This window comes from Ranitomeya imitator, chromosome 7 (assembly GCF_032444005.1).
Source record: "Ranitomeya imitator isolate aRanImi1 chromosome 7, aRanImi1.pri, whole genome shotgun sequence".
Taxonomy (NCBI): Eukaryota; Metazoa; Chordata; class Amphibia; order Anura; family Dendrobatidae; genus Ranitomeya; species Ranitomeya imitator.
In genome coordinates, this window is record NC_091288.1 from 73,531,281 (window position 1) to 73,819,638 (window position 288,358).

Below are 288,358 nucleotides of genomic sequence, written 5' to 3' on the forward strand. Positions count from 1 at the left end.
CTCCAAGGCTCAGTACGGTATTTCGATTTATATTAAACTGTGGAGTTGGCTAAATTCTCGCTGGTAAACATTTCTTGCAATTCTTTTGAGACTCCTCTCCGTGTTCAAAGAATGAGTCAATTTCTATTTAGAAAGCTGCAAAAACTTTGGCAAAAGGAACCATTTGACAGTGAAAGGGTTACAGCGTCTTGCAGCCACATAACTTTAATTCAAAGTACTATAACAAACAGAATGAAAATGACTTTTTGTCACAGGAAAATCAGCCTTCTTGCCCAACACTTTTTTTTTCTGCGGGTCTCTAATGTGCTGCACAGACAGGTAATCCTGAAGAGATTATTTTTTCTGTCTGCTTCATGCGGCCCAGGTGCTGAGAGCTGATATGACAGCGTCACTGTTCCTCATATGCCAAGTGCAGAGCTGCACATGGATAGAACAGATAAGAATTAATAGCGTGTCCGAATGCACAACACTTCACAGACGGAGCTTCCACACCGCAATGTTCTCCCAGAAATGTCTCTGCCGTCACCTGCAAACTTAACCCCAATATTCCAGACACTCTGCAGCATCTTGTGACTCCATAGCGTTCATGTGCTTATAGAGAAATGGATCACACATGAAATATGTAAATAAAGATCATCTATCCAGGCGATGACTGTGGATACGTCACATCAATAAATTAGTATTTTCTAAAAGGTGGTTGTAAATATTGCCCAGAAAAACGTTGTTGGAAAGTCAAGACGAGAGCTGGTGTTCATTTTCTTCCCGGGATGAGAGAATGGATGCCTTTTCTTAATTAAAATAGTGCATTGAATACCCTAGAAAAATATATACTGAGTGAGAAAGCAAAGCAGCTCATCCAATTCACCCGTTGGTAATGCGCTTATTATTATATACTGTAAAAAGAACCTGGGATGATTCAAGTTGCACTATATTATTATAGGGAATCTGTCACTCAATTTTTGCATTATAATGTAGGGGCAAAGACCCTGATTCCAGTGATGTGTCACTTACTGGGCTATTTGCTGCAGTTTTGATAAAATCGCTGTTTTATCTGCTACAGCTCTGCCAGTTCTCCGAATGCAGAGCCCTGTATAACCCGTGATTGGCAGCTCTGTGTACATTGTGCATAAGCAGAAAGCTGCCAATCAGTTGGAGGTGGTTGGGCTATGTGACAGCAGGTCTACTAGTCCTCTAGTGATAATATACTGCTGATAAGGGTGATTTTATCAAAACTGCAACAAGCAGCGCAGTAAGTGACACATCGCTGGAATCAGGGTCTCAGTCTCTTCATTATGCACTTCAGATTAGGTGGTAAAAATATGGTTTTAATATCAATGAACCCACATAAAGAACCAAATAAGTAACATATCTCCCATAATATACCAAAAAGCACAATAGGCAATACACACATCATCCGACCTCATGACACTGATACAGGGAACGTGCACACCCCCTCCATTCAGCTTGCTCATTGGCTAGCCTCCATGTTATAAACCATACCTATCCCTCCCCCAACACATGCCTCCTGATGAAACATGCGTTGGAGCGGTGGGAACGCTGCAAGCAGCTGATGAGATTTACATGTAAGTGCTATATTCCATTGCAGCCCGTTTACTTCTTCATATATGTTTGGGAAATTTATACCTGATGTTACTATACAGTCCCTGACAGAAGTTATGTCGCTTATCCATGTTATGTCAATAAAAGCTTATAACCTGACGTTAAATTCATCCATTGGTTGTATTAATTATTCTTTTGAAAGCTCATACCCTCCAAAATGTGGTTTAGGTTAAGAAAATAAATTGGCATCAATACAGAAATATTGATCAGTTAATGAACACAGAATGGTCAGATTTTGGCAAGACCAAAGTTTTGTCACCTGGTCATGTAATGCACCCAATCCTAGTTTACATCCCCACCTGTGCTCAGTAAATGATCGGTAAGTGTATGTGTATAAAAAGAAACCCAGCACCCCAAGCCTTCACTTGAACTGCAACTTGAGCTCTGACAACATGCCAAAAATCCACCGTGCAAACAAAACCAGGATTATCAAGAGGCTGAAGACCAATTCCACTGCAGAGGTGGCTGGCACCTTTAATGTGTCTCAGCATCAAGTACAAAGACTTAAAAAAAGATTTGAAGAGATTGGAGATGTGGTTGACAAGCCCAGGTCCAGCAGACTCCACAAGACAACTGCTCAGGAGGCACGTTTGTTGGTTAGAAAATCCAAAGCAAACCCCTCTTCCACTGCAGCAGAGCTACAACAGGCCTGGTCACCTCAAGTCCCTGTGTCAACTAAAACAGTTTGTAGGATTCTGTCTCGAAATGGCCTCCATGGTTGAATCAGTGCCCAGAAGCCATCACTAAACAAAAGGCAAATAAAAAACCGTGTGGCATTTGCAAAGTCTCACAGCCTGCTAAACAGATGGACGCCGGAAAAGTGGCAGAAGTTGGATTTCTCTGATGAATCTTCAGAATTACACCACAGCAGCCCCAAATACTGCAGGAGACCTACTGGAGCCCGTATGGATCCAAAATACACCCAGAAAACAGTTAAATTTGGTGGTGGAAAAATCATGGTCTGGGGTTACATTCAGTATAGGGGTATGCAAAACATTTGCAAGGTGGAAGGCAATATCAATAGCCTAAAATATCAAGAAGTATTAGCTACCTCTTATATTCCAAATCATAAAAGGGGTCAAATTCTGCAGCAGGATGGTGCTCCATCTCATTCATCCATCTCTACAACAAAGTTCCTCCAGGCAAAAAAGATGAAGGTGCTCAAGGACTGGCCAGCCCAGTCACCAGACATAAACATCATTGAGCATGTTTGGGGTAGGATGAAAGAGGAAGCTTGGAAGACTGTTGTGAATTCTGTGGCAGAGTTCACTCCTGTGGTCACAAGTGGTACTTCGGCTGATTCTCTCTGGGAGCTTCCGTTTGTGGAGGAAAGTGGTACTGCAGCTTCTGAGTTTCCTCCCTCAGGTGATCTGGTGAGGTCGTTAGCTGCTTCTCTACTTAACTCCACCTGATGCTTTGATCCATGCTTCCTGTCAATGTTCCAGTGTTGGACTTGTGTTTATCTGGATCATTCCTGTGGCCTGCTGCTCTGCATAGCTAAGTGCTTCTTTGCTATTTGTTGCTATTTTTTCTGTCCAGCTTGTCTATTTGTTTTGCTGGAAGCTCTGGGACGCAAAGGGTGTACCTCCATGCCGTTAGTTCGGTACGGAGGGTCTTTTTGCCCCCTTTGCGTGGTTTTCTTTAGGGTTTTGTGTAGACCGCAAAGTTATCTTTCCTATCCTCGATCTGTCTAGAATATCGGGCCTCACTTTGCTGAATCTATTTCATCCCTACGTTTGTCTTTTCATCTTACTCACAGTCATTATATGTGGGGGGCTGCCTTTTCCTTTGGGGTATTTCTCTGAGGCAAGGTAGGTTTATTTTTCTATCTTCAGGCTAGTTAGTTTCTCAGGCTGTGCCGAGTTGCATAGGGAGCGTTAGGCGCAATCCACAGCTGCCTCTAGTTGTGTTTGGAGAGGATCAGGAATTGCGGTCTACAGAGTTTCCACGTCTCAGAGCTCGTTCTATTATTTTGGGTTATTGTCAGATCACTGTATGTGCTCTGATCGCTATGTACATTGTGTTACTGAATTGCCTATCATAACAGTACAGGAAGCCAAAAGTACTAATGATTCTCAAAAGAGGGAAAAAAGAAGTTCTGAGACCATTTTTTTTCCTTTGCACTGTGATTTGTCTTTTTTTTCCCCTAGACATTTGGGTGGTTCAGGACACAGGTGTTACAATGGACATTAAAGGTCTGTCTTCATGTGTAGATCAGCTCACGGCAAGAGTTCAAGATATTCAAAATTTTGTGGTTCAGAATTCTTTGTTAGAACCGAGAATTCCTATTCCAGATTTGTTTTTTGGAGATAGAACTAAATTTCTGAGTTTCAAGAATAATTGTAAACTGTTTCTGGCTTTGAAACCTCGCTCCTCTGGTGACCCAGCGCAACAGGTTAGGATCGTCATTTCTTTTTTGCGTGGCGACCCTCAGGACTGGGCATTTTCTCTTGCGTCAGGAGATCCTGCATTGAGTGATATCGATGCATTTTTCCTGGCGCTTGGATTGCTGTACGATGAGCCTAATTCAGTAGATCAGGCAGAAAAAAATTTGCTGGCTCTTTGTCAGGCTCAGGATGAGATAGAGCTATATTGCTAGAAATTTAGAAAATGGTCCGTGCTCACTCAATGGAATGAATCTGCGCTTGCAGCCATTTTCAGAAAGGGTCTCTCTGAAGCCATTAAGGATGTCACGGTGGGATTTCCTATGCCCGCTGGTTTGAATGAGTCTATGTCTTTGGCCATTCAGATCGGTCGACGCTTGCGTGAGCGTAAATCTGTGTACCATTTGGCGGTATTACCTGAGATTAAACCTGAGCCTATGCAGTGCGATAGGACTATGACCAGAGTTGAACAGCAAGAACACAGACGTCTGAATGGGCTGTGTTTCTACTGTGGTGATTCCACTCATGCTATCTCTGATTGTCCTAAGCGCACTAAGCGGTTCGCTAGGTCTGCCGCCATTGGTACTGTACAGTCAAAATTTCTTCTGTCCGTTACCTTGATATGCTCCTTGTCGTCGTATTCTGTCATGGCGTTTGTGGATTCAGGCGCTGCCCTGAATTTGATGGACTTGGATTATGCTAAACGTTGTGGGTTTTTATTGGAGCCCTTGCAGTGTCTTATTCCATTGAGAGGAATTGATGCTACACCTTTGGCCAAGAATAAGCCTCAATACTGGACCCAGCTGACCATGTGCATGGCTCCTGCACATCAGGAGGTTATTCGCTTTCTGGTGTTGCATAATCTGCATGATGTGGTCGTGTTGGGGTTGCCATGGCTACAAGCCCATAATCCAGTATTGGATTGGAATTCCATGTTGGTGTCCAGCTGGGGTTGTCAGGGGGTACATGGTGATGTTCCATTTCTGTCAATTTCGTCATCCACCCCTTCTGAGGTTCCAGAGTTCTTGTCTGATTACCGGGATGTATTTGATGAGCCCAAGTCCGATGCCCTACCTCCGCACAGGGATTGTGATTGTGCTATCAATTTGATTCCTGGTAGTAAATTTCCAAAAGGTCGACTCTTTAATTTATCCGTGCCTGAGCACACCGCTATGCGCAGTTATGTGAAGGAATCCCTGGAGAAGGGGCATATTCGCCCGTCATCGTCGCCATTAGGAGCAGGGTTCTTTTTTGTAGCCAAGAAGGATGGTTCGCTGAGACCGTGTATAGATTACCGCCTTCTTAATAAGATCACTGTTAAATTTCAGTACCCCTTGCCATTGTTATCTGATTTGTTTGCTCGGATTAAGGGGGCTAGTTGGTTCACTAAGATAGATCTTCGTGGTGCGTATAATCTGGTGAGAATTAGGCAAGGCGATGAATGGAAAACTGCATTTAATACGCCCGAGGGTCATTTTGAGTATCTAGTGATGCCGTTCGGACTTGCCAATGCTCCATCAGTGTTTCAATCCTTTATGCATGACATCTTCCGTGAGTACCTGGATAAATTCCTGATTGTGTACTTGGATGACATTTTGATCTTCTCGGATGATTGGGAGTCTCATGTGAAGCAGGTCAGAACGGTTTTTCAGGTCCTGCGTGCTAATTCTTTGTTTGTGAAGGGATCAAAGTGTCTCTTTGGTGTGCAGAAGGTTTCATTTTTGGGGTTCATCTTTTCCCCTTCTACTATCGAGATGGATGCGGTTAAGGTCCAAGCCATCCATGATTGGACTCAGCCGACATCTCTGAAAAGTCTGCAAAAGTTCCTGGGCTTTGCTAATTTTTATCGTCGCTTCATCTGCAATTTTTCTAGTGTTGCCAAACCATTGACCGATTTGACCAAGAAGGGTGCTGATTTGGTCAATTGGTCTTCTGCTGCTGTGGAAGCTTCTCAAGAGTTGAAGCGTCGTTTTTCTTCTGCCCCTGTGTTGTGTCAACCAGATGTTTCTCTTCCGTTCCAGGTCGAGGTTGATGCTTCTGAGATTGGAGCAGGGGCTGTTTTGTCACAGAGAGGTTTTGGTTGCTCAGTGATGAAACCATGCGCTTTCTTTTCCAGGAAGTTTTCGCCTGCTGAGCGAAATTATGATGTGGGCAACCGAGAGTTGCTGGCCATGAAGTGGGCATTCGAGGAGTGGCGTCATTGGCTTGAAGGAGCTAAGCATCGCGTGGTGGTATTGACTGATCATAAGAACTTGACTTATCTCGAGTCTGCCAAGCGCTTGAATCCTAGACAAGCTCGTTGGTCGTTGTTTTTTGCCCGTTTTGACTTTGTGATTTCGTACCTTCCGGGCTCTAAAAATGTGAAGGCGGATGCTCTGTCTAGGAGTTTTGTGCCCGACTCTCCGGGTTTATCTGAGCCGGCGGGTATCCTCAAGGAAGGAGTAATTGTGTCTGCCATCTCCCCTGATTTGCGGCGGGTGCTGCAAAAATTTCAGGCTAATAAACCTGATCGTTGCCCAGCGGAGAAACTGTTTGTCCCTGATAGGTGGACGAATAGAGTTATCTCTGAACTTCATTGTTCGGTGTTGGCTGGTCATCCTGGAATCTTTGGTACCAGAGAGTTAGTGGCTAGATCCTTTTGGTGGCCCTCTCTGTCGCGGGATGTGCGTACTTTTGTGCAGTCCTGTGGGATTTGTGCTCGGGCTAAGCCCTGCTGTTCTCGTGCCAGTGGGTTGCTTTTGCCCTTGCCGGTCCCGAAGAGGCCTTGGACACATATCTCTATGGATTTTATTTCTGACCTTCCCGTTTCTCAAAAGATGTAAGTCATTTGGGTGGTCTGTGATCGCTTTTCTAAGATGGTCCATCTGGTACCCTTGTCTAAATTGCCTTCCTCCTCTGATTTGGTGCCTTTGTTCTTCCAGCATGTGGTTCGTTTGCATGGCATTCCAGAGAATATTGTTTCTGACAGAGGTTCCCAGTTTGTTTCGAGGTTTTGGGGAGCCTTTTGTGGTAGGATGGGCGTTGACTTGTCTTTTTCCTCGGCTTTCCATCCTCAGACTAATGGCCAGACCGAACGAACCAATCAGACCTTGGAAACATATCTGAGATGCTTTGTTTCTGCTGATCAGGATGACTGGGTGTCCTTTTTGCCTTTGGCTGAGTTCGCCCTTAATAATCGGGCCAGCTCGGCTACCTTGGTTTCGCCGTTTTTCTGCAATTCTGGGTTCCATCCTCGTTTCTCTTCAGGACAGGTTGAGTCTTCGGACTGTCCTGGTGTGGATACTGTGGTGGACAGGTTGCAGCAGATTTGGACTGAGGTAGTGGACAATTTGACCTTGTCCCAGGAGAAGGCTCAACTTTTCGCTAATCGCAGACGCCGTGTGGGTCCCCGACTTCGTGTTGGGGATCTGGTTTGGTTATCTTCTCGTCATATTCCTATGAAGGTTTCCTCTCCTAAGTTTAAACCTTGTTTTATTGGTCCGTATAGGATTTCTGAGGTTCTTAATCCTGTGTCTTTTCGTCTGACCCTTCCAGATTCTTTTTCCATACATAACGTATTCCATAGGTCATTGTTGTGGAGATACGTGGCACCTATGGTCCCATCTGTTGAGCCTCCTGCCCCGGTTTTGGTGGAGGGGGAATTGGAGTATATTGTGGAGAAGATTTTGGATTCTCGTGTTTCAAGACGGAAACTCCAGTATCTGGTTAAATGGAAGGGTTATGCTCAGGAAGATAATTCCTGGGTTTTTGCCTCTGATGTCCATGCTCCCGATCTTGTTCGTGCCTTTCATGTGGCTCATCCTGGTCGGCCTGGGGGCTCTGGTGAGGGTTCGGTGACCCCTCCTCAAGGGGGGGGGGTACTGTTGTGAATTCTGTGGCAGAGTTCACTCCTGTGGTCACAAGTGGTACTTCGGCTGATTCTCTCTGGGAGCTTCCGTTTGTGGAGGAAAGTGGTACTGCAGCTTCTGAGTTTCCTCCCTCAGGTGATCTGGTGAGGTCGTTAGCTGCTTCTCTACTTAACTCCACCTGATGCTTTGATCCATGCTTCCTGTCAATGTTCCAGTGTTGGACTTGTCTTTATCTGGATCATTCCTGTGGCCTGCTGCTCTGCATAGCTAAGTGCTTCTTTGCTATTTGTTGCTATTTTTTCTGTCCAGCTTGTCTATTTGTTTTGCTGGAAGCTCTGGGACGCAAAGGGTGTACCTCCGTGCCGTTAGTTCAGTACGGAGGGTCTTTTTGCCCCCTTTGCGTGGTTTTCTTTAGGGTTTTGTGTAGACCGCAAAGTTATCTTTCCTATCCTCGTTCTGTCTAGAATATCGGGCCTCACTTTGCTGAATCTATTTCATTCCTACGTTTGTCTTTTCATCTTACTCACAGTCATTATATGTGGGGGGCTGCCTTTTCCTTTGGGGTATTTCTCTGAGGCAAGGTAGGCTTATTTTTCTATCTTCAGGCTAGTTAGTTTCTCAGGCTGTGCCGAGTTGCATAGGGAGCGTTAGGCGCAATCCACAGCTGCCTCTAGTTGTGTTTGGAGAGGATCAGGAATTGCGGTCTACAGAGTTTCCATGTCTCAGAGCTCGTTCTATTATTTTGGGTTATTGTCAGATCACTGTATGTGCTCTGATCGCTATGTACATTGTGTTACTGAATTGCCTATCATAACAGAAGACAAAACCAAAGAATCTAGATGAACTCTGGGAGGCATGTAACACTGCATTCTTTGCTATTCCTGATGACTTAATTAATAAATTGTATGAATCATTGTTGAACCGCATGGATGCAGTCCTTCAAGTTCATGGAAGTCACACAAAATATTAAATATGACTCTAATAGCACCACAACTTCATTCACCAATGTTATGCAACGTATATTTGTATTTTAAGTTAATTATTTGTTTGAATATCACATTACTTTCTGTGGGCGACAAAACTTTTTTCTTGTCAAAATCTGACCATTCTGGGTCCATTAACTGATCAATATTTCTGCATTGATGCCAATTTATTTTCTTAACATAAACCACATTTCAGAGGGTTTCAGCTTTCAAAAGAATAATTTATACAACCAATGGTTGAATATAACGTCAGGTTATAAGCTTTTTTTTACATAACATGGATAAGTGACATAACTTCTATCAGGGAGTGTATTATATATAGGGGATTACGCTTTATTTGCCTACATCAACATGTATTTATAATCACCACCTGTATGTGTTCGTGTTCCTTTGCATGTGAGTCTAGCAGCCTCTGAGGTATTATTTATTTATATATTTTGTGTTTTTGTTTTTTTAATCAATAAAGTCTTTTTATTGGGTACAGTATATATACTCTGTAGGTTTTTTGTCCTACTCTTTGCTGGCTTGGGTAAAAATCTGGTGACAGATTCCTTTTAACAGTTTTCTATAATGCTGTTATATTGCTTTTACGGGCATGGCTGTTATGACCTGGTGGTCAGGACAATAATGGACCTGGTGGTTAAGAGCACACGGAATGACCTGATAGTTTCTGATAACAAAGAACGAGCTCTGGGACGTGGGAACTCTGCTGACCGCAATCCCTAATCCTATCAAACACACTAGAAATAGCCGTGGATTGCGCCTAACGCTCCCTATGCAACTCGGCACAGCCTAAGGAACTAGCTAGCCCTGAAGATAGAAAAATAAAGCCTACCTTGCCTCAGAGAAATTCCCCAAAGGAAAAGGCAGCCCCCCACATATAATGACTGTGAGTAAAGATGAAAATACAAACACAGAGATGAAATAGATTTAGCAAAGTGAGGCCCGACTTACTGAACAGACTGAGGATAGGAAAGGTTACTTGGCGGTCAGCACAAAAACCTACAAAACGACCACGCAAAGGGCGCAAAAAGACCCTCCGCACCGACTAACGGTGCGGAGGCGCTCCCTCTGCATCCCAGAGCTTCCAGCAAGCAAGACAACAATAAGAATAGCAAGCTGGACAGAAAAATAGCAAACCCAAGAAATACAAGCTGGAATTTAGCTTTTGCTGGGAAGACAGGTCACAAGAACGATCCAGGAGTGAACTAGACCAATACTGGAACATTGACAGGTGGCATGGAGCAAAGATCTAAGTGGAGTTAAATAGAGCAGCCAGCTAACGAAGTAACCTCGTCACCTGAGGAAGGAAACTCAGAAACACCCACCAGAGGAAGTCCATGGACAGAACCAGCCGAAGTACCATTCATGACCACAGGAGAGATCCCGACAACAGAATTCACAACAGTACCCCCCCCTTGAGGATGGGTCACCGAACCCTCACCAGAGCCCCCAGGCCGACCAGGATGAGCCAAATGAAAGGCACGAACCAGATCGGCAGCATGAACATCAGAGGCAAAAACCCAGGAATTATCTTCCTGACCATAACCCTTCCACTTTAACAGGTACTGGAGTTTCCGTCTCCAAACACGAGAATCTAAAATCTTCTCCACCACATACTCCAACTCACCCTCAGCCAACACCGGGGCAGGAGGATCAACGGATGGAACCACAGGAGCCACGTATCTCCGCAATAACGACCTATGGAACACATTATGGATGGCAAAAGAAGCAGGAAGGGCCAAACGAAATGACACAGGATTGATAACCTCAGAAATCTTATACGGACCAATGAAACGAGGCTTAAACTTAGGAGAGGAAACCTTCATAGGAACATAACGAGACGACAACCAAACCAAATCCCCAACACGAAGTCGGGGACCCACACAGCGCCGGCGGTTAGCGAAACGTTGAGCCTTCTCCTGGGACAATGTCAAATTGTCCACCACATGAGTCCAAATCTGCTGCAACCTATCCACCACAGTATCTACACCAGGACAGTCCGAAGACTCAACCTGCCCTGAAGAGAAACGAGGATGGAAACCAGAATTGCAGAAAAACGGCGAAACCAAAGTAGCCGAGCTGGCCCGATTATTAAGGGCGAACTCAGCCAACGGCAAAAAGGACACCCAATCATCCTGATCAGCAGAAACAAAGCATCTCAGATATGTTTCCAAAGTTTGATTAGTTCGTTCGGTTTGGCCATTTGTCTGAGGATGGAAAGCCGAGGAGAAAGACAAATCAATGCCCATCCTAGCACAAAAGGATCGCCAAAACCTCGAAACAAACTGGGAACCTCTGTCAGAAACAATGTTCTCCGGGATACCATGTAAACGAACCACATGCTGGAAAAATAATGGCACCAAATCAGAGGAGGAAGGCAATTTAGACAAAGGTACCAAATGGACCATCTTAGAAAAGCGATCACAAACCACCCAAATGACCGACATCTTTTGAGAGACGGGGAGATCCGAAATAAAATCCATAGAAATATGCGTCCAGGGCCTCTTCGGGACCGGCAAGGGCAAAAGCAACCCACTGGCACGAGAACAGCAGGGCTTAGCCCAAGCACAAGTCCCACAGGACTGCACAAAAGAACGCACATCCGGTGACAAAGACGGCCACCAGAAGGATCTAGCCACCAAATCTCTGGTACCAAAGATTCCAGGATGCCCAGCCAACACTGAACAATGAATCTCAGAGATAAATCTACTAGTCCATCTATCAGGGACAAACAGTTTCTCCGCTGGGCAACGGTCAGGTCTATCAGCCTGAAATTTTTGCAGCACTCGCCGCAAATCAGGGGAGATGGCAGACAAAATTACCCCCTCTTTGAGAATACCCGCCGGCTCAGGAACACCCGGAGAGTCAGGCACAAAACTCCTTGACAGGGCATCAGCCTTCACATTCTTAAAGCCCGGAAGGCACGAAACCACAAAATCAAAACGGGAGAAAAATAACGACCATCGAGCCTGTCTCGGATTCAACCGTTTGGCAGACTCAAGATAAGTCAAATTCTTGTGATCTGTCAAGACCACCACGCGATGCTTGGCTCCTTCCAGCCAATGACGCCACTCCTCGAATGCCCACTTCATGGCCAACAACTCACGATTACCAACATCATAGTTACGCTCAGCAGGCGAAAACTTTCTAGAAAAGAAAGCACATGGCTTCATCACCGAGCCATCAGAACTTTTTTGCGACAAAACAGCATCTGCTCCAATCTCAGAAGCATCAACCTCAACCTGAAACGGAAGCGAAACATCTGGCTGGCACAACACAGGGGCAGAAGAAAAACGACGCTTCAACTCCTGAAAAGCCTCTACAGCTGCAGAAGACCAATTGACCACATCAGCACCCTTCTTGGTCAAATCAGTCAACGGTTTAGCAACAGTAAAAAAATTAGCGATGAAGCGCCGATAAAAATTAGCAAAGCCCAGGAATTTTTGCAGGCTCTTCACAGATGTCGGCTGAGTCCAATCGTAAATGGCCTGGACTTTAACAGGGTCCATCTCGATAGTAGAAGGGGAAAAAATGAACCCCAAAAATGAAACCTTCTGAACTCCAAAGAGACACTTTGACCCCTTCACAAACAAGGAATTCGCACGAAGGACCTGGAACACCATTCTGATTTGCTTCACATGAGACTCCCAATCATCCGGAAAGACCAAAATATCATCCAAATACACAATCAGGAATTTATCCAGGTACTCTCGGAAGATATCATGCATAAAGGACTGAAATACTGATGGAGCATTGGAAAGCCCGAATGGCATAACCAGGTACTCAAAATGGCCCTCGGGCGTATTAAATGCTGTTTTCCATTCATCGCCTTGTTTAATACGCACAAGATTAGACGCCCCTCGAAGATCTATCTTGGTGAACCAACTAGCCCCTTTAATACGAGCAAACAAATCAGACAGCAACGGCAAAGGATACTGAAATTTGACTGTAATTTTATTAAGAAGGCGGTAATCAATACAAGGTCTCAAAGAACCATCCTTCTTGGCCACAAAAAAGAACCCTGCTCCTAACGGTGATGATGACGGGTGAATATGGCCTTTCTCCAAGGATTCCTTTATATAACTCCGCATAGCGGTGTGTTCTGGCACAGATAAATTGAACAATCGGCCCTTAGGAAACTTACTACCAGGAATCAAATTAATTGCACAATCGCAATCCCTATGAGGAGGTAGGGCACTGGCTTTGGGCTCATCAAATACATCCCGATAATCCGACAAAAACTCTGGAACTTCAGAGGGAGTGGAAGACAAAATAGACAAAAATGGAACATCACCATGTACCCCCTGGCAACCCCAGCTGGACACAGACATAGATTTCCAGTCCAATACTGGATTATGAACCTGTAGCCATGGCAACCCCAAAACGACCACATCATGCAGATTATGCAACACCAGAAAGCGGATATCCTCCTGATGTGCAGGAGCCATGCACATGGTCAATTGGGTCCAGTACTGAGGCTTATTCTTGGCCAAAGGCGTAGCATCAATTCCTCTCAATGGAATAGGATACTGCAAGGGCTCCAAGAAAAAACCACAACGCCTAGCATACTCCAAGTCCATCAAATTCAGGGCAGCGCCTGAATCCACAAATGCCATAACAGAATAGGATGACAAAGAGCAAATCAGAGTAACGGACAATAGAAATTTAGACTGTACCGTACCAATGGTGGCAGGCCTAGCGAACCGCTTAGTGCGCTTAGGACAATCGGAGATAGCATGAGTGGAATCACCACAGTAAAAACATAGCCCATTCCGACGTCTGTGTTCTTGCCGTTCAGCTCTGGTCAAAGTCCTATCACATTGCATAGGCTCAGGCCCATGCTCAGATAGTACCGCCAAATGGTGCACAGCTTTACGCTCACGTAAGCGTCGATCGATCTAAATGGCCAAGGACATAGACTCATTCAGACCAGCAGGCATGGGAAACCCCACCATGACATCCTTAAGGGCTTCAGAGAGACCCTTTCTGAAGATTGCTGCCAGGGCACATTCATTCCACTGAGTGAGCACAGACCACTTTCTAAACTTCTGACAATATATCTCCGCTTCATCCTTACCATGACACAGAGCCAGCAAGATTTTCTCTGCCTGATCCACTGAATTAGGTTCGTCATCAAGCAATCCAAGCGCCAGGAAAAACGCATCAACATCACGCAATGCCGGATCTCCTGGCGCAAGGGAAAATGCCCAGTCTTGAGGGTCACCACATAACAAAGAAATAATGATCTTTACTTGTTGAACAGGGTCACCTGAGGAGCGAGGTTTCAAGGCAAGAAACAATTTACAATTATTTTTGAAATTCAAGAACTTAGATCTATCACCAAAAAACAAATCAGGAATTGGAATCCTAGGCTCTGACATCGGATTCTGAACCACAAAATCTTGAATGTTTTGTACCCTTGTAGTGAGATTATCCATCCAAGAGGACAGACCTTGAATGTCCATGTTTACACCTGTGTCCTGAACCACCCAGAGGTAAAGGGGGAGAGAGACAAAACACACTGCAAAGAAAAAACAATGGTCTCAGAACTTCTCTTATCCCTCAATTGAGATGCATTAGTACTTTGGGCCACCTGTACTGTTATGACCTGGTGGTCAGGACAATAATGGACCTGGTGGTTAAGAGCACACGGAATGACCTGATAGTTTCTGATAATAAAGGACGAGCTCTGGGACGTGGGAACTCTGCTGACCGCAATCCCTAATCCTATCAAACACACTAGAAATAGCCGTGGATTGCGCCTAACGCTCCCTATGCAACTCGGCACAGCCTAAGGAACTAGCTAGCCCTGAAGATAGAAAAATAAAGCCTACCTTGCCTCAGAGAAATTCCCCAAAGGAAAAGGCAGCCCCCCACATATAATGACTGTGAGTAAAGATGAAAATACAAACACAGAGATGAAATAGATTTAGCAAAGTGAGGCCCGACTTACTGAACAGACCGAGGATAGGAAAGGTTACTTGGCGGTCAGCACAAAAACCTACAAAACGACCACGCAGAGGGCGCAAAAAGACCCTCCGCACCGACTCACGGTGCGGAGGCGCTCCCTCTGCGTCCCAGAGCTTCCAGCAAGCAAGACAACAATAAGAATAGCGAGCTGGACAGAAAAATAGCAAACCCAAGAAATACAAGCTGGAACTTAGCTATTGCTGGGAAGACAGGTCACAAGAACGATCCAGGAGTGAACTAGACCAATACTGGAACATTGACAGGTGGCATGGAGCAAAGATCTAAGTGGAGTTAAATAGAGCAGCCAGCTAACGAAGTAACCTCGTCACCTGAGGAAGGAAACTCAGAAACACCCACCAGAGGAAGTCCATGGACAGAACCAGCCGAAGTACCATTCATGACCACAGGAGAGAGCCCGACAACAGAATTCACAACACATGGCTACTAGTAGACTTACAGAGGTGATAAAAAGTTTGTGAAGCCTTCAGACTTTTCCATATTTCTGCATAAATTTAACCTAAAAGTACATGTTTATATTAAAGAGCTTGAAAATATTTATTGTAAAAAAACTATTTAAATACATGGAAACAAAATAAGAAAATATATTTATAAAAACAATACTCAATTTAGTATTTCATTTAGTAATTTAGTAAACCATGTTCAAATTGATAACAGCAATGGAAACAACATCGTAGGAACAAATACCAAACTTTAATTTTATTACTTTGGTACACAATTCTGATCTACTAATAATTTGACAAGTGGCACTCACTGACCAGCAAAAGGGTAACAATGTTTTGACCTCTTCCGGCAAGTCTACAACGTGCAGTAACCACCGATTGACCTAATCGCTGCACGACCAGCTCTACCCTCACCTACTGTATCCTCACCCATCCCTTGTAGATTGTGAGCCCTCGCGGGCAGGGTCCTCTCTCCTCCTGTACCAGTTGTGACTTGTAATGTTTAAGATTATTGTACTTGTTTTTATTATGTACACCCCTCCTCGGATGTAAAGCGCCATGGAATAAATGGCGCTATAATAATAAATAATAATAATAATAACTTTTGACTTTCAGGCTCAATATCTCACCATTCACTACTGCCTAGAACATAAGACTATAATTTTATTGGCAATCATCTTGGCTATCTCTTACATACATTTGACTTAGCGTATGATTAGTTATCTAGATTCTTGTCACGTCATTGCATTGTTACTGTTTTGCTCCTAAAAATCTAAATGATAATTTTTACTATTTTGTTAGTATTTTGTAAATCCACCTTTGACTTTCATCACTGCCTGAATCCTTCTGGGCTGCTCACCATCAGATTCAAACATGTCTCAACCGAAATCTGGTCCCAGGTCTCTTCTACACGTTCCTAAAGTTGGTGCATACTGGTCAACTTACTAAAGCAATGTGGAAGGAAAAATAAACATTTTACTTTTTCAATAAAAAAATTATTTTGGAACTATTTTTTTTTATTTTCAAAAGGATATCAGGATAAAATGGACCACTACATTTGTTGGGCAATTTCTCATGAGTACGCCAATACCCCATATGTGGGGAAAAGCCACTGTTTGAATGCATGGCAGGCATTGGCGCTGCTATCATGAGGCAAGTTGAATACTTTGCCTCAAGCGGCAGGGCATTCCTAAAGACAGGGGGCGGCAGAGCAGCAGCCAGAAGTTAGAACACGTGGTGCCGACTCTCACTGCAATCCCTGTTCTGACACTTGCTGACAGTGCAGACAGAGTCACAAACAAGCTAACATGTGGCATGCCTGGCAGGTGACTGTTACCACCTGGCCCGGGCTGAGGTGCAGAGGCAGTGCCCTGTCTCCTGACCTGCTGGCTGCTGTGCTGGGAGTCAGACACACACACATTGCTGGGACTCGGAGCAGTAACCGGCAGCAGTAAGTGTAAGTAACGATAAAAAACATTATTCGCCACCCGCCCCCCCATCCCCCACATGCTGCTGCACAGCTCTGTCACAGTTCACAGCCTCCCTCCATCAGATTGTCAGACTCAGAAGTAGATTCAAGGAGAGAGTGCCTCGTGTCAATGCAGAGACTCGATTAACTGAATTTCTTAAAGCAGTGGAAGGAAAGAGTTTAATTAAAAGGGGCAGACGTTTACGGAGCAGAGCCGCGTGTGTACGAGGTGTACGGAGCAGAGCCATGTGTGTACGAGGTGTACGGAGCGGAGCCAAGTGTGTACGAGGTGTACAGAGTGGAGACGGGCATGTGCGAGGTCTATGGAGCTGAGCCGTGTGTGTATGAGGTGTACGGAGTGAAGCCAGACGTGTGCGAGGTGTATGGAGTGGAGATGTATGTGTATGAGGTGTATGGAGCAGAGCCGAGTGTGTACGGAGCGGAGCCGTGTGTGCAAGGTGTACGGAGTGCAGTCAAGTGTGTAGGAGTAACTATGTGTAGCGATTATACGGTACGCAGTATCATGTACGGCCAATATACAGTATGGAGCATCATGTGTGGCCATTATACTGTATGGAGCACTATATGGTACCCAAAATACTGTGTGGAGCAATATATAAGGCTCATTATACTGTATGGAGCAATATATGGGGCATGTTATTCTGTATGGAGCACTGTGCGGTGCCCACAATACTGTATAGAGCACTATGTGGTGCCCATAATAATGTATGGAGCAATATATGGGGCTCATTATACTGTATGGAGTAATATATGGGGCATGTTATTCTGTATGGAGCGCTATGTGGTGCCCACAATACTGTATGGAGGACTATGTGGTGCCCATAACTGTATGAAGCCATATTTGGGGCTCATTATACTGTATGGAGCAATATATGGGGCTCATTATTCTGTATGAAGCACTGTAATGCCCAGAATACTGTATGGAGGACTATACTGTCTGATTTATGACCTATTGTAGAATGTGCAATAGTTATCACACATGTAATGTATGGGGGGACTGTATATGAGATGGGAGCCCTATAGGGGGGCTGTACTGTATATGTGTTTGGGGGGGCGCCGTTTTGAAGTTCGCCTCAGGCAGCAGTGTGGCTAGGTTAACCCCTGATGGCAGAGCTCAGAAGGGAGGGAGCACCATTTAACTTTTTGAACGCAAAATTGGCTGGAATCAATGGTAGCGCCATGTCGCGTTTGGAGCCCCCCTGATGTACCTAAACAGTGGAAACCTCCCAATTCTAACTCCAACCCTAACCCTAATCCCAATCCTAACCATTACCCTAACCACAACCCTAACCCCAAACACACCCCTCAGCCTAATCCCAACCACAACCCTAACCAAAACCCTAACCCCAACTTTAGCCCAACTCTCTTTAACCCAACTCTCTTTAGCCCAACTCACTTTATCCCAACTCTCTTTAGCCCAACACTAACCATAATTTTAGCCCAATTCACTTTAGCCCAAGTCTAACTCTAATGGAAATACATTTTTTTAATTTTATTATTTTTTTGCTAAGGGGGTGATAAATGGGGGTTTGATTTACTATTTTGTTCTATTTTGATCACTGTGATAGGGTCTATCACAGTGACTAAAATGAATCAATAGGAAACATTTCCTATTGTTGCTGGGTGCCGGCCGGCAGATCTCGGCGGGCGCATTGAGCATGTGCCCGCTATTTTCTCCCGGAAGAAGATACCAGCGGCCCGGGGGACTTCACGGGGGTTTGCAGGAACAACGGAGGTACTGGGGGTTGATCGGGGGACCCCATTTCTCTCTCCTCTGAGGGGCAATCACATCAGAGAAGAAATTAAATGGAAAAGCTTTTTTTGCGGTCGCCGTTATACCATTAATAACGGCGATCGCAAAACCGGGGTCAGTAAAACCTGACCCGAATCATGTTCTCTGGGGTCTCAGCTATCCCTGGTAGCCGAGACCCTGGAGAAATTCTGAATCTGGGGGTCGCTATACCATTATCCCTCAGCGCTGTTAAAAAGCAACGCGGTGATTTAAGTACCCTTAACCGTTAAAAGGTGTATCGGCGGTCATTAAGGGTTTAATGGTGTTGCAGCCTCTGTGGCCTTTCAGAAAAGACCATGTGATCAGGGTTGGACTGGGCCACTGGAGAACCGGAGGATTCTCCGGTGGGCCCAGGCCCTGACACTTGCTGGCATACAAGGCCAGCAGCTGCTTACGGCCATTGCTGCTCCAGGGGCCCCCAGCCAGTGGGGTGTCGCTAATAGCGGGACATCACGCAGCTGCAATGGGGGCCCCCGGTGCCAGCAGGGCAGCATCGGGTGATAGGAAGCCTAAGACTGTTCCCGCTGCTAAAGTGAAATGAATATTCATGCTTCCCCACGCCTCCATGGGTGGGGAGAGGAGTGACTTAATTTCACTTAATAGCGGGCAGTGTTTGCCGCAAGCTGCGGCTAATACTGCCCGCTATCAGGGCCTGCAGACCATGGCCCCCTCTCCATCAGGGGCCCCCAGCCCACGCAGCCGCTATGGGGCTGTAAGCCAGGGGTTCCCAGCATCAGTGCCACCCCCCAGTGCGCATTAATGGAGGAGAGAGAGAGCATCAGATGACGCTCCCTCTCCCACCATTCCCTTCTGCCTCTGACACACAGCGGGTGCATGGTGGCATCATTTAATCGCGTACCTGCTGTGTGTGAGGCCGACTGCAGTGCAGCTCTTGACATTGGAGCAGAGCCGCCGCCGGAATCAGCGTGGGAGCAAGGAGGAGAGGTGAGTATTGTGTTTTATACCCTATGGGGGGCAGCATGATACCCTATGAGGGGGGGCAGCATGATACCCCATGAGGGGGCAGCATGATATCCTATGAGGGGGGGCAGCATGATACCCTATGAGGCTACATTATATTCTGTGGGGGGCTGCATTATATTCCATGAATGGGCTGCATTATACCTTATGAGGGGGCTGCATTATACTCTGAGGGGTTACATTATATTCTGTGGGGGGGCTGTATTATACTATTTGAAGGGGGCTGCATTATACCCTATGAGGGGGCTACATTATATTCTTTCAGGGGCTGCATTATACCTTATGAGGGGGTTACACTATACTCTAAGGGGGCTACATTATACCCTATGGGGGGGGGCTGCATTATACTCTGAGGCTGGTTGCATTATATGCTATGGTGGAATACATTATATTCTATGGGGGGCTGCATTATTTGCTATGAGGGGGCTACATTATATTCTGTATGAGGGCTGCATTATATTCTGTGAGGGGGCTGCATTATACTATATGAAGGGGCTACTTTATATACTATGAGGGGGATATATTGTACCCTATGAGGGGGGCTCCCCCACCCCTGCTTCATAATTAAGACATGCACTACTTTATATTATACCCTGATATTAGCGCGTTTTACCGCACAATTGGTGGTCTTGTATTTATTTCTATGTAGCTACATAGTGGGCCCAAGGTGCTCCAGTGCAATGCTGCATGTGATACTTAGATTGCACACAGGTGGAATCTCCTTCACTAAGTATGTGACTTATGAAGGTAATTGCTTGTACCAGACTTTTTTATGGACTTCAGAGCAAAAGGGCTGAATACACATTCACCTGCAAATTTTTAGTTATTTCATCCCATAAAATAAATTTATGCTTATATTTTTCTCCCTTCACCACCTTAGACTATTTAGTGCTGATGCACCACACACAAATCGGAATTCAAAATTATGCATACACAGGTTGTAATATAATAAAATAGGTAAAAAGTCAAGGGGGTTTATATTTTCGCAAACCACTGCATAAAATCTACAAATGCCTGTTAAGCTGTCTGGCTGTCCCCCATCAAGTAATATGTATATGGCTTGAGAAAGGCTCTTTATGAGCTGAAACGTCGCCATGATGGGCTATTAAAACTTGAACACCTTCAAAACTTTATCCATAATGGTGTGCTGCCTCTGATTTTTTGCACTTCTAGAATAAGGTTTGCTACATCAAAATAAAAGCCACGCAAGAAAAAATTATTACACGTGGCTCATGGAATGCAAATATATACCAATTTTATTAATAACTTCATAAACATAACATCATAACACCAGAGTACCTCATCATACAACTGGACACCACACGGCTAAGGCATAACAATAATTATTAATCAATACTGCGTCCTACTTCTATTAACCCATACACATAGCATAGACTGATACCCAAAAGAGTGAACCTTACAAAATAGCGTTACAGAAACCAACTGGACCATCTGGACCTAAATGGAAAGCACGCTGGAGGGACACTTAGGTACCAATGCTAATGTACGTAGAGCCAAAAAACGAGCAAGAGGCCATTGCATAGAATGAATAAGAATATATTACCAATGGCTTGCCTTCGCCTAGGTGAACATCCCACCCCGACGCGCGTTTCGCCTGTTCTTCTTCCGGGGGCGTGTATGGTTAGAGAGGTAGGCGGTTGTCATGATTCCAATGGCAGGGAATCACAAAAGGACAAGCACCAACGAGCTCTAGGGTGATGGAACCTGAGCTGACCGCGACCCTAAACCTGAACACACAAATAACAATAGCCGGGGAACGTGCCTACGTTGATCCTAGATGTCTCGCACCAGCCGAAGATCTAACTTCCCCTATTAGAAGAAACACAGACCTCTCTTGCCTCCAGAGAAATACCCCACAGAAATAGCAGCCCCCCACATATAATGACGGTGAAATGAGAGGAAGGCACATACACAGTATGAAATCAGATTCAGCAAAATGAGGCCCGCTAAAACTAGATAGCAGTGGATACAAAAGTAAACTGCGCGGTCAGCAAAAAACCCTTCAAAAAACCATCCTGTAATTACTTGAACTCATGTTCCAACTCATGGAACATGAGGAGCAATTACAGCCCACTAGAGCAGACCTGGGCAAGATGCGGCCCGCGGGCCGCATCCGGCCCGCCTGATGATTTTTAACGGCCCGCCAGCTAGCTGTCAGTTCTGACAGCCGCCGCCGGCACCGCTCGGCCAGCCGCCAGATGCTTATGAGGGCTGGCGGCTGGAGTGAAGGCCCCGAGGTCATCCACACGCTGCGCATTGCAGCGCATACAGTTCCTCCATACGGGAGTCCTCCAGGGTCAGGATGTGATTGACACAGCATCAGGAGCCATTGGCTCCTGGCTGTGTCAATCATTCTTGTTTCCGGCGGCAGCATTATGCCACCGGTCACAAGAGGCTGCGCTCCGCATCGGCCCTGTACGTCACGTGCGTACGTCACCTGCGTACGTCACTCCACGGCCGCGCGGGATGCTGCGGTGAAGAAAGTTGCTGGCTGATGGTCTCCATCCTTCGGGTGAGTATCAGCGGTGGTCTCAGCAGTGGCGTATCCAGGGGGCCCCCGGGCGCAGCCGACAGTGCAGCACTATATGGGGGCCATAACATTTGTGCAGCACTATATGGGGGCCAAACTGTTTGTGCTGCTGTATATGGGGCCATAACATTTGTACTGCTGTATATGGGGCCATACTGTTTGTGCTGCTGTATATGGGGCCCATACTGTTTGTGCAGCACTATATGGGGCCATACTGTTTGTGCTGCTGTATATGGGGCCAAACTGTTTGTGCTGCTGTATTTTGGGACCATAATGTTTGTGCTGCAGTATATGGGGCCATAATGTTTGTGCTGCAGTATATGGGGCCCATACTGTTTGTGCTGCAGTATATGGGGCCCATACTGTTTGTGCTGCAGTATATGGGGCCATAATGTTTGTGCTGTAGTATATGGGGCCCATACTGTTTGTGCTGCAGTATATGGGGCCCATAATGTTTGTGCTGCAGTATATGGGGCCATAATGTTTGTGCTGCAGTATATGGGGCCATAATGTTTGTGCAGCACTATATGGTGCAAGTGTCTGTATGGGGCATTGCCCATCATATGTATCATGGAACCCGCCAGCTGTAATGCGCCATGCAGATGGCCTTATTATATATATATGTATACTACAGTATTGGGTAAAAATGAGTTAATTATATTAGTCCGGCCCTCTAAAACCATCCAAATTTCTCATGCGCCCCATGGCAAAATTAATTGCCCACCCCTGCACTAGAGCAACCAGCAGCAAAGAAACAATTATATGCAAGCTGGACAAGACAAAAATAAAGCAAAACGTGGAACAAGAAAATCAAAAACTTAGCTTGTCCTGAAGATTACTGAAGCCAGAAGCTGAGGTAACAAAACACTCTGATAACCTTGATAGCCGGCGGGGAAATGACAAGAAAGCCCGGTTAAATAGGAAACTCCCAAATCCTAATAGAACAGGTGGACACCAGAGACAGCAGAACACAAATCACCCAGTACCATCAGTAACCACCAGAGGGAGCCCAAAAACAGAACTCACAACAGGCGGTCTACTAAAATGCCCGGTGGCCAATGAACATTTAGCTTGGTTAACAACAGTATCCAAGCAATGAGTGAGAACCAATCACCAGTCAGTGTTGTTAGTAACGGTAACCATGGGTCCCTAGCGTGGATCACAATGCCGGGTATGACGGCGCATCCGGTTCTTAGTCCGTCTCCAAATGGGAACGTCCGAGCGTCGGTCATGGAGACGCCGAGTTCGAGGAGAGCAGAACGCCCAACGGAAGTCCGGCGTCCTCATATGAGACCAAAGCAGGACGCTCCGGAGCGGTCCAAGCCGCGCATGCGCACAACCCGGAAAAGTGGACATATAACAAAAGTGCACTTGAATGAGGTGAACTGTGGTACTGTGCACAAATTTAGGTATGCTCAATAAAACCATATACATAAAGTGCTAGGTGCATTATTGTTAGCAATAAAATTGCAGAAATCCTTGCACAAATAGAGAGTCGGTGGATCTACCGTTTGGGTACGATTGCGCCACAGGGTCTTAATGAAAGTTTTGGTTTTGGAGCATTTTTATAAGAAGTTAGTGTAGATCTGTTGCAGTCTCCTTATGCAGATATGAAGTCTTTTATGGGAGGGGTTTTTTATTATGTCTGTTGTTGATGATTGTGTACTCTCAGGATTTTTATTTTCTAGAATATTTTCTATCGCGGTCTCCATTGTCCGGTGGTGATGTTGTTTCATCGAGTTGACCCATTATACCCCCAATAGTTCCGTGAAAAAGTGATACGCAAGACGTAAGATGAAGAGACAAGCAAGTGGATGAAAATTTAAAAGCACAAGAATATGTGTGGGTTGTTATTGCTGTATGTATAGAAGTATTGGGTGGCCGGATCACGGGGTCTATATGGTAGTCATTTAGCGGTATTGATGTGCCCTTGGCATTGTTCGTTTTTATATATTTTGTATATATATGTTTTATATATGTATTGTCATTTTTGTATATTTGCCTATTTTTGCACAGTCTTTCAGACCCATATTTTGTCTGATCTAATTATTGTTAATTATTATCCTAGTATTTAGGGGCTAATGCTGTAGCTCAGTAATATGTCCACATTTAGCACACTAGGATTTCTGCAATTTTATTGCTAACAATAATACACCTAGCACTTTATGTATATGGTTTTATTGAGCATACCTAAATTTGTGCACAGTACCACAGTTCACCTCATTCAAGTGCACTTTTGTTATATGTCCACTTTTCCGGGTTGTGCGCATGCGCGGCTTGGACCGCTCCGGAGCGTCCTGCTTTGGTCTCATATGAGGACGCCGGACTTCCGTTGGGCGTTCTGCTCTCCGGAACTCAGCGTCTCCATGACCGACGCTCGGACGTTCCCATTTGGAGACAGACTAAGAACCGGATGCGCCGTCATACCCGGCATTGTGATCCATGCTAGGGACCCATGGTTACCGTTACTAACAACACTGACTAGAGATTAGTTCTCACTCATTGCTTGGATACTGTTGCTAACCAAGCTAAATGTTTATTGGCCACCAGGCATTTTAGTAGACCGCCTACCTCTCTAACCATACACGCCCCCGGAAGAAGAACAGGCGAAACGCGCGTCGGGGTGGGACGTTCACCTAGGCGAAGGCAAGCCACTGGTAATATATTCTTATTCATTCTATGCAATGGCCTCTTGCTCGTTTTTTGGCTCTACGTACATTAGCATTGGTACCTAAGTGTCCCTCCAGCGTGCTTTCCATTTAGGTCCAGATGGTCCAGTTGGTTTCTGTAACGCTATTTTGTAAGGTTCACTCTTTTGAGTATCAGTCTATGCTATGTGTATGGGTTAATAGAAGTAGGACGCAGTATTGATTAATAATTATTGTTATGCCTTAGCTGTGTGGTGTCCAGTTGCATGATGAGGTACTCTGGTGTTATGATATTATGTTTATGAAGTTATTAATAAAATTGGTATATATTTGCATTCCATGAGCCACGTGTAATAATTTTTTCTTGCGTGGCTTTTGTTTTGATGATTATTCTACGGAATGTGACCAAGCTTGTATGAACTTTAGGTCAATTGGATTAATATGTATACATATGAATGTTCTGTTTTTAGACAGAGAATCCACCTGTGCACTATGGATTATAAAGCCAGAAAATCTGCCTGGCGGCAGAAAGCAACCAATATGTTTAAACCGGGTACTTCTAAGGCAACTAGTGAGACTTCTATATCTGATAAGGAGACCTTTAGACAATATAAGAATGCCATGTCCAAAAAGACGAGGATATGGTGGACCAAAACATATCTGGAGAATTATGTCAGTCATGAGATTGTCCCAAGAGGTTTGAGGATTCAGTTATTTCCAACCTTTGATTTAAATGATGAAACATTAGTCAAAAGATGGTCAGCGGCGGCATCCACGTGTTCGTTGGAATTCTTGAGAATCATCATTGAAAGCAACTCCCAGACACTGAAAACTATTGAAAGTGAACTGGAGAAGTTGGAATTAATGATGAAAAAAGACATCAAACAAGACACTTTAGATGCATGGTCTAGTGATCTCAATAAAGACATGGAGAAGTGGGAGAAGGAGATCTGTGACAAAAAAATCAAGAAATACCAGAGGGATTTGACAGATTACGAGGAGAATAGAATTTTCCGGTGGCAATTTAAAAAGGAGTCAGTAAAAAGACCAAGGCCACGGGAGTCATCATTTAGTTCGACATCATCCGTGTCAGAACCAAATATGTCTGGAAATGAGCGTGAAGTATATCACTCCACTAAATACGTAATGGTGGGAATAGGAGACCAGCGGATTTCTTTACAAAGGGCTTTAAGAAAGGAAAGAACGACCATCTTAAGGTAATAAACTTATCAAACCACGAGTTATCTGATACTCAAATTGCAGTTCTTGAAAAAGGTCTAACTTTTTCTCCTTCCAAATATCCAGACCCCTTTATAGCCATCAAGGACTTACATCTTTTTTTCAAGGAAGGTGATTTTGCAGAGGTTACATTCTAAATCTGGTTTTGAGGAAACCTCGTTATCTGATATGGAAAGGGAGGCCTTAGATAACCTTGAGGCACTGGCGGAAGAGAGTGAGTATTCAGGGGCAAACCAGAGTTTTCCTTTGTCCCTTATAAATAAGTCCAATAAATTTCCTCCACTAAGTATTTGTCCAGCAGTGGAAGTATACACCAGACTGGTAACGGAGGATATTGAAAAATTGTGCCACAGTGGGTATGGGGCCAGCAACTGTAGCAAGGAGGAACGAGAGGCCATTTTCAGTCTACAAAATTTGAATGATGTGGTTTTTAAGCCCTCTGATAAAGGGGGGAACCTAGTAGTATGGCCCAATGAAATGTATGAGAAACAGGCATTCAAGTTATTGAATGATAAGAACTGTTATCGTAAACTGCCATCTAACCCTCTTCATACATTTCATGGGGAACTAATTGGGATCTTGGAGGAGGCATTTGAGAAGGGGATAATTCCCAAGAAAATGGTGGAAACAGTCAAGGAAATGCATCCCCGCCTCCCCACACTATATCTGATCCCAAAGGTTCACAAAAATGCCTTGGACCCACCTGGAAGACCCATAGTGTCTGGTAACGGGGGTCTCTGCGAGATCGTCACCATGGTCATTGATCACTATCTTAAACCACTAGTCAGTGATTTGCCATCATACATCAAGGACACCAATTCTGCATTACGCAGATTGGATAATGTACATCTAAGTGATGGGGCGATCATGGTGACGGCCGATGTAGAGGCCCTGTATACCTCTATACGACACCAAGATGGTCTAAGGGCGGTGTCTTGGTATCTAAAAAACACTAATCTGGATGGTGATCTCTTTGCTCTATTGCTGCATTTGCTGGAGTATGTACTTACTCACAACATCTTTGTTTTCAAGGGTGTTGTATATAAGCAATGCCAGGGTACTGCGATGGGGGCCTGTTGTGCCCCATCGTATGCCAATTTGTTTCTCGGCCTATGGGAACGACAAATTTTTGTTTGTGATCCTATACCTTATGCCAGCCTGATTTCAGGCTGGATGAGGTATATTGATGACATTTGGTTCATTTGGGAGGGGTCGATTGGAGAACTGTCAACCTGTATGGAGGCATTAAACAACAATGACCTAAACATCAGGCTTACCTTCCATAGTGGCAGAAGTGTTGAATTTTTGGACCTATCAAAGTTGATGATAAAGGCTTTCTGTTCACAGATTTGTATAGAAAGCCTACATCTACAAATGCCTTCCTCCACGCCACCTCTGCACACCCTCCAGCGACTATTAGAGGGATTCCAACAGGACAATTTTTACGCGCTAAGAGAATCTGTACAAATCCTGAAGATTTTGAACTACAAGCGGCGGACCTTAGTAGGCGTTTTCAAGAACGAGGCTATAGCAGGAGGAATATAAGGAGAGGATACCAAAAAGCATTGATGACTGACAGGAATGACCTTCAATACAAACGGAATCCATCTGAACAGGCTGATAGGTCGAATACGGTACGTTTTATTACCATCTACCACAACAAATGGCATCAATTTAAGGAAATTCTTTTTAGGCATTGGAATGTATTGCAGTCTGACCCGGTTTTGAGGAGAATTTTGCCTGAGAGACCCATGGTTGTGGCCAAAAGAACAAAAAACATACGGGACATTCTGGTCCATAGTTTGTACAATCCAGGGAGAGGCGCAATTCCCACTGGGGCCACTGAAACTGGTTTCTATCCGTGTGGCTTGTGTAAGGCTTGTGGAAACCATACCAAAGCTAAAACCTTCTCTAATTTCAATGGTACGAAAACGTTCACTATTAGAAAGAGAATCACATGTGCTTCTCGTGGCGTGGTGTACCACACCACGTGCCCGTGTAACAAGGTCTACATAGGGCTGACTACACGGGAACTGAAGATTCGGACGCGTGAACATTACAGGGATATAATGAGTGCTAAAAGTGCTCAGGAAGTATCAACACTCAAAACTATACCGAGGCACTTTAGACAGTATCACCAGTGCAATCCACACGGTTTGAAAATAAAGGGTATAGATCTGGTATCCCTGGGAATTAGAGGAGGTAACATGGGCAAATTGCTTGCACAAATAGAGAGTCGGTGGATCTACCGTTTGGGTACGATTGCGCCACAGGGTCTTAATGAAAGTTTTGGTTTTGGAGCATTTTTATAAGAAGTTAGTGTAGCTCTGTTGCAGTCTCCTTATGCAGATATGAAGTCTTTTATGGGAGGGGTTTTTATTATGTTTGTTGTTGATGATTGTGTACTCACAGGATTTTTATTTTCTAGAATATTTTCTATCCCGGTCTCCATTGTCCGGTGGTGATGTTGTTTCATCGAGTTGACCCATTATACCCCCAATAGTTCCGTGAAAAAGTGATACGCAAGACGTAAGATGAAGAGACAAGCAAGTGGATGAAAATTTAAAAGCACAAGAATATGTGTGGGTTGTTATTGCTGTATGTATAGAAGTATTGGGTGGCACGGATCATGAGGTCTATATGTTAGTCATTTAGCGGTATTGATGTGCCCTTGGCATTGTTCGTTTTTATATATTTTGTATATATATGTTTTATATATGTATTGTCATTTTTGTATATTTGCCTATTTTTGCACAGTCTTTCAGACCCATATTTTGTCTGATCTAATTATTGTTAATTATTATCCTAGTATTTAGGGGCTAATGCTGTAGCTCAGTAATATGTCCACATTTAGCACACTAGGATTTCTGCAATTTTATTGCTAACAATAATGTACCTAGCACTTTATGTATATGGTTTTATTGAGCATACCTAAATTTGTGCACAGTACCACAGTTCACCTCATTCAAGTGCACTTTTGTTATATGTCCACTTTTCCGGGTTGTGCGCATGCGCGGCTTGGACCGCTCCGGAGCGTCCTGCTTTGGTCTCATATGAGGACGCCGGACTTCCGTTGGGCGTTCTGCTCTCCGGAACTCGGCGTCTCCATGACCGACGCTCGGACGTTCCCATTTGGAGACAGACTAAGAACCGGATGCGCCGTCATACCCGGCATTGTGATCCACGCTAGGGACCCATGGTTACCGTTACTAACAATACTAACTGGTGATTGGTTCTCACTCATTGCTTGGATACTGTTCTTAACAAAGCTAAATGTTCATTGGCCACCGGCATTTTAGTAGACCGCCTACCTCTCTAACCATACACGCCCCCGGAAGAAGAACAGGCAAAACACGCGTCGGGGTGGGACGTTCACCTAGGCGAAGGCAAGCCACTGGTAATATATTCTTATTCATTCTATGCAATGGCCTCTTGCTCGTTTTTTGGCTCTACGCACATTAGCATTGGTACCTAAGTGTCCCTCCAGCGTGCTTTCCATTTAGGTCCAGATGGTCCAGTTGGTTTCTGTAACGCTATTTTGTAAGGTTCACTCTTTTGAGTATCAGTCTATGCTATGTGTATGGGTTAATAGAAGTAGGACGCAGTATTGATTAATAATTATTGTTATGCCTTAGCCGTGTGGTGTCCAGTTGCATGATGAGGTACTCTGGTGTTATGATGTTATGTTTAAGAAGTTATTAATAAAATTGGTATATATTTGCATTCCATGAGCCACGTGTAATAATTTTTTCTTGCGTGGCTTTTGTTTTGATTATTATTCTACAGAATGTGACCAAGCTTGTATGAGCTTTAGGTCAGTTGGATTAATATGTATACAAGGTTTGGTACATGCCAGAGGGGCATTATATATATGCATATATATATATATATATATATATATATATATATACACACACATATATATATACTGCTCAAAAAAATAAGGGGAACACTTAAACAACAGAATATAACTCCAATTAGATCAAACTTCTGTGAAATCAAACTGTCCACTTAGGAAGCAACACTGTTTGACAATCAATTTCACATGCTGTTGTGCAAATGGAATAGACAACAGATGGAAATTATTGGCAATTATCAAGACACACTCAATAAAGGAGTGGTTCTGCAGGTGGGGACCACAGACCACATGTCAGTACCAATGCTTTCTGGCTGATGTTTTGGTCACTTTTGAATGTTGGTTATGCTTTCACACTCATGGTAGCATGAGATGGACTCTACAACCCACACAAGTGGCTCAGGTAGTGCAACTCATCCAGGATGGCACAACAACGCGAGCTGTGGCAAGAAGGTTTTCCGTGTCTGTCAGCGTAGTGTCCAGTGACTGGAGGCGCTACCAGGAGACAGGCCAGTACACCAGAAGAGGTGGAGGGGGCCGTAAAAGGGCAACAAACTTGCAGCAGGACCGCTACCACTGCCTTTGTGCAAGGAGGCACAGGAGGAGCACTGTCAGAGCCCTGCAAAATGACCTCCAGCAGGTCACAAATGTGCATGCGTCTGCACAAATGGTTAGAAACTGACTCCATGAGGATGGTCTGAGTGCCCGACGTCCACAGCTGGGGGTTGTGCTCACAGCCCAACACCGTGTAGGATGCTTGGCATTTGCCACAGAACACCAGGATTTGCAAATTTGCCACTGGCGCCCTGTGCTCTTCACAGATGAAAGCAGGTTCACACTGAGCACATGTGACAGATGTGGCAGAGTCTGGAGATGCCGTGGAGAGTGATCTGCTGCCTGCAACATCCTTCATCATGACCCATTTGGCAGTGGGTCAGTAATGGTGTGAGGTGGCATTTCTTTGGAGGGCTGCACAGCCCTCCATGTGCTCGCCAGAGGTAGCCTGACTGCCATTAGGTGCCGAGATGAGATCCTCAGACCCCTTGTGAGACCATATGCTGGTGTGGGTGGCCCCGGGTTCCTCCTGATGCTGGACAATGCCAGACCTCATGTGGCTGGAGTGTGTCAGCAGCTCCTGCAAGATGAAGTCATTGAAGCTATGGACTGGCCCGCCCATTCCCCAGTTCTGAATCCGATTGTACACATCTGGGACATCATGTCTCACACCATCCACCAATGTCACATTGCACCACAGACTGTCAAGGAGTTGGCGAATGCTTTAGTCCAGGTCTGGCAGATCCCTCAGGAGACCATCCGCCGCCTCACCAGGAGCATACCCAGTTGTTGTAGGGAGGTCATACAGGCACGTGGAGGTCACACACTACTGAGCATCATTTCCTTGTCTTGAGACATTTCCACTGAAGTTGGATCAGCCTGTAACTTCATTTTCCACTTTGATTTAGAGTATCATTCCAACTCCAGAACTCCGTGGGATATTAGTTGTGATTTACGTAGATCATTTTTAAGTTTTGTTGTTCTCAACACATTCCACTATGTAATGAATAAAGATTTACAACAGGAATATTTCATTCAGTGATATCTAGGATGTGGGATTTTAGTGTGCCCTTTATTTTTTTTGAGCAGTGTATATATATATTTATATATATATATATATATATATATATATATATATATATATATATATATTACGCATAAGGCTACACATTTTTTTTCCAGAAATGTGGTGTGTTTCTCACTGTGCACATTGACACGTTATACTCTATGATGCTATTCACGTGTCATTACTTCAATTTTTTTGCTTACTGATGGTCCACATTTCCCATTTCAGTTTTGTGGACCAAACTTGCTCATTCAAATGAATAGGTATAAAAGAAGAAAATAACAAAAATGGACGGCTCATTGACGCCAACCGAGTTTCATCCATGTGCTGGTGGTTGTTCACATGTCCAGTAATCATCTGCTTGAAATGGATCCAGTAAGCAAAAAAATAAACAAAACATAAAACAGATACATTTGCAAAGCAAAATAGATGGATATGTAACAGATCCACTTTTCATGGATTTCAGTGTTAAAAAAACTGATACATTTGCAATACGTTTTTTCTAGCCGGACAAAAAAGTTGATCACAGCATCTGTAAAAATCACATCAAAGCATAAAACTAATCAGTAAAAACTGTTATGAGAAAATCGAAAAGTCAGATTTGTATTTTCTTCGGTTGTTGCAACTCTGCAAAAAAATGCAATAGGAAGTGATAATAACATCGTATATACCCCGAAAAGGTATAATTAAAAACATCAGCTCAGGGAAGAAAAAATAAATGCCCCATTGACTGAAAAATTAAAATGTGACAGCTGTCAGAAAATGGTGGCATAATTTAAACATAATTTTTCACCACTTCAGTTATATATAGGCCACGAACATTCAGCGTCTCCCACTCACACACCACCTCCTCACCTCGCCCTTATCTGTCGGAGTCCCACAAGGTTCAGTCCTTTGGCCTCTGCTCTTCTCCACTTACACCTTTGGTCTGGGACAGCTCATAGAATCTCAGAGTTTTCAGTATCATCTGTATGCTGACGACATGCAGATCTACATCTCTGGACCAGATATCACCTCCCTACTAACCAAAATCGCACAATGTCTGTCCACTATTTCATCCTTCTTCCTGCTAGATTTCTAAAACTTAATATGGACAAAACTGAATTCATCATCTTTCCCCTTCTCACTCAACTCCGCCAATAGACCTATCTATTAAAGTAAATGGCTGCTCACTTTCCCCAGTCCAACAAGTTCGCTGCCTCCGGGTAAACCTTGACTCTGATCTCTTCTTCAAACCACATATCCAAGCCTTTTCCATATCCTGCCAAATTCAACTCAAAAATATTTCTCGGAACTGTACATTCCTCAACCTAGAATCCATAAAAACTCTAGTCCATGCCCTCATCATCTCCCGCCTTGACTACTGCAACCTCCTACTTTGTGGCCTCCCCTCTAACACTCTCACGCCCCTCCACTCTATCCTAAACTCTGCTGCCTGAGTAATCCACCTGTCCCCCCGCTATGCCCCAGCCTCTCCCCTCTGTCAATCCCTTCACTGGCTCCCTATTACCCAGAGACTCCAGTTCAAAACCCTAACCATGACATACAAAGCCATCCACAACCTGTCTCTTCCATAAATCTGTGACCTCATCTGCCAGTACTTACCTGCACGCAACCTCTGATCCTCACAAGATCTCCTTCTCTACTCCCCTCTTATCTCCTCTTCCCACAATCGCATACAAAACTTCCCCGCACATCCCCCCTACTCTGGAACTCTCTACCCCAACATATCAGAATCTCGCATACCGAGGAAACCTTCAAAAAGAAACTGAAGACCCACCTCTTCCTAAAAGCCTACAACCTGCAGTAACCACCAATCCACCAAACTGTTACACAACCAGCTCTACCCTCACCTACTGTGTTCTCACCCATCCCTTGTAGATTGTGAGCCCTCGTGGGCAGGGTCCTCTCCTCCTGTAGCAGTAGTGACTTGTATTGTTTAATATTAACTGTCGTGTTTATCATGTACACTCTTCCTCACATGTAAAGCGCCATGGAATAAATGGCGCTATAATAATAAATGATAATTTATATACAGGTCCTTCTCAAAAAATTAGCATATAGTGTTAAATTTCATTATTTACCATAATGTAATGATTACAATTAAACTTTCATATATTATAGATTCATTATCCACCAACTGAAATTTGTCAGGTCTTTTATTGTTTTAATACTGATGATTTTGGCATACAACTCCTGATAACCCAAAAAACCTGTCTCAATAAATTAGCATATTTCACCCATCCAATCAAATAAAAGTGTTTTTTAATAACAAACAAAAAAACCAACAAATAATAATGTTCAGTTATGCACTCAATACTTGGTCGGGAATCCTTTGGCAGAAATGACTGCTTCAATGCGGCGTGGCATGGAGGCAATCAGCCTGTGACACTGCTGAGATGTTATGGAGGCCCAGGATGCTTCAATAGCGGCCTTAAGCTCATCCAGAGTGTTGGGTCTTGCGTCTCTCAACTTTCTCTTCACAATATCCCACAGATTCTCTATGGGGTTCAGGTCAGGAGAGTTGGCAGGCCAATTGAGCACAGTAATACCATGGTCAGTAAACCATTTACCAGTGGTTTTGGCACTGTGAGCAGGTGCCAGGTCGTGCTGAAAAATGAAATCTTCATCTCCATAAAGCATTTCAGCCGATGGAAGCATGAAGTGCTCCAAAATCTCCTGATAGCTAGCTGCATTGACCCTGCCCTTGATGAAACACAGTGGACCAACACCAGCAGCTGACATGGCACCCCACACCATCACTGACTGTGGGTACTTGACACTGGACTTCAGGCATTTTGGCATTTCCTTCTCCCCAGTCTTCCTCCAGACTCTGGCACCTTGATTTCCGAATGACATGCAAAATTTGCTTTCATCAGAAAAAAGTACTTGGGACCACTTAGCAACAGTCCAGTGCTGCTTCTCTGTAGCCCAGGTCAGGCGCCTCTGCCGCTGTTTATGGTTCAAAAGTGGCTTTACCTGGGGAATGCGGCACCTGTAGCCCATTTCCTGCACACGCCTGTGCACGGTGGCTCTGGATGTTTCCACACCAGACTCAGTCCACTGCTTCCTCAGGTTCCCCAAGGTCTGGAATCGGTCCTTCTCCACAATCTTCCTCAGGGTCCGGTCTCCTCTTCTCGTTGTACAGCGTTTTCTGCCACATTGTTTCCTTCCAACAGACTTACCATTGAGGTGCCTTGATACAGCACTCTGGGAACAGCCTATTTGTTGAGAAATTTCTTTCTGGGTCTTACCCTCTTGCTTGAGGGTGTCAATCATGGCCTTCTTGACATCTGTCAGGTCGCTAGTCTTACCCATGATGGGGGTTTTGAGTAATGAACCAGGCAGGGAGTTTATAAAAGCCTCAGGTATCTTTTGCATGTGTTTAGAGTTAATTAGTTGATTCAGAAGATTAGGGTAATAGGTCGTTTAGAGAACCTTTTCTTGATATGCTAATTTATTGAGACAGGTTTTTTGGGTTATCAGGAGTTGTATGCCAAAATCATCAGTATTAAAACAATAAAAGACCTGACAAATTTCAGTTGGTGGATAATGAATCTATAATATATGAAAGTTTAATTGTAATCATTACATTATGGTAAATAATGAAATTTAACACTATATGCTAATTTTTTGAGAAGGACCTGTATATACACACATGCTTGGTTTCACCATGATTGCACTGACCTGATGACTCATATTACCAGGTCATCTTTACCCATAAAAGAATTGCATTTTGTTTTTCAGCAATTTCACCACATTTGGATTTTTTCCCCATTTTTCAGTACATCACATGGTGCCATTGAAAAGTACATCCCATCACACAAAAATCAAACCCTCATAATGTCATGTCAGCAAAAAAATAAAAAAATTATTGCTCCTCATATAAGGGGAGAAGAAAACAAAACTGCAAAAAAATGTGCCCAGTACTTATGGAGCTAACAGGGGATTTTTATTATTGACAGTAGAAATACAACAATGCAAATCAGCAGAACATTACAGTGAAATGGATGTGAATGGGGTTTTAAAACTCACAACTGCGTGGAGGTGCTGCAGATTCTCACCGTGGATTTCTCTGCGCAAAACATCTTCAAGTTTTGCTGTAAATTTGGTGGATTCTCCAGGGTGGTCCTCTATAACGAGATATATATTGTGTCTGATGGGCGCCATCTGTGTCAGAGTTTGTTACCTATTAGACTGTTGGTAAAGCCAATCAAATTATTTAAACAATGTAGATTTCTTTTTAATAATAATAATAATAATAATAATAATAAAAAAAAAATGAAGTTGTATCCGTGGTGGCACAAAAATAAAAAAATAGATGCAAACAGAGCATTGATCTACAGGTCTGATATTTGTTATCTTTTCAGTATGCATAAAGAGTTCAAAGAACCAATATCTGTTTTTATACCAGACAGGGAGTTAAGCCGCTTAGCTATAAAATATCAGCAAATGTCAATACTGAGAGAAGGTCGTCACGAAAACAATGTGCTTAACTCATTCAAGACCAGGCAGACTAAGGCAAGCTTGTATGTATTGCAACTTCTGCATCAGTTTATGGAACTTAAAGGGGTTTTTCTATAAATCAACAATACCCCATGCACAGGACAGTTGATAATGACCCTCAGCCAATCCTGTGTCCCCATTTGGTAGAATATGTACAGTATGATGCTCCTCTATAGTCTAAAGGAATGACAGAAATGCCCTTGACACGGGTTGGAAGCTTGAGTATTTTGGCCAAAATTTTAACAAAGATCTTAAGCATTATATACATTGCTTTTGCATGTGCTTTATGCAGAGTGCAGGCGGGGTCCTTCGGTAGTGGCTGGGTACTTTGGGGAGTCTGGCATGTTGGGACACATATGGCATATATAGCCCGTCTGATGTAATAGTAGGGGCGTAATAGACTGTTATCCGGACAGAGGTGCATCTTACATAATGGTGTGAATATGGGACGGGATGGAGGAGTCATTCAATGTGCTGCTGATGACTCAATGCTGATTAAAACTCGAGAAAGTTTAATGCACAGGTTTTCTTGAGTTTTAATCAGCATTGAGTCTTCATCAGCAGCGCATGGAATGACACCTCCATCCTGTTCCATATAGCTCCTTGTCTCTTCGCGACCAGTGTCAGGCAGCAGCTGATATTACATGCCTTTCATATGTTGCCTCAGTGCAACCTTACCAGGTGAGTGGATTCCTTATTCCTTCATTCTATTATCATCGGATAAGACCCTATTGCGCTCTTCTATTTCCCCATCTTTTCATCCATAATGGTGTTAATGGCACCCTATGGAAGCCTCTGTGCATTTTGAACACTGGGCAGCCACCCTGAGGATGTCTGGGGGGTTAGTAAGTTGTTGTTTTATAAGTATTTTGCACCTGTGCTGCCCCTCACTTTTATCATGGGAGACCTGCTGCATCCTGTTGTGCATTTGTGTCTGGACAGGATAGGTGTTAATTCTAGAAAATCACGATAAAATGTTACATTTTACACAACTGTCCTCAGACCAATATAGCTCATTAATAAAAATGATTAACAATTCAGTGAAATAAGGACAAACCAAAGAAAAACGTTGCCTTGTGGCAGTGATCAGCTGCACCAGTGAGGCTTTATTTGGGTGTACACAAAGGTGTGCAGAAATGCAGCAGCATCCATTAGTATCAGGTAGAGTTAATCTAAAGGATTTGCTGGATCCGTGCACCGTGAACCTCCTACTACATGTGGCATCCCAGTGACATGGTCAAGCGTGTTGCAGGTCCTGCTCATCAGAAGCGGTGACGGGGAGGCAGCAGAGAATAGGGGGATCAGAGTACTCTGGTCCAGCAGCCACTGATTATCAGTGTGGCAGTGGCTGTAGGGTCCTGTACATTTTTTTGCTCAACTCTGTTATAATCAGGCAACAAACTATTAGGCTATGTGCACACGTTGCGGATTTACTGCGGATCCGCAGCGGCTTTTTCTGAGCAGAAATGGTGCAGATTCGCAAGTGATTTACAATACAATGTAAGGCAATGGAAAAAAAATGCTGTGCTAATGGTGCAGAAAATTCCGCATGGAAAAACTGTGGATTAAAAGGAGCATGTCACTTCTTTTTTGCAGATCTGCAGTGTTTTTGTACCCATTCCATTATAGAAAAACGAATGAAATCCACACAAAATCCACACCTGCGTTTTCTGCCAAGAGATGCAGAAGCCGCACAAAAAATTCCAGAGGCTAATCCACAACGTGTGCGCATACCCTTAGTGGTGAAATAGTGTCACGGGGGTACTGGGTAGACTACAGCTGATTACCCGGGCCCCTGCGATATCCCCCTCAGACTAGGGAAAACCCTGTCTGTCCCTCTCCCAGAATTTACACTGATGGTGTGCTTGTCTGGGCTGCCAGGCCTGACCCTGACTTCTGTTTCAGCCCTATGCTGAAACCTCCACCCGCCACCCAGTGATAAGACCACACACCAATCTCACAGAAAGCACAGACAGGGAAAACTAAAAACCGCACCACGCCGCAGACACACAGGAAAACACTATAATGTGCACAGGGCAAAACAAACACAAATATAGGAAGGAGAAATATGACAAAGGATAATACACCACCAGATACAATATTTCTTCTCCTAGACCACCACTCCAGACCGAGATCACCAGGCACAAGACACAAGCTATAATCGGTGACGCCTAAAGTCCAGAATGACTATTTAAAGGCCACGGGCGTGACCCAGCCTCCAACCAGATTACCAGCTAGATTAACCCTGGATAACCTGGATAAAATCTAGCTGGCGCCACTGAGCGTATAGTGGACAAATGTGGTATTACCGCTGTCTGTCGGATGCCCTAGTGTGAATAGCGTCCGACATGACAAATAGATCCACAAATGTTCTGCAAATGATTAGAAAATGTTTATCCTTTTAGCTTAATGTGTAGCATCCTTTCCATCACTTTCCAACGTAGCGCTGGATCATAATTTGTTTTTCAGTAGCTGAACAATTAATACATCTACAAAGTTACTACTGCTCATACTGTAGATCAAGTGGACAGAAGAAAAATTAAGGATTTCGGTCAGTGTGTATTTTCGAAATCAGTCAGAGACAAGAAGCAGTAGTTCCTCTATACCTTTTTTAATTGGACAAGGTGCGTCACTAACATCTAATTTTTGGGACAGAACATCAGGGTAAAACAATGACAATATCTAAAATCAATAAAGGCACAGATGATTGGCCTCGGGGAGACCAAAACATCCAACACTGCGGAGACACCATCACGTGTTTCTCAACGCAGTGATTCCAGAACACTGCCCGCATCCCTTATGGGAAATATGCAAATGCAAGTAAAGAAGCTGCGGAGACACCATCACGTGTTTCTCGACGCAAGCAGTGAATAGCCAGGCCTTTCCCCGGGAAGGAACAACCACGGGAAGGGCAGCATCCTATGAAGGAAAGCCACCTATGCCAAGCATGGTATCCATCCACAGACAGCTGTTTCGGGGTTTTTGCCCCTCATCAGTGTGGAGTAGGAATCTGGCTATTAGGAGCAGTGCCTAGTAAAAAGGCTATAAAGGCACAGATGATTGGCCTCGGGGAGACCAAAACATCCAACACTGCGGAGACACCATCACGTGTTTCTCAACGCAGTGATTCCAGAACACTGCCCCCATCCCTTATGGGAAATATGCAAATGCAAGTAAAGAAGCTGCGGAGACACCATCACGTGTTTCTCGACGCAAGCAGTGAATAGCCAGGCCTTTCCCCGGGAAGGAACAACCACGGGAAGGGCAGCATCCTATGAAGGAAAGCCACCTATGCCAAGCATGGTATCCATCCACAGACAGCTGTTTCGGGGTTTTTGCCCCTCATCAGTGTGGAGTAGGAATCTGGCTATTAGGAGCAGTGCCTAGTAAAAAGGCTATAAAGGCACAGATGATTGGCCTCGGGGAGACCAAAACATCCAACACTGCGGAGACACCATCACGTGTTTCTCAACGCAGTGATTCCAGAACACTGCCCCCATCCCTTATGGGAAATATGCAAATGCAAGTAAAGAAGCTGCGGAGACACCATCACGTGTTTCTCGACGCAAGCAGTGAATAGCCAGGCCTTTCCCCGGGAAGGAACAACCACGGGAAGGGCAGCATCCTATGAAGGAAAGCCACCTATGCCAAGCATGGTATCCATCCACAGACAGCTGTTTGGCATAGGTGGCTTTCCTTCATAGGATGCTGCCCTTCCCGTGGTTGTTCCTTCCCGGGGAAAGGCCTGGCTATTCACTGCTTGCGTCGAGAAACACGTGATGGTGTCTCCGCAGCTTCTTTACTTGCATTTGCATATTTCCCATAAGGGATGGGGGCAGTGTTCTGGAATCACTGCGTTGAGAAACACGTGATGGTGTCTCCGCAGCTTCTTTACTTGCAATATCTAAAATCATGCATGCCCGGAGACTGATATACACATATTTGAATCGACTGCCTTATTGGGTAAAAGTAACCCGGTCCAACTATAAAGTGGGTTTATGGACAGCACTGATTAATTTCCCAGGAAACCATTTTTCCATAAATCTATTTTCTAGGAATAAGTGCTTACTTTTTATTGTAAGTACCTTCCATCATGCTGTTTTCTCACACTGTTAATACTGACTGAAGGGGACGTTTGTCACACACTTTTTGAAGTGGCCACTATTATATAGGATCAAAAAGTGGAAGCATGTGTGAAATTACAATGTAAAGTATCTAGATCTTGTAACAATGAAAAAAAATTCAGTAACTATGGCTTCCCACTGGTTCCCATTTAACATTTTGCAAAAGTCTTTTGCATTTTTCCAGTTTCTCCTTCACACAAATATCACGTCATCAATCTATCATTGTTAATATACTATTGGGCAGATTCATCAATGTCTAAAAGCTTGGAAAGGTTGCAAAATTTTTCTGCAACACGGATTTTGTGGCTTATGGCGTTTACATGTCACTTTGAATCAGCTGCCGGGAGAGTTGCCTTGCCCCGTCAAATTCATCAAAAAAGCAGGTGTTTTGTGCTCCAGAAATGCTAGTATTTCTGACATGGCGCATGTCACTCAGAAGAGGCACCAAATCCTTTAGTGGAGTGTGAATCTTATATACTCAACAAGATTGGTGCAGAGCCAGCAAGAGCTACAGCAGTCTACATGAATTAGCCCGTTTGTGACTTGAAAAGTGGTGTTTGGAGTATATGAACTCCGCTTCACACCTCCCCATAGAGGTTTTCATAAGATGGGGCTACTGTTTTCCCCATCACAGTAGATGTCCATTTAACAAATGATTTTGTTACTGTTAATGTACACGCTATACAATTATTTATGGATGTTCTATATCTGTTTTATATGTAATTTCAAGTATCCATTACAAGACTGCTGATTCCCATTTACTACTGCCCCAGAAATTTCTCTGTGAAATGACCGATTTAAGTTTGACCCCAAAAAAGTGGCAGATTGAAATGTGTATAAGTCTCCGGGTATACGTGGTTTTATATTTTGGTGTTGAACTCCTTGATCAATAATACTAGTGTGACGCCCAGGAGACCGGGATACCCAGCACCGGACCAATGGAGTCTGTCTCTTGAGGGGGATGTCACGGGTGGCTTGACCCGGTGCTGTGGCCTCAGGCAATGCACAGTGTAAGGGGTATCATGAGGGGACAGGCACTTACTTGATCAGCAGCAGGTTCTCCCAGCGGTGACGATCCTGATCCTGGATAGATGGCTATTGTCCAAATGAAAGACTGAGGCACTGAAACGTTTAACCAGTTTACTTTAACATAAAAGGATTTACAACCAGTCCTGTCACCGGAGTCTGTATGGGAACTCTGAGTTACTTTGACCCTGCCGGGGTCTTCGCCTCTTATTGTGCGCAATTTCTGTGTGGCCCTGCTGCTGTATGTGAACTGGCTGCCGGCCCAATCTGTCCCCTCCGGGTCCTGGTTCGACGGGCAACCCGAGTCCTTTTATCGGTTTACCCCCTCTGGGAGTACCGCTGAACTCTGTGTCTGTTGCTGCATCCGACCCTAGTGAAGCTGATATCACCTCACGTTTTTCCGGTTGCTGTATTATATATAATGAATACAGCCACGGATCCGGTATCCGTCTTTGCGCCTGTTCTGGGTAGTGATTAATGCTACCCGGTTCTCACAATGTCCTTTTTCTCTATCCCTCTTCTCCTCAGGCCGGTGATTTAGGCCTGGTAACAGTCACAGGGCTGTTAGAGATTCAACTGTATGATCTCTCACTATCAGCTCCTTGGCCCAACTGCCATTTCTTCTCTCAGACCAGAATGGATCAAGGGGAGTCTCTAGAGCTCCCCCTTCTGGCCGGAGGTGGTAGTGCAGTCTTGCTATTTTAGTATTTGTACTTACTGTCAGTAACTATTTTTGTGGCAAATACCCCTAGGGGTGCCACATTCCCCCTTAGTTAAGAACAGTACTCCGGGACTGTGGGACAATAACATTTTGAAATAACAATTAATATGTACAGTCTTAAAAATGAAAAGTTACAAAAACCACTCAAGGAAACAAAAATAGAGTTCTGTAAAAAGTCACTTCAAATAGCGTCCATTAATACAGTTCTATCCTTGAAGGTATTAGGAACGGCACTGTACTTAGTGTCCAGGAATTTAGTTCCATTTTTCCAACGGAGTTATCAATATAAAGTCTAAAGAAAGTTCAAAAAGAGCAAAAAGCAAAGTTCAAAAAGCAGTCTTTCCGGAGCTTTGATTTAGTGCCTCCGGGCTGATAAAAAGTTCAAGAATATGCAATAAGTTCATACAGACAAGTCTCTGTAGGCACTGGGCTTAAACGTTGCAGACTGATAGCAATGACTATACTACATTTTCTGTTTAACTATATACGGCATAACATATATACAATTCACATTATGAGCTTTATAGTTGGTAATCTGCATACCTGGCCGGTAATTGACCCTGGGTACTACGCTGTGATCTACGTAATAGCGGTGTCTCTTCATGTGGTGTACTACTGTCTACTGCGGATGTAGTATCTGCCCGCTCTGCTAAAGATAATTCCACGACTATGGAGTTGGCAAGTCCACCGTGAATGGGATTACTCTGACCAGGAATCTGTTCTTCCTGGCCTGGAACCTCCTGTAGTACGGGGTCAGCCTCTTCCTGTCTTGGGACTTCTGGTATTGGGTTCGGTGTTGGGTAAAAGGCCACCATGGGAACCACTACTGCACCATGGTATGTTAGTAGGGTTTTGGGAAAGTCTCCTATACAGGTGTGATACACTTCCTCTTCTTTTTCCTTTACTGGTTGAACCTGTATGGGTTGAATAACTTCTGGTTCTGGCTGGACAACGTCTGGCTCTTTCAATGCTTCCGGACATAATTTAAGATTGTCTCTTGACACTAGTACAGATGTTAAGCCTCCGTTTTTGCTAATGAGACACATTTTAGGATTATCCACTCTTGTTGGTAAAACTGTGTAGGGTACGGCTTCCCACTGATTGTCCAGTTTATTGGTTCGACGATTTCTCTTGAGCACTTGGTCACCCGGTCTTAATGGGGTCGCTAGAGCATTCTGGTTGAAAGTTCGCTCTTGTCTTTCTCTAGTTTGCTGAAGGCTTCTTTCCACACTCTCTTGCACTTGGCGATACTGCTTTTGCCGTATGATATCCCAATTGGAGTCTTGAACTTCTGCGTCTGGTTTCAGAATTCCCATTTCTAGATCGATTGGTAATTGGCCGGGTCTTGCACGCATAAGGTAAGCTGGGGTGCAGTTGGTGGAGCTCACCGGGACATGATTATACAGATCCACCAAGTCAGGCAATTTCTCTGGCCATTGATTCCTTTCTGTCTCAGGTAAAGTCTTTAGTAGGTCTATTACAATATGGTTCATCTTCTCGCATAAGCCGTTTGTTTGTGGATGATAGGCCGTCGTCCGGATCTTTTTGCAACCATACATATTACAGAATTCTCTGAAGATCTCTGATTCAAAGGCTGTACCTTGGTCGGTGAGAACCTGTTCCGGATATCCATGGGGTCTACAAAAGTACGTTTGGAACGCTTTGGCTGCTGTTTTTGCTGTCAGATCTTTTACGGGTACTACTACCAAGAAACGTGAATAATGGTCCACGATGGTCAAGGCATAGACATAGCCGGACCGGCTTGGTGTCAACTTCACGTGGTCCATGGCTACAAGTTCAAGTGGTTGTTTGGTGATTATGGGCTGCAGTGGTGCTCTTTGGTTCTTTTGATCGTTTCTTCTGAGGTTACACGGGCCACAATTTCTGCACCACTGTTCGATTGATTTTCTCATCCCGACCCAATAAAATCTTTCTCTTAGAAGTACTTCTAACTTTTTCCAACCGAAGTGACCAGCACCATTATGGTAAGCTTCGAGGACCATCTTCACATCTTGTTTAGGCACAATAATCTGCCAAACCAATTCATGTGTTTTCGGATTGGTGTATCTTCTACAGAGCTTCCCTTGATACAGGAACATTTTGCCTCTCTCTTTCCAGAGTTGATGCGTCTCTTCTGGGGCATCCTCATAGGGATATGCACTTTGCTCAGTCAACAGTTCCTTCACCAACTTCACAGCCGGATTGCTGTCTTGGGTGTCAGCCCATCTATGGTGTGCTAACGGATTAAAATTCACCTCTTGTTGTTTCTGATAGGTACTTGACTGATGATGTTTTGCCTTGGGACGATGGAAGGCTGGTAGTTCAATTTCTTCAAGCTCCCCCGTTTCCTCTTCTACATCTCTCAAGTGTGGCATCCGGGATAGGGCATCAGCATTTCCATTCTTGCGACCTGCTCGATACTTGATTATGAAGTTGTAATTAGATAACCGGGCTATCCATCGCTGTTCTAACGCACCTAATTTGGCTGTGTCCAGGTGGGTCAACGGATTGTTGTCAGTATAGACAATAAATTCTGCAGCGGCCAGATAGTGTTTGAAACACTCCGTCACAGCCCAAACTACTGCCAGTAGTTCCAATTTGAAGGAGCTGTAATTTTCTGAATTTCTTTCAGTAGGCCGGAGCTTTCTACTTGCAAAGGCGATGACTTTCTCCCGACCTTCTTGCTTTTGTGACAGCACCGCTCCTAGTCCCACATTACTGGCATCGGTGTAGAGGATGAAAGGTTTATGGTAATCTGGGTATGCCAGAACCTCTTCTCCGGTTAGTGCCTTCTTTAGTTGTTCAAAGGAGTCTTCCCTTTCGTCGTTCCACTGAAAAGGAGGGTTTCGGTTTGAAGGTTTCTTCGTCTGCCCTACCAAGGTGTCTTGCAAGGGTGCTGCCAACTTGGTAAATCCTTTTATAAATCTGCGATAGTAACCCACCAATCCCAGGAATTGTCTCACTTCTTTTGCGCTGGTAGGTCTTGGCCAATCCCTTATGGCGCTTATTTTCTCGGGATCTGGTGCTACTCCCTCCGAACTCACGATGTGTCCCAGGTACTGTACCTTTGGCTTGAGAAGGTGACATTTGGATGGCTTGACTTTCATGCCATACCTGGATAAGGCTTCGAACACTTCTGCCAGGTCTATTAAGTGTTATTCGTAAGTCTTTGAGTAGACGATCACATCATCTAGGTACAGGAGGACGGTCTCGAAGTTCTTGTGTCCGAGACAGCATTCCATCAGCCGCTGGAAGGTACCGGATGCGTTGCAGAGTCCGAACGGCATGCGATTAAATTCACATAGACCCATTGGTGTGGTGAATGCCCTCTATTCCTTATCTCTCTCAGCCACAGGGACTTGCCAATACCCGCTTGTTAAGTCTAAGGTGGAAAAATAATTAGCAGATTTCAAAGCAGTTAAGGACTCTTCTATCCTAGGCAAGGGGTAGGCGTCTTTATGGGTGATGTTATTAATCTTCCGGTAGTCTACGCACATTCTCATGGTTCCGTCCTTTTTTTTGACAATCACTAGAGGGGCCGCCCAGGGGCTACAGCTGTCTCTTATTACCCCGGCCTGTTTCATTTCCCTCAGCATATCTTTTGCACATTGATAGTGAGCGGGCGGTATGGGTCTATATCTTTCTTTTATTGGGGGATGGTCACCTGTGGGGATTGTGTGTTCTACCCCTTCTATCCGTCCGAAGTCCAATGGGTGTTTACTGAAGACTTGTTCATATTCCGTCACTAGCCTATACACCCCTTGTTTTTGATGGGTAGGTGTTGAATTTATGCCCACGTGTAGCTGTTGGCACCAATCCTCCATTTCTCCATCTGAGCCATTGCCTTCCACCTGACAGGTTGGTTCTAAGGGCTCAATGGTTGTGATGGCATTGTTGTCAACAGTATATAGCTTTGCCATTGTAGCATACCTTGGCAAAGTGACCTCTTCCTCTCCACAGTTCAAAAGTCGTACCGGCACTCGTCCCCGGTGTACCTCGACTATCCCTCGTGCTGTGAGTATAGTGGGCCTGCTGTCGGTGTACACTGGTTCTATTAAGGCTTGATAATCTCGTCCCTTAGTACCAATGGCTGCTCTACACCATACCAGCATTTCTGTTTTTGGTGGGATTACAATAGACGTTGGATCACTTACCCTCACACTGCCGATTTCTCCACCTGCAACTTCTACCTGTTGCCTTAACATCAATACTTTTATTTCCCTCCGGAGAACTCTCTGCTGGCAGGATTGGGCAGTTTCAGCAATTTGCTGTAAGACAGAAATGACTTCGGAAAAGCAGTTCTCTAACACATTCATTCCTATCAATACAGTTGGTTCACAGTTCCGCCGGTCAACATCAACAACAATTATACCCTGTTTCTTCAATTCTACTTTACCAATCTTTATGGTCATCTCCCTGAATCCTAGTTTCGGTACCAACTTACCATTACTGGCCCATATATCTAGTTCAACATCAGAGGGCCCTTTATCAATATCTGCATCAGCCCAGTACCTCTTATAAAGGATATACGGTATAGATGAAATCTGGGAACCTGTGTCCAGCAAAGCGTTGAGGGGAACTCCGTCCAGCACGATAGGGATAATGGGTCGTCCTCCGATGTACCTGTCGTGCCAGGGTGTTGGGCCTTGAAAGTTCATTCCTGCGAAGCGGCCCGCATTCCCAGGGGATTCCCGTTTAAATCACAATCTCGTGCAAAGTGGCCCGGCTGCTGGCAACGGCGGCAAATGGGCTGTCCATCCGGTTGGTAGCGGTCGCGGGGTCGTCCTCTCCATGTCGGGTATCTCCGGGGTCTCATCCATGGAACATCCTCTCTACAGTTTGCCAACTCCATCTTGTGTCCTCTCATCTCCTGCATGGTTTTAGCCATTGAAGCAACAACATCAGCTAAAGAGTCAAGCTTTTGTTGAAGAGCCTCATTAGTACTGGGCCCCAGGGGCTTAGCAATGGCCCCAGACATAGCTGATGTCACTGGCACTCCCTGTTGTTGAGGTGCCTCTGCCATGGGTTGCGCAGGATCCTGATCCCGAGGTGCCTCTGCCAGCTGGAGACGTATAGCGCTCTCCTTTAATTGGGCAAATGTCAATTCAGGGTTCTTAAAAACAAGCATGCTCACATGCCCCCGGTGAGAAGGGGTGTTTAGGTTCCCATTAATAAATTGATCTCTTAGCAGTTTATCCGCTCCGGTGTTAAAAATGGGTTCAGCCAGTGTAAGTGATTTAAGGGCTTCCTGCAGGTTTAAGGCAAAGTCTCTCACGCCCTCATTGGCTTTTTGTTTGCAATTAAAGAATCGTATTTTAGCTTTGCTGCTGGCCGTGGTTTCAAATGTAGCTTTTAATCCAGCAAATATGCGTTCAACAGTGCCTTTTAGATCAGCTGCCCATGCTGTGACTTCTCGCTTAGCATGGCCACTTAACTGCATCATCAGGAGACTAACACGCTGAACTTCACCCACAGGGAACATGTCAAAATGGGCCAGCATCTTTTCTCTGAAATCGTCAAGGGTATTAGGCTCACCTTCATACATTGGAAGCCATGGGCCACCCGGGGTATATGGCATCAGCACCGGCATGATGGGCGCCACTCCTTGCACCGCTGCGCTGCCGGACTCTCTATTGACACTCTGTCTTTCAGCTGCATTAGCGTTGCCGAGTGCTGCGGCGTCTCCGTGCTGCGACATACTGTGCCCCCTTAGTTAATCCGGACCCTTCCGGTCCTCCGCTTCCGTCGGGATAGTGTAGATTCGTTCCGCTGTGCAGCAGGATCGATTTTCCCCTTGCTCTGATGTCAGAGCGCTCAGCTTGGTGCCGCCCACAATGACACGCCCCCTGCTGCTCCCACCCACCGCGCTCTGTAATGGCGGATTCTGAAGTTTTTCAGTTAGACTGGGGCTCAGGTGATGGCGTAGCTCAATTAACAGTCTCGTGCCTAACGGTTATGAAGTGATTACCTCAGGGGATGGCGGCCATCTTTACTCCATTATAACCAATGGGGAAAAGTCACTTTCAATAGTTTTCAATGGGGAATGGATTTTTCTTTAATAAAGTCAATTTTCAAGATTTTTCATCCCAGTTTTCACAGTTTTGGGCTCCAATCACGGCACACAATACCCGGTATACGGGCTGGCTAGATCCTGTTCGTGACGCCAATTGTGACGCCCAGGAGACCGGGATACCCAGCACCGGACCAATGGAGTCTGTCTCTTGAGGGGGATGTCACGGGTGGCTTGACCCGGTGCTGTGGCCTCAGGCAATGCACAGTGTAAGGGGTATCATGAGGGGACAGGCACTTACTTGATCAGCAGCAGGTTCTCCCAGCGGTGACGATCCTGATCCTGGATAGATGGCTATTGTCCAAATGAAAGACTGAGGCACTGAAACGTTTAACCAGTTTACTTTAACATAAAAGGATTTACAACCAGTCCTGTCACCGGAGTCTGTATGGGAACTCTGAGTTACTTTGACCCTGCCGGGGTCTTCGCCTCTTATTGTGCGCAATTTCTGTGTGGCCCTGCTGCTGTATGTGAACTGGCTGCCGGCCCAATCTGTCCCCTCCGGGTCCTGGTTCGACGGGCAACCCGAGTCCTTTTATCGGTTTACCCCCTCTGGGAGTACCGCTGAACTCTGTGTCTGTTGCTGCATCCGACCCTAGTGAAGCTGATATCACCTCACGTTTTTCCGGTTGCTGTATTATATATAATGAATACAGCCACGGATCCGGTATCCGTCTTTGCGCCTGTTCTGGGTAGTGATTAATGCTACCCGGTTCTCACAATGTCCTTTTTCTCTATCCCTCTTCTCCTCAGGCCGGTGATTTAGGCCTGGTAACAGTCACAGGGCTGTTAGAGATTCAACTGTATGACCTCTCACTATCAGCTCCTTGGCCCAACTGCCATTTCTTCTCTCAGACCAGAATGGATCAAGGGGAGTCTCTGGAGCTCCCCCTTCTGGCCGGAGGTGGTAGTGCAGTCTTGCTATTTTAGTATTTGTACTTACTGTCAGTAACTATTTTTGTGGCAAATACCCCTAGGGGTGCCACACTAGTATAGCAGAACTACTGCTTCTTACGTCAAGAGCATGAGCCGACTGATATCCTTCATTTTTTTTTAAGCATACTGTGATTTCTTATGCTGAACCCCAAAAGGGATTTGAGAGAAGTTAGGCAGCAACCTCACATTAGTTACCCTCCTCAAGGTTTCTATCATAGCTTCTAACCATCCAGGATTCAGCGGGATTGTCTCGAGATGAGGGGACAGTCCTCCCTTCCCGCAAGGTCTGGGCTTTGTCCCACAACTTCCACTTTCTCTTCTCTCTGGCGTCTTTATCACTCTGTGGCTCCTCTCCCAGGGGCAGCATCACTGCACACACATAAATTAAATAAACAATTCTCTACTGTCATTGTGATTTTGGTCTTTGCAGGAACCAAACCCAGAACCTGTATTATAGCAGGCAACAGCTAAAGGTGTGATCCACCGCTTACTCTGGTCAGCCCAGGACAATTGTCTATACTTGAAGCTGCTTTGCAGGTTGTGAACCCACAGGCAGATTATATTGATGCAGTAGTATTCAAAATAATAGCAGTGTGTTCAAAAACATGCGTTAAAAACTATTATAAACATTTTGTGATTATTTCCAGCATTGGGAACATTGCACACTGTTTTTTCTAATTCAAAACATGAAGAAAAATGTAGATAATTTTTAACTACTTTACAGAAAATGACAAAAAATTAACATATGGTTGTTCTAAAAAAAAATAGTAGTGTCTGCATTTGTCTTTAAAAACCCGCATTATGTACTTTTTTTTGGGGGGGTGGATTTAGCATTCCTGTGAATCATTAACTTAATATTTAGTTGTATACCCACAGTCAACCAACTTCTGGCCCCTGTCAACTGTTATTCCAGCCCAGGATGCTTGTACTACATCGTACAACTTTTTGTTTTTTGTTGGCTTTGCATCAGAAACGGCATTTTTGATGTCACTCCACAAGTGTTCTATCGGATTAAGGTCCAGGGATTGGGCTGGTCACTCCACAACCTCAATTTTGTTTGACTGGAACTAATAATTCACTTTTTACTGGTGTGTTAAGGATCATTTTCTTGTGGAAACACCCATTTCAAAGGCATATCCTCTTCAGCGTAAGGCAACATGACGTTTTCAAGTATTTTAATATATGCAAATTTGTCCATGATCCTGGTATGTGGCAAATAGGTCCGGCACCATACTAAGAGAAACATGCCCATATCATGATGCTTGCACCACGTTTCACTGTCTCCAGTGTACTGTGGCCTGAATGCAGAGTTTGGGGATCGTCTGACAAGCTGTCTGCGGCCCTTGGACAAAATGTTTCTCAATTTCTCTTTAGGCCAGCTGACATGTACTTTAGCAAATTGTACCAACTTCATTCCTTTTTTTTCTTAAACAGTGGGACTTTGCGGGGACTTCTTGCCAAGAGATTATCTTCACACAGGCATCTTCTGACTGTCAAGGTACTGTTACACTAAACGACTTACCAATGATCACGACCAGCGATACGACCTGGCCGTGATTGTTGGTAAGTCGTTGTGTGGTCGCTGGGGAGCTGTCACACAGACAGTTCTCCAGCATACAACGGTCAGAGGAAAGACTTCGGCATCGTTGAAACTGTCTTCAACGATGCCGAAGTCCCCGGGTACCCAGGGTAAACATCGGGTTACTAAGTGCAGGGCCGCGCTTAGTAACCCGATATTTACCCTGGTTACCATTGTAAAAGTTAAAAAAAAAAACAGTACATACTTACATTCCGATGTCTGTCACTTCCCCCGCCGTCAGCTTCCCTGCACTGACTGTGTCAGCGCCGCCGGCCGTAAAGCAGAGCACAGCGGTGACATCACCGCTATGCTCTGCTTTACGGCCGGCGGCGCTGACAGTCAGTGCAGGGAAGCTGACGGCGGGGGACATGACAGACATCGGAATGTAAGTATGTACTGTTTTTTTTTTTTTTACTTTTACAATGGTAACCAGGGTAAATATCGGGTTACTAATCGCAGCCCTGCACTTAGTCACCCGATGTTTACCCTGGTTACAAGTGAACACATCGCTGGATCGGCGTCACACATGCCGATCCAGCGGGTGATCAGCGACCAAAAAAGGTCCTGATCATTCCCCACGACCAGCGATCTCCCAGCAGGGGCCTGATCGTTGGTCGCTGTCACACATAAGGAGATCGTTAGCAAGATCGTTGCTACGTCACAAAAAAGCGTGATGTTGCAACGATATCGTTAACAATATCGTTATGTGTGAAGGTACCTTCACAGTACTCTCAGGTAACTTGAGACTCTTTCATTATCCTGGAGCTGATCATTGGCTGAGCCTTTGCCATTCTTCCATCCATTGGAATGGGAGTCTTTCGTTCTCCTTCACATCTCTCTTGTTTGGCTTTCCATTTTAAAGCATTGGAGATCCTTTTAGCTGAACAGCCGATCATTGTCTGCACTTCTTTACAAGTTTTACCCTCTCCAATCAACTTTTTTTTTAATCAAAGTATGCTGTTCTCCTGAACAATGTCTCGAACGACCCATATTTCTCAGGCTTTCAAGGAGAAATGCTTGTACAACATGTCCTGGCTTCACCTTTAATAAGGGCCACCAGATTTACACCTGTTTCTTCACAGAATGATTGACCTCACTAATTGATCTCCACACTGTTATTATTTTGAATACACCTCTTTTCAAATAATTATTTTAAATACACAGACTCAAAAACCTGCAGATCAGGAATGTGGCGTCTGGTGGTTTTCTTAGAATATACTGTACCAACTGGTAAATTGTTTGACATGTGGTAATATAATTTAGACCCAAAACAGTGATTAATCTGCTTAGTCATATTGGACTGCTAGTATTTTGAACAGTACTATACCCTTAGGGACATAAAGCCTCAGCACAAGAGACCCCGATATAAGAGCATCTTATAACATATGCAAGCTTCATGGGTGTCGCCTTATATGGCCCATGTACAGGCCTTTTCTATTTGCGTGCCTTCAAGGGAATCTGTCATCTAATATCCATGTAATGGGACCCATTTTATTCAAAAGAAAAAATATCTTAGAATAACTGTTGTCTACAGCTGTGTACATCCAATACTGATCCATAGGAAAACTTTTGTTATACATATTTTATCAAACATAAGGGGTGGGTTAGATATTCTTCTTGCACTGCTGCAAAATATCAAATCTGCTTTTCAAGGACAGGAAGTTACAATTAAAGGGAGCCAGTCACCATGCAAATGTAGTCCAATCTGCAGGCACAATGCTATGCAAGCAGGGTGTAACGGGGCCAGGGTGGTAGCCATGGCGAGGGGCTGCTGCTGCTGCTCCAACACACCCCGGCTCCCCGCTGCATTAAACTGTTCTTTCTCTGGTGTGCTGCGTTTGCAATGTAGTTCACCCACATGTGAGTCAGCATTCCCCTCACACTGCAAAGTCCTCATTTACCTCAGCAATACGCAATTAGGCTATATGCACACGTTCAAGATTTGTTGCAGAAATTTCCTGAGAAAAACCTGAAATTTTCTGCAAGAAATCTTCATGCGTTTTTTGCGCGTTTTTGTTCTTTTTTGCTGATTTTTCCGGACATTTCCCAATGCATTATTTAGTGGGAAATCCGCAAAATTAATGAACATGCTGCGTTTTTTTCCGCAATGCGTTTTTTTTGTGGAAAAAAAAATCGCATCATGTGCACAAAAATTGTGGAATTCATTCTAAATGAAGGGATGCATAATGTATGTTTTTTTTTTGCGGTTTTATAGCACTTTTATAGCAAAAAAAAAACCGCAAAAAATCAACAACGTTTGCACACAGCCTTACTCTCAAAGTCCATATTAATTTCCAACAGAACTTCACATAACTCCTTCAGTTTCATTACAGACACCGTCCAGCAGTCATCTCAGGTCACAGATGTTTCACCATCTAAGCTGTCCCTGGTCTTTCCTGACAACACATCATCTGGTACCGTCATCTCCATTCCCAGTTTTCTGGATTGCTGGTCTAGATGGTCCCTGGTGCTCCCCTTCCTTGGGCGAAATTACAGGATTACGCTTCTAATACTTGTCAGACCATAGGTCCCGGACGTTCCCAAAGGCCTTACCGCTGACCACTCCAACTGCCCAGATCACACCAGTCATGAAGACAGATGTGTCACCCTTCTAGTCTTCTCTGGTCACTGTCCTATTCACAACTGAAAACCTTCTAGAACAATTCCTCTCACTCTGCTCTAGCTCCTGCCACTACCTGAAAGTTACCTCAGGAAGGCGCTCTCCCTGCCACTACTGTGACTGAAACCAGTTCTTATCTCAATCTAATATCTAACTCTATAGTGCCCCCCAGTGTCCTAAATGCTACATAACCCTGACTGAACACTAAGCCAACTGGATCACTACATTTCCCTACCTCTATCCCTTACACCTAGAAACATTTCTTGCACAATGTATAAACACAAGTACTTTGGTCAGCACACTAAAATAAAAAAACATAAATCGCACCTGGTTTTATTTGACAGGTATGCTGTTGTGAATTCTGTTGTCGGGCTCCCTCCTGTGGTCATGAATGGTACTTCGGCTGGTTCTGTCCATGGACTTCCTCTGGTGGGTGTTTCTGAGTTTCCTTCCACAGGTGACGAGGTTAATTCGTTAGCTGGCTGCTCTATTTAACTCCACTTAGATCTTTGCTCCATGCCACCTGTCAATGTTCCAGTATTGGTCTAGTTCACTCCTGGATCGTTCTTGTGACCTGTCTTCCCAGCAGAAGCTAAGTTCCAGCTTGTATTTCTTTGGTTTGCTATTTTTCTGTCCAGCTTGCTATTTTTATTGCTGTCTTGCTTGCTGGAAGCTCTGGGACGCAGAGAGAGCGCCTCCGCACCGTGAGTCGGTGCGGAGGGTCTTTTTTGCGCCCTCTGCGTGGTCTTTTTGTAGGTTTTTGTGCTGACCGCAAAGTAACCTTTCCTATCATTGGTCTGTTCAGTAAGTCGGGCCTCACTTTGCTAAATCTATTTCATCTCTGTGTTTGTATTTTCATCTTTACTCACAGTCATTATATGTGGGGGGCTGCCTTTTCCTTTGGGGAATTTCTCTGAGGCAAGGTAGGCTTTATTTTTCTATCTTCAGGGCTAGCTAGTTCCTTAGGCTGTGCCGAGGTGCATAGGGAGCGTTAGGCGCAATCCACGGCTATTTCTAGTGTGTTTGATAGGATTAGGGATTGCGGTCAGCAGAGTTCCCACGTCCCAGAGCTCGTCCTTTATTATCAGTAACTATCAGGTCATTCCGTGTGCTCTTAACCACCAGGTCCATTTTTGTCCTGACCACCAGGTCATAACAGTACAGGTGGCCCAAAGTACTAATGCATCTCAATAGAGGGATAAGAGAAGTTCTGAGACCATTTTTTTTCTTTGCAGTGTGTTTTGTCTCTCTCTTCCCCTTTACCTCTGGGTGGTTCAGGACACAGGTGTAAACATGGATATTCAAGGTCTGTCCTCTTGGATGGATAATCTCACTATCGATCGACGCTTACGTGAGCGTAAAGCTGTGCACCATTTGGCGGTACTATCTGAGCATGGGCCTGAGCCTATGCAATGTGATAGGACTTTGACCAGAGCTGAACGGCAAGAACACAGACGTCGGAATGGGCTATGTTTTTACTGTGGTGATTCCACTCATGCTATCTCCGATTGTCCTAAGCGCACTAAGCGGTTCGCTAGGTCTGCCACCATTGGTACGGTACAGTCTAAATTTCTATTGTCCGTTACTCTGATTTGCTCTTTGTCATCCTATTCTGTTATGGCATTTGGGGATTCAGGCGCTGCCCTGAATTTGATGGACTTGGAGTATGCCAGGCGCTGTGGTTTTTTCTTGGAGCCCTTGCAGTATCCTATTCCATTGAGAGGAATTGATGCTACGCCTTTGGCCAAGAATAAGCCTCAGTACTGGACCCAATTGACCATGTGCATGGCTCCTGCACATCAGGAGGATATCCGCTTTCTGGTGTTGCATAATCTGCATGATGTGGTCGTTTTGGGGTTGCCATGGCTACAGGTTCATAATCCAGTATTGGACTGGAAATCTATGTCTGTGTCCAGCTGGGGTTACCAGGGGGTACATGGTGATGTTCCATTTTTGTCTATTTCGTCTTCCACTCCTTCTGAAGTTCCAGAGTTTTTGTCGGATTATCGGGATGTATTTGATGAGCCCAAAGCCAGTGCCCTACCTCCTTATAGGGATTGCGATTGTGCAATTAATTTGATTCCTGGTAGTAAGTTTCCTAAGGGCCGATTGTTCAATTTATCTGTGCCAGAACACGCCGCTATGCGGAGTTATCTAAAGGAATCCTTGGAGAAAGGCCATATTTGCCCGTCGTCATCACCGTTAGGAGCAGGGTTCTTTTTTTGTGGCCTTGTATTGATTACCACCTTCTTAATAAAATTAGTCAAATTTCAGTATCCTTTGCCGTTGCTGTCTGATTTGTTTGCTCGTATTAAAGGGGCTAGTTGGTTCACCAAGATAGATCTTCGAGGGGCGTATAAACTTGTGCGTATTAAACAAGGCGATGAATGGAAAACAGCATTTAATATGCCCGAGGGCCATTTTGAGTACCTGGTTATGCCATTCGGGCTTTCCAATGCTCCATCAGTATTTTAGTCCTTTATGCATGACATCTTCCGAGAGTACCTGGATAAATTCCTGATTGTGTGTTTGGATGATATTTTGGTCTTTTCGGATGATTGGGAGTCTCATGTGAAGCAGGTCAGAATGGTGTTCCAGGTCCTTCGTGCGAATTCCTTGTTTGTGAAGGGGTCAAAGTGTCTCTTTGGAGTTCAGAAGGTTTCATTTTTGGGGTTCATTTTTTCCCCTTCTACTATCGAGATGGACCCTGTTAAAGTCCAGGCCATTTACGATTGGACTCAGCCGACATCTGTGAAGAGCCTGCAAAAGTTCCTGGGCTTTGCTAATTTTTATCGGCGCTTCATCGCTAATTTTTCTACTGTTGCTAAACCGTTGACTGATTTGACCAAGAAGGGTGCTGATGTGGTCAATTGGTCTTCTGCAGCTGTAGAGGCTTTTCAGGAGTTGAAGCGTCGTTTTTCTTCTGCCCCTGTGTTGTGCCAGCCAGATGTTTCGCTCCCGTTTCAGGTTGAGGTTGATGCTTCTGAGATTTGGAGCAGGGGCTGTTTTGTCGCAAAGAAGTTCTGATGGCTCGTTGATGAAGCCATGTGCTTTCTTTTCTAGAAAGTTTTCGCCTGCTGAGCGTAATTCTGATGTTGGTAATCGTGAGTTGTTGGCCATGAAGTGGGCATTCGAGGAGTGGCGTCATTGGCTTGAAGGAGCCAAGCATCGCGTGGTGGTCTTGACAGATCACAAGAATTTGACTTATCTTGAGTCTGCCAAACGGTTGAATCCGAGACAGGCTAGATGGTCGTTATTTTTCTCCCGTTTTGATTTTGTGGTTTCGTACCTTCCGGGGTCTAAGAATGTGAAGGCTGATGCCTTGTCAAGGAGTTTTGTGCCTGACTCGGCGGGTATTCTCAAAGAGGGGGTAATTTTGTCTGCCATCTCCCCTGATTTGCGGCGGGTGCTGCAAAAATTTCAGGCTGATAGACCTGACCGTTGCCCAGCGGAGAAACTGTTTGTCCCTGATAGATGGACTAGTAGAGTTATCTCTGAGATTCATTGTTCAGTGTTGGCTGGGCATCCTGGAATCTTTGGTACCAGAGATTTGGTGGCTAGATCCTTTTGGTGGCCGTCTTTGTCACGGGATGTTGTGCGTTCTTTTGTGCAGTCCTGTGGGACTTGTGCTTGGGCTAAGCCCTGCTGTTCTCGTGCCAGTGGGTTGCTTTTGCCCTTGCCGGTCCCGAAGAGGCCCTGGATGCATATTTCTATGGATTTTATTTCGGATCTCCCCGTCTCTCAAAAGATGTAGGTCATTTGGGTGGTTTGTGATCGCTTTTCTAAGATGGTCCATTTGGTACCTTTGTCTAAATTGCCTTCCTCCTCTGATTTGGTGCCATTATTTTTCCAGCATGTGGTTCGTTTACATGGTATCCCGGAGAACATCGTTTCTGACAGAGGTTCCCAGTTTGTTTCGAGGTTTTGGCGATCCTTTTGTGCAAGGATGGGCATTGATTTGTCTTTTTCCTCGGCTTTCCATCCTCAGACAAATGGCCAAACCGAACAAACTAATCAGACTTTGGAAACATATCTGAGATGCTTTGTTTCTGCTGATCAGGATGATTGGGTGTCCTTTTTGCCGTTGGCTGAGTTCGCCCTTAATAATCGGGCCAGCTCGGCTACTTTGGTTTCGCCGTTTTTCTGCAATTCTGGTTTCCATCCTCGTTTCTCTTCAGGGCAGGTTGAGTCTTCAGACTGTCCTGGTGTACATACTGTGGTGGATAGGTTGCAGCAGATTTGGACTCATGTGGTGGACAATTTGACCTTGTCCCAGGAGAAGGCTCAACGTTTCGCTAACCGCCGGCGCTGTGTGGGTCCCCGACTTCGTGATGGGGATTTGGTTTGGTTGTCGTCTCGTTATGTTCCTATGAAGGTTTCCTCTCCTAAGTTTAAGCCTCGTTTCATTGGTCCGTATAAGATTTCTGAGGTTATCAATCCTGTGTCATTTCGTTTGGCCCTTCCTGCTTCTTTTGCCATCCATAATGTGTTCCATAGGTCGTTATTGCGGAGATACGTGGCGCCTGTGGTTCCATCCGTTGATCCTCCTGCCCCGGTGTTGGTTGAGGGGGAGTTGGAGTATGTGGTGAAGATTTTGGATTCTCGTGTTTCGAGACGGAAACTCCAGTACCTGGTCAAGTGGAAGGGTTATGGTCAGGAAGATAATTCCTGGGTTTTTGCCTCTGATGTTCATGCTGCCGATCTGGTTCGTGCCTTTCATTTGACTCATCCTGGTCGGCCTGGGGGCTCTGGTGAGGGTTCGGTGACCTCTCCTCAAGGGGGGGTACTGTTGTGAATTCTGTTGTCGGGCTCCCTCCTGTGGTCATGAATGGTACTTCGGCTGGTTCTGTCCATGGACTTCCTCTGGTGGGTGTTTCTGAGTTTCCTTCCACAGGTGACGAGGTTAATTCGTTAGCTGGCTGCTCTATTTAACTCCACTTAGATCTTTGCTCCATGCCACCTGTCAATGTTCCAGTATTGGTCTAGTTCACTCCTGGATCGTTCTTGTGACCTGTCTTCCCAGCAGAAGCTAAGTTCCAGCTTGTATTTCTTTGGTTTGCTATTTTTCTGTCCAGCTTGCTATTTTTATTGTTGTCTTGCTTGCTGGAAGCTTTGGGACGCAGAGGGAGCGCCTCCGCACCGTGAGTCGGTGCAGAGGGTCTTTTTTGCGCCCTCTGCGTGGTCTTTTTGTAGGTTTTTGTGCTGACCGCAAAGTAACCTTTCCTATCCTCGGTCTGTTCAGTAAGTCGGGCCTCACTTTGCTAAATCTATTTCATCTCTGTGTTTGTATTTTCATCTTTACTCACAGTCATTATATGTGGGGGGCTGCCTTTTCCTTTGGGGAATGTCTCTGAGGCAAGGTAGGCTTTATTTTTCTATCTTCAGGGCTAGCTAGTTCCTTAGGCTGTGCCGAGTTGCATAGGGAGCGTTAGGCGCAATCCACGGCTATTTCTAGTGTGTTTGATAGGATTAGGGATTGCGGTCAGCAGAGTTCCCACGTCCCAGAGCTCGTCCTTTATTATCAGTAACTATCAGGTCATTCCGTGTGCTCTTAACCACCAGGTCCATTATTGTCCTGACCACCAGGTCATAACAGTATGCACAGGAATGCAGGGCCCAAACCAGCCGCCTGCACACCCCCTTACAAGGGGGAAACTATCAGATTCATATTTTGTTTTATGGGGAAGCTTTGGTATAACCGGTGTTTTAATAATTTAACCCCTTAGTGAGGAGGCCATTTTTTTCTTTTTAAATCTGAGCAGTGTGACTTTATGTGGTAATAATTCTAGAATGTTTCAACATATCCCACAGATTCTGAGACTCTTTTTTTTTTTTTCAAGAAACATTTTATGATAATGGTAAATTTAGGTCGATATGTAATATTTATTTATTAAAAAAAAAAAATCAGAAATGTTAAAATATTAGCTATTTTCAAAATCTGATTATTCCTTTAATCCAGGTAGTCATACCACACAAAAGCATTAATAATTAACATTTCCCTCATGTCTGCTTTACATCAGCACCATTTGTGGAATGTTCTTTTATTTTGTTAGTAATTTAGGAGGTTTAAAAATGTAGCAGTAATTTTTCCATTTTTTTCCAGGAAATTTACAAAGAAAACACAATTTTTTTAGGGACCTATTCCATTTTGAAGTAACTTTGCGGATCCTATATATTGGAAACCCCCTAAATGTGATACCATTGTAATAACAGCAGCCCTATATATATATTCAAAATTGCTGTCGGCTAGTTTAACCCTTCAGGTGCTTTTCAGGAATTAATGAAAATGGCATATGAAAAACATTGTTTTTATCCACCTAATTGTTTCTAACTTCTGAATAGGTTACTATAGCCAGCAGACTCTAAGGCTATGTGCACACGTTGCGGATTTCCTGCGGATCCGCAGCGTTTTTTACCGTGCAGAAACGCTGCAGATCCGCAAGTGATTTACAGTACAATGTAAATCAATAAAAAAAAATGCTGTGCTAATGGTGCGGAAAAGCCGGATTACTTACCGGTAATGCTCTTTTAGTGAGTCCACGACAGCACCCACGTGAGAGGGGATCCGCCCATAGGAACAGGAAATCTACAGAAGAAAAGGAGGCGGTCTCCCTCTCCTCCTCAGTTTAGTTTTCAGAGTATGAGAGGAACCGCAAGGTTTTAGTTCAATTCATATCAGATAATATCAATGCCTTAAAATACTCTATACAGCAATTCATTTGTTAGTTAAAAGGAAGAAACCATGTATGACTAGGGAGGGTAGTGAGTGGGTGCTGTCATGGACTCACTAAAATTACCGGTAAGTAATCCAGCTTTTTACCCTTCGCCACAACAGCACCCATGAGAGACTTTCAGAGAATCGACACCTGGGTGGGATTACTGTGCTAAGGACAGCTCTACCAAAAGCCAAGTCAGAAGATGTGGATAGATCGAGTCTATAATGGTTGTAGAAAGTGGAAGGTGTTGACCGGGTTGCGGCCTTACATATTAAATCGATTGGCACGTCTGCTTTCTCCGCCCAGGAGGATACCAAGGCCCGTGTAGAATGTGCTTTCATGCCTTCCGGAGGAACTTCGCCTTTTGATGAATAAGCCAAGCAGATAGCTTCTCTGATCCACCGGGATAAGGTAGCTTTTGTGACCCCACGTCCTTTCCTGTGGCCCTGAAAGGACACAAACAGAGCCTTACTCTGCCTCCAGGCCTGGGATCTTTCTATATAGGTCAAGATAGCTCTTTTAACATCTAAGGTATGGAACTTTTGCTTTTCTGGAGTTACTAGAGTATCAAAGAAGGAAGAAATATTTCTTGTGACCTATGATAGCTAGATGCCACTTTAGGAAGGTATGAGGGGTCTGGTTTGGTTTAAGGATTATCCGTCTTGGAATACTAACAGGAAGGGTGGGTCTATGGAGAGGGCCTGGATGTCACTGACCCTTCTGGCAGATGTTAAAGCTACCTTAAATGACAAGATATTTAAGGGAATAGAATCTAGCGGCTGAAATGGGGAACTAGTTAAGGCATCAAGGACTAGGTTCAAATCCCATGGTGGTAAACGTGGAATGTGGACCAGGTTACTTTGCTCACATGCCCTAATAAATCTTGCGACCCATCTGTCTCCTGCTATATTGTACCCATACAGGGCCCCTAAGGCTGAAACCTGGACTTTTAAGGTGCTTACTGATAACCCCAGTTCTTGACCTTTCTGTAAAAATTCTAGGATGGCCAAGATTGGAGCCTGTTTAGTGAAAGGTTCTGTATGAAATTTTAGAAATTTTTTCCACACCCTGCTATATATTAATGTAGATTTTTTTCTACTTAATAACAGAGTGTTTACAAGGTCATCAGAGAAGCCTCTTGAACTTAATAGCTGCCTCTCAAATTCCACGCCGTCAAGTGTAGTCCCTTCACCTGAGGCTGGAATCACACACAGCGAGATACGGCCGAGTCCCGCAGGTTAAAACCAAGCTCTGGCACTGGCACTCCAGAGCGGAGCGTGCAACTGTACAGCAATACATGGAGCTGCACGCTCCGCACCGGAGTGCCGGTGCCAGAGCTTGTTTTTAACCTGCGAGACTCGGCTGTATCTTGCTGTGTGTGACTCCGGCCTGAGGGTGGAAAAATGGTCCTTGAGATAGCAGCTTCGGGTCTGATGGAAGAATCCAAGGGTCACATAGTGACATGGCTTGGAGACAAGAGAACCACGGTCTCTTCGGCCAAAAGGATGCAATAAGGATCACCCTTGGTTTTTCTCTCCTGATCTTCCTGAGCACCAGCGGAATGAACGTCATAGGAGGAAGAGCATACGCTAGATCGAACTTCCAGGGATACTGAAGTGAGTCCAACATGTCCGGATGGTCTATTTTGTTTAGGGAAGCGAACCTTTGTACTTGTCTGTTCTCTGGTGGTGAATAGATCTATTTGTGTACCCCATAATTTTTGAATATATGAGTGTTGAGAGTCCACTCTCCCAGGCACAGCATGTTTCGACTGAGAAAGTCTGCTCTTGTATTCTCTATTCCTTTGATATGAAGGGCTGTTAGGGATGAAAGATGGGTTTCTGCTAATTGAAAAATATCTGCTGCTATCGACATTAGATCTTCTGATCGTGCTCTCCCTTGACGGTTCACGTATATGCCACTGTGGTGGAATTGTCTGACCAGATCCTTACATGTGTTCCCTGAATATGTGGAAGAAAATGATTTTAAGCATGATCAACTGCTTTTAAATCTTTCCAATTGGAAGAATAAAGTGATTCTGCAGGACTCCAGAGATCCTGTGCTAAATTATCCATGTGGGCAGCCCATCCCAAGGAGCTAGTTTTAGTGGTGATTATTCTGGAAGGCTCTATTATCCAGGGAACTCCTCTGGAAAGGTGGTCCATATCCAACCACCAGGCCAGGGATTCTATTACACTTTGGGAACGAGTTAATTTATTTTCTAGATGTCCCTGTGAGATATCCTGAACACATAAGATTTCATGTTGTAAGGCCCTAATATTATTATTATTAATTATTATTATAGCGCCATTTTTTCCATGGAGCTTTACATGTGAAGAGGGGTGTACATAATAAAAACAAGTACAATAATCTTGAACAATACAAGTCACAACTGGTACAGGAGGAGAGAGGACCCTGCCTGCGAAGGCTCACAATCTACAAGGGATGGGTGAGGATACAGTAGGTGAGGGTAGAGCTGGTCGTGCAGCGGTTTGGTCAATCGGTGGTTACTGCAGGTTGTAAGCTTGTTGGAAGAGGTCGGTCTTCAGGTTCTTTTTGAAGGTTTCGATGGTAGGCGAGAGTCTGATATGTTGTTGTAGAGTTCCAGAGTAAGGGGGATGCATGAGAGAAAGCTTGTATGCGATTGTGGCAAGAGGAGATAAGAGGGGAGTAGAGAAGATCTGGTGAGGATAGGAGGTTGCGTGCAGGAAAGTACCGGGAGACGAGGTCACAGATGTATGGAGGAGACAGGTTGTGGATGGCTTTGTATGTCATGGTTAGGCTTTTGTACTGGAGTCTCTGGGTGATGGGGAGCTAGTGCAGGGATTGACAGAGGGGAGAGGCCGGGGAATAGCGGGGGAACAGATGGATTAGTTGGGCAGCAGAGTTTAGAATAGATTGGAGGGGTGCAAGAGTGTTAGAGGGGAGGCCACAGAGCAGGAGGTTACAGTAGTCGAGGCGGGAGATGATGAGGGCATGGACTAGGGTTTTTGCAGATACTTGGTTTAGGAATGTACGGATCCGTGAAATATTTTTGAGTTGGAGGCGGCAGGAAGTGGAAAGGGTTTGGATGTGGTTTGAAGGAGAGATCAGTGTCAAGGATTACCCCAAGACAGCGGGCTTGTGGGACTGGGGAGAGTGGGCTGCGGTTTACTGTAATGGATAGGTTCGTTGGGGAGGTCGTGTGAGATGGGGGAAAGACGATGAATTCTGTTTTGTCCATGTTAAGTTTTAGAAATCTAGTGGAGAAGGATGAAATAGCGGATAGACATTGAGGGATTCTGGTTAGTAGGGTGGTGATATCTGGTCCAGAGATGTAGATCTGTGTGTTGTCAGCATAGAGATGATACTGAAAGCTGTGAGATTCTATGAGCTGTCCCAGGCCAAAGGTGTAAATGGAGAAGAGCAGGGGCCCTAGAACTGAACCTTGCGGGACTGTGTGAGTGGGAGACGCTGAATGTTCGGTCAGTTAGGTATGACGAGATCCAGGATAGGGCCAAGTTTGTGATGCCAAGGGATGAGAGGGTCTGTAGTAATAAAGAATGGTCCACTGTGTCAATGGCAGAGGACAGGTCCAGGAGGAGGATAGAGTAGTGTCGCTTGCTTTTGGCGGTTAATAGGTCATTGGTGACCTTAGTTAGGGCAGTTTCAGTGGAGTGGTGTGACCGGAAGCCTGATTGTAAGTGGTCGAAGAGGGAGCAGGAAGATAGATGGGAGGACAGTTCAAGGTAGACGTGTTGTGCCAGTAGCTTGGAGGCATAGGTAAGAAGTGATATAGGCCGATAGCTAGATACAGAGGATGGGTCAAGTGAGGGCTTTTTGAGATTAGGTGTGATGTTTAAAGCTTGAGGGGAAAACACCAGTTGTTAGTGATAGTTTGAAGAGATGGGTTAGGGTTGGGATATGATATTGGCCCATGGAACTGCTGGAATACACGAGGTTAGAGATCCAAGTAAAGACATAGCCTCCCTTAATGACATCTTAGGATTTTTCCTTGCTAGTGTCACCTTCGATATTATAGTCAATTTTTTTGACTCTGGAAGAAAACACCTCTGACTTACGTAGTCTAGATGTAGTCCTAAGAAGGATTGGAAGGTTTCTGGTACCAATCTGGATTTTTTGAGATTGACGATCCATCCTAACTCCTGCAGGGATGAAATTGTATTAGATAGATGATCCTCACACTGAGACAGATCTTCCTACCACTAGAAAATCATCTAGGTAGGGTAGGGTACAATTAACCCTCCGTCAGGAACAATGGATCTGACAGGCGCAGCTCTTCTACTTTCATTTCTCCCTTCTCACCAGATTTTCAGGAAACCCCCTCCCTCTAGATAAGGTACCGTCACACTGAACGATATCGCTAGCGATCCGTGACGTTGCAGCGTCCTGGCTAGCGATATCGTTCAGTTTGACATGCAGCAGCGATCAGGATCCTGCTGTGACATCGCTGGTTGGTGCAGAAAGTCCAGCACTTTATTTCGTCGCTGGACTCCCTGCAGACAACGCTGAATCGGCGTGTGATGTCGATTCAGCGATGTCTTCACTGGTAACCAGGGTAAACATCGGGTTACTAAGCGCAGGGTCGGGCTTAGTAACCCGATGTTTACCCTGGTTACCAGTGTAAAAGTAAAAAAAAAACAAACACTACATACTTACATTCCGGTGTCTGTCCCCGGCGCTGTGCTTCTCTGCACTGTGAGCGCAGGCCAGCCGGAAAGCAGAGCACAGCGGTGACGTCACTGCTGTGCTTTCCGGCCGGCACTCAGTCAGTGTAGGAAGCACAGCGCCAGGGGGACAGACACCGGAATGTAAGTATGTAGTGTTTGGTTTTTTTTACTTTTACGCTGTAACCAGGGTAAACATCGGGGTACTAAGTGCGACCCTGCGCTTAGTAACCCGATGTTTACCCTGGTTACCAGGGGACCGGCATCGTTGGTTGCTGGAGAGCTGTCTGTGTGACAGCTCTCCAGCGACCAAACAGCGACGCTGCAGCGATCGTTGTCTGGATCGCTGCAGCGTCGCTAAATGTGACGGTACCTAGTTTCCTGGCTCTAGCTGCTGTGTGAAACCTGATAGCACAGTTGTTCTGCAGAGCTTCAGGAAGGAAGATATAGCTGTGCTGGCTTCTCAGGCTCATTGGTCCCAAACACATCACACTTTATAAGGTTGGTATGTAATGTTTTAAGTCATTACTATTGTTTATTTAGCTTGTTTTATGAATGGATAGAGAAAGGTTTGTGGCTATTTCATATAAATAAGGTAGACTTTCTTACAAATGAAAGTGTGCTTCTCAGGAGTTTTGAAATTTGTGTATATCAGTTATTACTTTTATGTTGAGTAAATGGGTTTGTTTTGCACCTGATAATGTGTAGTCTCTTATTACATCCCTATGAAGGTCTATGATCGCTTTTAGATCACTGAAATTGAGAAAATTAGATATTCTAGGCATTTTTTCTAGCCTGCGCTTGACAGGCACATTGTTCCATTACGAGTTAGTGCGAATATTGTTCCTGACGGAGGGTTAAAGAATCCTGTTGGCGCAGGTAAGCCATCACCTCTAGTATTACTTTTGTGAATACACGAGGAGTCATTGAAAGACCAAAGGGCATTGCTGCATATTGGAAATGACGAATTTGTCCTGGCAGGTTGACTGCCTAGGTACCGTTAGTGCTTGGTGTGTATGGGGAGATGTTAATAGGCATCTTTTAAGTCTATTCCCGCCATCACACATCTAGGAAATAAAAGTTTGATAGTAGAACCAATGGATTCCATTTTAAAGGTACGGTTATATAAAAAGCAATTTAATTTTTTCAGATTAATAATGGTTCGGAATGAGCCGTCAGGTTTGGTGATCAGAAATAAAGGGGAATAAAACCCCTTCCTTTCTGATCTTTGGGAACCTCTATCAGAACTTTTTTAGATAGTAAGGACAGGATTCCTAATTCAAGAGCCTTTTGTTGTTCCGGCATCTTAAGAGATGTTACTATAAACGAATCCCAAGGAATTCGTTCGAATTCTAGTTTTAATCCGAACTCTATGATGTGAAGGATCCACGAGCTTGATGTTATAAGTTTCCATTTTCAAAAAAAATTTTTTTTTAGCCTACCACCAACTTGAGGACTAGCGGTATTTATTACGCCTTGCTACAAAGGATCCACTAAACAAAGCACCTTTTTGTTTTGCGTCCTTTGTCTTCCAACGATCGCTTTGGGGTTAGAATGTTTTATTCCTGTTAAAGGGTCGTCTTCTAAAGGCTCTCCTGTAGGCAGGGATTGATTAGGGAATCCCTGCTTTCTCTCCCCAGCTTTGGTCAGATCATCTAAAGTCTTTCCAAAGAGGAACTGACCCTGCACGGGATTGCACAAAGTTTTGCTTTTGTCTGTGCATCCACCTTCAGCTCTTTAACCCCTTCACGACATGCGCCGTACTAGTACGGCGCATGTCGTGTCTCCCCCTTTGATGTGGGCTCCGGCGGTGAGCCCACATCAAAGTCGCGACATGTCAGCTGTTTTGTACAGCTGAAATGTGCGCGCAATAGCGGCAGGTGAAATCGCAATTCACCCGCCGCTATTAACCTGTTAAATGCCGCTGTCAAAGCTGACAGCGGCATTTAACTACCGCTTCTGGCTGCGCGGCCGGAAATGAGCGCATCGCCGACCCTCGTTGCATGATTGGGGGTCGGCGATGCATCAGGATGATAACCATAGAGATCCTTGAGCCCTCTTGGTTACTGATGCAGGCCTGCTGTGAGCGCCACCCTGTGGTCGGCGCTCATAGCAAGCCTGCAATTCAGCTACATAGCAGCGATCTGATGATCAATGCTATGTAGCTGAGCCGATCGAGTGGTGCCAGCTTCTAGCCTCCCATGGACCCTATTCAAGCATGGCAAAAGTTAAAAAAAAATGTTTTTAAAATATGAAAAAAAAATATATATAAAAAGTTAAATCACCCCCCTTTCACCCCATCCAAAATAAAATAAATCTAACCTACACATATTTGGTATTGCCGCGTTCAGAATCGCCTGATCTATCAATAACAAAAAAACATTAACCTGATCGCTAAACAGCATAGTGAGAAAAAAATTTGAAACGCCAGAATTGTTTTTTTGGTCGCAGCGACACTGCACAAAAGTGGTATCATTAAAAATGTCAGCGTGGCACGCAAAAAATAAGCTCTCACCCGACCCCAGATCATGAAAAAAGACGCTACGGGTATCGGAAAATGGCACTTTTTTTAGCAAAGTTTTGAATTTTTTTTCACCACTTAGATAAAAAAATAACCTAAACATGTTAGGTATCTATGAACTCGTAATGACCTGGAGAATCAGAATATCAGGTCAGTTTTAGCATTTAGTGAAGCTAGCAAAAAAGCCAAACAAAAAACAAGTGTCGGATTGCACTTTTTTTGCAATTTCACCACACTTGAAATTTTTTTCCCGTTTTCTAGTGCAAGACATGGTAAAACCAATGGTGTCGTTCAAAAGTACAACTCGTCCCGCAAAAAATAAGCCCTCACATGGCCATATTGACGGAAAAATAAAGTTATGGCTCTGGGAAGTAGGGGAGCGAAAAACGAAAACACAAAAGCGAAAAATGGGCCACGGCGGGAAGGGTTTAACCAGAGTGCTCGCCGGGCTGTGTTCACCAAGCCGGCTGACCTGGCTGCCTAACGAAGGGAGTCTGCTGATGCATCCGCTAGAAATGCTACAGCTTCTTTAATTAGAGGGATTGTCGGCAGAATTTTTTCTCTGGGTATTTTGCCTCTAATCTGTTCCTCCAACTGATCCACCCAAACTAATAATGATCTAACAGTACATGTACTAGAAATGGCAGGTTTGAATGCCCCCGTGTTGGCCTCCCATGATCTTTTTAACATGTTTTCTGCCTTACGATCTAGAGGGTCCAATAAAACCCCTGAATCTTCCACTGGCAGTACTGATTATTTTGATGTGAATGCTACCGCGGCATCCACCTTGGGAACCTTAGACCAGGAACTTAGCTCATCACTAAAAGGGTAGCGTCTCTTAGAGGATGATGGCAAAAAACCTCACAGGTTCTGCTTATCCCATTCGTTTTTAATCAATTCTTTTATAGTTGAGATTACCGGAAAGGTTCTACATTTTTTCTGGGCCAACCCGGCAAACATTATGTCCTGTACGGACTTAGAAATACGATGGGATGCCCTGACACAAAAGGATCTGACGGATTTAATTAAATTATCTACCGTCAGGAAGGCAAAGAAAACCTTCATATTCTGACAAACTTGATTGGGATTTTGGAGTATCAGAGGATTTATCCTGTGCATCATCTGAATCTGAGCTGGCAATTGGTGAAAGGGATCTACTCCGTAGATACTTGAACCGCTAGCCTGCCCCAAAGCCTGTATTTCTTCCCGAATGATGGCTCTTACATCCTTTGCCGTCATTACCCTTTCTTCCCGCAAGGTTAGATTGATGCAGTCGGGGCATAATTTTTTAATATACGAATCCAGAAGGAGCTGCGTGCATAAGGTACATTCCTTATGTTTGTACTTGTATGTCCATTTCTTAGTGTAAAAAAAGAGGGGAATATAGGAGGAATAGATCAGCTTAATAGGAAGAGGATATTTAGACACCCAGTGAAGCTGAAAGGTACCGGTTCTGGAGGCAGTGATGTCTTAGGTAGCTCATCCTTTCTACCCTGCTGTCTGCTTGTGGATCGCTGTTCTCTAGGGTGACCACTGCTCTTTGCACTGCCGCTTTTAGCGCTTCCCTCCTTGCTGGGAGGACTCTGCGCTGCTGTGGGTGAGTGCGCTTCATCAGCCGGTGAAGACTTGTTACACATACCAGCTCCATCGCGCACATCTCCTGCCTCCCCAGAAGTACTCGAGTCACTTCCGGGTCAGACGCGCTGCTCTCCTCACTGCGCGGCAGTCGCCGAAAGTTTTTAAAAAGGCGTCCAGCGTCCCACGGCTGCAGCGCGTGTGTCCTCATGGAACCGGGTGGCCCACCCCAGACCATGGATCGGTGGACAGACGAGGGGGGAGGCTGCAAGCAGGGGCTCCCCCACCGCTGCATCTTGTACCGCAGCCCCTGCTGTTCCCTTGGACACCACACAGATGGATGCTTTTGACCCAGGAATCCTCTTCACTGCAGGGATGCTGGGATTCCTATAGGAACAGGAAACCTAAACTGAGGAGGAGAGGGGGACCGCCTCCTTTTATTCTGTAGGTTTCCTGTTCCTATGGGCGGATCCCCTCTTTCATGTGGGTGCTGTCGTGGCGAAGGGTAAAAATTTGACGCGGAAACACTGCGGATTAAAAGGAGCAGCATGACACCACTTTTGTGCGGATCTGCAGCGTTTTTTTACCCATTCCATTATAGAAATTCGCAGGGGTAAAAACGCAAGAAATCCGCACAATATCCGCATAAAAAAACGCATCAAATCCACACCTGCGTATTCTGCCAAGAGATGCAGAATCCGCACAAAAAATTCCAGAGGCAAATCCGCAACCTGTGCACATAGCCGAAGGCTGTTATTTGGCCACAAATTGCAATGGCAAACAATTTCAGAATGCCGATGGGGTTAAAGAGGGAGTCCCCCACACTGACTACAGCATCTAGATGGTTAAGAGTTGACAGCATCATCTAACACGTTAAACAATCATGGTCAGTGCCAACGCTGATCTTTGCTGATGACGCAAGTTGTGAGCTATAGTGTACAGCCGACAGCTGCTGGATTGTCACCTGTCAGAGGATGCTAGTCTCTTATACCTCAGGTCAGTAAAAAGACGTACTGATTGTCATTAAGGGGTTAATTCTCAGATATTGTGTCCAGTGGGCGGTCTTATCAGTGACTGACAGCGCTCTATGTGTAAGTGCGCATACATACAGTAGATAGCTGTCAGTCACTAATAAGACCGCCCACTGGATCCAAAATCAAAGAAAGTGCAGAGGACTAAATGATTTAAATACAGGTTATACTACACCTTTTCTAATAAAACTATTACTTTGCTGTCTGCCCCTGCTCTATAACATGCTGCCTGCAGATTGAACTGCATTATGTTGATAGGTTTCTCACTAATCTATAAGGATATTCACCTGTGCACCAACCCTGATATCTTGTTTCCATAACAAGTGAGCATTACAAGGCTGGAACCTCTCTGGGATGGGAAGCGATCCTACAGTGATATGCAAGACTTCACAGCTGATAATGGCAGTGTCTACTATTTCATAGAAACATATGTAATTGAAAAGAAAAGGAACATGAACCCCTTCTCTTCTTACAAACTGTAACAAAGGGATATATTCAAGATGTGGCTTCATCCCTGCAACCATATTCTTTATGAGGTGTATAATAAGGTTTAACTGCTTTTTAATTTTTTGTCAGTGTTGACCCCTGGCGTTTGCAAAAAGCAACTACAATGGGTATGTGCAAATCAGACCTGGACCATGGAAGGGGGAGTGTTCAGGTGCATTATGTTTATATCATGTACAAGTGGGTGTAAATCACTTACCTCAGACAAAGAAGACACCGGGAGTATAGGAGTCAGACAAGATAGCAGCAGGGGGCAGTATGACACTCAGTCACTGGTAGGAGACCTGGAGTCCCGGCATTCTTATGGATGTTATTTTAAACACACAACCAGCCAGCCACACTGCCCAGGACGGTTCAGGAATTGCTTGATGAACCTTACAAAACAACCCATGATGTTGAAGTGGCCTCTAAATTTTCCAGGTTTAAAACTTGCTCAAGCATCTCTGGTCTTATAATATAGGTCTGATGCAATGAGCTCTCATCTTGTGATATCTGCGGCTGACAGATACAACAGGCCATCTTTGGACAGGCCAAGGCTGTTTCTATCATGGATAAATCAAATTTCAATGACTAATAAAACACTTCAATTATTTCAAAATTAACATGTAAAAGTTGTATTTGCATCCATTTCGGTCTTACAGCTTATAATAGTCTTATTTCTAGGGAATAACTTCTATCTTTTAGTAAAGAACAGCTAAAATAATGACAGACGACTAAGAAGTGGAGATATATTATTTTATATACACACACAAACCCTGCTTTATTGCATACAACCCTCAATATTTATCATGTATGTTCCAAAGACAAAGTGCAATAGATGAGCACAGACTGGAAAACATTCTAAACAAACAGCATGGACTGGACTGCATGAAAGGAGGAAGATGAAGGAACCTGCAAAGTAAAGGACAATGAAGTCAGAAAACGACGGTTACATTGTGAAGTGCTCAGGTGTAAATCAGGAGCGGTATCTGACACACATTTCATGGATTGTGCGCTTTTATTTCTACAAAGAGCCATCAGCGCTGGAAAAGTGCTTTATTTTTCCCATCTGACATGACTCACAGAATATGGTGTATTTTATGAACTTCATGAGCAGCCAAAGAAACGGCATTCAGCTAGCAGCACATGATTGATGGAGCACAGTAGGGTAATCACTATATCAGCAGAACTAGTCTAGAAGTGTCCGTCTGGCCACTCTAATATCTGATGGGAGCCCCAGGGCAAGGTAGTTTTATATAAAATATTTCTCCTTTACACCAAATGTTCTGTCCATTTTCAGCAAATCCACCATTTGTGTCTCCGTTTTGCTAGGTGCATGTTTCAGTACAGCTATCTGCGGATGCACTTGTTCACATGGCCTATATGGCATCTAGCTTACTAATTAATGCACATTACATAACTACAGATCGGTCCTAAGGAACTCACTAACATCAGCGTAGTGTTGACCAAAATAAACCAGCTTTTATGATACTGTACATGCAGATGGTGAGAACGAGCTGTAGCTTTTCCAAGCGGTTTTGGGAAATACTTAGACCAGAGCTCTGTGACTTGCAGAAGAGATGTTAGACATAACCTGAAGACTTCTAAATTCACAGCATGTCAAAGCTGTCCAGGGATTTCACCATCTTCAATGGTCAGGTGCAACTTCTACACAAAACCTGCGTGTTACATATGCCACACAGGCAGAAACGACACCAGATTGTGCACGTGACCCAATGTTTAGCTCCACTTTATCTAATGCCCCACCTTAAAAACTCAAGTACATTTTGGGAACTTGCGCTCTGCTGTCCAGGTTAAAGCAAGATGCTTATTCATAAATTTGTAGCATAAATTTGTTTAGTCTCCTAAACCTGAAGACCAGCTTTGGCAGCCGCTCAATTTAAGGGAGCAATGAAGTTCTTGTTCTAAAAGCACAGATCTAAAGTCTAAGACATCTTCCTCAGGGTTCAGCAAAGTAATGCTATATTAGATCAGGGGAGAGGAAAGGATTTTTGTTTTATACACCAGGACCTTCTTTGTCTCTTACTCAGGACCCCACCAAGGTCTCCAAGTTCTGTACAAATGCATACACTAATGTTATCAAGAACCAGGATAACACATCGGCTTAGAAAATTATTGCTTCTTAACCAGATCACTTCTTCACCTTTAACAACATTGAACCAGAATGAACTAAGGTATTTTGGTAAAACATCAGAGGAAAAAGGACAAGGATAATTTATGTTCTATTAAGAAAAACAATAAAGTCCCACTCCAAATACCAGGAAGTTGCTCCAGCAGAGACAGCCTGGCCCAGCATTCATGTGACTAGCCGGCAGGAAATGCTTTGTATGTTTTGCATCAACTATCTAACAATGGATAGCTAAATTCAGGTCTTTCAGCAGTTAAGGGTTACATGAGCCAGCTTCTTTTCAAAAGGGGAAGTGTGAGGTCTAATTACTTGCTACATTGCACTACTCAGCTAGGCCATGCCAAACAGTTCTTCAGTGAAAGGCGACATCAGACAAAACTAATGGGTCAGTGAGAGACTGCTGGTACACATGCCAAGGCTAGTGAACAAATCCTGAATAGGGCCAGGCCAACAGATTGTTTTTTTACTATTATGGCACTATTTATTCCATGGCGCTTTACATGTGAAAAGGAGTGCACATAATAAACACGAGGACAGTAATCTTATACAAGTGACGGATTGGTACAGGAGGAGAGAACCCTGTCCACGAGGGCTCACAATCTACAAGGAATGGGATAGGATACAGTAGGTGAGGGTAGAGCTGGTCGTGCAGCGGTTTGGTGGTTACTACAGGTTGTAGGCTTGTCGGAAGAGGTGGGTCTTCAGGTTCCTTTTAAAGGTTTCCATGATAGGCGAGAATCTGATAAGTTGGGGTAGAGAGTTCCAGTGTAGGGGGGATGCGCGGAATAACTTTTGTATGCAATTGTGGGAAGAAGAGATAAGAGGGAATTAGTGGAGACCTTGTGAGGATCGGAGGTTGCGTGCAGGTAAGTATCGGGAGACTAGATCACAGATGTATGGAGGAGACAGGTTGTGGATGGCTTTGTATGCCATGGTTAAAGATTTGAACTGGAGTCTTTGGGTAATGGGGATCCAATGAAGGGATTGACAGAGGGGAGAGGGCGGGGAATAGGTGCATTAGTCTGGCAGCAGAGCTCAGAATAGATTGGAGGGGTGCAAGAGTGTTAAAAGGGAGGCCACAAAACAGGAGGTTGCAGTAGGCATGGTGGGAGATAATGAGTGCATGGACTAGGGCTTTTGCAGAAATTGCTTGAGGAATGTACAGATCTGAAAATATTATTGAGTTGGAGTCATCAGGAAGGATATGTTGTTTGAAGGAGAGATCAGAGTCAATGGTGATCCCGAGTCAGCGAGCTTGTGGGACTGGGGAGAGTGAGCATTTACTTTAATGGATATGTCCATTGGGGTAGTTGAGTGAGATGGGGGAAAGATGATGAATTCTGTTTTGTCCATATTAAGTTTTAGAAATCTAGCAGATAAGAAAGATGAAATAGCAGACAGATATTGTGGGATTCTGGTTAGTAGGAAGATGATATCGGGTCCAGAGATGTAGATCTGTGGGTCATCAGCAAAGAGGTCATACTGAAGCTGTGAGATTCTATGAGCTGTCCCAGGCCGAAGAGGTAAATGGAGAAGAGCAGAGGCCCTAGGATTGAACCTTGCGGGACTCCAACAGATAGTGGGTGAGGTCAGGAGGTGGTGTGTGAGTTGGGGACACAGAACATATGGTCTGTTAGGTATGATGAGATCCAAGATAGGGCCAAGTCTGTGATGCCAAGAGATGAAAGAATCTGTAGTAAGAGGGAATTATCCACTGTGTCAAAAGCAGAGGACGAGTCCAGAATAGTGATGCTTGGTTTTGGCGGTTAGTAGGTCATTGGTGACTTTAGCCAGGGCAGTTTCAATGTAGTGATGCCGTCGTAGGGAGCAGGAGCAGAGGTGGAAGGACAGTTCAAGATGGACGTGTTACTCCATAGTTTTGAGTCATAGGGGAGAAGTGATATGGGGCGATAGCTAGATACAGAGGATGTGTAAAGAGAGGGCTTTTTGAGGATGGGTGTGATTGAGGCATGTTTGAAGCTGTTTGTGATAGGTTGAAGAGATGGGTTAGAGTTGGGATGAAGACTGTGGTGAGGTATGGGAAGAGGTGAGATAGGACTGGGTCAAGTATACTCGTTGCTCGGGTGGTCTCCGAGTATTTGTGAGTGCTCGGAGATTTAGATTTTGTTGACACCGCTGCATGATTTACGGCTTCTAGCCAGCCTGAGTACATGTGGGGGTTGACTGGTTGCTAGGAATCCCCACATGTATTCAAGCTGTCTAGCAGCTGCAAATCATGCAACTACGGTGACAAAAACGAAATCTCAGAGAACACTCAAATACTCGGAGACCACCCTAGTAACGAGTATACTCGCTCATCACTAGTGTTGAGATGTTATCTTGAGAGTAAAGCAGAAAGCTGATCTTCTGTAATGGTGGAGAAGTTGGTTTTGGAGGAGAAGGACTGAGTAGTTTGGAGGAGGGGCTGTGGGGGTTGTAGGTCAAGGCTTTCTCTGATGTGATCAATATGCTGCTTGAAGAATGAGGCAAAGTTTTCAGCTGCGATAAGTGGAGAGGGAGGAGGTGCTGGGAGATAGAGGAGAGGATTGAAATTGTTGAATAGCTGTTTAGGGTTGTGAGATATGGAGGATATGAGAGATGAGAAGTACGCTTGTTTTGCTGCATTGAGCGAGACCTTAAAAGTAGTGAGGGACTGTTTGAATGCGATGAAGTGCTCATTGGAATGGGATCTTTTCCATTTTTGCTTGGCAAACCCTGGAAGCCTGCCTCAGTTCTTTGGTCAGGCTGGTGTGACAGGGTTAGATAATGTTAAAACACCTTAGGACGAAATAAAGACTATAGGATAATTAATTTTTTTTTGTATAAATAATGGTAATTACCCTTGCTGTTAAAACAAAGCAAAGAAGTGGAAACCCCTCATGACTAGAAAAGACCCAACCACCAAAGTTATGGATGCACCAGGAAGACCAGACTGGATTATGTATAATAATATCTTTATTAGCTAATAGTAGCAATACAGAAAGATATAACAATATAAAAAATTATAAGTATGCAAACTGTGTGCGAATCAGGACAGTTTAGATCATATATTTAAAAGTAGAATATACCCATAAGCACAATTTGTATAGGTCTACTGAACCTGTACAAGGTAATTGATCCCCAAAATGGGGTATAAATAATTCCCTGAAATTATTCTAAAAGTGAAAAATATAAAGATACGTGCCAAAGTGCAAAAATAAGTACAATTATTATATAAAGAATGTATATGGCAACAAGTGGAAGTCACACAAGAACTGTGCAATATTGCAAACAAATAAAGTGCTTAAGTGCAAAAAATGAATACAGGGAAGGATCCACTCATACACATAGAAAACTCATCTGAAAGCTGAGCATTACTGCAAGATAATAAAGTGCTATGTGCAAACAATGTGTGATTCAGGGAAAGATACTAATAAGCATTACCTTTGGGTGCCTCACCATCTTGAACACGTGCACACACCCGACGCGCGTTTTGGAAATGAATTCCTTCGTCAGGGAAATTCATCAGACGAAGGAATAAATTTCCGAAACGCGCGTCGGGTGTGTGCGCGTGTCAGGACGGTGAGGCACCCAAAGGTAATGCTTATTAGTATCTTTCCCTGAATCACACATTGTTTGCACATAGCACTTTATCATCTTGCAGTAATGCTCAGCTTTCAGGGGAGTTTCCTATGTGTATGAGTGGATCCTTCCCTGAATTCATTTTTTGCACTTAAGCACTTTATTTTTTTGCAATATTGCACAGTTCTTGTGTGACTTCCACTTGTTGCCATATATATTCTTTATATAATAATTTTATTTATTTTTGCACTTTGGCACATATTTTTATATTTTTCACTTTTAGAAGAATTTCAGGAAATTATTTATACCCCATTTTGGGGATTAATTACCTTGCACGGTTCATTAGACCTCTATACAAATTGTGCTGATGGGTTTATTCTCCTTTTAAATATATGATATAAACTGTCCTGATTCGCAGTTTGCTTACTTATAATTTTTTTATATTGTTATACCTTTCTGCATCGCTACTATTAGTTAATAAAGATATTATTTTACATAATCCAGTCTTGTCTTCCTGGTGCATCCATAACTTTGGTGGTTGGGTTGTTTCTGGTGTGCCCCTGTGGTCTGTTGATTTTGCAAGCTTTGTAATGCGTGAGGGGGCAACTGATTTGAGCACTACAGCTACCTTGGTGTTAAATAAAGTGGCAGTAGCATCCACTTTTTGGAAGGAACTTATGTCTGTAAGAGGGAAAAGGGATTCAGAAAGTGACTGTGGATCGAGGTGTTTAAGATTTCTGCGAGGGTGTGCAAGTTTGTGGAGTGGTGATTGTGTACCTGGAGAAGAGAGGAAAGGGAAGAGAATGTCAGTAGGTTGTGGTCAGAAAGCAGCAGAGGTTAGAGAAATTCTCACTATACGCTCGTGCACACTACTGTATTGTCAGTCCGAGTGTTAACCATTTAAAAAAAAAAAAAAGAAAATGGCCCTTGGACAAATGTTATTCAATGGCACAGGACAGATGGATGATATTATTCACTGACCGAATATGTGTGTAAAAAAAACTGCATCTGCACAATTTAACTCCAGAAATTGGATGAGACTCACCAATTCAAGCCTATGGGTGCAAAAAAAGTCTAATGCCACCGCACAGCAGCTGATTTTTACAGATACATTGCAATTCTGTAATATAGGACGCAGTAAATGGTTCTGTAAATGATTAATTGCTGCTGCGGTAAAAAAAAATGGATGCATACAGATGTGGCAAGTGATATAGAGAATATAGATATATATATATATATATATATATATATATATATATATATATATATATATATATATATATATATATAGATAGATAGATATTTACCATATATACTCGAGTATAAGCCAAGATTTTCAGCCATTTTTTGGGGCTGAAAGTCCCCCTCTCACCTTATACTCGAGTCATACCCAGGGGTCGGCAGGGGAGGGGGAGCGGGGGCTGTCTAATTATACTCACCTGCTCCAGGCGCAATCCCTGCAGGTCCATGGCTCCCCAGCTTCTTCCTGTACTGAGCAGTCACATGGTACCGCTCATTACAGTAATGAATATCAAAACATGTAGAAACAGGTGTACGGCACCACAGCTCTCATGAATAGTGTGAACCGCTCACCTGCAATGGAAGTCCAGACCTCTGATCACAGGTGCCTTGGCTGAAGCAGTAGACAACGACGATGCGGTAATAGGAAGAAAAGAGCCGGCACTCACCGATCATCCAGGACAGGTAACTTTATTAAAGTGCGGTTAAAACATCTTCACGGCCGGAGGCGCTAGATAAGGAGAGCGGCAAGCATGACGACAGCCGTTTCGTGCCTAGTATGCGCTTCTACGGGTCAATAGATTGACCCGTAGAAGTGCATACTAGGTGCGAAACGGCCATCATGCTTGCCGCTCTCCTTATCTAGCACCCCAGGCCGTGAAGATGTTTTAACCGCACTTTAATAAAGTTACCTGTCCTGGATGATCGGTGAGTGCCGACAAATGAATATGCTGCTCCACCTCCCATAGGAAGCAGGGACGTGCACAGCGCCAGAAGCAGGTGAGTATAATGGGGAGCGCTGCGCGATATTCACCTGTTCCCCATTCCGGTGCCGCACCGTCTTCTGCAGTGACGCTCAGGTCAGAGGGCGCGATGAAGTGATTAGTGCGCGCCCTCTGCCTGAACGTCACTGCAGAAGACACTAAAGATGGAGCGGCGCCGTATTGAAGGAGCTGGGGGCCTGAGCGACAGAGGTGAGCATGTGATTTTTTTTTTTTATCGCAGCAACAGCAAATGGGGCAAGTGTCTGTATGGATGTATGGAGCATCTTATGGGGCCATAACGTTTGTGCAGCACTATATGGGGCAGGTGTCTGTATGGGGCCATAATCAACGTTTGTGCAGCACTATGTGGGGAAAGTGTCTGTATGGGGCCATAATCAACGTTTGTGCAGCACTATATGGGGCAAATATCTTTATGGAGCATCTTATGGGGCCATAATTAACGTTTGTGGAGCATTATATGGGGCAAGTGTCTGTATGGAGAATCTTATGGGGCCATAATCAAGGTTTGTGCAGCATTATATTGGGCAAATGTGTCTATGGAGCATCTTATGGGGCCATTATTAACCTTTATGCAGGATTATATGGGGCATATTTTAATATAGAGCATCTTATGGGGCCATCATAAACTTTATGGAGCATTATATGGGGCTCCTGATTCAATATGGATATTCAAAAACACAACCTACTGATGTCTCAATTTTACTTTTATTGGTACCTATTTTTACTTTTGACATTAACCGGTAGCTGCTGCATTTCCCACCCTAGGCTTATACTCGAGTCATTAAGTTTTCCCAGTTTTTTGTGGCAAAATTAGGGGGGGTCGGATTATACTCGGGTCGGCTTATAGTTGAGTATATACGGTATACACACACACATTATATATATATATATATATATATATATATATATATATATATATATATATATATATATATACATATATATATACATACATACATATATACATACATATATATAAAAAGAAAAATCAACCTACTTTTCTAAATTAAGTTATGAACAAATTTTTATACAGTGGTGTGGACCTACCCTAGGTAGCGCTCCCTCCATTACCATGTTGTGGTAATTGAGAGGATGATGTGCATCTCAAGCATTGATACTTTATAGTAAGAGTTTTTCAAAAGCAATTGCACACAAAACATTGGATGCTGCCCATATGGGGCATTTTGCAGGCTTATATGGAATTCACAATGTGTCAAAACCTGTGTGCATGGGCTAAGTAAAAGCTTTGTACACAAAGCACCTATATGAGTCCGTTCAGCTTCTACTCCATGAGCGGTTATATGGTGTGTCCATATCATAGCCTGTGATGGAAGATATCCTCCCGTGACTGCCACTACATAAACTGTGACACCACTGTAAGTGGCCAGAAACAGATTGCAGGTAATGAAGGTGAATGATGTTGCAGTTACATATAGAGCCAGCTCTAGCTTGTATCTACCAGGACTGTATCCTATATGTCAGCAAGCACTAGCAGTTTCTGCACTGCCCCATTTGTCTGAAATCGCAGCTTATTTTCACTGGTAAAATAAAGGTTTAGTAAATTCTAGCTGTTGTAGAGAAGCCATAAACTGGTATTGGTCAGCATCTCGGTATAAGGACATTGCCCTTAAATCCAAAAGTTTACATTGTCATAAGATCCTCCCCTGTGACAATGTCTATAAGTCATAGAAACAGATTTAGAACCTGGTACCAAATGCCAAGTAACTTCTTTCTGGAGAAATAAAAATAGTTTATGAATATACTGTATTTTCAGCAAACCATTTACTTCTATGAGCTTTGGTTCGCAATTACATCTTAAAGATCAATAAAAATACAAATGTATTTCAATCCAGTTACCAACATCAAAATTCAGAATTCACAACATGGGTAAATGAGAGACAAATACAGAACCGAACCTGCATATTAATAAAATCTTAGCCACACATCCCAATAACACAAATGTGTAGCAGCTGGTTATGAACCCTTATACTAGAGTAAAAAGGGTGCCAATTTTTGATTTTCCAATCGACGACATGTTAGCAAGGAATGGTAAAAATGAACAATTGCCAACCCGAAGCGGACATATTGCTTGTTACATTAGTTAAGAGCAGGCTCAATTTCACAAAACAAAGCTCATGAAATACGCCAAGAAGTAATACAGTGTAAAACCATGAATAATAACATATCTGCAGTGTAAGAAGATTCACTTTCCAAGTTCAGATCAGCTGCCCATTGTATAGCACACTGGTGCTGTCATAAGTATCTACAATTTACAGAGGTGAGAGATCCAGCTACAGATAATACACTTTACTTAAAATAAAAACTGAGGCAGGTGCGTACAAAAAATAAACTGCCTTTGGTCACTACGGAATAAATAAAATTAGTATTTTTCCAGATCCTATAAAACAATGGATGATTTCAAAATTACAGGTGTAAAGATAGGGAGATAAAAAAGGCAGATGAGGATGATTGGCACGTCAGAACTGAGAAATCATAAACCAGGTTACAGTGTCCAAATACTCCTGCCTGACAAAGGAAAAAGACTAAAATAAGATTTGTTCATGACTTTAAGCAGTTATGGGAAATTGGTCTTGCTCTATAGGTTTTTTCACCCAGGCTCCAAGTCCTGCCTTTTGAAAGGCTTTAAAGACGCACTCCTTTGCAGCTTGGTATTCCAGCGCTGACTGCTTGGTATCATAGTATAGATTGGGTTTCCCAATTTTACATCTCAGGTTGGAATAAAGCTGTGGAGTCAAACACACAAAAAAATGATAATTTAAAAAAAGGGGTAACTATTTTTCAACATTTTTCCCCCATAAATCATTAGTATGAGCAAATGTTTAAAAAAAATCAATGTAATAACTATTAGAGAAAAATGCCTCTTTTCCCACTTAGGTTACATTTTCACACCCTCACTGATGATTCACTTTCAAAAACTTCTCACATCTGTCTACAGATCTGTCTTCATTGAGATATCAAATTACACTTGCTGCCTATAGAAGTCTATGGAGGGGGAAGGGGAGCAACAAGCAGAGTACATATGAAGAAGCTGCTGCAGCTTCTAGTAACTGCACCGGGGAACTGGTGAAGTTGCAAAAATGCAGACTACAAGTCATAAGGGCCAGACATAATGCTGCTTATAGAGAGACAGCTTTTTCTCAAAAATAATTTTTACACATAACTTTAATTTACGTCTCTGATTTGATTTGTGTAGATTGGATGGGATGTTACCAACATCTGGTGAGAATTTCATATCAATAGCGCCTTTAGAAATATATCGGTGACGTGCTCAATACCTATTTACACACACACACATACATACAGTTGTGGCCAAAAGTATTGACACCCCTGCAATTCTGTCAGATAATACTCAGTTTCTTCCTGAAAATGATTGCAATCACAAACTATTTGGTATTATTATCTTCATTTAATTTGCCTTAAATGAATAAACACAAAAGAGAATAAAGCAAAACATTGATCATTTCACACAAAACTCCAAAAATGGGCCAGACAAAAGTATTGACACCCTCAGCCTAATACTTGGTTGCACAACCTTTAGCCAAAATAACTGCGATCAACCGCTTCCGATAACCATCAATGAGTTTCTTACAATGCTCTGCTGGAATTTTAGACCATTCTTCTTTGGCAAACTGCTCCAGGTCCCTGATATTTGAAGGGTGCCTTCTCCAAACTGCCATTTTTAGATCTCTCCACAGGTGTTCTATGGGATTCAGGTCTGGACTCATTGCTGGCCACCTTAGAAGTCTCCAGTGCTTTCTTTCAAACCATTTTCTAGTGCTTTTTGAAGTGTGTATTGGGTCATTGTCCTGCTGGAGGACCCATGACCTCTGAGGGAGACCCAGCTTTCTCACACTGGGCCCTACATTATGCTGCAAAATTTGTTGGTAGTCTTCAGACTTCATAATGCCATGCACACGGTCAAGCAGTCCAATGCCAGAGGCAGCAAAGCAACCCCAAAACATCAGGGAACCTCCGCCATGTTTGACTGTAGGGACTGTGTTCTTTTCTTTGAATGCCTCTTTTTTTCTCCTGTAAACTCTAGGTTGATGCCTTTGCCCAAAAAGCTCTACTTTTGTCTCAACTGACCAGAGAACATTCTTCCAAAACATTTTAGGCTTTTTCAGGTAAGTTTTGGCAAACTCCAGCCTGGCTTTCTTATGTCTCGGGCTAAGAAGTGGGGTCTTTCTGGGTCTCCTACCATACAGTCCCTTTTCATTCAGACGCCGACGGATAGTACGGGTTGACACTGTTGTACCCTCGGACTGCAGGGCAGCTTGAACTTGTTTGGATGTTAGTCTAGGTTCTTTATCCAACATCCGCACAATCTTGCGTTGAAATCTCTTGTCAATTTTTCTTTTCCGTCCACATCTAGGGAGGTTAGCCACAGTGCCATGGGCTTTAAACTTCTTGATACTGCACACGGTAAACACAGGAACATTCAGGTCTTTGGAGATGGACTTGTAGCCTTGAGATTGCTCATACTTCCTCACAATTCCTCAGACAGTTCTTTGGTCTTCTTTCTTTTCTCCATGCTCAATGTGGTACACACAAGGACACAGGACAGAGGTTGAGTCAACTTTAATCCATGTCAACTGGCTGCAAGTGTGATTTAGTTATTGCCAACACCTGTTAGGTGCCACAGGTAAGTTACAGGTGCTGTTAATTACACAAATTAGAGAAGCATCACATGATTTTTCGAACAGTGCCAATACTTTTGTCCACCCCATTTTTTATGTTTGGTGTGGAATTAAATCCATTTTGGCTTCAGGACAATTCTTTTAGTGTTTTTTTTCATTTAAGACAAATTAAATGAAGATAATAATACCAAAGAATTTGTATTTGCAATCATTTTCAGGAAGAAACTGAGTATTATCTAACAGAATAGCAGGGGTGTCAATACTTTTGGCCACAACTGTACATGCATACACACACACATACTGAGAACTTCATGAAGTAGTTCTATTAAATAAGAGCAAGGTAGATTGTTTAAATGAGCATGTCCTTGTAGCAGTAACACATGCATTCATTGCAACTCTAAAAACCTTAAAACTCACCTTAGCATGAATACGCGTCCATCGACTGAAGAGAGCATGCTTACAGAGACGTGATGCCCGACCCATTTCATCCTTGCCTGTTGTAGCGTTAATGATTTCAAGGCTGGCATCACCTACTGTCCAGTTGACACTGAAGCTGGGAGCCTTTCCCGGCTGGCGTGCTTCTGCATTACTAATACCTTGCACAAAATAAATAAAAGGTCAGTTTTAGGATGGCTAAAGTGATACAGCAGCAAAAAGAAAAAAAGACACAAAAGAAAGTCATCGCAGGAAGTGAACACTAGTTAAACTGATGGACGATGTTTAGCATGAATTAAAAGATTTTAAGCCCCAATATGAAGAGTTCAAAAGTCATGGTGTGGAAATTGTGACTTTACACTTAGGAAGGACTATGTCCAACTGAGAGACGCATCAATAATAAACTGTATAATTCTTATCTTCCAAATTCTATTAATAGATAGGCCTTTTTGACAAAAATTTTGAGGTTAACACATCACACAGGGTAAAGGAGAAAACATTGTTAAAGGGAACCTGTCAGCAGGATTGTGCTCAGTAACCTACAGACAGTGTCAGGTCGGCGACGTTATACTGATTACAATTATACCTGGTGATTAAACCCATCTTGTGGTTGCTGTTTAATCTTTATTTTTAGTTCTGAGTTAATGATATGCTCCTTCTCCGGGGCGGCCTGTGGGGGTCTTCATGTGGTGCTCTGCTTAGGTATTCATCTGTATGGCTTCTGACAGGTCACTTATCCCTCACTATAAAGGCACAGATGATTGGCCTTGGGGAGACCAAAACATCCAACACCGCGGAGACACCATCACGTGTTTCTCAACGCAGTGATCCAGAACACTGCCCCCATCCCTTATGGGAAATATGCAGATGCATGTAAAGAAGCTGCGGAGACACCAACACGTGTTTCTCGACGCAAGCAGTGAATAGCCAGGCCTTTCCCCAGGAAGGAACAACCACGGGAAGGGCAGCATCCTATGAAGGAAAGCCACCTATGCCAAGCATGGTATCCATCCACAGACAGCTGTTTCGGGGTTTTTGCCCCTCATCAGTGTGGAGTAGGAATCTGGCTATTAGGAGCAGTGCACTGCGTCGTGCTTTGGCGGACCGTCGGGAGAAAAAAACGCTACATGTAACGTTTTTTTCTCCTGACGGACCGCTTTTTCCGACCGCGCATGCGCGGCCGGAACTCCGCCCCCACCTTACAATGGGGCAGCGGATGCACCAGAAAAATGCATCCGCTGCACCCATTGTGCAATGCAGCAAACGCTAGCGTCTGAATCTCTCCCCGACGCATTGCGACGGGGAGATTCCGACGCTAGTGTGAAAGAAGCCTAAGAGATTCTACATTTTTTTGGTGCTTGGTTAAAAAAATGCTTTGATAGGCTATGCAATATAAAACCATTCCTAATATTTTGGCGATGCTTGTTCAGTTTTGCGTGCATGGTCTGTATAGTCCGTCCAACATATTGGAGCCCACATCCGCATTCTATTAGATATACTACAAATGAGGATTGACAGTTAACATTTAACAGTTAAGGATTACAATACTACTAATATTAATTACAGAATCAACTACCATGTTAACTGTCAATCCTCATTTGTAGTATATCTAATAGAATGCGGATGTGGGCTCCAATATGTTGGACGGGCTATCAAAGCATTTTTTAACCAAGCACCAAAAAAATGTAGAATCTCTTAAACTAAAGATTATAGATTTTATACCAGAAAATGTATCTGATCGGTATGGGAGCTTGATTAATAGGGAAAGTTTCTGGACTTTTAAGTTGGGGACTCTGGCACCTGAAGGGTTAAATCTTACTATTGAAAGGGTTAACAAGTGATCTCTCTATTTTTAATCGTTTTTATAGTGTTTTTATAGAGTCATTTTATTATATGTTGTCTTATTTCTGTTTTTTACCATGTTTTATATTTTAATCAGGTCTAGGGGCTTTATTTAATCTTTTTTTTATATATACATAGTTTTGTTCCTATTGTGTTTTTACCATGTGACCCTACTATTTTATCCCTATTGTGTTTTTACCATGTGACCCTACTATTTTATCATGTGACTTGTTCTTATCATGTGACCTGCTGACTGTGAATTTTATTGGTTGCTATTTGTTTAAATACCCCTTCCTGCTCTTCTTTAATAAACTTCCACCTGATGAAGACATTTTAACCGCTGAAACGCGTTGCGGTTCAACACTAAAATCCTTGTTTTGGTCTCATTTCCAGCGCTTCTAGGACCGTTATTACTATTCTTTACTGAGGGATCAGTGACCTGTCATAAGCCATACAGATTAATATGTTAGGAGACCACCACCTGAAGACCCCCTCACACCCCACAGGTCGCCCTGTAGCATCAGGCCATCATTAACTCAAAACTGAAAATAAAGATTAAACAACAATCACAAGACGGATTTCATCAATAAAGATATCATTTTAATCAGTATAACAGTGCAAACCTGATATTGTAGGCTACTGTGCACAATCCTGCTGACAGGTTCCCTTTAAGGAATTTTTAATTACTTGTCGACTGCCCATACACTATAAACCTCCAGGCAAGCCACACTTTTCTTGGCACTGACATTCTAAAACGTCAATGTATAGTAAGCAGCTTGCATGAGATTGTGCAGCTGTGGGGATGGGGAGCTGTCAGACACAGTCAGACTCCTCAGAGAACAAGAACTTCACAATCTCTGTATACACATCACTGAGCCAGTGTTGTGTATACAGAGTAGGAAGGACTGACAGTGGTGCAGAGAGGGAACAAGAACTGCTGGGTCGTAGGAGACCCTGTCAGCTATGCTATGCAGCCAGGAGTTTGAATTTCCACTGTAAATATACAAATCTCAGTTACAGGGGAAATCAGCAATGCAGAGAATGTATGAATATGTCAAAACATCTTTGGTCTTTTAAGACAATATATGGGGTGGTGGTGGAATATTGTGTGCATATTGCGGTTTCTAGCCCAACTACGGTAACAAGAGAAAAATGTCTAATGTATAAAAAAGTTCTACAGAAAGGGGAACGCAATTAAAAATGTTATTAGTGGTCCTTTATGGTTGCAAAAAAATAAAAGCCTTAAAATATAAAAATGTGAAAAAGTAAGTGAGCCCCCCATGCATCGTGAACAAAAACAGGCAAATATAGTTTGAATATCTTAATGAGAAACATTTTTTTTTCAGAATCAACAAAAAGTGCATGTATGATAAAACAGGAAAATCGGCCAGGCCAGGAACTGGGGAAAATGGTCAGTCCTGAACTGACTTATTATTTTAGATCTGGTTTCTTCGCTCATTCAACCATCCCATCCTCCTCCTGATATAAAAAGGACAAGAAGGAGAACAGATCTCCCATACATTGCAGTAACAGTAAAAAAAACAAAAACTAACAATTCTCTATTTATATTTTGCCCAACCACAATAAATGGTCCATAAATGAGAATATTAATATTTAAGAAAAACTATCATACAGCTTCTGTCCCTAAACTCCATTTTGAAGTGACATTGAATACCATTTTTACAGATTAGGCTTAAATTAGTATTGTGAAAAAAACCTACCACTCAGTAAAGGTTTGTTTAGCGAGTACAGTGGGGGCAACTCTTCAATATCAGATATTCTCTGATATACAGCCCTAGAGAGATGGTCACCATGATAAAGACTGCCCAAAATAATACTGGAGAAATAGATTGGCTCAACGAAGAGACTGAAGAGAGATCCCTGGATTCCCACAACGTTCCATCTGTATGAGAAGTTAAGAAAAAAAAAAGAGATTATCGCTGTTATAAAAGAGGAAATACCACCAATATATACACAAAACTGAAGGCGGCTTTAAAGCGGTTGAACACTTCCATAAAACTTTTTTTTTCACAGGCTGTGGTAGCAGATGTGGCTTTTATCTGTGCACCAAGTTTACGTTTGACCACCGTCAAAGCTGTTCAGTGAAGGTGTCAAACCCCCATATGCCTGATATTGATCAACGATCCCATGGATAGGTTATCAACATAAAAGACTGTGGACAAACCCATTAATAATGAAATATGTCACAAAAGTAGAATTGTGCTACAATAGCTACACTGGATCCACTTTCAAACTGGACTTCAACTAATCACACTATTTTTGAAAGAACGCAACAAGCAGACAAAAAAAAATTCTTAAATGAGAAAGCCCAACATGGACTTAAAACTTTGGTCTTTATTTTTTTCCTCTAGGAGCTCAGTGAATCCTGTGTAATAATATACACATAAGCCTGGATTCATCAAAGCAATTTCACCAGAATTGTGGTGTAAACTGCTTTTGGGGTTTTCTCACCAGCCTTTGGTGGTTTCCAAAAACGCCAAAACGGTCAGTGCAAGGGCGTGGTGGAGACGAGACACCATGGGTCATCTAATTCATGATAAACTGGGCTGTCACTTACGCCAGAAATCTTACTCCAATCAAGGACTGGTGTAAGATTTTGTCACAAAGACGTACACTGCTTGTCAGACGCTCCTGATTCATGAAGAGGCGTACAGCTCACCATGAATCAGGCGCGCCTGACTCCACCATGCCTTCTCATCAAGGCCGATTAGAAAAATTGCCGGTCTTATTGAATCAAGGCCATAGTTGCACAATCTTCCCTAAAAAGACATAAAAAAATAAAACATACATTGCACTTCTAATAGAAAGTTCTGCATTATATAAGAGATGAATAAACAGATTAATCGTGGCTAAGATTTCTTAATGCACAAGTACAAATCTGTGTTTGATCAGGCATTTTGTCTTATATTCTAATTAATTCAAGCATATCGTAGAGCGCCCCCAGACGCAGGGCCGCGGGTTGCTTGGTACCGGTCCTCTCTGTCTCAGTTCTAGGATTGTCACGGTGGCTGGACCCGGTCCGTGACCCTGCTAAGGGGCACCCAATGAAAGGGTAGTGAAAGTTGTTAGCTGTTCGTGATGCCACCCGTGGTGTTCGGTCAGGGTGACCGACGCTGCTTGGGGTCCGCTGGGGTGATGTGATGGCAGCTAGATGGTATACCTTCCCACAGGTGAAGTGAATCCCCAGGGCTTCCCCGTGGTGTAGGTGGCGCAGTTAATAACGATGACACATGGTTGCAGTCTCTTTCCTCTTTACTGGTGACTTCAGGATCCTCAATCCGGAGCACTGTTAACAGGGCTGGCTGAGACCGGCGGGTCCGAAGGCACATCCAGAGTTCCCTTTGCAGGTGGAAATCAGTGCCTACCACTAGCGCCTGTGCGTTGTAGTCCTTCCCTGCTGAGCATTCGGGATAGTCCTCACAACTGTCGTTTCTGTTCTGATGTTCTGCTTCGTCCCCCAGTTTGTTATGGCTAGGACGCACCCGTATGACGGGTAGGCTCGGAGCAATTCTGGGACCCTAGAGATGCCCCTCTCCACGGTTGCCCCCTATGTCTGCTTAGGTGATGTATGGTAGACAGCCGACCTATAATCAACTGTCCTGCCTCTGTTTGAAGAAAGGCATAAAGTCAGTTACTTCCTCGGCGTTCTGGCCACTGGCTACGCGCCTCAGTAGGATGTTGCCGATCTCGAGGCACGACTCCTACTGGCTCTCCTTTGTGCTTTGATCTTGTTTCTCACTTCTCCACAATATACTTCGCTTCGTGTCCTTTCTTTAGATGCCGCCGCAAGGTAGTGCAGACGAGGCTCTGTAACGATCTGTCCTTGTCGCTGAGTCACTGCCAGGTTCCCACGCCTGACAGGGACCCCTCTGAATCTTCCCCGCAACACCCCCTGCCACGGGATGTTGCCTGGACAAAACCCAGTCAGCTTCTGACTAACTTCCTATCCAACCCCCAGTTTTACCAAAATGTGAGGAGTGGCCTAATAAATAGAACCTTTTGCTCCCCCTGGTGGCCGGAGTGTGAAATGTAGTGTGTGACTGTGATACCTGGTCAGGTGAACTCCTTTAGTGCCATCAGACGTACCAGCACTCCCCTTAGTGGCAGAGCGACATTACTGCAATTACCAGGTCTCTGGGGCGCTGCACATAATTAATAATTTTGAGTGCATTAAAATTCTCTTGACAGAACTAAAAAGCTCTTAGAACAAGTATGTGCAGAATATACAGGTGGAGGCTTACATCAGATTATTTCCCAGACTCACCTTGCAATCTTATCGCTGCAAGACATGGTGAGCAATCTTTCTCCTTGCAAGACGCCATCCCATGTTTGAATAGTACTGCTTGACCGCACAGGAATAGTCCCTTCTCCAGACTCTATTTTGGTACGAAGCTGTCCTCGTGCCTTTCTGTTAGGATGGCGATCACCCTGATCTGTAACAATACATAAAATGGAGACAAATGATCATTATAAGTCACGATACAAAACCATATGTCTTGTGACAGAGGCATTTTATCGATATTATGAAGCACAATTACAATAGAAATCCTGCAGTGCATGATAGGGTTACTACTGCACTGTGTTGGCTCAGTAATAGTTGACATGACAGATGAAGACACTTTAGAATAGATTTCCATTGAGCAATAGACAGATGGACAGAATTGTCATACAGTAATATCACTGGAATGAGAGCTCCACATCTGTAAGCAATTCAAACAAACCATTTATTTATCCAACAGCTCCACATTTTAGGAATCTTAAAATGATACATTAACTATACGAGCTTGTACATTATATAACTCATGGTCAGAGTCAGATATGCCCTCTTGGAGAATCCTTTTCGTATTCCCAAATAAGAAAAATAGTTTGTATGGTATAAAAGAGGAGTCGTCTTAATACGTGCTATAAGAACAGAGATACACAAGGGCATCCTGTGCAAGATTTCCCCATTGTAGAAATAAAATAACTGTGTCCTTATAAGTGTCCTTATACCTGCATTCATTACCCATCCAAATCAGGTTAAGTCTGATCTACACAATCCCTTTCACCCCCTAAGGACCGGCCTATTTTAAGTCATCAGGTTCAAGGTTTTATTTCAACTACATATTCCAAGAGCTATAACTTTAATCTTCTGGGAACATGCAGCATGGTTTTTTTTTTTTGCTTTGGATGGATTAACTGTAATTTTGTTGGCCATTTTAAGAAGGTATATACACTGTGTGCAGAATTATTAGGCAAGTTGTATTTTGATCACATGATATTTTTTATACATGTTATCCTACTCCAAGCTGTTCAGGCTGAGAGCCAACTACCAATTAAGTAAATCAGGTGATGTTCATCTCTGTAATGAGGAGGAGTGTTGTCTAATGACATCAAAACCCTATTTAAGGTGTGCTTAATTATTAGGCAACTTCCTTTCCTTTGGCAAAATGGGTCAGAAGAGATTTGACGGGCTCTGAAAAGTCAAAAATTGTGAGATGTCTTGCAGAGGGATGCAGAGGTCTTGAAATTGCCAAATTTTTGAAGCGTGATCACCGAACAATCAAGCGTTTCATGGCAAATAGCCAACAGGGTCTCAAGAAGCGTGTTGGGCAAAAAAGGTGCAAAATAACTGCCCATAAATTATTATTATTATTATTATAATACATTTTTATAGCGCCATTTATTCCATGGCGCTTTATATGTGAATACGGGACAAATATAGACAAATACATTAAACATGAGCAGATAAGGCACACGAGTACATAAGGAGGGAGGACCCTGCCCGCGAGGGCTCACAGTCTGCAGGGGGTGGGTGAGGATACACTAGGAGAGGGAAGAGCTGGCTGTGCGGCTGTTCAGTAGGTTGAGGATCACTGCAGATCGAGGATCAAATTGATCAAATTGAGGAAAATCAAGCGTGAAGCTGCCAAGATGCCATTTGCCACCAGTTTTGCCATATTTCAGAGCTGCAACGTTACTGGAGTAACAAGAAGCACAAGGTGTGCGATACTCAGGGACATGGCCAAGGTAAGGAAGGCTGAAAAACGCCCACCTTTGAACAAGAAACATAAGATAAAACGTCAAGACTGGGCCAAGAAATATCTTAAGACTGATGAAATGAGAGTGACTCTTGATGGGCCGGATGGATGAGCCAGAGGCTGGATCAGTAAAGGGCAGAGGGCTCCACTCCGACTCAGACACCACCAAGGTGGAGGTGGGGTACTGGTATGGGCTGGTATCATCAAAGATGAACTTGTGGGACCTTTTCGGGTTGAGGATGGAGTGAAGCTCAACTCCCAGACCTACTACCAGTTTCTGGAAGACAACCTCTTTAAACAGTGGTACAGGAAGAAGTCGGTATCGTTCAAGAAAAACATGATTTTCATGCAGGACAATGCTCCATCACATGCCTCCAACTACTCCACAGCGTGGCTGGCCAGTAAAGGTCTCAAAAAAGAAAAAATAATGACATGGCCGCCTTGTTCATCTGATCTGAACCCCATAGAGAGCCTGTGGTCCCTCATAAAATGTGAGATCTACAGGGAGGGAAAACAGTCCACCTCTCGGAACAGTGTCTGGGAGGCTGTGGTGGCTGCTGCACGCAATGTTGATCGTAAGCAGATCAAGCAACTGACAGAATCTATGGCTGGAACACTGATGAGTGTTATCATAAAGAAAGGTGGCTACATTGGTCACTAATTTTGGGGGGGTTGTTTTTGAATGTCAGAAATGTTTATTTCTAAATTTTGTGCAGTTATATTGGTTTTACCTGGTGAAAATAAACAAGTGAGATGGGAATATATTTGGTTTTTATTATGTTGCCTAATAATTCTGCACAGTAATAGTTACCTGCACAAAGATATCCTCCTAAGATAGCAAATCTAAAAAAAACCCACTCCAACTTCCAAAAATATTAAGCTTTGATATTTATGATTCTTTTGGGTTGATTGAGAACATAGTTGTTAATCAATAATAAAAATAATCCTCTAAAATACAACTTGCCTAATAATTCTGCACACAGTGTATAAAGTATGAATTAACCTTTAGGTGGAAAAAGCCTTTTACCATTTTTTAAAATAAAATTTATATACAGGGTTGGCCATTTATATGGATAAACCTAAATAAAATGGGAATGGTTGGTGATATCAACGTCCTGTTTGCGGCACATTAGTATATGGGAGGGGGAAAACTTTAAGATTGGTGGTGACAATGGCGGACAATTTGAAGTCGGCCATTTTGGATCCAACTTTATTTTTTCCAATGGGAAGAGGGTCATGTGATACATCAAACTTATTGAGTATTTCACAAGAAAAACAATGGTGTGCTTGGTTATAACGTAACTTTATTCTTTCATGAGTTATTTACACGATTATGACTTATAAAATGTGTTCAAAGTGCTGCCCATTGTGTTGGATTGTCAATACAACCCTCTTCTCCCACTCTTGACACAATGATAGCAACACCGCAGAAGAAATGCTAGCACAGGCTTCCAGTATCCATTGTTTCAGATCCTTTGGGGTCATCTGAAGGCAATTGTCTATGCTGTGAAGATAACAGATGTGCAGCAAAGATTACGTGAGGGAAGATAGTGGGAGATTAGTTGAGAGATATAGGGAGGGGACAGGTTGTTGATGGCTTTGTAGATCAGTGGTAGTAGCTTGAACTGGATTCGTTGGGGAATTGGGAGCCATTGGAGGGATTTGCAGAGGGGAGAAACAGGGGAGGAGAGAGGTGGATTAGCCAGGCAGCAGAGTGGAGGACAGACTGAAGTGGTGAAAGAGTTAGCGGGAAGGAAACAGGAGGGTTTTGCAGTAATCGAGGCGGGAGATAAGGGCATGCACAAGAATTTTAGTAGATTGTGGGCTGAAGGAGGAACGGATTCTGGCAATATTTTTGAGTTGGAGGCGACAAGGGGTGGCAAGAGGTTTGGACGTGCGGTTTGAAGGACAGAGCAGAGTCGTGTTACCCTGAGGTAGCGGATTTCAGGTGCGGGAGAGAACTTAATGCCGTTTATCGTATTAGATAGATCAGGTAGGGGGATACGCGAGATGGGGGAAAGATGTTGAGTTCTGTTTTGTCTACATTGAGTTTTAGGAAGCGAAAGGTGAAGGAGGATATGGCTGATAGACACTCCGGGATTCTGGACAGCAGAGAGGTGACATCTGGGCCACAGAGGTAGATCTGAGTGTCGTCCGCATACAAGTGGTACTGGAAGCCATGAGACTTTGAATTGTCCTAGGCCAAGGGTATAGATGGAAAAAAAGTAGGGGCCCTAGGACAGAACCTCGAGGGACTCCAACAGAGAGAGGGCGGGATGAGGAGGTAGAGTGGGAGTGGGAAACGCTAAATGTGCGGTTGGAAAGATATGAAGCAATCCAGGGCCCACTTATTATTGTTTAATTCCTTCCTACAGACGGACAAATCATTATATCGTTAGTGATTATCCACCACCCTCGGAACCTTCAGACGGAACCGGAAAACCCAACTCTTCAGGAAAGCCTACAGCCTGCAATATCCATTCTGCCGTCTCACCACCACCTGAGCTGCCGCCTCACCAAACACCCGAGCTGCCGTGTCACCACCGCCAGTGCTGCCGACTCACCAACCGCCAGAGCTGCCTCCTCACCACCGCCAGAGCTGCCGCCTCAACACCGCCAGAGCTGCAGCACCCAGACCTTCTGTCTCCTCCCCATTATCCCTTAGAATGTAAGTCCGCAAAAACAGGGTGCTCTCCCCTCTGTACCAGTCTGCCATTGTAAATTTGTTTACTGTAAACAATATCTATAACCCTGTATGTAACCCCTTTTCTCATGATCAGCACCATGGAATTAATGGTGCTATATAAATAATAATAACTATTCTGTGTGAAATGGTAAATAGACAACCTGTATGTCACATAGGAACTATTTTTGCCCAGTTTCAACTAATGATGATTTTAGTACCTTCCTGTCCAGCTTCATGTGGTGAGAAAATACGGGCATCTCCACATGGCGATGTACTGATGTACAGATGGAACTGGACACTGTCCTTCAATCTATAGCCACCACTTTCAGACTTCATAAATATGGATTTCTGCTGATCTTCTTTAGTGCTGAAAAAAAGAGTAAGACATGAGATGGAAAATGTGGTGTTTAAGCAGCCAAATGTGCCTTTTGTACACTATAATACATACAGTGCTGTGAAATCTGAACACGGATAATCCATCAGCCATCTGTATACGGACGGTATAGCACAGGTCAGCTGTAGCCACTGAGCTCTGCAGATGTGCCGAGGTAGGCGGCATAAGCCGCTGTGCTCAGTGATTGGCTGCAGCAGTGATGCATTTTGTCAACATGACATAGCTGAACCTGGGGAGGGCGAGTACCTGTTATGTTATTTTAGAGCATTTAAGGTTAACTCTCCTGACAGTGGAAAACCCCTTTAAGCAACTTGTTATAGTCATAATGTCCTCATCTTCTAAAATCAGGCCTAGTGTCAGGCAGATACCAATACGAGCCAGTATCTTATGCCGTGAATGTGACAAATATTCAGGGGATCGAGGATATTCAGAGAACTTGTGTATAGGGGCAGGGCTGTGGAGTCGAAGTCCATTTTGGTGGAGTCGGAGTCAGTGTCATGGAAACTGAGGAGTCAGAGTCGGAGGTTTGGCTTACCCACTCCACAGCCCTGTCAGGGCTGTGGAGTCAAAGTTGCGGAGTCGGAGCCTATTTTGGTGGCGTCAGAGTCATGGAAATTGAGTTGTCGGAGGTTTAGCTTACAGACTCCACGGCCCTGTAGAGCGGGGCAGAATTTTTCTACACAAATCAAGACCTATAAGAAATAGTGTAAATTTTTTTTTAATGCTTACCTTAAAAATAACTCGAGTTGTGTGTAGAGAAATCTAAGCAGTGACCTGCGAGCTATAATTTCAGCGTGACAGTCATTTAGCGCCAGACCACGATCACTCATATACTCGCCATTGATGCACTTGGTTCCAGTGGAAACACTAATAACCTGGGCGTCTTTCACATCTATTCCTAAGTATACAAATAATCGTTATTGAGCAGATTTATTTCATAAGGTCGGCATGAGGGCGTAGGGGTTGTGGGGAGTTTTGGGGGAGGGGTTCAAAAATATTTCCAACCAGGAAAAAACGCCACAGAAAACATTAAAATACCTGTTGTCATGACAACTCCAGCTAGGACTTTCCTCCTTGCATGTGGGGAGGTGAAATTATCTGTCAGCTCACTGAACTTATCTACCACCAAACGTGCAACTGCATCAGCCAGAACCTTCAGACAAAAGACGAGACCGGAGGCAGGTTAGTCATTACCTTACCGCTGTACTTATTCCTGCAGGCACACATGTCCCCGATCTACTGACTGGCAGGAACCGACTCTATATCACTGGACTGACTTTACGGGCTGCGTCCTGTCATTTCAGTGTAGACGAGAAATGACACTATTTCTGACTGATATGTTTTCTCGGGGTCTCTCCCGCCTTCTCCCCTCCATCCATGGACATTATAGCAGCAGCTGCTCCCTGATCCCTCAGCTAAGCAGTGAATTCAGAGCACAGGGATTTGATAAGTGGGGAAAAGTCATTTTTATTTAATGAAATCCATTATAAGGCTTCTTACGTTATCGATTAATAACTAAATTGGAAAGACAACACAACGGTTTTGCCATTTTATACTCCCAAACATTTGTGCAGATGAGACACTATGAAGAGCTGACACTAATTAGTTTTCCAGTAAATTGTCTGGGATGGGGGGGTATCAGGCTATTTCTGGTGCCGCTGAGTGCTGGAGCACGACCAATATTTTCACTTTTCTTTTTAAAGGGAATTTGTCATCAGGTATTTGCTACCCATTCTGAGAGCAGCATGATGTAGTGGAAGAGACCCTGACTCAAGCGATGCGTCATTTACTTCACTTGGTAAAGCAGTTTTGATTAAAAACGGTTTTCTCTGCTGCAGATCTAGCAGTGCTCTGAACGCTGAGCTCCGCATAACCCCACCACGGATTGGCAGCTTTCTGTCTACACTGTGCATAGGCAGAAAGCTGCCAGTCAGTGGCGGAAGCGCAGTAGAACTACATGGCAGCAGATTTACTAGCCCTTTAGTGATAATTTCCTTCTGATAAGTGATTTTATGAAAACTACAGTAAGCAGCTCAATAAGTGACATTGCTGGAATCCATGTCTCTGTTCCTATATCACGCTGCTCCCAAATTACGTGTCAAAAACCTGGTGACAGATTCCCTTTAAGTAGTCTAGAACATACTAGCAATATTTTTTCATATCCCATGGACAACCTGTTTAAAGAGTATATCAGCTTGGAATAATTGGCTAAAATGTCACAGCAGTGGTGAACTGAACTGTACGGCATTCGGAGGTGCTTATTGCAGGAAACCCTTCCTGTACCAAACAGCAGTGATCGTAAGGACAGCAGCTCCAGTCCTTGTCATCAATGCTAAGAAACTGAGGTGGAGAGATTTGTAGGCCTCTTTTCCACTGATCTAATCTGTAAAATATACCAGAATTGTTGAGTAAGACAATCTATAGACGAAGGTAAGGAGCAAAGCAAAAGCACTTGGCTACAGTGATGGTCAATAAATCATTCATGTTCATTTCTTTTTCATGACTAAGACTATTAAGCAGGTAGGGACTACCTAAAGGGGAATTATTGGCATCTCTGGTGGCATAATACACATTATGCAATCACTTATCTTAAGGTCAGACCCACAGCTTTGTGATAAGATGTAGAGATACATGGATTACTTTTTTACAGGTTTTTCACACCTTTGCTATACTTCATGAAACAAAAACCATAAATGCAAAAAAGTTTGCTAAAGTTTCTTACCTGAGGTAAGTGCAACTGTAGGCCCTCACTTGGAACAGGCTGTTGGGAAGGAGTCTGGTCCAACTGCATGTTAAATAATGATGCCAAAGCTGCCTGAGCCGCTCGTGCTTTAGCAAGTTTCTTGTTCCTACCAGACCCCTCAAATGTCTGGTTGTCCACTGTGACTGACATGACAAAGTTTTTAGCATGGCTCTCTCCACTCTCAGACACAAAGTCATATTTCAGTCCTGGTCGCAGCTCATTTAAGATCATTACTGGGTTTTTCCCACTGGAAGGTGGAAAAAATGAAGGTGTTGGAAGTGGGGACTGGATTAGATTGCAAGATCCAGCCAGTGCCATGCTATAGTCACTTGTTGAATTAAAGGGTTCATTCCCGTTGGAGCCTAAGAAAAATGCATGGTCGGCCTGCTCAGGCTTTTCAAATCCATTGAACAGTGTGTCTGGGAAGTCGGCTTGGTCAGAAGTAAAGTCTGTGTTGATAGACTGAGTTCTTCCCATAGCTATGTGAGCTTCTGAGGCATTGGGAAATTGCACAAAAGACCGTAATGCTTTTTCAGCGGCATGTAGCTTGGCCTTCTTTTTAGTTGGCCCTGAACCCTCAAAAGCTTGACCATTAACCTCAACAGTCATAATAAAAACCGGTGCGTGAACCGGTCCAGACTGAGAAAGAAGTTTATACTGCAAACCTGGCTTTATTTCATTCAGCTGCATGAGCGCATTCTTTGGCAACACAGGCCCTGGCGTTTTCTTCCTCTTCTTTGGACGAAACTTGGAATGGCCATTATTACCTTCCTCCAATGGTCGTTTCCTGTTGCTTCCCTCACCCCCATTGGATAGCTGAGCCCCCTCCCCGGTACCTTGGCCATTCCCATCCTTTCTTGACACTCCGTCCATGTGACGATTTTCTTTAACGTCAGTGCTGCTTGAACCTGTGGTGCCCAGAAAGAGTAACTTACAACGCCTTCGTTGCAGGATCTTGTAAATGCAAAATTTATAGATTCCTTAATCTATCTTTGTCACTGGTTCAGTGATGTGTGGTCACGGAATATATCAAAAGTTGTAATCACAAATCCTATTAACAAGTTGCTTTTTATTAACATGGAAGATAAAATGTAATACATACTTTTTTGAAATGTGTTTTTTCCTTCTTGGCACATTATCTAAAGACTCTTAAATGAAAAGCAAGAAATAACCAGGATAGAAATATCCCGATTTAAGACGGTAATTAGGTGTGTTCTCCTAATGCTGGCAGCTTCCATACAAGCATGGGTGCCAGACACTTGTAATAGTCAACTAAAGAAATTGATTATTTTTCTGTATGAACAATGAAAATTATTTTTAAATGCAAGAAAAAATTCTAAAATGATCATCTAAAAATCACAAATTTTGTCAAAACCTGTCCAAATAAATTCAAACTTTTTCATTTTTTACAAAAGTCATTGATCGTTCTCAACTGTTAAAACAACGTTCACATTATTTCCAATATATATTATCTTTATGGATTATTAAAAGTCATGCTCTTAAATATTCATAGTCCCAAGATGTATTGAATATGGGAACAAGATCGCAAAGCAAACACACACCACTTTACCCAGCTAACAAAGCTGATGGAATGGTTGCTAAATTTTCATTTATAACATCCTCCAGCAAAAGCTCGATAGGTTACTCCTTTCGGCGCTCAACAGACCAAGGGGGGGAAAAAGATTTTAAAATTAACAGTAAAAAAAATGCAATCCTTGCTTGCCGATAGGATCATATTTGCACAAGAGGACATATTTATATGTGATCAAAGTTGTTAAAAAGTGAGGAAGGCCATAAAAAGTGTGGGTCCTGAGTGATATCTATGCTAACACCATCAGTAAAGATTAATTCAGATGATTAAATCAGGAACTGAAATGCTAAGAAATATAAAATGTCCAATGTATTGACTCTAAAATTTCTTCTACAAAGCTATCCAAATGTTGTTTTTTTTTTTACTGTACTGCACCTCAGGATCCATGAACTAGACCATTAGTATATTAATAAGTGCAGAGTACATTTTATAAGACATTTATACTAAGTCTCAAATTCCACAGAGTAAAATGAAAACTAATTAAAAGAGATTAATATGTCTACAGGTAAACTATCTTCTGTCATACAATATATTGGTGTGAATGTAAACACTGGTGGAGGTATACTGAGTATAAGGCTTCATTTTACCAACATGAAGCTCTCAGCTAAAACTCAAAATCTACAGCTTACTCATATTTTCTTCATCATCTACATCCATTGTGAAATACTTTGGCTGCTTCCTGGACTGTTGAGGACCACTTCGCTCTGGAAAGGAAAACAAAAAAATTTTAATACATGCTAAACAAAAGTATGAAAGTAAAATTGTACTATAACGTATCTATCCATGTATACACGCACACACCTTTATATATATGGCTGGTTTCACACTTGCATTGGGCAGAGCTGCAGAGGGCTGCATAGTTCTTCTGTAAACCCACCGCCCACTGCGGCACCTCTTCCATTCAGCTCCGCCTATGTCGGCATGCGTCCTGCATACCCATCTTTAACATTGGGTACGCAGGCCATGCAAATGTATGCGGTCGGCGCAGTGTCAAAACGACGCATGCGGAGGCATCCGCATACATTCGCATGGCCTGCGATGTTAAAGATGGGTATGCAGGACGCATGCCAACATAGGTGGAGCTGAATGGAAGAGGTGCGGCAGTGGATCTGGCTTAACGGAGGAAGTACGAAGAAGTATGCAGCCCTCCGCAGCCATGCACAACGCAAGTGTGAAACCAGCCTCTCTCTTTTTCATTTTTCACTTCCCTCCTTCCCAGAGCCATAACTTTTTTATTTTTCCGTCAATATGGTCATGTGAGGGCTTATTTTTTTCGGGACGAGTTGTACTTTTGAACGACACCATTGGTTTTACCATGTCTTTTACTAGAAAACGGGGAAAAAATTCCAAGTGCGGTGAAATTGCAAAAAAAGTGCAATCCCACGCTTGTTTTTTGTTTGGCTTTTTTGCTAGGTTCATTAAATGGTAAAACTAACCTGCCATTGTGATTCTCTAGGTCTTTACGAGTTCATAGACATCTAACATGTCTAGGTTATTTTTTATCCAAGTGGTGAAAAAAAATTCAAAACTTTGCTTAAAAAAAAAAAAAAGTGCCATTTTCCGATACCCGAAGCGTCTCCATTTTTCGTGATCTGGGGTCGGGTGAGGGCTTATTTTTTGCGTGCCGAGCTGACGTTTTTAATGATATCATTTTGGTGCAGATACGTTCTTTTGATCGCCCGTTATTGCATTTTAATGCAATGTCGCAGCGACCAAAAAAACAATTTCGCTGTTTAGCGATCAGGTTAATGCTTTTTTTTTTTATTGATAGATCGGGCGATTCTGAACGCAGCGATATCAAATACGTGTAGGGTTTTTTTTTTTTTAATTGTTTTATTTAGGATGGGGCGAAAGGGGGGGTGATTTAAACTTTTATATTTTTTATATTTTTTCATATTTTTAAAAACTTTTTTTTTTTTTTTTTACTTGTGCCATGCTTCAATAGCCTCCATGGGAGGCTAGAAGCTGTGGCATAGCCTGATCGGCTCTGCTACATAGCAGCGATCATCAGATCGCTGCTATGTAGCTGAAATGCAGGTGTGCTGTGAGCGCCGACCACAGGGGGGGCGCTCACAGCAGGCCGGCATCAGTAACCATGGAGGTCTCAAGGACCTCTATGGTTACCATCCTGATGCATCGCCGACCCCCGATCATGTGATGGGGGTCGGCAATGACATCATTTCCGGCCGCCCGGCCGGAAGCGCCGGTTAAATGCCGCTGTCTGCGTTTGACAGCAGCATTTGACAGGTTAATAGCAGCGGGTGAATAGCGATTTTACCCGCCGCTATTGCGCGCACATGTCAGCTGTACAAAACAGCTGACATGTCGCGACTTTGATGTGGGCTCACCGCCGGAGCCCACATCAAAGGGGGTGACACGGCATGCGCAGTAATAGTATGGCGCATGTTGTGAAAGGGTTAAAGTAATGATGGCCACTCGTTTTTCTTTACTTAGCTGCTTTTTTCTTGCCATAATACAAATTCTAACAGTCTATTCAGTAGTATTATCAGCTGTGTATCCACCAGACTTCTGCACAACACAGGCACTCAGGTCAGAGGGTGCGGTGACGCGGTTAGTGCGCGCCCTCTGCTGAACGTCAGTGCAGAAGACGGAGCCGCACCGGAACAAGGAGCAGGTATCATAGTAACATAGTAACATAGTTAGTAAGGCCGAAAAAAGACATTTGTCCATCCAGTTCAGCCTATATTCCATCATAATAAATACCCAGATCTACGTCCTTCTACAGAACCTAATAATTGTATGATACAATATTGTTCTGCTCCAGGAAGACATCCAGGTAACTATTGAAAGTTTCGGGGGCCTGAGCGACAGAGAGGTGAGTATGTGATTTATTTATTTTTATTGCAGCAAATGGGGCAAGTGTCTGTATGGAGCATCTATGGGGCCATAAGCTTTGTGCAGCACTATATGGGGCCATAACGTTTGTGGAGCACTATATGGGGCCATAACATTTGTGCAGCACTATATGGGGCCATAACATTTGTACAGCACTATATGGGGCCATAACGTTTGTGCAGCACTGTATGGGGCCATAACGTTTGTGCAGCACTATATGGGGCCATAACATTTGGGCAGCACTATATGGGGCCATAACGTTTGTGCAGCAATGTATGGGGCCATAATGTTTGAGCAGCACTGTATGGGGCAAGTGTCTGTATGGGGCCATAATTAACGTTTGTGGAGTATTACGGTATATGGGGCAAGTGACTGTATGGAACATCTTATATGGCCATAATCAAGGTTTGTGCAGCACTAGATGAGGCAAATATATTTATGGAGCATCTTATGGGGCCATAATTAACATTTGTGCAGCATTATATTGGGCAAATGTGTCTATGGAGCATCTTATGGGGCCATTATTAACCTTTATGCAGGATTACATGGTGCATATTTTAATATGGAGCATCTTATGGGGCCATCAAACTTTATGGATTATTATATGGGGCTCCTGATTCAATATGGATATTTAAAAACACTTAACCTACTGATGTCTCAATTAATTTTACTTTTATTGGTATCTATTTTTACTTTTGACATTTACCGGTAGCTGCTGCATTTCCCACCCTAGGCTTATACTCGAGTCATTAAAGGGAACCTGTCACCCCGAAAATCGCGGGTGAGGTAAGCCCACCGGCATCAGGGGCTTATCTACAGCATTCTGTAATGCTGTAGACAAGCCCCCGATGTTACCTGAAAGGGGAGAAAAAGACGTTAAATTATACTCACCCAGGGGCGGTCCCGCTGCTGGTCAGGTCGGATGGGCGTCTCCGGTCCGCTGCGGCGCCTCTCATCTTCATTACAAGATGTCCTCTTCTGATCTTCAGCCACGGCTCCGGCACAGGCGTACTTTGCTCTGCCCTGTTGAGGGCAGAGGATAGTACTGCAGTGCGCAGGCGCCGGAAAGGTCAGAGGCCCGGCGCCTGCGCACTGCAGTACTATCCTCTGCCCTCAACAGGGCAGAGCAAAGTACGCCTGCGCCGGAGCCGTGGCTGAAGATCAGAAGAGGACGTCTTGTAATGAAGATGGGAGGCGCCGCAGCGGACCGGAGATGCCTGTTTGACCTGACCAGCAGCGGGACCGCCCCTGGGTGAGTATAATCTAACGTCTTTTTCTCCTCTTTCAGGTAACATCGGGGGCTTATCTACAGCATTACAGAATGCTGCAGATAAGCCCCTGATGCCGGTGGGCTTACCTCACCCGCGAATTTCGGGGTGACAGGTTCCCTTTAAGTTTTCCCAGTTTTGTGGCAAAATTAGGGGGGTCGGCTTATACTCGAGTACATACGGTACTTAGAAAATTGGTGACGGGTGCAATACTTATTTCACCCACTATATATCTATCCATACACACAAAATATACACGCGCAGGCACAACTTCAATCTACATACACATTTAAAAAATGGACAAATAAAGCTCCTAAAGCAATGTCTGGTAAGTCTTCATACAACCTCACAATATTGTGCTGTACCCTTATTTTCATTTATATAACTGAGGTAAATCTAATAAATTCACATTTAAAATAATATGATGAATTGACAGTGTAGGTAGTCAAAGTCCTGTGTTTTACAGATAAGGCATTATTTAATAAATTAAGACCAAATCACAAAAAGCCATTTCAAATTATCAAGCACATAAATTTGCATCAGAATAAATTTGGCAAGTTTGTTAGTAATTATGAATAAAAATTGCATGCATTACCGGCACGATAAGAAGCCCTGGTTTTGAAAAGATTATGAATACAATTTTGCTCTTTAACACTGTGAATGTTTTCAGCGTGAAGTTATCAAGTTTCTCTAAACAAATTCCTAAAAGCTGCAATACCAAGAACAGCACCAGTATGGACCAGACTTTGGCTGTATAGATGGTAAAGCTGACCTGGTAATATGACTCCCCAGATAAAAAAAAAAAAAAAATCAACTATACTTGTTTGGTAAGCGGTGAAAAAAAATTCCAAAATTTGCATGAAAAAATTTTTTTGCGTTTGTCACGATTTTCTGAGACGCGTAGAGGTTTCTTATCTGGGTGAGAGCTCACCGTTTGCGCTCTGAGCTGACTTTTTGTTTATACCATTTTGGGGTAGATACAATGCTTTGATCGTTTCTTATTGCAATGTTGCAGAGGCAAATAAAAACATTTCTGGCATTAAGATTTTTGTTTTCTTGTTACCATATATACTCGTGTATAAGCCGAGTTTTTCAGCACATTTTTTTGTGCTGAAAGCGTCTCCCTTGGCTTATACACGAGTTATTATGACAGAAGACGGCAGGGGAGCGGCAGAGCAGCGGGTCATAGGAGGCAGGAGCCGGCGGCTGTAACTGTGCCCACTGCTAAAGAAATAAATATTCACTGCACTGGCAATAAATATTCATTTCTCCTACAGCGTGCACAGTTACAGCCGCTGGCTTCCAGCAGCAGTCGGGCTATCAAGGCTGCACACTCATTAAGGTTAAGGAATATTCCCCTCTCTTCACTCCCATAGGCGTGGAGAGAGGTGAATATTCATTCCCTTAAATGAGCGGAGACACAGGATCGCCCGGCCACAGGAGCTGCTGGCACCGGAACAATATGCTGCGAGGGCGCACTGGGAAGGTAAGTAGGATTTTTTTTTAATGCTTTTCTCATGGGGGCAATACAGACAAGGATAGGGATAAGGAACCATGAATACAATGATAGGGAAACGGAGCCATGCAGACAAGGATGGGGATGAGGGGACAATGCATACCCTGCTTATACTCGAGTCTAAGTTTTCCCAGTTTTTCGTGGCAAAATTAGGTGCCTCGGCTTATACTCGGGTTAGCTTATACACAAGTATATACGGTAAGTCGTTAACCAACCTGATTAATTTACTTTATATTTTGATAGTTCAGACATTTCTGAATGCAGCGATATTAAATATGGCACAGTCTCCTTAGGAGACTTGAAGTTGTGATAGTCTGTGCTATACATAGCAGGGCTTCAGATCTGCTATGAATAGAAGAAATGACAATATTTATTTTTTTATTAAATCAGGTGTCGTGGGGGTAATTATTAACAATAGTCATTTTATATTAACCCCTTAACCACCAGGTGTATTTCAGCTTTTGAATTTTTGTTTTTTTTTTTGCTCCCCTTCTTCCCAGGGCCATAACTTTTTTATTTTCAATGTGGCCATATGAGGGTTTGCTTTTTGCGGGACAAGTTGCACTTTTGAACAACACCATTGGTTTTCACATATAGTGTACTGGAAAACGGGAAAAAATTCCAAGTGCATTAAACCTGCACAAAAAAAGGACAGTTCCACAGTTTTGTTTTTTTTTTTTTACCATGTTCATTACATGATAAAACTGACCTGCCATTATGATTCCCCAAGTCATTACGAGTCCATAGACACCAAACATGTCTAGGTTCTTTTTTATTTAAGTGGTGAAAAGAAAATCCAAAATTTGTTTTAAAAAAAAAATGGCGCCATTTTCAGAGACCTGTATCGTCTCCATTTTTTGTGAACTGGGGCTGGGTGAGGGCTTTTTATTTGCGCGCCGATCTGACGTTTTTATTGATACTATTTTGGTGTAGAAAAGATCTTTTGATCGCCCGTCATTGCATTTTATTGCTATGTAGTGGCGACCAAAAAACGTAATTTTGGCGTTTTAATTTTTTTTCTCGTTACGACGTATAGTGATTGGGTATATTCTTTTTTCATATTGATTGGGCGATTGTGAACATGGCGATACCAAATAAGGGCATATTTGATTTTTTTTAATAGTTTTATTTTGAATGGGTTAAAAGGGGGATGATTTGAACTTTTATATTTTTTTTATATATTTTTTAAAATATCTTGGACCCATATAAGTGCCACCCGTGCTCGAAACGGCTGTCATCCTTCCATCTCCCCTCGCGCGCAGCTATGCTGCTTTGGATGTCCGTATGAATAGAAATAAAGGACTTTTTTTCACCACAGGAAACAGTGAGTGGTGCATTTCTATTTATTCATGTTTGCGGATCATACAGGGGTTTGTGTGAACCGCAAGTCACTTTCACAATGCAAGTCTATGGAGTCTTGTTCAGAGGCTCCATATATGCCTACAATAATGGTAGTAGCACCACTGCATACAGCGGTCCCTGCGTGAGCTGACAAAAGAGTGCTCACGTGACACAGAAGAGGACCAATGGGATACTGTAAAAGGGAGATAAGAATGTAAGCCTGCAAGGGCACGACCCTCTCTTTTCTGCACTAGTCTGTCATTGCTAGGTTGTTCACCGTAATTTACATTTCTATTATGTACAACCCCTTCTCATGCACAACACCATGGAATCAATCAATGGTGCTCTAAAATTAAATAATGATGGCAATTGGTAAGCTTTTTAATGCAGCTACACAACAGCACCTACATATTTAGAATGTATTGGGGGATAAAAAAAAATTTTGGTATGAGTCTTCTTTAAGGATACTACTGCCTTGGTTCTTTCCCTATAACTGTTCTTTCAGGGTGTCATTTGCTGGCTCTTAGGCTATGTGCACACGTAGGAAAAGAGGTGCAGAATTTTCTGCACAAAATCCGCATCTCCTGGCAGAATCTGCAGCCGCGGATTTGCCATGATTTTTGTGCGGATTTTGTGCAGATTTTCTGCGGTTTTTGCCACTGCGGATTTTTATCATGGAGGGGTGCAGAAACGCTGCAGATCCGCACAAAAGAAGTGACATGCACTTCTTTGAAATCCGCAGCAATTCCACACTGATTTTTCCGCACCATCTGCACAGCTTTTTTTTTTTTTTTAAATCCCATTAATTTACATTGTACTGTACATCACAGTGCGGTTCTGCAGCGTTTCTGCAAGGAAATCCGCTGCAGATCCGCAGCAAATCCGCATCGTGTGCACATAGCCTTACTCTTCACTTATTCTTACTATCAGGTTTAGGCCTTGATGTCCTCTTCTCTGTGCATAGCACCAACTGGACAAACCTTCACCAGATTTTGCTTTCATCATTAATCTATACACACACAACTTTATATTCTCCTGACATCACCGATGCACTACGATAAAATACCAGCAATTGTCTGTTTGCTGTCTTTAATAGGTCCTCTCTCCAACTCAAATTAAATATTTCCTAATTTTAAAATCTTGCTTTTCCTCCCCCTACAAACCAACCTGCCCATTTCCATTTCTGTATGTAGTTCACCATAATTCCCAAGCAGCCCTGAGGTTACATATGACTCCAATCTTTCCCTCACTCCCTTGCTTATGTCACCTGCAACTCTAAAACAATTCCAAAATACACAATTTTATAACCGTTGAAACTGCAAAAAACAGTCACTGATACATTCTGTTTTTGACTACTTCAGCTCTCTACTAATCTGTTTCCCTCTCACTAAACTAACATCTCTCAAACCTATCATTAATGCAGTAGACTAGATCATATTACAGTCCAGCCATTATAGAGGCCTCCACCCTGTGCCAGTTATTGCACTGGTTGTCCATTAGGTATGGAACACAGCAAACCTATCACACTTGCCAAAAAGCTCTCCACAGTGCTGCCCATCTAATGTCTTACAACCTTATTTATGTTTCCATTATACAACTTCTCACTTACTTTTGGCTAACAAATACTGCCCTGTGAAAGAGGCTGTGTTCACACATTTCATTTTTGAAAATAAGTGACAATTCTTCTCCTTCCTTTTGTATACACGTCCCTAAAAAGCTACTCCAAAATCTGTCAGGTCCAGGATTTACCCTTAAGCCACATTACATGACAGAATTCTCCACCAGTATTTGTACAGCAAATTGGATCCAAAACAATGGAATAGGTAAAAAAAAACATCTTCAGGTCACATACACTAATGTAAAATAAAATCATGTGAAAAATGATTGTGTGAATGCAGCCTAAAACTGGAGTCATTGAAAATCCCCAAAATAGGGGTAAAAATTTCAAGAGATCTTACTAAAATGTTTGGGATTTGTAGTATTCACAAAAAAGCCTACAAGTATGACCACACAGGTACAAAAAGTAACAATTTTATTAGATAAAGACATAATATATACCTACCGGTAAGATAAAAAGTAGGTGATAATATTACAGATAAAAAGGAAGTATAGTGAAGCACCTTACATCCAAAAACAATAGGAAAGCGTTATTCATTTTTTAACGATTACTTTAGTGATTAACCCCTTCACGACATGTGCCGTACAAGTACGGCGCATGTCGTGTCCCTCCCTTTTATATGGGCTCCGGCGCTGATCCCACATCTTTCCCGGCACATGTCAGCTGTTTTGAACAGCTGACATGTGCCTCTAACAGCCGCAGGTGAAATTGCAATCCACTCACGGGTGTTAACTAGTTAAATGCCGCTGTCAATCTTTGACAGCGACATTCAAAGTGATCACGCCCATCGGCGTCCACGTTACATGACCGCAGGTCAAACCCAGGGTCTGCAGCAAACCCCTGTTGTCATTGCCGGATTGCTATGAGCATCGCCAAGCGGTCAGCGCTCATAGCAAGTGAGCATTTCTGCTACACACAGGCGATCTGATCATCGCAGAGGCGATTGGATTATCGCAATCGCAGTCTCTAGTCTCCCATAGAAACTACTGAAGCAAGTGAAAAAAATAAAAAATAAAAATATTCAAAAAATTAAAAATAAAGTTCAACTCACCCCCTCATTCAAAAACACGTTATTAAAAAAAAAGTATAAAAAAATACATATAGTTGGTATTGCAGTATTCAGAATCGCCCAATCAATCAAGATATGAAAATAATTAATCCGATCGGTAAACGGCGTAGTAAAAAAAAAGTCAAAACTCCAGAATTACGTTTTTTTGGTCAGCACAACATTGCATTAAAATAACAGGCGCTCAAAAGATCGTATCCATACCAAAACCGTATAATTAAAAACGTCAGCTTGGCACACAAAGAATAAGCCCTCACCCAGCCTCAGATCACGAAAAATGACGCAATTTTTCTTTTTTTTAAAAAAAAAAAAAAAAAAAAAAAAAAATTCTTTGGATTTTTTTTGTTCACCATGTAAATAGAAAAGAAAACCTAGACATGTTTGTTATCTAGGAACTTGTAATGAGCTGGAGAATCATAATGGCAGGTCAGTTCTAGCATTTGGTAAACATGGTAACAAAAATCCAAATAACAGTTGTGGAATTGCACTTTTTATTTGCAATTTCACCGCACTTGGAATTTTTTTCCCATTTTCCAGTACACTATATGGTAATACCAATGGTGTTGTTCAAAAGTACAACTCGGCCCGCAAAAAAAAGACCCTCACATGGACATATTAACAGAAAAATAAAAAAAGTTATGGCTCAGGGAAGAAGGAGAGCAAAAAACTAACACAAACAAAAAAGGACTGCAGCATAAAGGAAAGTAATTAGAGCACCATTACAACATGTATAGAAGTTATAATTCAAGCAAAAATAGAGCTAGATTCAGAGAAAGATGGCTTTCCCAAATATGTAAGATGGGCAAAGTGCTAGTTAATAGGGATCAGTATTGGAAAACCTCTAAGATGTGATAATTGTGGGCTCTGAGTGATACAGACCCTAGTTACATCCGGTACACATTTGTCAAAAAAAACAATTATATGGTGCAATTCTGTATTACCTTATAGTGTCTGAAGCGTTTTTCGCCGTCGCTTCTTCCTGGGGCAGTATAGAAATGGAGGCATAGGGCTTGATCCAGGTATAATAGAAGGTGTAACGGGGTCTACCAATCTGGGATACCTCTTTCAGTACCACCCCGTGTTTCCGGAGGTCCTTTCTGCTTTGGCTGGAGTCTGAATGAAGGACGCTGGCTGGAATCCTTGGTTACACGGGCGCATATAAAAGATCACTGCTTCTCCACGTATTTCCAGTCTGACAACACTTTACTCAAAGGACACAGAATATATAAGACAGATATAGAGGGCAGGCCAATAGAAAAGCGGCAGGCCAGACATACATTACAATAGCCAGTGGCCGGAGCCTGCCGATATTTACCATGGGAATTACAGGGGGGCGGGGGAGGGGGGGATGGACAAAAGGGGAATATCGTGTCACCTCTGCCCAGGGGTGCAGCCTGTGGGCTGATGCATTAGGGACATGCATCTCACATGGAACCTATTATACATACATATAACTGCACAACATATTCTGGGTACTGAGTGGTTCCGTAACACGGCTCCCCTTTTCAGCGACGCGATCAGCATACACAGTCTGATCCTTAATGGATCGGTTTGGGGATGACCGAAGTTTATGGGGTTGGTACAAGTTCCTTTTGTCAACTTAGTCCATCGGCGTTACAGTTTTGTTTGCCGGGTCTGTAGTGGATGGTGAAGTCCAGAGGTTGTAGGGCTAAACTCCACCGCAGCAATCTGGCGTTGTCTCCGGAGACCCGATTAAGCCAGACTAGGGGATTATGGTTTGTTAGGAGGGAAAACTGTCGTCCATACAAATATGGTTGCAACTTTTTGAGTGCCCATACTACCGCCAGGCACTCCTTCTCGATGGCCGCATAGCTTACTTCACGGGGCAGTAGTTTCCAACTCCGGTAAGCTACCAGGTGTTCTATGCCGTCCGGTCCGACTTGGCTCAGTACTGCCCCCAACCCAAACATAGAAGCATCTGTGTGAACAAGGAAACGTTTAGTTGGATCGGGTGCGGCCAATACAGGGGTATTGGTGAGGGCGTCCTTTAGTTGGCAGAAGTCTTCCTCACATTCTGGGGTCCAGGTTAGCTGGCAGGGTTGGTTCTTACGGGTCAGATCAGTGAGGGGCTTGGCTACGCTGCTGTAATTGGGAACGAATTTCCTGTAATACCCCGCTGTCCCTAGAAATGCCATGACCTGGGTTTTAGTGCGTGGGGTGGGCCATTTGGCTATGGCCTCAATCTTGGCTGGTTCTGGTCGCCGTTTCCCACTTCCCACCCAATGCCCTAAATACTAAACCTCTGCTTTGCCCACGTGACACTTGTTTGGGTTCAGGGTAATTCCAGCCTGGTGGATCCTGTCCAATACTGTCTCTAGGTGATTTAGATACTCTTCCCATGTCACACTGTAGATGGCGATGTCGTCCAGGTAGGCACAAGCATAGTCCTGGAGACCATCCAGAAGCCGGTCAGCCAGCCTTTGGAAGGTCGCCGGGGCATTCTTCATCCCGAATGGCTTACCTCGAAACTGGAATAAGCCGAACAGGGTGACAAATGCCGACTTGGGAATAGCGTCAGGATTAAGGGGAATCTGCCAGTAGCCTTTGCATAGATCGATGGTGGTCAAATACTTTGCCCCCGCCAGCCGGTCTAACAACTCATCCACACGCGGCATGGGATATGCATCCGTCCCTGTTTTCTCATTAAGCTTACGATAGTCTACACAAAACCGTGTAGTCCCATCCTTCTTGGGCACTAACACTACAGGGGATGCCCAGGGACTATCTGACTCTTTAATGACCCCTAAACGCAACATCTCTTGTATCTCTTGTCGCATTCCCTCTCGTACAGACTCAGGGACGCAGAAGGGGTTTTGTCGCATGGGGGTCTGATCCTGGGTCTCAACCTTGTGTTGTGCCAGGCGAGTGTACCCTGGTCTCCCCAAAAACATCCTCTGTCGCTGCCTCAACAACTCCTCCGCCTGCTGTCTCTCCCGGGGGCCTAGGTCTTCACCCAAGTGTACCTGGTCCCATGTTTTAGACTGAGTCCTTTCCCCTAAGACATCCGGCAAGGGAAGTCCGGCTAAATCCTCCGCTTCAGGTGCACAGATGGCCACTACCTCTTCAGGGTGCTCCCGGTAGGGCTTCAGCATATTCATGTGGAACATGTGGATAACCCTGGGGTCGTCACAATCGGCAACATTATAGGTTGTGTCGGCTATTTTCCCCACTACCTGGTAGGGCCCCTGCCATGCCGCATGGAACTTGTTCTGCTTAGTGGGCTCTAACACCAGGACCTTCTGTCCTATTTCCAAGGTGCGCTCTCTGGCCCTCCGATCGCACCATACGCGCTGGCGCCGCTGGGTCGCCTGCATGTTCTCTCGTACAGCCTGGGTCAATTCCTGTAGGCAGTCCCGGAATTCCAGCACATGGTGTACAATAGGTACCCCTTCTATGAGGCCCTCCCCTTCCCAGTGTTCTAGCACTAAGTCTAGGGGTCCCCTTACCCATCTCCCATATACTAGCTCGAACGGGGAGAACCCCGTGGATTCTTGGGGCACCTCCCGATAGGCAAACAGGAGGTGTGGCAAGAATTTCTCCCAGTTCCGTTAAAGCATTCACACAACCCATTGGTTTGCGGGTGGTACGGGGCGCTGCCAATGGACTTTACACCGCACAGCTTCCACAGTTGGTTGGTCACCTCTCGTATGATCTCTACTGCAGGGTTTGGGCCATAGAATGCAAGGCTGTTCTTTACCTCCCTCTGGAATTCAGTCTCCTCCACGTTCCCATTGGGGGGGCGCTGCACTGTCGTGTTCCATGATGGCTGCTATCAAATCCGCTTTTGTTTTTTTGCTGGCGATCAACCCTCGGGCTTCCACCAGATCTTTTAAAGTAGTCCTCTTTAACTTCTGGTAGTTGTTTTCCATTCATTCCTTTCCTCCTGTAGAAGGGGTATCATATCCCGCTGTCTGCCACCAGTGTAACAGGGTCTACCAATCTGGGGTACCTCTTTCAGTACCACCCCGTGTTTCCGGAGGTCCATTCTGCTTTGGCTAGAGTCTGAATGAAGGACGCTGGCTGGAATTCCTTAGTTACATGGGCGCATATAAAAGGTCACTGCTTCTCCACGTATTTCTAGTCTGACAACACTTTACTCACAGGACACAGAATATATAACACAGATACAGAGGGCAGGCCAATAGAAAAGAGGCAGGCCAGACATACATTACAATAGCCGCAGGTGGCCGGAGCCTGCCGATATTTACTGTGGGAATTACAAAGGTGGGGGCGGACAAAAGGGGAATATCGTGTCCCCTCTGCCCAGGGGCGCAGCCTGTGGGCTGATGCATTAGGGACATGCATCTCACATGGAACCTATTATACATACATATAACTGCACAACATATTCTGGTTGCTGAGTGGTTCCGTAACACGTAACAGGAGGTAATCAGAAAGGGAGTCACAGCAGCCTCATTGGTTAAGGTAGCATATGGACAGCTACATCCACTCATCAATGCAACAGGAGGTAGATGACCATGCGGAATAGCCATTTCATTGGTTATTCCTGAATATAATCCAGATGCTAGGAGTGAGAAACACCATCCCGATGTGCTCAGTGATGGTCATATTATTGAAATATTTAGGGTGGAACGCAATGCGTGTTCCACCAAGCTAACACATGGCCATGTGACTAGAAATGACGATGGTGAAACGCATAATGGGTTCCACCAAACTACACTGCTCAAAAAAATAAAGGGAACACAAACAACAGAATATAACTCCAAGTAAATCAAACTTCTGTGAAATCAAACTGTCCACTTAGGAAGCAACACTGACAATCAATTTCACATGCTGTTGTGCAAATGGAATAGACAACAGATGGAAATTATTGGCAATTATCAAGACACACTCAATAAAGGAGTGGTTCTGCAGGTGGGGACCACAGACCACATCTCAGTACCAATGCTTTCTGGCTGATGGTAGCATGAGACGGACTCTACAACCCACACAAATGGCTCAGGTAGTGCAGCTCATCCAGGGTGGCACATCAATGCGAGCTGTGGCAAGAAGGTTTGCTGTGTCTGTTAGTGTAGTGTCCAGAGTCGCTACCAGGAGACAGGCCAGTACACCAGGAGACGTGAAGGGGGTCGTAGGAGGGCAACAACCCAGCAGCAGGACCGCTACCTCAGCCTTTGTGCAAGGAGGAACAGGAGGAGCATTATCAGAGCCCTGCAAAATGACCTCCATCAGGCCACAAATGTCCATGTGTCTGCACAAACGGTTAGAAACTGACTCCATGAGGAGGGTCTGAGTGACCGACATCCACAGATGGGGGTTGTGCTCACAGCCCAACACTGTGCAGGACGCTTGGCATTTGACACAGAACACCAGGATTGGCAAATTTGCCACTGGTGCCCTGTGCTCTTCACAGATGAAAGCAGGTTCACACTGAGCACATGTGACAGACGTGAGAGAGTCTGGAGACGCCGTGGAGAGCGATTGGCTGCCTGCAACATCCTTCAGCATGACCAGTTTGGCAGTGGGTCAGTAATGGTGTGGGGTGGCATTTCATTGGAGGGTCGCACAGCCCTCCATGTGCTCGCCAGAGGTAGCCCGACTGCCATTAGGTACTGAGATGAGATCCTCAGACCCCTTGTGAGACCATATGCTGGTGCGGGTGGCCCTGGGTTCCTCCTAATGCAGGACAATGCCAGACCTCATGTGGCTGGAGTGTGTCAGCAGTTCCTGCAAGATGAAGGCATTGAAGCTATGGACAGGCCCGCCCATTCCCCAGACCTGAATCCGATTGAACACATCTGGGACATCATGTCTCGTACCATCCACCAACATCACGTTGCACCACACTGTCCAGGAGTTGGTGGATGCTTTAGTTCAGGTCTGGGAGGAGATCCCTCAGGAGACCATCCGCCGCCTCATCTGGAGCATGCCCAGGCATTGTAGGGAGGTCATATAGGAATGTGGAGGCCACACACACTACTGAGCATGATTTCCTTGTCCTGAGGCATTTCCACTGAAGTCGGATCAGCCTGTAACTTCACTTTCCACTTTGATTTTGAGCATCATTCCAACTCCAGACCTCCGTGGGATATTAGTTGTGATTTAGGTTGATAATTTTTACGTTTTATTGTTCTCAACACACTCCACTACGTAATGAATAAAGATTTACAACTGGAATATTTCATTCAGTGATATCTAGGATGTGGGATTTTAGTGTTCACTTTATTTTTTTGAGCAGTGTAGAAGTTAGTACAGCGACCGGGAGTTGTGCGTACTATCATAGTAAAGTAAATGAGCTGGAAAGACAAAAAGCGCAACGGGGTCTTATCCGGATAAGAGAACAATGTGGGCAATCGTGCTCTCCTGTTCGTTTAGCTCTCCATGCATGTGCTGTGACAGTGAAACCACCACGAAACATGCAACTGCGACGCAGGACAGCTGATCAGCAGGAGCGATCCAGGTATCCTGTTCCCTCTGCAGCTTATTCCGCAAGCGCTATAGCTTGCTGAACAAGGAGGTAGCCGAACATATTTGCTCATATGTACTCACAACCACTAAAAAGGCTTAGGCTGCTGCAGACCTATGGTATAAGGAAACATAAACTAGAAACAAATAGGTTAAACCTGCACTGCCATCGGAACAATAAAGAAACAGGAATCCAAGATTGCAGTTTATTGGTCAATGCGTTTCAAAGTTCCAAACTTCATCAGGACAAACCACAGAAATCCACCATCCTCATTTCTGGTCATACAGTCATGTTCCATCATCAATATTTTAGTAATATAAACATCCCTGAGCACATGGGGATGGCGTTTTTCACTCATACTCCCTGGGGTATTCCCCGGGATGTCCAATCAAATGGCTATTCTGCATGGTCATCTACCTCTTATTGCATTAACACGTCGATGCACCTGTCCATATGCTACCTTAACCACTGAGGCTGCGGTGACTCGCTGCCTGATTACCTCCTATTATACCTGCAGCAAGCCCTATATAAACCCCTGCTATGCCTCTGTTTCTATGCTCTTCCTGAAAGAAATAACTGCGAAGCACAAGGCAATACATATTTGCACCATATAATTGTATTTTACAAATGTATAAATATGTTACCAGGGACTGTATCACTCAGAGGCCACAATTATCACATCTTAGAGGTTTTCCAATACTGATCCCTATTGACTAGCACTTTGTACAGCTTACATATTTGGTAAAGCCATCTTTCCCTGCCTCTAGCTCTATTTTTGCTAGAATTATATATTCTATTCATTTTGTAATAGTACTCCAATTACAGTACTTTCCTTAATCATTGTAAAGTGATTGTGAAAAAATAATGACTACTATTTTCCTATTTTTTGGGGATGTAAGGTGCTTGGCTATACTTCCTTTTTATCTGTAATGCAATCACCCACTTTTTATCTTGCATGTATATTTTACAAGAAAAAAATGGCGAAGACCGGGGTTACATTCCTATGAGGATACAGATCACAACAGCCACCACATACAAGATCATTTGCAGAGGTTAAAACAGAACACTGATAAAGGTAGGGTGCCTCATTGCTATGTGGCTTAGCATATCCCAGGAGGAATCTTTCCAGCCCGCTCTACATTCTTGTCCTTGACTACACACATCTATTGCCACTGGAATTCTGCTTCCATCTGCTCATGACATGAAAAGTATGAGCAGATCAGTATTTTCCACTTTAGTTAATCACTGACCTGTCAGCTGAATTGTCAGCCGTCCAATATGGAACTTAAAAATAATGGATTATTTGGACACGGGTCACAGGCTTAATACAGAACAGAAAATCTCCCATAGCAATCATGATCTTGACTCAATGCAGTCATATATGTACTGGCATTTATCTCTTATTTAATTTTTTGATCATCAAACATTTTATATATTATGTAGCGACAGGTACAGAAACGCCATAATAAATACTGCATCTTTACATAGTTAGATGTTACAATAAAATGGCACAGAGTAACAGAATTGTGTCGAGATGACAAGGTTTAATTTCTTTCTCACCGGATTGCTGCTAAAGCAGATTTCATATAAACAAATTGGGAAAAAATGTAGACATATCCTGCGCTGCTGAATAACTGAAGATCCAAAATAGAAAATTGTGGTATTTCCTTAAGTCTCAGTACTTTGAAATGCGTTGAATAAAACCACATTTTATTTAATATACCCGGATCTTCATTTATTCAGCAGCGCAGAATAAGTCCACGTTTTTTTCCCAATTTCTATTTATCTGGTCGTTACTGGACCTGAGGATCTGCTGCAGCGACTAGCGAATATTTCCTATAAGCTCAATTTATAACGTCATCTGGTGAGTACAATTTGATTGTATTAAACCGATTGTATCTTGGATAAGACCCTATTTGCGCTATTTTCTCCAGCAGCACCTACCTAAAGCAGATTTCATAACACACAATATAATTTTTGAACAGATGTGTTACACCTGACGCAATTGGTGGGCTTACCATGAAAATCCATGTCAGAATGGTTGTATAATCCGGATTATAACATAAGCATTTAAAGAATCCAGCTGTGGCATGAAATGCATACAGTGGGGCAAAAAAGTATTTAGTCAGTCAGCAATAGTGCAAGTTCCACCACTTAAAAAGATGAGAGGCGTCTGTAATTTACATCATAGGTAGACCTCAACTATGGGAGACAAACTGAGAAAAAAAAATCCAGAAAATCACATTGTCTGTTTTTTTAACATTTTATTTGCATATTATGGTGGAAAATAAGTATTTGGTCAGAAACAAACAATCAAGATTTCTGGCTCTCACAGACCTGTAACTTCTTCTTTAAGAGTCTCCTCTTTCCTCCACTCATTACCTGTAGTAATGGCACCTGTTTAAACTTGTTATCAGTATAAAAAGACGCCTGTGCACACCCTCAAACAGTCTGACTCCAAACTCCACTATGGTGAAGACCAAAGAGCTGTCAAAGGACACCAGAAACAAAATTGTAGCCCTGCACCAGGCTGGGAAGACTGAATCTGCAATAGCCAACCAGCTTGGAGTGAAGAAATCAACAGTGGGAGCAATAATTAGAAAATGGAAGACATACAAGACCACTGATAATCTCCCTCGATCTGGGGCTCCACGCAAAATCCCACCCCGTGGGGTCAGAATGATCACAAGAACGGTGAGCAAAAATCCCAAAACCACGCGGGGGGACCTAGTGAATGAACTGCAGAGAGCTGGGACCAATGTAACAAGGCCTACCATAAGTAACACACTACGCCACCATGGACTCAGATCCTGCAGTGCCAGACGTGTCCCACTGCTTAAGCCAGTACATGTCCGGGCCCGTCTGAAGCTTGCTAGAGAGCATTTGGATGATCCAGAGGAGTTTTGGAAGAATGTCCTATGGTCTGATGAAACCAAACTGGAACGGTTTGGTAGAAACACAACTTGTCGTGTTTGGAGGAAAAAGAATACTGAGTTGCATCCATCAAACACCATACCTACTGTAAAGCATGGTGGTGGAAACATCATGCTTTGGGGCTGTTTCTCTGCAAAGGGGCCAGGACGACTGATCCGGGTACATGAAAGAATGAATGGGGCTATGTATCGTGAGATTTTGAGTGCAAACCTCCTTCCATCAGCAAGGGCATTGAAGATGAAACGTGGCTGGGTCTTTCAACATGACAATGATCCAAAGCACACCGCCAGGGCAACGAAGGAGTGGCTTCGTAAGAAGCATTTCAAGGTCCTGGAGTGGCCTAGCCAGTCTCAAGATCTCAACCCTATAGAAAACCTTTGGAGGGAGTTGAAAGTCCGTGTTGCCAAGCGAAAAGCCAAAAACATCACTGCTCTAGAGGAGATCTGCATGGAGGAATGGGCCAACATACCAACAACAGTGTGTGGCAACCTTGTGAAGACTTACAGAAAACGTTTGACCTCTGTCATTGCCAACAAAGGATATATTACAAAGTATTGAGATGAAATTTTGTTTCTGACCAAATACTTATTTTCCACTATAATATGCAAATAAAATGTTAAAAAAACAGACAATGTGATTTTCTGGATTTTTTTTTCTCAGTTTGTCTCCCATAGTTGAGGTCTACCTATGATGTAAATTACAGACGCCTCTCATCTTTTTAAGTGGTGGAACTTGCACTATTGCTGACTGACTAAATACTTTTTTGCCCCACTGTACATATTATAATAGTACAAAAAATCCTTGATTTAGTGCGAGTGTACCCATGTACTTAGAATTGATGCTGCTTTAAAGGCAAAGATGGCCACACCAAGCGTTGATTTGGATTTCTCTATTGTTCATTCACTTTGCATTTAGATAAACTGTTAACACTGTGCCTGCCTAAAACTTTTGCACAGAAGTATAGGTTTAGGGGCCGCAAGGGGGGCTGTAGTGGTCAGGACCTACCATGGGTAAGCAGCTGTTCATGTGCTGTGGCTTTTCACGTTATTGACATACAGGTACACCCCACTAGTATCTATTACTGTGTTGTAATATTTATTCAACCAGCTTCCCCAGGTTCTATAGCCTACCGTCATGTCTCCTCCATTTGTGTCTGTGTTTATATGTATCATGTTTAGTCTGATTTTAATGTGAATTTTCATAATAAATATTATATGTATATGTTTTGGTGGTTTGTTGCTACGCTGTTCAGTTTCTAGTTTTGATAGTATATTCGGAGTACTCCACTGTTGCACCTCTATTCTGGTTACACTTTGGGAGCTTGACTTTAATATGCTCTCAGCCCCAATGCATATATCATGCCTTTTGATTACTGTTTTGGTTATTAAGAAGTATAGGTTTGTGGAAAAAAAGATTCTATAAGGCTTCATTCAGATGTATTTTGATGTAAATATGAAAAAAAAAAATCACTTTTCGTCAGTGTGTGAGGGACAATATTCATGCATTTTTTTTTATCCATGTGTCTGTTTTTACCATCAGTCTTTTGGAGGCGAAGTGAAGTTAGAAACTACTGCCTTCAGATTAAATATAATTGGACAATAATTTGTTGACTGCAAACCAACCACCTACAAGGATACTTGTGAGACTTATTTTGTAAAATCCAGAACAAATAATTTAGATCCTTACATCATGCAAATTGCCACTTCTGAGAAAAATATAAAAAAAAATAAAGATTATTATAAGAGGACTTAAACTCTATAGCGCCACCTGTTGGAAGTAGCGATCCTACAAGTCACAATCAACTCTTTAACGAGTCGTGCAATATGACTTAGGATAAAAGCCAAATTAGCATCTCAATTCGCAGACACGGTGTTTCGGGCTGTTGGCCCTCGTCAGTGCGAAGCATGAGAACTAATTTGGCTAGATGAGAGGCTCTGGACTGGGGTCTAAGGGGTATCATTTCTCCTTATGGAGAGTGAGATACCATCTCTGGCTTGTCAAGGTAAGGAGGCTTATTCGCCATGCAATGCTCCTCTGGGAAATATACAGTATATACTCGAGTATAAGCCGACCCCCCTAATTTTGCCACAAAACAACTGGGAAAACTTAATGACTCGAGTATAAGCCTAGGGTGGAAAATGCAGCAGCTACCGGTAAATGTCAAAAGTAAAAATAGATACCAATAAAAATAAAATTAATTGAGACATCAGTAGGTTAAGTGTTTTGGAATATCCATATTGAATCAGGAGCCCCATATAATGCTCCATAAAGTTTGATGGGCCCCATTAGATGCTCCATATTAAAATATGCCCCATATAATCCTGCATAAATGGTAATAAGGGCCCCATAAGATGCTCCATAGAGATATTTGCCCTATATAGTGCTGCACAAGCGTTCTGGCCCCATAAGATGCTCCGTACAGCCACTTGCCCCTTATAGTGCTGCACAAGTGTTATGGCCCCATAAGATGCTCCGCACAGCCACTTGCCCCATATAGTGCTGCACAAGTGTTATGGCCCCATAAGATGCTCCGCACAGCCACTTGCCCCTTATAGTGCTGCACAAGTGTTATAGCCCCATAAGATGCTCCGCACAGCCACTTTCCCCTTATAATGCTGCACAAGTGTTATGGCCCCATAAGATGCTCCGCACAGCCACTTTCCCCTTATAATGCTGCACAAGTGTTATGGTCCCATAAGATGCTCCGCACAGCCACTTTCCCCTTATAGTGCTGCACAAGTGTTATGGCCCCATAAGATGCTCCGCACAGCCACTTTCCCCTTATAATGCTGCTCAAGTGTTATGGCCCCATAAGATGCTCCGTACAGTCACTTTCCCCTTATAATGCTGCACAAGTGTTATGGCCCCATAAGATGCTCCGCACAGCCACTTGCCCCTTATAGTGCTGCACAAGTGTTATGGCCCCATAAGATGCTCCGCACAGCCACTTGCCCCATATAGTGCTGCACAAGTGTTATGGCCCCATAAGATGCTCCGCACAGCCACTTGCCCCATATAATGCTGCACAAGTGTTATGGCCCCATAAGATGCTCCGCACAGCCACTTTCCCCTTATAATGCTGCACAAGTGTTATGGTCCCATAAGATGCTCCGCACAGCCACTTGCCCCATATAGTGCTGCACAAGTGTTATGGCCCCATAAGATGCTCCGCACAGCCACTTGCCCCATATAGTGCTGCACAAGTGTTATGGCCCCATAAGATGCTCCGTACAGCCACTTGCCCCATATAATGCTGCACAAGTGTTATGGCCCCATAAGATGCTCCGCACAGCCACTTTCCCCTTATAATGCTGCTCAAGTGTTATGGCCCCATAAGATGCTCCGTACAGTCACTTTCCCCTTATAATGCTGCACAAGTGTTATGGCCCCATAAGATGCTCCGCACAGCCACTTGCCCCTTATAGTGCTGCACAAGTGTTATGGCCCCATAAAATGCTCCGTACAGTCACTTGCCCCATGTAATGCTGCACAAGTGTTATGGCCCCATAAGATGCTCCGCACAGCCACTTGCCCCATATAATGCTGCACAAGTGTTATGGCCCCATAAGATGCTCAGCACAGCCACTTGCCCCATATAATGCTGCACAAGTGTTATGGCCCCATAAGATGCTCCGCACAGCCACTTGCCCCTTATAGTGCTGCACAAGTGTTATGGCCCCATAAGATGCTCCGCACAGCCACTTGCCCCATATAATGCTGCACAAGTGTTATGGCCTCATAAGATGCTCCGCACAGCCACTTGCCCCATATAGTGCTGCACAAGTGGTATGGCCCCATAAGATGCTCCGCACAGCCACTTTCCCCTTATAATGCTGCACAAGTGTTATGGCCCCATAAGATGCTCCGCACAGCCACTTGCCCCTTATAGTGCTGCACAAGTGTTATGGCCCCATAAGATGCTCCGCACAGCCACTTGCCCCATATAATGCTGCACAAGTGTTATGGCCTCATAAGATGCTCCGCACAGCCACTTGCCCCATATAGTGCTGCACAAGTGGTATGGCCCCATAAGATGCTCCGCACAGCCACTTGCCCCTTATAATGCTGCACAAGTGTTATGGCCCCATAAGATGCTCCGCACAGCCACTTGCCCCTTATAGTGCTGCACAAGTGTTATGGCCCCATAAGATGCTCCGCACAGCCACTTGCCCCATATAATGCTGCACAAGTGTTATGGCCCCATAAGATGCTCCGCACAGCCACTTGCCCCATATAATGCTGCACAAGTGTTATGGCCCCATAAGATGCTCCGCACAGCCACTTGCCCCATTTGCTTTTGCTGCCATAAAAAAAAATAAAAATAAAAAAATCACATACTCACCTCCCTTCGCTCAGGACCCCGGCACTTTTACCTGCTCCTCATGCGGCTCAGTCTTCAGCACTGACATTCAGCAGAGGGCGCGCACTGACTACGTCACTGCGCCCTCTGACCTGAGCGTCACTGCCAGAGGACGCTGAAGACGGAGCCGCACTGGAACAAGGAGAGGTAAATATCGCGCAGCGCTGAGCTCCCCCTCCCCATATACTTACCTGCTACTGGCGCTGGGTCCCTGCTTCTTCCACCGCTGCAGCTTCTTCTTGTATTGAGCGGTCACAGTTACCGCTCATACAGTAATGAATATGCGGCTCAACCTCTATGGGAGGTGGAGCCGCATATTAATTTCTGTAATGAGCGATACTATGTGACTGCTCAGTACAGGAAGAAGATGCAGCGGTGGAAGAAGCAAGGATGTCCAGGGACCGCGCCAGGAGTAGGTGAGTATAATTACACAGCCCCCGCGCCCCCCTCCCCTGCCGACCCCTGGGTATGACTCGAGTATAAGCCGAGAGGGGGACTTTCAGCCCAAAAAAATGGGCTGAAAGTCTCGGCTTATACTCGAGTGTATACGGTAATATGCAAATTGCCTCTTCTGAGAAAAAGAGGACTTAAACTCTATAGCGCCACCTGTTGGAAGTAGCGATCCTACAAGTCACAATAAACCCTTTAACGAGTCGTGCAATATGACTTAGGATAAAAGACAGATTCGTGTCTGCGAATTGAGATACTGATTTGGCTTTTATCCTAAGTCATATTGCACGACTCGTTAAAGGGTTTATTGTGACTTGTAGGATCGCTACTTCCAACAGGTGGCGCTATAGAGTTTAAGTCCTCTTTTTCTCAGAAGAGGCAATTTGCATATTATATTTCCCAGAGGAGCATTGCACGGCGAATAAGCCTCCTTACCTTGACAAGCCATAGATGGTATGTCACTCTCCATAAGGAGAAACGATGATCCTTACATCAATAATTCCTAATCTTGGTTCAATGGAGGCACTGGAAAAATGGTACCACTTTTGGGAGAGCTCTTGGTTTTATTTGTACCTCAAAAAATGTTCATGAAATCGGTTGACTGCTTATCCTTCCCTCATGACAAACATTTAAAAGGCTGAACTCTGCTATGTTCTACCTCTTAGACCTAGGGAACCCCTGACCAGATTCTAAAGAAATCCAGAGTTGGTGGGATCAACCCACCATATACATTCCTAACAGCTTGTGTCTTCACATATTTTCCTTGTAAGTCTTCTTTTTCTTGTTTTTTTCACTGACGAGTGAGGATTGCGTAAAACTTTACTTCCTCTGACACTGCTCTTCATGACGGGAGGATTATGCGCAGGAATTTAAATCCCGTTGCTTTGGAGGAATGTAAATGTAGTGAATTTAGACGTGCTACATAAAAGCTACACAATGTTTTACAATTTCTTCTTAAGGCATCCTGGCAATTCGTCTGTGGCTATATAGGAACCTTTTTGGAGGACAACTGCAGGTTCGTAAGCAGAAAGATCTAGAATGTGATTTCAGTTTTTAATTTTAGGCCATGTTCACATGTCCTGTAGTTATTAGTTTTTTGGATCCATTTTGACAAGAAGAAAACAAAAATAAAACGATTGAAGTACAGTTTGGATCCTAAGCAGTGAAAGTGAAATAAATATAAGAGGTACACAAATCGTGTTGAGGTGTTTATGAAAATTTTAGGGGGGCAGGAAGGCTAAGAAACAGATGAAAGGGGTTATGGAAAATAGATGCTCATGTCATATCCACATCCACTCATGTAGTGATATGAATTGTGACTAAGGCAGGTTTCACGTTTGTGTCTGTGTCTGCAGCGTTTCTGACGCATACATCCGCATGTGTCTTCATTTCATATCTTTAACATTGTAGACGCAGGTGCATGTGTTCGCCCGTGTTCGCTTACGCATGCGTATTTCCGCGGTGTGCGGCTGGGCGCGGCTGACGCACCACGTTAGAATTTTTGTGGCGTCAAATTCCAGCCCCCATACGCATGCGGACACTTGCAGAAGGAGTGCGTCAAAGCAAAGCATTACAGTCTATGGGAACGCATAGGAACGCTAGTACGTGCGGTCGCTTGCGTTTGCACAAGGGTCTAAATACAGAAATCACATGAGCCACGCCCATTGGGCATGGCTTGTGTCAAGGAAATTCTCCTGGAAAATCTTTTTTCCTATCCAACGCATGCACATAAACACGAACGCATTCAAAAATGCATGCAAAAAACATTGCGTTTTTTATCCGTCATGCGTAAGTTGATGCGAATAAAAACCGCAGCGTTATCATGCTTTTTGCCATGCGGTTGTGTACGAAACTCTGCGGACTCAACCGCAAAAGTGAACCTAGACTTAGAAAGCCAAGATGAGAACAAAGGGACTTCCTTAAGGGATGACTAAGAGAACCAGAATCCAGAATAATGGTCCCAGCCGCCATGACCCTCGTTCATATGAGACTTCGTGCCTTCTATACAATAAATCCAGTGATCATTCCCAGTAGAGGGCGCTATGGAGGAGTCCCAGTGTCAAATACAGTTCAAGCAGCAGTGAGAAAAAAAATCTTAGGAATCCTTTTTATAGTAGTGAAAGGAATACAATCTGGGTAGATGGGACCAAAAGAATGCCATCACTTGGCAGTAAATATCGATGGGACCATACGAATGCCCATCACTTGGCAGTAAATATCGATGGGACCATAAGAGTGCCCATCACATGGCAGAAAATATTGATGGGACCAAAGGAATGCCCATCACATGGCAGAAAATATCGATGGGACCATACGAATGCCCATCACTTGGCAGTAAATATCGATGGGACCATACAAATGCCCATCACTTGGCAGTAAATATTGATGGGACCATACGAATGCCCATCACTTGGCAGTAAATATCGATGGGACCATACGAGTGCCCATCACATGGCAGAAAATATTGATGGGACCAAAGGAATGCCATCACTTGGCAATAAATATCGATGGGACCATACGAGTGCCCATCACTTGGCAGTAAATATTGATGGGACCATATCAATGCCCATCACATGGCAGAAAATATCGATGGGACCAAACGAATGCCCATGACATGGCAGAAAATATCGATGGGATTAATCGAATGCCCATCACATGGCAGTAAATATCGATGGGACCAAACAAATGGCCATCACATGCTAGCAAATTACGAAAATTGCATGCAAAAATGACAGCAAAAAGGGTCAGGACTAGTGATGAGCGAGTGTACTCGTTGCTCGGGTTTTCCAGAGCACGCTCGGGTGGTCTCCGAGTATTTGTTAGCGCTCGGAGATTTAGTTTTCATCACCGTAGCTGAAGGATTTACAGCTACTACCCAGCCTGAATACATGTGGGGGGTTGCCAAGGAATCCCCACATGTGTTCAAGCTGTCTAGTAGCCGCAAATTATGCTGCTGAGGCGATGAAAACTTAATCTCCAATCAGTTACAAATACTCGGCAACCACCTGAGCAACGAGTACACTCGCTCATCACTAGTCAGGACCACCAAATATGACCCTTAGCACCAATTCCTGCTCCACATGTCTTGCACAAGTTGAAAGTCACCAGGAAAATTCTATTTTTTATTTATTTATTTTTTACATTCAATCTAAAAATGTAGCAGACAAATGTTTACCTGTTTTTGCTCCACTGATAACAGATGACAACTGGACGTGTGAACTGGGCCTAATAAACCTTCCATCAGTTTATTCCTACAGCCTACATCTGGATTCATTCACCTGCTATTGCCTATAAATGACTTTGCACTAATTCTTCTTGGCTACAATAGCTATAAGTATCTGAGGGACAAGGTGGGCAATTGCATTCTTCCTACATATAAATCAGCAAATGTTATCCCACAACCATATTCCTAGATAATCTAGCCAATTTACACTTCTACTGGATTCAGAAGTGGTTTGCAGTCCCACAAGGGGCCCTCGGTACATCATTCCTTCAGGCTCAGTTCTAAATGGCTTGTTGAGCCTTCTCATCTTCCATTCTGACTAGTGAGGCTGAGAAAATAATGCCATGCTTCTTTTTAACTGCTGAGGCATGAGTTTCTTTTTTCATTATCTCAGCGATTTTTCAACAGGTTGATAAATGCAGATTTTAAGCAGCTAAGCACTACAATTTTACATTGGCAATCGTACCAAGAAAAGAAGCACCAAATGAACCAGAATATACTAAAAAGATATATAAACTTTATTATTGCACAAATTGTAAACAAATATTTTTACAAACAGGGACAGGACAATGATACGCCGAAGGGTGAAACCGCAGTAGTAGAACAGGTTAGCAAATTATAAGAAACTCAGGCAATTTGAATAAATGCCACTGACCATCTGGTCACAGTGTTTTGCCACAAATATGCTCCATTGTTCCTGGAGCGGCTGACTGTGTGAGCCCATTAGTATTCTAACCAGAAACACTACATCCATTATAGCATCCAAACCAATTTCATCACCAGCTAAGTCTGTACTGATAGATTCAGGGAAATCCTACATTGTAGCACCCTATAGAAAATATAGTAACATAGTAACATAGTTAGTAAGGCCGAAAAAAGACATTTGTCCATCCAGTCCAGCCTATATTCCATCATAATAAATACCCAGATCTACGTCCTTCTACAGAACCTAATAATTGTATGATACAATATTGTTCTGCTCCAGGAAGACATCCAGGCCTCTCTTGAACCCCTCGACTGAGTTCACCATCACCACCTCCTCAGGCAAGCAATTCCAGATTCTCACTGCCCTAACAGTAAAGAATCCTCTTCTATGTTGGTGGAAAAACCTTCTCTCCTCCAGACGCAAAGAATGCCCCCTTGTGCCCGTCACCTTCCTTGGTATAAACAGATCCTCAGCGAGATATTTGTATTGTCCCCTTATATACTTATACATGGTTATTAGATCGCCCCTCAGTCGTCTTTTTTCTAGACTAAATAATCCTAATTTCGCTAATCTATCTGGGTATTGTAGTTCTCCCATCCCCTTTATTAATTTTGTTGCCCTCCTTTGTACTCTCTCTAGTTCCATTATATCCTTCCTGAGCACCGGTGCCCAAAACTGGACACAGTACTCCATGTGCGGTCTAACTAGGGATTTGTACAGAGGCAGTATAATGCTCTCATCATGTGTATCCAGACCTCTTTTAATGCACCCCATGATCCTGTTTGCCTTGGCAGCTGCTGCCTGGCACTGGCTGCTCCAGGTAAGTTTATCATTAACTAGGATCCCCAAGTCCTTCTCCCTGTCAGATTTACCCAGTGGTTTCCCGTTCAGTGTGTAATGGTGATATTGATTCCCTCTTCCCATGTGTATAACCTTACATTTATCATTGTTAAACCTCATCTGCCACCTTTCAGCCCAAGTTTCCAACTTATCCAGATCCATCTGTAGCAGAATACTATCTTCTCTTGTATTAACTGCTTTACATAGTTTTGTATCATCTGCAAATATCGATATTTTACTGTGTAAACCTTCTACCAGATCATTAATGAATATGTTGAAGAGAACAGGTCCCAATACTGACCCCTGCGGTACCCCACTGGTCACAGCGACCCAGTTAGAGACTATACCATTTATAACCACCCTCTGCTTTCTATCACTAAGCCAGTTACTAACCCATTTACACACATTTTCCCCCAGACCAAGCATTCTCATTTTGTGTACCAACCTCTTGTGCGGCACGGTATCAAACGCTTTGGAAAAATCGAGATATACCACGTCCAATGACTCACCGTGGTCCAGCCTATAGCTTACCTCTTCATAAAAACTGATTAGATTGGTTTGACAGGAGCGATTTCTCATAAACCCATGCTGATATGGAGTTAAACAGTTATTCTCATTGAGATAATCCAGAATAACATCCCTCAGAAACCCTTCAAATATTTTACCAACAATAGAGGTTAGACTTACTGGCCTATAATTTCCAGGTTCACTTTTAGAGCCCTTTTTGAATATTGGCACCACATTTGCTATGCGCCAGTCCTGCGGAACAGACCCTGTCGCTATAGAGTCACTAAAAATAAGAAATAATGGTTTATCTATTACATTACTTAGTTCTCTTAGTACTCGTGGGTGTATGCCATCCGGACCCGGAGATTTATCTATTTTAATCTTATTTAGCCGGTTTCGCACCTCTTCTTGGGTTAGATTGGTGACCCTTAATATAGGGTTTTCATTGTTTCTTGGGATTTCACCTAGCATTTCATTTTCCACCGTGAATACCGTGGAGAAGAAGGTGTTTAATATGTTAGCTTTTTCCTCGTCATCTACAACCATTCTTTCCTCACTATTTTTTAAGGGGCCTACATTTTCAGTTTTTATTCTTTTACTATTGATATAGTTGAAGAACAGTTTGGGATTAGTTTTACTCTCCTTAGCAATGTGCTTCTCTGTTTCCTTTTTGGCAGCTTTAATTAGTTTTTTAGATAAAGTATTTTTCTCCCTATAGTTTTTTAGAGCTTCAATGGTGCCATCCTGCTTTAGTAGTGCAAATGCTTTCTTTTTACTGTTAATTGCCTGTCTTACTTCTTTGTTTAGCCACATTGGGTTTTTCCTATTTCTAGTCCTTTTATTCCCACAAGGTATAAACCGCTTACACTGCCTATTTAGGATGTTCTTAAACATTTCCCATTTATTATCTGTATTCTTATTTCTGAGGATATTGTCCCAGTCTACCAGATTAAGGGCATCTCTAAGCTGTTCAAACTTTGCCTTCCTAAAGTTCAATGTTTTTGTGACTCCCTGACAAGTCCCCCTAGTGAAAGACAGGTGAAACTGCACAATATTGTGGTCGCTATTTCCTAAATGCCCGACCACCTGCAGATTTGTTATTCTGTCAGGTCTATTAGATAGTATTAGGTCTAAAAGTGCTGCTCCTCTGGTTGGATTCTGCACCAATTGTGAAAGATAATTTTTCTTGGTTATTAGCAGAAACCTGTTGCCTTTATGGGTTTCACAGGTTTCTGTTTCCCAGTTAATATCCGGGTAGTTAAAGTCCCCCATAACCAGGACCTCATTATGGGTTGCAGCTTCATCTATCTGCTTTAGAAGTAGACTTTCCATGCTTTCTGTTATATTTGGGGGTTTGTAACAGACCCCAATGAGAATTTTGTTACCATTTTTCCCTCCATGAATTTCAACCCATATGGACTCGACATCCTCATTCCCTTCGCGAATATCTTCCCTTAAAGTGGACTTTAGACAAGACTTTACATAGAGACAAACCCCTCCTCCTCTCCGATTTTTACGATCCTTTCTAAACAGACTATAACCCTGTAAGTTAACTGCCCAGTCATAGCTTTCATCTAACCATGTCTCGGTTATTCCCACTATGTCAAAGTTACCTGTAGATATTTCTGCTTCTAGTTCTTCCATCTTGTTTGTCAGGCTTCTGGCGTTTGCGAGCATGCAGTTTAGAGGATTTTGTTTTGTTCCAATCTCCTCACTGTGGATTGTTTTAGAAATGTTCTTACCTCCCTTCAGAGTATGTTTTCCTGGGTCGTCTTTGTTCGAGTCTAATGTTTTTCTTCCCGTCCCCTCTTCTTCTAGTTTAACGCCCTCCTGATGAGTGTAGCGAGTCTTCTGGCGAATGTGTGTTTCCCAGGTTTGTTGAGGTGTAGTCCGTCTCTGGCGAGGAGTCCATCATACCAGTAATTCACACCGTGGTCCAGGAATCCAAATCCTTGTTGTCTGCACCATCGTCTTAGCCAGTTGTTTGCATCAAGGATCCTGTTCCATCTCCTGGTGCCATGCCCGTCTACTGGAAGGATAGAAGAAAAAACTACCTGTGCATCCAGTTCCTTTACTTTCTTCCCCAACTCTTCAAAGTCCTTGCAGATTGTCGGTAGGTCCTTCCTTGCCGTGTCATTGGTGCCAACATGTATCAGAAGAAATGGGTGGACGTCCTTGGAGCTGAAGAGCTTTGGTATCCTATCGGTCACATCCTTGATCATCGCACCTGGAAGGCAGCATACTTCTCTTGCAGTTATGTCCGGTCTGCAGATGGCTGCTTCTGTGCCTCTCAGTAGTGAGTCTCCCACCACCACCACTCTTCGTTGCTTCTTGGCTGTACTTTTTGCTGTCACTTGTTGCTGTGTGCCCTTTTCTTTTTTGCTTGCTGGTATTGCTTCATTCTTAGGTGTGCCATCTTCATCCTCTACAAAGATTTGATATCGGTTCTTCAGTTGTGTGGTTGGTGATTTCTCCATGGTCTTCTTGCTTCTTTTGGTCACATGCTTCCACTCATCTGCTTTTGGAGGTTCTCTGACACTTTTTTCACCTTCTGTGACCAGTAGAGATGCTTCTGTTCTGTCTAGAAAGTCTTCATTCTCTTTGATGAGTTTCAAAGTTGCTATTCTTTCTTCCAGACCCCGCACCTTTTCTTCTAAAAGGGCCACTAGTCTACACTTCTGACAGGTGAAATTGGATTCTTCTTCTGGTCGATCTGTGAACATGTAGCACATGCTGCAGCTCACCATGTAGGTTGTCACATCTGCCATGTTGCTCCTAGATCCTGCTGACTTGCTGTGTGTTTTCCTTCTTGTGTAATCTACTCAGCCAAGCTCTCTTGCAATAATGTCCTACAGGCATGCTTTCGAAGCAGCTAGTCCCGGCTGTACCCAACGATCTTCTAGCTTAGGGAGACTTCGCTTCTCCCAGAAGGCACCTGGAATATGCAAATTAGCCTCCTGAAGCTTGAATCCCTGGTTTGGTGATGCTTTCGAAGCAGCTGGTCCCGGCTGTACCCAACGATCTTCTAGCTTAGGGAGACTTCGCTTCTCCCAGAAGGCACCTGGAATATGCAAATTAGCCTCCTGAAGCTTGAATCCCTGGTTTGGTGATGCTTTCGAAGCAGCTGGTCCCGGCTGTACCCAACGATCTTCTAGCTTAGGGAGACTTCGCTTCTCCCAGAAGGCACCTGGAATATGCAAATTAGCCTCCTGAAGCTTGAATCCCTGGTTTGGTGATGCTTTCGAAGCAGCTGGTCCCGGCTGTACCCAACGATCTTCTAGCTTAGGGAGACTTCGCTTCTCCCAGAAGGCACCTGGAATATGCAAATTAGCCTCCTGAAGCTTGAATCCCTGGTTTGGTGATGCTTTCGAAGCAGCTGGTCCCGGCTGTACCCAACGATCTTCTAGCTTAGGGAGACTTCGCTTCTCCCAGAAGGCACCTGGAATATGCAAATTAGCCTCCTGAAGCTTGAATCCCTGGTTTGGTGATGCTTTCGAAGCAGCTGGTCCCGTTTCTTAAGTGGGTTAATTAATGCAAAATGTAGTTCAATATAAAAGGTCTTCGCTCTGCAGAAATGCAGGTTGGGAATGAGCGCGATCACATCAGAAGACATTGGTTTTCGGCTGTCTATGGTTGCAGTGTAATACACCATACAACCATGTGCTGTTTTTGTCCACATCTCAAGACTATGCCAGTGGTATAATGCAGGTTTGGATTTCTATAGCATTGCTTCTGTCATAGGAGATACTTGAGACGTGCTGAGAAGAATGTCCTGGCATCATGATTATGACACGTGTTTGTTACAAGTTATCAAATTTGTGTCTTTGATCCGTACAGATAATAAAACTGTATATTCATATTATACTACATTTTGTGGTGTTTATTAAGCCAGTCGCTTTCACATCTTAAGAAATTCTAACAATCACGGCTTATGCAGATTTTGAATTCAAAAGTAAAAATAAATTTCTACCAAATAATGAGACGTGTCCGAGTGTACCTACGTTCCTTAGCCATTACAATCCAGTAGTTGTTCATTAACCCCTTCATGACCCAGCCTATTTTGACCTTAAAGACCTCGCCGTTTTTTGCAATTCTGACCAGTGTCCCTTTATGAGGTAATAACTCAGGAACACTTCAATGGATCCTAGCGGTTCTGAGAGTGTTTTTTCGTGACATATTGGGCTTCACATTAGTGGTAAATTTAAGTCAATAAATTCTGTGTTTATTTGTGTTTATTTGTGATAAAAACGGAAATTTGGCGAAAATTTTGAAAATTTCGCAATTTTCACATTTTGAATTTTTATTCTGTTAAACCAGAGAGTTATGTGACACAAAATAGTTAATAAATAACATTTCCCACACGTCTACTTTACATCAGCGCAATTTTGGAAACAAACTTTTTTTTTTGCTAGGAAGTTATAAGGGTTAAAATTTGACCAGCGATTTCTCATTTTTACAACGAAATTTACAAAACCATATTATTTAGGGACCACCTCACATTTGAAGTCAGTTTGAGGGGTCTATATGGCTGAAAACACCCAAAAGTGACACCATTCTAAAAACTGCACCCCTCAAGGTGCTCAAAACCACATTCAAGAAGTTTATTAACCCTTCAGGTGCTTCACAGCAGAAGCAACATGGAAGGAAAAAATGAACATTTAACTTTTTAGTCACAAAAATGATTTTTCAGCAACAATTTTTTTATTTTCCCAATGGTAAAAGGAGAAACTGAACAACGAAAGTTGTTGTCCAATTTGTCCTGAGTACGCTGATACCGCATATGTGGGGGTAAACCACTGTTTGGGCGCACGGCAGGGCTTGGAAGGGAAGGAGCGCCATTTGACTTTTTGAATGAAAAATTGGCTCCACTCTTTAGCGGACACCATGTCACGTTTGGAGAGCCCGCGTGTGCCTAAAAATTGGAGCTCCCCCACAAGTGACCCCATTTTGGAAACTAGACGCCCCAAGGAACTTATCTAGATGCATACTGAGCCCTTTAAACCCCCAGGAGCTTCACAAATTGATCCGTAAAAATGAAAAAGTGCTTTTTTTTCACAAAAAAATTATTTTAGCCTCAATTTTTTTCATTTTCACATGGACAACAGGATAAAATGGATCCTAAAATTTGTTGGGCAATTTCTCCTGAGTACGCCGATACCTCATATGTGGGGGTAAACCACTGTTTGGGCACATGGTAAGGCTCGGAAGGGAAGGAGCGCCATTTGACTTTTTGAATGAAAAATTATCTCCATCGTTAGCGGACACCATGTCGCGTTTGGAGAGACCCTGTGTGCCTAAACATTGGAGCTCCCCCAGAAGTGACCCCATTTTGGAAACTGGACCCCCCAAGGAACTTATCTAGATGCCTAGTGAGCACTTTAAACCCTCAGGTGTTTCACAAATTGATCCGTAAAAATGAAAAAGTACTTTTTTTTCACAAAAAAATTTCTTTTCGCCTCAATTTTTTCATTTTCACATGGGCAATAGGATAAAATGGATCCTAAAATTTGTTGAGCAATTTCTCCCGAGTACGCCGATACCTCATATGTGGGGTAAACCACTGTTTGGGCACACGTCGGGGCTCAGAAGGGAAGTAGTGACTTTTGAAATGCAGACTTTGATGGAATGGTCTGCGGACGTCACGTTGCGTTTGCAGAGCCCCTGGTGTGCCTAAACAGTAGAAACCCCCCACAAGTGACCCCATTTTGGAAACTAGACCCCCCAAGAAACTTATCTAGATATGTGGTGAGCACTTTGAACCCCCAAGTGCTTCACAGACGTTTACAACGCAGAGACGTGAAAATAAAAAATCATTTTTCTTTCCTCAAAAATGATGTTTTAGCAAGCAATTTTTTATTTTCTCAAGGGTAACAGGAGAAATTGGACCCCAGTAATTGTTGCGCAGTTTGTCCTGAGTATGCTGGTACCCCATATGTGGGGGTAAACCACTGTTTGGGCACACGTCGGGGCTCGGAAGTGAGGGAGCACCATTTGACTTTTTGAATACAAGATTGGCTGGAATCAATGGTGGCGCCATGTTGCGTTTGGAGACCCCTGATGTGCCTAAACAGTGGAAACCCCTCAATTCTGACGCCAACACACCCCTAACCCTTATCCCAACTGTAGCCGTAACCCTAACCACAACCCTAACCCAACACACCCCTAACCACAACCCTAACCCCAACACACCCCTAACCACAACCCTAACCCCAACACACCCCTAACCCTAACCACAACCCTAATTCCAACCCAACCCTAAGGCTATGTGCCAACGTTGCGGATTCGTGTGAGATATTTCCGCACCATTTTTGAAAAATCCGCGGGTAAAAGGCACTGCGTTTTACCTGCGGATTTACCGCGGATTGCCAGCGTTTTTTGTGCGGATTTCACCTGTGGATTCCTATTGAGGAACAGGTGTAAAACGCTGCGGAATCCGCACAAAGAATTGACACGCTGCAGAAAATACAACGCAGCGTTTCCGCATGGTATTTTCCGCACCATGGGCACAGCGGATTTGGTTTTCCATATGTTTACATGGTACAGTAAACCAGATGGAACACTGCTGCGGATCCGCAGCCAAATCCGCACCTTGTACACATAGCCTAATTCTAAAGGTATGTGCACACGCTGCGGAAAACGCTGCGGATCCGCAGCAGTTTCCCATGAGTTTACAGTTCAATGTAAACCTATGGGAAACAAAAATCGCTGTACACATGCTGCGGAAAAACTGCACGGAAACGCAGCGGTTTACATTCCGCAGCATGTCGCTTCTTTCTGCGGATTCCGCAGCGGTTTTACAACTGCTCCAAGAGAAAATCACAGTTGTAAAACCGCAGTGAAATGCGCAGAAAAACCGCGGTAAATCCACAGCGGTTTAGCACTGCGGATTTATCAAATCCTCTGCGGAAAAATCCGCAGAGGACCAGAATACGTGTGCACATCCCGAACCCTAACCCTACCCCTAACCCTAGTTCTTACCCCAACCTTAGTGGGAATTTTTTTTTTTTTTATTGTCCCTACCTATGGGGGTGACAAAGGGGGGGGGGGGGTCATTAACTATTTTTTTTATTTTGATCACTGAGATATAACCTCTCTCAGTGATCAAAATTCACTCTGGAACAAATCTGCCGGCCGATTCGGCGGGCGCACTGCACATGCGCCCACCATTTTGGAAGATGGTGGCACCCAGGAAAGACGGACGGACCCCGGGAGGCTCGGTAAGTATAAAGGGGGGGGGGGGATCAGGGCACGGGGGGCGTCGGAGCACGGGGGGTGGATCGGAGCATGGGGGGGTGGATCGAAACACGGGGGGGTGGATTGGAGCACGGGGTGGGGGATCGCTGTGCGGGGGGGATCGGAGTGCGGGGGGGTTTGATTAGAGCACGGGGGTGTGATTGGAGCACGGGGGAGCGGACAGGAGCACGGGGGAGCGGACAGGAGAGCGGAGCACGGGACGGGGGGGAGTGGAGCACAGATCGGAGGGCTGGGGGGGGGGGGCGATCGGTGGGGTGGGTGCACATAAGTGTTTCCAGCCATGGCCGATGATATTGCAGCATCGGCCATGGCTGGATTGTAATATTTCACCAGTTTTTTAGGTGAAATATTACAAATCGCTCTGATTGGCAGTTTCACTTTCAACAGCCAATCAGAGCGATCGTAGCCACGGTGGGGTGAAGCCACCCCCCCTGGGCTAAACTACCACTCCCCCTGTCCCTGCAGATCGGGTGAAATTGGAGTTAATCCTTTCACCCGATCTGCAGGGACGCGATCATTCTGTGACACAGCATATGCGTCACAGGTCGGATTGGCACCAACTTTCATGACGCATACGCTGTGTCACAGGTCGGGAAGGGGTTAATATACAACATTATATGACTCTCACAAACATATAGAAGTAGCTATCACACAATCCAAAGGGATAGCTGGCATACACATTTTGACAGCCATTTCATATATACTTGCTAGAGGTCTATTTAAAGGGTTATTCCCATCTCTAAGATAATATCTCAATATGTAATATTAGCAAATACCTCCAATAAGAAATGTAGCATAGTTTTTCTGATTCGCTATGTCTCTTTTCTCATGTGCAGATATATAGTGACAGTTGGTTAGCCATTTGCTAGTGGTCGTAAGTATGGATACCTAAGGCCCTTCAATGCCTGCACATGAGAAGAGAGACATAGCGAATCAGAAAAACTACACTACATTTCTAATTAGGGGTATTTGCTATAATTACACCTACTACATATTGGGATAGGATCTTGGAGATGGGAAAACTCCATTAAATGGAGGATAGCATTGGCAGAGGCCAAATCAGTCAGGGGGTCCAACTATATCTAATCCAATGTGCATGTCCTGCCAGCTAAAAGGACTCCATGTGACATTTTGTGTGTGCCATGAAAAAGTTATAAGTTCCTCGCAAAACATTTTTTGGCAAGAAGTAGGTTAAATAGAGCCTGTCACGCTGAACATGCTGTTCTGCCAGCCGCTACCTACAGCGCAGAAGGAGCTGAGCAGAGATATATACTATTGTGGGAATGTAACTTGTGCTCCAGCGACAGAAAACTCCAGTGAGAGGTTTATACATTATATATACTCACACACATCTGCTGAAATAAGTTCACACTGCACTCAAAATATGGCAGGATCCCTCAAAGCTTATGTGAAGAAACAAGAGGTAAGAAAGAAAAAAATGGAAGAGTACGGTACCTGGATTCATCTCCTTCAATAGAAGTAAAAAGTGATAAAAGCATGAGCCTTTTTTGTCTAGTTTGTGTTTTTCATTTACGCATTATTATACTTTCTTAAACTCTATTTTACATATGTTCGTCTATTTGTCTTTTTGTATGCTCAGCATTGCAAAAGTGTTTGTGTTTTCTGGTGTTATTTTTCCCGCAGAGTAAACTACTGCAACCTTTTAAAAAGTTTCAATTTTTCAAGCAAAAATACTTTATCACCATCCACAACTGATTTAGTGTGCAACAGATTTTTTTAAGCAAGTTTTGCTTAAAACTTTAGCAAAAAATGTCTCAAAACAGAACGAAAAAATAAAGAGCATTTTTTTTACTTTGCTAAAAATGTATGGACCTATTGGGCCATTTTGAAGAATTTGTTGCAAAAAAGAAATATAAAAAAAAAAAAAAACAATATCACAACACAGAAAAGAAACAAGTGTCTTAAAAACAAACAAACAAACAAAATGGCCAGTGATGAATCAGGCCTAATGAGCTTCTCTTGTTCTCCCCAAAATACCGTACTCATATGTTCATACCTTCAGTCATTGCTTTTGTGATGATACCTAGAAAAACAAAAGGGAAAACAATTATGACAATTGGGAGATTCCACTTAGAATTAATGTTTGCTGTATGAGAAGACCGCTACAATTTTTGACAATCGTCTATCACTTCTATTAATAGGGCTGTCAGTCATTTGTGTAATTATATGAATAATTGTACTTATAATTTAAGAGTAAGACCACGCCATGCATCTGTCTGCATGTACCCGAAGATCTGCTCACTCTGATGTCCAATGGTTGTATTATTTGGATTAGAAATCTTACAGACATTGGGCATGACAGCAATTGGAAGCATCCGGAGGTAGATTTTGGGATCCCTTATGAGTAGGTGCCAGACAGTACGGCGGCGGACACAAATCTGATCTGATACTTTGCCCACCTATGGGTGGGCCCACTGCCACACAATACTGAAGCTTAATTGTGTCATAGTGATATGCAGAGCTTTGGACGATGTGCCCAACACATTCCTGGAAGTGATAATACGGCCCCCATAGATCCCTGTTCTCAACACAATCTCTGTAGCATTACATTTAGAGACAGAAGGATTTTGCACAAGTCTATATCCACAGATCTGTGGTTGGTTCTCCAAGATATTTGGAACAATCTCCCTGCAGAATTTGTTTAAAAACTATGAATAATATCATTGATGTTGTTTTGAAAGTAAAGCGAAGGCACATTTAATATTGATCCAATATATGTTTATTATACGCTCAGTTTCATTAATTGATAAGAACAAACGATTAAAACTTCTATTTTTTTTAAAGTAATATGACTTTTGCGCAATTTTCCACAGAACTGTATACAGGGCTATGGAGTCGGTAAGCCAAACCTCTGACTCAGACTCCTCAATCTCCCTGAAACAACTCCACAGCACTGGTCACTACTGAGTCTGTACATAACATGCAGCACAGATTAATCTCAACTAAAAGCCCAGATCCTTAGGTCAGGAACAGAACAGACATTTAGGCTAAGTGCACACGTCCAGGAAATCAGCACCATTTCTGCAGCTCTTGGCAGGAAAAATGTAGCAGAAAAAAAACAAACATTTTTTCCGTGCGTTTTTGGCTGAAGTCAATGGTGAAAACCCAAGAACAAAAATGCACAGAGAATGGACATGCGGTAGATTATTTTCTGCACCAAATCTGCACGTCTAAAATAAGCAATGTGTGTATGACACTTCAGGCACACGTTGCGGAAAGTCCTGCTGATTTTTCCGGACTGATTTTGGTAAATCCGCAGGTCAACCGCACTGCGGATTACCTGCGGAATTACCGCAGATTTACTGCTGTTTTTGTGCGGATTCCACCTGCGGTTTTATACTTGCGGATTAATATTATGGAGCAGGTGTAAACCGCTGCGGATCCGCACAAAGAATTGACATGCTGTGAAATAAACAATGCAGCATTTCCGCGCTGTTTTTTCCGCAGCATGTGCCCTGCGGATTTTTTTTTTCCATAGGTTTACATTGTACTGTAAACTCATGGAAACCAGCTGCAAATCCGCAGCGTCAAAACCGAAGCGGATCCGCAGCAAGATACGCAACGTGTGCCCATACCCTCAGGTTTCTCATTCACTTTGCTGACATTAGAATTTCTTCAGGGTAAGTTCACACTAGGCGTTTTTTTCAGAGTTTTGTTTTCTGCAGCAAAACCGGATCTCTTGGCAGGAAAGAAGCTGCAGAAAAAAAGCATTTCTTCCTTGTTTTTTCTTGCTTTTTTTGCGGTGGTTTTGCCATTCTAGATTTGTCTCTTGTGCATGACTATAAAGCTTAGTATTGCAAAAAGTCCCCTTCCATAGAATAAGGTTTTGGCACACAAAAAAGCAGCAAAACATACCTGTGTTTTTGGTGCATTTTTTTTTCACCAAAGCTGAAAAAACGCCCAAAAAACATGCAGAGCACAAAATACCAATGACAAAAAAAAAAAAATCAATATCAATGTCTGTGTATGAGATTCACGAAATCTCATAGGCTTTGCTGGTACTGGAAAATGCAGTTGAAAATTAGCATTAAAAAATGCAGTAAAAACTCCTAGTGTAAATCTGCAAGGAAAAACGCACCAAATCTGCAATGTGTGCACACAGCCTTATAGTACATTTCATAACTTTCCCAAATTCTTATGAAAAAATGTAAAGCACATACAGCTTTGAACTTCTGTACCAAATTTATTACACATTTTAGGAGTCAGAGTCGGCCCATTTAATACTGACACCACCAAAATGGACACCGACTCCACAGCCATGGTTGTAGAATTTTTTTTAGAGCTTCCAAGTCTTCTAATATCAGTAACAGAATTAAAATATATAGGCCGAAGAGAATAACATGAATACAATGGAAAAGAGAATATCACTTAGGAACGACCGCAAGCAATATTCAAAGTAGAAGCGTATTCTATAAAGTGACAGGCTTGATTAGCAGCCAGTTGCCATCATGTTAAAATGCAGATGAGAATAATAGCAGTGCTCGATATCACGCCTGGCTAAACTTCTCTGTAATGAATACATTTTTCAAGACTCTTTTCCAATGTGGAATAAAATGGCAACATCGTCAAGGCTACCTTACCCTGCAAAATGTGAATGATTCATTGTACGAATCTTATGAGATCTATGACCACAGTTGTGTTTCAGGGACAGGCTGGAAGTTTTATGGGCTCATAGGGTCATGGAAATGAAAAAGAAAAAAAAGAATTACAATCTGGAAATGCCGACTATGAAAGTCCATGGTTAAAGTTAATTCACCGCTCAGTTTTAAATGAACTGTTGAGAAACTTTATTCCATCAGATGAAGCACAGAATTCACAGTATCTAAAGCGACTACATCACACAGGCTGTACACTGCTCCACTTCGGGATTTTACAATACAAAGAATTAAAGGGAACCTGTCAGCAGGATTGTGCACAGTAACCTACACAGTGTCAGGTCAGCGCCGTTACACTGATTACAATGATACCTTGGTTGATTAAATCCGTCTTGTGGTTGTTGTGTATTCTTTATTTTCAATTTTGGAGTTAATGATATGCTCGTGCTCGGTCTGTGGGGGTCTTCATGTGGTGCTCTGATTAGACATTCATAATGCAGACTGCTAATAGGTCACTGATCCCTCACTTGTCTGCCCCCTAGTTAACATAATGAATATTATATAGATATACCCGAGTGTTAGCTGAGCTTTCCAGCACTTTTTTTGTGCTGAAAAAAAGCCCCTTCGGCTTATACTTGAGTGAGGGTCCCAAAGGATGGAGGGGAAGGGCAGCGGCAGAGCAGTGGGTCACAGGGAGCAGGAGCCAGCTGCTGCCGCTAAAGCCTGTGCCCGCTGCTAAAGAAAAATGAATATTCACTGCACTGGCCGTGAATATTTATTTCTCTGTAATAGCGGGCACAGTAGTCGCAGTCGCTGACTTCCTGTAGCTGCCAGGCGATCACATGTGCCCACTATTTAAGAGAAATAAATATTCACTTCTCTCCACTCCCATGGGAGTGGAGAGAAGTGAATATTAATTTCTCTTAAGTAACGGGAACATGTGACCACCCAATGGCTGCGGGTGACACTGCGCGCTACTTAATAGCAATGCATACTCACTGCCCTCCACTTACATAGTCCCGGCGTGGAGAGCAGTGAGTATTCCGGCAGCTGTGCTCTTCTTGTAAGCTGCTGGCACCGGAACAAGACGCTGCGAGGGAGCGCAGGAAGGTAGGTAGGATGGTTTTTTTTTCTTTTTTTAATGTTTTATTGATGGGGACATGCAAACAAGGATATGGATAAGGAGCCATGCATACAAGGATACGGATGAGGAGCCATGCATACCAAGATAAGGATGGCAAGCCATGCATACCAGGATGGGGATGAGGAGCCATGCATACCAGGATGGGGATGAGGAGCCATGCATACCAGGATGGGGATGAGGAGCCATGCATACCAGGATGGGGATGAGGAGCCATGCATACCAGGATGGGGGATGAGGAGCCATGCATACCAGGATGGGGGATGAGGAGCCATGCATACCAGGATGGGAAGAGGAGTCATGTATACCAGGATGGGGATGAGGGGACGAAGCATACATAGCTTATATTCGAGTCAATAAGTTTTCCCAGTTTTTGTGCTAAAACTAGGTGCCTCGGCTTATACACTAGTACATACTAAACAAAAAAAAAAAAAAAAAACTTTCTTCAGGCAGGTGCCAGCAGCATAATCACATGTGTAAAGTGCATAGAATTATTATGGCTGAGGTTATCTTGCTAATTTTTTTTTTTTTTTTTTTTTTAAATCCACCTCAAAAATGGAGCCCGCGCAGTAGTCGCTATCGGTGTATATAGAGGTGATCAGATATAGCCGCTACTGCACAGGCTGGACGGTGCCATCTTGGAGGAGGAATTTTATTTTCTTCTCTAGCAAGATGGCACCGCAGTAGCAGCTATCGGATCACCTCTATGTACACCGACAGCAGCTACTGCGCTGGTGTGGCAGGCACTTTTTTTCTTTTTTTTTTTTAAATATCAGATAACCTCAAGCATAATAATTATATGCACATTACACATGCGATTATATGCTGCAGCGCAGGAGCCACAGCTGGTGCCTGCCTTGAGATTTTTTTTTTTAGTATGTATAAATAATAATTATGTAAACTAGGGGGCAGGTCACTGAGGGATCAGTTACCTGTCAGAAGTCAAAGAAATACCTAAGCAGAGCACCACATGAAGACCCTCACAGGCCGCCCCGATGCACGGACATATCATTAACTCAAAACTGAAAATAAAGATTACACAACAACTACAGGATGGATTTCATCAACCAAGCTAACATCTTAATCAGTATAATGGCGCCGACCTGACACTATCTGTAGGTTACTGAGCACAATACTGCTGACAGGATCCTTTTCAGTAGAGGATGCTCAAAAAGCATCCAGCACAGCCCACATCACAAGTCTGGTGTCTGACACCTATCTCTAAAGCAGGGATGTATAACTGTTTGTCATCTGACAGCCACATGGTCAGACTGAACCAATCCCAAGAACAGCAATAAAACTTAAAGAGAATCTGTCAGCAAGTGCTTGCTATGTAATCTGAAGACAGAATGCTGTAGTGGTTAATACGATTATTAACTATTATTCATCGTTAATGCTATGACGGCATGCTCCTATCTACAGTCCCCTGATGAGCCCTTATGGGAGAGGGCGAAACGCGTAGGGACGGGACAAAAATACTGGGACAAGTGAATATACATGATCCAGATAAGTGACCTATCATGGTGTTCTTTTGCATGATGATTTACTGCATTGTGAACCATGACTAAAATACTGTAACACTAGGTCGCGTTGCCTATGGTATGAGGACACTGAACTTAATGGCTTTGCGATTTTTTTACCTATCAGGGTTTACTTAGTATGCTAATTTACTATACAAGTCTCTCCTTATTTATGATATTTGGATACCAAGACAATAAGACCTTGTGATATATGATGATTCTTGTAGCATGTTAACCAACTGTGTCAATAATGACAATAATATAATGGCACTGTAATGAGACTATGAAACAAATGATTTTGTGATATCCTGATCTATTATGATCCACCCAGCCACAATATATAATGGCACCTTAATGACACTGGGTATTGTCATGGTTATGAGATATTAATGTAATGCAGGAATCCTCTATCTAATTTGCCACACATGTTGGCTTTGATCGTTGAGAGTTATTCTGCTCATTAAAACAGCCTATTTATATATTTCTTTGTGGCTGGAGCTTGATATTTATGACTTTTATCACATTTTTGCACTTTTTCAGTTAGATAGAGTGTTTGTGTGAACGGTGTTGGGTCTGGGCGCGGGTAGCTGTTAGGGACTCACTAGGGTCAGGAGGGACAGTCGGCGCGGAGTGGGGGCGCCACATCGACCTTAGGGTGCCAACCTCCACTGCTCGGAAGGTTGAGTCCACTAGGAGCCCACTAGGGTGACCATAGCAATTGATAGCCTCATTAGTTTGATTTGACCCGGGCTCTACAGCTTCAGCTAGCCCTGGTGTTGGTAATTACTTTTTAATGAAGTTACTATTAGGATTTTAGAATTTATTCAATAGAAGTATTTTTTATTAGGGTTTTCTCTCTTTGTGGTTTTCTAGCAATCAAAATATTTATATTGGTTGCTTTTTGTTTTTTTTTGTAGTGGTTGAAACTCAGATTTCAGCTATACCCATCTGATCAAGCTCCTGGTTTTGTTTGCTTGCAATGATTGCTTTAGCACCAGGAGCTTATCATTGCTTGGACACAGCAGCCATACCTCCTGGTCCCACTTACCCCCCTGCTGTGATAGACAGCTCAAGGTCTAGAGACATTTTTTTTGCAACGTGTGGTATGGGCGGTGTTAGCTTCCTCAGCTTTGCTGCATTGCTAAATCTAAAAACTGACTGTCACAACTGCTGCACCCAGTAATCTAACTGATACTTGTTGGATTCAAGGGGTCTGACTACATTAGGCTGCTCCCAGATGAGGTAGTAAAAACCTGCTGACAGATTCCCTTTAAAAGGTAATCTGTCACAAGGTTTTACCAATATAAAGACCCTGATTCTAGTGATGTGTCACTTACCGGGCTGCTTGCTGTACTTTCAATAAAAATCACCTTTATCAGCAGATCACCACCAGGGGAATAGTAAACCTGCTGCCATGTAGTCCTCCATATTCATGGACTTTGTATAACCTCACTCCCACAACTGATTGTACACTGTGCATAGGCAGAAAGCAGCCAAAGAAAACTGTCAATTGCCTGTTTAGAGAGTTATACGGAGCTCAGCATTCAGAGAACTGGTAGATCTGTAGCTATAACAGACACAAAAAACAACATGCAGTCCAGTAATTGACAACTCTGGCTTCAGATGCTCTACAACTACATCAAGCTGCTCCCAGATGGGGTAGCAAAACCTGGTGTCAGCGGTACAGCCATCTGTGATATTTATGGCATCGTGAAAGTCGATACCATAAATGATTGGAGTCTTGGAAGTAGAATTAAAACCTACCCATTGGGCTAATAACTTGGGATGATCAACAAGCCCTTCTCCCTAGTTTGCATTCCAGAAAGAAAGACCATTCACAGGTCTGTCTCCACTCCAGTTTATAGGAATTGTGAAAACATAACTAGTTCTTTACTACAAGCACTTAAAGACTACAATGCAGATAGCCCCGCACACATATTGCCAAATCTCCTCTTTAGCTATAACTTACTGCAGTGCCATTAAGAGGTCAGGAGAGCCCTAATCCAGCACATATATAGAGGAACCCAGTGACGGCCATACAGTGCATGATTAGAATTTAGCTGTCTCATCTCTCACACATGATAAATACTTGTGAACAGCAACCAGACAGACATACCTGTAACCAGGTGCGAAGACCACAAAAATAGCATTGCGGGTTGAAAGTTGTGCACCTGTGCTTTAGAGCCTGGGATACAGCATTTGTAAAACGAGCAAAAGTAGAGATGTAGTCAACCATGAACCCAAAAAAGACAGACCGACACACACATTTCCATGTTCAAAAGGAGACAAATGATACCTTGAGAAACAGTAAAACATTGAGATACATGTTCTGGTCATATACCGTATATAAGTATAAGGGTCTCCCCTGTAGTAATGAAGATTTTACAAACACCAACATGGTGCATAATTGCAAAGGTAAAAGTACCGTACATTTAGAAAGTTGTTACTTTCCTATCTTTACCCTTTAGGAGTTATCTAAACTTAAATAAAAGGTTGATTCCCAAAAAGTATTTGAGTTTTCAGAAAAAGAATTAACCATGATGTGAGGAAGAGGCTCGGCTCATGCCTCGTCTAATTATATATGTATATACAGTATATATATTTATATTATTTTAGACTGAAGCGGAAATTGGACAATCAATCCCAACACTGAACACACAGCTCAGCACAACTACCTCACAACCTTTTTTCCTTTACTTTCAGGACTTTTCTTACAGAATACAAAACTTGCAGCATTTGGCAACAATAAACAAGTCCATTACCGCTCCTAAAGGCTGTGTGGAAAGGCCGATATACAGCTAAAAAAAATGTATGTAAAATACCTATCCTAAAGGAAGAAGGAAACTTGTATCTGGAGTGCCATCTACCATAAAAGTCATAACTGGCGATATCAGTAACTCAGGGATACACACCTGTACTTTTAGTACCTTCCAAGCGCTGCATCATAAGCAACTCACACAGGGAAACCCACAGACTCTGCACTGATGAGGAGCAAAGACTCCGGCACAGTGCGGTCTGTAGACGGTCCTCTGGTTTTGCTGATGTCTAAATTCATGTACCAAAGCTCATTAAAGAGAAGACGTCAGCTCTCCTGACTTATTTGATTTATCAATTAATATTATTCTCTGTAAAATAATTCTGGAGAATCTCTTCAGTCTCTGGGTTGTGACGTACGGGTTATTCTACTTGAAATGTATAAATAAATGGACAATTGGATGTCCATTTGGAGGGCTGATATAATGTTGACAGTGTCTGACAAGGAGATTGAATATTTCTGAATAAATGAGCAGAGATAAAGGAAAGGCACAGTGCTTAAAAATCTACGGAAACGTGCTCCAGGATTGTTATTTCTATATTACTGACTATCTACTAATACAGTCATATCAGAAGAGACGACCGACGTACAGGGTGGCTAACCGCAGCTGCCACTAGAGAGACAGGTTTCTCGCTTCTAGAGGAAATTTTGTACATTTTTCCAGAGGGCAGCCACAAATCCCACCTCACTAGGAGAACAGTGGCACATAATGAAGACTAGTGTAGAAGAATTGTATAGCCTTTGCCCACAACAACCATATGCCATAAAGGAAAGCAGTAATCACTCTAGGTCTTATAGGTCAAACAGATTGATCAACCACTTTGGCTCTGACATGTGCCAAGTATCCTTATGGTACCCTTTGGGCTAGTATACGATGGCATAAACATCATCATATACTCGCATAGGTTGGAGCTTACATGGTCGGTATGTTTATAGAGGTTTCTGTATGTGTGAGCCAAAAGTTAAGAAAGCTTGAAATTATTTCTTGACAAAACTTAAGGGGGTTAAAAAGTTATTGAGGAAGATGGATCTAAGTCATTCATTCATACGATGGTAGGAAAAATATATAACTGCTGCACCAATTTGCTATATTAATATACATTACAGCTATACTTTCATTGGCTCAGCACATAGGGCAAGAAACAAGCGTCTAAGTACAGCTGGACTTCATCTACGACTGATCCAGAAATGCCTGACTGTACCCCGATACAGCATCATGGTAAGGAGTGCAACAACTGAATTACATCATTTCAACACAAGTCCAATAAAATGTGACATGTTCCCTCAGATCTCAAGTAATCGGTCACGGGAGTCTTCATACCTCAGCTCTTCCATTACAATCAAAGGGGAGCCCCACAGACGTAGCAATCTCAGCGCTAGGCAGTTTTCATGTGATCAACATTCACTGTCCGAGTACAAAGTCCAGGTCTACCAACCCAAGCTCAACAACCTTATATATACCAACAAGGCTGCAGAGTTCGGGTCAGAATGTCCGCAGCCGGTCCGGATGTTGCAGTCCATACATAGGCCATGAATGTCAGACATGTTAAGGCTACTTTCACACTTCTGTCTTTTCAGAACCATCACAATCCATCGATTTTTGAGAATGCAGGATCCTGCATTTTCCCATAGACTTATATTAGCGACGGATTGTGATGGATAGTCATCCGTTTCATCCGTCGTGTACTAGATCTGTCGTAAAATAGCGGTCCGTCGTGCAGAGAAAACGTTCATTGTAACTTTTTTGTGCACGTCGGAAAATCTGTCAGCAACGCATCCTGCGCTGCCCTTCGTCAGCTACAATGGAAGCCTATGGACGCAGGATCCGTCGAAGACCGTCACACACTCGAATCCAGCGACGGATCCAGTTTTTCCCTTCTGAGCATGCCCGGAAGGATTTTCAAGTCCGGGAAAATATTTTCTCTCTCTCTTGTCCCCGGACATTTAGTGCCCAGAATTTCTGTACGACGGATCCGTCATTACACTGGATCCTTTAGGGTATGTGCACACGTTGCGGATTCTCTGCGGGTCCGCAGCGTTTTTTGCAGTGCAGAAACGCTGCAGATCCGCAATTGATTTACAGTACAATGTAAATCAATGAGAAAAAAAAAATGCTGTGCACACTTAGCGGAAAAACCGCTGCTGAAACGCTGCGGTTTAAAAGAAGCAGCATGTCACTTTTTTGTGAATCTGCAGCGTTTTTGTACCCATTCCATTATAGAAAACCGCAGGGGTAAAAAACGCAGCAAATCCGCAAGAAAACCGCAGCACAAAAACGCACAAGAAACGCTGCGGAACTGCATAAAAAACGCGACAAATCCGCAGGTGCGTTTTCTGCCAGGAGAGGCCGAATCTGCACCAGAAATTCCTAAGCCTAATCCGCAACGTGTGCACATAGCCTTAACTGGCCTATGAGCTAATGCACCAGATAGAGCGCAGAGTGAGGCTCCCGGATAGCCATTCTGGCAATGGCTCTAAGGAACACTCTCCACACGAAGAACCAGAAGGAGCAGGCAGCTTTTCCTGTCAAAATCATATGTAACAGACTCTTTAGACTTCCATATAAAATCAAGGATAAATGCAATACAGAGCACATATCTTTATAGAAGACCCAATATGTTTTGGGGGAGAAAAACTAGCAGTAACATGGCCATGTGCACCTGTCCCCACACTGAAGAGGTACCGTCTATCTTTGTGCCACACAGCAATTTATTTGCAGTAATAACAGATTTGGAGTCTCTCAATACAGAATCAACGTTCTCATAACAGATATTTCAAGGCTGTAATGAGTAGAACAAGTGCATAAATCTTACAGCACTAATAGGACCGTTCTGTGGGAGAGCACATTGCTTCTTACAGTCACCAGTGACTCCGGATCTCAGACAAGGCCATTTGCCAGACTGATCGCTCATAATCCTGCAAGTAGCAATGAACCGCGGGTCCATCACACTGAATCCATCATGCTAATGGAGCCTTGAATTTTCAGATTAACTTGTCCACAGAGAGCTGTGATTATTCCTCTTTATTAACCTTCACTGCATTACTGTGACTGAAATGTATTAGAAAATGTGGCCTTTATTTATAAGACTTAAGGCGTGAAGCCTCGATCCAAAGCCCTCTGGGCAGAACGGATTTAGGACAATGACTATAGAGGGGGCTACAGAAATAAAGCTCCTCATCCACTAAGAAGACTCGCTTACTATTCAACATGTATACTTTGTATAGTTTCTCACAATGCTGACAAGTATCACACAGAGCAGGAAAACTTTACTTTATGTAGCTGTCATAATTAATCAAACAGCCGCAAATATAAATGAGCCCAACAGAATAAATATGCACAACGTAAAACAAACAAGTGAAACAGCAGGTTTTAGGCTACTGACCATTAACCAAGACTTATAAGACATGTCTTTATGATTTATATTGATTATAAAACAAAAAATACACACACACTAGACGAAAGACGACGCTAAGGATCAAGAATAAAAATTACATCTAACGTGTAGAAATATTTTGAGTAGATGGCTCTTGATATTGGGAGAAGTGATGTGAATCTGAGCTGTAGGCATCGCAGGGATAACATACCCTGCAGCTTAGAGGACGGGATTAAAGCCCCGCGCACCACAGATGAGAAGCTGCCACAGGACGGCTGGCTACACCAATTGTGACTATAATAGTGAACCTGCAGTAAGGAGAAGATCATGAAGGGGGACAGACTGCAGACATCTCTGTGTACGCTTACACACGCCGGAGTCTGTACACTGAATGAAGTTCCCAGCAGTGATAGAAAAAGGGGCAAACACATGAGAGCAGTGCGGGGGCATCCACATGTACATCTGCCATCAGCCCCATCGTCTACAGTAGTTCTGCAGAGCCACAAACCTGGGGCAGCAGGAGTGACAGCACCGAGCAGAGCTCTTACCTTTTCTCTCAGATCGCTTCTTCCGTCTTCTTTTAAAACGACGTCGGACAAGGCTAAAAAGGTTCCCCATGTTACAGGTATTAACCAAAAGGGATGCCATAGCAAGTGGAAGGTCAGAGCTCTAAAACCGACAGCTTGGTTAACAGGGTGCCAGAGTCTCTTTATAGCGAGTATCAGAGCGGAGCAACCAGTTAACCCTGTGTTAGCCTGCCTAGCAGCGCACATGCCCTCCTCAGCATGAGGTCTCTCTCCTCCTATCCCAGACACCTAAATGCAAGACGCCCTGGAAGCAGAAATGTATTTCTATTAGCCACCAGAGGCCCATGTGACAGCTAACCCTCATGTGCATCAGTCATCTCGGAAGGAGGAAAACCTGCCCAACGTCTTAGCAGAATATAGACGTCAGGAGCGTTTGGCAAAATAGTGATGGGATTGACATTGTAATCCAATCCACTACAAATTTCATATCTTCAATATAATGCTGGGCTGTTTTTTTTTAACATTTATTTTAATACACAGAAAAAAGGTTATGATGTGCTATTAACATTTACATGTAGAAGGCTCCCATCCATCATAGTACATAAGGACGGAGTTGTCCCAAAACAAAATCCCCTTTAAAGTCCTGCTACAAGCTGCAATACACATTTGAATCCATATATTGTTATTGTCCTTAAAGAAAAAAAAAATTTCTTTGGCGGCTGACCAGTATACCATTACACTTCAATACTCTACGGTCAGGGAAAAGCAGAATATATACACTTTGTAACTTTGTAACAGAGGCGTAGAAGTGGATAGAAAATCCACAGAAAATGAATTTTATCTATAGGATGAACAGGTATTTCAGTTTATGATTAAAAAATTCTACAACTAAACTGAGCAGCCCAGTGCATGCTGATCTCTACTGAGATCAATAATTCAGTGGGAAAGGACAGTAATGTCGGCAATTCTTATCGTCTTCCAGAAAGGTACGCTTGCATGATCAAATTTAGCATATTGGAAGCATGAGAAAGATGAAAACAAAATGGTCTGTACTTCTTTGCAGGTGGTTGGAAACCATACTCCCAATTTTACGCCTTATAAATCAGATAGTATCGGGAACTACAATCATAAAGGGTTTATACGGCCACCTAAGAGGGGATGCAGAATAAAGAAAAGTGAGACAATAGCGCCATCTACTGGTACATTGTCAAACTAGCCATCAACTGCTAGTTCTAGCGTCATATACAAGAAATATAGGAGAAACGAATGTAGCAGTTTACACACTATTTGTTATACAATTTGGGTGGACACTACAATATCTTTCTTTGGCTTTAGAGAAGACATTTCTTAATAGTTTGGGGATCTAACAATTTTAAGTAGTTCTAGTAAGGTTATGTGGGGACTGTAAGCAGCATTTGGTTTGTTCACGAAAGACTCTGAACATTCGCATTAATTTTGCTCAGCAGCGAATGTAAGGTCATGTGACCAAACAAACTGCTGTCAGCACGTAGAGGAAGCGGCAACATTATGCATTCCAAGGCGGCTGGAGAGGAAGGACCACTAATGAATATTTACACGCAGCCATCTTGATTTAGAAACAGATGAAATTCAGAAGGATCACATTAATTAAACATCCATGATTGGAGGTGTAAACCCACACCATGCTCCCGCAGCTGCTCACCTAGATTACAAATCGCTGTGCATATGCCGCACTATTCGTTTTGGGTAACTGTTCGTGGAGTGTGATGCTGCACCCAAATCTTACATTGAGGATTTTCAGTATCCCACAGATTTGTCACGCATCTTAGCAAACCAGCAAAAACAAACATTTTACCACATGGTGGCACTATCTCAAAGATTCTCCTAAACCGATACATTAAGGACAAATGTATTGGGACACAATGCAAAGATTGAGTCAACTTCTCCCCGTTTTTTGCTTGGTTTCAGGCAGGATGTCGACTAAGCCAAACCTCCAACACCTTAATTCCTCTAAGTCAGACTCCTTTATACATGGCTCATATTTACGTGATACATTAATAACTGTAGTAAAATTGTATCGGGCTTTTATTCACCATTATGATACAATAATCAAGCTATTTAGATAGAACATAAAATATATTTATTGGAATACAACTTTAGAATACAAAAAAAACTTTCATAAATTGTAAATATGCTATACACTCTGCAGTAAAACAAACAGTTTTCAAATCAATTTTAGGGGTTCTGGCAGAAATAACCATTTTCCTCACACTTTCAGTCCAGCATTTGCAGACATCCCTCTTGCAGACCATCTCTTATTGCCAGCTGCAGTATGTGCACAACACAGGGCATGTGATGACTATGAGGCTGCCGTCACACTAGCAGTATTGGGTCAGTATTTTACATCACTATTTGTAAGCCAAAACCAGGAATGGAACAATTAGAGGAAAAGTATAATAGAAACATATGCACCACTTCTGCATTTATCACCCACTCCTGGTTTTGGCTTACAAATACTGATGTAAAATACTGACCAAATACTGAACGTGTAACGACAGCCTGAGAAAGAATTGAAGCAGCTTCAAAAAAGATGATCTAATTGTAAAGTATCATTTTGCTGTTCTTCTGTAGTAATATCTGTCTGTTCCTCAGTTACAGGACTGAGGCCTTCTATCTCAAACATACTGAATCTGAAGTTTTCTCCTAGCTGCTAGTCACCTTCAGTATTCACATTCAACAGTTTAACTGAACTTATGTTTGAATCATTGTCAGTTACAAAAGCAAAGTCCTGATGTTTTTTGAGTTCATATTCTTACAGAACTTTTTCCACTAAGGCCTGGAGGAACTGGCTTGTGTGATGAGCTTTAGTACCTTTTACTGTCTGTATCTTGGTATCCCTGAGACCCCGCTTCACGGCGACCACCCCCCGGTAAGCAATAAGATGCATGGATTATAAGAGGCACTACCATTTTATTAAAAACTTTTTTTTCTCCTCAAAATTTGGGGTGCGTCTTATAATCTGCCGTGTCTTATAATCTGCAAAACATGGTACTCTCATTCCTGCAATAGGCAATCATGTATGATTTTGGGTAGAAATAAAACAAACATTGCATAAATCAATAGCACGGATGATGACAAACAGTTTGTAATATAAGTTATTAGATAGGTATACTCTCAACTTTCAGTCTCTGGCGTTTCTTACAGTACAGCTAAATAAATATTTCACATCATGATGCTTCACAGTCTATGAAGAGGGGAGGATGGAGGGAGTAAGTTTGTGGTGAATCATACCCCAGAAAGAAACAAACTGGTAGAGTTAGCAACATGAAGAGAATCAGATCAACTAACCTCTCCAAACATGAGCTCAGTGGAAAAGGAAACTAAAGCATGAAGTATACAGAGAAAACCAAAACTGTTCATAAATCATTAGTCCAGTGTATCTAAAGTTTAGATATGATGTTAGGAACAGAACTGACATAGGAAATTTCAGCCGATCAATCAGCAATGGGCACAGTCTGGCCGAGAATTAGTCCTTCCCTATTTCCGTCCAGTCACTGCCCGGCGCTTGCTCCATACTCCCCTCCAGTCGGCGCTGACACAGGGTTAATGGCAGCGTTAACAGACCATGTTATGCCGCGGGTAACGCACTCCATTAATGCTGCTATTAACCCTGTGTGACCAACTTTTTACTATAGATGATGCCTATGCAGCATCAATAGTAAAAAGATCTAATGTTAAAAATAATTAAAAAAAAAACAAAAAACCTGCTATTCTCACCTTCCGTTGTCCGCCGATGCGCGCACGGCTGCTGCCAGCTTCCGTTCCCAGAGATGCAATGCGAAATTACCCAGAAAACTTAGCAGGTAATTTCACAATGCATTGCTGGGAACGGAAGCTGGCGGCAGCCGCGCGTGCATCGAGACAGCTTCGCTGGACACAAGCGGGTGAGTATATAACTATTTTTTATTTACTTTTTTTTTTTTAAACAGGGATATGGGCCCACACTGCTGTATACTGCGTGGCCTGCGGTGTATACTGCGTGGCCTGCGGTGTATACTGCGTGGCCTGCGGTGTATACTGCGTGGCCTGCGGTGTATACTGCGTGGCCTGCGGTGTATACTGCGTGGCCTGCGGTGTATACTGCGTGGCCTGCGGTGTATACTGCGTGAACACTTATATACTGCATGGCCACTTTTATATACTGCGTGGCCACTTTTATATACTGCGTGGCCACTTTTATATACTGCGTGGGCTGTGCTATATACTACGTAGCTGTGCTATATACTACGAGGCCGGCCGCGAACAATCAGCGGCACGTGCAGTCCGGCCGCGAATTGCCGCGGGATTTGAACTACTTTTTGCTAATTGGTCGCGCCCGGCCTGCCGACTCCTGTGTATTCATTGCATCATTCTGAAATTTTCATAAATAAACTACATACATATTCAAGAATACCCGATGCTTTAGAATCGGGCCACCATCTAGCGTATTATATATTTGTATGAATTGGAGTCGATCCATTTTATACCGACTCCACAGTCCTTTTTTAGGTGTGATTTTCATATTACCCACACCTGTTACTTGCCACAGGTGAGTGTGAAAGAGTATCATATGCTTGAAACAAAGTTGCTTATCCACAATTTTGGAAATGTGCCAACAATTTTGTCAGGCAAATTTTGAGGGTTGTTTGTGAAATGATGTTCAAGTTGCCTTTTTTCCTCTGTCTTTTTGTTTGTGTTTCACAAAACAAGTGTACATGCAATACTTTTCTGGGACAAATACTTCAATTTCTGGAAGAATTTCAATGGTGCCAACACTTTTGGCCATGAAAAACAGAAAACATGAAACTGGCAGAAAAGGTGCATGAGGATCAATGTGCGAGTCAGGGAAGTGAAAAGTCCCTTTAATTAAAAAAAAAAAAAAAGATACCTTTGGCACATTCGCTTTAAAGTAAGGCCCATTTTAAAGGAAAACGGTCAGTATGGGCAGTGGATTAGAGCAGAAGAGCCGAGCGATAAGAGGTTTAACGTGGCATATATACTGCAGAAAGAAGAGCGTCAGAGCAATGGATGGTGGGCACGCCTGTGCCAATGCACTGGGGGTGGGGAGGGTGGGCGCAGTTCCAGCGCTCTAGGACCATTTCCTTAGTCATGACAAAGCAGCTGCACAACTACACTTCAATTTACTTCACCATTATACCAATCTGCTGTCACTGTAGAAATTAGACCATGGCAAGAAGGGAGAATAAAATTGAAGAGAACATTTGAGGTTCAGCACAATTGTTTTCTATTTTAGGAAACAGTTACGGATTTAATTTAATGCAGCTGCTCAAAGCATTTCTTGTCTAACGACACACAAAAATAGAGGAATTTCAAAAGGAAAAGAGAAAACGCTATTGCCAATACACTTTAACAGCCCATAAAAGAGTGCTGTATTAGGATACTGAAAGTCAAATCAGAGCCCAATAACACCGTCCTGATATAGGTCCTTACCCGCACACCCCACATCAGGTGCAGATGTAAGCAGGCAGCTTGGGAGCAGTGTTATACAGCCGCACAGGAATCTATATAGTAGCCATGTTCAACTTTTACATGCCTGTCGGCCTCTGACAGTGGTATTTACCGTAAGTGGCTGCAATATGCATAGATGCAATGCTTGACGACAATCTGGCAGCAGGTTTTTGCTCTGTAATCCGAGAGCAGAGTGATGTAGGGGGCTGAGATTTTGATTCCAGTGATGTGTTGCTTGCTGGTCTGTATGCTGTAGTTTTGATCTAATCACGACTTTCCCTGCTGCAGATGTAGCAGTGTTCAAATGTGGAGTTGTGTATAACCTGCCCACACCACTGATTGGCAGTTTTCTGTCACCTCATAGTGTAGAAAGAAAGCTGTTAATCAGCGGTGAGGGTGGATTACACAAAGCAGGAGGACTAGGAGGCACAATACATCTAACCCTGTAATGATATTCTCCTGCTGATAAAACACTGATTTTAGTGAAATAAAAAACGCACAGTCCCGTTTGTGACATCAATGGAGTTAGTTTCCCTGTCTCTACATCATGCTGCTCTAATATTACATAGCAAAAACCTGCTAACAGGCTCCTTTAATGGGAGATCATCATTTTTATTATGTACTGAAATAGTGAAGTATCAATTGCATGTTCATCAAGTCTTCTAGGATGGCAAACTTTTTTTCAATGGATAGAATATGTGTGTGTATAAGCTGAAGAGCCCGGCATTGCCTGGGCATAGTAAATACCTGTGGTTAGTTATAGCACCTCACGTCTCTTATTTTCCCATCACGCCTCTCATTTTCCCAATCACATCTTTCATTTTCCCCCTCACATCTCTCATTTTCTCCCTCACTCCTCTCATTCCCCCCTAACACTTGTCAGTTCGACCTCACATCTGTCATTTTCCAATCACTCCACTATTTTCCCTCACTCCTCTCATTTTGCACTCGCACCTTTTCATTTACACCTCACACCTCTCATTTTCACCTCAGTATATACAGGTTTGTCATCTTCCTTATATATAGTATAAACCTGTATGTCATCTCCTGTATATAGTATATACCTGTATGTCATCTCCCCTTTATATAGTATATACCTGCTGTGTCTCATCTCCCCTGTATATAGTATATACCTGTATGTCATCTCCTTCTATATATAGTATATACCTGTGTCATCTCTCCTGTATATAGTATATATCTGTGTGTCATCTCCTCCTGTATATAGTATATACCTGTGTGTCATCTCTCCTGTATATAGTATATATCTGTGTGTCATCTCCCCTGTATATAGTATATACCTGTGTGATCTCCTGTATTAGACCTCGTTCACACGTTATTTGCTCAGTATTTTTACCTCAGTATTTGTAAGATAAATTGGCAGCCTGATAAATCCACAGCCAACAGGAAGCCCTCCCCCTGGCAGTATATATTAGCTCACACATACACATAATAGACAGGTCATGTGACTGACAGCTGCCGTATTTCCTATATGGTACATTTGTTGCTCTTGTAGTTTGTCTGCTTATTAATCTGATTTTTATTTTTGAAGGATAATACCAGACTTGCGTGTGTTTTAGGGCGAGTTTCGTTTGTCAAGTTGTGTGTGTTGAGTTGCATGTGGCGACATGCATGTAGCGACTTTTGTGAGATGAGTTTTGTGTGGCAACATGCGTGTAGCAACTTTTTGTGTGTCGAGTTGCATGTGACAGGTTAGTGTAGCAAGTTGTGTGCCGCGAGTTTTGCGCGTGGCGAGTTTTGTGTGTGGTGCCTTTTGAGTATGTGCAAGTTTTGTGTGAGGCAACTTTTGCATGTGAGGTGAGTTTTGCACGTGTGGCAAGTTTTGCGTGAGCCTAGTTTTTGCATGTGGCGAGTTTTGCGTGTGGCGAGTTTTGAGCGACGACATTTGTGTTTCGACTTTTATGTGGCGAGGTTGGTGTATGTGTGGTGAAATGTGTGCTGAGGGTAATATGTGTTCAAGCACGTGGTAGTGTGTGGCGCATTTTGTGTGTGTGTTCATATCCCCGTGTGTGGTGAGTATCCCATGTCGGGGCCCCACCTTAGCAACTGTACGGTATATACTCTTTGGCGCCATCGCTCTCATTCTTTAAGTCCCCCTTGTTCACATCTGGCAGCTGTCAATTTGCCTCCAACACTTTTCCTTTCACTTTTCCCCATTATGTAGATAGGGGCAAAATTGTTTGGTGAATTGGAAAGCGCGGGGTTAAAATTCCACCTCACAACATAGCCTATGATGCTCTCAGGGTCCAGACGTGTGACTGTGCAAAATTTTGTGGCTGTAGCTGCGACGGTGCAGATGCCAATCCCGGACATACATACATACATACAAACACACACATTCAGCTTTAGACAGATAGAGAGATATCTATAGAGAGAGAGAGACACATACACACACACACATCTCTAGATTATATATATATATATATATATATATATATATATATATATATATATATATATATATATATATATATATATATATATATATATATAATCTCACACATACACACAGTATAGACCAAAAGTTTGGACACACCTTCTCATTTAAAGATTTTTCTGTATTTTCATGACTATGAAAATTGTACATTCACACTGAAGGCATCAAAACTATGAATTAATACATGTGGAATTATATGCTTAACAAAAAAGTGTGAAACAACTGATTATGTCTTATATTCTAGGTTCTTCAAAGTAGCCACCTTTTGCTTTGATGACTACGTTGCACACTCTTGGCATTCTCTTGATGAGCTTCAAGAGGTAGTCACCGGGAATGGTTTTCACTTCACAGGTGTGCCCTGTCAGGTTTAATAAGTGGGATTTCTTGCCTTATAAATGGGGTTGGGACCATCAGTTGTGTTGTGCAGAAGTCTGGTGGATACACAGCTGATAGTCCTACTTAATAGACTGTAAGAATTTGTATTATGGCAAGAAAAAAGCAGCTGAGTATAGAAAAATGAGTGGTCATCATTACTTTAAGAAATGAAGGTCAGTAAGTCCGAAAAATTGGGAAAACTTTGACAGTGTCCCCAAGTGCAACGGCAAAAACCATCAAGCGCTACAAAGAAACTGGCTCACATGAGGACCGCCCCAGGAAAGGAAGACCAAGAGTCACCTCTGCTTCTGAGGATAAGTTCATCTGAGTCACCAGCCTCAGAAATCGCAGGTTAACAGCAGCTCAGATTAGAGACCAGGTCAATGCCACACAGAGTTCTAGCAGCAGACACATCTCTACAACAACTGTAAGGGCTTGTTTCCAGTGGCGAGAAACACGTCCGTGTCTCGCATGTGAAAACCAAGCTGTGGCGCCGGCACTCCAGAGCGGAGCGTGCGGGCGCATAGCAACACATGGAGCCGCACGCTGCGCTCCCAAGTGCCGGCGCCAGAGCTCGGTTTTCACATGCGAGACACGGACGTGTTTCTCGCAAGTGGAAACAAGCCCTTAAGAGGAGACTTTGTGCAGCAGGCCTTCATTGTAAAATAGCTGCTAGGAAACCACTGCTAAGGACAGGCAACAAGCAGAAGAGACTTGTTTGGGCTAATGAACACAAGGAATGGACATTAGACCAGTGGAAATCTGTGCTTTGGTCTGATGAGTCCAAATTTGAGATCTTTGGTTCCAACCACCGTGTCTTTGTGCGACGCAAAAAAGGTGAACGGATGGACTTTACATGCCTGGTTCCCACCGTGAAGCATGGAGGAGGAGGTGTGATGGTGTGGGGGTGCTTTGCTGGCGACACTGTTGGGGATTTATTCAAAATTGAAGGCATACTGAACCAGCATGGCTACCACAGCATCTTGCAGAGGCATGCTATTCCATTTCCCGGCCATGTCAGCTGTTTTCAACAGCTAGCATGTGCCTCTAATAGTCGTGGGTGGAATTGCAATCCACCCGCCGCTGCTAACCTGTTAAATGCCGCTGTCAATCTCATATGCTTACTGTAAGCGCGCAGGAAGTCTCGCCCATCGGTGACCCCGTCACATGATTGCGGGTCCCCGATGAGTTGGAATGACAGCCCGAGGTCACCAGCAGACCTCTATGGTTGTCATAGCCAGATGCTATGAGCGCCGCCCAGTGGTCAGTGCTCATAGCAAGTGAGTATTTCTGCTACATACATGCGTTCTGATCATCGTTTGTGCATCACACAGGCGATCAGACAACTGCAGTTTCTAGTCTCCCATGGAGATTATTGAAGCATACAAAAAGCAGAAAAAAAAAGTTTTAAAAAAATTAAAAATATAAAACTTAAAATCACCCCCCTTTCGCCCTATTCAAAATAAAATAATTATCGATGATCAAGTGTGCTACTAGTTACCCAAGTTTTCTGAGCATGCTCGGTTGTTCGAGTATTTTGGCATGCTCGTAGATTATGTTCGAGTTCCTGCAGCTGTATGATTTGCGGCGGTTAGACAACCTAAATACATGTGGGGATTCCCTAACAAACAGGCAATCCCTGCATGTGTTCAGGCTGGCTAGCAGCTGCAAATCATACAGTTGCAGAGACTCAAACATAATTTACGAGCATGCCCAAAATACTCAGAACAACCGAGCACACTCGCTCATAACTAAAAATAATTTTTTTTATAAAAACATACATACACAAAAAAAAAAAAAAGAATTAACCTCATCGGTAAATGGTGTAATGAGAAAGAAAAAAAATCAAAACACCAGAATTATGTTTTTTATACCTCAGGTCCTGCAATGCCTGCAGGAGGAAAGAGACATAGCAAATAAAATAAAAAAATATATGCTGCCTTTCTGATTGGAGGTATTTGTTAATATTATTACACCTACTACATATTGGGATGAGATCTTGGAGATGGGAATACCCCTGTAAGGATCATTGTTACCTAGCAATGATAGGAAGAGTGTGAGGGGGATTGAACAACTGATTGCACGCTCTCCTTTATCCCAGCTTACACATGAGGGAATGCACTACCAACAATTTTTACACCCACCTAGAAGACGTGATTAGCATGTGTGCATGGGACAGTGATTGGGAACCAGTGTCCATATGAACTTATTTGTCAGACAAACAGCAGCCCATGTAAAAAGGCCGTCCGTTACTGCACATGAGAGGGCACAAGATGCTGCCGCTCACCTTTCCAGTCTGCGAGCAGAGTGCATGTTTTTCTGACTGGTTCGTCCATAGGACTTTTTAGATGCGAAGCCCGCCCTTTCCCATATTGAGGAATACTAAATATGGGATTTTCTATTATCTGACATTTTAGCTAGTTTTAAGTGAAAATATTGCGCTAAATTTACACTGACGTCTTTACACATTACATCAGACATATAGGACAGGATGGTAAAGGGGTATATTGAACGGATATAAAATGCCCTCAGGAAACCGTCCTATGAGAATATTAACACATATCTCACCTGGTCCAATAGCTAGACTATAATTCATTATTAGTCCTGGCATTAGCAATGAATTGATATTTACTTACATGTATGGAGACACATTGTTTTGATACAGCAAAATTTCATAGTCAAAATAGAAAGCGTTTTGTCATATTAGACAAATGGTAAAACAAAAGCTTTCTGAAATATTTTTTACAGAATGAAAGTCTCGTGTATATTTTTCATTTCAGTGAAGAATTATTCCCATCTTCATAAATGGATATTGTCGGATAGGGCTTGTAAATAAAAGCAATTTTGCAATTTACTGCTTATTAAAAATTTAAGCCATTATTGAGATATTAACACATTTCTTTAGTTTGCATCTCGTTGCCTGGAAGATCGACCACCGCTGCTACACAGCACAAGTGCACTATGTGCATGCGCCATTACCTTATAATCTCAGCCAGTGCAAGCCAGACAGAAGCAGTGGTTCTCTTAGGAAACAAGCCGTACAAAACAAAGCTTTAATAGTTCAAGAAAGGCTTCAAATTTTAATAAGCAGTAAACTGTAAGGATACGATCTGACAATATTCATATATGACGATGGAAATAACCCTTACATTCGATTGGGGTCCATAAAAAGTAAAGCATTTCAAAAACAATAATGTGGTCTTGTATGGCAATTCTTAATATCTGTTAAAAAAAACCAAAATATGTACACATTGTAAAGTAACAGGAAACCTCTTTAAAAAAAATACCAACGTTTTAAAACTTCGATTAGAAATTTGATTCAAGTGGGCCTAGTAAGCGTTAGAGGCACAAAGGATGCCGGAAGAGAACATCGGGTGCCACGGAGGAGCACAGTACATTATATCCAAAAGCATTAACTATAAAGCAATTAGACAAATTATAAAGCAAGATGTCTTGTGTTTTTATAATTATTTATACACGTAACATTTTTTGGTCGCATCCATGAAGGAAGTTCTAAGCCATGTAGTCTTTTATATTTCCCACTAGATGTCAGCATTGCATGCTACATGCCATACTTATCACAGTTTTGTATATTTTCTATCTCACTCCTTTTAAAGGGTAAACATTTACCAGATAAATGTAAAAACCAAAAGGTAACACATTATGTGAACCTTATGCAGGATGTACTGTATTTTAAAACTCTAAGGCTGTGTGCCCACATTGCGTTTTTGCCGCAGCGGAAATGCTTAAAAAACGCATTCCTATGGGATTTCGCAGTTGCTGTGCCCATGCTGCAGATTTTCCCGCTGCGGAATCGCATAGCGGTAAAATTCGCAGCATGTTCATTATTTCTGCGGAATCGCAGTGATTCCACTGCCATAGGATTGCATTGAAACACTCATTTTACGCATGTGGCTATGCCCACCATACGTAAAGTGAGCGCTTCATGTGCGATGGTAACCAGGATCTGGAGGAGAGGAGACTCTCCTCCAGGCGCTGGGATCCATATTCATGTAAAAAAAAAAAAAAAAAAAAAAGAATTAAAATAAAAAATAGGGATATACTTACCTTCGATGGCCCCTGGAGTCCTCCAGGCTGTCAGCGGTGCACGCGGCGGCTTCCGTTCCCAGGGAAGCATTGCGCGAATCACCTGAGATGACGTCGAGGTCACGTGACCGTGACATCACAAAGGTCCTTCGCGCAAACCATCTCTGGGAACGGAACGTACCGGGAGCACCGCTGAGGAGATCGCGGGACGTCGGAAGGTGAGAATAACCATATTTTTCTTTATTATTTTTAACATTGTCTTTTACTATTGATGCTGCATAGGCAGCATCAATAGTAAAAAGTTGGTCACACTTGTCAAGCACTATGCTCAACACGTGACCAACCTGTCAAACACTTTTCCAAGCGATGCTTCAAATCGCTTGGAAAACTCAAGCATTCTGTAAGCTAAAAACGCTTGCAAAATGCTTGTGTTATGCGGAAAAATGCATGCGAATTCCGCATGCGTTTTACCGGCGGCAGGAAGTTGCGGAAATGCTGCGGACATGGGCACATAGCCTTAATGGCAGCCAAAAAATGCTACCAAATTGGTGCAATTTTGTCAATACAGCTTCCATAGGCAAAACAAGTTTATTCAACGTGCTTCATCTATGGCAGTAGTATTGGCAAAAACCAAACCAGTGACCCTTGTAGAAAGGTGTGCAGCTTGGCTGCTGTGACAGCTCCCTTCATGTCTTCTGATCACACTAGAGAACCAACAAGAGACTGTTTATTCTAATAAGAGCTTAATTAGCAATTACTTATTCTGCTTTACATTGAAAGCTAAAAAAAGGTCAGCAACCGCTACACTTGAAAAGAATGATTCATGCTGGCGCTGCAGGTGGCACATTCATTGCAGGAGGTCTCTTCAGAGGTTTGAAGTCTTCCCACTAATCTACTTCTCTGAAAAGGTTATTCCAGGATTAATTAATTGACAATACAAACAACACTTCCTAATTATGTATATTTCTACATAGACCAGATCGAAAAAGACTGAAATTTTCTCTGATCATTAACCATTAGCAGAAAATAGTTAAGACACCCCACTGTTGCATGACCAGGAAATAAATATTAAATATAGAATTTTATTGTAGAAGTGAGCTACATGGCCTTCAAGTCTCCTTACACTGGCGTGTCAAGCACCTCACTCTCCACTAGGAGAGAGATGTTACGTCTTAGAGCCCATTTTAGAAGTGAAAAATAAAGTATTCCTCTTAGGATCGGCATCAAGTTCCAATTTTTTCATTGTAGCTTTCCAACCATCAATCATGCGCTTTGTTTTTGCAGGACAGACTGCATTTGTATAAAGGCATCATTTAATTTAAGATTCAGGCTATGAGCACACGTTGAGTAAATGTATCCAGATATTTCGGCACCATTTCTGCATCTCTTGGAAGGAAAAACGAAGCTGTAAAAATGCGTTTTTCATGCGTTTTGCCCTGCGTTTGACTGATTTGAGTGAGGTCAATGGAGAAAAACACAGGGCAAAAACGCACAGAGAATTGACATGCTGCAAGTCAAAAATAGTCAATGTGTGCATGACACGTCAGGTTTGTCATTCACGTTGCTGGCATCAGGATATCTTCAGATTAGATTAGCAAATCTGCATGGCAAAAAATGCACCAAAACTGCAATGTGTGGACCAGCCCTCAATGTATGAAAAGATGAGAAAGCAAATATCTGTTTGGTAGAATGAAAGAATACTTGGGGGGGAGTCATTCATTGGGTTTAGTTTTTCTGCCATTTACAGTACATTTTGTTGTATTTTTTATTGTTGCTCTTCTTCCAGATGATGGGGTGATGTGATGACTTGTTTTTTTGCAGGGCAAGCTGTAACTTTTTTTAGTATTATTCTGATAAGATTTTTTTTTTTAATTGCCTTTATTCCATTTTTGGGTGAGGTATTATGCAAAATATACCATATAAGAAAAGCAAGATGATATTTTAATAGTTCAGATAGGTTTCCTTTATTGTTTTATAGTTTTTTAACCTTTAAAACAATATGAAAGGTGAGTTACTATAACCCATTAGCGGCATTTTCCGTCCATGTACTGTACACAGCGCGGCTGCCACCTGAGTGATATGTGAATCTTTTCTTTAAATGTAAATTGCATAATTTAAAAAAATTATAATTTACATATTTACTATGGACAATTTCATAATTGCCCAGACTAATAAAATATAATATATACATATTTATCCCATAAAGTGAACATTGAATCAAAATAATTATAATTGAAACATTTTTGGTTGCCATAAGCTGAAAGCTTGAAAATGGAGCGTGCTTACGCAGTGTGGAGCGAGCAGCTACGCTTGTGCAGTGCTCCCCGCTCCAAATTACACACTCCGCTAGAGCGACTGCCCCCTTGACCCTGCGCAAGCACATGATTTTCCATTGGATTTAAGTGATGTTGGCGCAACTAACAACACTTGATATACCGGTATATATTTATACGCCTTATGCCTCTCAGTCATACCCAATTGGTTTAACTAATTTGGACATCTGCAAGAAGAATTGTCCAGAGGGAAAAAAAAAAAAAAGGTGAGCACTACCAGGACACTTGTGTTATGCCAAGAGTAAAGCATCCTGAGACCATTCACGTATTGGGGGCTCACTCTCAATTTTGCCTAAGATCACTGCCATGAATAAAGAGTGGAATCTAAACCTACTCTAAAGGCAACTCCTCCCAATGATCCAGGAGCAAATTTTGTGATTAACAATGGTTTTTCCAGTCTGATGGAGACCATGTGACAATGCAGAAGTGATAACTAAGTGGCATGGTTAACAAAACGATGACATTTTGGGTTCATGACCAGAAATATCACCAAATGTCAATCCCATTGAGAACCTGTGGTCAATCCTCAAGAAGTGGGTGGATAAACAAAACCACAAATTGTGAAATACTGATTAGGCAAGAACGTGTTGTCATCAGTCAGGCTTTGGGAGGACAGGTGTATTTATTTTTTTACACACCGACAGGCTTCAATGGAATGAAATGACAGGAAATCCCGAAAATGGTTTACTTTTTTAAATGTCTACATTATTAAAGGGGTTTTACACTTACAGGAAAGTGGGTCTCAAACTTTGCAAAATATATCAAATAAACTTAGCACCACTGATCCACTGTCTTGGCAGCAGAGGTGACGTATCAACGCTCGAGCCAATCGCAGAGCTCAGCAGCTCTGACAAGTTTTACAGAAAATGCACAACCCCTTTAAAATTTTATGTTGTCGAAAACTGCTCTGCCTTCTATGCACCATTTGTTTTTGCAATATCCCTCCCCCACCCCCCACCCCAAAAAAAAAAGAACAATTCTGGACCATTTCCATTGTACGGATCCTCAGTCATCCCTCCTAGAACTTTATGAGAACTGCTTAGTGACATCTCTGACAGGAGGAATGGCTTTAATGCATTAAAAAAAACAACAACATATTCTAGGAGCAAAACCTTTATAGACTAAGCAGCCAAAATTATCCAGTTTTTTTTTTTTTTACAAGCTTTCAGAGAATGGAGGCCCCTTCAGGTGGCTAACGCAGCACTACAATATAATTTTTCTTTATTGCCAATCATTACATGAGTAATGGAACACCGAGTTATAAATGTATTAATAAGTAATGAGAGGAGCAAACCATGCACAGCTCAAAGATGCTCCACAATGGCTGTGGAACACATTTTAGTAACCATCTTCAGTTCCACAAATTTCCAGTGCATTACATACACGAGACTGACGTTTATACCCCTCACCCGAATATTTAATATTAGGGAAAATTAACTATGTTTAGTGCAATCTTTGTAAGCTTCTCCACATCAGTAATTCACATCACAGGTAGAGGATTTATTCAGCTTTTATCTGTAATATCTGACTTACCTCCAAAGGCTTCAGGTAGAAAGTGGATTTTGTAGACTTATGTAACTTGGGATGACCAGGAAGATGCCTCGCTGGTATGTAGCCTGGAAAAAATAAAATCAATCTATTTTTAGTACTTGATAACAGATGGCACTAGAAAATCCTCTTCAATACGGCGGAAGAGTTGGCTACGTCTCTGCCATTTTACATACGTAATGAATAATCTTATGCCAGCAATTCAGCTCCAGCCATGCCGAACACCAGGGACTATGCAAACACTGCATGTTGTTTCATGTAAGCTAGTATATCAATAATAAACAATGGTGAAATGTATTACCAATTACACTCGTCATTCAAAAAGTCATCTATCCATTAACTAAGGGAAGGAAAAAACATCAGAAAGAATGGGGTATAGGCCAGTTAATTCAGCAAAGTTCAGAGCTCAGGTTATTCACAGAAGGGGCCTCGAGAAACAGTCATACCCAATACCATAAGGCTATGTGCACACGTATTTGTGAGGGCTGCGGATTTTTCCGCAGCGGATTTGATAAATCCACAGGGCAAAAGCACTGCTTTATTCCTGCGGATTCCACTGCGGTTTTACACCTACGGTTTTCTATTATGGAGCAGTCGTAAAACCGCTGCGGAATCCGCACAAAGAATTGACATGAATGTAAACCGCTGCTTTTCCGCAGCATGTGCACTGCGGATTGCGTTTCCCATAGGTTTACATTGTACTGTTAACGCATGGGAAACTGCTGCGGACCCGCAGCTGCGGAAACGCTGCGGATCCACAGAAAAATCCGCAGCGTGTGAACATAGCCTCAGAGAAGAAGTGCCACCAGCGTTTTACAGTCATGTATGTAACAATTTGGAATCAAAATTATTTTAAAACAAAAACCACAACATCAAAATGTAAGTGTAAAGCTAAAAGCCAGACCTCAGCAGAGCCTGATATGCACAACAAATCCTAAAAATAAGCACACTTCAGTCAGACTGGTACAGGGGTGTGATACTATTTAATAAACAATTGTATTACACCCGAGATCACTTGAAGGGTGAGGATGACAGTAATTACAGCTGAGTGTGACCTGAATATTGCAGCTAAAGATTTGGGCCTGGCTAATTATCTTCACTATTAAATCAGAACAAGATCTTCCGATATTCTAGTTGTGGCAAATGTTTAGTCAATCTTGTCACTGAAATGGTTAAAACGCCAAAAGGTGGTATAATATTTTCTAGCACTTTGTCTCAACTCCCTGCAGTTTTCATGTTCTCTTAAGTCAATTAAAGGGAATCTGTCACCAGGTATTTGACAGCCATTATGAGAGCAGCAGAGACAGAGACCTTGATTCCAATAATGTGTCACCTACAGGGCAGCTTGCTGTAGCTTTGATTAATAAATTACTGTATTATCAGCAGGAAATCACTAGACTACTAGTAAACCTGCTGCCATGTAGTCCTTCATATTCATGAGCTCATTAGAAATCATCCCCCACCACTGATTGGCAGCTTTCTGCCTATGCACAGTGTACACAAAGCTGGCACTCAGTGGTGTTGGCGAGGTTATACAGGGCTCCGCATTCAGAGAACTGCTAGTTCTGCAGACGAGAAAACAGGGATTTTTATCAAAATTGCAGCAAGCGACATCGATGGAATCAGGCTCTCTGCCCTTACAGTATGCTGCTCAGATGGGGTTGCAAAAATCTGCCAACAGATTCCCTTTAATAGGAAGATTCATTGGTTTAAGGATACAAATTAGTCTGGTCATGTGCAACCAACTGGAAATTAACACACAGTATATTGGCATACAGTGATTATTCTTTTAAATAAAACACTAGTTTACAGAAACCAGGATTCACCTTTAAATTAAGATCCAATATATTGGCTTTCAATAGAATGCACAGAAAAACATGTACACAAGCCATACAGCTTGATCTTTCAGTAAAATCTAAATTTTGGGGGGAAAGATATCTGTACAATATGTAGCAAACCTTTGCTTGGACAGCGTGTCCATGTGCAGATTTCTTTATTCAAATGAAAGAAAAACTCATGGCTATTTAAGGCTTGGATCACATGTTGCATTTTGCTGCGTTTTTTTCTACTGTGTTTTTTATGCAAATTTTAAGCTGTGTTTTACAATTCCAGCTAAGGCTTTGAGATTTCAGAAATCTCATGCACACTTTTTAACCGACTGAATTGGGAAACTGATGGTTTTTTTAAAACTGCAGCAAGTCACTTATTCCAGCTGTTTTTAAGCATTTTTTTTTCCTTAGGCTGTGTGCACATGTTGCTGATTTTTCACGTTTTTTCGCTATAAAAACACATATATTATGCATCCCATCATTTAGAATGCATACCGCAATTTTTGTGCACATGATGCGTTTTTTTCCACGGAAAAAAAACGCATCGCGCTAAAAAACACAGCATGTTTATTAATTTTGCGGATTTTTTTACGGATATCCCACTATATCATTGCATTGGAAAATCTCTGGAAAAATCCGCAAAAAACGCGGAAAAAAACGCATGCAGATTTCTTGCAGAAAATGTCCAAATTGCTCAGGAAGTTTCTTCAAGAAATCCTGAATGTGTGCACATAGCCCTACTCATTGCGCTTTCTAAATGCAAAAATGTAGAAAAAACCCCAGGTATCAGGTTTTGGTCACCAGAAACGCGTTGATATCGCATTTTCTCTTTTGTAATTGCTGATGTTTTTATCCTCCACTGAATATATTTTCAAGTGAATAAAGAAAGACTTTTTCACTACCTCGTTGAGCTGGATTCCTCATTTCTTCTTTGATCAGGTTTTACTGCATTATTTAAAAAAAAAAAAAAAAAAAAAAAGCATATGCAGCAGGATATGAAACCCATTTATTTTTTGAGATTTTCCAAATTTAAACCATAATATCCTGGTCTCCTCACCTGAGAATAGCAGTTAGGATTAATACAGTTTCATAAAAATTATTGATGTGTGTAAATCAAACATTGGCTAAGGTGTGAAATTGAACAATACCTGATCAACTCGAGGGCTGACCAAAGTGTAAAGTAAATAATGTCCTACAAACTCTTCGATCTGCCAATGTCTTTAGGTAAACTATTCCTGACCAATTCACCTCCCCCTGCTGAGCATTTGCAATTGTGTACTTTTTCATGAACTCATGTAAACTTTTCGTTCAGAATAAAAAAAAAAAAAAAAAAAAGCGACTAAAGACAAAAATCTTTGTCCACTAAAGTTCTGGTAACACTGCTTGTGTTAAACAAGCTTAAAACAGCACATACTTCCAGCACAGCTCAGCTTTGCCTCCATCATAGATGTTTGGCACATCAAGCTAATCTGTGTTTAGAATACACTTTTTGGTCCTGCTACACAACTCTGCAAGGCCAATTTTACCTCCTTCCATATACGGTACATCAATATAGTAATGCAATCGAATCAGTAACCTCATGTCCTTTCTCAGCAGGGAAGTTTGTGCGCATAGGGGATGTTTCAATACAATGAAAAAGTAAAAATACATTTTAACAAAAAAAAAAAAATGCTAGGCATTTAACCGCTTGCACCAAAGATCCCTTCTTTCAATGTACACCCATATAAGGCTTTATCCAAAATATTTATCCAGACACAAAATGAACATTCATCAGAAACAAAGCCTAAATACTTCTAACATGAGAAACCTGATTACAAAAAAAAAAAAAGAGGTTTCTAGGTCACAACATCAATACTATGCTTTTCTACAGGTTGTGTTTGAAAGAACAGGTATGCTGTGAATATACAGCAACATAAATAAGCCGACCCAACTAATGAATGGATTCACAAACGAGATTCCGGGGCTTGTATGTGCAAATAGGGATATGAAAACAGGGTTCAAGTGTTCGCATTAACCACAAAAACAATTACCTGGGTGCATTATGTATCTGTTTTAGCTTAGGAGATATCTGAGAAAAATGTTTTAAAGGGCTCACTCACACTTGTGTATAAATAATCAGTCCCATTCTCATCCAGGAAAGTGGGATGATTTCTTTCTCAATTGTCATCCATGTGTTGCCAGTATTTTTTACTCAAAGGCTATTAATCTTTTACAGGACCATTTACAGTTTCTTATTTTACATAGTTTTAACTTGTAAAAATCAGATGCTGTACGGATGGTCCTTGTGGCATGCAATTTTTTCCCCGCACTGATTTTGGAGTGAAATTGCAGAATGCTATGATTTTCTTTTCTCCAGGGCTGTGGAGTCGGAGTCGTGGAGTCGGAGACATGGAAATTGAGGAGTTGGAGTCAGAGGTTTGGCTTACCCACTCCACATGCCAAATATAGGTGAGGAAAAAAATGCAGATCTGCAGTGCCTCATAGAACAACACTGGTCCGAGTGCAATCTTTTTCTTCTGAATTGTGCTCATCTGATTTATATGCCAGTGTGAGTGAACCTTTAAATGAGACAAGCAACACTTTTTAAACCAAAAAATACTAGCATTTAAATGTCTTAATGGGGATTCATAAAAAAAAAAATGTTGCATTGTTTGCCCCTTACTGTATATTATCTGTGTATTACTGGCTGCTCAATGAGATAAAACCTCCATACACATCAGACTTATGTCGGCTAAACCCGCCAATATTAGAAGGGTCATCTGACACTCTAAAGTGTATGGGCCTCCCAACTCTCTAACACAGGGATGGGGAACATCTGGCCCATGGGCCGAAAACGGCCCGCGATATCATCTGGTGCGGCCCGCAGCTACATTGACGGGTTTTTTTTTGGCCGCGGGCCTTTTAATTCTTCAGAGACTTAAGCAAACTCCTGGGGTGTGTTATAATGTCCGGGTTCTAATTGGCTGACATACTTGTTATTGCTCTCCCGCCTGACACGCCCATTTTGCTGACAGCGGAGCTTCTGATTGGCTGAGCTGCCATGCACACGCTTTGAGCACGCACGCTCCGTGACTGACAATAGAATTAACCAAATAGTTTTCAGCTTAGACTTTTTGGCGACCAATAGGATTGCCTAAAGTGAAAGAGAAGAGGTAGGGGGTGGGGGCCGCTGTGGAAGACTTGGGAGGACGGCTGGTAAACACTGAGCACCTCGTGTCAGAGACTGGGACAGGAGAAGAAGAGGGGAGCGGTGCTTGGAGCCTGGAGACAGCAGGGCCTGTGCCGGGGTATGTCCTGTACTGGGGAGGCAGTGCTTCTGCGTTACAACTACAACTCCCAGCATGCCTTGGCAGCCTGCTGTGCTGGGACTTGTAGTGTTGTGGCCTCTGGTGCTGACGCCATCTGGAGAGATGGGGTGTGGTAGAAGGGGCAGCACATGTCTGGTGTAAGGACTCTGCAGCTGATATTGTGCAGCGGGAGCTGATCCTATACATTTATATTTATATATTTTTTGTAACTTTGTAAACCATTAAAATATTACAGATGTAAATAACTAAATCTTTATATAGGGGCAACATATTCTGCAGCGCTTTACATTTTGGTTGTAGAAAAGTGTTTACTGAGTGCATAACTGCGCAGGTCCCATATATTTATATTTTGGTCACGTTGCAAGGTCACTTGTAGATAATGACGGTGTGATTGTGCGGTTACTTTTTTTTTTTTTTTTTTACTGTGGCATTTGCAGTTGGGAGTTATTATTCCAGCCACCGCATGAGGTGGGAGTTATTTAGATGTTTGTATAAATATAGTTGGCTGATGTTTAAGTTCATTTTATACGGCCCCCGAACGCTATTATAAAATTCCAAATGGCACTTGGCAGAAAAAAATGTTCCCCACCCCTGCTCTAACAGATCGTGTGCTGGGGGAAATAAGGATCCAGCAGAACAGATTTTGGACTGCCAATCTGGCAGCAGCTCTCCTGTAAAGCACATATGTTCGGCAGAGAGCGCGCGCTCCGGTGTATGGAGGCGTCATGAGAGAGACCTAGCTGATCATTCAGATGGCAGCCATCTATTGTGTATGCGGCTCTGTTACTGAGAATCTGTCACGTACTTTGTTCTGGCAGTAGAGTTTATTACTACCTTCTTCTAAACTCCCTTCAGCTGACAAAGACATTACTGTCAAATCAAGCTGACGGATTCTAAGTTAGTACACTCATTTTTAATTATTTGCCCATCTTATCAGGCCAGAAATCACCTGACAAGTGAAATGGTCATTCATCAGGTGTAATGCATGCATAAAAATAATTATTGGGAACATCACCTCCTGCAAACATGTGCGGCCAATAAAATGATACTGTATGGGAACATAACGATTTTATTACCAATTTTTCTGTTTCATTACCATTTCGTCACCTGTGTAAACAGGCCAGTAAATGATCGCTTATCAGACTATATACAATTTGGTATTGGTCATGCAATGGCTTGGATTGGTCCAACAGGGCATTTGCCTACGGAGCCTGGCTGTAGAACAAACAGTGAAAATTTAACCCTTTAGAAAAATTTGGCCTGTTGACTAATCTGACGTGTCACTTTATGTGTCAATAAATTTTGAATATTTGTACGTATCCCAGTGAATTTAAAATGTATCTTTCTTGACATATTTTATGATAAAGGTACATTTTGGTCGATATTTTTATAAATAAATGCAAAACCTATTTAGGAATATGTTTAAAAAAATTCTAAAAATTACAGTACCAATTTTCAAACTTTGAATGATTATCCCTTTATTCCAGATAGTCATACCACACAATTAATAGTTAATAAATGTTACTTACGTCTGCTTTACATCATAATGCTCTTTTATTTTATAAAGTTTGAAGATTTAAAAGTGTAGCAGCAATGTTTCATTTTTTTCAAGTTGCCAACTTCTAAACAGGTCACTTTAACCGGCAGACTAAGGATATGTGCAGACGATCCGGAACTGGCAGCGCTTTGGAAGCAGCACATGTCTGCTTTATCCAAAACGCTGCCGGCTATTGAACGTATGTGAAAACGCATGTGTTCACCGTGCAGATTCACTGCGTCCAATACATTGGATACGTGAAATTTCTCTTGCGGAGATTCGCGTCTCTGGAAGAGAAAAAGACATCCTGTAGTCTGGAGAGACGCTCTGCATGTCCATCTCCGTAGGTAAGTTGCGGGCCTCTCTGGATGAATAGTGTGCATGGAATTTCTTGAAATCCCATCCACTATGCTGTAACATCTGGACGCTGCAAAAGTACACAGAGTCCAACCTGCAGGGTTTACTGATCGTGTGCGCATACCCCTAAGGCCTTTATTTGGCCGTGAATTGCCAAGGAAACCATCAGGATCACACAATCATGAACTCAGGGTGCCGATGGGGTTAAAAAAATGAGCCCCCACACTGTTAGCCATCTAGATGCTGTAGTTACTATTGCCAGAAGCATCTAATGGGTTAAAAGGCCATGTCAGTGCCAACATTGATCATGACTGATGGAGTGCATTAGCCATTGTGTTCAGCCTAAAGCTGCTGCATTTTCACCCATCAGAGAACGATATTCACTAATCTAACACTTCAGTTTTAAGTCAAATTGGAAGTCACTAAGGGGTTAAAGGTCCTGCAGGTGTGCCTGCGTGGCGGATATAAGCACACCCCGGCACTGACTGACAGCCGGCCGAGTACTGATGCACTGCAGAGCTGACTGCTGGTTAGAGCTGAGGTGTGCTTACAGCCGCCCCTCTCAGTGCTGTCAGTGCTGACTAATTGCTCCGGGCACGCCTGCATGACTGAAAACCAGCAGCTCGCAGGAGAAATGAATTTCATTTTCTCCCAGGTGCTGCACTTTCATGACTGCGGATGGGCACTGTCATAACATTATTAACCTGCAGATTAACCCCATTATGTTCAGCTTAGTAGCATTATCGGACCCAACAGGTTCCGTTTAACGAAATCTACATAAAAGCATTTAAGGAAAAAAGCTGATGAAGTGTCCATGTCCTTCAATATAACAAACATTTATAGTACAATCTGTAGCTGGGTATCATGTTTCAGTCACAAAATCCTTTGCTCCAATATTCCTCCTTCAACCTGATGAAGGACTTTGCCAAAAAGGATGCTATCAATGTGTTGATTAAAAATACATACCGTATATTGAATTCTAGCCAGTGATGCAATTCCTTTTCTCTGGATTTATACAGAATCATCTGTTAATATCCATTGTGATTAGAATTAGAGAGGTTTTAAAGCAGAGATTATGATGTCAGACTTCATCTGGCTATAATCCTATAAATTTCCAGATGTGCAGAAACGCAACCTTCACATAAGCAGAACATCATGTAGGACTCCCGACAGAAAAACAGCATCTGATTGCCTGAGCTGATGATGCAGATACTGAGTTATACCAAAGGCCCCAGAATAGAAAAAGGAGGTAGGAGATCAAGGAGTGGTTATGTAAACGTTGGAACTCACAGCAATGTTGTTTAATATGACAAGGCTACTAGAATGGAGCAATCAGTACTACACATTTGAATAGTAAGAAACCAGTTTTGCAAAAGCATTTAGAAGGCACATTAAGGGTATTTTCAAAGAAAACTGCTGAGGCCCTATGTTCACAACTAGCGTTTTTCCCCCTGCAGCCAAAACGAACTTTCTTAACAGTAAAAAAAAGCTACAGCAACAGTACATGTTTAATAAAGTTAGTTTTATTAAACAAAAACGAGGGAAAAACTTTTTTTCAGCTTTTTATCAAATTCTCATTGCTTTCTATGGGAGTAAAAAAAACTGCAAAATACATTGAAAGAATTGACATGCTGCAGATTTTAAAAACATTTCAAGGGAACCTGTCAGCCCGAAAATCGCGGGTGAGGTAAGCCCACCGGCATCAGGGGCTTATCTACAGCATTCTGTAATGCTGTAGATAAGCCCCCGATGTTAAGGTACCTTCACACATAACAATATCGTTGCTTTTTGTGACGTAGCAACGATATCGTTAAGGAAATCGTTATGTGTGACAGCGACCAACGATCAGGCCCCTGCTGGGAGATCGTTGGACGCTGAACAAAGTCCAGAACTTTATTTCGTCGCTGGATCTCCCGTGGACATCGCTGGATCGGCGTGTGTGACGTCGATCCAGCGATGTCTTCACTGGTAACCAGGGTAAACATCGGGTAACTAAGCGCAGGGCCGCACTCCTGTACTGGCTGTGAGCGTCGGTCAGCCGGAAAGCAGAGCGGTGACGTCACCGCTCTGCTTTCCGGCCGCTGTGCTCACAGCCAGTACAGGAGGAGTGCAGAGAAGCAGAGCGCCGGGGACAGACAGCGGTAGGTAAGTATGTACTGTTTGTTTGTTTTTTTACTTTTACGCTGGTAACCAGGGTAAACATTGGGTTACTAAGCGCGGCCCTGCGCTTAGTAACCCGATGTTTACCCTGGTTACCCGGGGACCTCGGGATCGTTGGTCGCTGGAGAGCTGTCTGTGTGACAGCTCTCCAGCAACCAAACAGCAACGCTGCAGCGATCCGGATCGTTGTCGGTATCGCTGCAGCGTCGCTGTGTGTGAAGGTACCTTAACCTGAAAGAGGAGAAAAAGATGTTATATTATACTCACTCAGGGGCGGTCCCGCTGCTGGCGCAGGCGTACTTTGCTCTGCCCTGTTGAGGGCAGAGGATAGTACTGCAGTGCGCAGGCGCCGGAAAGTTCAGAGGCCCGGCGCCTGCACACTGCAGTACTTTGTCTGCCCTCAACAGGGCAGAGCAAAGTACGCCTGCGCCGGAGCCGTGGCTGAAGATCAGAAGAGGACGTCTTGTAATGAAGATGGGAGTCGCCGCAGCGGACCAGAGACGCCCATCCGACCTGACCAGCAGCGGGACCGCCCCTGGGTGAGTATAATATAACGTCTTTTTCTCCTCTTTCAGGTAACATCGGGGGCTTATCTACAGCATTACAGAATGCTGTAGATAAGCCCCTGATGCCGGTGGGCTTACCTCACCCGCGATTTTCGGGGTGACAAGTTCCCTTTTCAGCTCTCAAATTCAGTCAGGAAAAAAACAAGTGTGTGCATGAGATTTCTGACATACCAACGCTTTTGCTGGTAATGTAAAAAAGCAGCTTTTAATGTATATTTAAAAAAAACGCATGAGAACATATCCTAAGGCTAAATGCACACATCTTTAAAATGAACATGTCCGCTCCCCCATGCCCTCCAAACAAGTACAGTAGCAATCACCTATTTGTCCTATTCTCATCCATGAGTGACCCGGGGGTGGACCCGTAGAAGCGCAAGCACAGCGCGAAACGGCCGTCGTCCCAGCTGCTCCCCTGCTCACATCATCAGCGGCGCTGCCAGCTCCGGTCATGAATTTTATGTGAAGATGTAATAAAGTTTTTGAATCCTATGAAGATCGGTGAGTGCCCTTATTTTGTTCTTATATGTGGACTATATCGATTTCTGATAAGGAGGTGCACCCTGGTCAGGATTTTTACAGCTGCAGTTACAACATCTGAGAAGTACGCAATTAATACCGGTGGAAATATACTATATATTGCCGTTGATGAGCAGTGCCACCCCTATTTTTCTACACATTTGGACTCATCCATGAGTGAGATGGTTTCTCTCACTTGTCTTACATAGGTGTGCTATTAATGTTTTACAGGACCATTTACAATTCTGTAAGATGGAAAACTAATGTATCCATAGAAGTCGGATGCTTTACTGATGGTCCGTAAGGCATCCATTTTTTTCCCCACTGGCAGATTTTGGAGTCCAATTGCAGCACTATGCGATTTTTTTTGCTTGCGCCGAATACAGCTGAGGAAGAAAAAAAAATTCACAGATGTGCACTGCCTCACTGAATAACATTGGCCCGAGTGCAGTACCTTTATTTATTGGATTGCACTCATCCGATTTTTACGGTCATGTGAGCGAACCCTTTCTAAAAGCTGAAGAGGTTAAAAGAATTAACAGAACAGACATCTCCTCTCTCAGTAAGGGAAATCAATTCTGGCAAAGAAAAAAGCAAATTTCTCTGATATAGATATCTGAAAATAGGACATATAAATGGAGAAACCAAAATGAGAGATCACATCCGTACTATAGAAATGGATCTGGCTCACGGTCCCGCTCAACATCAATTAGATCTACAACCTCAGCTGATGAGCAACATATGGGCAAAAAGAGTCGCCCCGAAGGAGATGGCGAGGGAAGCCAAATGGTTAAAAGGATGAATACAAGACAAAATGGGAAAAAAGGAGCAGTGAGAAAACAGCCAGAGATGAAGTCCAGGGGGGGTTACAGGTAATTAATTTATCGGATCATCTACTTTCTGATGCCCAAGCAGAGGCTTGTTTTGTTCTCCCACTAATGCTTTTGATTATTTGGCAGCGTTAAAATACCTCCACCTGTTCTCACAAATTGATTTTAAAGAAGTTACATTCAAAGGGTGGTCACATTTTCTCCTGACGAAGCCACTACAGGTGGCGATATGCTTTGGGCTTTAGTGCCCCCGGACTTTGGACCCTTAGGGTATGTGTCCACGATCAGGATGGCCGGCGGTTTCGTCGGAGCGGCAAACCCGCTCGGCGCTAAGCTCCGCCCCCTTTCTGGGACGCAATGATGCCGGATTTGTTCATAGCACACATCCGGGATCATCGCACCCCACCATAGGGCCCTGTGTTATACCTTGCGGCGACGCAGCGTCGCCGCAAGGTATACGGACATGCTGCGATCTTAAAAGACGCGCCGCATGTCCGGAGTTGCAGGGCCGCCGCGTGCGTGTACCATGCATAGTGGAGACGGGATTTCATTAAATCCCCTCCACTATGCTGTAACATCTGGACGCTGCGTGTTTGACGCTGCGGCTCTATGCAGCGTCAAACACGCAGCGCTTCCTGCACGTGGAAACATACCCTTATCCTCACTGGTCATGCTCATTAGGTATTTATTCCTTGGGGTAAACCATTCTCCAGCCTGATTTAAGGCTTTAGTCAATCTCTTTCATGTTGTGAAGCTGCAACAACTTGTTTCTTATTTTGCACACATGGACATGTGAGCGAGTTTTGGCCATTCCTGCTCTTGTTTCATCCATTGCACTAGGCACTTTATGTCCTTTGCAGCTGATCACTTATTTCTTGCATCTATTCTTATTGCGAGTTTTGGCACAGAATTTTCTATTTCCCCCTTGTTTCTTTAATGCATGTTCCAGTTTTGATATATGATTATTGTCAGTATTTTTGATGTTATACCTTAAAATTTCCTAATTGGGTGTATATTTTTTTGTCCGGCGGCTGGTCCCTACTGTTGGGATGTATATTACTGTTTTTCAAATGTTTTTAAAATAATATTTTTTGGGTGTTTGTGGCGTTTAATAAACTTTATTATTGTATACATTTTGGTGGTCCCGGCTATATAGCATGTCTTCTTTTTCTCTTGGTTTTCTGTTACTGTTGTGACATGTTCCAGGTAGATCCCAACAATCTATTATAGTAGATGGTCAGGAACAGGATGCGTGGAGTCCCACCGAGAGGGATGCCATTCGGTTGTTAGAGGAATTACTAGAGGAACAAATACCAACAAGAGAAGGTGGGTTTCCAACATCGATCCTTCCCAGATTTTCCCCCTTTGTCCTTATGTCCTGGGGTGGAGGTCTTCACTAAGTTGGTGACTGAGGACTTAAAAAAGTTATCCACACACCAACGTTTTGATAATCTGACACGAAGAAAGGGAAGCGATCCGTCAATTACAATCATTAGATGATGTGGTATTTAAGACAGCGGACAAAGGGGGCAACATTGTGATCTGGCCAACTTGTAAATATGAACGGGAAGCATTTCGACAGTTACAGGATGACCAAATTTATACAAAATTAAACTATAATCCGATGACCTTCTCGGCGTGGCTCCAGACAATTCTGTTTGTTGGCCTTTGAACAGGGAATAATTAAAAAAAAGGTTTGGAGGGCTTGACAGTCCAATTTCCTAAGGTTCCCTCTTTTTATTTATTACCTAAGATCCACAAGGATGCCGTCAACCAACTGGGCCGTCCGATCGTGTCAGGAATGGGGGGGATTGTCCCATCTCATCTATAAATTTATTGATTTTTACCTCAAGGCAATACTGGAAGCTTTGCCGTCATTTGTCAAAAACACGACGGATGTCCTAACCAGGGTTGACGGCATCTTTGTGGATGCTAGAACTTTACTTGTGACAGCGGATGCTGAAATGCTGTATACTTGTATTAACCACAATGATGGTCTACGGGCTGTCTGCTTCTTTCTCGAGGCCTCTGACCTGGATGGCCGCCTGTGTGAGCTTATCCTCAAGCTGCTGCGGTTTGTTCTATCGCATATTTTTTTTGCTTTTAAAGACCGTTTTTACCATCAAAAACATGGTGCGGCCTTCGCGCTCGCGTACACCAACCTCTTTCTAGGGTACTGAGATAAGTTGGTTTTCGGAGATGCGGGGCCGCTGACCATTTGCTGGCTTGGCTGCGCTATATTGATATTTTATTTTTTTTTGGCGTGGAACGGCGCAGCAACTCGGGGATTTCATGGCTGTGCTGAATTCTAATACCTTCAACATTAAACTGACTTATTAGGTATGATAAGTCAAAAACCGGTTTTTACGTACCGGTAATAGGATTTTACAGAGCCACGACAGCACCCCTACGAGAGAGGGGATCCGCCCACATTCCGGACAGGAACCTACAGGATTTAAAGGGGCGGTCCCCCTCATCACTCCAGTTTGTGTTTCAGAGTATAAGGGACACCGCCATTGAGTTAGTACACAATCATAAATACTTAAACATTACTAAATACCATCACCTTCTAAAGAGTGATTTTTTTTTAACAAGCACACTTTCCCCAAAGGGTGCAGAAACCAGTGAATAACTACGGGGGGGAATGTGCGGGTGCTGTCGTGGCTCCGTAAAATCCTATTACCGGTACGTAAAAAACGGTTTTCCTATCGCCACGACAGCACCCCTACGAGAGATTTTCAAAGATCAATCACCTGGGAGGGACTACAGCACTAAGTACTGTACGGCCAAAAACTAAATTGGCCTCTGAAGATAAATCAAGACGATAATGTCTATAAAAGGTGGAAGGAGATGACCACGTTGCCGCCTTACATATTACGTCTATGGAGACGTCCGCTCTTTCCGCCCAGGATGAGGCCATGGCTCGAGTGGAGTGGGCCCTGATGCCATCTGGTGGTGTCTGGCCTTTAGCAGTATAAGCAAGATATATGGCATCTCTTACCCATCTGGCGATAGACGCTTTTGTTACACTCGCCCCTTTCCTTGGATTCTGAAAGGAGACAAACAGAGCCCTACTCTGCCTCCATGGTTCTGTTTTGTGTAGGTACTCTAATAGAGTTCTTCTGACATCTAACATGTGATATTTCTGCTCGTCAGCTGAATTCGGATTGTCACAGAAAGATGGTAAAATTATTTCCTGACTTCTATGAAATTTGGAAGCTACTTTTGGTAGGTGTGCTGGATCAGGTTTTAACACTACCCTGTCCTGAAAGACCATTAAATAAGGAGGATCTATCGACAAAGCTTGTAAGTCACTCACTCTCCTAGCAGAGGTCAGGGCTACTAGGAAGGCTGTTTTTAAGGTTACATTTTTTTTATGGAGACAGCATCTAATGGCTCAAAGGGGGGCTCTGTTAAGGCGTCTAAAACCAAATTTAAATCCCATGGTGGTAATCTAGGAATATACACTGGGTTACTACGTTCAGTGGCCCTAATAAATCGGGAAACCCATCTATTTCCCGCCACATCGCTGTTATATAACGCTCCCAAAGCTGATACTTGGACTCTAAGGGTATTTACCGCCAAGCCTTTCTGTAAAAACTCCAGAATAGCCGGAATTGGGACCTTGCCAGAAAAGGGATTTTGGTAGAAGGCAAGGAACTTTTTCCAAGTTTTAGCATAGATTTTAGTGGTAACTTCTTTCCGGCTATTTAAAAGGGTAGATATGAGAGCCTCTGAAAACCCTCTTCTCCTCAATAACTCCCTCTCAAATTCCACGCCGTCAGATGCAGGGATTCTATATTGGGGTAACTGAATGGACCCTGAGAAAGAAGCTCCGGGCTGGTCGGCAGTACCCAGGGGTCGGACACAGACATTGCCCTGAGTAGCGAGAACCATGCCCTCCTGGGCCAAAAGGGGGCAATCAGGATCACTCTCGCCCTCTCTTCCCTGATCTTCCTGAGTACTATAGGGATCAGACACATTGGGGGAAACGCATAAGCCAGAGGGAAATCCCAGTGTATTTGAAGGGAGTCTATTATACAGGGCTTGTCCGCCACCCGAAGAGAAGCGAACTTCCTGGTCTGCCTGTTCTCTCTCGTTGCAAATAGATCGATAACGGGCAATCCCCATAGGTCTACTATCTGTATGAACACGCGTCGATTTAGAACCCATTCTCCCTGACGTAGAGAATGACGGCTGAGGTAATCTGCCTCTGTGTTGAGCTCTCCCCGAATGTGAACAGCTGATAGAGAGCGAAAGTGGGCTTCGGCTACTTTGAGTATGTCTGTGGCGGTGTTCATTAGGGATCTTGACCTTGTACCCCCTTGATGGTTGAGATACGCCACTACTGTTGTGTTGTCTGTCTGGACTCTTACATGTGAATCCTGCAGAGATGGAAGCAACCTGAGTAAGGCCTTCTTTACTGCCGTGAGCTCTTTCCAATTTGAGGACTCTTGAGCCTCTAAGAGAGACCATTGCCCTTGAGTCCAAACATCTCCTAAATGAGCTCCCCAACCTATTGGACTGGCATCGGTTGTGACCGTGTTGTCTGGCACTACACTCCAGCGTACTCCTTTTTCTAAAGGTCTCCTGTTTAACCACCATCTCAGACTATGTAGAGTGGCGGTGGACAGCCTGAGTCTTCCGCCTAATTGCCCTTGAAGACTCCTCTCTGTATCCAAGACCTGGGACTGCAACACTCGAGTGTGGAATTGAGCCCACTGGACGGCTGGTATGCAGGACGTTAGGGATCCCAGAAGGGACATAGCGTCTCTTAAAGTCAGATCTGGCTTCCTTGTTACCGTACTGACTTTGTGCACAATCCTCTGCTTTTTCTCTTCCGGAAGGAAACATTGTTGCTCTTCCGAATCTAGCAGAATACCTAGGAAAGTCTGAGTTGTTGATGGTTCGAGTCTTGACTTCTCCATATTGACTATCCAACCCAAGTCCTGTAAGGAAGATATTACATGATTTAGGCGAGTACTACACTGGCAAAAGGAATTCCCCACTACGAGGAAGTCATCCAAGTAGGGTATAATTAACGTATCCTGTTCTCTGACATAGGCCATTACTTCTGCCATGACTTTAGTAAACACCCTCGGTGCCATGGCTAGACCAAAGGGCATTGCAGCAAACAAAGTGTCTGACCTGGTCGTTTAAGCGCACCGCCATTCTGAGGAATTGTTGATGATCCTGGTGAATGGGCAGATGGTAATACGCATCTTTTAAATCCAGAACGGTCATATAACATCTGGAAAAAAGAAGTTTAGTCGCCATTTTAATAGATTCCATCTTAAAAGCATGATACGTTAGATGTTTGTTCAATCTCCGTAAGTTTATGATGGTTCGAAAGGATCCATCTGGCTTGGAGATTAAAAATAAAGGGGAATAGAACCCTTTCCCCTGCTGATGTTTTGGAACCTCTACTATGACTTTCTTCCGTCTTAACATTTGGACCTCTTTTTCAAGGGCCTTTTGTTGGTCTAAGGAATCAGGGGCAGTCAAGATATAAAATTCAGAAGGTCTTTCCCGGAACTCTAATTTTAACCCTGAATTAATTATACCCAGAACCCAATTGCTCGAAGTTATTTTGGCCCACTGAGCATAGAAGTATTTTAACCTGCCCCCTACTGGAAGATCTTTATTAACGATAATTCCTTCTTCTTCTTGAGGAAGATGATGAAGCATTAAAGTCCGAACCTTTCTTTTTTGGGTCTGATGGTTCCCAGTCTCGGTTGTGGTAAGGTCTTCTGTATTGGAAGCGTCTCCTGAAGGTATTCCTAAAGGTAGGATTGAAAGCTTTAGGAAAACCTTTCTTCCTATCCTCAGCCTTAGCTAGGATACCATCCAATACCGGGCCAAACAGGTACTCACCCCTACACGGTATTGTACATAGTACAGCTTTCGCCTGGGCATCCCCTTTCCAGGTCTTAAGCCATAAGGCACGGCGAGCAGCGTTTGAGAGACCTGCTGATCTTGCCGCTAGTTTTAAAGAATCCACTGATGCATCCGCTAAATACGCCACCCCTTCACGTATTTGCGAAAGGGAGTTCAGCATCTTGTCTCTGGGCACCTTGGACTTCAGCTGTTCCTCCAGCTGGGATATCCACACCATGACGGATCTAGCCGTACACGTGCTAGAGATGGCAGGTTTGAATGCCCCTGCAGTTGACGCCTATACTTTTCTCAAAAACATGTCCGCCTTCCTATCTGACGGGTCTTTCAGAAGGCCCACGTCCTCCAGCGGCAAAGTACCGGCTTTAGACGTAGAAGCCACCGCTGCATCGACTTTCGGGACTTTCATCCACTCTGTCAGATCATTGTCTTCAAAGGGATACCTTCTTTTGGCTGATGACGGGAGGAAACTTTTATCCTGTTTATCCCATTCTCTCTTTATAAGAGTCTTAACCGTATCCACAACCGGGAATGCCTTACGACTCCTCTGGCACAAGCCCGCAAACATTATGTCCTGTGCGGACCTTGGTTCCTTGCTCTCTGCAACACCCATGGTGGCTCGGACTCCTTTAACTAACATGTCCATGTTATCCACCGAGAAACAAGGTCTTCCCTCTTCATCTGAGGAGGATGGAGATGAAGAGCGGGAACATTCCCCTTCTTGCAGGGACAGACTAGATCCTGGCGATACGTCTCTGCCCGACCTTTCCTGGCGGCTGCTTCTAAGGGAATAGCTAATTTCCTCCCTGATGACCGCTCTAAGATCTGATGACCGAAGGGGAGCTTCCTCTTCTAAGGTCTGAGAGATGCAAGCCTGACACAGCCTTTTGGTATAACTGTCAGGCATTGGAGTCATGCATAGAGCACATTGCTTATGTTTAGATTTAGTGTTTTTTTTTCCCCTAAAACAAAGCACAAATAACAGACCATATAAGCACCAGGTGTCTGATTTAACACTCACCATAAGGCTGATTCTGTGAATACCGGTTCTGGAGGAGTAGGATCCAAATGTGACGCTGGGGCGCTCGCACGCTGCTGCCCCAGTACCACGCTGCTGCTGCTTCTCCTGGAGCGGCCGCTACCGCTCTTACTGCGCTGCTCCGTTCCCTCTCCATGAGGGTGCTCGGCGTCCCCTACTGAGGACATGGCTGCACGCATCATTCCATAGGCGCCGCTCTTTTACAGTGCTCCTCCCCCGGCTTACCCCGGAAGCGTACCAACTACTTCCGGGTTCACCAGCGCCGGTGTGGACGCTGCACACCGTGCTCTACTGCGGACCAGGACGGCACTGCCCGACTCCAGGGACGCGCTCCTCATGGCCAGACGAGGGGGGGTCTGCACACAGGACACCCCCGACGCTGCTTCCGAGCCCCCGATTCTGTCGTTCATCGAAGATACCGCGCAGAGGCATGGAGGCCCGGGTAAGCTGCTGTCTGCAGGCTCCCGCCGTCCGGACAGGAACCCAAACTGGAGTGATGAGGGGGACCGCCCCTTTAAATCCTGTAGGTTCCTGTCCGGAATGTGGGCGGATCCCCTCTCTCGTAGGGGTTCTGTCGTGGCGATAGGAAAATGGACTTTTTGGACATCAGCCTGGAGGTGGATGCCAATCTGTCCATCCAGACTGATGTCTTTCACAAAAAAAACTTTGGTTAATGCTTTGATTCATGCGAAGTCTGCACACAGTCAAGCCACCATTGGGGCTGTCCCAGTCAGACAGTTCTTGAGGATGGGGCGGATATGCTTGACAGGCCTGAAATTTGAGGTACAGGCAGGAGACTTAAGATCAAGATTTAATCAGAGTGGTTAAAGCAAAAGGTGTGTGAAACATGGATACAACAGGGCTAAATCCACATCTCGGAATCAATTGTTGTATCAAAATAAAAAGAAAGATAAGGCGGATGATTAAATTAGATTTATTTCGGTTTACAACCATGAATGGGAGAATATGTGGGCCATTTTAAAGAAATATTGGCCTATATTGAGTGCGGAACCCTCCCTGGGATCCTATCTGGCAGATTACCCCCTGATGACCCCTCACAGGTCCAAACATTTGAAGGATTTTTTTAGTAAAGAGCCACTATGTGGCACCGGTCAAATATCCTTTTGGGGCAAGAAGAACAATGAAGGGGCGCTTTAGTTGTGGCCACTGTGCCGCTTGCGCCAATGTCCTTTGCATCTCCACCTTTCACTCGGTTGACGGTAAAAGGAATTTTGAAATTAGGGAATATATATCAATTGCAGCAGCACAAATGTGATATTATGCAACATGCAGCTGGCCACTTATATATGTGGGACTTGCCTCTAGAGAGCTACGGGTGAGAGTGAGGGAGCATGTGCGGGACAATGGCGCAGCAAGGTCTACAGTGGTTCCACTGGAATTAAAAACCATCCCAAGGCACTTTAAGTTGACCCACAACTGCAATCCCACAAAATTTATGGTTCGAGGGATAGATATGATCCACGGGGGGATACGCGGTGGGAATATAAAGCAACTCCTTGCAAGACAGGAATTATAATGGATCGTTAGGCTGGGAACCATGAAACCTGATGGTTTAAATGAATTATTGAATTTTGCACCCTTTTTATGAAGTAGCTGTAAGTGGTCACCCCCTCCATCTGTATCTTTTAAAGGGAACCTGTCACCCACAAAATCGATGGTGAGGTAAGCTCACCGTCATCAGGGGCTTATCTACAGCATTCTGTAATGCTGTAGATAAGCCGTCGATGTTACCTGAAAGAGAAGAAAAAGACGTTAGATTATACTCATCCAGGGGCGCTCCCGCTGAGGTCTGGTCAAATGGGTGTCTCAGGTCCACTCCAGCGCCTCCCATCTTCAGTCCATGGCGTCCTCTTCTGGTCTTCATGCCGCGGCTCCGGCACAGGCGTACTTTGTCTGCCCTTTTGAGAGCAGAGCAAAGTACTGCTGTGCGCAGGCGCCGGGCCTCTCTGACCTTTTCGGCGCCTGCGCCTGACGGATGTATTTTATATATCTTCTCCAATAAAGCTCACGAACTTCACTGCTACCCTGGGGTGAGTGCCGCATATTTTCTCTCCTCTTGATTACATTTGGACTTTCGCTTGACATTTTTTATGCAGAGCACCATAACCCTTAGCTTTCGTGACGCCTGACATTCGGCTGTCCACCATCAGTCCTGCTTATTGGAATTCGTATTGCTCTAGTGCCGTTCTATTCCTCATACTCGTTGTGGCTATTCATTAATAAATATGTTAAAAAGAAGAGGGCCCAATACTGACCCCTGTGGTACCCCACTGCTAACCGCGACCCAGTCCAAGTGTGCTCCATTAATAACCACCCTTTGTTTCCTATCCCTGAGCCAGCTCTTAACCCACTTACACATATTTTCCCCTATCCCCATTATTCTCATAAACCTTATGTGTGACACCGAATCAAAAGCTTTTGAAAAGTCCATATACACTATGTCCACTGCGTTCCCTTGGTCCAGGCCGGAACTTAACTCTTCATAGAAATTGATCAGATTAGTCTGACAGGAACGGTCCCTAGTAAACCCATGCTGATACTGGGTCATAAGGTTATTCCTCTTCAGATACTCCAGTATAGCATCCCTTAGAATGCCCTCCAGGATTTTACCCACAGTAGAGGTTAAGCTTACTGGCCTACAGTTACCGAGTTCAGCTTTGTCCTCTTTTTGAATATTGGCACCACATTTGCTATACGCCAGTCCTGTGGTACAGACCCTGTTACTATGGAGTCTTTAAAGATTAAAAATAATGGTCTATCAATGCAATGACTGTACTTAGTTCCTGCAGTACTCGGGTGTGTATCCCATCCGGGCCCGGAGATTTGTCAATTTTAGTGATTTTTAGATGCCGCCGTACTTCCTGCTGGGTTAAGCAGGTGACATTTAATTGGGAATTTTTGTTATCACTGATCATATTGTCCGCCATGGGATTTTCTTGTGTAAATACTGATGAAAAAAAGTCATTTAGCATATTGGCTTTTTCCTCATCCACCATTTGACCCAGACTATTTTTAAGGGGGCCAACACTATCATTTTTTAGTTTCTTACTATTTACATAGTCAAAGAATATTTTGGGATTATTTATACTCTCTCTGGCAATGAGTCTCTCTGTCTCAATCTTTGCTGCCTTGATTTGCTTTTTACAGAATTTATTTAATTTTTTGTATTTATTTAATGCCTCATCACTACCTACTTCCTTTAATTCTCTAAATGCTTTCTTTTTGTCACTTATTGCGCCCCTTACAGCTCTATTTAGCCATATTGGTATCCTCCTATTTCTAGTATGTTTATTCCCATACGGTATATACTGTGCACAGGTCCCATCCAGGATGCTAATAAACGTCTCCCATTTTCTTTGTGTATTTTTAGGTCTCAGGATATCGTCCCAGTTAATTGCACCAAGATCATATCTCATCCGTTGGAAATTTGCCCTCCTGAAGTTTAGCGTCCTTGTAACCCCTCTACTACACATCTTATTAAAGGATACATGAAAACTTGTTATTTTGTGATCACTATTCCCCAAGTGACCCCCAACCCTTATATTTGATATGCGGTCTGGCATGTTGGTTAATATTAGGTCTAGCAGTGCCCCTCTTCTTGTTGGGTCCTGAACCAGTTGTGAAAGATACCGTATATACTCGAGTATAAGCCGACCCGAGTATAAGCCGACCCCCCTAATTTTGCCACAAAAAACTGGGAAAACTTATTGACTCGAGTATAAGCCTAGGGTGGAAATGCAGCATTTACCAGTGAATTTCAAAAATAAAAATAGATCATTATTTCCCCATAGCTGTGCCATATAGTGCTCTGCACTGTTCATTATTTCCCCATAGCTGTGCCATATAGTGCTCTGCACCGTTCATATTGCCCCATATCTGTGCCCCATATAGTGCTCTGCACCGTTCATATTGCCCCACATCTGTGCCCCATATAGTGCTCTGCACCGTTCATATTGCCCCACATCTGTGCCCTATATGCTCTGCACCGTTCATATTGCCCCACATCTGTGCCCTATATGCTCTGCACCGTTCATATTGCCCCACATCTGTGCCCTATATGCTCTGCACCGTTCATATTGCCCCACATCTGTGCCCTATATGCTCTGCACCGTTCATATTGCCCCACATCTGTGCCCTATATGCTCTGCACCGTTCATATTGCCCCACATCTGTGCCCTATATGCTCTGCACCGTTCATATTGCCCCACATCTGTGCCCCATATAGTGCTCTGCACCGTTCATACTGCCCCATACAGTGCTCTGCACCGTTCATACTGCCCCATACAGTGCTCTGCACCGTTCATACTGCCCCATACAGTGCTCTGCACCGTTCATACTGCCCCATACAGTGCTCTGCACCGTTCATACTGCCCCATACAGTGCTCTGCACCGTTCATACTGCCCCATACAGTGCTCTGCACCGTTCATACTGCCCCATACAGTGCTCTGCACCGTTCATACTGCCCCATACAGTGCTCTGCACCGTTCATACTGCCCCATACAGTGCTCTGCACCGTTCATACTGCCCCATACAGTGCTCTGCACCGTTCATACTGCCCCATACAGTGCTCTGCACCGTTCATACTGCCCCATACAGTGCTCTGCACCGTTCATACTGCCCCATACAGTGCTCTGCACCGTTCATACTGCCCCATACAGTGCTCTGCACCGTTCATACTGCCCCATACAGTGCTCTGCACCGTTCATACTGCCCCATACAGTGCTCTGCACCGTTCATACTGCCCCATACAGTGCTCTGCACCGTTCATACTGCCCCATACAGTGCTCTGCACCGTTCATACTGCCCCATACAGTGCTCTGCACCGTTCATACTGCCCCATACAGTGCTCTGCACCGTTCATACTGCCCCATACAGTGCTCTGCACCGTTCATACTGCCCCATACAGTGCTCTGCACCGTTCATACTGCCCCATACAGTGCTCTGCACCGTTCATACTGCCCCATACAGTGCTCTGCACCGTTCATACTGCCCCATACAGTGCTCTGCACCGTTCATACTGCCCCATACAGTGCTCTGCACCGTTCATACTGCCCCATACAGTGCTCTGCACCGTTCATACTGCCCCATACAGTGCTCTGCACCGTTCATATTTCCCTATAGATGCTCCACATAAATCTGTGCCGCTGCTGCATTAAAAAAAAAAGCCATACTCACCTCTCTTGATTGCAGCTCCCGGCGTCTCGTTCCGCCGTGTGCGGTCCCGGCGTCTCTCTCCGCTCTGACTGATCAGGCAGAGGGCGCCGCGCACACTATATGCATCATCGCGCCCTCTGACCTGCACAGTCAGAGCGGAGATAGACGCCGGGAAGATGGAGCGGCGCCCGGCGGCTGGAACGGGGACAGGTAAGTATGACATTACCTAGTCCCAGCGATCGTGGCGCTCCCCGCCTGTCACAAGGTCTTCTGTGCTGCAGCTCTTCCTGTCGGCGGTCACCGGCACCGCTGATTAGAGAAATGAATAGGCGGCTCCACCCCTATGGGAGGTGGAGCCGCCTATTCATTTCTCTAATGAGCGGTCCCACGTGACCGCTGAAGAGGGGAAGAAGCTGCAGCACAGAAGACCGTGGGACGGCAGAGGGAGCGTCAGGATCGCTGGGACTAGGTAAGTATACCTCAGCGCCCTCTCCCCCTCACCCGCCGACCCCACCGCTACCATGACTTGAGTATAAGCCGAGAGGGGCACTTTCAGCCCAAAACTTTGGACTGAAAATCTCGGCTTATACTCGAGTATATATGGTAATTGTCTCTCATAGTTGTCAAAAACCGATTACCTTTGCTGGAACTGCAGGTTTCTGTTCCCCAATCTATTTCAGGGTAGTTGAAGTCCCCTATAATAATGACTTCTCCTTGAGTCGCAGCTTCATCTATTTGTTTTATGAGGATATTCTCCATTGCTTCCATTATTTTTGGAGGCTTATAACAAACCCCTATCAGTAATTTATTATTTTTCCCCCTCCCCTTATCTCCACCAACAAGGACTATACAGTTTCATTAGATTCACCTATATTATCACGCAATCCACAGGGACTCTACAGTTTCATTAGATTCACCTATATTATCACGCAGGATGGGTTTTAAGGACGATTTTACATACAGACACACCCCTCCCCCTCGCTTATCCGTTCGGTCATTTCTGAACAGACTATAACCCTGCAAGTTTACTGCCCAGGCATGGCTCTCATCCAGCCATGTCTCAGATATCCCCACCATGTCATAATTATGCTCCAACAACATTAATTCTAATTCCTCCATTTTGTTGGCGAGGCTCCTGGCATTAGTATACATACACTTTATCTATCTCTCTGTACCTCTATTCTTCCTTAAATTAATTGTTCTAACCCCACCCCCCATGCCACCACCACCCCCAACTTCCTTATTTGTGCCCAGGTCTCTACCTGCATCTCCATCTTCCCCTCCTATAAAATGAATACCCTCCCCCCCCCCCCATTCCCTAGTTTAAACACTCCTCCAACCTTCTAGCCATTTTCTCCCCCAGCACAGCTGCACCTTCCCCATTGAGATGCAGCCCGTCCCTAGCGTAGAACCAGTAGCCAACTGAGAAGTCGGCCCAGTTCTGAAGGAACCCAAACCCCTCCTTCCTACACCAATTCTTGAGCCACTTATTAACCTCAATATACATTGTACATATTTAAAAAAAAAAAACTCCATCTGTCCTCCTTTTTGAGATACGATGTTTTTGGAGTAATATGTTATCAATTGTGTCACTTTTGGCGCACCATCTACGGCTACTTTCACACTAGCGTTAACTGCAATCCGTCACAATGCGTCGTTTTGCAGAAAAAACGCATCCTGCAAAAGTGCTTGCAGGATGCGTTTTTTCCCCATAGACTTGTATTGACGACGCATTGCGACGGATTGCCACACGTCGCATCCGTCGTGCGACGGATGCGTCGTGCTCTGGCGGACCGTCGGGAGCAAAAAACGATACATGTAACTTTTTTTGCTCCTGACGGACCGCTTTTTCCGACCGCACATGAGCGGCCGCAACTCCGCCCCCACCTCACAATGGGGCAGTGGATGCGCCGGAGAAATGCATCCGCTGCCTCCGTTGTGCAGTGCGTTAAACGCTAGCGTCGGAATCTCTGCCCGACGCATTGCGACAGGGAGATTCCGATGCTAGTGTGAAAGTAGCCTTATTATGAGTCTGGGTTTGTTGTATTGACCTATCTATAGCGGCCACTCGCTACATTGATATACTCGCTACACTTCTGGGTTTATCAGTGAAGCATGAAACCACTGCAGACAGGAGAAGGGGAGCACCAGTTAATTCATACTGAGGTGGGAGACAGTCTCTGAAAAATACCGGATTACGTACCGGTAATGCTCTTTTATAGAGCCCACGACAGCACCCACTAGAGAGAGGGGATCCGCCCCTAGGAACAGGAAACCTACAGAGAGATAAAAGGGGCGGCCCCCCCCCTCGCTCCTCAGTTGTTTTACAGAGAATAGGAGGAACCGCCGCCAGGTTTTAGTTAACAGGTTCGGGTATATACATATATATATACATATTTACAACCTCATACTATATCTTCTAATATTTACACCTCACCAAAAAAGCACCATGTGCAACTATATACAGAAAAGGGAGGGATGTGAACGGGTGCTGTCGTGGGCTCTATAAAAGAGCATTACCGGTACGTAATCCGGTATTTTCTATTCGCCACGACAGCACCCACTAGAGAGAATTGCAGAGACTATAGACTGGGTGGGTTTACTGAGTCAAGGACCGATACACCAAAAGTTAGATCAGAAGCAGAGGATAGATCTAATCTATAATGCTTATAGAAGGTATTCGGTGAAGACCAAGTTGCAGCCTTACATATAAGGTCTATTGGCACATTTGCCCTTTCTGCCCAGGAAGTCGACAAGGCTCTTGTAGAGTGCGCTCCCACATGCATTGGAGGATCTTTCCCTCCAGCCTTATACGCCAAGATTATTGCCTCTCTGATCCAGCGAGATAATGTGTTCTTTGTGACTCCGGCACCCTTGGTTTTACCCTGAAAAGACACAAAGAGAGCCCTACTCTTCCTCCAGTCCCTAGTTCTCTCTAAATAGGCTAAGACAGTCCTTTTTACGTCTAGGGTGTGAAGTCTTTCTTCTTCTGGAGTTGAGTGGTTCTCATAAAAGGTAGGTAACAGGATCTCCTGGGATCTATGAAAGGTAGAAGCCACCTTAGGGAGATAACAAGGATCTGTTTTTAAAAGTATCCTATCTGATGTTACCACAAAAAAGGGAGGATCTATAGATAAAGCATGAAGATCACTTACTCTTCTGGCAGAAACTAATGCCACTAATAATACCGTTTTTAAAGAAATATTTTTTAGTGAGGCTGCATGGAGAGGCTCAAAAGGTGATTGAGTCAATGCATTTAGGACTATCGATAGATCCCACTGAGGGACCCGAGGTATGCTAATTGGTCTCGATCTCTCACAGGCAGATATAAACCGAGATATCCATTTATTACCTGCTACATCAAAATTAAAAAGAGCTCCTAAGGCTGACAACTGTACTTTCAGAGTGCTTACTGAAAGACCTAATTCCAGACCTTTTTGTAGAAATTCCAATATTGGAAATATAGGAATATCAGCGGAAAGTTGTGTAGTATGGAATTGAAGGAATTTCCTCCAATTCTAACATAAATCCTGGTAGTTGAGGGTTTTCTACTTTTCATCAGAGTATCTATTAACCCACTAGAAAACCCCCTGAGATTTAGTAACTGCCTTTCAAACTCCATGCAGTTAAATTCATGCCCTTTGCCTGAGGATGAAGGAACGGACCCTGAGAGAGCAGGTCCTTGGATTGAGGCAGAATCCACGGGTCCGACACTGACATCGCCCTCAGCCATGAGAACCATGGCCTTTTGGGCCAGAATGGGGCTATTAATAGAATTCTTGCTCCTTCTTCCCTTATTTTTCTTATTACCAAAGGTAGTAGATTCCATGGAGGAAAAGCATATGCCAGGTCGAAAGTCCAGGGTACTTGGAGGGCATCGAGTATGTCCGGCTTGTCCTCCCTGTTTAGAGAGGCAAACGCCCTGACCTGTCGGTTGGCTCTTGTGGCAAACAAGTCTATTTGAGGAACACCCCATTGCGCTGTTATCATTTTGAAAATTTTTCTGTTTAGCATCCATTCCCCTTGATGGAGGGTGTGACGGCTCAGAAAATCGGCACGAAAGTTGTCTTGTGCCCCTGATGTGAACTGCTGATCGGGATAGCAGATGACCTTCGGCTAATTCCATGATGTCTGATGCCAGCTCCCTGAGTCTGTCCGACCGCGTACCTCCTTGATGGTTTAAGTAAGCTACTGCCGTGGTGTTGTCGGAGAACACTCTTGTGTGAGAGCCGCTGAGCTGAGGAAGAAAGTGAAGTAGGGAATAATATATCGCCCTCAACTCTTTGACATTCGAAGAACTATCCAGTTCCGAACTAGACCAAAGATCCTGAACCCACTGATCCTTAAAATGTGCCCCCCAGCCTTTAGGACCAGCATCTGTGGTCACTATACTAGAGGGGGAAATTACCCAGAGAACCCCCCTTGAAAGGTTTTTCTGATTTAACCACCACTTAAGGGAGTGTAATACTTCCGTTGTTAGATAAACTGTTCTATCCAGACAGCCTCTATTCTTGATGTCTTCCTCTAATATAAATTTTTGTAGAAGCCTAGTATGAGCCTGAGCCCACTGGACCGCAGGAATACACGATGTCAGAGAACCTAGTAATGACATGCTCTGTCTGAGTGACATACTACGATTTTCTATTGCTAAGGATACCTTATCAACTATGGAGAATTTCTTATCCTCAGGCAGCTTACAAATCTGGTCAGCTGAATCTAGAAGGAGCCCCAGGAATTTCTGACACTTAACAGGCTGGAGTCTAGATTTTTCCCAATTAACCAGCCACCCCAGGGATTGTAAGGAAATCACTACTTCCCGTAACCTCTGCTCACACTGTAGGGGGGTCTTTACCCACAATCAATAGGTCATCTAGATATGGAATGACTAAAGTATCTTTTACTCTTAGGAAAGACATAACTTCCAATAGCAATTTTGTGAAAACCCTTGGGGCCATGGATAATCCGAAGGGCATCGCCTTATATTGTAGATGATGAATTTGTCCCTCTATACAGACTGCTACCCGAAGGAACTGCTGGAATAAATGATGTATAGGAATATGATAGTAAGCATCCTTAAGATCCAATACTACCATGTAACAGTTTGGAAATAGATTCTTTATGGCTGAACGAATGGATTCCATTTTGAATGTTTTAGGCCTTATAAAGGAGTTCAGCTTTCTTAAATTAATTATGGTTCTGAAAGAGCCATCCAGCTTACTAATCAGAAACAAGGGAGAATAAAATCCCCTCCCCATCTGGGAAGATGGGACTTCCACTAGGACTTGTTTGCGTAGGAGGGTTTTAACCTCTGTTTCAAGCGCCTCTTGCTGAGGCCTGGATCTTAAGGTGGTAAGGAGGAAGGAGTCCGGTGGAGTTCTAATAAAGTCTAATGTGAGGCCTGAAGATATTAATTTAATGGCCCAAGTATTTATTGTTATCTCTTCCCATTGTTGCCTAAACTGTTTTAATCTTCCACCCACTGGAGGAATATAATTACTGGAATTTGTCGGCTGGCTTGAATGGACGTTTATTAAACAGGTTTCCTTTTTGTTTAAAATCCTTATTGTTCCATCTGTCTCTGAAGCCTCCCTTCTTTCCGAATGGTGGCTTCCTGAAGGCCCTTCTGTAAGATGGAACAAAGGTATTAGGGAATCCTTTTTTCCTTTCACCTGCCTTCGTGAGTATATCGTCAAGGACTGTTCCAAACAGGTACTCACCCTGACAGGGTATGGCACATAATTTGGATCTAGATTGGGCATCTCCTTTCCAGTTTTTTAGCCATAAAGCCCGCCTAGCCGTATTGGAGATAGCCAGTCGTAGGGAGTCAATAGAGGCATCCGATATAAAGGCAGCCGCACCTTTGATCAAAGGGATAGATGCTCGTAACTTCTCCCTGGATACACCATTTTTAATATTTTGCTCCAGCTGATCCAGCCAGACTAACATTGACCTGCCAGTACATGTGGCTGCAATTGCCGGTTTGAATGCCGTGACACAGGCCTCCCACGATTTTTTAAGGAGCGCATCTGATTTTCGGTCCATGGGATCTGATAAGGAACCTGCATCTTCCACGGGCAAGGAGAACCGGCGAGATGTAGATGCAACTGCAGCATCGACCTTTGGTATTTTGGTCCATGTACTCAAATCTTCGTCATCAAAGGGGTAGCGCCTCTTACAGGGTATTGGTACCAACCCTTTTTGACCTTTACCCCATTCCTTCTTAACGAGGTCCTTTATGGCCTGGTTTATTGGAAACACGTGGCCTTTCCGTTGGGAAAGACCAGCAAACATGATTTCCTGTGGTGTTTGGGGTTCTTTTGACTCAGATACCCCCATCGTATTCTCTGACACCGCGACCCCGGAAGTTCAAGCTTCCTTCCATGGGACGCCGACGCTACTGCGCATGCGCCCGCGTCTGCTGCATACCGGAAGCGCCCTAAGCGCTGCTTCCCACACCATGTCGCCTCTTACCTCTGGAGGGAACGGAGGGAAGATTCCGCCCAGGGACGCCGCACCGCTGCTCAGCTCCACTTAGGAGGGCATTACCGCAGGTATCCACACTGCGCCGTGCATTCATTAGCACTTACCCAACGGTGTCCCAGCAGGGAGACCGTTGGCACCTTCAGGCTTCCCTGTCAGCCGCACCAGATGAGGGGGGAGCCCGCAGGAACATTCCCCCGACACTGTCCACCTGCTCTGGGACACCTGTCGCTCAGCAGAGTCGGTACAGGCGGTAGCCCAGGCAGGCCTTCCTCTTCTTAGCCATAGAGTTTTCTCTGTGGGTTCCCTTCTAGGAACAGGAAACCAACTGAGGAGCGAGGGGGGGCCGCCCCTTTTATCTCTCTGTAGGTTTCCTGTTCCTAGGGGCGGATCCCCTCTCTCTAGTGGGTGCTGTCGTGGCGAATAGAAAATAAAAAATGTCAAAAAATTAAAAAGTATCGCACTTTAATTTAAAATTATATGAAGTTGCCCATAATTGTGAACAGTTGGTTAGCAACAATGGGTCAGGTATCTACTACATCGAAAAAAAATATATACGTGGTTGAAGTTATAAGGTATTGCTGAATTCAGATTTGTCAGTCCAAAATTTTATGGCAAAGAATTAATTAGGGAAGGTTATGTGCGCCCTGATCCAATTATGATGATTTGCCATGAGGGATCAGCCATGCACCCTACCAGCAAAGCTCAATTCTCCACCCCCCCTCCCAAAAAAATAAAAGTGGGTAGATCTGAACATGACTGGCATAAAACAGAGTCCCAAATTATTTGCATAGCCGAATTACCGTACACAAAATTTTGGTGGGTTTTCAAACAGTTGTATGTCAAATCAGTATAATAAAAGAAAGACAGGTGCACGCCCAAAATACCCTGTGAAACAGCAGGAGATAAAAAGGTTTGTCTGGCCCCCGCTCAAGAAGGAAAGACTAAAACAGGGATATACGCACGCACGTCATCACTGTATGTACAGTGCCTTGCTAAAGTATTCCCACCAAATGAACTTTTCCACATTACACCCACAAACTTAAGGCTAAGTGCACACATTTCAGAATTGCCGCAGAAATTTCAGCGGCAATTCCGCAACTCCTGCCGCGGGTATATCGCATGCGGAATTGGCATGCGTATTCCCACTAAACACCAGCATTTTGCACGCGTAATTAGCTTGCAGAATGCTAGCGTTTTCCAAGCGATCTGTAGCATCGCTTGGAAAACTGATTGACAAGTTTCAACAAGTGACAACAGTGTTTGACAAGTGTGACCAACTTTTTACTATTGATGCTGCCTATGAATTAAAGTGAAAAAATCGTGATATTCTCACCTTCCGGCGTCCCCGGCAGTGTTCCCGCTCCTCGAGATGCTCCGGTCCCAATAATGCATTGCGGCAATGACCTCAAATGACGTAGCAGTCTCGCGAGACCACACGTCATCATAGGTCATTGCCGCAATGCATATTATTGGGAACGGAAGCATCGCGAGGAGCGGGAATGTTGCGAAGGACGCCAGAGGGTGAGGATATCACGATTTTTTCACTTTAATTCTTTTTTTTTTTCCAATTACCGTATATACTCAAGTATAAGCCAACCAGAGTATAAGCCGACCCCCCCCTAATTTTGCCACAAAAAACTGGGAAAACTTAATGACTCGAGTATAAGCCTAGGGTGGGAAATGCAGCAGCTACCGGTAAATGTCAAAAGTAAAAATAGATACCAATAAAAGTAAAATTAATTGAGACATCAGTAGGTTAAGTGTTTTTGAATATCCATATTGAATCAGGAGCCCCATATAATGCTCCATAAAGTTTATGATGGCCTAATAAGATGCTCCATATTAAAATATGCCCCATATAATCCTGCATAAAGGTTAATAATGGCCCCATAAGATGCTCCATAGACACATTTGCCCCATATAATGCTGCACAAATGTTTTTTATGGCCCCATAAGATGCTCCATAAAGATATTTGCCCCATATAGTGCTGCACAAACGTTATTGCCCCATAAGATGCTCCATACAGACATTTGCCCCATATAATGCTGCACAAATGTTGATTATGGCCCCATAAGATGCTCAATACAGACACGTGCCCCATATAGTACTGCACAAACGTTGATTATGGCCCCATAAGATGCTCCATACAGACACTTGCCCCATATAGTGCTGCACAAATGTTATGGCCCCATAGATGCTCCATACAGACACTTGCCCCATTTGCTGTTGCTGCGATTAAAAAAAAAAAAAAAAAAAAAAAAAAATCACACACTCACCTCTCCGTCCCTCTGGCCCCCGACACTTCCAATATTCACCTGACTTCGTTCCGGCACCGCTCCATTTTCGGCGTCTTCTGCACTGACGTAAAAGGCAGAGGGCGCGCACTAATCACGTCACCGCGGAAGACGCTGAAGACGGAGCGATGCCCAGAATGGGGAGCAGGTGAATATGGCGCAGCGCTCCCCGTTATACTCACCTGCTCCTGGCGCTGTGCAGTCCCTGCTTCCTGTACTAAGCGGTCACCGTAACCGCTCATTACAGTAATGAATATGCAGCTCCACCCCTATGGGAGGTGGAGCCGCATATTCATTACTGTAATGAGCGTTACCATGTGACCGCTCAGTACAGGAAGAAGCTGGGGCTCCAGGGAGCCAGGGACCTGCAGGGACCACACCAGGAGCAGGTGAGTATAATTAGACAGCCCCCACTCCCCCTCCCCTGCCGACCACTGGGTATGACTCGAGTATAAGCCGAGAGGGGGACTTTCAGCCCCAAAAAATGGGCTGAAAATCTCGGCTTATACTCGAGTATATACGGTATATGGTACCCAGGGCCTGGAGGAGAGTCTCCTCTCCTCCACCCTGGGTACCAACTGCACATGATCCGCTTACTTCCTGCATGGTGGACATAGCCACATGCGGTAAATAAGCGGATCAATGCATTCCTATGTGTGCAGAATCCCCGCGATTCCGCACAAAAAATGAACATGATGCGTATTTTTCCGGAATGCAATTCCGCCGCGGAAAAAAACGCAAAAATGTGCACAAAAAGTGAGGATTGCATTCTAATAATAAGATGCTTAAGGTGTGCTATTTTTAGCGGTTTTATCGCGTTTTTATAGCAAAAATCACACAAAAAATCCTGCACACAGCCTAAATGTATTTTTGGAGGATTTTATGTGATATCACAACACAGAGTAGCAAGTATTCGTGAAATGTAAAGGAAATGATTCAGGGTTTTCTAAATACTTTAAAATATAAATCTGAAAATTGTGATGTGCATTTGTTTCCGGCCCGTGTAGTCAGATACCCTTAAATAAAATCCTGAGTGACCAATTGCCTCCAGAAAATGCAATGACGGCCGACAGCACTACTGCAGCATAAAATGCTTGACAAAGACCCCCTGAGGTTGAAACGTTGCACATATGGCACAATAAAGTGTTTCTTGTCTTCACCTGGATTGGATGCTGTCCTTCACTTCAATACGTCAATTGCCTCCAGAAGTCACATAATTAGTAAATTGGGTCTACTTGTCTGTAATTTTTTCTCAATATAACTACAGCTGTTCTGTGAAGACCTCAGAGGTTTGTTTGAGAACATTAGGGATTAAATATCATCAAGAAAACTAAGGAAAACTCCAGACTGGTCAGGGATAAAGTTGTGGAGAAAAGTAAAAGCAGGGTTTGGTTATAATTTTTTTTCCAAAGCTCTGAACTACTCACAGAGCACAGTTCAACCCATTATCCAAAAACGGAAGGCGTATGGCACAACTGCAAACCTACTAACACATGGCTGTACATCTAAACGGACATCCAAAGCAAGGAGAGCACTAAGAGAAGCAGCCAAGAGGCCCATGGTCACTGGAGAAGTTGCAGAGACCAACATCTCAGGTGGGAGAATCTGTTCACAGGACAACTATTAGGCTGGAATCACTCCAGTGTATGGCATCTGACATGATAAGGTAATGACCCTCGGCTCCTACTCTGCTGCAAGCGGGAGCCAAGTGTCATGCTACTGTGCTGCGATTCTCTCACATGAGAGGATCGTAGCACAGGTGCGGAGAATATGTGAAAGGAATTTTTCCATCTCCTCCATTACCTGTCTCTGTGTATATCAGACTGCACTGGCGTGACATCGTCCAGTCCAATGTTTCACTCTCACCTATAGACTTGTATGGATGCGAGTGAGCAGAGTCTTGCTGCGATTGTTCTCTCATGCCAAATTGGCATGAGCAAATAATTGCAGATCTGAGCTTCCCCATTAAATAACACTGGGCAGAGTGCTATGCGATGTTTTATCGCATAGCACTCGGCCGTGTTATACAATAGTGTGACTCCAGCCATACTCCACAAACTTGGCCTTTATAACATTATTGAAAGCAAGCCATAAGAAGTCCAGTTCGCAATTAGCAAAAAGCCATGTAGGGAACATAGCAAACATGTGGAAGAAGGCGCTCTGGTCAGATGAGACAAAAGTAGAACTCTTTGGGCAAAATGCAAAACACTGTGTGGCAAAAAGTTAACTTCACCCTGAAAACACCGTCCTCGTCATCATGGTGGCACCATCATGCTGTGGGGAGGCTTTTCTTCAGCATGGAAGGGAAGCAGGTCAGAGTTGATTTGAAGATGAATGGAGCTAAATGCAGGCTGAGAAAGACTTGAGACTGGGGAGTATGTTCACCTTCCAGCAGGACAATGACCCTCAACAGACTGCCAAAGCTACAATGGATGGTTTAGATCAAAGTATATTCATGTGTGTGAAGGGCTGGATTAAAGTCCAGACCTAAATCCCACTGAGAATGTGTGGCAATACTTGAAAATTGCAGTTTAGACGCTCTACATCCAATCTCACTGAGCTGCAGCTAGTTTGCAAAGAAGAATCGACAACTATTCTGCCTTTAGGTGTGCAAAGCTGGTAGAGACACCACCAAAAGATTTACAGCTGCATTTGCAGCGAAAGGTGGTCCTACAAAGTATTGGCTTAGGGGAACTAAATGAAAATGCAAGTCACAATTTTGGTGGGTCCCCAGGAGCGCTCCATTTGGTAACTATATTATTATTTGTTTATCTCTACTGCTGTATTTTTCACCTATTTTGCCATTTACTGTTGCATATCTGTACATGACTATTTGCACATCGGCACATACCTATTTATATTGTACTTATTGTGCTGCTATTGCTACATATGGAGTTTTGTTCCGGGTTGCCCACCTTTTTGTCCTGTGCCTTAGGTGTTCACCCGCCATTGATTTTTTTTTATATATTATTGTCATTAATAAAAGTTATTTTTTTAATTCTATGGCCTTTGTGTGAAGGTAGTTCTTTTGGTGTATCTATGTGTTTTCTTCACGGCTGTATACTAGGGATATTGTTAGGTGTTGGGTATATGCACACATTGCGGATTGGTGTGCGGATTTTTCCGCACTGTTTTTGCAAAATCCGCAGGTAAACCACACTGCGGATTTGCCGCAGTTTTTGTGCGGATTACACCTGCGGTTTTACACCGGCGGACTCCTATTGAGCAGGTGTAAACCGCTGCGGAATCTGCACAAAGAATTGTCATGTTGCGGAAAAAACACTGCTGCGTTTCCACGCCTTTTTTTCCCGCAGCATGTGCACTGCGGATTTTGTTTTCCATACGTTTACATGGTACTGTACAATGCATGGAAAACAGCTGCAGATCCACAGCGTGAAATCTGCTGCGGATTCGCAGCAAAATCCGCAGCGCGTGCACATAGCCTAATACTTACATGTATCCGGGTTCCCTCTGCAGCTTGTTCGTCAAGCGCTATATCTGGCCGAATAAGCAGGGACCAGATCAAATTCTCTCATCTCTAGTTACAACAATTTTGGCCACAAGACACGTTGCAATGGCCCAAATTGTTATTGCTAGATTACAGCATAATGTTAGTGAACAGAGTTCTGCTGTGGCCTCCATGTTGCCACTATGCCAAATTGAAAAAAATAAATCATTTTCATTTTTTTCTGACTTGTTACGGTAACTTGTAGGTAGCAATGTGACCCTATTCACTAATATGCTGCTATATAGCAGCAACTAAGTATACGATGTGTTACGGACAAAGCCACAATCTAGCCCCAGCATAACAGATTGAAAAAAAAATAGATATAGATATGCAAGATTGAAACAATGCAGAAAAAAAGTATATTGGTTAAAAGGTGACAGATGGCTATACAGCAGGAAAATATCACATTATAACTAAACAAAGCATGCAAGCTGTCATTCTTTTCACACAGCAGTTTTAGCCTTTGTATTTCCACAAATCTGAACGAGTATATTATTCTCCCTCACTCAGAAGGCAAGGGAAAAACGGAGCTCGTAAAACATTGCAACACGTACTTCCATACACATGTTGGCAATAGCTTGTGGAGAGAGCACCTGAGGGTTTGGATTCCAGTCAAACTGGGTAATGTGGGTTGTTAAAGAAAAGCAAATACAGCACCAAAATTGGAAAGGGATTTAGATTGACAAGTGTACAAATTGCTTATGCCATAAAATTATCTACATGGTATTTAAACACAAAGAAAAAAAACGGACTGAAGAAAGGCAATTCAGTTCACATCCAACAAACATCCTGAAATGGGCATGAATATTTCAGCAGGTTCATTGCACTGTCAGTCTTTTGTATTGCAACATTAACATTACGGTAATCATAAAACCATACATGCGTAAAATGGGCAAGATTCATAACTAATTTCCTGTAACTCTCCTCTAAATACAGCAACTTATCCCCATCTGCTCAAAGATGCAATATCCTTTAATTGTCAAAAAGTCGTGTTATTTCTTTCCATATTTAGGCTATGTGCACACGTCAGGATTTCTTACAGAAATTTCCTGACAAAAAACGGACATTTCTGCCAGAAATCCACATGCGTTTTTTGCGCGTTTTTTTCCCAATGCATTAAATAGCGGGAAAAACGCATAAAATCCGCAAAATTAATGAACATGCTGCTTTTTTTAATCACGATGCGTTTTTTTTCGCGGAAAAAATGCATCATGTGCACAAAAATTGCAGAATGCATTCTAAATGATAGGATGCATATGTATGCGTTTTAAATGCGTTTTTATCGTGAAAAAAGCGAAAATACCTGAACGTGTGCACATACCCTTAATCTTTACGTGGTTCGCCACTATGGTCTATAAGCTGCGGTAATTATAACAAAATAAACTGAGGGTATATTCCTTCCCGGTACCGCGCTTAATCTACACTTCACTCTGTGCTTCTCTGCAACATTGACATCACGTCATTAGTGCTGCAGCCAATCGGTGAGCTCAGAGGCATGTGCCATCGACAACGGCCTCTGGGGTCAGTGATTGGCTGCAGCGCTATTGAAGTTACATCAGCTCTACATATAGAGATCTGGGCAGAGGCAGAGACACCGTGCTGAACACGGGAAGGGTTAGGCCGGGGTCACACTACCGTAGATACCGACGAGTGCTATGCGAGAAAACATCACACACTCGGAACAGTGTAAATCTATGGGGCAGCTCACATCACCATATTTTCTATCAGGCGTATTCGACGTGCGTGCCAATGCGAGTCTATGGGTGCGAGAAAAACTGACGCCACACGGACGATCTGTCTGGCTTGCGACAAAAATACACACACATTTTACTCATTTCAGCCGATTGGGCCATTAAATTCAATGGGGAAAAGCAGTGAGACCAATTATTCATGAATTGAGTGTGACTCCAGCCTAAGGCAGAATTCACACTGGGTAATTTTTGCTGCTTTTTTATGCTAATTTTCAGCTGCTTTTATAGTACCAGCAAAGCCTATGAGATTTCAGAAATCTCATGCACACACACATTGGGGGTTTTTGTGCTTTGCCTTTTTTTTTTTTTTTTGACAAAGTATGTCACTTTCAGCGTTTTTCACCTATTGAGTTGAATGGGTGGTGAAAAAATGCTGAAAAAACAGGTATTTTTTGCAACATTTCTTGTGCAAAAACCGCTGCAAAAAATGCACAAAAAAACGCAATGGAAACATGCTTTTTTTCTGCAGCTTCTTTCCTGCCTAGAGATCAGGTTTTGCTGCAAAAACAAAAAATTGCTGAAAAACTGTCTAGTGTGAACGTACCATAAGTAGTTATAAAGGGAACCTGTCACCCCCAAAATCGAAGATGAGCTAAGCCCACCGGCATCAGGGGCTTATCTACAGCATTCTGGAATGCTGTAGCTAAGCCCCCGATACATCCCGAAAGATGAGAAAAAGAGGTTAGATTATACTCACCCGGGGGGCGTCCCACTGCGGTCCGATGGGCGTCGCAGTCCAGTCCGGGGCTTCCCATCTTAGTACGATGACGTCCTCTTCTTGTCTTCACGCTATGGCTCTGGCGCAGATGTACTTTGTCTGCCCTGTTGAGGGCAGAGCAAGTACTGCAGTGCGCAGGGCCTCTCTGACCTTTCCCGACGCCCTGCAGTACTTTGCTCTGCCCTCAACAGGGCAAAGTACGCATGCGCCGGAGCCGCAGCATGAAGACAAGAAGAGGACGTCATCATACGGAGATGGGAGGCCCCGGACCGCGACATCCATTACAGAATGCTGTAGATAAGCCCCTGATGCTGGTGGGTTTAGCTCATCTTCAATTTTGGGGGTGACAGGTTCCCTATAATTACTGCAACTTAACCCCTTCACGACATGCGCCGTACATCTACTGCGCATGCCGTGAATCCCCCTTTGATGTGGGCTCCGGCGGTGAGCCCACATCAAAGTCGCGACATGTCAGCTGTTTTGTACAGCTGACATGTGCGCGCAATAGCGGCGGGTGAAATGGCTATTCACCCGGCGCTATTAACCTGTTAAATGCCGCTGTCAAACACAGACAGCGGCATTCAACTACCGCATCCGGCCGGATATGACGTCATCGCCGACCCCCGTCACATGATCGGGGGTCGGCGATGCATCAGGAAGGTAACCATAGAGGTCCTTGAGACCTCTATGGTTACTGATGCAGGTCTGCTGTGAGCGCCCCCCTGTGGTTGGCGCTCACAGCACACCTGCATTTCTGCTACATAGCAGCGATCTGATGATCGCTGCTATGTAGCAGAGCCGATCAGGCTATGCCAGCTTCTAGCCTCCCATGGAGGCTATTGAAGCATGGCACAAGTAAAAAAAAATGTTTTTAAAAATATGAAAAAAAATATAAAAAATATAAAAAGTTTAAATCACCCCCCTTTCGCCCCATCCTAAATAAAACAATAAAAAAAAAAACCAAACCTACACGTATTTGGTATCGCCGTGTTCAGAATCGCCCGATCTATCAATTAAAAAAAAGCATTAACCTGATCGCTAAACGTCGTAGCGAGAAAAAAATCCGAAACGCCAGAATTACGTTTTTTTGGTCGCCGCGACATTGCATTAAAATGCAATAACGGGCGATCAAAAGAACGTATCTGCGCAAAAATGGTATCATTAAAAACGTCATCTCGGCACGCAAAAAATAAGCCCTCACCTGACCCCAGATCACGAAATATGGAGACGCAACGGGTATCGGAAAATGGCACTTTTTTTTTTTTTAGCAAAGTTTGGAATTTTTTTTCACCACTTGGATAAAAAATAACCTAGTCATGTTAGGTGTCTATGAACTCGTAATGACCTAGAGAATCATAATGGCAGGTCAGTTTTAGCATTTAATGAACCTAGCAAAAAAGCCAAACAAAAAACCAATGTGGGATTGCACTTTTTTTGCAATTTCACCGCACTTGGAATTTTTTTCCCGTTTTCTAGTAAAAGACATGGTAAAACCAATGGTGTCGTTCAAAAGTACAACTTGTCCCGCAAAAAATAAGCCCTCACATGACCATATTGACGGAAAAATAAAAAAGTTATGGCTCAGGGAAGGAGGGAAGTGAAAAACGAAAACGCAAAAATGAAAAAGGGCCGCGACTTGAAGGGGTTAAAGTTAGTTTCCCGATATGGGACAAGCTGTTTCAAGGGTTTATTTCTCAAGTTCTTTAATTGTTAAAACTGCAAAGTGCTTGTAGAAAGCAACAACTTTGCCATTTACCTGTTAGTTAAAAAAAACTAATATCAAAGAACGGAGGAATTTATAATTGTATTGTTTACCACTCAATATCTAGATTTCCAGCCCCCTCTGAAGTCAGTCAGCAGTGGCCGGTTTCACGTGTCCTGATATTTACGGCACCGGAGAGGTCAGTGTCCGTGTGTGTAATACTTGCAGCACCCATGTGGCAACCATGTGCAGCATCAGTACGACAAGGACAGGCGCCAGGGAAGAAGCGCTACAGAAAGTGCTGATCCCCGCTGCTGAAGACGGCTCTCATCATTCTCCCCTGTTCTGACTGCGATCAGCGCAAGCAGGGAAGAATGATGAGAGTTATATTTAAGTGAGAACAATGACAGCTGGTGGCAGCTGATGGGAGTATTCATCACCCTGCTCTATAAATAAATAAATAAAAAACGGTGTTGGTTCCCCTCTATTTTCTATAACCAGCCAGGCAGAATAAGAGTGTGGGGTCTGTGATTTCACCGCCAATCAGAAGCAGTGTGTGCCGCAATGTTATGCACATGACAGCGTGGCAAACACTGTATGCTCAGGCCCACTGCTCAGTGACTCTGCTGGATGACAGGCGATATCATGCAACCATGCAGCCTGCCATCTAGCTGTAGCAGGGCTAACTGTGGTCACATTCTGCTGTCCTTGACTGTCCTGCAGCAAATACTCTGCAAAAAAAGTCAACCTGCATTTCTGCAAAAATGCAGCAAAACCGCTGAAAGAAGTGACATTCTCTGTGTGAAAAAAACGCAGCAAAGCACAAAATTCTGATGACAAAAAAAAAAAAAAAAAAAAATGTGTGTGCATGAGATTTCTGAAATCTCATAGGCTTTGCTGGTACTGTAAAAAGCAGCTGAAAATTAGCATAAAAAACACACTGCATAAAGATCCAGTGTGAACATACCCTTAAAGAATTGCAATTGGATGCTAAACAGTTGATCCATATGGGATCCCATTATTTATATCCACAATCATAGACATGAATAAGTGAGTCCAATGAAAAAAAAAAAAAAAAAAAAACACCGGAAGAGGCGACTGCATGCTGTGGGTTTTTTCACCGATATTCGGTCTGTGAAAAAAAGTGATACAAGCAGCCCTATTGACTAGCAGTGCTGTCAATTTTTTTCACAGACGGCACTTGGACCAAGTCTGAAAATGAACGAAGACTGTGCAATGAAACTTAAAGCACCATTCCAGAGGGGTTTTTTTTCCAATTGCTGGAGTGGCGCCTTAAATATAAGTCTTCGTTCTTATACTCATTTTCTGGCGGCTTGACCTTTTACTGATGCCTCTCCGGTCCCGCGTGATAGACACCGGAATGTGATTATGTACTGTTTTTTTTTTTACTTTTACAATGGTAACCAGGGTAAACATCGGGTTACTAAGCGTGGCCCTGCGCTTAGTAACCCGATGTTTACCCTGGTTACCCGGGGACTTCGGCATCGTTGATCGCTGGAGAGCTGTCTGTGTGACAGCTCCCCAGTGACCACACAACGACCTAAACAGTGACGCTGCAGCGATCGGCATCGTTGTCTATATCGCTGCAGCGTCGCTAAGTGTGACGGTACCTTTAGGCTGCTTTTACACATCAGTTTTTTGTGGTCAGGCACAATCCGGCGAATTGGATTCTGGGGAAGAGAGAGAGGAGAGACAGACACCCCAGAAAATGCATGATTTGTTTAAAAAAAAAAATGGAATCTGTCACCGGATTCCATCATTTGACTTCACGTCTCATCCGTTTTTCGCCAGATCAGTCGCTGTCCGTTTTTTCAACAGACAAAAAAAGTTCCTATGTCAGTTTTCTCTGGCCGCCGGAAAACAAATTTGACAGATCAGGCAAAAAAACAGATGAAACATGAGGCCATACGGCCATACGCTAATACAAGTCTATGAGAAAAAACGGATCCGGCGGCAACTTGTGCCGAATCTGTTTTTTTCTAAATTGGCTGGATTGTGCCTGACGGCAAAAAACTGATGTGTGAAAGCAGCCTTACGCAGTTTACCCATTATAGACAGTGACCGCTTATCACTGAGAGATGCCAATTTTCACTGTTGGGAGTCAGGCGTATTATGATTTTCATAGTTTAATACAGTGGTGACATCTTTCACTTATGTCACAATATTCTCCCATTAAGATGACCAACTGCAAAGTGTGCAAGTTCATTCACTTGGGGGAGGGATTACAAAACTGACATGCCCAATCCTTGAATTCACCAGACATGCACTATCAAAAGACAATCTGGCAGGAAACATTTATCCATTCTGCATTGACAGTTTTATTTCGCTCTTAAGTAAAACTCTCCTGAAAAAATGCCTCACATATAAAAAGAAATATTTTAGCAGAACATTGTTTTAAACAAAAAAAAAACTGCAACGTGCTCCCATAATACAGCACATGGTGCATACGGACATCAGACTCTACTTTGTACGCCAATCTGACTAAACAGCAAAACCAATCTTTCCATACAGAACAGTGCCTGTCCCTGCAAAAGGAAACATAGCCAGATGAGGTCTTTCTCAGTTATAAAAGTAAATTGACAATTCGTCGAGGAACTTTAGGGTATGTACACATGTTCAGCAATTGGCTGCCGGCTATTGAACGCAGGTGAATCGGCATGTGATCACTGAACAGTACTGATTCACCGCGTCCAATACATTGCATGGGTGAAATTTATCATGAGAAGGCTCGCGTCTCCGCAAGATAAATAGACATGCTGTGGTCTGGAAAGACGCGCCACATGTCCATCTCCACAGGTGAACCACGGGCGTCTCTGGATGCATAGTGGACATGGGATTTCTTGAAATCCCATCCATTACGCTTTAATATCTGGCTGCTGCATAAGTATGCAGCATCCAAACTGCAGCGTTTACTTATCGTGTGCACATTCCCTAAGTGGGGTGTCAGTTGACTGCAGCTCTGGATTGAACGTCTTCCTCTTTTGACTGTAAATGTTATATTTAATCTGATTTACAGATGCAGCGAAACCAAATATGTTATTTTCAAAACAAAAAAGAAAGGCAATTTGAGCTTTTAAAAATGTAAAAAAAAAAAAGTTTAAAAAATAATTTATTTTCTAAAATTTCATAGGAGACTAAGGCTAAGTGCACAAGTTGCAGAATTGCCGCGGAAATTTCCACGGCAATTCTGCAACTCCTGCCGCGGGTATATCGCATGCGGAATTGGCATGCATATTCCCGCAGAAAACTAGCGTTTTACAAACATAATTAGCTTGCAGAATGCCAGCGTTTTCCAAGCGATCTGCAGCATCGCTTGGAAAACTGATTGACAGGTTGGTCACACTTGTCAAACATAGTGTTTGACAAGTGTGACCAACTTTTTACTATTGATGATGCCTATGCCACATCAATAGTAAAAGATAGAATGTTAAAAATAATTTTAAAAAATGGTTATTCTCACCTTCTGACGTCCCGATCTCCTCAGCGGCTTCCGTTCCTATAGATGGTGTGTGTGCAGGACCTTTGATGACGTTGCGGTCACGTGACCACGACGTCATCGCAGGTCCTTCACACACACACACCATCTATAGGAACGGAAGCGGCTGCGTGCACCGCTGAGAGGCGGGAGGACTCTGGGGCCATCAGAAGGTGAGTAGATCACGATTTTTTATTTTATTCTTTTTTTTTTTACCAATTATATGGTGCCCAGTCCGTGGAGGAATGTCTCCTCTCCTCCACCCTGGGTATCAACCGCACATGATCTGCTTACTTCCCGCATGGTGGGCATAGCCCCATGCGGTAAGTAAGCAGATCAATGCCTTCCTAGGTGTGCGGAATCCCCACGATTCCGCAAATTTAATGAACATGCTGCGTTTTTTTTCTGGAATGCGATTCCGCTCAGGAAAAAAATGCAGCATGTGTACAAAAAATGCGGATTGCATTCTATTAAATAGGATGCTTAATGTGAGCGTTTTTTTTAGCGAAAAAACAAAAAAAAAACGCAAAAAATCTGCTACATGTGCACACAGCCTAAACCAGCAAATCACTGTTGGGCTTTATAAAAGTAGCAACATGGCAGAAAACAGAAGCCCATTGGCACAACATGATCGAGTTACAGCTGGCTGATCGCTGCAGTAAGGCTACGTTCACATTTGCGTTGTGCGGTGCTGCGTCGGCGACGCAACGCACAACGCAAACAAGAACGCATGCAAAATGCATCATTTTGTGACGCATGCGTCCTTTTTTGATTTTGGACGCAAAAAAAATGCAACTTGCTGCGTCCTCTGCACCCTGACGCTTGCGCCAAAAAAGACGCATGCGTCACAAAACGCAAGACAAGGCATGTCCATGCGCCCCCATGTTAAATATAGGGGCGCATGACGCATGCGTCACCGCGGCTGCGCCCAACGCAGCCCCGCAAAACGCTAATGTGAACGTAGCCTTAGAAGGCAGATGCAGACTGTAGAGCACAGCCAGTGCCTGCAAGGCATGGGACAGGCTCTGCTCACTCATACATGTATCTGACATCCACAACCAACTACCTTACTGCAGAATTCAGGAAGGGGTTAAGCAGAATAGCTTTCTTGTGGCAAGTGCATTCCCAGTCACAAAAACAAAGTATATCCCGATTCAGTTTTATGTTTTTATTTTCATACATAACATTGAGTCCACTACACCTCTGACAACACAGAGAACAGAATTCCACATATAGGACACTCCTACATTCATCATTAAAGGGAACCTGTCAGCAGGATTTAGGCCCCAAAAAGACATGTATCTCACAACTATATTCTATTTTGTCACATTCAGCATGAGGCCATATTTAGAGGTCAGTGATTTCTGTTGCATGTAAAAAATAGACCGATTTTAACCCCTTCAAGACCCAGCCTATTTTGACCTTAAATATATTTAAGTAAATAGGGCAGCACACTGCAGCGCCAAAACATGCAAACTTGAAAACACAAAATTTGAACTGCATTACTGCACTGAAAATATGAAAAATGAGAGCTTTTAGCGCATAAAAATGGCCAATTTTATGTGTACCTCGTAGCCACGATAAGGCATCTCTCTTATACGAGGCCCTACGCTTGACCTACCTCTCTGAGAATAAACGTCTCCATCTGAATGGGTACATGTGAAACCTCTCCTTGGACTCAAATTCTCTCTCACTGTGGAGGGGTATTGGACCTATTATAATTAAAACACCTGAAGCTAGGTCCAATACCCCTCCACAGTGAGAGAGAATTTGAGTCCAAGGAGAGGTTTCACATGTACCCATTCAGATGGAGACGTTTATTCTCAGAGAGGTAGGTCAAGCGTAGGGCCTCGTATAAGAGAGATGCCTTATCGTGGCTACGAGGTACACATAAAATTGGCCATTTTTATGCGCTAAAAGCTCTCATTTTTCATATTTTCAGTGCAGTAATGCAGTTCAAATTTTGTGTTTTCAAGTTTGCATGTTTTGGCGCTGCAGTGTGCTGCCCTATTTACTTAAATATATACGAGTTGGCGACTCTGGGTTCAGCACCTGTTCACACTGTGTCTATGTTTGGATGTGCAGATCAGGTTTTTTGAAATATTTTGACCTTAAAGACCTTGCCGTTTTTTGCAATTCTGACCAGTGTCCCTTTATGAGGTAATAACTCAGGAACGCTTCAACGGATCCTAGCGGTTCTGAGTGTTTTATCGTGACATATTGGGCTTCATGTTAGTGGTAAATTTAGGTCAATAAATTCTGCATTTATTTGTGATAAACACGGAAATTTGGCGAAAATTTTGAAAATTTCGCAATTTTTCACATTTTGAATTTTTATTCTGTTAAACCAGAGAGATATGTGACACAAAATAGTTAATAAATAACATTTCCCACATGTTTACTTTACATCAGCACAATTTTGGAAACAAAATTTTTTTTTGTTAGGAAGTTATAAGGGTTAAAATTTGACCAGCGATTTGTCATTTTTACAACGAAATTTACAAAACCATTTTTTTTAGGGACCACCTCACATTTGAAGTCAGGTTGAGGGGTCTATATGGCTGAAAATACCCAAAAGTGACACCATTCTAAAAACTGCACCCCTCAAGGTACTCAAAACCACATTCAAGAAGTTTATTAACCCTTCAGGTGCTTCACAGCAGCAGAAGCAACATGGAAGGAAAAAATGAACATTTAACTTTTTAGTCACAAAAATTATCTTTTAGCAACAATTTTTTTATTTTCCCAATGGTAAAAGGAGAAACTGAACCACGAAAGTTGTTGTCCAATTTGTCCAGAGTACGCTGATACCTCATATGTGGGGGTAAACCACTGTTTGGGCGCACGGCAGGGCTTGGAAGGGAAGGAGCGCCATTTGACTTTTTGAATCAAAAATTGGCTCCACTCTTTAGCGGACACCATGTCACGTTTGGAGAGCCCCCGTGTGCCTAAAAATTGGAGCTCCCCCACAAATGACCCCATTTTGGAAACTAGACGCCCCAAGGAACTTATCTAGATGCATAGTGAGCACTTTGAACCCCCAGGTGCTTCACAAATTGATACGTAAAAATGAAAAAGTACTTTTTTTTCACAAAAAAATTCTTTTAGCCTCAATTTTTTCATTTTCACATGGGCAACAGGATAAAATGGATCCTAAAATGTGTTGGGCAATTTCTCCTGAGTACACCAATACCTCACATGTGGGGGTAAACCACTGTTTGGGCACATGGTAAGGCTCGGAAGGGAAGGAGCGCCATTTGACTTTTTGAATGAAAAATTATTTCCATCGTTAGCGGACACCATGTCGCGTTTGGATAGCTCCTGTGTGCCTAAACATTGGCGCTCCCCCACAAGTGACCCCATTTTGGAAACTAGACCCCCCAAGGAACTTATTTAGATGCCTAGTGAGCACTTTAAACCCTCAGGTGCTTCACAAATTGATCTGTAAAAATGAAAAAGTACTTTTTTTTCACAAAAAAATTATTTTCGCCTCAATTTTTTCATTTTCACATGGGCAGTAGGATAAAATGGATCATAATATTTGTTGGGCAATTTCTCCCGAGTACGCCGATACCTCATATGTGGGGGTAAACCACTGTTTGGGCACACGGCAGGGCTCGGAAGGGAAGGCGCGCCATTTGACTTTTTGAATGGAAAATTAGCTCCAATTGTTAGCGGACACCATGTCGCGTTTGGAGAGCCCCCTGTGTGCCTAAACATTGGAGCTCCCCCACAAGTGACCCCATTTTGGAAACTAGACCCCCCAAGGAACTTATCTAGATGCATATTGAGCACTTTAAACCCCCAGGTGCTTCACAGAAGTTTATAACGCAGAGCCATGAAAATAAAAAATAATTTTTCTTTCCTCAAAAATCATTTTTTAGCCTGGAATTTCCTATTTTGCCAAGGATAATGGGAGAAATTGGACCTCAAATATTGTTGTCCAGTTTGTCCTGAGTATGCTGATACCCCATATGTGGGGGTAAACCACTGTTTGGGCGCACGGCAGGGCTCGGAAGGGATGGCACGCCATTTGGCTTTTTAAATGGAAAATTAGCTCCAATCATTAGCGGACACCATGTCACGTTTGGAGAGCCCCTGTGTGCTTAAACATTGGAGATCCCCCAGAAATGACACCATTTTGGAAACTAGACCCCCAAAGGAACTAATCTAGATGTGTGGTGAGGACTTTGAACCCCCAAGTGCTTCACAGAAGTTTATAACGCAGAGCCATGAAAATAAAAAAAAAAATTATTTTCTCAAAAATGATCTTTTAGCCTGCAATTTTTTATTTTCCCAAGGGTAACAGGAGAAATTTGACCCCAAAAGTTGTTGTCCAGTTTCTCCTGAGTACGCTGATACCCCATATGTGGGGGTAAACCACTGTTTGGGCACACGTCGGGGCTCAGAAGGGAAGTAGTGACTTTTGAAATGCAGACTTTGATGGAATGGTCTGCGGGTGTCACGTTGCGTTTGCAGAGCCCCTGGTGTGCCTAAACAGTAGAGACCCCCCACAAGTGACCCCATTTTAGAAACTAGACCCCCCAAGGAACTTATCTAGATATGTGGTGAGCACTTTGAACCCCCAAGTGCTTCACAGACGTTTACAACGCAGAGCCGTGAAAATAAAAAATCATTTTTCTTTCCTCAAAAATTATGTTTTAGCAAGCATTTTTTTAGATTCACAAGGGTAACAGGAGAAATTGGACCCCAGTAATTGTTGCGCAGTTTGTCCTGAGTATGCTGGTACCCCATATGTGGGGGTAAACCACTGTTTGGGCACACGTCAGGGCTCGGAAGTGAGGGAGCACCATTTGACTTTTTGAATACGAGATTGGCTGGAATCAATGGTGGCGCCATGTTGCGTTTGGAGACCCCTGATGTGCCTAAACAGTGGTAACCCCTCAATTCTAACTCCAACACTAACCCCAACACACCCCTAACCCTAATCCCAACTGTAGCCATAATCCTAATCACAACCCTAACCCCAACACACCCCTAACCACAACACTAACCCCAACACACCCCTAACCCTAACCACAACCCTAATTCCAACCCTAACCCTAAGGCTATGTGCCCACGTTGCGGATTCGTGTGAGATATTTCCGCACCATTTTTGAAAAATCTGCGGGTAAAAGGCACTGTGTTTTACCTGCGGATTTTCCGCGGATTTCCAGTGTTTTTTGTGCGGATTTCACCTGCGGATTCCTATTGAGGAACAGGTGTAAAACGCTGCGGAATCCGCACAAAGAATTGACATGCTGCGGAAAATACAACGCAGCGTTCCCGCGCGGTATTTTCCGCACCATGGGCACAGCGGATTTGGTTTTTCATATGTTTACATGGTACTGTAAACCTGATGGAACACTGCTGCGGATCCGCAGCCAAATCCGCACCGTGTGCACATAGCCTAATTCTAAAGGTATGTGCACACGCTGCGGATCCGCAGCAGTTTCCCATGAGTGTACAGTTCAATGGAAACAAAAATCGCTGTACACATGCTGCGGAAAAACTGCACGGAAACGCAGCGGTTTACATTCCGCAGCATGTCACTTCTTTGTGCGGATTCCGCAGCGGTTTTACAACTGCTCCAATAGAAAATCGCAATTGTAAAACCGCAGTGAAATGCGCAGAAAAAAACGCGGTAAATCTGCCATAAATCCGCAGCGGTTTAGCACTGCGGATTTATCAAATCCGCAGCGGAAAAATCCGCAGAGGACCAGAATACGTGTGCACATTCCTAACCCTAACCCTAGCCCTAACCCTACCCCTAACCCTACCCCTAACCCTAACCCTACCCCTACCCCTAACCCTACCCCTAACCCTAACCCTACCCCTAACCCTACCCCTAACCCTAACCCTATTCTAACATTAGTGGAAAAAAAAAATTTCTTTATTTTTTTATTGTCCCTACCTATGGGGGTGACAAAGGGGGGGGGTCATTTATTATTTTTTTTATTTTGATCACTGAGATAGATTATATCTCAGTGATCAAAATGCACTTTGGAACGAATCTGCCGGCCGGCAGATTCGGCGGGCGCACTGCGCATGCGCCCGCCATTTTGGAAGATGGCGGCGCCCGGGAGAAGACGGACGGGACCACGGCTGGATCGGTAAGTATGATAGGGTGGGGGGGACCACGGGGGGGGGGGATCGGAGCACGGGGGAAGGGAATCGGAGCGCGGGAGGGGTGGAACGGAGCGCGGGGGGCGTGGAACGGAGCACGGGGGGGTGGAACGGAGCACGGTGGGGGTGGATCGGAGTGCAGGGGGGGTGATTGGAGCACGGGGGGGTGATTGGAGCACGGGGGGAGCGGACACGAGCACGGGGGGGAGCGGAGCACTGGACGGAGGGGAGCCGGAGCAGTGTACCGGCCAGATCGGGGGGGTGGGGGGGCGATCGGAGGGGTGGGGTGGGGGCACACTAGTATTTCCAGCCATGGCCGATGATATTTCAGCATCGGCCATGGCTGGATTGTAATATTTCACCCGTTATAATGGGTGAAATATTACAAATCGCTCTGATTGGCAGTTTCACTTTCAACAGCCAATCAGAGCGATCGTAGCCACGAGGGGGTGAAGCCACCCCCCCTGGGCTAAACTACCACTCCCCCTGTCCCTGCAGATCGGGTGAAATGGGAGTTAACCCTTTCATCCGATCTGCAGGGACGCGATCTTTCCATGACGCCGCATAGGCGTCATGGGTCGGAATGGCACCGACTTTCATGACGCCTACGTGGCGTCAAAGGTCGGGAAGGGGTTAATAAGTGTCAATTTATATTATCAGTATTTCTCATTCTACACAACAAATATATATTATCAGGAAGGTTTGTCAAGTTTCTCCTACCAAATAGTGAAAAATAGACCGGTCTAGGATGCAACCGAGATTAAATCGATGTGCTATGCAACAGGGCTGTGGAGTCGGCAAGCCACAGTTGCGACTCCGACTCCTGGATTTTATCAGGATCCGATTCCGACTCCTTCATAAATGGCCAATTCGTAACAATAAATTTACTGTTGTCAAATATTAACATTGTGCTTATTCAGTTTCACACCATCATATAAGTGATCAGACCACTTAGAGCAAAAACTATGTTCATTAGAATACAATTAGAATATAGCAAATAACTTTTATAAACTGTTCTAAACTCTTGTAAGTAAATATGCAATAAACAATGTTATGCAGTTAATCAGAAATCTATAAATTTGTCCTCAGAAAAAGTATTGCCTCAAATTTGATCTAATTATTTGAGAGCAGAGAACAACCTCTCTACACTAACTTGAGTTGGTGGCAAAGCAGTAACCACTCGGGCAACATCTCTGACAATGTCAGGATACAGAGGAATCGCTTGTTGCACTGTTATTTTTGATGAACGGTCAAATTTCTCAATTTCTTTTAGTGCACATGAAAAATTCTGCTGAAATGTACTGGCTGTGTTCTTATCTGCTTATCACTGTTGTTCATAGTTTGATAGAACATATATATATTTGAGTAACATTTATAAAATTCATATGAAAGTTCAATTATGAAATATTAATACATTTTTTTTAAAGCTGGAGTCGGAGTCGGTACATTTCTACCGACTCCAACCAAAACTAACTCAGACTCCGACTCCACAGCCCTGCTATGCAAGTGTTCCACAGATCCATAGAGGAGTTTGATCTGTGACTTGGATGAAAAAAAGCAGGGTCGTGGATAGAGACAGACTCCTAAAATATATAATAAATTGGGTGCAGAAGTTCGGTGCAGAAGTTCAGTGCAGGATGTGCTGTAAATGTTTTCATAAAAATTTGGGAAAGTTAAGAAATGTTCTGTTCCTGATCTAAGGATCTGGGCTTCAGTTGAGATGAACCTGTGCAGCACTTTTCGTACATGCTCAGCAGGGATCAGTGCTGTGGAGTTGGAGTCGGCGAAATGTCGGAAATCCTGACATACCAACTCCACAACCCTGGGAAAAAAAGAACTTCTTTTGCAGATGCTTAGAAGGTGAACAGCTACAGAGACTGTAAGGGTGCGTGTCCACTGTCCGGACTGACGGCGCTTTGGACGGAGCAGAAAACCTGCTCCGCCCAAAGTGCCGCCCCCTTCTGAATGCGCGGTGATTCCGGATGTGTTCATTGCACACATCCGGAATCGCTGCACCCTATACATAGGACCCTGTTATTTACCTTGCGGCGACGGTAAACAGACATGCTACATTCTAAAAAGACGCGCTGCATTTCCGTAAACGCACGGCCGCCAGATGCGTGTTTGCACACATAGTGGAGACGGGATTTCATAAAATCCCCTCCACTATGCTGTAACATCTGGACGCTGCGGTTGTACACAGCGTTCAATCCGCATGTAATCCGGCCCGTGGACACATACCCTAATGGGTAAGAGTTCTATCCATAAAAAGTCTGTCAGAGGCCACCGGAGGGGATGGACTTCAGTCATTGCTATAATATTATAGTAAGGCATCACTCAGACATTGCATTTCTCACATATGACTAAAACAGACCCATTTCTGTCAGAGTATCATCAGTTTTCTAGTAGGTGGGAAAAAAAATTCCATCTTCTCCTTTCAGACAGTGAAAATCAGGCACTCCGATGTCATCAGAGTGCAGTACAATGTTTTCAGGGACCCACAGACTGGCATTGCAGATTTTGATGCCACCCTAGGATTAAAATTGGGCAGGTCTTTGCGATTTCCTGGAGACATGCGAATGGCCCCATAGACTATCACAGGTACGAGTGCTATACATAAAAACACAAATGGCACAAATGTGAAAAACGGACGTCTGAATTAGGCTTATGGAGTCAAGAGGGTGGAGCTGTTAATAAATAATCATCTTTATTTTTATATAGCGCTAACATATTCCGCAGCACTTTACAGGTTACATTATCGCTGTCCCTGATGGGGCTCACAATCTAAATTTCCTATCAGTATGTCTTTGGAATGTGGGAGGAAACCGGAGTGCGCGGAGGAAACCCACGCAAACACGGAGAGAACATACAAACTCTATGCAGATGTTGTCCTTGGTGGGATTTGAACCCAGGACCCCAGCGGTGCAAGGCTGCTGTGCTATCCACTGAGCCACCGTGCTGTTAGGCTTTGTGCACACGATGCGGATTTGCTGCGAATCCGCAGCAGATTTTTCCATGCAGAAACGCTGCAGATCCGCACTGTGATGTATAGTATAATGTTATTCAATGGCCAAAAAAAAAAAAAAAAGATGTGCAGATGGTGCGGAAAAATCAGTGAGGAATTGCTGCAGATTTCGAAGAAGTGCATGTCACTTCTTTTGTGCGGATCTGCAGCGTTTCTGCACCCCTCCATGTTAAAATTCCGCAGAGGCAAAAACCGCTGAAAATCCGCACAAAATCTGCATAAAAAGCGCGGTAAATCCGCGGCTGCGGATTCTGCCAGGAGATGCGGATTTTGTGCAGAAAATTCTGTGCCTCTTTTCCTACGTGTGCACATACCCTTCGGCTATGTGCACACGTTGCGGTTTTTACTGCGAATCCGCAGCATTTTTGACGCTGCGGATCCGCAGCAGTTTTCCATGTGGTGTACAGTACCATGTTAACCTATGGAAAACAAAAGCCGCTGTGCACATGCTGCGGAACAAACCACGCGGAAACGCAGAGGTTTATTTTCCGCAGCATGTCAATTCTTTGTGCTGAATCCGCAGCGGTTTTCCATCTGCTCCAATAGAAAACTGCAGATGGAAAACCGCAGCAGAATCCGCATTAAAAACCGCGGTAAATCCGCAGTAAAAACCGCAGCGGTTTTTCACTGCGGATTTTGCAAATCCGCTGCGGAAAATTCCGCAATGGAATCTGCAACGTGTGCACATAGCCTTAGGGTATGTGCACACGTTGCAGATTTCCTGCAGAGCTGCATCTTTTTTCCCAAAAAAAAGCAGATCCGCAAGTGATTTACAGTACAATGTAAATCAATGGCAAAAAAAAAAAATGCTGTGCTAATGGTGCGGAAAAATCTGCACAGAAAACGCAGCAGATTCAAAAAAGGAGCATGTCATTTCTTTGTGCAGATCTGCTGTGTTTCTGCAGCCATTCCATAATAGAAATCTGCAGGGGTAAAGAAAGGAAGAAATCCGCACAAAAATCTGCAACGTGTGCACATACCAAAAAAGCGCAGATTTTGACCTGCTTTTCTGCCAAGAAATGCAGAATCTGCAGAGAAAATTCCACAGTCAAATCTGCAACGTGTGCATATAGCCTTATACTGAATAGTCAAGAATGACAGATAACGGGCCAGGTCTGTGAGCACAAGCCTCCACTAATAACATCTGTTCCATCTACAACAAGTTCTTGCTTCAATTTCTATTCACGTAAGTCAGAGGGGAAATAAAAAAAATAAAAAAAAAGCTAAGAACAGCAGTTCAAAAGCACTGGCCTTCATGGTGCAATGAAAGCCGTACAGGGGATTTCCATTTAAAAAGCGCACCCCACTATTTCCATAATTCCTATTCAATAGAACTGAAAGTAGCTGCACATTCCCTCTCATATACTGACCTGCATTAATTTTTGTGAATTATAGGGTACCAGCAATCTGTGTTACAGGCACATTTAGAATGGAATCACACCTTGAAAAAGGTGAACCAGGGGTTCTGAGAAGAGATAACTCAGTGAGAAACTGGTATGGAGAAGTTAAGGGAGAGGATGCACAAGTCATCTTTTAACCTGGGAGATGTGCAAAACCTTACAAACTGCAACACATGAGATCTCAAAAGGGTAAAAAATGCATGTTGTACAAGACAAACTGGAAAAAAACGGCCTTGTGAGAGGCCTATTTTATTTTCTCAGTTGGATAGTGAAAAACTGGTGCGCATTACAATGCGAGGTACGGCTGTACATGTTAGCATGGTGCTGAGGGATGCTGTGATCAGCTTCCTAATGACAGGATCTACGTGTGGGGGAAGGGCAGGAATTCTGCAGCAGGGTCTCTGTATGCAGAGCAATCTAGATGCCAATCTAATACTTGTTATTCATTAATTCCCGATTGTGTCACTTACATTTCAGAATGCGTTATGTACGGAAACCCCATTAAGTTGTATGATTTCACACACGCAAATAGCTTTATACTCAAGGGCCTTAAGAAACAGAATATTTTAAAAGGTGACATCATACATATATTAAGGGTCATCATAAAGATTCTAATCAAGCAGAAATGCTACAAAGCTCTCCGTCAATACAAGAATGGATCACCCTCCAAACATCAGCTGCAAACTTCATAAACTAAATTTATTGTCAACAACTATGAACTAGAAATGTAGGTTAAGAGTCCTTAATGGCTACTAGAAGTCACAATTTGGCTAATGTTTCCATTTATTTATTTAAATCTCACAACCAGTAGTCAACAGGGGTCTCCACCTCAAAAACAGAAATAAAACAAAAAGAAGCAGATGGTCAAGCAGACCCATAAACTAGGCTCAGCCTAATTAAATCACTGCTTACAAAGCACCATGATAAACAATGAGGAACCTGGTCGAGGACATGTCCAGCTACATGCCGATAGCACCAAACTTGGGTGCATTTAATTTTGTATTTATTTTTCACTGACTTTTTAATTTTTTTTTAGAACACGGGCATCATTCTAGAGCAAAGGATATACAATATACTCTGGAACTATCATTTACAGGTCCAAAATAAAATAAAAGTCACCAAAACTGGAGAAGAAGGACAGACCCATCATGAATACTCCGCACAAATGATCACAAGGGTCTGATTATTTTGGAGCCATAAATCTCTTCCACTGATTTCAGGAATTAAAGAAAAGTCACTGACTGCAATCTCCCAGAACTCCTGCATCGATGGTTTTGTGGGTCACGGCAAATTAGCAGGTACACAACAATGAAATGAAATAAGTAAACCACATTTTTCTGAATGTCTGTTAGAGACAAATAGCGTCAGGAGAAAGCGATCCGCCTGATTGTATTGACAGTCTGCACAAACGTCACAACTGCATGCGTATGGGCAGAACTTGCTCCCTGCAGTGTCTCCATATGGACTTGCACAAATAAACGACTGATCTATAATACTAATGTCACGCTGTATGGCTGTGCATTCTGATAAAGATTATAAGTAACTCCCATATTGTGTGAACATTGTGTACTCTATTAAAGAGGTTTATGAAAGACCCCCCCAAAAAAAGCAGAGAGCGTTTTCAGACAGTTATGGTCATGGTTTTGTGATACAGCTTCCTATGGACATCTGCACTGATCAGGAAGATACAGGTCTGTCAGGAATGTCCTGCGATATCAGAACATGGTCCATAGAGCAGTAAGGGCACATGATCCATCATCAGGGCAGGAGGCTTTACAGATGACCCCGCTGTCCAGTGCACTGCAGAGCCCCCACCTGCAACTCACAATGCTCCTTACACATTGCCTCCAGTACAGAGATGCCCCTATGAATGTGAATGATCGTCCGTGGCATCAGATGACAGATTACCTGGTGGCTTGGATGTTGTGCTGGGATGTGGTGATGATCAGGGCGGTTTTAGGATTGTTTTTGGTCTGTGGTAGATAGTGATGGAGACAGTGGGGACACCGGCCAGGGATCGGCCACCACCGGCCAGGGATCGGCCACCACCGGCCAGGGATCGGCCACCACCGGCCAGGGATCGGCCACCACCGGCCAGGGATCGGCCACCACCGGCCAGGGATCGGCCACCACCGGCCAGGGATCGGCCACCACCGGCCAGGGATCGGCCACCACCGGCCAGGGATCGGCCACCACCGGCCAGGGATCGGCCACCACCGGCCAGGGATCGGCCACCACCGGCCAGGGATCGGCCACCACCGGCCAGGGATCGGCCACCACCGGCCAGGGATCGGCCACCACCGGCCAGGGATCGGCCACCACCGGCCAGGGATCGGCCACCACCGGCCAGGGATCGGCCACCACCGGCCAGGGATCGGCCACCACCGGCCAGGGATCGGCCACCACCGGCCAGGGATCGGCCACCACCGGCCAGGGATCGGCCACCACCGGCCAGGGATCGGCCACCACCGGCCAGGGATCGGCCACCACCGGCCAGGGATCGGCCACCACCGGCCAGGGATCGGCCACCACCGGCCAGGGATCGGCCACCACCGGCCAGGGATCGGCCACCACCGGCCAGGGATCGGCCACCACCGGCCAGGGATCGGCCACCACCGGCCAGGGATCGGCCACCACCGGCCAGGGATCGGCCACCACCGGCCAGGGATCGGCCACCACCGGCCAGGGATCGGCCACCACCGGCCAGGGTTCGGCCACCACCGGCCAGGGATCGGCCACCACCGGCCAGGGATCGGCCACCACCGGCCAGGGATCGGCCACCACCGGCCAGGGATCGGCCACCACCCGCCAGGGATCGGCCACCACCGGCCAGGGATCGGCCACCACCCGCCAGGGATCGGCCACCACCCGCCAGGGATCGGCCACCACCGGCCAGGGATCGGCCACCACCGGCCAGGGATCGGCCACCACCGGCCAGGGATCGGCCACCACCCGCCAGGGATCGGCCACCACCGGCCAGGGATCGGCCACCACCCGCCAGGGATCGGCCACCACCCGCCAGGGATCGGCCACCACCGGCCAGGGATCGGCCACCACCGGCCAGGGATCGGCCACCACAATAGAGCAGCCTGTACAGCGCCCACCTCACGTCCAGCCTCACCTGACAGCCGCACACATCCTGCCCCCGCACAATGAATGGCTCCCGGCAGCAGCCCTGTGCCAGCAGCAGGCACATAGCAGCACACGGCGCGCCAGCCCTCCCTCCTCACCGAGGAGCGGTACACCCCGGCTCTCACCTTCACGGTCTGAGAGAATCACTGACAGGCCGGTCGGCGGGGCTCTCCGGTGGTCTCGGCAGCGCTCTCCGTTGCACAATGGTCCCTGTCACGTGTGACAAGCCGGAGGGGCCGTCTACTGTATCCTCGCCGTTACTGTCAGTCAGGTGCACCTTCCCAGTCAGCCGGAGCTCGGTGCTGTGCCTGCCCGGTGCTGCGCACTCTCTCTCTCACAGCTCACACGCAGCGCTCCGCGACTCTCCTCCCGCCAACAAGGCGCGCGCGCGACGCCGACCAATCAGAAAGCACAGCATCTCGTCCCTGGCCACGCCCGCTGCGCGTCTCCGCGGCACTGACAAAAGTCTACGTACAGAGGGCGCGCTCGTACTCTGGCCCCGCCCATAAACTGCGTGCGTCACTTTTTGAAGCCCAGAAGGTGACATGTTGGTAACGGGCAGAGTCATGTGAGGGGAGAGGAGCAGCAGCTGTCGGCCTGTGGCAAGCTTCAGCCTCTAATATTGGCGTCGGGGGATTTAGCTTCTGCTCACAGGAGACGATAATGCCCCCTCCTCCTATAAAAGCTCCAATTAACTCTATTTGTATTGTCTTTATCCTGCACTGGGAAAAAGCAAGAGGGGTTTACTACAGTGTGAGGAGCCGTGTGCGCAGGCTGCCATCTCACCCTAGTGTGCACTGACCCCTACGCTGGCAAGCAGGCCCATCATAACCCCGATGGTCCCATGCCGAGGGCTTCATGAGCTGCGGGACCCCGCTAATCTGTGTATGGTGCAGCGTAACGAAACTTTTGATCACCTTTACACTAATAGAGCGTCTGCGGTTAGCTGAGCGGTCTTCATGCTTGTGTGCTAGTAGTGCACGGCCTCCTTCACCCTAAGAAACAGCAAAACATGGCCGGAATAAGAGGATTCTTAGCTAACGGGAAGATTCCAGCGTCCTCCAGCAAACTGTGAAATGGCGACATTGTGCAGGGGCGTCAGAGCGGAGACACAGCAGCCATCTCCCCACCGAGCATGCTAGAAGCCCCAAATATATGGGCCCCCATCTGCCACCAAGTGAATAAGGCTGCCCGCACATTGCATCTAGTACGCTGAGATGTGGTAGACGGCGTCAGGGTGTCCACCTCCAATAGGAATTTTAAAAAACTGACCGTCGCATCCAAACATAGACTAAGTGTGAACAGGTGCTGAACCTAGAGTCACCAACTCGTACATAGTCAAATAAATAAGGCAGCACACTGTAGCACCAAAATCTGCAAACATGAAACATGAAAGTTGAATTGCACTACTGCACTTGAAATCTGAAAAATTGAGAAAGTTTAGCACATAAATTGGCCAATTTATGTGTACCTTGTTGCCACTATAAGGCATTTCTCGTATACAAGGGCCTTGCAATGCCTTTCCTCTCTGAGAATAAAGTCTTCATCTGAATGGGAACCTAATGCGAGTCCTCTCTTTGACTAAAAATCTCTTTCTCTGTGGAGGGGTAGTGGTCCTGCTGTGATTAAAAACACCTGTGGTAAAAGGAGGAGTGCTCAGTCAGAAGGCTAATGAATACAAATTCAACTTTCATGTTTGCAGGTTTTGGCGCTACAGTGTGCTGCCTTATTTATTCACCTCCAATAGGGGTATACGCCCCAAAATGATGCACGACAGGGCGCGCCCTCACTCTGCCATCACCGTCATAGTCAATGACCCCATCCAAATATCTCGTTTTACATGATGGGGCCATCGAGCCTGTTCTAGACACAATGTGAAAGCACCACAACTCTTTCCGCAGAAATGAAACGTAATGTTTTGAGTGAAGTAGAGCCGAGAAAAGGAAAATAGGGGAACTTCCAAAATTAACATCGTGGCTAAACACGGGCAGCAGCCACACATGCCTTTCCTTCAGATATAGCATCCATATCATCATCCAGTCCTGCAATGTCAGATACTAGTACCGTATATACTCGAGTATAAGCCGAGACTTTCAGCCCAAAAAAATGGGCTGAAAGTGCCTCTTTCGGCTTACACTCGAGTCATGGTCAGCGGGTGAGGGGGAGCGACGATGGTCACATACTCACCTGCTCTTGACACGGTCCCTGCATGTCCCATGATCTCCGGCGCTGGCACCTTCTTCCTCTGTTCAGTGGTCAGGTGGTACCGCTCATTAAAGTAATGAATATGGACTCCACTCCCATAGGGGTGGAGCCGCATATTCATTCCTGTAATGAGCGGTACCAGTGACCGCTGACAGAGGAAAAAGCTGCCGCGCCCGGAGACCATCTGTCCGGGAGAAGCAGGGACCGCGCCGGGAGCAGGTGAGTATTTCATGTTCACCTGACCTTCGTTCCACCCGCCGGGCGCCACTCAGTCTTCCCGTCCTCTTGCTGTGACTGTTCAGGTCAGAGGGCGCGATGACGTATTAGTGTGCGCGCCGCCCTCTGCCTGAACAGTCAGTACGGAGAGCGGAGAGACAGGACGCTGAGGAGCAGCAGGCAGCAACAAGAGGTGAGTATGTCATTTTTATTTTTTTATTGCAGCAGCATATGTGGCACATTGTTATATGGAGCGTCTATGGGGCCATAATGAACTGTATGGAAAATTATATGTAGCACATTGTTATATGGAGCATCTATGGGGCCATAATGAACTGTATGGAGCATTATATGTGGCACATGGTTTTATGGAGCATCTATGGGGCCATAATGAACTGCATGGAGCATTATATGGGGCATATTTGTATATGGAGCATCTTATGGGGCCATCATGAACTGTACGGAGCATCTTATGGGGCTCCTAATTCAATTTGAATATTCAAAAACACTTAACCTACTGATGTCTCAATTAATTTTACTTTTATTGGTATCTATTTTTATTTTTGAAATTTACCGGTAGCTGCTGCATTTCCCACCCTAGGCTTATACTCAAGTCATTAAGTTTTCCCAGTTTTTTGTGGCAAAATTAGGGGGGGTCGGCTTATACTCGGGTCAGCTTATACTCGAGTATATACGGTAGTCCAGGCTTGGACTGGCCCACAGGAGAGCAGGCGAATCCTCTGCTGGGCCACCACACTCTTATATGAGCAGTACTTGACGCAATATACTTGAATCACTATATTCAGACAGCAGCATCTTATTAATTTAATAATCTACCCAGTTCATTGTTATATACATTTGTGATTGAGGATAATGTCACATTTGCATTTAGCTGAAAGATGGGGCCCTGGAGTTTGTTATTGGTGGGCCCTTGGCAGCCTAGTCCAACACTGACTAGTACAGTTCCTCCAGATCCACATCTACCATATTTTTCGGACTATAAGACACACCCCAAATTTGGGGTGAAAATTGCAGAAGAAAAGATTTTTTATAAGATGGGGGTCCGTCTTATTGTCCGAATTTATAGTATCTTAGCTGAGGGCTGGCAGTGGCAGAGCAGGGTCACAGGAGGCATGGTGTCAGCAGAGGTAGAGTGATGCGGTACGGCGTGCACCTGAGCAGGGTCCCTTCCTGCTTAGGTGGGCGACACCACGGCCTGGTGTCCATGGGGGGGTTGCAGCAGTGGTGTGGCGACGGCAGAGGTGTGGGGATAATGAGCGGTATGGCGTGGGCAGGGTCCCTTCCACAGGTGAGGTGACACAGCGGCCCGGTATCCATTCCAATGTGAGCAGCAGAGCCGGGTTAATTACCGGTTTATCGGTGGCGGCGGCCATCTTCCTGAGGCCGCCCATGCGCAGATTGAGTGCTCTGCTTTCCGGGGCTTCAGGAAAATGGCCACGGGAGGCCGCGCGTGCGCATATGGAGATCGCGGTGGCCATTTTCCTGAAGCCAAGATCTAAATCTGCAAACTCGGCTTCAGGAAAATGGCCGCCGCAATCTCCATCTGCGCATGCGCGGCCTCCCACGGCCATTTTCCTGAAGCTCCGGGAAGCAGAGCACTCCATCTGCGCACTCGTGGCCTCAGGAAGACGGCCGCCACCACCAATAACGCCATGATTCACCCGGCTCTGCTGCTTACCGGGCTGCTGCATCACCTCACCTGTGGAAGGGACCCCACTCACGCCATACCGCCCCACACCTCTGTCGTCGCCACACCACTGCCGGTAAGCTTGCATTACGACTATAAGACGCACCCCCCATTTTCCCCCCTTTTTGGTGGGGGAAAAAGTGCATCTTATAGTTGGGAAAATACGGTATATCCAATCCTGCTACCAATCATCTAGTTTCAGCAGACATACCATCATTGCCTGTTGCTGCTTCTGGTGACATTTTACAAGACGTCATACCCAAATATGTAACAGTAAAGGAGTTTACAATCTCTGAGATAGATCTGGAGCTATGGAACATTAATGATACTAACACAATAGATTACTGCATTCATAGTGGACCCTCATCTTGTCAGAATCATGATAGCAAGTAGTGATGAGCAAACGTGCTCGGATAACCTGTTATGTGAGTATCTTGGGTGTGCTCGGATAATATGTTCAAGTCCCTACGGCTGCATGTTTTGGGATGGTAGACAGCCACAACACATGGAGGGATTGACAAACAGGTAATCTCCTCATGTGTTGCGGCTGTCTACCGCCTTAAAACCTGCAGCCGTAGGAACTCAAATATATTGTCCAACCACGCCCATGATACTCGGATAACACCCAAGCATGCTATGTTATTCGACCATGTTCGCTCATCACTAATAGCAACCTTTCAAACTCACACAAAGTACGGTATATAAAACAGGTGAAATGGCGATAATGCAGGCAAGGTATTTAACCCTTTCGTGACCCAGACTATTTTGACCTTAATGACCTGGCCATTTTTGCAATTCTGACCAGTGTCCCTTTATGAGGTAATAACTCTGGAACGCTTCAACGTATCCTAGCGGTTCTGAGACTGTTTTTCGTGACATATTGGGCTTCATGTTAGTAGTAAATTTAGGTCGATAATTTTTGCGTTTATTTGTGAGCAATGGAAATTTGGCCAAAATTTTGAAAATTTCGCAATTTTCATAATTTGAATTTTTATTCTGTTAAACCAGAGAGTTATGTGACACAAAATAGTTAATAAATAACATTACCCACATGTATACTTTACATTAGCACAATTTTGGAAACAAAATTTTTTTCTGCTAGGAAGTTGTAAGGTTTAAAATTTGACCAGCGATTTCTCATTTTTACAACAAAATTTACAAAACAATTTTTTTTGGGGACCACCTCACATTTGAAGTCAGTTTTAGGGGTCTTTATGGCTGAAAATACCCAAAAGTGACACCATTCTAAAAACTGCACCCCTCAAGGTGCTCAAAACCACATTCAAGAAGTTTATTAACCCTTCAGGTGCTTCACAACTTTTTAGTCACAAAAATGATTTTTAGCAACAATTTTTTTATTTTTCCAATGGTAAAAAGAGAAACTGGACTCTGAAAGTTATTGTACAATTTGTCCTGAGTACACCGATACCCCATATGTTGGGGGGAACCACTGTTTGGGCGCACGACAGGGCTCGGAAGGGAAGGAGTGCCATTTGACTTTTGAATGAAAAATTAGCTCCAATCGTTAGCGGACACCATGTCGGTCGCGTTTGGAGAGCCCCTGTGTGCCTAAACATTGGAGCTCCCCCACAAGTGACCCCATTTTGGAAACTGGACCCCCCCCAAGGAACTTATCTAGATGCATAGTGAGCACTTTGAACCCCCAGGTGCTTCACAAATTCATCCGTAAAAATGAAAAAAGTACTTTTTTTCACACAAAAAAATAAATTTTTAGCCTCTATTTTTTCATTTTTACATGGGAAACAGGATAAAATGGATCCTAAAATTTGTTGGGCAATTTCTCCTGAGTACACCAATACCTCATATGTCGTCAGAAACCACTGTTTGGGCACACGGTAGAGCTCGGAAGGGAAGGAGCGCCATTTGACTTTTTGAAGGAAAAATTAGCTTCGTTAGCGGACACCATGTCGCGTTTGGAGAGCTCCTGTGTGCCTAAACATTGGAGCTCCCCACAAGTGACCCCATTTTGGAAACTAGACCTCCCAAGGAACTAATCTAGATGTGCGGTAAGCACTTTGAACTCCCAAGTGCTTCACAGAAGTTTATAACGCAGAGCCATGAAAATAAAAAATCATTTCTCTTTCCTCAAAAATTATTTTTTAGCAAGAAATTTTTTATTTTCACAAGGGTAACAGGAGAAATTAGACCCCCAAAATTGTGCAATTTTTCCTAGTACGCTTATGCCCCATATGTGTGGGTAAACCACTGTTTGGGCTTACGTAGGGGCTCGGAAAGGAGGGAGCATCATTTGACTTTTTGAACGCAAGATTGGCTTGAATCAATTGTGGCGCCATGTCGTGTTTGGAGACCCCTGATGTGCCTAAACAGTGGAAACCCCTCAATTCTAACTCCAACACTAACCCCAACACACCCCTTACCCTAACCCCAACTCTAGCCATAACCCTAATCACAACTCTAACCCCAACACACCCCTAACCACAACCCTAACCCCAACACACCCATAACCCTAATCCCAACCCTAACCCCAACACACCCCTAACCCTAATCCCAACCCTAACAATAACACTAACCACAAGCCTAACCCCAACACACCCCTAACCCTAATCTTAACCCTAATTCCAACCCTAACTCTAATTCCAACCCTAAGGCTATGTGCCCACGTTGCGGATTCGTGTGAGGATTTTTCGGCACCGTTTTTGAAAAATCCACAGGTAAAAGGTTTTACCTGCGGATTTACCGTGGATTTCCAGTGTTTTTTGTGCTGATTTCACCTGCAGATTACTATTGAAGAACAGGTGTAAAACGCTGCAGAATCCGCACAAAGAATTGACATGCTGCGGAAAATACAACACAGCGTTTCCGTGAGGTATTTTCCGCACCATGGGCACAGCGGATTTGGTTTTCCATAGGTTTACATGGTACTGTAAATGTGATGGGAAAACTGCTACGAATCCGCAGCCGCGAATCCGCTGCGGATCCGCAGCCAAATCCGCACCATGTGCACATAGCCTAATTCTAACCCTAATTGCAACCCTAACGCTAATTCTAAACCCAACCCTTATTGCAACCCTAACCCTAATTGCAACCCTTACCCTAATTGCAACCCTAACCCTAATTCTAACCCTAATTGCAACCCTAACCCTAATAGCAACCCTATCCCTAATTCTAACCCTAATTGCAACCCTAACCCTAATTCTAACCCTAATTGCAACCCAACCCTAATTGCAACCCTAATTCTAACCCTAACCCTAATTGCATCCCTAACCTTAGTTCTAACCCTAACCCTAGTGGAAAAATAAAAGTAAATATATTTTCTTTATTTTATTATGTTCCCTACCTGTGGGGGTGATAAAGGGGGGGTTTATTTACTATTTTTTTATTTTGATCACTGTGATAGGTTCTATCACAGTGATCAAAATGTACCTGGAATTAATCTGCCGGCCGGCAGATTTGGCGGGCGCACTGCGCATGCGCCCACCATTTTGGAAGATGGCGATGCCCATGGAGAAGACGGACGGGCCCCAGGAGGGACACCGGAGCTCGGTAATTATGCGGGGGTGGGATCGGACCACAGGGGGGTGAGATCGGAATGCGGGGGGAGCGGACATGAGGAAGGAGGGGAGCGGAGGACAGCAGAGGACAGAATGGAGGACAGAGGGGAGGAGATCGGTGGCGGGGGCAGATCACGGTCTCCAGCCATGGCCGATGATATTGCGGCATCGGCCATGGCTGGATTGTAATATTTCACCAAATTTCATTGGTGAAATATTACCATTGCTCTGAGTGAAAGTGAAACGTCACTTTCAACAGCCAATCAGAGCGATCGTAGCCACGGGGGGGCAAAGCCAACCCGCCCTGGGCTCAAGTACCACTCCCCCTGTCCCTGCAGGTCGGGTGAAATTTGAGTTAACCTTTCACCCGACCTGCAGGAGCGCTGTCATTCTGAGATGCAGCATATGTGTCGCAGGTCGGATTGGCACCGACTTTCATGACACGCTGTGCCACTGGTCGGGAAGGGGTTAACATCCGTGTGTTCAAACGTGAGCTACGGAATGGCGAGTGCTTAAAGCGTGAACAGCTACTCTATTCACCATCTCAAAGTAGTTTGTACGGCTTTGTATGTCGCCTGTTGTCCAAGAAATAATCTCTCATATCAGGGTTTAATGACTTAAACCGCAGCAATGTTATTGTAGAACATGAAAATGGACAAGAACATCAAAAGTGCGTTACAGCATATTTGATAAGTCATAAAGAACCTGGAAGCGTAGATTCTTTATTGAGGAATATTAACATAATATGTTGACACGTGCGGTCTCTATAATTCGCTTTCTTGCCTCCAGAGGTTTGCCATTTAGAGGAGACAGTCAGATTATGGATCAGCAAAAACGGCAACTATTTAGGTATTTAGGTATAATGGAGCTGCTGAGAGAATCTTACCCTTTCTTGGAAGAACTGAAAAAATATGGCAATCCTGGAAAAGGGAATCGGTCATAAAAAGTATATCTGCAAATATTGGTGAGCAATTTATTGGGACATCAGGTTATTTGTGCTATTCTTACAGAAGTAAACAAGTCAAAGTGTTATTCAAAGGCTGTGAGTCTGTGGAACTGTTCTTGATGTTCATCCCCATATTTTCTCATGGAGCAAAGGATCTAACAGACACTGTTGTGGATTATCTTAATAAGAACAAAATTCCATTATCAAATTGCCGTGGTCAGTCATACAATAATGCCTCAAAAGTCTGGATGATATACTGGATTGCACGCCCAGATCCACCTTAATGAGTTTGCCATCTATGTCCCCATGTGCTGGACACAGCCTGGACCTGGTGGCATTAAAAGCAGCAGAGTGTTGTCTACAGACTGTAAAACTCTTTGTCTTTGTTCAGCATGTGTATTCATTTTTTGCCGGTTCTACAGTCACTGGAATGTATTGAAATCATCTTTAGGAAAAGATTTTGTGGTCAAGCGTTTGACACATGATGGTCAGCACATTATGATGCCATTCATGTTGTAGATTCTCTATAACTTGACAATATACAGCAAGTGAATGCAAGGCGAGAGGCAAAAACAGAGGAAAACCTGGAAACTCTATGTAATGCTCAGTGACACAGAGAAAAATTAAAAATCCATAAAATGTTTCCAGAGAGGGGATATATCCCCCTGCCCTCACATTGAACATCTGGGATTAATTAGACCTAATAATAGAGTGACTAATCAAAACAAGGGAAGTGAGAAAGAGAGCTGACACTTCCAGCTTCATTGATGCAGAGGTGATGTCCTGGTAATTAAAAAGGAGGAAAGAGCTTTCTTAAGGTACCGTCACACTTAGCGACGCTGCAGCGATACCGACAACGATCCGGATCGCTGCAGCGTCGCTGTTTGGTCGCTGGAGAGCTGTCACACAGACCGCTCTCCAGCGACCAACGATGCCGGTAACCAGGGTAAACATCGGGTAACTAAGCGCAGGGCCGCGCTTAGTAACCCGATGTTTACCCTGGTTACCATCCTAAAAGTAAAAAAAAACAAACACTACATACTTACCTACAGCCGTCTGTCCTCCAGCGCTGTGCTCTGCACTCCTCCTGTACTGGCTGTGAGCACAGCGGCCGGAAAGCAGAGCGGTGACGTCACCGCTCTGCTTTCCGGCTGACCGACGCTCACAGCCAGTACAGGAGGAGTGCAGAGCACAGCGCCAGAGGACAGACGGCTGTAGGTAAGTATGTAGTGTTTGTTTTTTTTTACTTTTAGGATGGTAACCAGGGTAAACATCGGGTTACTAAGCGCGGCCCTGCGCTTAGTTACCCGATGTTTACCCTGGTTACCAGTGAAGACATCGCTGAATCGGTGTCACACACGCCGATTCAGCGATGTCTGCGGGGAGTCCAGCGACCAAATAAAGTTCTGGACTTTCTTCCCCGACCAACGACATCACAGCAGGGGCCTGATCGCTGCTGCCTGTCACACTGGACGATATCGCTAGCCAGGACGCTGCAACGTCACGGATCGCTAGCGATATCGTCTAGTGTGACGGTACCTTTAGGCTATGTGCACACGTTGTGGATTAGCCTCTGGAATTTTTTGTGCGGATTCTGCATCTCTTGGCAGAAAACGCAGGTGCAGATTTGATGCATTTTTTATGCGGATTTTGTGCGGATTTACTGCGGATTTTGTGCGGATTTATGCGTTTTTTACCCCTGCGGATTTCTATAATGGAATTGGTACAAAAACGCTGCAGATCCGCACAAAAGAAGTGACATGCTCCTTCTTTTAATCCGCAGCTTTTCCGTGCAGAATTTTTCGCACCATTAGCACAGCATTTTTCTTCCATTGATTTACATTGTACTGTAAATCACTTGTGGATCTACAGCGTTTCTGCACGGTAAAAAAAACGCTGTGGATCCGCAGTAAATCCACAACATGTGCACATAGCCTTCGACCTAAGGATCTCTCGCTGCCTGGCCGGTGCCAATGCTCAGATATAAATATTGTGGTTTACATTGATCTGATATTTATGGGTGATGTATTTTTGGCAATGTGGCAAATGGGCGAAGATGACACATTAACTCACATCACTGTAAGGCCATTCTAACCCCTCCAACTTAATAACGTTCCTATAGATAATGCTTTCCAGGTCATGTGTGATCCCTATATAAAGGTAAAATCACAATAAGAAATATGATGACAATATCCACCGCCTGGAACTTCCAGGGGCAAAGAAATCCTGTATGTTAGGGATCTCATAAAATTTTAACAGACCCAGTACATCCCACAATCAGCCCCCGCATGAGCTCATCAAGAGGAGGTCTGTGGGTGTAAGTTTGAGCTAATAAAAAGCAGTAGTTGGTTTTGGGTCATTTCCGGAAGGTACAGCATGCTGTGGTTCTGTCCGTTTTCTGAAGGAGTACCTCTCTCCGCTAATCTCTGAGACATTTTTGGTAACACAGGTTTAGTAATTCTCTTACGTTAATCCTTTTTATTTTATGGAATTGTATATATGGTATTGTTTTATTCCCATTTTGTATAATCTTTGTATATTTTTATAAACTCATTATATTTCTGGATTAAATGTATAAAATGTAATAGCTGTGTTCCTCTTGCTCTGTAAACCGCACCTCTGAAGCCATATGGTACATGGTAACTGGTGGGCAATTGGCCTGTATAAACGATTGATGGTGTCAGCTAGTGGTTATTTTTGTTATTGTGGAGCTGGCATTGACCTTACGTGTGTGTGTATATATATTTTATATTCCATGCATTGGAATCGGAGGTGTATATACCATACACTTAGTGTAAATTCCCCAAGTACCGGCCTAGAAGTGGAAGCAGCCGCGGCCTCATCCATCACTCCTCACTCAATTGCATAATTGTCCTGATTATTGGAGGCAGCGGAGTTGTGTTTTCTTGACAACCGGTGGCAGCAGTGGGATCTCTCTGGTGTCTTCTGTGTCATCTGGTAACTGGTGGGTTCTGCGTGACCCCCCGGCTGTTATGTGTGACATTCTGCATTGATAGTGCCTTTCAATATGTGTATGTTGCCCATGCCATTGGCACTAATACAACCCCATTTAGTCAGAGATATAGGCATTTAAAGGGACTCTGTCACCTGAATTTGACGGGCTCTGTTAATGGTCAGATGGGCGGTGTTTTCTGTTCTTTCATGCACCCCTTCCTTTCCCGCTGGCCGCAATATTGTCTTGAATTTGATTAGGTTTCCTCCGTAGTACACGCGTGCGCAGTGCAATCTCGCCTTGCGCACGCGCAGTATGCTTTGCACAACTGCGGGCAAAGCTGAAAAGCATTAGTGCGCATGTGCCGGCGCACTATGTCCTGGAAGTATTTAGCTGTGTTCCGGGACATAGTGCGCCGGCACATGCGCATTAATGCTTTTCGGCTTTGCCCACAGTTGGGCAAAGCATACTGCGCATGCGCAAGGCGAGATTGCACTGCGCACGCGTGTACTACGGAGGAAACCTAATCAAATTCAAGGCAATATTGCGGCCAGCGGGAAAGGAAGGGGTGCATGAAAGAACAGAAAACACCGCCCATCTGACCATTAACAGAGCCGGCCAAATTCAGGTGACAGAGTCCCTTTAAACTGTGCACTGAATATAAGCTGGATGGTCCCTCTCCTCTTGAGTCTGCAAAACATGGCATTTATATAAAGTATTTTAAATTTGGATTCACCAGATCACAGAACAGTTTTGGATTTTGCCTCAGTCCATTTTAAATGAGTTTTGACCCAGATAAAACAACATTGTTTCTGGATTGTGTTGATATATGGATTCTTCTTTCTATGATAGTATCTTGCATTTGTACGATATTGTGCATCTGCAGTGGTGTGAAGCTGGTTGCCAGACACAGCCAGATAGGCAAGGTTTTATACCATGTTTACCTTCTGCATCCCTGTATACACAAGATGAACCAGAGAATGTGTATACAGATTAGGAAGTACTGACTGTTTTTCCTCTTCTTCACCCAGTGGTCATATGATTGCCAGGCGTATGGTGGGACAGGATCTGCTGGATCTTAGGGGTCTCAGTCAGCTTTCCTATGCAGGCAGGAGGCTGAATTTCCCATGTCCCTGGGGCTTGAATTTTAGTCCCAGTTAGAAGGAATAGCAGGCAAAAAATGCATAAATGTGTTAAAATGTCCCCCAAATTTCCCCTGTGTTTTATGACACAGTGTATGAAATAAATGAAAACATAATAAATAATACAATATATTTTGTAAAAGGGAATAACTGTCCAAAATGTCTTGGAATTAAAATGTATCTGCCAGGTAGATTAGATTGATTTGTCACTCCACATAATGTGTTTCCACTGCTGCTGGCTTCCTTTACACCATGTAAGGCTGCTGTCACACTAGCAGTATGTGGTCAGTATTTTACATCACTATTTGTAAGCCAAAACCAGGAGTGGAACAAATAGAGGAAAAGTATAATAGAAACATATGCACCACTTCTGCATTTATCACCCACTCCTGGTTTTGGCTTACAAATACTGATGTAAAATACTGACCAAATACTGAAGGTGTGACGGCAGCCTAAGAATGTAAGACTTGCATGCAGCTGCTCGGTCATGGAGACCCATGCCATGAAGGTCCCGTAGAATTATAAGTTTTAACAAATATTTATCCCACAATCAAATTTTTTTCCCTGTATATCAATCTACTGGCAGATCAGACTGCATGTATTATGTGCCTTACAATCTGTGCCCTGAACAAGATCTTCATATCCTCTAGGTGCTGACAGCTGTGTTCTAAGCTCAATGTTCTATGTGCTAGTAATTTACCATTTTATTTCAAGCTCCTTTGGCATATACATGTTTATCTGAAGTTTACACAGATCGACTAGCGGGACTAAATGAACAGTGATCAGTAAACCTTTACAGATCAGCGCTGGTTGTTTAACTGCTTTTTTTACTCAGTCAGACTGCAGTAAATGATGCTCACTGAGTAATCTGTAATTGCTTGTTAATGGTTCTCCATAGTGCGGGTCCTGTTTACACAGGATGATGCACCTCCAAAAATGATGATCTTTTGTGCTGTGTAAAAGATCCTTTCACCCGATGAACGAGCGTTTGGATCATTCATCAGGTGATCGGCAGCCTGTTTACATTGAAGGATTTAGAATGCTCGTTCAACACACACACGTTACACACACAAAACCTTTCTAGTTCTCCAGTTTGCACCATGGATAAGTATACTGTAGTTTGAGTTTTTTTGTTTTTTTGGTATATTCTACCAATTCATCCATTATAAGTTCATGCTAAAAACATACAACTCTGTCCTTCACCTCTCCAAACAAACCTATTTCAACACCCTCATCACCTCGGTGTCCAATAACCCTAAACGTATCTTTGACACTTTCTATTCCCTACTCAACCCAAGAGAGCAGGCCCCAACCACGGATCTCCACGCTGACGATCTGGCCAATTACTTCAAAGAAAAAATTGACCACATTCGACAGGAAATTATCTCCCAATCCCTTCATACCATGCACCGTCCTCCCTCCCCCACTGCACCTAGTTCACTCTCTGACTTTGAACCAGTTACAGAAGAAGAAGTAATCAGGCTCCTTGCATGTTCTCGCCCAACCATTAGCACCAGTGACCCCATTCCATCACATCTCCTCCAGTCCCTTTCACTGGCTGTCACCTCTCACCTAACAAAAATATTCAACCTTTCTCTCTCTTCCGGTATTTTTCCCTCCTCATTTAAGCATGCCATCATACATCCATTACTTAAAAAACCATCCCTCGATCAAAACTGTGCCGCTAATTATAGACCTGTCTCTAATCTTCCCTTCATCTCTAAACTCCTCGAATACGTGGTCCACTCCTGTCTTACCCGCTATCTCTCAGATAACTCTCTTCTCGACCCTCTTCAATCTGGTTTCCGCACTTTACACTCTACTGAAACTGCCCTCACTAAAGTCTCTAATGACCTAATAACAGCTAAATCTAATGGTCACTACTCCATGCTAATTCTCTTGGGTCTCTCCTCAGCATTCAATACTGTGGTTCACTATGCCACACTCTATCGGCCTCAATGACACCGTTCTCTCCTGGTTCTCCTGTCTCTCTGACCGCTCCTTCACTGTATCTTTTGCTGGTTCCTCCTCCTCTCACCTTCTCCTTAGGGTACCGTCTCACAGTGGCACTTTTGTCGCTACGACTGTACGATCCATGACGTTCCAGCGATATCCATACGATATCGCTGTGTCTGACACGCAGCAGCGATCAGGGACCCTGCTGAGAATCGTACGTCGTAGCAGATCGTTTGGAACTTTCTTTCGTCGCTGGATCTCCCGCTGTCATCGCTGGATCGGTGTGTGTGACACCGATCCAGCGATGCGTTCGCTTGTAACCAGGGTAAACATCGGGTTACTAAGCGCAGGGCCGCGCTTAGTAACCCGATGTTTACCCTGGTTACCAGCGTAAAAAAAAAACACTACATACTTACATTCCGGTGTCTGTCCCTTGCCGTCTGCTTCCCGCACTGACTGACTGCTGGCCTCTGCTTTCACTTTACGGCCAGCAGTCAGTCAGTGAGGGAAGCAGACGGCAAGGGACAGACACCGGAATGTAAGTATGTAGTGTTTGGGTTTTTTTTACGCTGGTAACCAGGGTAAACATCGGGTTACTAAGCGCGGCCCTGCGCTTAGTAACCCGATGTTTACCCTGGTTACCTGGGGACCTTGGCATCGTTGGTCGCTGGAGAGCTGTCTGTGTGACAGCTCCCCAGCGACCACACAACGACTTACCAACGATCACGGCCAGGTCGTATCGCTGGTCGTGATCGTTGGTAAATCGTATAGTGTAACGGTACCCTTACTGTAGGGGTTCCTCAAGGATCAGTCCTAGGCCCCCTCCTCTTCTCTTTGTATACTGCCCCTATTGGACAGACAATCAGTAGATTTGGTTTCCAGTACCATCTCTATGCTGACGACACCCAATTATACATTTTTTCTCCTGATATCACGCCGACCTTTTTAGAAAACACCAGTGATTGTCTTATCGCTGTCTCTAACATCATGTCCTCCCTCTATCTGAAACTGAACCTGTCAAAAACTGAGCTCTTCGTGTTCTCTCCCTCTACTAACCTACCTTTGCCTGACATTGTCATCTCTGTGTGAGGTTCCACCATTACTCCAAAGCAACATGCCCGCTGCCTTGTGGTCATACTTGATTCCGAGCTTTCATTCACCCCCCACTTCCGATCACTGGCTCACTCTTCTTATCTGCATCTCAAAAACATTTCTAGAATTCGCCCTTTTTTTACTTTTGACTCTGCAAAAACTCTTAGGCTAGGTTCACACTAGCGTTGCGCCGCCCTGCGTCGGCGACGCAACGCGCGACGCACGTAAAAACGCGCGCAAACGCGCGCAAAAACGCGCGCGTTTTGCGACGCGTGCGTCGTTTTTGACGAAAATCGGACGCACAGAAAATGCTACAATGTAGCGTTTTCTTGCGTCCGACGCTAGCGTCGGAAACGACGCACGTGGCGAAAAACGCCACCAAAACAACGCACGCGTCCCCTATGTTAAACATAGGGGCGCGTCGCCGCTGCGTCGCCGGCGCAACAGCGACGCACATTGGCGGAACGCCAATGTGAACGTAGCCTTACTGTGTCACTTATTCATTCTCGTGTGGACTATTGTAACTCTCTACTAATCGGCCTCCCTCTTAGCAAACTCTCTCCGCTCCAATCTGTCCTGAATGCTGCTGCCAGGATCATATTCCTCACCAACCATTACACCAATGCCTCTACCTTGTGCCAGTCATTACACTGGTTACCCATCCACTACAGTACAAAGAATCCAGTACAAAACTACTACCCTCAACCGCAAAGCACTCCATGGCTCAGCACCACCCTACATCTCTTCCCTGGTCTCAGTCTACCACCGTACCCCTGCCGTCCATTCTGCTAATGACCTCAGGTTAACATCTTCAATAATCAGAACCTCCCACTCCCGTCTCCAAGACTGTACATGTGCTGCACCAATTCTTTGGAATGCACTACCCAGGTTAATACGATTAATCCCCAATCCCCACAGTTTTAAGTGTGCCCTAAAAACTCATTTGTTCAGATTGGCCTACTGCCTCAACGCATTAACCTAACTATCCCTGTGCGGCCCATTCAAAAAAAAAAAACCATAATCAGGTTCCTCGCATCTCGCTTCATGTTCTCATACACTTTATACAGTTAATAGCCTCTGTGTCTGTACTGCTACATACTTAGGCAGTTAACTGGTTCATGCAGCTTTACATGAATACCCGAGCCTTACTGTTGTGAATTCTGTTATCGAACTCCCTCCTGTGGTCATGAATGGTACTTCGGCGAGTTCTGTCCATGGACTCCCTCTGGTGGCTGTGAGTGGAGCTGCTGCTTCTGAGGTTCCTTCCACAGGTGACGTAGGTTATTCTTTGGCTGGCTGCTCTATTTAACTCCACTCAGATCGTTACTCCATGCCAGCTGTCAATGTTCTTGTACTGGTTCAGTTCGCTCTTGGATCTTTCTGGTGACCTGTCTACTCCAGCAGAAGCTAAGTCCCTGCTAGTTATTTATTTGTTCATTGTTTCCTTGTTCAGCTGGCTATCATGATTTTTCCTTGCTAGCTGGAAGATCTGGGATGCAGAGTGGCACCTCCGCACCGTGAGTCGGTGCGGAGGTCTTTTTGCACACTCTGCGTGGTCTTTTTGTAGTTTTTTGTGCTGACCGCAAAGATACCTTTCCTATCTTCAGTCTGTTTAGTAAGTCTGGCCTCCCTTTGCTGAAACCTGTTTCATTTCTGTGTTTGTGACTTTCATCTTAACTCACAGTCAATATATGTGGTGGGCTGCCTTTTCCTTTGGGGAATTTCTCTGAGGCAAGGTAGGCTTTATTTTCTATCTTTAGGGCTAGTTAGCTCTTAGGCTGTGAAGAGGCGTCTAGGTCGTGTTAGGTACGCTCCACGGCTATTTCTAGTTGTGTGATAGGATTAGGGGTTGCGGTCAGCAGAGCTCCCACTTCCCAGAGCTTGTCCTGTGTGAGTTTAACCATCAGGTCGTTCCGGGTGCTCCTAACCACCAGGTCCATAACAGTACAGCTGGCCAAAAGTATTAATGCATCTCAATAGAGGGAAAAGAGAAGTTCTGAGACCATTTTTTTTTTCTCTGCAGTGTTTTTTGCCTTTCTTTTCCCCCTAACCTCTGGGTGGTTCAGGACACAGGTGTAGATATGGGAAAAAGAACCGTAAGCACTACCCTGTGAAGGTGCCCGGGTAGGATCCCACACCATATATCAATATAAAATGAACCCGGCACTCAACTTATGGTGAATCTCTTGGGATTTATTAACAAGAGAGAAGATAAACGTTTCGGGCAATATTGGCCTTCCTCAGTAACGTACTGCCAATAGGAGCGGTGAAAGGTGAGGCAGTGAAATTCTGCCAGTGCTGTGAGTTCAGGAAGTAGATAGAAGCAGGCTCACAGGGTCCGACCAAAACAGGGTCTGGAATAGCGTGGGTGGCCTGAGAGGAGCTGTAGAACAGATTAGTCCATGCGACGCGGTGGACACCGTTTTGGTCGGACCCTGTGAGCCTGCTTCTATCTACTTCCTGAACTCACAGCACTGGCAGAATTTCACTGCCTCACCTTTCACCGCTCCTATTGGCAGTATGTTACTGAGGAAGGCCAATATTTGCCGAAACGTTTATCTTCTCTCTTGTTAATAAATCCCAAGAGATTCACCATAAGTTGAGTGCCGGGTTTATTTTATACAGGTGTAGATATGGACATACAAGGTCTGTCCTCTTGTGTGGATCATCTCACTGCAAGGGTACAAAACATTCAAGATTTTGCAGTTCAGAATCCGATGTTAGAGCCTAGAATTCCAATTCCTGATTTGTTTTCTGGAGATAGATCTAAGTTCCTGAATTTCAAAAATAATTGTAAACTGTTTCTAGCTTTGAAACCCCGCTCCTCTGGTGACCCCGTTCAACATGTAAAAATCATTATTTCTTTGTTGCGTGGTGACCCTCAAGACTAAGCATTTTCCCTCGCACCAGGAGATCCTGCATTGCGTGATGTAGATGTGTTTTTTCTGGCGCTTGGATTGCTTTATGATTAACCAAATTCAGTGGATCAGGCAGAGAAAATCTTGCTGGCTTTGTGTCAGGGTCAGGATGAGGCGGAGGTGTACTGTCAGAAGTTTAGAAAGTGGTCTGTGCTTACTCAGTGGAATGAGTGTGCCCTGGCGGCAATTTTCAGAAAGGGTCTTTCTGAAGCCCTTAAGGATGTCATGGTGGGATTTCCCACGCCTGCTGGTCTGAATGAGTCTATGTCCTTGGCCATTCAGATCGATCGGCGCTTGCATGAGCGCAAAGCTGTGCACCATTTGGCGGTATTCTCTGAGCATAGGCCTGAGCCTATGCAATGTAATAGGACTTTGACCAGAGCTGAACGGCAAGAACACAGACGTCGGAATGGGCTGTGTTTTTACTGTGGTGAATCCACTCATACTATCTCCGATTGTCCTAAGCGCACTAAGCGGTTCACTAGGTCTGCCACCATTGGTACGGTGCAGTCTAAATTTCTTTTGTCCGTTACTCTGATTTGCACTATGTCGTCCTATTCTGTTATGGCATTTGTGGATTCAGGCGCTGCCCTGAATTTGATGGACTTGGAGTTTGCCAGGCGCTGTGGTTTTTTCTTGGAGCCCTTACAGTATCCTATTCCATTGAGAGGAATTGATGCTACGCCTTTGGCCAAGAATAAGCCTCAGTACTGGACTCAATTGACCATGTGCATGGCTCCTGCACATCAGGAGGATATTCGCTTTTTGGTGTTGCATAATCTGCATGATGTGGTCGTTTTGGGATTGCCATGGCTACAGGTCCATAATCCAGTATTGGATTGGAAATCTATGTCTGTGTCCGGCTGGGGTTGTCAGGGGGTACATGGTGATGTTCCATTGCTGTCAATTTCCCCTTCCACTCCTTCTGAAGTCCCTGAGTTTTTGTCAGATTACCGGGATGTATTTGAAGAGCCCAAATCCGGTGCCTTACCTCCTCATAGGGATTGCGATTGTGTTATTGATTTGAATCCTGGTAGTAAGTTTCCTAAGGGCCGACTGTTTAATTTATCTGTGCCAGAGCACGCCGCTATGCAGAGTTATATAAAGGAATCCTTGGAGAAAGGTCATATTCGCCCGTCGTCATCACCGTTGGGAGCAGGGTTCTTTTTTGTGGCCAAGAAGGATGGCTCTTTGAGACCTTTTATTGATTACCGCCTTCTTAATAAGATCACAGTCAAATTTCAGTACCCTTTGCCGCTGCTGTCTGATTTGTTTGCTCGGATTAAGGGGGCTAGTTGGTTCACCAAGATAGATCTTCGTGGGGCGTATAGTCTTGTGCGAATTAAACAGGGCGATGAATGGAAAACAGCATTTAATACGCCCGAGGGCCATTTTGAGTACCTGGTTATGCCATTCGGGCTTTCTAATGCTCCATCTGTGTTTCAGTCCTTTATGCATGACATCTTCCGAGAGTACCTGGATGGATTCATGATTGTATATTTGGATGATATTTTGGTCTTTTCGGATGATTGGGAGTCTCATGTGAAGCAGGTCAGAATGGTGTTCCAGTTCCTTCGTGTGAATTCCTTGTTTGTGAAGGGGTCGAAATGTCTCTTTGGGGTTCAGAAGGTTTCATTTTTGGGTTTCATTTTTTCCCCTTCTACTATCGAGATGGACCCTGTTAAAGTTCAGGTCATTTATGATTGGACTCAGCCGACATCTGTGTAGAGCCTGCAGAAGTTCCTGGGCTTTGCTAATTTTTACCGTCGCTTCATCGCTAATTTTTCTAGTGTTGCTAAACCGTTGACTGATTTGACCAAGAAAGGTGCTGATGTGGTCAATTGGTCCTCTGCGGCTGTAGAGGCTTTTCAGGAGTTGAAGCGTCGTTTTTCTTCTGCTCCTGTGTTGTGCCAGCCAGATGTTTCGCTCCCATTTCAGGTCGAGGTTGATGCTTCTGAGATTGGAGCAGGGGCTGTTTTGTCGCAAAGAAGTTCTGATGGCTCGGTGATGAAACCATGTGCCTTCTTTTCTAGAAAATTCTCGCCTGCTGAGTGCAATTATGATGTTGGCAATCGAGAGTTGTTGGCCATGAAGTGGGCATTCGAGGAGTGGCGACATTGGCTTGAAGGAGCCAAGCATCGCGTGGTGGTCTTGATGGATCACAAGAATTTGACTTATCTCGAGTCTGCCAAACGGTTGAATCCTAGACAGGCTCGATGGTCGCTGTTTTTCTCCCGTTTTGATTTTGTGGTTTCGTACCTTCCGGGCTCTAAGAATGTGAAGGCTGATGCCCTGTCAAGGAGTTTTGTGCCTGACTCTCCGCGTGTTCCTGAGCCGGCAGGTATTCTCAAAGAGGGGGTAATTTTGTCTGCCATCTCCCCTGATTTGCGGCGCGTGCTGCAGAAGTTTCAGGCTGATAGATCTGACCGTTGTCCAGCGGAGAAACTGTTTGTCCCTGATAGATGGACTAATAGAGTTATCTCTGAGGTTCATTGTTCGGTGTTGGCGGGTCATCCTGGAATCTTTGGTACCAGAGATTTGGTGGCTAGATCCTTTTGGTGGCCTTCTTTGTCACGGGATGTGCGTTCTTTTGTGCAGTCCTGTGGGACTTGTGCTCGGGCTAAGCCCTGCTGTTCTCGTGCCAGTGGGTTGCTTTTGCCCTTGCCGGTCCCGAAGAGGCCCTGGACGCATATTTCCATGGATTTTATTTCAGATCTCCCTGTCTCTCAATGGATGTCGGTCATTTGGGTGGTTTGTGATCGCTTCTCTAAGATGGTCCATTTGGTACCCTTGTCTAAATTGCCTTCCTCCTCTGATTTGGTGCCATTGTTTTCCAGCATGTGGTTCGTTTGCATGGCATTCCAGAGAACATCGTCTCGGACAGAGGTTCCCAGTTTGTTTTGAGGGTTTGGCGGTCCTTTTGCGCTAAGATGGGCATTGATTTGTCTTTTTCTTCGGCTTTTCATCCTCAGACAAATGGCCAAACCGAACAAACTAATCAGATTTTGGAAACATATCTGAGATGCTTTGTTTCTGCTGATCAGGATGATTGGGTGTCCCTCTTGCCTTTGGCTCAGTTCACCCTTAATAATCGGGCCAGCTCGGCTACTTTGGTTTCGCCTTTTTTCTGTAATTCTGGTTTCCATCCTCGTTTCTCTTCAGGGCAGGTTGAGCCTTCGGACTGTCCTGGTGTGGATACGGTGGTGGACAGGTTGCAGCAGATTTGGACTCATGTGGTGGACAATTTGACATTGTCCAAGGAGAATGCTCAACGTTTCGCTAACCGCCGGCGCTGTGTTGGTCCCCGACTTCGTGTTGGGGATTTGGTTTGGTTGTCATCTCGTCATGTTCCTATGAAGGTTTCCTCTCCTAAGTTTAAGCCTCGTTTCATTGGTCCGTATAAGATTTCTGAAGTTCTCAATCCTGTGTCATTTCGTTTGGCCCTTCCAGCTTCTTTTGCCATCCATAATGTGTTCCATAGGTCGTTATTGCGGAGATACGTGGCGCCTATGGTTCCCTCCGTTGATCCTCCTGCCCCGGTGTTGGTCGAGGGGGAGTTGGAGTATGTGGTGGAGAAGATTTTGGATTCTCGTATTTCGAGACGGAAACTCCAGTACCTGGTCAAGTGGAAGGGTTATGGTCAGGAAGATAATTCCTGGGTTTTTGCCTCTGATGTTCATGCTGCCGATCTAGTTCGTGCCCTTCATTTGGCTCGTCCTGATCGGCCTGGGGGCTCTAGTGAGGGTTCGGTGACCCCTCCTCAAGGGGGGGGTACTGTTGTGAATTCTGTTATCGAACTCCCTCCTGTGGTCATGAATGGTACTTTGGCAAGTTCTGTCCATGGATTCCCTCTGGTGGCTGTGAGTGGAGCTGCTGCTTCTGAGGGGACAATACAAATATCTCGCTGAGGATCTGTTTATACCAAGGAAGGTGACGGGCACAAGGGGGCATTCTTTGCGTCTGGAGGAGAGAAGGTTTTTCCACCAACATAGAAGAGGATTCTTTACTGTTAGGGCAGTGAGAATCTGGAATTGCTTGCCTGTGGAGGTGGTGATGGCGAACTCAGTCGAGGGGTTCAAGAGAGGCCTGGATGTCTTCCTGGAGCAGAACAATATTGTATCATACAATTATTAGGTTCTGTAGAGGGACGTAGATCTGGGGATTTATTATGATGGAATATAGGCTGAACTGGATGGACAAATGTATTTTTTCGGCCTTACTAACTAAACTATGTTACTATGTTACTATGTTACTATGAGGTTCCTTCCACAGTTGACGTAGGTTATTCTTTGGCTGGCTGCTCTATTTAACTCCACTCAGATCGTTACTCCATGCCAGCTGTCAATGTTCTTGTACTGGTTCAGTTCGCTCTTGGATCTTTCTGGTGACCTGTCTACTCCAGCAGAAGCTAAGTCCCTGCTAGTTATTTATTTGTTCATTGTTTCCTTGTCCAGCTGGCTATCATGATTTTTCCTTGCTAGCTGGAAGCTCTGGGATGCAGAGTGGCACCTCCGCACCGTGAGTCGGTGCGGAGGTCTTTTTGCACACTCTGCGTGGTCTTTTTGTAGTTTTTTGTGCTGACCGCAAAGATACCTTTCCTATCCTCAGTCTGTTTAGTAAGTCTGGCCTCCCTTTGCTGAAACCTGTTTCATTTCTGTGTTTGTGACTTTCATCTTAACTCACAGTCAATATATGTGGTGGGCTGCCTTTTCCTTTGGGGAATTTCTCTGAGGCAAGGTAGGCTTTATTTTCTACCTTTAGGGCTAGTTAGCTCTTAGGCTGTGAAGAGGCGTCTAGGTCGTGTTAGGTACGCTCCACGGCTATTTCTAGTTGTGTGATAGGATTAGGGGTTGCGGTCAGCAGAGCTCCCACTTCCCAGAGCTTGTCCTGTGTGAGTTTAACCATCAGGTCGTTCCGGGTGCTCCTAACCACCAGGTCCATAACACCTTACACTATGGCTGGTCCGACTAACTAAAGCAATTGTTACCATCCACCTCTCGTGTCTTCCTTTTTCCTCATAGTTTGTAAGCTTGCGAGCAGGGCCCTCACTCCTCCTGGTATCTATTTTGAACTGTGATTTTTGTTATGCTGTAATGTCTATTGTCTGTACAAGTCCCCTCTATAATTTGTAAAGTGATGCGGAATATGTTGGCGCTATATAAATAAAATTATTATTATTATTATAATGATGGGCTGGACATGATGACCCTGGGCTGGACATCGGACGTTGTAGTTGTTTTTTTTAAATGTTGCATAATTTAAATAGAACACGCTTTCCTATATATTTGGCCAAATTGTTGTTGATTCCCATTTTTTTGAAGTCTTTGACACTGACAGAAGTAGCTAGACGCTGCTTCTTGCTGCATTTGTACATTTAGGGGACAAGGGTCCCTGATGATAGCAATCAGTGCGGGTCCTAGGTGATTCAACATGTATTAGATAAGATATATATATATATATATATATATATATATATATATAATTTAAGCTTACTAAAAAGGTGAGAGCAACCTACTCCCTTGGAGAAACATTACCACCTGTTGTAAGCTACGGATTGGATAACTTCTCTGGTCTTCATTGACAACTTCTTTACTTATTTCAATGTAATGTCCCAACACATATGGGCAATGAGCGGAATACAGCACATGTAGAAAAAAAAAATACCAAGGAGGTCTTAAATATTCTCTATTAATTAATTATAATGGTAATTTTGTAAATATGATATCAGTGTTATGTACGGTATTCTCAGGTTTTCAGGACTTTGCTGTACCCATTGATTTCACAAGGCCACTGTACATTTATTGCCACCAGCAACCATTAACACGCATCAGTCGATTCTGATCATTAACAAAAAAGCCCGCAGTGTCTGACTTTACCCTTTAGGGGTAATATTGCATCTGTCACTGAATATTAATGCAAATATCTTGAGAAACACTTAGATTCTGCTGCAGCTCCTCTTAAATGTAACAAGGTTTCTTTGTGAAGCGGCCACTGTTTCACTGCCGTTATCGAAGTGAGTTGAATGCAGAGTCCTTGAGAGAAGCCATATAGTGCGTTCATCATTATTTATTTTGCAGCAAGCAATGCTGGAAGTGCATCTAAATGAGTCTGTCCCAGTGTATAATGATCTGCCATGTTCTGGACCTTTTGTTCACTTGAGCTTCCCTTCTCTGAGATAGGTCAGACGTCGATTGGTCGATTGTAAACTACACTTTTTAAAGTTCTAGCCAAAGTCTCTTCTCACAAAGAGGAGAGATTATAGAAGCCCTACTTGTGTTTCACAGGGAAAGACTGCAAAGAAGATATCAGTTTTTTTTTGTCTGGAGAAATCTGTGGCTAACCTTGCACCTAGTGCTCAAACAATGGCTTGCTTTGTCCTAATTGCAATGTTTTTCAGCATTGAAACTATTCAGTGACCCAGATTTTTCAGGCCACAGTATAATATCGCTTAATTGTAAGAGGAGTACAGGTGTCAGGCCAAAAGTTTTACTTTGTGGAAGAAAGTGGAACAAGTGCCTTTACATAACAACATAATTTCCTTTATATATGTAATGTAAAAGTTACTTAAACATTTAGCAGTAAGTCATTGTGTAACTGTTCTTTATTAAGGCTACTGTCCTTATAATTATTATATTTTATGCCATGCTACATATGTCATAATAATTATATAATTCAAATGTCACCAAGGATCTGCCCAGGCAAGAAAGTATAATGACAAATACAGATGTCAACACAATTATTGGTACCCTTCTGGTAATCTCAGAAAAACCCACAATGGAATTACTTGAATATGACAAAAGTACTTTTCAATATAAATTTACTGAATATCAAGTAATGAAATTGAGACATTGCTTCTTAATTGTGGTTTAACAGAAGAAGAATTAAAAAAACTAATGAAAATGGCCTTAATAAAAATGATGATACCACTAGAAAGGACGGAAAATAATTTGATCATAGGGATATGTTAAATTATGGTGTGTCCTTTATTTAGTATTACAGGTGTCTACAAATTTGTAATCAGTCAGTCTGCCTATTGGCAGGGTGAAAAGTAGTCATGGTGCTGTTTGGTATCATGGTGCGTATCACACTGAGCGTGGAGCAAAGAAGTGAGTTGATCCAGGAAACAAAATTTTTGACAAACATGTTAAAAATAAAGGCTAGAAGACCATCTCTAAACACCTTGATGTTCCTGTTACTGCAGTTGCACATATTATTTAGAAGTTTATGGGACTGTAACCAACCTCGTCGGAAGTGGCTGCAAGAGCAAAATTGATAACAAGTTGAAGAGACGGATAATACACATGGTAACCAAAGACCCCAAACAACTTCCAAAAAGTTATTTTTTATTTTTTTTTACTCATATAGCACCATCAATTCCACAGCGCTTTACAGACATCAGCATCACTGCCCCAATGGGGTTCACAATCTAGATTCCCTATCAGTATGTCTTTGGATTGTGGGGGGGAAACCAGAGTGCCTGGAGGAAACCCCACACAAACATGGGGAGAACATACAAATGCCTTGCAGACGTTGTCCTTGATGGGATTTGAACCTAGTACGTCAGCACTGCAAAAATTGCAAAAATACAGTGCTAACCATTGAGCCACAGTGTTACCCAGAGATTAGAGGTGAACTGCAAAGTCAAGGTACATCAGTGTCAGATCACTTCATCCATCGATGTCTTGGCCAAAGTGGACTTCATGGAAATCGATCGAGGAGGAAAGCACTGTTGTAAACAAATCATAAAAAAGCAAGACTTGAATATGCAAAAATGCGTATTGACAAGCCACAACGCTTGTGGGAGAATGTTTTTTTGGGACAGATGAGACAAAACTGGAGCTTTTTGGCAAGTCACATCAGCTCTATGTTCACAGATTCACACAGGTTCAAAGATGAAACATACATAGAAAAGAGCAATGTACCTACTGTGAAACATGGAGGAGGCTCAGTTATGATTTGGGGCTGCTTTGCTCCATCTGACACAGGGTGCCTTCTTGAATCTGCAGGGTACAATGAAGTCTGAGAAAACTTGGTCTGAGTTACAGGTCGTGGGTGCTCCAACAGGAAAATGACCCCCCCCCCCCCCCTCCAAAATTAAACAAAAGCTAAACGAAATCCAAGAATGGCTAACATTCAACTGTTCTGATGTCCAGGTGCAGAAGTCTCACTGAGAGGTACAGAAATCGATTGTTTCCAGTGACCGCCTCAAAAGGTTGTGCAACAAAATATTAAGGGTGCCATCATTTTTGCCAAGGCCATTTTCATTGGTTAGTTTGTTGTTTTTTTTTTATGTTGAGCAGCAATTCAAAAGCAACGTCTGATTTTCATTAGTTGATAGTCAGTAAATGTAAATTGACAATTACTTTTTGTCAGTTTCAAGCCTTCCATATATGAAAAAATAAAAAAGTTGTGGGTCTCGGAAAATAGTGACATAATGCAACTCTTATTATTTTTTTCAAACTTCATATTTTTTTCACAACTTAAATAATAAAATAAATTAATACATAAGTTTGGTATCACTAAAATCATACTGACCTGAGGAATCATACCGCCTGTTCATTTTACAACACCATGAATGCCATAAAAACAAAAAGCAATGGTGTAATATTTTGACCACGGACTGTTATCTGACTACGACTTTTTCTCTTCCCTCTATTTATGACTTACCCTTTTGGCTATTTACCTCGACTCCTCCATTTCTCTATCTATCCATATGTTTATCCTTTCAAATTCCTTAACTAGATAAAGCTGTTTCTCTCCTATTTATTATTTCTGTGTACATTTTATATCAGTATTTTTAATAAAAAAAGCTTTAATGATGTTGTATGGGCACAACATATTTTTTGCCCGATTCATAATCATTTCAAGGTCATGGAGTGGCCTAGCCAGTCTCCAGACCGGAACCTCATAGAAAATCTTTGGAGGGAGCTGAAACTCAATGCTACCCAGTGACAGCCCCGAAACCGGAAAGATCTGGAGAAGACCGGTATGGAGGAGTGGGCCAAAATCCCTGCTGCAGTGTGTGCAAACTTGGTCAAGACCTACAGGAAATGTCTGACCTCTGTAATTGTAAACAAAGGTTTCTGTTCCAAATGTTAAGTTCTGTTTTTCTATTGTATCAGATAATTAATTTGCATTTTATTGCACGAAATAAGTATGTAAGAATCATGCAAATGTAATGTTATGTCTTTTATTTTTAGATTCTGACTCTCACAGTTGAAGTGTACCTACGATAAAAATTACAGACCTCTCCATTCTTTGTATGTGGGAAAACTTGCAAAATCGTCAGTGTATCAAATACTTATTTTTCCCTACTGTAGATAGATGATAGATAAGAGACAGTAATATAAACGTACCACATGAATTCTATTCTATACATATACCATAACCTGTAATACAAATATCTGGTGTCTCACTGCAGGATCTCTCCATGGTGCTGACTGCAGACATATGGTTCTAGCATTGCTATTAACCCCTTCCTGTCCTCCAGAATGAATTCTGCCTTCTGGCACTTATCAAAGCTAAAGAACAACATTAGGTTTTATTTAACTTTGCTATTTTTGTCTGCTTGCTGTTTTGTAGGGCACTAAAGCACTTTGTGCCAAAGCTGTGAAGGAAAGCAGACTTGTATTTTAATCTGCGTTAACCTTGTCTCTGCTGGCTAGAGCTTTCACGCTTCTAGATGGAAGAAGAACAGAATGTCTTAGAAATAACCATAGTTATAGAAAACAAAACTTAGTTGATTCGCTTTGTGGATGAATTTTTTCCGCTAACCCAATAATATTTGTGCTTAACATAAAACACGGAAAGATGCTTAGATAAGAAAAGCTGCTCATACAGAGGATGCCGCAGTCGTCTAATGTAAATCTAATGCCGTACAGTGAGGTTTATGAAGGTTGTCAGAATGGGTGATGGCTGTAAAGGAGCCGAGGTGGCCTTAGGCTCCCCTCAAGCCTTTCACTAGAATTCTTTTTGAAACTTAATGGTGAGTTCTTCTGTTAACTCAAATATTCCATTAACCAAGCAATAACAGATATTAAGAAATGTGCTGGGAATGTCGCTATCTGCAATGTAGACCCTTTCATATGTTGATTGTCCTGAGTGCGATCCAACGAGGCTCCTGTCTTTGAATCTTTCCAGTACATGCTAAGAATGATATGCAGCGGGGCAGAATCTGCAACATTTATTCCTTGTCTTATGACTGTGTTAAAGTGCGTGTTTGCTTTTAATGAACGTATGTCAAAAATACATCTATAATAAAGTCTTACTACTTGAGCAGCATATGTTTTCCAGTAAAAAGCTTGCAGGCAAGTGGGGAATATTATATTTCTTGACATTGCATTATGATCCCCATCTTGAGACTTAAGGAAGCTGTTCCAGTTGTCTGTTGTCTATTGTACAGGTTGTCGCCCCAGGCACTTTAACATGTCTCGGAGTACTAATTTAATACCGTATAAACTGACAAATCAGAGTTTGTAAAGAAAAATGTCATAGATGTCCTATTGTGTAAGATAAAATTAGCGTTTTAGAAGAGCTGAGGCCAGGAGCCAAGGAAGGTCGGCAAAGGTAAATGCAGGTCAAGTAGCGCGGAATATAAGGTTCATTGAACTCTTTGAGGGATGCAGTATACTGATGGCACGCTCGGGCACTGTGCCACATAGTGCAGAATGAACACTAGATGGACAGACATGGATATGTCCTGTGATGTTGTCTTTCATCTGAACTATGTCCAGTTCTGGGTGAATTCTGTACATTATTATTATTCCTCTCCTTTTTATGACAGTTGTTTATTCTTAGTTATCAGCCCCGTTCTTTTGCATGATCTACTGGTGCCTGTTTATTTAGCAAAGGAATGAAGACGTTTATTCTCAGCGAGGAAAGGAAAGTTTTAGGACCTGGTATACGAGAGATGCCCTAATGTGGCTACCAGGTACACATGATTTGGCCAATTTATGCGCTAAGCGCTCTCATTTTTTTCACATTTCTAGTGCAGTAAGTCAGTTAAATTTTCATGTTTGCATGTTTTAGCGCCGCAGTGTGCTGCCTTATTTGACTGTATATGAGTTGGTGAATCTAGGTTCAGCACCTGTTCACACTTATTCTATGTTTGGATGTGACGGTCAGTTTTTTAAAATTTGTATTCCTGAAGATAAAGAGACTCTGAATCCAACAATGTATCATTTAGTTTACTGGGTGCAACCATTCTGAAACAGTTTTTAGATTTAGCAATGCAGCAGGGCTGAGAAAGCTAACCCCGCCCATACCACAGCTGACCCCACCCATAACGGGCTTTGTGTATGTGTATAGTTATAGACAGTGAGCTGCTTATCACAGTTGGGAGCAAAGTCGGACCAGGAGGTACGGCCGCTGTGTCCGAGCAATGATAAGCTCTTGGTGATAAAACAATCATTGCGAGCAAACAAAACCGGGAGCTTCATAAGATGAGTGTAGCTTAAATCTGTGTTTTAACCTCTACCTCTTGATGTCTTAAGATTACATTGCAAAAACCTGCTGACAGATTCCCTATAAAGTATGAAAATCTCATTGGTGTTATAAGGTCTCAGGTGTGAATGTGGAGCTGGTGTGGTAAATTTGGTGTTATCGTTCTCACACTCTCTCATACTAGTCACTGGAAGGTCAACCTGGCTCCTCATGGCAAAGAACTGTCTGAGCAGCTGAAAAAAAGACTTGTTGCTATACATAAAGATGGCCGAGGCTATAAGAAGGTTGCCAATACCATGAAACTGAGCTGCAGCCCGGTGACCAAGACCAAACAGCAGTTCAACAAGAGAGGTTCCACTCAGAACTGGACAAATGTATACTCTGACTACTATACATTGTATCAAAGTGTCATATCTTCTGTGTTATCCCATGAAAAGATATATAATTAAATATTTACTTACATGTGAGGGGTGTACTCACATAATAATGCTGAAAGTACTAATGCTTTCAAAAATAGAAGTGTTACCAGTTTATTTTTGCCAAGTAACAAAATGCAAAGTGAATGTTCAACATATAAATCAAATCATTACTTGCTGTAACGACGCTCTGCCTTCAAAACAGCAGCAAAGCATCAGTTCTGTTTATTTTTGTGCACAATTTTTGAATGAACTTTGCAGGGAGGTTGTTCCAAACATCTTGGAGAATTAACCACAGATCTTCTGTGGATGTAGACTTTTGCACAGTTGCTGATTGCTGTCAGTTCTGAGCTGATGGCACTGCTGGATATCCTTGGCCATCCACTGCATCTACCAGTCCTGAATAAAACAGTGTCTGTACATTTAACATCACACCCACACACATGAAGTGGAGATATGGTAAGTAGGCGTCCCACCCATCTCTTACCTACTCCCCTACTAACCTGTCCCAACATGGCCTATATTTGCCATATGTATTAGTGATGGAATCCAAGCCAGCACTAAGACCACTTACTATCCATCCCTCCTGGGTTCAGTTTTATAATAAATTCTTATGCTTCTAATTGGACAAGCGCAAAGCAGAGAATACACTGAGGGTTCAGCATATGAAGAGCGCTATGCAGGGATGCATTAGATGGCTTATAATGAGCAGTAGAAATAATGGCGCTGAATTATAAAAAAACGGCAATGTTCACACCGGTCTTGATAACGGGGCGTTTTGGACTCAGACATTCCTGATTCACTAAGAGCTAGGGACTGGGGTAAGATTTCTGGCGTAAGGAATGCCACATCTCGTCATGAATAAGATGATATGTGGAGTCATGCACCTGTGAAAATGCCCAAAGTCGTAAAATGTTTGCGCACCTCCATGTTGAGCAAGCATTTTTCAACTTTCAAAAGGATTTACGCCAGAATGGCTTTGACGAATCAGGACCATTGTGTTTGCAACATGCAAATTTAGAAGTTGTCAGTCCGTTGAGACAGTCCTTCACACTTCCCAGGAAGGTGATGTGATTGCGATGATCCATTGTAGTTTCTGGTTGCCGCAAGAAGGTCTGATCTTACCATAAATCACACGTAATCACTGGGCACGAATCATCATGACCAGCGATGTTCCCGCCGGCCTTGATGAGATGTCCTGGAGTAGATGCTCCTGATTCCTGAATATGTGTATGGCATTTCATGAATCAGGAGAGCCGGGTGAGTGGCATGTACCTCTGCGTGCACCTCGCCATAAATTCTTCTCCAGTCGCTGCTGGAACAAGATTTGTGGCATAGCAAACGCTTCCACTTGTCCACTTTGTTGGAGCTGGGTGAGAATGGCAAAAGTTGATCATTTTAGCGCAGCTTCCAGATGCGCCAAAATGATGCAAAAGTTCATGTTCAATGTTTTGATGATTTACGCTCACTATTTATTCTGGACCTGACATAACTTGACTGCTGCAACTGACCAGTTGCCATTGTTTGTTTGCAGCACTGATATGATGTCCATTAATGATGGCTTGTGCAGAAGTGGAGAGTGGATAACCTCAAGCAGTTGAGGTTCTGATGGTCCATTACCGGGATGGTGGTGTGATGATGAGTAGAGTCTCGTCCTTACAGTGCTAAGCTTCTCATTTACAGAACTCTCCTTCATCTAATAGCCTCTGCTTTAATTGTAGTCACAACTCCAATGTTTCACAAATATTTATAAACGGAGTGAGACGGGACTTGGAGGAACCGAGCTGCAAAAAATGTGCTCAGTTCTCAGATTTATGTTGGTAAAAAAACAAGCAAGAAGCCAAAGTAAACCATAGTGATTTATTCACAACTGATAGTACATCTCGGCTCTTTATGAAACTTCACTGCAGTTACTTATGAAGTGGTACGAGACTTGTTAACGACGGCACGACACTTAAATATCGCACCTAAGGTTTATATGTAAATATTTAAATATACTGAAATAAATCAGGAATTAATCCTCTGAAATAAATCTGCATGAATATAATCTTGGATAACGTCAGTATCATCTGGGCAATACATACTCACTTTCCACTTAATTAAGAATACTGCTCTTCTTTGCATAGAGGACAGTCAGTAGTTCATGGAGTCATTTGGCCATGTGTGGTGTGAAGAGTGGAAGGAGCTGGTTGGGCATATTCACATGCCGCAGATTCATGGTGGAAATTCCTGCAACTAAAAATATGTATTTTATTTATCCGAATGTGACAGAAACGGACAAAACTATAAAAAATTATTGCACATTCTCCAATACAAACGACTGGGAACATCTTGCCTGATCTGACTAATTTTTGTTGATCCACAAACCAAATGTACAGGATGGTAGTTGTCTAGCTAAGAATGCATTGGTGCATGTTACCCCTCTATACAGGGGCGGATTATAATAGGGTCAATTTGGCCGGTAGCCCAAGGCCCAGTGGTGTGGGGGGGCCCTTTGCTACCGCTCAGATTGCCCCCCGCCATCAGGGCATTACTGCCCTGACTGGCGTATGGGCCCGGTGGGCAGAGGGGGCCCGCACCGGGCCCCGTCTCATCTGCTCACCGGGCCCCGACCGGCGCTGCGGCAGTCAAAAGCTATTGATGTGCGGGCGCCCGCCCGCACGTCAATAGTTAACAGCCGCCAGTCAATCAGAGGCTGGCAGCTGACATCAGCTGCAGGGCGCACGGCGCACTGCTAGAGGGAGCTGCTTCGCCGAAGGAGCCCGGACAGGTGAGAACTCTTTTTTTTTTCTTTAATTGCGAACGGCAATCTGGGGGGCCCGAGCCTGAATGCTGGACAAACTGGAGGCAGCGATGCTGGACACACTGGGGGCAATATGTTGGACACACTGGTGGCAGAGATGCTGGACACACTGGGGGCAGAGATGCTGGACACACTGGGGACGACAATATGCTGGACACACTGGGAGCAATATGCTGGGCACACTGGGGGCAATATGCTGGACACACTGGGGGCAATATGCTGGAGACACTGGGGCAGAATGCTGGACAAATTGGGGGCAATATGCTGGACACACTGGGGCAGATTGCTGGACACACTGGGGCAATATGCTGGAGACACTGGGGCAGATTGCTGGACACACTGGGGCAGGATGATGGACATTGGGGGCAGAGATGCTGGACATTGGGGACAGGATGCTGGACACATTGGGGACAGAGATGCTGGACACTGGGGGCAGAGATGCTGGACACTGGGGGCAGATATGCTGGACACTGGAGGCAGAGATGCTGGACACTGGAGGCAGAGATGCTGGACACTGGGGGCAGAGATGCTGGACACTGGGAGCAGAGATGCTGGACACTGGGGGCAGAGATGCTGGACATTGGGGCAGAGATGCTGAACACTGGGGCAGAGATGCTGGACACACTGGGGGCAGGACTGGCGACAGATGGGGCAGGATTGGAGACATGGGCAGAATGTAGATACAGGGCATGATTGGAGATACGGAGCAGAATGAAACACATGGGGCTGGATTGGAGACAGATCGTGCAGGATCATGGGGCAGGATGGATACGATGGAGACTGATGGGGCTGGATGGGGAGATCATATGGGGCAGGATGGGGAGATCATATGGGGCAGAATGGATACTCATGAGGGCAGGATGGGAGAACATATGGCTGGAGCCAGGAATGAGATACACGGGGCCAGGATGGGGGATATTATTATTACCATAGGGGCTAATTAAGGGATATTATTACTGCAATGATGTATTTATTTTATTTTTTGAGGACATTGTTTTAAATGGGGGGGGGGGGCGGTCCTGTTACTGTGTAGAGTGACACTATGTTGCCTCTTTTTCTTCATGTGGTGTAATGTAGAAGTTGGGAAAAATTAAGTAATGTGTTCTACAAGCGGAGCTTGAGATAACTGTGTTATTTCCTGCAGAGACGATGAAGGACTTCACCGAGAGACGTCACTGGAGAGTCAGTGTTACCTATACACTGACACTATACACTGTATACTATATACAGAGGTCCTGTGTATAATATCACCAGTGAACACTGTATTACCTCTACACAGACACTGCATACTAAGTGCAGATCTGTGAATACTGGCACTTATAGTGATAGTATTGTGTTGGGTTTTTTTTGTTTGTCTTCCTAACTGAAGGGTAAATTGACTAGATCAATGGATGTTTGACAGGTTATAGTTTCACACAGCAACTATTTTTCTGGAATAATCTGGTTCAGGTATATGATGACCCCGTCGCATGACCCCGTCACATGACCCCATCACATGACCCTGTCACATGACCGGGGGGCCCACAGTGCCTGAACAGCCTGGGGCCCTGGCTACCCTTAATTCACCCCTGCCTCTATAATCCTTTCTACGTTCGCATCTAGAGTGGGATTCAGTTTTGGGCTCCATCTTGTAAAAAAGATATTAACGCTTAGGAGGGTTTAAAGGTTGGCATTTAGTCTTATAGATTTGAAAGGAGACAGTGTCACGATCAACCTCACTGGAGCTGGTGTGACATGCTGGGGTCACCACTACAATAACACATATTCTGTCACAAAATGATTACAACATCACCACCCCCACACACACCTGCAATATACATCTCCCACTCACAAAGAAAATCACCTGAAAATGCCACCACATTTTTATCACTTGGTCCTTTGGTGCTCATCCCCCTTTTCTGTTAGGTCACCTCCAGGCATGGGTAGTCGCTTTTTTTACTCTTACTGTTTATTTTCTCCCCCCCTCTGGGTTGTGATGTGTAACTTCACACTTAATGCAGACCCAATGTAAAAAATAACCAGCCCATGGGGGAATCATTACCAATGGACACTATTCCTTAATTTATGTTACATTTTCCTTTACAGAGAGGTTGGAAAAATAATGCTTGTTCTTAGAAAATGTGATCTTCTTACCAAGTGTAAGTATTTGTGTAACAATAATGCTGGCTCCCCTGCATGGACGCTAACATACTGACTACCCCGGCCGCGCGTCAATCACCCCGTCTCCTGCTTCCCCTCCCTGCTTCTTGTACACGCCGTAAAGGCTTCCGACAGTGCGCTCCCCTTTTCTTAAAGGGGCAGCGCGCACACTGAAAATTCTCCCAGCCAATAGCTGGGAAGCATCTTGTTTAAAAAGTACTCTCCCCAGTAGGGAGGTGCCTGAGCAACCCCTGTAGTTTCCCTACAACTCTTAGGTGTGCAACTGTATGTTGCCAGGTCCCCTGTCCTAATCCATTGTAGCTAATTTGTTATCCTGATTCTGTTCCCATATTCCTTGATAGTGTGTACGTTACTCTGAATCAGCTCTGTCGGTACGTGAATCCTGGAGCTGCTCTGTCGGTACCTGAACCCTGAAGCTGCCCTGGTGGTACCTGAATCCTAAATCTGCTCTGGCGGTACCTGAATCCTGCAGCAGCTCTGTCGGTACCTGAACCCTGGAGCTGCTCTGTCAGTACCTGAAACCTGTAGCCGCTCTGGCGGTACCTGAATCCTGCAGCAGCTCTGTCAGTACCTGAACCCTGGAGCTGCTCTGTCAGTACCTGAAACCTGTAGCCGCTCTGGCGGTACCTGAATCCTGCAGCAGCTCTGGCGGTACCTGAACCCTGGAGCCATTCTGTCGGTACCTGAAACCTGTAGCTGGTCTGGCGGTGCCTGAACCGTGGAGCCACTCTGTCGGTACCTGAAGCCTGTAGCTGCTCTGGCGGCACCTGAATCCTGAAGCTGCTCTGGCGGTACCTGAACCATGGAGCCGCTCTGTCGGTACCTGCATCCTGAAGCCACTCTGACAGTTTCTGAACTCTGGAGCTGCTCTGTCGGTACCTGAAACCTGTAGCCACTCTGGCAGTACCTGAATACTGAAGCCGCTCTGGCCGTACCTGAACAGTGGAGCTGCTCTGTCGGTACCTGAATCCTGAATACACTCTGATGGTTCCTGAACTCTGGAGCCGCTCTGTCGGTACCTGAATCCTGCAGCAGCTCTGGTGGTAACTAAACCTTGTAGTCGCACTGGTGGACCCTGAACTTGAAGCCGCACCTGTCTGAACAGGCTCTGAATCCATCCTTGTTTGTTACTCCAAATCCAGTTCACAGCAGCGTAGCTGTCCCTTTTGGGTCAGCAGATGCAATACCGGGATCTGCCTAGGAGCGGTACCTGGCGGCTCCCTGCAGCTCAAGCCTGACTCCACCTTCAAGAGATCCCGTGAAAACCAGGTAGCTTAGCTACACCCCTCCTAGGCAAGCACGGCCTCATGGAACAGTGGGTCCACGAACCACATTCACCACCTGCATGCATGACAATTTGTGCGGTCAGTCTTGTCTAAAAATAAGTTTGAGATGCTTAGATAAAAAAAGATAGGTAAAAGAGTCAAACTTTGGAATGTCCTACCCCCAAGAGGAAATTGTCTGAAAAACTGACAACATTCAGAAAACGGCTAAATACCTATGTAATGATAAATTAGGATTGTAAATAGTTTATCACTAAATAATGTATAATTTATTTCAGAAATATTGAACTTCATGAATATGTGTCCTTTTTTGAGCAAAAATATGTCACTCTCTAGGAGTGGACTGTGTTTTCATAGTTAACAGATGGGTGCAAATATATCCAAATAATAGGTCATCAGACTCCCGCCCCCACGCCAATCAGCTGTTACAAGATCCAGTACCACTCAATGTGTAGCAGATGCGGCCGGGTTACAGCTGTTCTCCAGCACTCTGCAGCAGCCACTACATGTTGACAGGAGCTACGCAGCACAGCTCCGTTCCACATGTTTCCGCTCGAATGCTGGAGCCGATAACAGCTGCTCAGTGGAAGTGCTGGGTGTCAGACCCCCAAAAATCTGGTATTGACAACTTATCTAGTTAATTGGTCGTCAGTATATTCTGACAAGACAACACCTTTAAAATAACTATAAACTAAGTCCATCTTTCATCAGGACAAGCACATATGATATGGAATGTCTCCCAATGCTTCTGCAGAAGTCCACGATATGTTGCTAAAAAAAAGAAAATGACTACAACTGTTCCAGTTGTGTGGGTAACGACACTCGGCTGGAGCGCATGCGCTCAGATGTTCCGGGGGAGTGGCCTGTGGTGGTGCTCGTCTTGTGCGGTGGGCGGACCGATGGGCCGGGTCTCCGTCCGTATGCGGCCGCGCGGCCGGGAACTCTGTACCCATTGTGTCGTTAGCTGCTATGGGCGTGCCTACCCTGCCGGCTTGTACCGGGGCTGCTGATAGCGTATGCGCTGCGGTATTGAGTGGAGAATCTTTTGTGATCCATGACTACAATTACCATCATGCTTTTCGGCCGGATCACATGTCCATAATGCACCTATCAGCATTCTGCCTGTGTGAAATCATGTGACATGTATGATTGGGCGGAACTTTTTCGCTATTGGTTTATTCTAACATAAAAGGAGCATTCTGGGAGGATGATGCCACTTCCCCTGACGAAGGCACGCTGCCGAAACGCGCGTAGGGGCTGTGGCACCATCTCCTGAGTACCAGCAAGGCACTTAACACTCTTGTAAGTACTTTGATTTACATATGATTCTTACTGCTACAACTATGAGTGAGTAGGGAGAGCTGGGTATGCCACTATGGCTTAATGTCCTGTATTAGGCATTTGTAGTATCTGCTTTCTAACTCCCACATAGTATTATGGCTGTTTTGAGAACATGTTAATATGGATACTATTATGTTTTTGTAAAGCTGGTTTCTCAGTAGTGGTGCCACATGTATTTGTTTGGCTCACAATTTGAGCGCCCTCTTTTTGGCTACCAGATTTTAACTACCGTATGTATGTTTAAATGGTTTTAAGGCAATAGTTTTTGTACTATAATAAAAATTGGTTCAAGATACGCAATTTGTTTGTATGGTTTCTTTATATCTATAGCGTAGAACATGTGCTAACTATGTATTTATGTGGACGCTGCACTATTAATTCTATTTAGTTTTGAAATAAGCGTCCTATAAAATAAGGGGTATTTGTTAGGTTCTTTAATTTTCAAATATGTTTACTTTGGGTTTGGCTAAAATTCATTTATGCCAAGAGAAATCAGCAAACTGCTTAATATGTAATTAACTAAGTCCATTAAGTCCATCCAGGGCTCCTGTTAATCTAGACGAATCTATCGTTAATGTTTTCATTTCTGTGTCAGAACTGTGGGAAATTAGCTTTCAAAGATAATGGATTCCAGTAGTTAAATAAGAGAAAAATGCTGCTTGGGAAAGTTATTAGAGAAGTGGGAAAACTTCTCTGAGTGCAGACATGGGAGATACTTTACAAATTGCTACATCCTAACCAGCCATTACTGCAGTATTTTCTGACATCAGCAGCGCCCCACTGCACCCCACAGCCAGTCCACGAGACCGCAGTGCATATCGCATGTGCAATATTGATTATTATTATATTCTGTACATTACACCCAGTATCCTTGAGGATCTAAAACAAATGTCCTATAATCACATTCATTTCACTGGCTAAAAATGATAAATTTGGACTAGGTGATGGCTAGGGCTACTTTCACACTGGCGTTTTTTTCAATACGTCGCAATGCGTCGTTTAGGGGAAACAACGCATCCTGCAAGGTTGTTTGTAGGATGCGTTTTTGCCCCATAGATTAACATTAGCGACGCATTGCGACGCATTGACACACGTTGCAACCCTCGTACGACGGTTGTGCCGTGTTGTGGAGGACCTCCGGGAGCAAAAAACGTTACATGTAACGTTTTTTGCTGCCGACGGACCGCTTTTTCCGACCGCGCATGCGTGGCCGGAACTCCGCCCCCACCTCCCCGCACCTTACAATGGGGCAGCGGATGCACAGGAAAAATGCATCCGCTGCCTCCGTTGTGCCTCCGTTTCACTGCTAGCGTCGGAACCTCGGCCCGATGCACTGCGACGGGCCGAGTCCGACGCTAGTGTGAAAGTAGCCTTAACTTAGTTTTTAACATGTCTATAAAATGCTTGTCCCTTTTTAGATAATGTTTGGCCCATGCTGCAATTTGTAAAAAATAATATACTACACTGTAATCAATGTTCCTGGGACCACCGGCGAGTCTCCGCTCCCTGGTGTCTGGCATCGGCTGACGTCACATTGACAGCACAGCAGCCACAATCGGTGTGATCAGCATCTCTGCTTGTATAGATGGATTGCCCCTTGAAAGCTAACGAGCTCACTGATTGGCTACCTCACTGTCAACGTGATGACAGCACCACAGACACCAGGAACACTATTGGAGCCTTGCTGGTGCTCCAGGGAAAGGCAAGTATAGTGTGGTATAATATTCTTTAACAAACTGCAGCCATGTCCGACATTATATGAAAGGGGGATAGCCCCTTTAAAGTGAGGCTTAAAGACATAGTTATATCACACAGAATAGTTAATAAATAACATTTCCCACATGTCTACTTTACATCAGCACAAGTTTGGAAGCATAATTTTTTCTGTTGGGAAGTTATAAGGGTTAAAAGTTGACCAGCGATTTCTAATTTTTCCAACAAAATTTACAAAACCATTTTTTTAGGGACCACCTCACATTTGAAGTGACTTTGAGGGGTCTATATGATAGAAAATACCCAAAAGTGACACCATTCTAAAATCTGCACCCCTTAACGAGCTTAAAACCACATTCAAGAAGTTTATTAACCCTTCAGGTGCTTCACAGGAACTAAAACAATGAGGATGGAAAAAATGAACATTTCATTTTTTTTCACAATTTTCTTTAGACCCAAACTTTTTTATTTTTACAAGGGTAACAGGAGAAAATGGACACCAAAATCTGTTTTGCAATTTCCCCTGAGCATGCTAATACCTTATTTGTGGGGGAAATCTACTGTTTCGGCGCACAGCAGGGCTCGGAAGGAAAGGAGCACCATTTGACTTTTTTTAATGTAAAATTTGCTGGAATAATTAGTGGATGCCATGTCGTGTTTGGAGAGCCCCTGATGTGCCTATACAGTTTAAAGCCCCACAAGTGACCCCATTTAGCAAACCACGCCCCTCAAGGGTTTTATTCTGGGGTATATTGAGCATTTTGGACCCACAGGTATGACACAGAATTTGATAGCATTAGGTCGTTATATTCAATATGTCGTCATTAGTGTTGAGCGCAAGTGCTCATTTCTCCAGTTTACATCGGGTGCTCAGGTATGCACCGAATATTGGGGGTGCATGATTGACATGCTCAAGTTTGTGCGCTGCATGTTTTGCGGCTCTTAGAGACCCACAAAAAAACATTTGGGGATCTGTCATATTCTTTGCATGTCAGAGCACCTGATGTAAACTCAAGTGGCGAACACTTGCGCTCAACACTAGCCGTCATATAGTCATTTTTTTTTTACATTTGAAAAAAGCCAATTCTAACCAAAACCTTACCCATATCACAACCCTGACCCACGTTTTTTTCCAGGAAGATGATGCTGGGCCAGGAGACAGATCAGGAGGGTCTGGGGATGGCAGAGGTACTGGGGAATCTCGGGGGGGGGGGGGGCATCATTTCTCTCTCCTCTGACATGTATATCATTTCAGAAGAGAGAGACATTATTGCAACAGTGGGCACACTTTTTTTGTGATCGCCATTATTCACTGAATAAGAGCGATCAGGGACCAGAAAATCTGGCCCTAATAATGTTCTTCAGAGTCTCGGAGACCAAGGAGATTTTCTGACTCCGGGAGGCACTACAACTTTACTCCCTATCGCTATATTAAAATGGCGATGAGGGAATAAGTACCCTTAGTAGCCGCCATTTTAATGCATATTGTTGGTCGTTAAGAGGTTAAAGCACCACTCCAGCGTTTGTTTGTTTTTCATTTCAGTGCTGGAGTGGTGTCACTAACATAAGGTCCCTTACCCTAGTATTATACTCAACAGCCGTCGTCTTCAGCTCTTCCCAGCACCGCTCAAGTCCCACACCTTTATCTTGTGATGGCAACTTTTGACCGGAAGTCAGAGGTAACAGTCAGAAACTCTCAGTGTAAGTTTATGAAAGGCTCCTTCTGCCCTCGTTCTGCCTCTCATAGACTTACACTGGGCTGTGACTTCCAGATCACACAGCAAACACTGGAGCAATCCGACAGATCAAAACCGGCAGAAGTCCGACCGGAGCAGTGCCGGGAACAGATGAAGATGGCAACTGGTAAGTATAATACTGGGGGCCTGGAACTTAGACTATAGTGACACCACTCCAGCGCTAAAGCGAAAGAAAAAAGTTGGATTGGGGATTTAAGCATTGATTGACTAAAAGGGAAAATATACTGCTGCTAATACAGGGGGGAAGCAGGAAGAGTCTCTACTGCTACCTTTACTGGGAGGAAAGGTGGAGGGGGAAATCCTGTTGTCCGCACTACTGGAGAAAAGAGGGATACTGGTCCTGCAACTACTACTGGGGAGAAAATGGGGACTAATACTGTTATCGAGAGTCTTTGGCAGTCACTGTTATTGCAGGTAACTTGGGGTCTGTTGCTCTTACTGTTGATGTAGTTCATATGGTTATAGGTGACTCACATAATCATTGTAGTAAAATCATGTAAAGCAATTTTACAATGGTTGCATGATCTCATGGTCATTAGATTTACATCATAGCTACATTTATGCTACAATCTACAGCAATGTAATGTTTTTATGTTCACGCTTGTAAAAATATTCTCAGATACAGTACACTTGTAGCCCATGTCCTGGATATGTCTGTATGTGGTGGCTCTTGAAGCAAAGACTCCAGCAGCAGTCCACTCCATGTACAGTAAATCTCCCCCAAATTTTTGAATGGTCTTTTCCATGAATATGCTTGGATACAGCACTCTGTGAACAGCCAGCTTCTTTAGCAATGACCTTTTGTGACTTACCCTCCTTGTGGAGTGTGTCAATGACTGCCTTCTGGACATCTGTCAAGTCAGCAGTCTTCCCCATGATTGTTGAGCCTACTATACCTGACTAAGGGACCTTTTTAAATGCATAATCATCAACATTAACAGAACTAAACAATTGAAATAGATCACTCTGTTTGTAATGACTCTATATAATATATGAGTTTCACTTTTTGTATTTAAGAACTGAAATAAAATAACTTTTTGATGATATTCTAATTTAGTGAGAAGCACTTGTAGATCTCCAAAGTGATTTCCAAAAATTCACTCACCTGTCCTGATTTTTTCTGTGTGGTACACTGAAAATTGATGTTTCCCAGTAACGATAGTACCTTGCATAGTTACACTGTTTTACAAACATGGCCGCACTCATATAGATTACCTTTGGTAGCCTGAAGGTGTAAAAAGAACCACATACATTGTGCAAGTAACCAGTATAAAGATTGTGCAATATTATTCTATATACTCACAAGAATTAAAAGAATAGGCACTTTTCATAAATATAAAAGCTTGTAGCATGCTGACTCCAGCCTGAGAAAGGGTTTCACCTCCATGTGGCCTTCTTTCGGGGCTTGTTCAGCATGTCAATTTTACAACCTCAAATAGATCCATTCATTTACAGCAGCAAATAAAAAAAGCATTTCTGGTAAAGTTATCATAATACACCAACATGAACTATTAGGTTTCGTATCTTATTCTTCATTGCAGAGTAGTACAGTATTCTAGGATTCTATTACACACACTTTTCTTGCCATAATTCCTTACTTTGTGAAGATACGCCTTGCAGAGTAAATAAATTATCTTTTCTTTTTCAATATTTTTTTACAGCATGGAAAGTTATGAAACTTTGCAAAAATTTATGAATGTATATTTTTTCATATTTGAACTTTGTCTATCCCAGTGTCTTGGTGTGTGTCTCTCATACTCAGGCTCCTTTCTGTCTGTAACTGGAGCGCCTCCAGACACAGGGCCACGAGTTCTCGGTACCGGGCCTCTCTGGTTCGGTTCTGAGGCTGTCACGGTGGCTAGACCCGGTCCGTGACACTGCTAAGGGGCGTCCAGCAAAGGGATTTGTACAGTCTGTCAAGAGTTCGTGACGCCACCTGTGGTGTTCGGTCAGGGTGACCGACGCTGCTGTGGGGTCCACTGGGGTGATGGAATTGCAGCTGGATGGTATAACTTCCCACAGGTGAAGTATGTCCCCAGGGCTTCCCAGTAAGGTGGATGGTGATGGTGTAAGGCGCAGTCAATAACGAGGACACAAGGGTGCAGTCTCTTTACCTCTTTACTGAAGGCTTCAGGATCCTCAATCCAGAGTACGTTCAACAAGGCTCTCTGAGACTGGCCGGTCCGATGGGCACATCCAGAGTTTCCCTCGCAAATGGAAATCGTTGCCTACCAATAGCGCCTGTGTGTTGTAGTCCTACCCTGCTGAGCATTTGGAATAGTCCTCACAACTGCTGTTCTCGTTCGTTCGTTCTCTACAGCTCTCTCTCTCGTTCCTTGGTTCCAGATGTTACTAGTTTCTAACGTCCCCCAGGTATGTTATGGCTAGGACGCCACCCGTTTGACGGGAAGGCTCGGAGCTCTTTCGGGACCCTAGAGACGCCCCTCTCCACGCGTTGCCCCCTATGTCTTCGTAGGTGGGAAAGGTAGACAGCCAACCTATAATCAACTGTCCAGCGGAATTTGAAGTAAGGCCTGAAGTCAGTTACTCCTACGGTGATCCGGCCACCGACTACGCGCCTCAGTAAGATGTTGCCTTCCTCTCTCGGCATGACTCTTACTGGCTCTCCTTTGTGCTGATCTCGTTTACACTGTTCCACAATATTCTTCCCCTCTTGTCTCTCTCTTAGGATACCGCCGCAAGGTGTGCAGGCGCGGTTCCGTTACATTCTGTTCTGTTCGCTAGGCACCTGCCAGGTTCCCACGCCTGACAGGAACCCCCCTGTGCCTTCTCCCTGCAACACCCCCTGACACGGGATGTTGCCTGGTTCCAACCCAGTCAGCTTCTGACTAACTTCCTCCCCAGCCCCTAGTTTTACCAGTGTGAGGAGTGGCCCAATAAATAAAGCCTTTTTCTCCCCCTAGTGGCCGGAGTGTGAAGTGTAATGTGTTCTGGTGATACCTGGTCAGGATAACTCTTTAGTGCCATCAGACGTACCGCTGCTCCCCTTAGTGGCAGAGCGCTATACTGCAACGACCAGGTCTCTGGGGCGCTGCACCGCCCCCCCTTCCCCCCTCCCCGGTTAAATCCAGTACTCCTGGACTGGGAAGAAGAACAACAATATAATGCAGTGAAAGACATACAAAATTTTTGAATGCTAAGAACAAGTAAATAGAAAAGGTGCTTCCCTTTATGGGAGGTGAGGACGCTTAAACGTTGCAAACAAAAACAAGGTTAAATATTTTTAAATAACATTTTTGACTATAAATAACTCTCAGTACCCAGCTGGGTATTCTACTAAGTGCAAACTCTGAACAATAAGTTAACTTTTCCTTTAAGGGCGTACACTCTGAACCCACTAAAGGCCTATCATAAAATGCTATATAACTCAACTTCTCTTTCCGTTCCAACTTCACCAATGCAGGACCGCCTAGCTCCTTGGCTGGGCCTACTGCCATTGTGCCGACCATCTTTCTACAGTTCTCAGGAGGACTCTCTCTCTAACCCCTACGGGTTCACTTCAAGCTTTCCTGTCCTCAATCTCTATCAACATTATCTAAATTTGAACATCATTAACGTTTTAACTTTTATTGCAATCATGTAAACATTCCCTTTAAGAGGGACCCAAGTCTCTGGTGCAGATTCTCTCTCTGTCTGCAAGTTCACGGAAAGCAAGACCTTCTGCGTCATGTCCAGAAGCATTATCTTCGCAAAGTCTTCTTTCGCTTGTAAAACCAGTAGGGAGCACCTTTAAGAAGGTGCAAACTATTTACAAAGCAGTTCTGAATCATTCACCGTCCATGATCCGGCAGTCTTTGGAACAATAACAACTCTGTGCAAAAGTAGAAAAACAATGGAAAACAATAGGGATCCCGGGTAAACAAAGGGATCCCTAGGAGTTAACCCTGGACGGGTTTAAAGTAGCAGCAACAGCTGGAAACAGTTAACTATATACATTTCGGGTCTCCGAGGTTTATTTCCTCGGCGTTAGTGGCTGTGACAACTCCACCGGCAGCAGTGGGCGGGGCCTCCCCCCCGGGTACTCGCGGGCACTCGGTGTAGTGACAGGAGATCCTGGGCTCCAGTCAGGGGTCTGTGTGGTGATTGTCCTAGACCTCGCCGCAACCGAGGCGCCAACCACTCCCGAAGTCGAGCTCTCCGCCACCACCGTAGTGACACTATCCACAGTGCAAGTGGTGGTTTTCATAACAGTACATGTAGGGGTCACCACCGTGGTCTTGGTGACGGTCGTGGTCTGATCACAAGGGGGCACCCTCGCTACGGGGGACGGCTTCTCGGGCACCTTGTTCGGTGATGGCACGGGGCCTGGCTGCCTGCGTACGTTGAGGGCGAACCATCTCCTCTCCCCGAAGTGCCGGGTGTAGGTCACTTCGTCCCCCTTGTATAGATCCCGATCCGGGTGGCCTTCCCTGAGATGGGACTCCACATTTCTCCGGTTGATGAAGACCTCGGAGTATAGATCCGGCTCCTTGATGAAGCCCCATCCTCCACGGAGCTTGAACTCTACAACGGTGCCCTGCCTGCGCGGGGCCTGGTGGGTGGTGCGGTCTTTACGGGCCCGGTCTTTCACTGCGAGGTCCCGCCGGTAGTGAGCTTCTCGCTGGGCCTGGTGCTGTCTCTCCTTTTCCTCCCACTGCCGATCCAGCTGGACCTGGTACTGCTCCCAGCTAAGAGCCTCCACCATCTCTCCCTCATGTGTCTTCACCCCGGGGAACCCCATGATGTTCGACCCCGGGTTCACCCAGTGGCACACCGTACGCTCCGCGTAGACCTCGCCTGGCAGGCAAGCGGCGAGATCGGGGCCTTTAGGAATTGCTCCATGCCCGTGGGTTGGTCCCATTGTGGAAGGCGCTGGAGTCAATGGGTCCCAGGGAGAGGGGGCGCCGCGACCGGGCCTATCAGCAGGTCTTCCGCGGCCGGGGTGGAATCGGCGGACTCACCAGTCGATGTGGCTTCCTCCGTTGCAGCCGATCCCACGGGTGGTACAGGATCCGGGATCGGGAGTTCCTCCGCTGGTGCTTCCTGACACAAGGCCTCGGTCTCAAGCCTCCACTGGAGCAGCTGCTCCGCCAGGTCCTCCATCTCACCCTGCAGGAGTCCAGTCCCGGACGTGAGGCTCTGGCTGTTGCACTCGTCCGGGTAGCTGGGGGAGCCCTCGACTTCAACCCCGCTGTCTGGGTCTGAGCGGTCAGCCATGGCATCCTCCACGTGGGTCGCTTCCTGGTCTCTTTCCCGCTCTCTTCTTCGTGGGTGGTTTCGTTTCTTGTTCCTCCGCCCCCCATTGAGGATCAGGAGGCGGATCTCGGCTGCTGACGGACACGTCCTCAAGGTGCAGAAATATTTAGACTGGGCGGCCATTATTTTTTGCGCTCTCCAGCTTACTCACGCCCACTTCCACGCCCATCTTCTTCTCTTGCGCTCCTCGTGGCGCTATAATGGCGGCAGTTTTGGCGGGAATCTTGCGGCAGATAGTAGTACACAGTCTTTGCAATAAATCACAGTCCAACACGTTTCAATCACAGTTCCAAGGCACACATAACCTGCTTCTCAGGCTTAAGTAGGATCCTGTTCGTGACGCCAAGTTGGAGCGCCCCCAGACACAGGGCCACGAGTTCTCGGTACCGGGCCTCTCTGGTTCGGTTCTGAGGCTGTCACGGTGGCTAGACCCGGTCCGTGACCCTGCTAAGGGGCGTCCAGCAAAGGGATTTGTACAGTCTGTCAAGGGTTCGTGATGCCACCTGTGGTGTTCGGTCAGGGTGACCGACGCTGCTGTGGGGTCCACTGGGGTGATGGAATGGCAGCTAGATGGTATAACTTCCCACAGGTGAAGTATGTCCCCAGGGCTTCCCAGTAAGGTGGATGGTGATGGTGTAAGGCGCAGTCAATAACAAGGACACAATCGTGCAGTCTCTTTACCTCTTTACTGAAGGCTTCAGGATCCTCAATCCAGAGTACGTTCAACAGGGCTCTCTGAGACCGGCCGGTCCGATGGGCACATCCAGAGTTTCCCTCGCAGATGGAAATCGTTGCCTACCAATAGCGCCTGTGTGTTGTAGTTCTACCCTACTGAGCATTCGGAATAGTCCTCACAACTGCTGTTCTCGTTCGTTCGTTCTCTACAGCTCTCTCTCTCTCGTTCCTTGGTTCCAGATGTTACTAGTTTCTAACGTCCCCCAGGTATGTTATGGCTAGGACGCCACCCGTTTGACGGGAAGGCTCGGAGCTCTTCCGGGACCCTAGAGACGCCCCTCTCCACGCGTTGCCCCCTATGTCTTCATAGGTGTGAAAGGTAGACAGCCAACCTATAATCAACTGTCCAGCGGAATTTGAAGTAAGGCCTGAAGTCAGTTACTCCTACGGTGATCCGGCCACCGACTACGCGCCTCAGTAAGATGTTGCCTTCCTCTCTTGGCATGACTCTTACTGGCTCTCCTTTGTGCTGATCTCGTTTACACTGTTCCACAATATTCTTCCCCTCTTGTCTCTCTCTTAGGATACCGCCGCAAGGTGTGCAGGCGCGGTTCCGTTACGTTCTGTTCTGTTCACTAGGCACCTGCCAGGTTCCCACGCCTGACAGGGACCCCCCTGTGCCTTCTCCCTGCAACACCCCCTGCCACGGGATGTTGCCTGGTTCCAACCCAGTCAGCTTCTGACTAACTTCCTCCCCAGCCCCTAGTTTTACCAGTGTGAGGAGTGGCCCAATAAATAAAGCCTTTTTCTCCCCCTAGTGGCCGGAGTGTGAAGTGTAATGTGTTCTGGTGATACCTGGTCAGGATAACTCTTTAGTGCCATCAGACGTACTGCTGCTCCCCTTAGTGGCAGAGCGCTATACTGCAACGACCAGGTCTCTGGGGCGCTGCACCGCCCCCCCCTTCCCCCCTCCCCGGTTAAATCCAGTACTCCTGGACTGGGAAGAAGAACAACAATATAATACAGTGAAAGACATACAAAATTTTTGAATGCTAAGAACAAGTAAATAGAAAAGGTGCTTCCCTTTATGGGAGGTGAGGACGCTTAAACGTTGCAAACAAAAACAAGGTTAAATATTTTTAAATAACATTTTTGACTATAAATAACTCTCAGTACCCAGCTGGGTATTCTACTAAGTGCAAACTCTGAACAATAAGTTAACTTTTCCTTTAAGGGCGTACACTCTGAACCCACTAAAGGCCTATCATAAAATGCTATATAACTCAACTTCTCTTTCCGTTCCAACTTCACCAATGCAGGACCGCCTAGCTCCTTGGCTGGGCCTACTGCCATTGTGCCGACCATCTTTCTACAGTTCTCAGGAGGACTCTCTCTCTAACCCCTACGGGTTCACTTCAAGCTTTCCTGTCCTCAATCTCTATCAACATTATCTAAATTTGAACATCATTAACGTTTTAACTTTTATTGCAATCATGTAAACATTCCCTTTAAGAGGGACCCAAGTCTCTGGTGCAGATTCTCTCTCTGTCTGCAAGTTCACGGAAAGCAAGACCTTCTGCGTCATGTCCAGAAGCATTATCTTCGCAAAGTCTTCTTTCGCTTGTAAAACCAGTAGGGAGCACCTTTAAGAAGGTGCAAACTATTTACAAAGCAGTTCTGAATCATTCACCGTCCATGATCCGGCAGTCTTTGGAACAATAACAACTCTGTGCAAAAGTAGAAAAACAATGGAAAACAATAGGGATCCCGGGTAAACAAAGGGATCCCTAGGAGTTAACCCTGGACGGGTTTAAAGTAGCAGCAACAGCTGGAAACAGTTAACTATATACATTTCGGGTCTCCGAGGTTTATTTCCTCGGCGTTAGTGGCTGTGACAACTCCACCGGCAGCAGTGGGCGGGGCCTCCCCCCCGGGTACTCGTGGGCACTCGGTGTAGTGACAGGAGATCCTGGGCTCTAGTCAGGGGTCTGTGTGGTGATTGTCCTAGACCTCGCCGCAACCGAGGCGCCAACCACTCCCGAAGTCGAGCTCTCCGCCACCACCGTAGTGACACTATCCACAGTGCAAGTGGTGGTTTTCATAACAGTACATGTAGGGGTCACCACCGTGGTCTTGGTGACGGTCGTGGTCTGATCACAAGGGGGCACCCTCGCTACGGGGGACGGCTTCTCGGGCACCTTGTTCGGTGATGGCACGGGGCCTGGCTGCCTGCGTACGTTGAGGGCGAACCATCTCCTCTCCCCGAAGTGCCGGGTGTAGGTCACTTCGTCCCCCTTGTATAGATCCCGATCCGGGTGGCCTTCCCTGAGATGGGACTCCACATTTCTCCGGTTGATGAAGACCTCGGAGTATAGATCCGGCTCCTTGATGAAGCCCCATCCTCCACGGAGCTTGAACTCTACAACGGTGCCCTGCCTGCGCGGGGCCTGGTGGGTGGTGCGGTCTTTACGGGCCCGGTCTTTCACTGCGAGGTCCCGCCGGTAGTGAGCTTCTCGCTGGGCCTGGTGCTGTCTCTCCTTTTCCTCCCACTGCCGATCCAGCTGGACCTGGTACTGCTCCCAGCTAAGAGCCTCCACCATCTCTCCCTCATGTGTCTTCACCCCGGGGAACCCCATGATGTTCGACCCCGGGTTCACCCAGTGGCACACCGTACGCTCCGCGTAGACCTCGCCTGGCAGGCAAGCGGCGAGATTGGGGCCTTTAGGAATTGCTCCATGCCCGTGGGTTGGTCCCATTGTGGAAGGCGCTGGAGTCAATGGGTCCCAGGGAGAGGGGGCGCCGCGACCGGGCCTATCAGCAGGTCTTCCGCGGCCGGGGTGGAATCGGCGGACTCACCAGTCGATGTGGCTTCCTCCGTTGCAGCCGATCCCACGGGTGGTACAGGATCCGGGATCGGGAGTTCCTCCGCTGGTGCTTCCTGACACAAGGCCTCGGTCTCAAGCCTCCACTGGAGCAGCTGCTCCGCCAGGTCCTCCATCTCACCCTGCAGGAGTCCAGTCCCGGACGTGAGGCTCTGGCTGTTGCACTCGTCCGGGTAGCTGGGGGAGCCCTCGACTTCAACCCCGCTGTCTGGGTCTGAGCGGTCAGCCATGGCATCCTCCACGTGGGTCGCTTCCTGGTCTCTTTCCCGCTCTCTTCTTCGTGGGTGGTTTCGTTTCTTGTTCCTCCGCCCCCCATTGAGGATCAGGAGGCGGATCTCGGCTGCTGACGGACACGTCCTCAAGGTGCAGAAATATTTAGACTGGGCGGCCATTATTTTTTGCGCTCTCCAGCTTACTCACGCCCACTTCCACGCCCATCTTCTTCTCTTGCGCTCCTCGTGGCGCTATAATGGCGGCAGTTTTGGCGGGAATCTTGCGGCAGATAGTAGTACACAGTCTTTGCAATAAATCACAGTCCAACACGTTTCAATCACAGTTCCAAGGCACACATAACCTGCTTCTCAGGCTTAAGTAGGATCCTGTTCGTGACGCCAAGTTGGAGCGCCCCCAGACACAGGGCCACGAGTTCTCGGTACCGGGCCTCTCTGGTTCGGTTCTGAGGCTGTCACGGTGGCTAGACCCGGTCCGTGACCCTGCTAAGGGGCGTCCAGCAAAGGGATTTGTACAGTCTGTCAAGGGTTCGTGATGCCACCTGTGGTGTTCAGTCAGGGTGACCGACGCTGCTGTGGGGTCCACTGGGGTGATGGAATGGCAGCTAGATGGTATAACTTCCCACAGGTGAAGTATGTCCCCAGGGCTTCCCAGTAAGGTGGATGGTGATGGTGTAAGGCGCAGTCAATAACAAGGACACAATCGTGCAGTCTCTTTACCTCTTTACTGAAGGCTTCAGGATCCTCAATCCAGAGTACGTTCAACAGGGCTCTCTGAGACCGGCCGGTCCGATGGGCACATCCAGAGTTTCCCTCGCAGATGGAAATCGTTGCCTACCAATAGCGCCTGTGTGTTGTAGTTCTACCCTACTGAGCATTCGGAATAGTCCTCACAACTGCTGTTCTCGTTCGTTCGTTCTCTACAGCTCTCTCTCTCTCGTTCCTTGGTTCCAGATGTTACTAGTTTCTAACGTCCCCCAGGTATGTTATGGCTAGGACGCCACCCGTTTGACGGGAAGGCTCGGAGCTCTTCCGGGACCCTAGAGACGCCCCTCTCCACGCGTTGCCCCCTATGTCTTCATAGGTGTGAAAGGTAGACAGCCAACCTATAATCAACTGTCCAGCGGAATTTGAAGTAAGGCCTGAAGTCAGTTACTCCTACGGTGATCCGGCCACCGACTACGCGCCTCAGTAAGATGTTGCCTTCCTCTCTTGGCATGACTCTTACTGGCTCTCCTTTGTGCTGATCTCGTTTACACTGTTCCACAATATTCTTCCCCTCTTGTCTCTCTCTTAGGATACCGCCGCAAGGTGTGCAGGCGCGGTTCCGTTACGTTCTGTTCTGTTCACTAGGCACCTGCCAGGTTCCCACGCCTGACAGGGACCCCCCTGTGCCTTCTCCCTGCAACACCCCCTGCCACGGGATGTTGCCTGGTTCCAACCCAGTCAGCTTCTGACTAACTTCCTCCCCAGCCCCTAGTTTTACCAGTGTGAGGAGTGGCCCAATAAATAAAGCCTTTTTCTCCCCCTAGTGGCCGGAGTGTGAAGTGTAATGTGTTCTGGTGATACCTGGTCAGGATAACTCTTTAGTGCCATCAGACGTACTGCTGCTCCCCTTAGTGGCAGAGCGCTATACTGCAACGACCAGGTCTCTGGGGCGCTGCATAACACATTTTCAGAAGCAGCAGTATCACAGAGGACATTATACAGCAGTACTGAGCAGTGTAGCTGTGATTCTTGCAGTTGGATGAGATAAACACACTAGAAAGCTGCAGCACATGAGGTTGGGAGAGGTGGGGGGTGAAGAAATGTCTCATAAGTGGAGAAAGAAAGCAAGTTTCTCAGAAAAGTTATATTACAAAATTTCTCATATTTGCTTGTACACTTGATTCATGCAAAGTTTGTTGAAATATCAGTGACCATTTAACCTATAAATGCAGGGATGGATTAAGGGTAGCCAGGGCCCTGAGCTGTTCAGACACTGTGGGCCCCCTGGTCATGTGACGGGGTCATGCGACAGGGTCATGGGACGGGGTCATGCGACGGGTCATCATATACCAGAACCAGATTATTCCAGAAAAATAGTTGCTGTGTGAAACTATAACCTGTCAAACATCCATTGATCTAGTCAATTTACCCTTCAGTTCAGTATATAGTATACAGTGTATAGTGTCAGTGTATAGGTAACACTGACTCACCAGTGACGTCTCTAGGTGAAGTCCTTCATCTTTCATCCAGCACAGACTGCCATCTCTTCATCCAGCCAGGACTCGTCTCTGCAGGAAATAACACAGTTATGTCGAGCTCCGCTTGCAGAACACATTACTTAATTTTTCCCAACTTCTACATTACACCACATGAAGAAAAAGAGGCAACATAGTGTCACTCTACACAGTAACAGGACCCCCCCATTTCAAACAGTGTCCTCAAAAAATAAAATAAATACATCACTGCAGTAATAATATCCCTTAATTAGCCCCTATGGTAGTAATAATAATATCCCCCATCCTGGCCCCATGTATCTCATTCCTGGCTCCAGCCATATGTTCTCCCATCCTGCCCTCATGAGTATCCATCCTGCCCCATATAATCTCCCCATCCTGCCCCTTCAGTCTCCATCGTATCCATCCTGCCCCATGATCCTGCACGATCTGTCTCCAATCATGCCCCGTATCTACATTCTGCCCATGTCTCCAGTCCTGCCCCAGTATGTCCAGCATCTCTGCCCCCAGTGTCCAGCATCTCCGCCCCCAGTGTCCAGCATCTCTGCCCCCAGTGTCCAGCATCTCTGCCCCCAGTGTCCAGCATCTCTGACCACATTGTGTCCAGCATCCTGCTCCCAGTGTGTCCAGCATATTGCCCCCAGTGTGTCCAGCATCCTGCTCCCAGTGTGTCCAGCATATTGCCCCCAGTGTGTCCAGCATATTTCCCCCAGTGTGTCCAGCATATTGCTCCCAGTGTGTCTAGCATCCTGCTCCCAGTGTGTCCAGCATCCTGCTCCCAGTGTGTCCAGCATATTGCCCCCAGTGTGTCCAGCATATTGCTCCCAGTGTGTCCAGCATATTGCCCCCAGTGTGTCCAGCATATTACCCCCAGTGTGTCCAGCATATTTCCCCCAGTGTGTCCAGCATATTGCCCCCAGTGTGTCCAGCATCCTGCTCCCACTGTGTCCAGTATATTTCCCCCAGTGTGTCCAGCATGTTGCCCCCAGTGTGTCCAGCATATTGCCCCCAGTGTGTCCAGCATAATGCCCCCAGTGTGTCCATCATATTGCCCCCAGTGTGTCCAGCATAATGCCCCCAGTGTGTCCAGCATATTGCTCCCAGTGTGTCCAGCATATTGCCCCCAGTGTGTCCAGCATATTTCCCCCAGTGTGTCCAGCATATTGCCCCCATTGTGTCCAGCATCCTGCTCCCACTGTGTCCAGTATATTTCCCCCAGTGTGTCCAGCATGTTGCCCCCAGTGTGTCCAGCATATTGCCCCCAGTGTGTCCAGCATAATGCCCCCAGTGTGTCCAGCATATTGCTCCCAGTGTGTCCAGCATATTGCCCCCAGTGTGTCCAGCATCCTGCTCCCAGTGTGTCCAGCATATTGCCCCCAGTGTGTCCAGCATCCTGCTCCCACTGTGTCCAGCATATTGCCCCCAGTGTGTCCAGCATATTACCCCCAGTGTGTCCAGCATATTGCCCCCAGTGTGTCCAGCATAATGCCCCCAGTGTGTCCAGCATAATGCCCCCAGTGTGTCCAGCATAATGCCCCTAGTGTGTCCAGCATATTGCTCCCAGTGCATCCAGCATATTGCCCCTAGTGCGTCCAGCAATCTGCCCCAGTGTGTCCAGCATATTGCCCCCAGTGTGTCCAGAATATTGCCCCAGTGTCCAGCATATTACCCCCAGTGTGTCCAGCTTATTGCCCCCAGTGTGTCCAGCATATTGCCCCCAGTGTGTCCAGAATATGGCCCCCAGTGTGTCCAGCATATTGCCCCCAGTGTGTCCAGCATATTGCCCCCAGTGTGTCCAGCATATTGCCCCCAGTGTGTCCAGCATATTGCCCCCAGTGTGTCCAGCATATTGTCCCCAGTGTGTCCAGCATATTACCCACAGTGTATCCAGAATATTGCCCCCAGTGTGTCCAGCATATTGCCCCCAGTGTGTCCAGCATATTGCCCACAGTGTATCCAGCATATTGCCTCCAGTGTGTCCAGAATATTGCCCACAGTGTGTCCAGCATATTGCCCACAGTGTGTCCAGCATATTGCCTCCAGTGTGTCCAGCATATTGCCCCCAGTGTGTCCAGCATATTGCCCACAGTGTGTCCAGCATATTGCCTCCAGTGTGTCCAGCATATTGCCCACAGTGTATCCAGCATATTGCCTCCAGTGTGTCCAGAATATTGCCCACAGTGTGTCCAGCATATTGCCCACAGTGTGTCCAGCATATTGCCTCCAGTGTGTCCAGAATATTGCCCCCAGTGTGTCCAGCATATTGCCCCCAGTGTGTCCAGCATATTGCCCACAGTGTATCCAGCATATTGCCTCCAGTGTGTCCAGCATATTGCCTCCAGTGTGTCCAGCATATTACCCCCAGTGTGTCCAGCATATTGCCCACAGTGTGTCCAGCATATTGCCTCCAGTGTGTCCAGCATATTGCCTCCAGTGTGTCCAGCATATTGCCTCCAGTGTGTCCAGCATATTGCCCACAGTGTGTCCAGCATATTGCCCCCAGTGTGTCCAGCATATTGCCCACAGTGTGTCCAGCATATTGCCTCCAGTGTGTCCAGCATATTGCCCACAGTGTGTCCAGCATATTGCCCACAGTGTGTCCAGCATATTGCCTCCAGTGTGTCCAGCATATTGCCCACAGTGTGTCCAGCATATTGCCCACAGTGTGTCCAGCATATTGCCCACAGTGTGTCCAGCATATTGCCCACAGTGTGTCCAGCATATTGCCCACAGTGTGTCCAGCATATTGCCTCCAGTGTGTCCAGCATATTGCCCCCAGTGTGTCCAGCATATTGCCCACAGTGTGTCCAGCATATTGCCCCCAGTGTGTCCAGCATATTGCCCACAGTGTGTCCAGCATATTGCCCACAGTGTGTCCAGCATATTGCCCACAGTGTGTCCAGCATATTGCCCACAGTGTGTCCAGCATATTGCCCACAGTGTGTCCAGCATATTGCCTCCAGTGTGTCCAGCATATTGCCCCCAGTGTGTCCAGCATATTGCCCACAGTGTGTCCAGCATATTGCCCCCAGTGTGTCCTGCATCCTGCCCCCAGTGTGTCCAGCATATTGCCTCCAGTGTGTCCAGCATATTGCCCACAGTGTGTCCAGCATATTGCCTCCAGTGTGTCCAGCATATTGCCCACAGTGTGTCCAGCATATTGCCCACAGTGTGTCCAGCATATTGCCCACAGTGTGTCCAGCATATTGCCCACAGTGTGTCCAGCATATTGCCTCCAGTGTGTCCAGCATATTGCCCACAGTGTGTCCAGCATAATGCCCCAAGTGTGTCCAGCATATTGCCCACAGTGTGTCCAGCATAATGCCCCAAGTGTGTCCAGCATCTCTGCCCCGGGCCCCCCGGATTGCCGTTCGCAATTTAAAAAAAAAAACCCTAGTTCTCCTCACCTGTCCGTGCTCCAGCGACGAAGCTCCCTCCAGCAGAGCACACTCACCGGCGACTGACAATGACATCAGTCACCGGCGACATGCTTGCTGCGGCTGATGTCAGCTGCCAGCCTCCGATTGGCTGGCGGCTGTTAACTATTAACGTGCGGGCACGCGCCGGCACGTCAATAGCGTGCCGCAGTGCTGGAAGGGGCCCGGTGAGCAGATGAGACGGAGCCCGATGCGGGCCCCCTCTGCCCACCAGGCCCATACGCCCGGTCAATGGCGGCAGTCAATCTGAGCGGTTGCCCAGGGCCCCCCCCACACCACTGGGCCCTGGGCTACCGCCCAGATTGACCTCATTATAATCCGCCACTGTATAAATGTAACGTGAACCTGTCAGGATGTTTATGCTCTCCTAAGTGTTAGGCACTGAACATGACATTTTTTGGAGGTTTTTTCTGCAGCGTGTGTATTCTGGCTATACTCACAGGTTGAAGCTACGTCTACACTGACATTTATGCAGGAATATTTTGGCATCAGAAGATCGGCAGCAAATTCACAACAGCAAAATACATATCAAACGGTGCAGATTTTTCAGTGAAAATGCTGCCAATCTCCCATAGATTTAACCCTTTGTTTGCAGGCAAATTGACTAGTCAAATCAGAAAGAAAGCTCAGTTTGTTCTGCCATTTTTCCATAGTGTTTTACACAAGGCTTTTATTAAAAAAAAAAAAGGCAGCTGCAATGCTGGTATTGTAATACGCCGCAAATTTTCTGTCCCGAAAATCTGAATGGAAGATCCAATGCATATCCAACCTGTGTAGATGTACTCTAAGGCCACGTTCACACGTTCGGTATTTGGTCAGTATTTTACATCAGTATGTGTAAGCCAGAATCAGGAGTGGGTGATAAATGCAGAAGTGATGACGTGCTTCTATTATACTTTTCCTCTGATTGTTCCACTCCTGGTTTTGGCTTACAAATGCTGAGGTAAAAAACTGACCAAATACTGAAGGTGTGAATAAGGCCTAATAGTTGTAGACTGCAAGGAGTGCTGTGATCATGGAGTCTGATGTATTTTTGAACCGCCGCCCACTAGCTGCTGATTGACAACTTTCTCCTTGTGCACAGTAAGGCTACATGCACTGTGGTGCAGTGACCAATGTTACAGCCAGGGGGCGCTGCGTGTGCACTTCAAGATGCACTTGGAGGCATAGTTGTGATGAGACAAAGTCCAGCAGAATTGTGGACCTTGGACTGACGTGGAGTCAACCTGTGGAGCAGGAGCTCCTAAGAGGTAACCCCTGGTATGGGGAAAAGAACTGTGTGCGCTAACATAGGACAGTTGCTGAACTGTACAGTCACCCGGTGACTGGAGAGATACCAGTGTGACCACTGAAGGATTTGTAAAGCCATATATGATGAACTAAAGGACTATGTGAGGTCTGTGATATGTAACATTGCCTACAGTGGTTTATGCTGAGAGTATAATAAACCACATGGACTGTTTATCTGAAAAAAACAGGTCTGAGGTATTTGTTATTATTCTCTGCTCCTAAGTCCTACTTTCTTTACATGGCTTCCCCCAGGATGTCACTTGTTCATCTTTATTAGTCACCGGATATTCATGGGAACTAACTATGATTCACTAGAGGTACTTTTCTTCATGTCTTTACCTCGGACCTGTGGTTCCACTTTAATGGTGACTTTCAGTGCCTGTTTACCCTTTCTATTCTGCTCTGTATTTTTACTGTTATTTAAATAATTTTTCGTTTGATAAATAAACACTATTTTACTCTATCCTGGTTCCTTATGTGCTTTTTTCTTCCATGTTCAGATGAAGCTATAAAGGCAGATTTTGTATTTCAGTTTTCCATTAACCCCTTAGGCTACGTTCACATTTGCGTTGTGCGCCGCTGCGTCGGCAACGCAACGCACAACGCAAATAAAAACGCACCAAAACGTACGCAAAAACGCTGCGTTTTGCGACGCATGCGTCGTTTTTTGCCGAAATTTGGACGCAAAAAAAATGCAACTTGTTGCGTTTTCTGCGCCCGACACTTGCGGCAAAAAAAACGCATGCGTCGCACAACGCAGCACAACGCATGTCCATGCGTCCCCCATGTTAAATATAGGGGCGCATGACGCATGCGTCGACGCTGCGTCGCCCGACGCAAACACGCAAAACGCTAATGTGAACGTAGCCTTAGTGACAGAGCCAATTTGGTACTTAATGACCAGGCCAATTTTTACAATTCTGACCACTGTCACTTTATGAGGTTAGAACTCTGGAACGCTTCAACGAAACCCGCTGATTCTGAGATGTTTTTTCGTGACATATTGTACTTCATGATAGTGGTAACATTTCTTCGATATTACTTGCGATTATTTATGAAAAAAACGGAAATATGGCGAAAATTTTTAAAATTTTGCAATTTTCAAGCTTTGTATTTTTATGCCCTTAAATCAGAGAGATATGTCACGAAAAATAGTTAATAAATAACATTTCCCACATGTCTACTTTACATCAGCACAATTTTGGAAACAAATTTTTTTTTTTGTTAGGGAGTTATAAGGGTTAAAAGTTGACCAGCAATTTCTCATTTTTACAACACCATTTTTTTTTTTAGGGACCACATCACATTTGAAGTCATTTCTAGGGGTCTATATGATAGAAAATAACGAAGTGTGACACCATTCTAAAAACTACACCCCTCAAGGTTCTCAAAACCACATTCAAGAAGTTTATTAACCCTTTACGTGCTTCACAGGAACTGAAACAATGTGGAAGGAGGAAAAAATGAACATTTAACTTTTTTTTGCAAACATTTTAATTCAGAACCATTTTTTTTATTTTCACAAGTGTAAAAACAGAAATGTGACCATAAATTTTGTTATGCAATTTCTCCTGAATACGCCAACACCCCATATGTGGGGGTAAACCACTGTTAGGGCGCACCGCAGAACTTAGAAGTGAAGGAGCGCCGTTTGACTTTTTCAATGCAGAATTGGCTGGAATTGAGATTGGACGCCATGTCGCGTTTGGAGAGCCCCTGATGTGCCTAAACAGTGGAAACCCCCCACAAGTGACACCATTTTGGAAACTAGACCCCTTAAGGAACTTATCTAGATGTGCGGTGAGCACTTTGAATCCCCATGTGCTTCACAGAAGTTTATAACGTAGAGCCGTGAAAATAAAAAATCACATTTTTTCTACAAAAATGATCTTTTTGCCCCAAAATTTTTATTTTCACAAGGGTAACAGGAGAAATTAGACCACAAAAGTTGTTGTGCAATTTCTCCTGAGTACGTCAATACCCCATATGTGGCGCACCGCAGAGCTTCGAAGAGAAGGAGTACCGTTTTACTTTTTCAATGTAGAATTGGCTGGAATTGAGATCAGACGCCATGTCGCGTTTGGAGAGCCCCTGATGTGCCTACACAGTAGAAATCCACCACAAGTGACCCCATTTTGGAAACTAGACCCCCCATGGAACTTATATAGATGTGTGGTGAGAACTTTGAATGCCCAAGTGTTTCACAGAAGTTTAGAATGCAGAGTCGTGAAAATAAAAAAAAATTTTTTTTTCCACAAACAAGATTTTGTAGCCCCCAAGTTTTTATTTTCACAAGGGTAATAGGAGAAATTGGACCCCAGAAGTTGTTGTCCAATTTATCCCGAGTATGCTGATGCCCCATATGTGGGGGTAACCCACTGTTTGGGTGCACGGCAGAGCTCAGAAGGGAGGGAGCACCATTTGACTTTTTGAGCGCAAAATTGGCTGTCGTGTTTGGAGACCCCCTGATGTACCTAAACAGTGGAAACCCCCCAATTCTAGCTCCAACCCTAACCCCAACACACCCCTAACCCTAATCCCAACCAGATCCATAATCCTAATCACTAACCCTAACCATAATCACAACCCTTACCCCAAAACAACCCTAATGTCAACCCTAACCATAACCCTAAATCCAACACACCCCTAATCCTAATCTCAACCCTAACCTCAAACCTAACCCTAATCCCAATACACCCCTAATCACAACACTAACCTTAACCCTAATCTCAAGCGTAACCCTAATGCCAACCCTAACCCTAATACCAACCCTAATCCAAACCCTAACCCTAATCCCAACTCTAACCCTAACTTTAGCCCCAACCCTAACCCTAGCCCTAAGGCTACTTTCACACGGCAAATGTGCCCGCAGGATGCGTTTTTTGCCCATAGACTTGCATTGCCGACGGATCGTGATGGATGGCCACACGTCGCGTCCGTCGTGCACTGGATCAGTTGTGTTTTGGCGGACCGTCGGCACAAAAAACATTCAATGTAACGTATTTTTGTACGTCGCGTCCGCCATTTCTGACCGCGCATGCGTGGCCGTAACTCCGCCCCCTCCTCCCCAGGACATAGATTGGGCAGCGAATGCATTGAAAAACTACATCCGCTGCCCACGTTGTGCACAATTTTCACAACGTGCGTCGGTATGTCGGGCCAACGCATTGCGACGGCCCCGTACCGATGTAAGTGTGAAAGAAGCCTAACCCTAAATTTAGCCCCAACCCTAACCCTAAATTTAGCCCCAACCCTAACCCTAGCCCTAATCCTAACCCTAATTTTAGCCCCAACTGCTCTTCTCCTGCCGGCCGGCAGATGGCGACAGATGGCGGCCCGCCATTTTCTTTCCCCATGAAGACGCAGGCAGGAGGACCCAGGGACACTGGTAAGTATAATAGGGTCCCCGAATCCCCCTATTTCTCTGTCCTCTGATGTGCGATCACATCAGAGGACAGAGAATTACACATTACTTTTTTTTTTTTTTTGCGGTCGCCGGTAAACAGCTAATTACCGGCGATCGCAAAACAGGGGTCGGTAAAACCAACCCCGATCATGTTCTTTGGGGTCTCGGCTACCCCTGGCAGCCGAGACCCCAAAGATTCTCCCGGTGCCAGCCGGCGGGCGCACTGCGCTCGCGCCCGCCATTTTTTTGCCGGAAAAAGATGGCAGCGCCCATCGGGAGCCATGAGGAGCAGCGGGGGAGACAGGTGAGTATCGGGGGGCTATCTGGGACCCCTTTTCTCTGTCCTCTGATGTGCGATCACATTGGAGGACAGAGAAATTAAAAAGAAATTGCGTTTTTTTTTGTTTGTTTGTATTTTTTGATATCGCCGGTAAACGGTTAATTACCGGCAATCGCAAAAGCGGGGTCGGTAAACCCCCCCCGAATCATGTTCTCTGGGGTCTCGGCTACCCCCGGCAGCCGAGACCCTGGAGAAAATCGGATTCTGGGGGGCGCTATTTACTTTTTCCACAGCGCTGTTAATTAACGGCGCTGTGGTTTAAGTACCCTTAGCGGCCGCCGTTAAAAGGCGTATCGGCGGTCGTTAAGGGGTTAAGTTTAGTCCGTTTTAAAATGATAAATTGTTAAAGGGAATCTGTCACCAGGTTTTTGCTACCTTATCTGAGAGCAGCATAATATAGGGAAAGAGATCCTGATTCCATCAATGTGTCGCTTATCTTTACTGGTTATAGCAGTTGTGACACAATCAGAGTTTTTAGATGTAGCAGAGCTCAGAAAAGTAACCTCACTCACATCACAGCGTTCTATGTACATTGTATATGGACAGTACTCTGCTAATCAGAGCTGTGGCGGAGTTGGACCAGAAGGCACTGGAACTGTAGTCAAGGCAATGATAATCTCCCGCTGATAAAACATTCATCGTATTGTAATAACAACCCACAGCCTAATAAGTGACACATCACTGAAATCAGTGTTTCAGCCCCTACCTCTTGATACCCTTGGATTACATAGCAAAAACCTCCTGACGGATTCCTTTTAAGTCAATAGATAAAAAAAACAAAATTGGATAGTCCTCCTGCTTCGCTGACAAAAAAGGATGAGAAAAAATCCGATGCAACAATGATGACACCTGAAAAAAATAGATGGTCTGCATCATTCGGATGGTAACACTCCCCGGGATGTGTGAATGTAACTTGATAGGGAGAAAGCTGTCAATTAGTGGCGGTAAAGCAGATCAGCCCAGATCTCATGAAATCAGTGGACTCCTTACATAGCGCTGGCTGTGCATTAAAAATATGAGTTTAGCCAGAATATGCACACTGAAAAAAACCACACAAGGCTGCAGCCACTGAGAGATAACTGAGAGATGTGGGAACATATTGGCCTCAAGATTCCTTTTTAAAAAAAAAAATATATATATATATATATATAATCACTGGATTTTCTGTTGTGTGTTAGGTTATTAATGTTTCCTAGATTGCGGAGCTCGCCTTGCGTGCAGAAAGATAATCGCACCGTCTCCTGCAGATATACCTAAAGTCTGTGTTTTCATTTCAGGATAAACTATGTCCATATGTTTAACCAAAGCGACAACAACTGTTCTAAACAGGAATTGACTTCTATTTCCTTCATCTGTGATCTGCATTCCCGCAGGCAGCCATAAAGGGGACGCGGCCACGCTGCTTCCTAGCCGGGCTCTCCTGTGTATAAGGGCCGAGTATTATGTCTGCACCCTCATGAGGATGAAGCAGCCTCTCTCTTTGTTGTACACTCTCATGGAATGTCTGGGAACATTCAGAAGCGGCTTGCTCACGGTCAAGGATTTTGGTCAGAGAGCCGCAACAATCTGAAAGAATAATACAGAAAAATAAATGGGACTTGACCGGCAGCCAGTGTTTGGGAGGTGCAATATTCCGAATATTTTACTTGCCTTCAGCCAATTTAGGAGCAGCAGCCCCACGCAGAACTAAGATCTGTAACTGCTTTTTTTATTCCAAAAGTAGAATCCAACGTAAAGATCTACTAATAAACATTCTACAAGTTCTTGACCAAAGTCAAGTGCTACTAGTCCTGAAAAGTGTGGAGAAAAGGATTGGGACGGCGACTATAGAAATATGCTACGTTTGCTTATAGGTTGTAAGCGGACCCTCACTCGTCTTGTTTGAATAGTTGAATTATGTGTTAAGGGAAGGGTTGGACTGGCCCACCAGAGAATGGGGAATCCTCCGGTGGGCCCTGGCTTCTCCTTCAGGAGAATTCATAGTACAAACCTTGCAGTTGCTATGGGGCTCTTCAGAGTGGGGGAAAGGTGGGCTCGCAGAATCAAATCCTCCGGCTAGCCCAATGTTCTTCAGTCTGACACTGGTTAGGGGCCGTTTACATGGACCGACCAGCGACACGATACAATCATCGATCAGTTTACCGATCGGCGCTCATTTAATACTCTGCGGACCCCAGTAAACGATGCACACGGAGCAATCTGTAATAGTAAGTTGAGTTGTAAAGTGCTGCGGAATATCTTGGCGCAATAGAAATCAAATTATTATTATTATATTGTTAAAAACATAGTCCATTTTTGGATTTGCCTGGCAAGCTCTGCCAGATTTCTAATAACTACTGCAATTTGCTGCAATTACTTCTGCCTCTTAGATTGCTTTCCTTAGATCTTCAGATATTCTCCACCTGCACAATCTGGGACTTGTTAGAGCACATACCACCATTGTATATCTCCCCTACTGTTGTCTCCGAAGAGCGAGGAATTACAAAGGATGCAAAATAGCGCTTTATTTCACTATCTTATGTTACAGATTGCCAGTGTCCCAAAGGCTGGGTTAAAAAGGTCAGTGACTTCAGCCATACACATACAGAAGGTTCGTGGCAGGTGAGTGCTGTTTATGTTTTATAAAAGGAATCTGTCACCAGGATTTTGCTATCCCATCTGAGAGCAGTATGATGTAGGGGTACATACCCTGATTCCAGTGATGTATCACTTACTGGGCTGCTTGCTGCAGTTTTGATAAAATAACTGAATTATCTGCTGCAGATCTCCTAATTTTCTGCATACTATATATAACCCCGCCCACACCACTGATTGGCAGCTTTCTGTGTGCACAGTGCATAGGCAAAAAGCTGCTAGTTAGTGATGAGCGAACATGCTCAGATAAGGTGTTATCTGAGCATGCTCGTGTGCTAACCAAGTGTCTTCAGCATGCTCGAAAATTACATTTGTGTCCCTGTGGCTGCATGTCTCATGGCTGGTAGACAGCCGCAACACATGCAGATATTGTCTAACAAACAGGAAATCAATACATGTGTTATGGCTGTGAGACATGCAGCAGCGGGGACTCGAATATATTATTCGAGAATGTCAAAGACACTCGGTTAGCACATGAGCATGCTCAGATAACACCTTATCCAAGCACGTCTGCTCATCGCTACTGCTAAGGGTGAGGGTTCTTCAGAATTCGGAGGACAGCAGGTTTAGTTGTCTTTTGGTGATAAACTCCTGCTGATAATATCTTCATATTTTAAAAACTACAGCAAACAGCCCAGTAATCAGGGTCTTTGTCTCTACGTTATGCTGATCTCAGATGAGGCAGCGAGAACCTGATGACCAATTCCCTTTAAGAAGCAGCAGCGTTCTCTCCAATGATGTAACTATGGACCATGTTCACACCATGGAGAATGGACATCCAGAAAAGCTGTAAAGAGTTTACTTATTAGTTCTCACTGGAAAGCCAAGCTCAGAGTGTGCAGAAAGCCTGATTTATTGCCCTACACTCGGGCGTTAAGGTCAGTTATTTTCTATTCCGCTCTCAGAATGACATTAAACTCAGAACCTCGCTCTCCGTTTATTTATCTGTCTGCACAGATTAGAGATTTGCCAAGGCACAAACTTTTTGAACAGTAACATGCAGCTTCTTCCCTCCTTGCTGGTTAGTTTTGCTGTACTCAGTATAGTTTATTCCCTGGTTGATTGCATCTTTGATCCCTTTCTTTTACGCTATGAATAAGAAAAAGTATTTTTGCTGAAAAAACAATAGATCCTAAAAAAGAAATTGACTTCCCATCCATCTGTGAGTAAATTCATTATATGAAGCCCCCGGCTATTGCCTCTTACGGCTCTCCTAGCCACAAGTGTTTGGTGAATGTAAATGCTGGCTGATCAGCTTTTATTTCCTTCCCCCATTTTGTAGGAATGGATATTTTAACATTTAAAAAATGTTTAACTTTTTATTACAGTTTACTCAGCAATTATGATAGATTTTGTGTTCGCATATATATTGGTCTCTACAGAGTGCTGCTGCGTTCCTCCTTTTTGCAAGTCCTGTATTCATCGCAGTAGGCAGCTGTTCATCTATATGGAGGTGCTGGTCAGGTTTTTTGTTCTATGCATTTGCCCAATTCTAGTAGTACATGCCCATTATTGGCCCTTTCAATGGTGGACAGGAACCAACATGGACACTCTGACAAGCCCAAGGACTTCCAACCCCATTCTCCACAACCTCCATTGTACTATGTGCGCTGACACCATTTTATCAGAGCAAAACAGTAATTTTTTTTTAGCATTTTTGTAATGCAACACTGTGGAATCGTCCCCAAAAAGGCTAGCCTTTACCCTCCACATGCAGTAATGACACTTGGGTGCCCATTGAGCCTGTTGTTACTTCCTTTGGCCACTTTTGGTAAAGAACTGCTTATGGGAAAAGTCACACATGACCTGAGGTTTTGGAAATGCTCTGGCCTCCCATACACTTGTCTATTCCTCTTGCTTCAGATGCCTCAACTTAAATGAAAGCTGTCAGCAGGTTTTGCTACGTAATCCGAGGACATCATGAAGTAATTTAATTGTAAAGTGCTGCGGAATATGTTGGCGCTATATAAATAAAAATTATTATTATTATAAGTAGGGGTCAAAACACAGATTTCAACAATGCGTCACTTATCAGGCTGCGTGCTGATCTTTACTTACAGAGAAGGTTTTATCACCAGGATATTAGCATTGCTGTGGGTAGTTGCCTGGTGGTTTTAACCAAAAAACACACTATATTAACATTTTAGGCAAAATTTGACTACCCATGACGAAACATGCTAAATATTTGGCCCAGCGAATGTTGAAAACTAACACATAAATGGATATAGCAATGTCACCAATGTTGCCTTCTCACCAAGCTGCTTGCTTATCATCCTATAACCCAGCACAGCCTTGTGCAGGTCTACAATATTGTCCCTGGTGTCCTTAGACAGCTCTTTGGTCTTGGCCATGGTGGGGAGGTTTTGTGATTGATTGAGTGTATGGACAGGTGTCTTTTATACAGGTAATGAGTTCCAACAGATCTGTGAGAGCCAGAATTCTTACTGGTTGGTAGGTGATCACATACTTATTTCATGCAATAAAATGCAATTTAATGAATTAATTGTTATTTTTAGATTCTGTTTCTCACAGATGAAGTTTACCTACGATAAAAAATTACATTACTCAATATCTTGAGAATATTTTCAAAATTGGCAGTGTGTCGGGTATACATCTATAGCTGCATATATTTCTTTCTCCTTCAAGATTACATATCCAACACACAAGAAAAGGAAGTTTTCAGATTCCGGACACAGGATTTCCTTCTACAAAACGAATGCGTGACAATAATACAAGCGAGCCCTTATAATGATATGGAATAAGACACTCTTCTGCGTAGAAAG

The 288,358-nt window shown here is 44.3% G+C and overlaps 1 protein-coding gene across 2 annotated transcripts; it reads right to left on the minus strand.

Annotated features, from left to right (window-relative positions):
* Nucleotides 1-79,522: 79,522 nt before the first annotated feature.
* Nucleotides 79,523-222,001, minus strand: ADARB1 (adenosine deaminase RNA specific B1). Of its 2 annotated transcripts, XM_069733513.1 has the most exons (12): nucleotides 221,745-222,001; nucleotides 164,756-164,838; nucleotides 136,550-136,576; nucleotides 98,775-98,849; nucleotides 96,534-97,462; nucleotides 94,850-94,964; nucleotides 94,541-94,709; nucleotides 93,636-93,784; nucleotides 88,976-89,144; nucleotides 86,412-86,593; nucleotides 82,831-83,009; nucleotides 79,523-80,499 (listed from the first exon to the last, which is right to left on the minus strand). In XM_069733513.1, the coding sequence occupies exons 3-12, from the start codon at nucleotides 136,557-136,559 to the stop codon at nucleotides 80,323-80,325; spliced, it is 2,154 nt and encodes a 717-aa protein (XP_069589614.1). In that variant the 5' UTR covers nucleotides 136,560-136,576; nucleotides 164,756-164,838; nucleotides 221,745-222,001; the 3' UTR covers nucleotides 79,523-80,322. The 2 variants fall into 2 exon arrangements, with proteins under 2 accessions (XP_069589614.1, XP_069589613.1); XM_069733512.1 differs by lacking the exons at nucleotides 164,756-164,838; nucleotides 221,745-222,001 and adding an exon at nucleotides 148,547-148,807.
* Nucleotides 222,002-288,358: the final 66,357 nt, after the last annotated feature.

What these genes read in the sequence shown, in the direction of transcription:
- ADARB1 (XM_069733512.1), bottom strand. Translation starts at nt 148,646, where the DNA reads ATGGCATCCCTTTTGGTTAATACCTGTAACATGGGGAACCTTTTTAGC. An exon ending in ACATGAAGCTGGACAGGAAG is followed by an intron (nt 89,145 to 93,635) that starts GTACTAAAATCA and finishes GTATTGTTACAG; the next exon opens with ATCAGGGTGATCGCCATCCT. An exon ending in TGCAGCGATAAGATTGCAAG is followed by an intron (nt 86,594 to 88,975) that starts GTGAGTCTGGGA and finishes CTTCTCATACAG; the next exon opens with ATGGAACGTTGTGGGAATCC.